At 37.4% G+C, this 283878-nt stretch overlaps 26 protein-coding genes and 1 long non-coding RNA gene across 48 annotated transcripts in view; 17 read left to right on the top strand and 10 right to left on the bottom strand.

Moving 5' to 3' along the window:
• The window catches only part of mvp (major vault protein), a 12299-nt gene extending 6913 nt beyond the window's left edge, over window positions 1–5386 (top strand). For 2 of the 3 annotated variants that reach the window (XM_039687716.2, XM_039687715.2), the window contains 9 exons: window positions 197–397; window positions 1139–1374; window positions 1592–1789; window positions 1920–2064; window positions 2523–2734; window positions 4078–4194; window positions 4285–4411; window positions 4491–4679; window positions 4832–5386. In XM_039687716.2, the coding sequence (XP_039543650.2) occupies window positions 197–397; window positions 1139–1374; window positions 1592–1789; window positions 1920–2064; window positions 2523–2734; window positions 4078–4194; window positions 4285–4411; window positions 4491–4679; window positions 4832–4954 (1548 nt within the window). In that variant the 3' untranslated portion in view covers window positions 4955–5386. The remainder of the gene's footprint in view (window positions 1–196; window positions 398–1138; window positions 1375–1591; window positions 1790–1919; window positions 2065–2522; window positions 2735–4077; window positions 4195–4284; window positions 4412–4490; window positions 4680–4831) is intronic. The other variant, XM_039687717.2, reaches the window with a different exon arrangement.
• A 1388-nt stretch (window positions 5387–6774) lies between these two features.
• Window positions 6775–11931, top strand: LOC120490277 (uncharacterized). 2 transcript variants are annotated; one of them, XM_039687736.2, is made up of 5 exons: window positions 6775–6958; window positions 8700–9032; window positions 9498–9793; window positions 10027–10159; window positions 11224–11931. In XM_039687736.2, exons 2-5 carry the CDS (start codon window positions 8768–8770, stop codon window positions 11238–11240), a joined length of 711 nt encoding a protein of 236 aa, XP_039543670.1. In that variant the 5' UTR covers window positions 6775–6958; window positions 8700–8767; the 3' UTR covers window positions 11241–11931. The 2 variants fall into 2 exon arrangements, with proteins under 2 accessions (XP_039543670.1, XP_039543671.1); XM_039687737.2 differs by lacking the exon at window positions 6775–6958 and adding an exon at window positions 7772–7795.
• Window positions 11932–17576: 5645 nt separating this feature from the next.
• On the bottom strand, window positions 17577–20226 carry LOC120490266 (heat shock 70 kDa protein). Its single transcript, XM_039687723.2, has 2 exons — window positions 20028–20226; window positions 17577–19706 (listed from the first exon to the last, which is right to left on the bottom strand). Exon 2 carries the CDS (start codon window positions 19675–19677, stop codon window positions 17746–17748), a length of 1932 nt encoding a protein of 643 aa, XP_039543657.2. The 5' UTR covers window positions 19678–19706; window positions 20028–20226; the 3' UTR covers window positions 17577–17745.
• Window positions 20227–23068: 2842 nt separating this feature from the next.
• Window positions 23069–33901, top strand: sh2b1 (SH2B adaptor protein 1). Of its 2 annotated transcripts, XM_039687713.2 has the most exons (11): window positions 23069–23411; window positions 23682–23728; window positions 24377–26452; window positions 26609–26710; window positions 27183–27274; window positions 27428–27504; window positions 27750–27902; window positions 29247–29458; window positions 29697–29871; window positions 31914–32004; window positions 33495–33654. In XM_039687713.2, exons 3-11 carry the CDS (start codon window positions 24776–24778, stop codon window positions 33514–33516), a joined length of 2601 nt encoding a protein of 866 aa, XP_039543647.2. In that variant the 5' UTR covers window positions 23069–23411; window positions 23682–23728; window positions 24377–24775; the 3' UTR covers window positions 33517–33654. The 2 variants fall into 2 exon arrangements, with proteins under 2 accessions (XP_039543647.2, XP_039543645.2); XM_039687711.2 differs by lacking the exon at window positions 31914–32004 and having other exon boundaries at window positions 33495–33901.
• Window positions 33902–35750: 1849 nt separating this feature from the next.
• Window positions 35751–47111, top strand: atxn2l (ataxin 2 like). Of its 4 annotated transcripts, none has more exons than XM_089128432.1 (24): window positions 35751–36049; window positions 36274–36368; window positions 37446–37485; window positions 37570–37626; window positions 38120–38191; window positions 38461–38638; window positions 38718–38839; window positions 38958–39049; window positions 39771–39995; window positions 40093–40436; window positions 40531–40617; window positions 41271–41402; window positions 41485–41553; window positions 41639–41703; window positions 42247–42605; window positions 42704–42773; window positions 42850–42999; window positions 43090–43153; window positions 43685–43866; window positions 43977–44106; window positions 44207–44313; window positions 44486–44668; window positions 46308–46479; window positions 46665–47111. In XM_089128432.1, the coding sequence occupies exons 1-24, from the start codon at window positions 36029–36031 to the stop codon at window positions 46718–46720; spliced, it is 3072 nt and encodes a 1023-aa protein (XP_088984558.1). In that variant the 5' UTR covers window positions 35751–36028; the 3' UTR covers window positions 46721–47111. The 4 variants fall into 4 exon arrangements, with proteins under 4 accessions (XP_088984558.1, XP_088984557.1, XP_039543641.2 ...); XM_089128431.1 differs by having other exon boundaries at window positions 36271–36368; XM_039687707.2 differs by having other exon boundaries at window positions 35752–36049; window positions 36271–36368; window positions 43685–43845.
• Window positions 47112–47254: 143 nt separating this feature from the next.
• Window positions 47255–57100, bottom strand: lat (linker for activation of T cells). Of its 2 annotated transcripts, none has more exons than XM_039687739.2 (14): window positions 56644–57100; window positions 55730–55789; window positions 53302–53406; window positions 50911–50950; window positions 50710–50738; window positions 50557–50611; window positions 50421–50479; window positions 50151–50219; window positions 49953–49983; window positions 49773–49822; window positions 49614–49667; window positions 48025–48081; window positions 47678–47762; window positions 47255–47593 (listed from the first exon to the last, which is right to left on the bottom strand). In XM_039687739.2, the coding sequence occupies exons 3-13, from the start codon at window positions 53402–53404 to the stop codon at window positions 47683–47685; spliced, it is 627 nt and encodes a 208-aa protein (XP_039543673.2). In that variant the 5' UTR covers window positions 53405–53406; window positions 55730–55789; window positions 56644–57100; the 3' UTR covers window positions 47255–47593; window positions 47678–47682. The 2 variants fall into 2 exon arrangements, with proteins under 2 accessions (XP_039543673.2, XP_088984560.1); XM_089128434.1 differs by lacking the exon at window positions 55730–55789 and having other exon boundaries at window positions 56644–56737; window positions 56922–57098.
• On the top strand, window positions 53358–61280 carry LOC148982004 (uncharacterized). The gene is made up of 3 exons (XR_016155100.1): window positions 53358–53498; window positions 58535–58584; window positions 61024–61280. It is a non-coding gene; the product is annotated as an uncharacterized LOC148982004 (long non-coding RNA).
• Window positions 57959–66290, bottom strand: spns1 (SPNS lysolipid transporter 1, lysophospholipid). Of its 2 annotated transcripts, none has more exons than XM_039687724.2 (13): window positions 66048–66290; window positions 64574–64783; window positions 63576–63641; window positions 63343–63479; window positions 63019–63170; window positions 62616–62682; window positions 62303–62445; window positions 61681–61833; window positions 61276–61465; window positions 61062–61127; window positions 60527–60625; window positions 60274–60442; window positions 57959–58901 (listed from the first exon to the last, which is right to left on the bottom strand). In XM_039687724.2, exons 2-13 carry the CDS (start codon window positions 64776–64778, stop codon window positions 58831–58833), a joined length of 1518 nt encoding a protein of 505 aa, XP_039543658.2. In that variant the 5' UTR covers window positions 64779–64783; window positions 66048–66290; the 3' UTR covers window positions 57959–58830. The 2 variants fall into 2 exon arrangements, with proteins under 2 accessions (XP_039543658.2, XP_039543659.2); XM_039687725.2 differs by having other exon boundaries at window positions 64574–64780.
• Window positions 66291–67055: 765 nt separating this feature from the next.
• On the bottom strand, window positions 67056–71079 carry nfatc2ip (nuclear factor of activated T cells 2 interacting protein). Of its 2 annotated transcripts, none has more exons than XM_039687729.2 (9): window positions 71010–71079; window positions 70317–70445; window positions 70088–70142; window positions 69385–69496; window positions 68856–68939; window positions 68382–68634; window positions 68109–68253; window positions 67840–67949; window positions 67056–67725 (listed from the first exon to the last, which is right to left on the bottom strand). In XM_039687729.2, exons 1-9 carry the CDS (start codon window positions 71040–71042, stop codon window positions 67564–67566), a joined length of 1083 nt encoding a protein of 360 aa, XP_039543663.2. In that variant the 5' UTR covers window positions 71043–71079; the 3' UTR covers window positions 67056–67563. The 2 variants fall into 2 exon arrangements, with proteins under 2 accessions (XP_039543663.2, XP_039543664.2); XM_039687730.2 differs by having other exon boundaries at window positions 70999–71019.
• A 496-nt stretch (window positions 71080–71575) lies between these two features.
• On the bottom strand, window positions 71576–75322 carry sgf29 (SAGA complex associated factor 29). The gene is made up of 10 exons (XM_039687732.2): window positions 75128–75322; window positions 74450–74529; window positions 74254–74329; window positions 74013–74085; window positions 73283–73347; window positions 73065–73194; window positions 72801–72947; window positions 72652–72687; window positions 72099–72261; window positions 71576–71895 (listed from the first exon to the last, which is right to left on the bottom strand). The coding sequence occupies exons 2-10, from the start codon at window positions 74522–74524 to the stop codon at window positions 71779–71781; spliced, it is 882 nt and encodes a 293-aa protein (XP_039543666.2). The 5' UTR covers window positions 74525–74529; window positions 75128–75322; the 3' UTR covers window positions 71576–71778.
• A 3285-nt stretch (window positions 75323–78607) lies between these two features.
• Window positions 78608–79705, top strand: nupr1b (nuclear protein 1b). The gene is made up of 3 exons (XM_039687742.2): window positions 78608–78846; window positions 79103–79240; window positions 79342–79705. The coding sequence occupies exons 1-2, from the start codon at window positions 78747–78749 to the stop codon at window positions 79228–79230; spliced, it is 228 nt and encodes a 75-aa protein (XP_039543676.1). The 5' UTR covers window positions 78608–78746; the 3' UTR covers window positions 79231–79240; window positions 79342–79705.
• Window positions 79706–89568: 9863 nt separating this feature from the next.
• Window positions 89569–117334, top strand: doc2a (double C2 domain alpha). 2 transcript variants are annotated; one of them, XR_016155099.1, is made up of 12 exons: window positions 89569–89801; window positions 95484–95803; window positions 97171–97250; window positions 97442–97516; window positions 99798–99907; window positions 100709–100835; window positions 102886–102945; window positions 109753–109937; window positions 110695–110776; window positions 112287–112383; window positions 113961–115514; window positions 115590–117334. XR_016155099.1 is itself a non-coding variant. In XM_039687726.2 (11 exons), exons 2-11 carry the CDS (start codon window positions 95488–95490, stop codon window positions 114095–114097), a joined length of 1269 nt encoding a protein of 422 aa, XP_039543660.2. In that variant the 5' UTR covers window positions 89569–89801; window positions 95484–95487; the 3' UTR covers window positions 114098–117334. The 2 variants fall into 2 exon arrangements, 1 of the variants encoding a protein (XP_039543660.2); XM_039687726.2 differs by having other exon boundaries at window positions 113961–117334.
• Window positions 117335–118671: 1337 nt separating this feature from the next.
• Window positions 118672–125756, bottom strand: LOC120490272 (uncharacterized). Of its 3 annotated transcripts, XM_039687731.2 has the most exons (3): window positions 124953–125263; window positions 123333–124070; window positions 122600–123165 (listed from the first exon to the last, which is right to left on the bottom strand). In XM_039687731.2, the coding sequence occupies exons 1-3, from the start codon at window positions 125140–125142 to the stop codon at window positions 123098–123100; spliced, it is 996 nt and encodes a 331-aa protein (XP_039543665.2). In that variant the 5' UTR covers window positions 125143–125263; the 3' UTR covers window positions 122600–123097. The 3 variants fall into 3 exon arrangements, with proteins under 3 accessions (XP_088984556.1, XP_039543661.2, XP_039543665.2); XM_089128430.1 differs by lacking the exons at window positions 122600–123165; window positions 123333–124070 and adding an exon at window positions 118672–120038 and having other exon boundaries at window positions 124953–125756; XM_039687727.2 differs by lacking the exons at window positions 122600–123165; window positions 123333–124070; window positions 124953–125263 and adding exons at window positions 118672–120038; window positions 121160–121459.
• A 772-nt stretch (window positions 125757–126528) lies between these two features.
• LOC120489394 (uncharacterized) lies at window positions 126529–141633 on the bottom strand. 6 transcript variants are annotated; one of them, XM_089128428.1, is made up of 11 exons: window positions 141293–141628; window positions 140234–140730; window positions 139255–139602; window positions 135894–136064; window positions 135585–135800; window positions 130453–131376; window positions 129698–129827; window positions 129501–129584; window positions 128310–128407; window positions 128146–128224; window positions 126529–126822 (listed from the first exon to the last, which is right to left on the bottom strand). In XM_089128428.1, the coding sequence occupies exons 1-11, from the start codon at window positions 141480–141482 to the stop codon at window positions 126749–126751; spliced, it is 2811 nt and encodes a 936-aa protein (XP_088984554.1). In that variant the 5' UTR covers window positions 141483–141628; the 3' UTR covers window positions 126529–126748. The 6 variants fall into 6 exon arrangements, with proteins under 6 accessions (XP_088984554.1, XP_039542106.2, XP_039542105.2 ...); XM_039686172.2 differs by lacking the exons at window positions 126529–126822; window positions 128146–128224; window positions 128310–128407; ... (1 more) ...; window positions 129698–129827; window positions 130453–131376 and adding exons at window positions 132090–134070; window positions 134241–134462; window positions 134725–135186; window positions 135327–135464 and having other exon boundaries at window positions 141293–141633; XM_039686171.2 differs by lacking the exons at window positions 126529–126822; window positions 128146–128224; window positions 128310–128407; ... (1 more) ...; window positions 129698–129827; window positions 130453–131376 and adding exons at window positions 132090–134070; window positions 134241–134465; window positions 134725–135186; window positions 135327–135464 and having other exon boundaries at window positions 141293–141632.
• Window positions 141634–143564: 1931 nt separating this feature from the next.
• LOC120489689 (uncharacterized) lies at window positions 143565–146921 on the bottom strand. 2 transcript variants are annotated; one of them, XM_089128425.1, is made up of 3 exons: window positions 146413–146553; window positions 145806–145897; window positions 143565–144518 (listed from the first exon to the last, which is right to left on the bottom strand). In XM_089128425.1, exons 2-3 carry the CDS (start codon window positions 145834–145836, stop codon window positions 143695–143697), a joined length of 855 nt encoding a protein of 284 aa, XP_088984551.1. In that variant the 5' UTR covers window positions 145837–145897; window positions 146413–146553; the 3' UTR covers window positions 143565–143694. The 2 variants fall into 2 exon arrangements, with proteins under 2 accessions (XP_088984551.1, XP_039542622.2); XM_039686688.2 differs by lacking the exon at window positions 145806–145897 and having other exon boundaries at window positions 146413–146921.
• LOC120489688 (heat shock 70 kDa protein) lies at window positions 146860–151202 on the top strand. 2 transcript variants are annotated; one of them, XM_089128424.1, is made up of 2 exons: window positions 146860–147048; window positions 148747–151202. In XM_089128424.1, the coding sequence occupies exon 2, from the start codon at window positions 148774–148776 to the stop codon at window positions 150700–150702; it is 1929 nt and encodes a 642-aa protein (XP_088984550.1). In that variant the 5' UTR covers window positions 146860–147048; window positions 148747–148773; the 3' UTR covers window positions 150703–151202. The 2 variants fall into 2 exon arrangements, with proteins under 2 accessions (XP_088984550.1, XP_039542621.2); XM_039686687.2 differs by lacking the exon at window positions 146860–147048 and adding an exon at window positions 148237–148420.
• A 636-nt stretch (window positions 151203–151838) lies between these two features.
• Window positions 151839–157749, top strand: pitpnbl (phosphatidylinositol transfer protein, beta, like). Its single transcript, XM_039687531.2, has 11 exons — window positions 151839–151961; window positions 152372–152402; window positions 152628–152773; window positions 154350–154441; window positions 154622–154629; window positions 154797–154871; window positions 155255–155338; window positions 155576–155653; window positions 156679–156786; window positions 157061–157183; window positions 157554–157749. The coding sequence occupies exons 1-11, from the start codon at window positions 151873–151875 to the stop codon at window positions 157599–157601; spliced, it is 882 nt and encodes a 293-aa protein (XP_039543465.1). The 5' UTR covers window positions 151839–151872; the 3' UTR covers window positions 157602–157749.
• A 7495-nt stretch (window positions 157750–165244) lies between these two features.
• cabp5b (calcium binding protein 5b) lies at window positions 165245–170893 on the bottom strand. Its single transcript, XM_039685730.2, has 7 exons — window positions 170656–170893; window positions 170103–170176; window positions 169650–169680; window positions 168446–168589; window positions 168160–168269; window positions 167922–168069; window positions 165245–165632 (listed from the first exon to the last, which is right to left on the bottom strand). The coding sequence occupies exons 2-7, from the start codon at window positions 170148–170150 to the stop codon at window positions 165604–165606; spliced, it is 510 nt and encodes a 169-aa protein (XP_039541664.1). The 5' UTR covers window positions 170151–170176; window positions 170656–170893; the 3' UTR covers window positions 165245–165603.
• A 2019-nt stretch (window positions 170894–172912) lies between these two features.
• Window positions 172913–178784, bottom strand: asphd1 (aspartate beta-hydroxylase domain containing 1). 2 transcript variants are annotated; one of them, XM_039686783.2, is made up of 7 exons: window positions 178622–178784; window positions 178450–178525; window positions 177281–177723; window positions 176947–177153; window positions 176223–176430; window positions 175052–175165; window positions 172913–173650 (listed from the first exon to the last, which is right to left on the bottom strand). In XM_039686783.2, exons 3-7 carry the CDS (start codon window positions 177704–177706, stop codon window positions 173541–173543), a joined length of 1065 nt encoding a protein of 354 aa, XP_039542717.1. In that variant the 5' UTR covers window positions 177707–177723; window positions 178450–178525; window positions 178622–178784; the 3' UTR covers window positions 172913–173540. The 2 variants fall into 2 exon arrangements, with proteins under 2 accessions (XP_039542717.1, XP_039542716.1); XM_039686782.2 differs by having other exon boundaries at window positions 177257–177723; window positions 178622–178712.
• An 889-nt stretch (window positions 178785–179673) lies between these two features.
• sez6l2 (seizure related 6 homolog (mouse)-like 2) lies at window positions 179674–193182 on the top strand. Its single transcript, XM_039686781.2, has 19 exons — window positions 179674–180220; window positions 181909–181987; window positions 182115–182243; window positions 182328–182549; window positions 182692–182828; window positions 183048–183240; window positions 184346–184531; window positions 184647–184830; window positions 185340–185503; window positions 186686–186880; window positions 187485–187623; window positions 187709–187905; window positions 187990–188184; window positions 188333–188527; window positions 190300–190491; window positions 190574–190612; window positions 190716–190833; window positions 191201–191312; window positions 193033–193182. The coding sequence occupies exons 2-19, from the start codon at window positions 181930–181932 to the stop codon at window positions 193060–193062; spliced, it is 2685 nt and encodes an 894-aa protein (XP_039542715.2). The 5' UTR covers window positions 179674–180220; window positions 181909–181929; the 3' UTR covers window positions 193063–193182.
• Window positions 193183–195095: 1913 nt separating this feature from the next.
• Window positions 195096–200080, top strand: kctd13 (potassium channel tetramerization domain containing 13). Its single transcript, XM_039687506.2, has 7 exons — window positions 195096–195234; window positions 196280–196556; window positions 196971–197140; window positions 198220–198306; window positions 198908–198960; window positions 199406–199601; window positions 199692–200080. The coding sequence occupies exons 2-7, from the start codon at window positions 196316–196318 to the stop codon at window positions 199935–199937; spliced, it is 993 nt and encodes a 330-aa protein (XP_039543440.1). The 5' UTR covers window positions 195096–195234; window positions 196280–196315; the 3' UTR covers window positions 199938–200080.
• A 1203-nt stretch (window positions 200081–201283) lies between these two features.
• On the top strand, window positions 201284–206657 carry hirip3 (HIRA interacting protein 3). The gene is made up of 8 exons (XM_039687410.2): window positions 201284–201448; window positions 202017–202146; window positions 203633–203789; window positions 203877–204500; window positions 204582–204745; window positions 205097–205247; window positions 205979–206077; window positions 206194–206657. Exons 1-8 carry the CDS (start codon window positions 201381–201383, stop codon window positions 206385–206387), a joined length of 1587 nt encoding a protein of 528 aa, XP_039543344.2. The 5' UTR covers window positions 201284–201380; the 3' UTR covers window positions 206388–206657.
• Window positions 206658–224179: 17522 nt separating this feature from the next.
• rprml (reprimo-like) lies at window positions 224180–225914 on the top strand. Its single transcript, XM_039685778.2, has one exon. The coding sequence runs from the start codon at window positions 224536–224538 to the stop codon at window positions 224878–224880; it is 345 nt and encodes a 114-aa protein (XP_039541712.1). The 5' UTR covers window positions 224180–224535; the 3' UTR covers window positions 224881–225914.
• Window positions 225915–229430: 3516 nt separating this feature from the next.
• Window positions 229431–245448, top strand: itgb3a (integrin beta 3a). Its single transcript, XM_039687757.2, has 15 exons — window positions 229431–229658; window positions 230730–230815; window positions 231596–231800; window positions 233616–233868; window positions 233967–234129; window positions 234331–234492; window positions 236722–236817; window positions 236920–237009; window positions 237564–237698; window positions 238621–239050; window positions 240655–240877; window positions 241902–241999; window positions 242339–242458; window positions 242701–242867; window positions 245219–245448. Exons 1-15 carry the CDS (start codon window positions 229598–229600, stop codon window positions 245282–245284), a joined length of 2355 nt encoding a protein of 784 aa, XP_039543691.2. The 5' UTR covers window positions 229431–229597; the 3' UTR covers window positions 245285–245448.
• A 3183-nt stretch (window positions 245449–248631) lies between these two features.
• Window positions 248632–253150, top strand: mettl2a (methyltransferase 2A, methylcytidine). The gene is made up of 9 exons (XM_039685835.2): window positions 248632–248875; window positions 249602–249690; window positions 250045–250289; window positions 250780–250829; window positions 250915–250975; window positions 251080–251219; window positions 251920–252026; window positions 252462–252527; window positions 252703–253150. The coding sequence occupies exons 1-9, from the start codon at window positions 248718–248720 to the stop codon at window positions 252849–252851; spliced, it is 1065 nt and encodes a 354-aa protein (XP_039541769.2). The 5' UTR covers window positions 248632–248717; the 3' UTR covers window positions 252852–253150.
• A 631-nt stretch (window positions 253151–253781) lies between these two features.
• tlk2 (tousled-like kinase 2) lies at window positions 253782–271563 on the top strand. Its single transcript, XM_039685834.2, has 21 exons — window positions 253782–254451; window positions 255287–255369; window positions 258127–258198; window positions 259938–260004; window positions 262429–262472; window positions 262595–262693; window positions 263905–264012; window positions 264104–264196; window positions 264859–264969; window positions 265070–265206; window positions 266632–266784; window positions 266877–266943; window positions 267043–267140; window positions 267288–267369; window positions 267670–267761; window positions 268050–268139; window positions 268301–268470; window positions 268575–268710; window positions 268874–268985; window positions 269090–269197; window positions 270110–271563. Exons 2-21 carry the CDS (start codon window positions 255289–255291, stop codon window positions 270281–270283), a joined length of 2094 nt encoding a protein of 697 aa, XP_039541768.1. The 5' UTR covers window positions 253782–254451; window positions 255287–255288; the 3' UTR covers window positions 270284–271563.
• A 7344-nt stretch (window positions 271564–278907) lies between these two features.
• Window positions 278908–283878, top strand: part of mrc2 (mannose receptor, C-type 2) — a 32868-nt gene continuing 27897 nt past the window's right edge. The window contains exon 1 of the mRNA XM_039687768.2: window positions 278908–279334. Coding sequence (XP_039543702.2) covers window positions 279208–279334 — 127 coding nt within the window. The 5' untranslated portion in view covers window positions 278908–279207. The remainder of the gene's footprint in view (window positions 279335–283878) is intronic.

The following is a 283878-nucleotide window of genomic DNA, read 5'->3' as shown; positions in this document are numbered from 1 at the left end:
AATTTTCAATCTGTTGCATTTCTTTATTTATTTTTTTTCTCATTATTCACTCTTGTTTATGCTTACACACACACACACACAGTCTAAACGTATGCCACTTGTGCTGCAGAGTCCGTCCCCACCCTACACTAATGTTTGCCATTGTTACTCCCTCCTTCATTCTTTCACCCCATCTCTTTGCCCCGTTCCAATTCAGCAGGACAAGGTAGATGAAGAAGAAGGAGGGGAAAAGCGGACCAAAATAAGGGGAACACAACGTCGTCCAGGTGACCGTTGGATGCTGCGCGGGCCAGCCGAATATGTGCCGTCTGCCACCGTGGAGGTGATGCTTAGACGAGAAGCGATCCCGCTGGATGAGAATGAGGGAATCTATGTCCGTGATATCAAATCTGGAAAGGCAAGATAAAAATGATCACATTTTATTTTCTTTCTTTTTCAGAATCTTGTCACGAGGATATTATTTATCTTGTAGGCCTGAGAGCAGTCAAAGAAATAGACATTTTGTCCATCTTCACAGTGACAAAAATGTCCTTTTTCTTATTGCATCTAATGACATTTTATTTGATTTAAAAGCTACTGCGGAGGGGAAGATATTTTGTGAATATTGACTTAAATTTCCGCCTATTCCTCAAACAAAGCTGTCTTATGGCTTCAGAATATTATAATAATAAATATACTAGTATTAATTTAATTTATATTGACACAACAAAACAAACACGAGGGTAAATGGTTAAACCACACAAACAGCAACATAATGAAATTAAAGGGATACTCCACTTTTTTTGGAAATAGCCTCATTTTACAACTCCCCCAGAGTTAAACAGTTGAGTTTTACCGTTTTTCGAATGTATTCAGCCGATTTTCTGATATTTAGAAGAATATCAGTAATCAGATAGTTTCTGGTCTCATTGACTTCCATAGTATATATTTTTTCCTACTATGGAAGTCAATGAGACCAGAAACTGTCTGTTTAAAGATATTCTTCTAAAAGATCAGAAAATGGGCTGAATGGATTCGAAAACGGTAAAACTCAATTGTTTAACTCTGGGGGAGTTGTAAAATGAGCCTATTTCCAAAAAAAGTGGAGTATCCCTTTAAAGTGCTTCATATCCCTGCTGACTTTATGTCTGGTTTTCAGGTGCGTGCCGTGATTGGTCAGACATACATGCTAACGCAGGATGAGGAATTGTGGGAGAAAGAGCTTCCAGCCAATGTAGAGACTCTTCTGGCCCAATCCCGTGACCCGTTAGCTGACCGCTCTGATCGAGGAAGGAACTTTGTGGAATCTGAGAGAGATAAAACCAGAGTGGTGTCTTATCGTATCCCACACAATGCGGCCGTGCAGGTGTACGACTACAGAGAGAAGAAGGCCAGGTAATGTAATGTAGTTTGTTTGAGTGACAGTTATATAGTTATGCAGCGTCTTTCCTAAGACATTATTCAAACCTGCAATTTTGCTTAGTTTCTTTACAATTCTTCAAAATGAGTGTTTTCATTTGTTTCGACATCTTATGTGTGTTATTCATGTTGTGTATTTGTTACAGTTCTAAGTTAAAAACATTTTTTCTTTCACATTCTGCGTCTCTCACAGGGTGATGTTTGGGCCTGAGATGGTGATGCTGGGCCCTGATGAGCAGTTTACGATTCTCTCCCTTTCCGGAGACAAACCCAAACGTCCTAATGTCATCAAAACCATTTGTCTCTTGCTTGGCCCAGACTTCTGTACCGACATCATCACCATAGAGACGGCTGACCATGCCCGCTTGCAGCTGCAGCTCTCCTACAACTGGTACGTGGTGTGCGTGTGCTCTAAAACCTTATTCGAAATGTCTTGAGGAGTACAAATGGAGTGCAAATAAACTATATCATTAAGCTGAACAGAGCAGTGACCTTTCTTTCTTTCTTCTCTCGGGTATCAGGCACTTTGACATCAAAATACCTGCTGATGCGGCCAAGGCTGCGGCTCTGTTCTCAGTGCCAGACTTTGTGGGCGATGCTTGCAAGGCCATCGCGTCCAGAATCAGAGGAGCTGTTGCCTCAGTGCAGTTTGATGACTTCCACAAGGTATGTGACACACCTTTAGAGCTTTATTGCACTGATATACTTCTCTTTCCTACATGTTTAGAGATGTGGCTCGGTTTCTCTCTCTTCACCCACAGATAGCTATAGTTTCCTCCCGATGAGATATGTCTCATCAGAGTAGGATAATTTTTGCTATGCCTTTGTGGACCCCACTAAATACTCTTCACAATGCGATAGTGGATAACTATCACATTTACTTTATGCTTTTATAATTGAGAAATCGTGTGAATATATTACTTCTCTAAACTAATTAATGTTGTGTCAAATGACACACCGAAAAAGAAAGAGCCCCTTTAAAAGGGTAATTCAAAATACTAATATCCAATAAATATCCAGATTTAAAAATTCTGGCTCAGTTGTTCAAATCCTGACTTTAAAAACATGCCCAAGTCTTATTTGTCCTCGTCTATTCTGATCATATGAATCTATTTTTCTTTCAGAACTCCATCAGGATCATCTGTTCGTCCGTCTTTGGTTTTGATGAGAAGCTTGCGGTGCGGTCCAGTCTGCGCTTTAACCAGAACGGGTTAGTTATCAGCAGCGTGGATATTCAGTCTGTGGAGCCGGTGGACCAGCGCACCCGCGACGCCTTGCAAAAGAGCGTGCAACTAGCCATCGAGATCACCACCAACTCACAGGAGGCTGCTGCACGGTACAAACCAAACACTTCAGCTCTCTCTTTATTATTATTATTTTTTTATATATATATATTCATATTTTTCACATTATATTATATTATTTTATATATTATTTACAGAATTTTACATTATTACATATTTAATATCCTAAGGCCATTTCACACAGCACACATGGACAATGTTGTGTCAAATGAAACACCGAAAAAGAAAAGAATAAATTGTGAATGAGAGAACTTGATCTCCCACAAACTATACTGAGCACTGCATGTTTCAGTCTGAAAACCTAACCATAGAATTCCACAAACAGGATTCATGCAGTCAATAAGAAAGTGAAGTTTCATGAAGAATAGTTGACAGCATTGTAGATGGGTATAATACTGCTGACAAGGTTAGAACCAAATATAAAACAAATTTTGAAACGGTAATCCAGAATACTAATATCCAATAAACAGGTGAAGTAAAATCAAAATGTAGAAGCAGTCAAATCAGACAAAATAAACCCTTGCAACTGCAGACACCTGGAATAAAAATCCAATAAAATATCAATATATACATAATTACTGGTATGTCAGAAATAATAATTATAACAATTATAATATTTTACTTTAATTTTATTATTATGATTTTTTTCCTCAGTTAAGTGATTTAAAGTGTAATTTTATTTATTTTATGTATAACAATAATTATTTTATTACATAGTTATTTTGTGACTATATAATACTTATTTTATAACATATACATAGTTATTTTGTGTATAACAATCTTTCTGTAAACATTTTGTGAGACTTGGATATGTTTTGTGTTGTATAAAAAAACTGCTACAAATAAAAATATTATATTTTACATTGATTAGCCATAGAAAAATAACTTTTTATTTTCATATTTATGAAGTTTTCGTTATAGTTCAATTCCCATTTATTTGTATAGCGCTTTGCACAATACACATTGTCTCAATGCAGCTTTACAGAAAATGCTCGAGTCCACCTTACAATTTAGAGTGATCTCTTATCAGAGGTAACTGTCTAAGTTATGTATTTCAGAAATGTACACATACAAAATCCCAGTTAGCTAAAAAAAAATTATTAATTTAAACAATGTAATAATTTAAGGCGGAAACAATGACCTCTTTAAAGTAATGAATATTTGTTAACAAATGATGCATGTTGACTGCTGTGTTTCAATGGACAGCCTGATGGGTTTCTTTTAATCTAATTCTCAGTCTCTACGTTTATCTCAATTTACATAAGCAAAACTTTACTCTGGTGTTTCACTTTGAGAAAGAATCGAGCTCCTGTTATTCTTACAGCTTTCCATATTTGCCTGTCGTGCCTATTAACACTCATTTCCCTTGTTTCAGACACGAAGCAGAGCGTCTGGAGCAGGAGGCTCGGGGTCGCCTGGAGAGGCAGAAGATCTCAGACCAGGCAGAGGCAGAGAAGGCGAGGAAAGAGCTGTTGGAGCTGGAGGCCCAGAGGTGAGTTCACTGCAAGGGCCAGTGCTATGCTAAAGCTTGTGTGCTCATTTAACGTTTTCACGGATAATAATCAGTGTGTGTACATTCCAGTGCTGCAGTGGAGAGCACAGGAGCAGCGAAGGCTGAGGCACAATCTAAAGCCGAGGCAGCTCGTATACATGGAGAGGCAGCGGTTGAAGAAGCCAAACTCCAAGCAGAGGCTCGCAAAATCGAGGCTGTATGTCATCCAAAATGTGCTAGATCTCATATTCTTACACTATTGCATTTTGACCATTTTCCTTTCCTCTGTGTGTCAGGACTCTGAGCTGGCCCGTCTGTGCAAGGCACGTGAGCAGGAGCTGAACTACAAGAAGGAGATTGACCGAATGGAGGTGGAGAAGCGGCAGAAGCTGGCAGAGATTGAGAGTCTGCGTTTGAAGGAGTTGATCGCAAACTTGGGCACCGATACCCTGAAGGAAATGGCCCGAGCCGGGCCCGAACTACAGGTAAATGAACTCAAGAACACTGAAATAGGAAAATAACATCTTTCTATGGAGGATTTGCATCTCAAATATTTTCATAATACCATTTTGAATGGATGTGAGGTGTGAAAAGATTCTACTGTTTCAATATTTTGTCTTTTTTTTTTTTTTTGCAGGTGAAGCTCCTGCAGTCTTTGGGTTTGAAGTCTACTCTTATTACAGATGGCTCCTCTCCTATTAATCTCTTTTCTACTGCTAATGGCCTCCTGGGGGCTCTGCAGGGCAAAGACCAAGATTAATAAATAAAAAATAGTGGAGACAGAAGTTAAGAGGCCTTATACCACATGAAATGCATAAATAAAACTGTGATGTTATACTCCATGTTGTAGTTTACACTATTAATAGCTAATACATTAAACACATGGAAATGCAGCTTTAGCAGTACTCTTGTTGTCCTGTTTTTCATGTGAACTAAATTTCAAAAGATTTTTTTTCCTCTCGGTTTACTAACACAATTGCTTTTTCATGTCTTTATTTTGTTTTATTGTGTTATGTTGAAATGTGCCTAGATGTCTTTATACTGTTCATAATCAGTAGTTTAAACCAAAGAACTTTCTGGAATTTTCTTTTTTTTTTTTTACTTTGCGCTGCTTTTTCCAGCAATAAAACCATTTTTAATGGTCTAATAATGCCTTCTCAAATATAAAATAAAATATTTTGCTTTTGCATCAGCTGTATTCCAACAGTTGTTAATAAATATGGCAGGGGTTCTCAACTCTTGGCCTCAACATCCTCTGTCCAGCAGAGTTTAGCTCTTACCCAGATCAAACTCAACTGCCTATATTAGTAATCCTGAAGACCTTGTTTAGCTTGTTCAAATGTGTTTGATTAGGGCTGGAGCTGAACTGCAGGAAAGTGGAGTTCTAGGCCAGAGTTGAGAAACCCTGAAATACGGGTTGTGAATGCTTGTGTTTCAGTGTTTGGCCACATGTCGGCGCTGCCATATAAAAAGTGGTGGCGGGGGATTTTCGTGACTCGAATCATGTTACTGACTCTCCCGAGTCTCGCTCAAAAAGTGAACTGGTTTCTTGATTGTTTTCTCATTGTCACAAGATTGTTCAGACACTGTCCATGGAAACATTCCACCCTGTTATTAACATATAGTCAACATAGTTATCACAACGTTAATAACGTAAATGTTAAACAATAATGAGCTTTTCTTGTATGTCCCTAATGTCATCTTAGATTTTTTTTACTTCTTGTAACAAGCAAAACAACTTTTGATGAATAGAAAATGTTTCACATTCCACCCTGTTAGGTTGATTTGTTTTACATTTTTTTAATAGGACAAGCATTCTCCATAACATAGTCTAATAGGGTGGGACAAGCAGGATAACATTTCAAAAACTAAACTAAAAAAAAAAAAAAAAAAGTTGATGCTTACCTCGAGTTTGTTACCCACAGTTGGATTCCAGCAGGTGTCAAGTCACTTATTGAAAATGGTCTCAATGAAATTGCAGTCGGATTTGGAAAGGCTTCAGATGACTTCAGGGACGCAGTAATTTAAGAAAATTAAGAAAGTTCACATGATTAGGTAATTAAGCCTAGTAATTTTTGTCATTTCATGCATGGTTATTTCTCGCAGAAGCTGATTACTGTGCACTGAGGACATGATATAGATGCAAATGTCAATTAAAAATGTGTAAAATACAAAATATATATATTTTTAATGTCTATCTCTGTTTAAATAGTATAATAATACTTAAATCTAAGCCATTTATTATAAATATGTGACTCATTTTAGAGAAAATATGAGTAGGCCTAAATAAATCATTGGGACAGGAAAGTCACCGCATACCAGGAATGACAGGCACATGCCATAGACTGTAAAAAGGCACAGGCCCGATGTAACTCAACAATCATCATATAGCCATCTGAATTACTTTATTCAGTCGACTCAAAAGATTCGAGTCACTGGGATGAATCAAAATTCACACCACTATCCAGAGCTTCTCTAAAACCACCAAAAAAAAAAAAAAAAAGAAAAAAGAAAGAAAGAAAAACGCGCACGCATACACAGAGTCGAGCACGCGCACACAGGTTCATGCAGATAGAAGAGACGGAGTCACACAGGCAGAGGATCATATGCCGACACATCACCCCACGTTTTTATACTAACACGCTGCAGCTTTGTATAGCGTAAATCAACACCTTTTTAAATCTTTATTCTGTGTCACCATTTGAAACTTTCGTATGCCTAGTGTTTATTTAAATTCATAATGAGAGTTTTGCACTAGATTAAGGTGAGTATACGCTCGATCTGCATGGTGCTGTGGTTTATTACTGGCATTTTGATTCTCGCATCAGTCTTTATCGGGTTCTGTGGGTGTGTCACTTTTCACGATGTTATCGGTCACCATTATCCATTATTCTCTTTGAATTATGCGATATATAATAATAGCCTATATTGAACCTTAAACATATATATATATATATATATATTCAATGTTTAAGTGTCGTGTGTGTGTATAGCCATTTGGCATTCATGCAGAAGACGCGTGGCTGCGTGTCCCGTGTGTGTCTGTTGTGTGCTCACCTCTAGACTTACCTCTTTCATTTCATAGAGTGAGACAGATGACAGGCAAAGGAGAAAGTCGTTATTGATGGATTATTTCATTGATTTTAGCGTTATGTTAAATGACCACAATGTGTAGCCTACAAGTCAGTTGCAGTGTTCATTTAGAATCTGTCATAAATCATAAAAGGCTATATATATATATAGTTGCAGATATGGGTGTGTCATTTGATGCTCTTTGTTTTCTAACAGACTTTAATACCTCTGATCCTCGTGTGGATTTTAAAGTAATCAATATTTGATTTTATCTGATTATAATGATTATTATTATTATTATTTAGGATCTTGATTTCTGGGATCTTGGGTGTGACAGAGTGCTAGTTTTTGAAGACATGCAATATGTTGTGTAGCTTTAGACAATAAAGCATTGATCGTTAGCCCACTGTTCACAAAAATCTGTCATCTTTCACATGTGAGGATAGCACACGAATAAAGCTGTTATGGTGCCTTTATTTTTTCATTTCTCAGGGCAGATTCTGCTGTGAGGGAGATTCAGTGTATGCAGGTAAAAAGGTGCAGAGCCCCAAGACCAGTTGACTTGGAAAAAATATATATAATTATGCCATACCCTGCTAAAATCATGGTGTAAAGAATATAGTGAATTTGATTGCATATTATTTTCTTCAAATATTTAATGTTGTTGACATCTTAAAAGTTTTGTTAAACGGTCCTGTTCCAACTTAATATGCAGCAACAATAATTTTTTCCCCTTAAAAATAATGTTGACACTGTAGCTCCAACAAATCAAATCATTACTCTGTACGTTTTAGAAACCAAAATAATCACGTTGGTTCAAACTGTGAGTTTGGGGCATGACAATCTGTCTTTCAAACCAGTACGTGGGAGACAAGGGTAGTGTTTGGGAAACTGGTTTATATACAGACATTGTAATTTGCTAACTTCCCCTAGACAGGGCAGGGGTACAAGGTTGAGGTCTGTAAGAGGTCGTAAGTCTCTTATGTTCACCAAGGCTGCATTTATTTGAACAAAAATAAAGTAAAAACAGTAATATTTACAATTTAAAATAACTGTTTTCTATTTGAAAAAAAAAAAATTATTGCTGCGATATCAAAGCTGAATTTACAGCATCATTATTCCAGTCTTTGTGTCATGATCCTTCAGAAATCAATTCTAATATGATGACAAATGTTGAAAGCAATTGTGCCAAAACCATGATAGATTTTTTGGATTGTTTGATGAATTGAAAGTTTAAAAGACCAGCATTTATTTTTGTAACATAATAAATGTCTTAACTGTCACGTTTAATCAATTTAATGTGCCATTAAAAAAACACTTCTTAATGATCCCAGTCTTTTGAATGGTAGTTCATTATTGACTTCACAGTACAACTGTTATATCATTTATGTGATGCCTTATATGTTTTCACTTGTTTTACTTTTACCCAACAGTTCTAAACAATTCAGAATCCGGACATAAAAGCTTGATTTTGCCACAAGTTGTCGTAAACACCTTGGGAATGGATTTGAATGCTGACGCCAGCATTCCCACTGCTGCCCCTGGTGCAGAAGAGGAAGAACATCAACAGAAACAATCGGAGCAAGAGACCAGTCAGCAACCAGGCACAGAGTCAGACCTCACCGCCATCTCCTCTCAGCCAATAAAAAATCAGCAGCAAGATCCAATCCCCGCAACAACACCTACTCCTGCTGTAGACTCCGCCCCCTCTCAGGATGCCCCACGCCAAGATCACCTGACAGTCATTGACGAGAAGATGGAAATAAGTAAAAAACATTTAATTAACAAATATTTTTTAGTCTTGCATTTTGCTTGTTTATTAAATAGTTTGTTTTTAAAATACACACTTTATAATTATGGGAAGGGGGAGGGGGTGTATGGGTTACACTGTGATCATATACATACAAGCTGTCCCTTCTGTCTTTGACCTTTCTCTGTATTTTTATTTCTCAATTTCCTTGAGTGTTAATCTTAGACCAGATAGAAGGACATGATTTAGAGTCTCACTCTACTTTCACTCCCTTTTCTTTTCAGGATTTATATCCTCCCCCACTCTCTTTTCTTGTCTGTTTTTCTCAACAAGTAGATGAGTCAGATGCAGCTATACCAATAAAGTCTGAGACGTGTGTGCCTTTGGAAACAAACGGAATAATCGTTTCTTCTAAAATGGACCCCCTGAAATGCTGTCCATTGTCTGTTTCTCACGTGTTCTTTCTCTCTCCATCACACAGGTAATGGTGTTTGCCCGGCTCCTATCGACAGTTGTCCCACCGCTGCTTCTCCTCCTCGTCAACAGCATTTCAAACCCAACCACGCACATGCAAACGGGCGCGCCAGGTTGAGCAGCCGCTCGGGGTCACTGAGTTACGCGGGGTCACCTCGGCCATCGCTCACCCGTCAGCCCAGCGCAGCCACTGATGCTGGAGGAGACGGATCCAAACCCAACGACTATCTCATATGGGCTATTCTGGCCTGCCTCTGCCCTGTCTGGCCCATCAACATCGTCGGCTTGACCTTTTCAGTGATGGTGTGTTGTGGGGTGGGATGTCTGGATACAGTTTCTGTCGAGTAAGGAGGGATTGTGATTTCACTTGTGTATGCAAGAATCGTGCAACTCGGAAAGTGACTGAAAACTGAAAACATCTCTTACTGGCAAAGAAACTGCATCTTGCATGATTCTTTCTTATGTGATAATGGAATTATTTATTCTACTTGTATATCTTTTCCTCCTGTTCATTCGACTTCTCTTTCCAATCGCAGTCTCGTAACAGTCTGCAGCAGGGCAACGTGGATGGCGCGCGCCGTCTTGGCCGTAATGCAAAGGTCCTGTCCATCGTTTCGCTGGTGGGTGGGATTGTCATCATTATTGTTACTATCGTCATCAACTGGGGTGGTGAGTATCCTTCCCATGAGCCCATGGGAAACTGAATGTAAGCCTAGAGCTGACTTTGTGATTTGGGTAAATGTCAGATTGATTTTAGCTCATGAGGGTTTGAATTAGATCTGATTACAGGTCAATTTAATCATGGGCCTTTTGTGAATGGATCTAAGTTTGTTGAGATCATTTCAGGGACCAGATTAAAAATAATGTTTCTTTAGTTTGTAAACTAAATTTACATCTGATATTATATTTTAGTAATTTCTTGTCCTTTCAGGAGTTGAAATATGACATATCCTAATGTTTAAATGTTTGGGGTTGGAAAGATTTTGTAATGTTTTGGGAGAAGTCTCATGTTGCATTTACAGCAAGAATTTACTAGCAAAAACAGAAATATTGTGAAATATTATCACAGTTTTTAAAATATAATTTATTTCTGTGATGTAAAGCTGAATTTTCAGAATTATTACTCCAGTATTCAGTGTCACATGATCCTTCAGAAATCATTCTAATGTGATGATTTGATGCTCAAGAAACATTTTTTATTATCAATGCTGAAAACAGTTGTGCTGCTTAATATTTTTTTTTACGATTCTGTGATGAATAGAATTTTTTGTAACATTATAATTGTCAGTTTTGATCAATTTAATGCCTCCTTGCTGAATAAAAGTGTTAAGTTCCTTCTTTCAACAAACAACTGACCCCAAACTCTTGAACAGTAGTGTTTATAACATTGTATCCTGGTTTATTTTAAAAATGTTGAAAACCCATCTACAGTACAACTGCATATACTTATGCTTTAATAAATAAAAAGAAACACAATGCTAAAGAACAGAAACACCACAAGCTGACTTTGGTGTAAGAGTTGAAAATTATTGAAATATACAATTAATAAAAGTCATTGCAATCAATTCATAATATTTGTATAAAGCAATCTTGTTTGTTGTGTCTCCTCTTGTGTCTGTTTGAGCGAATGTTTTGTATTTGAATCCTTATTGAGTTGTAATTCATCGTCATCATCATTGTTTTGTTTAAATTCACTTTTCTTCACTCTTTGAACACCTCTTCTTCTCTTTCAGTCATACTTAAGACCTGACGGCCATCACAGCACTCAGGATGAAGAAAAACTCACGATTAAACTTCACACAGAAACAACCAGTACATGATGACCATTTTCTTCTTCCATGCGTCATTCATCTTTCTACATCTGAATGCGTTTTCACCTGTTTTATACTCTGTCTGAAGACTCTAAAGCTGGATGTTACCTTTATCTTCTACCATGCCAGAACTTTCAGAAACAACACTCTCAGCTGGATCACGAGTGAAGTGGCAAGGCATGCATATTTGTTTTGTTTTTTATTTTCAACAAAGGACTCCTCGTTTTAGATGATGTCAGTAAGGAGATCGCAAAGGTGATCTCATTTCATTCGCTCTGCACCCCTTGAGGATTTGAGGGAGGAAAAGAATCAGAGGGAATTGCTGGAGAGGATTTGTTTTTTGTTTTTTGGACAACAATTAGAAGTCTTTTAGGCTTACTACACCTTGTTTACTCAGAAGTATGAATCCATAAAGAGAAGCTCAGATTAAAATTGATTGTACAAATCAGCAGATCCCTTTTGTATTGGCATCCATCAACAGATTTTTTTTTTATCAGACATCATGGTTGTCTCAAAGGAAAGGAATGAAACGATGTGGAAGAACAGCACAGTCGCCTCTCTATTTATCTCTTTCTGTTCTTAATATTTACACACAAAACAGGTTGCAGGTTAATGCACAAACAAACAAAATGAATCAGAAAATCCTACTGAGAGAGAAGGAGGGAGAGGTGAAGAGAAAGTGGGAGGGATCAAGACCAAGCTGCAGTCTTTTGTTTCCCACAGATGGAAGGGTGGAGGGAGAAGAGAGGAGGGGGGTGGTGGCTTCAGATAAAAGATACCCCAGAGATGGGGAGATGTAGGGAATGCAGTAGTGCTGAGAGGGATGCTAGCCGCCTCTGATTGGCTGCTTGTGTGTGTGGAAGCCAATATCGTAACGCTTGCCAACATGCCCTCCCCTCTTCCTTACAGCTATACTCGGCCAGATCCTTCAAGGCAAACAGAAAGCAAAGCATTGATTTATTATTTTGTTTTATCAGTATGAGGCAGAATGATTATACTCATGTTTTTACATCGTAATGTTTACAATAGAATCAGACTCTTTAAGCACATTCAGCAGAAACGCTAGGACATTTGGATTATGACGAATCGTTTTACACAGCCCAAAACTGTTTGCTTGGTGGAATGATTTGTTTTGCTCAACATAATGAAACCTGATTCATTCCTAGTTATCCCACACTGACCGTGCCAAAATTCAGATGCTGTCAAGACTCCAGCTTAGGTGGGCATGTGGGAAATAAGAGCATGAATGCATTTTTAAGAACGCATTTATATGCAGGGATGCACCGATATTAAAATGTTAGAACATACCGATAATCTGATAAGTGGCCGATAGTTGATGTGGCTGATTTATCGAAATAACTAAATAAAGAATAAAACGCTAAAAATACATTTAGGCTCAACAAAAAAATGTGCTTAAATGAATACTCAAGTTTACATATTGGAAATGTTATTTAATTATTATTGTTTTTAAAGATTAACTTTAAGTGGGATGGCAAGGTTAGTCTAAAACTGACTAATAAAATAATTTTAAAACAGAGGAAATGAGCATGCACAATTAAATACTTAATATCAGGCAACAAATTTCCAATATTGACTGACCGATTAAATACAACGACTGATAAATTAAATATAAAAACCGAGGGAATGAGCATTAAAATTCCAAATCATCCAAATAAAAAGATTGACTGATCAATGTAAATACTACCAAACGATGAAAAAATATGATACCCAATTATAGTGCATCCCTACATATTTGGAGTTCTTTTACAGATGATATCCCAAATCCCTCATTTTCATGGCTGCAGGTGTCTTGCATGCAGAATGCGATTATGTTTCATGGATGTCAACAGCTTTTTGATAGATATGAGGAGCGCTTGTTAAGACTCTGAAATCAAGTATTACTATTTGTTTACAAGACAATGCTAGCACTTTGTAAATGTTCTGTATCTAATGCAAATTATTTAGTATCAAAATCAGTATGATGTCGATAATCATGCTGACTCAGTTTTGGGTAGTGAGAGGCCGCCATTTTGGGGTCTTGCAGTGGGCTAGGCTTGCGTCAACAGAACCAGCTACAGTTGTCTGCTTGATACATTTCCATTTGCGGCCACTTCACATCCACACCACTCAAATAGGAATGACCTTAGCATGCCCATTTGATCCAACTGCGTGCAGTCAGTGAATGCCAGCTTGACTTTTCTTCTCTTGAATTGTTCTGCTCAGCTATTTGTATTTAACCCGCTTATAATTCATGCTTGTATATATATATATATGTATATGTATATATGTGTCTGTACATATTTGTACCGCTTCCAATTGCATCTGGTAATCTGAATCTCTTTGATGGACATGAACAGTGTTCGTAATGCAACTCTTGACTGTTAACACTGCAGTGCTTTCACAAATTTTTTCACTCTTGAGTATTTTTATTGGTATGTATTTTGAAATCAGCCCATTTGTTTTCTATGCCATTTGTGCTTTGCTGAAACTTTGACCTTATTCAAGCATGTTTGCTTACTGATAACAGATTGCCTGTGCTGCATAATATAATTCTGAAGACAACAGCCGAGTCCAATTCTCTAGGTTACAAGTCCTACCTGCTGTTCTGTTTTTTTGGTGTGAAGAATAAATCCGTTATTTTTGTTTATTAAACATTCCCTTACAAATTCATCAGCATTTTGGTGAAAGCACCCGTGCTACTCAAGATTCCTCTGTGACATGAAATGATTTGAGAGGCATTATGATAACTCTTGTTGCTAATATAATCCTGATTTTGTGCAGATTTGCCTGTGCATGCCTTAATGAATTGCTCTGGAACAATAATATGTGATGTACGCTGTATCTGAACCGAAGCGTTTGATAGATCTTGCAGTATTGATCCTTATTCTGCTCTGTACCAACACTGATTATGCATCAATGAGTCCAGTGAATAAACTGTCCCTCATTATGCCACTCCTCTGTCATTTGAGACACTGTTGTTGGATCACACACTCTTTCCCTCTCCGCTGTTTCCTTGCTCCCGCTACCGCATTTGTCTCCAGGACGTTACAGTTTCCAGGGCAACGGTTGTTAGGCGAGGAGGACAGTGAGGGACCGGGGTGCAGCAGGATGTAGGGAGAAAGAGTGCGCTCAGACTTCACTGGTGTGTTTAAAAATCTATCTCATTTGAATTTTATAACAGCATGCATTATTAAAAGGCTCTGGAGGATTGGAGACAGTGAGAAAAAGTGTGTGTGTGAGTGAGTGAATCAGGTTAATGGGAGCTGCAGAGACAGACTGGTTTAGACTGTGGAAAAGGGATATTTTTGTGCAGCAGACGGAAAAAGGAGGGACCGGTCGAATACATGCTTTCTAAAAAGGGGGGGGGGGGGGGGAATTAACGAGAAGAAACGGCAGAGACACTAACATAGCATAAGGACATGGTTTGTGTAACAGATGAGTATAATAAGAAAATCAAGTAGCCAAATATGTTGAAAAGTGAATCTGAATTATAATGCAGCCAGACAGAGGGGAGGGTGGGGCAGGGGCATCCAAAACAAAACATTTGCATTTGAATTTTCTATTTTTCAAAGAATCCTGAAAAATGTATCTGTTTCCACAAAATAAGCGGCACAACTGTGATTAACATTGATAATAACAAGAAATGTTTCTCAAATCATCATATTAGAATTATTTCTGAAGGATCATGAGACAAGACTGGAGTAATGATGATGAAAATTCAGCTTTGACATCCCGAAGACTATTTTAATATATTAAAGAAAACACTTTTTTCAAATTTTAGTTTTACAATATAATTTAATCAAATAAATGCAGCCTTGGTGAGCATAAGAGACTTAAAATCGTTATGACTGAACGGTAATAACCAGCAATTTCATTATTTTACCTCAGAGAGCCCCCATATAAAGCTTGAGATTTGCTAAATGAATCCATGCTGCTAACAAATAGGCAATAAGGCTTCAATGAACAGTTCATTTAAATGTACCTAATGCAAATAAACTAGACAATTACTTCCAAATGCGGACTCAGGGAGACCAGTGAAGGTTAAATGTCACAAAGAAAAGAGTAGTGGAGACAACGAGATGTAGTGCACACTTAACCTTGTGGGATTTAATTACACAATCTAATCAAATAACATAATTGCTAAATCTGATGAGAGAGTTTGTGTCTCTGTCTGCTTGGGAAGCCTCTTATTTGACTGTGATGGTAATAGCACTTGCGAACCCGATAAGGATGGGAGTAAAATCGACTCCCAACTCACATTTAACCTTTTTGATGCAAGTTCATTCAAGTGGAGGTCAATAAAAGCAGATAAAAAAAGCTATATGACATAGCAATACTCTTTCCTGTAATTCCTTTAATCATCATATTTTACTACTAATGTTTTTACTACATTGTTTCTGTCACCAAATGCCAGATTCCATGATACCCGGGGCCTAGTTTCATTATTGTGAAGTTCAGGACCTTTGGAATAAAAACTAAAAAGACAGAGAGTTCTGTGTGTCCTTAGGCACAGCCAGACTACAAAATCTTTCACAAGCTTAAGCTGTTTTAGATAAGGGCTACTGCGCTTAGAACCTAATTAATACCTAAGACAAGAAAGATGTGATTACATGCACTGCAATCAGCCATCTTATGATTAAAGACTAAGCCATTAAATGCACAGAAACATCTGTTCCTTTGAGACTGATGAAGTTTGCCTATAATTAAACTAATGAGTTACTCGAAGGCTTAAATAACTAAACAATATTCCAGAATCATGAAAGTTTAGAGAGTAACTGCCTAGCAATGAATATATATCCAATTTTCAGAAGAGTACTGCGGCTCATTTTCTATCTGTGAATCACGATATTTCCTCCTTACGTTTTTGTGGGAGTGAAAAGTGAGGGCGACACCTAGAGGTGGTGATATTGAATTGCGCTTTCATTCAACAATGTGCTGAAAGCATTCTTTAGAAATGTTGGCCCATATTGATAGGCAGTTTGTAGAGATTTGGGGAGGCACATCCAGGTCACAATGCTCCCATTTCACCACATCCCAAAGATACTTTATTGGGTTGAGATCTGATGACTGTGGGGACCATTTTAGTTCAGTGAACTCATTGTCATGTTCAAGAAACCAATTTGAAATGATTCAAGCTTTGTGACATGGTGCATTATCCTGCTGGAAGTAGCCATCAGATGATGGGTACATGGTGGCCATAAAGGGTTGGACATGTTCAGAAACAATGCTCAGGTAGGCCGTGGCATTTAAACGATGTCCAACTGGCACTAAGGGGCCTAAAGTGTGCCAAGAAAACATAAACCACTCACTTTATATGGATTAGTTTTACAATCTCTTTATGAACTTTAGTGTCAAAGTGGTGTGTGTGTGTGTGTGTGTATATATAAACCTTTCATCAAAGTTTTACATGAAACAATACCCGTTCTTGTCTTAGGACAACTTTGATGAACTTTTTTGATACACTCCAAAAAGGACTATATATATATATTGAAGAATGTTGGTAAGAAAATAGTTTTAGCGACCATTGACTTCCATTGTATGGACCAAAAAAAGGAAGACATCAAAATGTTCCACAGAAGAAAGTTACACAGTTTAGAATGACATGTGGATGAGACTGTATAAGTATCTCAGTTAATTATAATTCAGTTAATTTGTTTCTATTTGGTTTGTTTTTATTATTACTATATACAGTAGTTTGTCTCTTTCACCCAGACTGCTGTAACCACACCTCGGGATCAATAAAATGTTATTTTACCTTCATGTTTTGTAAGCTATTTATTTACAGCCTTTATGTATTTCACTGTTGAAAAACTATATAATAATGTATAACTGTATGATATCATTTGAAATAGAGTGTGCCTAGTCCTACAATATAACATGTTTAGAGTTAATCAATTTTAGACAAGAAACATAAAAAAAAAACAGTCTATTATAACAGTTTTTTTAATATAGTTTATTGAAAATGTTAAGAGACAAACCTTATAAAGTTAACAGTCTTAATGGACACTTTCAAATAGAATATCGCACAATATTAATGCCTGCAACTGGAATATACACATTTCAACAGTCAGTATATTAATTCTATTCATTTCTTAACATGCAAATGAAACATTAAATAACATCATTTTACATTAACATGCATTTTAACAGAGTAGATATTCCTGACAAAAATGCATATTTAATAAGAAATCTTTCAACTGCAATACTGGCAAAACTATTATATATTCAATAATATTATAATATTGTACTCAAAAACATATAAAAGCAGCATACAGTACCACAGGAAAAATAAAATCAGGAGTGCTCCACATAATGTCCAAATAAATGGTCCAAAAAAATCTTATAATACTCTTATAAATATAATAAATGATGTAAATTGAATTACAAAGGAACTTAACAAAATAAAATGGAACTTAAAAATCAGTCCCATTGCCCATCTCATACCTAATCCACCTCCTCAATAGTGGGCCCCTGAGCACCAGCCCCTGAGCTGGCACGTGCCTGATCCCCACAGCTTCCTGTTGGCATCCCACCCTGATAAAGCTTAGTGATGATTGGGTTGCAGACTTTCTCCAGCTCCTTCAGCTGATGTTCATACTCCTCTTTATCAGCCAGCTGGTTGTTCTCTAGCCAGCTGATGACAGCATTGCATTTCTCAATAACTTTCTTCTTGTCATCCTCGCTGATCTTGCCTTTCAGGTTCTCATCTTCCACACTGCTCTTCATGTTGAAGGCGTAAGACTCCAAGGAGTTTTTGGCAGCAATCTTCTCTCTTTGCTGATCATCTTCAGCTTTGTACTTGTCTGCGTCCTGCACCATTCTCTCGATCTCCTCTTTGCTCAGTCTGCCTTTGTCATTGGTGATGGTGATCTTGTTCTCTTTTCCAGTGCTTTTGTCCACCGCTGACACATTCAGGATTCCATTGGCGTCAATGTCAAAGGTCACTTCAATCTGCGGGACTCCACGTGGTGCAGGTGGAATTCCTGTGAGCTCAAATTTACCCAGCAGGTTGTTGTCTTTTGTCATGGCCCTCTCTCCCTCATACACCTGGATCAGGACACCGGGCTGGTTGTCTGAGTAGGTGCTGAAGGTCTGGGTCTGTTTGGTGGGGATGGTGGTGTTGCGTTTGATGAGGGCCGCCATGACTCCACCTGCAGTCTCGATGCCCAAAGATAGCGGCGCAACATCCAGCAGCAGCAGGTCCTGGACATTTCCAGATGTGTCACCCATGAGGATGGCGGCTTGCACCGCTGCACCATAAGCCACTGCCTCATCTGGGTTGATGCTCTTGTTCAAGTCCCTGCCGTTGAAGAAATCCTGCAGGAGCTTCTGGATCTTTGGGATTCTTGTGGATCCACCAACCAGAACGACATCATGGATCTGAGACTTGTCCATCTTGGCGTCTCTCAGGGCTTTCTCCACAGGCTCAAGTGTTCCCCTGAAGAGGTCTGAGCACATCTCTTCAAAGCGTGCTCTGGTGATGGACGTGTAGAAGTCGATGCCCTCGTACAGCGAGTCGATCTCAATGCTGGCCTGAGAGCTGGAGGAGAGGGTTCTCTTGGCTCGCTCGCACGCTGTCCGCAGCCTCCTCAGTGCCCTCTTGTTCTGACTGATGTCCTTTTTGTGCTTCCTCTTGAATTCTTCTACAAAGTGATTCACCATGCGGTTGTCAAAGTCTTCGCCACCCAGATGAGTGTCTCCGGCTGTGGCCTTCACCTCAAAGATGCCATCTTCAATGGTCAGGATGGACACGTCAAAGGTGCCTCCACCCAGGTCAAAGATCAGGACGTTGCGTTCTGCTCCTTTGCCTTTGTCAAGGCCATAGGCGATGGCTGCAGCCGTGGGCTCGTTGATGATTCTGAGGACATTGAGCCCAGCGATCACTCCAGCGTCTTTAGTGGCTTGCCTCTGCGAGTCATTGAAATAGGCAGGAACTGTGATAACTGCATTTGTCACCTTCTGCCCCAGATAAGCTTCAGCAATCTCCTTCATCTTCACCAGGACCATGGAGGAAATTTCTTCAGGATTAAATGTCTTGTTTTCTCCTTTGTATTCGACTTGAACCTTTGGCTTTCCGCTATCACTGATGACTTGGAAGGACCAGTGCTTCATGTCAGACTGCACTACTGGATCATCAAACTTCCTGCCAATCAGCCTCTTGGCATCAAACACGGTGTTTTTGGGGTTCATGGCCACCTGGTTTTTAGCTGCATCTCCAATGAGCCTCTCAGTGTCAGTGAAGGCAACATAGCTGGGTGTTGTTCTGTTTCCCTGGTCATTTGCGATGATCTCCACTTTTCCATGCTGAAACACCCCGACACAGGAGTAGGTGGTGCCCAGGTCAATTCCAATGGCTACTCCTTTTGCTGATGACATTTTTTTCCCCACAGGTAGTTAACAGATTTCTGTAAGAAAATAGAAATCAAATAAATGTTTATTATTAAATAAAACATTTAGATATTGTACAAATAAAAAGCATCAGGCAAAAATAAATGAACAGCAATATGAAACAGGAACGTCCCTAGACTGAATAAACAAATACTGTATATGTAATACTTTTTTAATTATTTTATAGAGCACTAATGTTTAAAGAGTGTTACGAGTATCAATATTGGTACTGGAAACAGATTTACTTGATAAGACAAAACAGAAGAAGGTACACAATTAGTAGTAGCTTATGAATCAATAAAGAAAACCGCAACAAGAGAAATACAAAATATGCTTACTTTAAAATGCTTTAGTAGTGGTAGTAGGCCTCGTGTAGATTCTTCAACTGACTATTTTTATTTCGAAAACTGTCGCCAATTTCTTTCTTTTCGCCGTAACTTAAGTAAGTTCTGTTGAAACACTGATGCCCTGAACCTGCCATGCTGTTTATATACAGAGAGCGTTGCCCACATTCATGTTCTAAACAGTTCTGGAACACTCGTGCTGAGCTGACCAATGAAAGGCGAAAAACCCAGACAGTTCCGCCCATGCCTTTCTATGGGAGCCTATGGGCATCGTCTTTCTGGAGCATTCGCTCAGATTCAAGTCATTATCAACTTGTGTAAACATACTAGTCGTAGACTAAGTTATGTTTTAGCACGCTTAACTTTCAGTCATTTTCTGTAACTAAAACCTAGTTTGGATTTATTTCTGTTAGTCAATCCTAAAATGATGTGTATGGATTTATAACATTGAATAATAAAATGTATAATAATACAAATGAAAACATTAGGCTATACAATGGTGATTGACGCAACCCTGCTCTATAATCTCGATTTTACATAAAAATATAATTCAGATATCGTTATCATTCAGTCAGAAATGAGTGACAGCCATAAATTCCGGTTCTATACTGACGTATACGCAATGCTTGAAAAAATACAAGATTAATAGATTTAGATCAAATGTTGCTATTTTGCAATGAGCCTATAATGTTTTTCGTGAGAACTGTTGTTTTCCTGGTTAGAAATGGAAGGCTAGTCTTCAATGTAAAATATATTGTAATGTTAAGCCGTAGTCAATAGAGGGCACTAAATGAAAGTGAGACATGTTTCTTTAGTCACACTGTTCATGAAGGAAAATATTATCTCAAACTAAAACATGAGAGATTATTTATCGATTACAAAAATATGATTAGGGCTACTTGTAATTTCACAACTTCTAATCGCACACAAATCCAGCTTTATATTAGTGGCTATTGCATTTTAAATTTGCAAAGGTTTTCTAAGACATTATCCATAAAAAAAAGTATGTGGTCAGTAGACTGACCATATTTACTGTCCATAAATATATATAATTAAACATAAATATAATAGAATCTATGGTCAGGTAGAGTAAAAACGCACTGTTAAACTGTTAAACTTTTCAGTTCAGTTTGTTAACATGGAGATTTTATGTATTAAGATTTAAATACAGAATCATATCAGAGTTAAAAAAAACTATTTTTAGCTGCAAAAAGTAATAATAAATATTTTTTTAAAAGTTCAACCCAAGATGGTTTATAACAGCTGTGCTCATTTGTTTCATGTAATTCCTGTTGCACTGTTCTCAACCATTCTCAGACTATCTGAACTTTATCTCTCTGGTCATAAAAAGTTAAAGGAGGAGCAAGTACTGCTTGCAAATAGCATACCGATTTTTAGAGCAGTGATAATAAGCAGCCAGCTGCACATTTTCCAGGCTGATCAAAAGTGATTTGTAAATACAGGCCTAATAATATTAAATAATAGCAACAACAACAATAAAAATCCTATGGGTTAAAAAAATAATTAACTGCTTAGCAATGTAATTGTAGAACTTAACCATGATGCACTTACGTAGGTATAAATTAGGCAAAATCAGTCTACTGTGTTTACTCAGTCTACTGAGACAGGGTTAAATCACAACAATATTCTTAAATATCCCAAGAAAATGTCATAGATGGTCTCATAATTATTAAAGAAAAAATGCTATGGCTTAGATCATGAGTCTTTTGTTACACAGAAACATTCTTTGATTATAATATTTAACAATGAATGCACAGCAGTCACAGAACCCTACTGATTTTTGATGATGATACAAGATCGTCATTATAAACTATGGCTAAAGAATATGGTATTTTGTAGAAAAGTATTGGACTTTTTTTTTGTGTGTGTGCTGCTCTGCTGGGAGACTGAAATGTAAAAGCAGACTGCAAAAGAACAAAGTAGTCGCATTGGATACTTAAGTCTAATGAATGTTTGTGCTTTATTGCTCTTTAGGATGCAAATTCTTTGCCTCTTTGATGTAAACAAAAATAAACACAATCTTCTATTAACGTTTTCCTGCAAATTTTTTCGCCACACAGAAACAGACTCTAAATACACAGGATGTAAAAGGGGGAGTTGAAGCAAACAGGCCCTATATGTTGCAGGACAGTTACAATTATTGTAACTTTTGAAGTAAAATAAAATAACAGCTCAAACTTGATACTATAGTCTCAACATTAGACAGTCTATGACATTTTCTTGAAAGATTTAATAGTGTTTTGTTGTTTTAACCATAGTCTTGAGAAGTAGACTGATTCTGCCCATTTATATTCAAGTCGTTCTTCAATGCTGTAATTGGTGACCTTTTTTTTTACATGTAGGATTTTATTATTATTTTTTTTTTTTATGAATACTTTTGATCATTTTGGAAAATGTGTTGCTGGATGCTTGTAGTCACTGCTTATCTCTGCTATTTGCAAGCAGTAAATTTGCCTTTCACTTATAATGACCAGAGAACCAGAAATATTCAGATAGTTCAAGAAGAGGGCAAAAAAAAAAAAAAAAAAAGAAAAAAAGAAGAAGAAGAAGAAGAAGAAAAAAGAAATTTAAAGCAACAAATGATAGCCTATCAGTTGTTATAAATATATAATTAATTATTATGATTTTTACAGTTAAAAAACGTAATATTAATTTTTAACTCACAATAGGTAGCCTACTTTATGGAAAAGTAAAGTTTAAAATTTGATAATTTTGTAAATTTTTCACATCGCATTTTTCATTTCCAGTCCGCGAATGGCTTTCAGTGAGCACAGATTCTCTCACTGGAATAATCAAATAATAATCTCAAGTTCAATGTATCACAGCCTCCAAACATATTACTCAGCCATCAGCCAGCCACAGCAACATCCAACCTAGATTTACTTTTTTTACACAACTGTCCAATGTGGCTCCTCCAAAAAGTGCACATCCCTCTTCCTCAGTTTTTTTTTCTCCCATTGAAAATCCCCCTTCTCCAACACTCCCTGTCCCCCCAACCTACACCCTCTCCCACTATATCGCGAGAGACTGATTGGGACAGCAGGCAGAGAAATATCCATATACCTGCCACAAGAGCAGTTGTAAAGCCTTTATAAATAAATAGATACCATGATTCATCAATAAGTTTAGCATCGACGGGGGGCAGCTAGACGGAGAGGAATGAATACTAATGTTAACATTGGCAGGCAAACTGCCTGCTTAGCAATACAGCCAGCTAGCTGACCAGCAGCTCAAACTTGATAATTTATTAGCAGTGCTGGGTTAGCTAGTTAGCACCAGGCTAGTTCAATATTTGCACTTAAACTTTTTCGAATTTCACTCACGCCAGAGAACAAATTGCGTCTTTTGTGCAAAAAGGTGAGTTAATATGACATTTCTTTCTATTGCTTAAGATCGATAGCAAACTAGCCACCGTTTTATGAGCTAAAGTTAACTGGCTAGTCCGAGTTAGCTTGGTGTGTTGACATTATCAGCGTGAGAGCGTATTATGACAATTAAATTTATGTCAGACAACTAACGTTAACTAGGCGAAACGAGTTGTTAGACCTTGTATGGTTCCCTATATCACATAATTTTATCGTAACTACAACTGACAGGCCTTTACGCTTGATGTGTCTTTCTTTACAGCTAACGTTAACTGCACCGGCTTCGAGTTACACACTGGCCTGAAGATGGTGAGTTATCATCGGGGCTCATGAGCATCATTTCTGCATATTCCGCTGGTGTAAATCGTTTAAACTGATTTCATATCATTGTCTTGGTTTCGATTAGTTTGAGTTCAAATGCTCAAGAAGCTCCAGTTGTTGGTTATATTTGGCTTTATAAAAAAAATAAATGAGAAATTAGCGTGTAGCACGTTCTTCAAATATCAGGTGGAGAATTGGGTCTCACTGATCAAAGCAAAACAACGCTTCACTGTTTCATGCGCGACACACTTACAAATTATAAATATCACAGTTATATATATATATATATATATATATATATATATATATATATATAATTCACATACACAAACACAAAATCTCTAATATTTATTCACTTTCTGATGTTTCGAAACCTGTATGACTTTCTTCTGTGGAAGAGATGCTAGGCAGAAAGACAGCCTCGTATTCTATTCACTTTGATAAGAATGACAAGTTGTCATTATCTGCCATTTCCTCATACAGTTTTGAGAGTAAATGACAGAAGTTTCATTTTTGGGTAAAGCATCACAATTTCTTTGTTTGAATGGTTTGCTTTGTGGTTATATACTGTTATAATTTTCGAAAATAGCTTCAAAATAATTAATCACTTTTTTCCTCTCTGTATTCATCATTTAGGTCACAAATCCCTACCACAGGATCCTCGCAAAGCCTTAAAACTGGAGGCCACCTGAGAACTAACATCAGCTCAGCCGGCCAAATGTTATGTTGTTACTCGCCATACATACATTTACACATATTATTTTGTGTAGAATGTGAGCTATTTTAGAGTACCAAACATTGACATTACAGCTTTATATCTTTTCTTTTTCTTTTCTTTTTTCTTTTAAAAATGGGGGAAGACAATTACCAATCACTGTCAGGCCACATTTTTTGGTCAGGTTTTCCAAATTCATTTTAATTGTGAAACCGTAGACTGATGAGCAGATTGCGCGTTTCCCATACGCACATAGACCGCAACGATCCTGACATCTTTGATGATTGTTTGGTCTTAAATTGGTCACCTATTAGTCAGTCATGAACGGTTCCCTTTTAACCCCGCCCAGCCCACGGGCTGCAGCAAATTCATCCCCCCTTCCACCTTCTCCATCTCCATCGCCTTCTCCTCCATCTCCTTCACTGTTGCCCCTCTCAACGAGACCCTCACCTTTGCCACCTCCAGCTCCTGCCAGTCAGCCCTTGTCGTCATTGTCTGACACACCCACGCCGTCTCCATCTCCCTGCCTTAGTTGGACCGAGTTCTGTGAGCTCCATGCCCGGGTAGCCGCCGGTGACTTCGCCCGCCATTTCCGGGCCTTCCTGCTGGAGAACCCGCATTACTCCCCTGATTCTGCAGCTGCTTTTTGCCAGCGCTTCACCGACAGATTTGTTCGTCATTTCGAGAGCGAGCTCGAAGGGACAGGCGTCGGTAGGGAAGGAACAGTGAACTGGGTCGCCCAATCGGATGTTACGTCGCTGGAGGAGGATGCAGCGTCTCCGTCCCTGCTGCCGCCAGAGGCCTCCACCCCCTGCCCACCCACTCACACACGGGCTATGCCCAAACCGGTCTTGATCCAGGATGGCCGCGGCACAGAACAATTCCAGAATACAGGAGCGTTTCAGGATTTGTATGCTCATACGCAGATTCTCCCACCATCCTCTTCTTCGTCGTGCTCTTCCTCTATGGGCGGGAATAATGGGCGGAGGGAGGAGAGGGGAACTGCAGTCAAACACAATCCATCTGGCTACAATGACCTGGAGGAAGAGGACGACAGCTGGGCTGGTCCCGTGGCTGGAGAGGTTGTGGAGACGGACATAGTAGAAAGGGACGATGAGGGCGAGAGTGAATTGACCTCGGAAAGAGCCGATCTCAGCCAGACTCTGACATGCCCCAACTCCTCTGGCACACCAGCAAATTCTGGGTCAAAGGGTAATGGGACACCCATTGGGGGTCACTCCAAAAATAAACTAAAAAAGCGGTTCTCTCTGCGCAGCGTGGGGCGCAGTGTCAGAGGGAGCGTGCGAGGCATCTTGCACTGGCGCAGCTCCTCCAGCGACTCCCCTCAGAACTGCAGCGTGGGGAACGTCAACCCTCTTCCTTCCAGTTACAGCTACACTACAGGCCTGCAGGATGGCAAGAGGAACTCTGGCTCGCAGGGTGTTCCCTCTTCTCTCCCTGTGTCTCTCTCCCTTCCCCTCTCCCTCCCTCACTCGTCGTCCTCTTCATTGCCCCCATCATCCTCCAGTAGCGCCACCTCCCTTTCATTTTCCGAGGCCCGTGACTGGCGGAGGAGCAACGGCGATGGGGAAAAGGAGAAATGGAGTCACCGGTTGGAGAAACTGCGACTGTCTCGTTCACCCCCGCCGACGTTGTCCTCCGCAGCTCCACCTTCATCGGTCGTGTCCCCCTCGGCACTACCACCAAGCAGCATCAGTGCCTCCAGGAAGATGGGTAGACTTGTACGGGAGGGAGGTGTGACCGTGTGCTCGTCTTCGGACGAGTTCGCCAGCACTCATGGTTTCCCAGGCTTTTCCTTTGGGCTGCTGCACCACGGCACGGACAGCACGGCGTCAGGGCATCCCGCGGCCACCGGGGGAGCTGCAATCGTACGGGGTATGCGTTGGCACAAGTGCCGTCTGGTTCTGAAAGAACGAGATAAGGATGGAGTGGATGGAGGGATGGAGTATTTCCTGGAGTTTTACATCCCGCCTAAGGTGAGTTACAGGATTTCTGCTAAATGTAAATTATGTGTACATTTTTACTTCCATACATATTTACACATATTTTATACATGTTATATAAATAATATATATAATTAAAAGTACCAGGTGACTAGTTTAATTAAGTTTGGCATATTTGAATACTTCCAGTCCTCCAAGGCCAGACTGACTGTCCCATGCGGCTCTATTGTTGATGTAAGGAGTACTACAGCTATAGAGGTGCCAGACAAAGAGAACACCTTCCTTCTACAGGTACGTCAGAACACCTTTTTTTTGTCTACAGTAGTTAGTCAAATCTTCAATAATGATGCAAGAACTTTACCTTAACTTTACTTTCATATGCATCATAGACAGTGTTGCCACTGTCATCTGATGTCTAATTAACAAGTATGCATGCCGTAGTTGCAGAGCTTTGTTGATAATTCATTTTCATCACATAAATTAGGCAAAACTGTACTTTTGTTTTATAGATAAATTACAGAAGGAAACACATTTAATGAATCTCATGTGTGACAAATGGTCACAATCACTAAATAACCTTTTAAATAAAGGTAATCTAATAAAGAACTTTGGGGCATTTTTAGTATTTTATTCATATCTGTGATTGTAGTTCACTTTGCATTTAGTTGCATCCTGTGTTGTTGCACCCATCTCACAGATCCTAATCATTGAAAACGAAACGCATTGAACATCTGCACATTTGATCTCTTCTTGTTTTTCTCAGTTGGAAGGTCAGGCGCAGTACGTGATCGAGACCAGAGATGCGGTTCAGATGAGAGCTTGGCTCAGTGACATCAGAAATGCCATTTGTTTAAGGTAGGTCTTTGTGTTTTGAATCATTAAAAAGAGAAAGCACTTTGTGTTTGGAAAGGTTCGAGTTCTTAGTAGTTTGCTTGCTTGTATATGACACCGTGCGACAATCAAAACTCAGCAATGATCTCAAATGTACTCGTTGACCCTTCTCATCAGTGAGCAAGAGGATGTTGAGGGAGTGTGTGGCAGTGCTCTCAGTGTAACGCCAGAATTCAGCGACCGCCTGTCTCAAGGTAAGCGTTTGGAGATGATGTCACCATGATGGACAGTATGTGTACTAGGACATGTGCTTACATGATGTTTGGCAGTGTTAGAATGAGCCTACAAATCTCAAACTGGTGATTCTGTGATTGAACAGAGGCATTAAAAAAAGCTGATTCAGAATTGAAATATTTATATATAGCAGTAAAATTGAATACAGATATTTAGCAGTAACTGCAGATGGTGATGAATCAGGTATTTGATGTTTTCACTCTAGTGTGCTATGGTGGAGTTAGTGGTTCTCCCCAGCTGGAGCCTCTACCCCCTGAGTTACCACCCCGTGCCCCTCTTGACGAATCAGACAGTCGACTGCTTGGTGGGGGCGGAGGCGGTCTTGGCACACCTTTTGCTGAAACTCCTGATGCCACAGGTACAGTCCTACACTAAACACACACATATTTTGCCATGGATCATAATGAAATCTACATTACCCTAACGGCTGTTTCACACCTCAAGTGGCAGCGTGTATTTTTTTTCGGCATGCATGTTAATCAATGAGTGCGTTCACACCGCAAGCAGCAGCAGCGCGCGAGCGTCAAGCAGGAGCGTCGCGTGAGCAGCACTGAAGCGGGGGTTTCGGCGGAGAGTCTATATTTGCTGCGCTGCTGACGCTCAATGAAAGTGAAAGCGCACTTTTGATGGACAAAATAAAAAAGATTTCACAAAAAAGTGCTCAAAATGCACAGAATAAGCACGTGTGGTGTGTTTTAAGAACTTGTAAGAAAAAATGATGTGGACGTCGAAGATCTCAAAAATGAAGTTTATTACATCATAGCAGTGGCAAGGCACACGAAGCACCTTGGGTTCACTGGCGTCAGAAGGAATTCAGAAATAATCTCAGATTCAATTCTGTCTCTGAGCTCTTCAGGCAGTTCCTTTGACCTCATGATTCTCATTTGCTCTGACATGCACTGTGAGCTGTAAGGTCTTATATAGACAGGTGTGTGGCTTTCCTAATCAAGTCCAATCAGTATAATCAAACAAAGCTGGACTCAAATGATGGTGGAGAACCATCTCAAGGATGATCAGAAATAGACAGCAGTTGAGTTAAATATATGAGTGTCACAGAAAAGGGTCTGAAAACTTAGGTCCATGTGATAATTCAGTTTTTCTTTTTTAATTAATGTGCAAAAATGTCAACAATTCTGTGTTTTTCTGTCAATATGGGATGCTGTGTGTACAATAATGAGGGAAAAAATGAACTTAAATGATTTCAGCAAATGGCTGCAAAATAACTAAGAGTGAAAAATTCAAGGGGGTCTGAATACTTTCCGTACCCACTGTATATTGGAGTGGAAGTTGGATCGGAGCAGACTATGATTTCTTACAAACTGGACTGTCAAAAAAGAAATCGAAGATTAAAAAAAAATATTTGTAGAAGATTTACCCATTTTAACTTGTTTTAATCATTCCGTTCGGGTGAAAGTATGGTTATGATTATAAAAAATAGTGCACGCACGCAGGCAGACGATGATGTACACCTGATGATATTGTTCCAATATATTATTATTTAGTAACAGTGTTTTTATTGTTGTTTTGGAAATTATATATATATATATATATATATATATATATATATATATATATTATGGTTTTACAATGCAGTAACCCAAAATTCAGGTAAAAATACATGGATGGAATCTCAGTTACTGAACTTAACTCTTACTCTTTTGATAGATCAAGATAAGAGGAGTTTATCCGTTTTTTTTCTCAGGGTCGTTCCTGTTCTCTGAAGGTTCTGTGTCAGAGACTGTGGAACATCCTCTGAGTGAGTGTCAGTGGTTCCACGGCACACTCTCCCGTCTTAAGGCAGCCCAGCTGGTGCTGGCGGGTGGGATGGCCAGCCATGGAGTGTTCCTTGTGCGGCAAAGTGAGACACGGCGCGGAGAGTATGTCCTCACCTTCAACTTCCAGGGCAAAGCAAAGGTAAATGCGTGAGGTGATGCTTATTTAACATTCAGACGGTTTGATGTTGCTTAGATTTCTCTTATTTACGGAGCCCCTCAAGTGATCAATATGTCTTTAAAAATGTCTTTACTCTCACTTGTGATCAATTTAATGCTTCCCTGCTGAATCAAAGTATAAATTTCTTTTTTGTAAATTCAGGATTCTTGATAAATAGAAATAAAAACCTCTTCCTTCTGCTCTGGCATTTTCCTCCTAGCACTTGCGTCTCTCCCTGAACGAGGATGGACAGTGTCGTGTGCAGCATCTCTGGTTCCAGTCCATTTTTGACATGCTGGAGCATTTCCGTGTGCACCCCATTCCCCTTGAATCTGGGGGCGCCTCTGATGTCACCCTCATCAGCTTTGTGGGGGCCACGAATGTCCGGCAACCAGGTATGGAAGGTTGGGCTCAGCTTTAAGGTGTGAAGGTTTACAAAAGAGCGTAGATAACAAGAAAATTCTTCATTTTTAGATGACAGAAAGGTAAGTGATCACAGGTGCCACTTGCATCTCCCTCGGAACAGCTGATTGGATTAGAAAATGTAAAAAATATTTTGAAAGCAGAATATTTGTGGAATAAAACCATATTGGAAAGGTTCTCATCCTGATGTTAGAGTGAATCCGTAATACTGGTAAACTTGTCTCCTTTCAAAGAAATATTGACAATAAAAAACGATACATTGTACTACATCAGTACTTATTGATATTTTATACACTGGATTGTACATGGGGTTTTCAAATTGAACTGTTGTGAGTAAATGTTCATATTTTTTTTAATTATAGTTTTTAGCATTTATATAATTTGACTTAAATTATTAATTCTGTTCTGAGTTATTTTTTAAACAGATTTGAACTCCAAGTCATTATCCACCTTATTGTGCTCTGCAGTTGTAAACTATTTTCTGTGAATATGTGAGACTTCCGATTTATTCATTAGCTGCTGAACAAAATGCAGTAAACGGTAAAACTATTTTCGTTACAAACCAGCGTTTAGAATTATGACAATACATAAAAACAATATGGTAAGATATACCAGTTTCCAATGTCAAGCAGAATAACAATCCTTTTTTACAGCTAAAAATAACTGGAAGAGAATGAGACCAGAAGCCGGACACATTCAATTTAGAAATGACTGCGGCCGCTTTTATGTGAAAAAATAAGGTGGACCCTCTCAACAAAGACCCTCTTTATTGGTAATTTAATTTTAAATGAAATCCAGATGGCATATTTTGCAAATGTAACATCATTTTCATTTGTAGTATGGTGAAATTCAATTATCATTGATGCTCAATAAGAGAAATATCAATGCATTAATGCGTACACCAGTCTACACCTTCACTAATGTGACATTACATCCATTAAAGTATGTTTCAAGTTGTTTTATGAATTAATTATATCAAATTTTATCATATGTTTGCAGTTCCTGTGCATTTTAATATCATTTAAGAAATACACTCTTGTTTTTTGTGAGTGAGAAAAATGTGACTGCATCTGACTGTATTAACAATGACAGAATTATGTGGTTAATCCCAATATTTTAATCAATTGACCGCCATAGTAAAGGCCAAAATGTTAAGTAACAGCTGTTTTGGGGGAGATCCTGGAGGGCCTACGAAAGGAAAAAAAAATAACAAGAAGGATTCCTTAGAAGGCGTTTAGCTTCTGTCAGTTTGATTCTTGAATCCTGGGTAGATTTTAGCGACGCACATGGTCTTTGGCAATGAGCTTGTGTGTGTCATGTGAGTGGGATGAATCGAGAGTGATCGTATGTGTATGTGTGTATATTCATAAACAACATGGCCACTGCATGAGTTGTTCGCAGCTGTCAAAGGCAAATTACTAAATGTGGGATCACCCTGTGTGTGAGATCACTTCCTGTCATAGCATGCTTTTAAAAGGACACTTTGTGCAAGCATCTGCTACGACTACTCGCACACACGCAGATCCATCGCTGCTGCCAGAGTCTTCTGCGCATGGCTTTGCTTTTGATTTTTGATGATTATAGTCTCCTAATGTGATTTCTGTGTGCTTGTCCTGACATATGACCCATGCCCCCTGTCCCCCTCCAAACTCCTCCTGAAATGTTCAAAACATTCATCAGCTCACCTTATCTACTATTTCCTCATCATGATCTATCCTGGATCCCCTCTTCATCAGTTTATTGCATCTAGACGCTCCATCTATACTTTTCTATCACTGCATCTTTTCCACTATTCTTTTACTATCCTTCATTCTTCTTTCGGACATATACATGTATTTCCTTCCATCTCCACTGCCTTCCTTCATTTTGATTTTCATTCACGCACTATGTCATACTGTACTCCTGCTCCTCTCCCTCCTCTTGCCCCGCTTCAGCCTCTGGCCTTTCCCATAGTGCATATCAGAGCTCTGATTGGCTGTTTCTGTTGTTGTTTGTCGTTGGGTCATCTTCGCAGGCCGGGAAAGGGCAGGCAGCCGCCCCACAGTCTGTGATGTCATCACCACGCGCCACCCCGATTCTCCATCAACCCCCATCTCTGACTGTGTGTAAGTGAGACCAGATTCAACAGAGAGAGATAGACAGAGAAGGTCTGAAAGAAGGAAATAAAGTCATGCCGGTACATGAGCGTTAGCCAATTATAACTAAGGTCATTTACACATGAAAAACTGCTGTGATCAATCTAACATAAAAGTTGTGTTTACAAAAATGTGTGTGACATGTACATGTTTTTATATTATTAAATGTGTATATATATATATATATATATCATATTCATGTCTGTGCGTGTGTCTGTGTGTGTATATGTACATATACACAGGCACGCACAAAACATAAATGTGATATACACACACATATTATGAAAACACAAAGTTATGTTAGATGTGATTAATCGATTTGTCAGCACTAATAAAAACATTAAAGGCACAGTACCAACAACAGCTTGCTTGGCTCTTAAGTGTCAGAAAAAGAAAGGAAATTATCATGCACAACCCATTTAACTTTCGGTTAGTTCCTCTACTGTTCAGAAGTTTGGGGTCGGTAAGTGTGTTTTTGAAAGAAGTCTCTTATGCTCACCAAGGCTGAATTTATTTGACCAAAATCACAGTTAACATGATTACAATTTAAAATGGCTGTTTTCTATTTGATTTGATTTTAAGGGTCATTTATTCCTGTGATGGCAAAGCTGAATTTTCAGCATCATTACTCCAGTGTTCAGTAGCATGACAAATGTCTTAACTAAACTTTTGATCAATTTAATGCATCTTTTCTGAATAAAATATTAGTTTCTTTTTAAAATCTTACTGACCCCAAACATTTGAATGGTAGTATGGATATTTCCAGTGAAATGGTAAATTCAAATGAGGAAAAGGTAGGGCGTGACAGAACTGGAAATCATTCCTGAGGTATAGAGATACTCCATGTTCCCAAATTATGCAAATATAGAAAACATTCAGTTTTTACATTTGCATAAGACAGGGAAACTGTATTTAGAATGAGGAATACAGGATGAACAGAAGAGGAAGCTGGTTAGAATAAGACAGAAAAGAGTAGCGACAGGTCATCTGTTTACATCTGTGCACATCTGTCTGCTTAACTTCCTCATTCACAGCTGGGTTTCAGTTGCACACATCCATCCTGAAATGTGTCGCAGGGTAACACTATCATTGAACATTTGCTCACTATAGCTGGCGTTAATCGTAATCTTTATTGAATGTCACACATTTATAGACGGTGAGCTCTGTCTCCATATAAACATGATTCAAGATTAGATGTTTCAATGAGTCCGTATGTAACGAATGAGCAGCGAGTTATCAATCGATGACTCTGTAACTGCTGTTTAGTGGAGGCAGGGTGTGAACAGTCTGTGAGCAATGTGTTGACCAATTCCATTACTAGCATGCGTCATAGCTGAGAGCTTTCTCGTTAAACTTTGTGTATCTTGCATCTTATTTTCATTACTCTCGATTTGTTGTCACGTTTAATTCTCATCCGTCTCTCCTCCTGCACTGGTTCTCCTCTCTGTCGCTGTTCTCAGACTTGACCAGCAGACCCCGTAGTCCTCCTCAGCCGCCTCCTCCCCCTCTGCCTCCTGGACGCCCTCCGCCCCCGACCCCGCCGCAGGAACGAGGGAGCGAAACAGAGGCCGCCGCCGCCGGAGGAGGAGGAGGCGGAGCGAGCAGCGGGGCAGAAGAGTGTGAGGAACGCGAGCGGGACCCGCCGCTCCTCCAGCTGGAAGGGGTGGAGGGCGAGGAGAGGGAAGGAGGGAGGGCGAGAGCCATCGACAACCAGTACTCCTTCTTCTGAAAGGGGAAAACCACGAGGTGGGATAGAGGAGGAAGAGGAGAGCCCTTTACAATCAGTATTTTCAGTATTCTCCAGTGGAAGACCTGACCGAGGGGGTCACAATCACACGGCCGAGTTAACACTATTAAACATGAGCTTTCACGTTGCGAGAGAGTGATGGAGAGAGAGAGAGAGAGAAAGAGAGAGAGAGACCGACACCCATACACACAAGCATATATGATACTGACGGTACATCTTTAAAACACTAAGTAATGGTACTACACTAAATTGGAGGTGCATTGTGGAAATGTTGGTCAACTTTTACTAATTTGTTCTCCAGTGTTTGTCAGTGTGAAAGTTCCTCCTCTGGTGCTGCTGCATAGGAAGGTACGACAGTGTCAGCGCCACCACTGAGCGGGTGTCGTGATTTTAGCAGCTTATTTCTTGAAGAGTCCTTCTAGTCATTACATTCATTCAAATGTCTAGTATTCTTTGACCCTTCGCACTTATACAAAAGAGGTTTTTTTTTCCCTCAGGTGAGCGGATATTTTTACTTGTTCAGAGATTGTTACCCACCAGCACTCTTGTTGTTGATATTATTATTATTATTATTATTACTGGAACATTTTAGTTGTTTTGTTTTCTTCTTGTTCTGCCACTGACAAACTATGAATGTCGCAAAGTACTTTTCTTCCTTCCTGCTCATTTCAATTGTACTGATTTTTGGTAGTTCAGTAGAAGGCATTGTCTTGGGCTTAACAATGTCCATTTTTGCAAAAAAAAAAAAAAAAAAAAAATCAAGCCCAGTCCTCTGAAGTCCATTAGTATTACTTCTTAAGGTTAATTACAATATTAAACAGCTCCATAGACTCCATTGTTACCTCAGAGTCCTGATCTTTCACCCATCTCCTCTGCCCCCCCCCTCTCTTTCTGTTTTTACATCTTACCCTTCCTTTTAGCTTTACAATCTTTTTTATGGTGCGTTTATTTCAAAGCTAGAGTCCAGAGGAGGAAGAGAGAATGTCTTTCATTTAAAGAAAAATTGTTATGGAGTACGAAAATGACAATAATAACTGATGATTTTGATGATAATAATGAATTTAATAATTGTCCAAATAATATTATTATTATTTTTTCACAATGCCTTTATTCTTGTTGTTTACTATATGAACACAATATTTGTTCTCCAAAATCTGTTTTCTTTTTTTCTCTCTCTCTTTTTTTGTTGCCTTTTTATATCTCTTCTAATCTCATTCTCTCACACTGCTGTCTCCTTCAAACTTTCCACGGATTTCAGGCAAACATTTGAAAAGAAAAAAGTTAAAGAGCCCCTTTCTTGTGCCTTTTCGTGTTGTTAATTGTCATTCCCTCTTGTTTTGTGCCAGTCATTCTTGATGTTGTGCCTCGATCAGTCTTTTTGCAGTGTCTGCCATCCAGTTCAGTGCCTGCATCTGTCTTCTGTTTTGGTTTTATTTCTCTTATCCTGTTTCTGGTATTTCATTTGTTCTCTTCTTGGTCCTACAGATCATTCAGTATGATTTGTTCTCTATCCTCTTGCCCCTCTCTTTTACCCCTTATTTAAACCTCTCATTGTGCCTTCTCACTCTTTTCTCTTCTCTCTCTGTCTGTCTGTGCTGGGACCGTGTGTTAAGGTGGACACTGTTGCCCACTCTGTGTAATTAGAGTTTCAGGTACTACATTGAATTAAATGATGATGATGATGATGATGATGATGATGATGATGATGATATGATATAATATAATTATACTGAAACAATATGTGTGAGTTGTGTCTGTGTAATTATGATAGATAGATAGATAGATAGATATATAGATAGATAGATAGATAGATAGATAGATAGATAGATAGATAAAATTTGATTTTATTTTTTTCTTCACTAAAGTATGAGCGATTCTTTCGCCAAGCATGCTTTACGTGTGGCTGTGTACGTGATACGGGTCTTGTGCGCCATTGCGTCATCACGCCATGTTGTCCAATGACAATCAAGGTTTTCTGAAAAAAACAGCCTTCGCGTTTATCGCTGGCTAATTCACGCGACGTGGTGCCGGTAATATTTAATAGAAACATAAGTCTCATCTCTAAGTGTTCGTTCGTAACCGAATATCGGACTGAACTGGACTTCGGGCCTTAACGGAGATCGCGCTCGTGCGGATCTGAGAACGCTGCGGAAAATAAAAATAACACCGCAGGCAGGCTAGTCCACCTACTAGCTTGTCACAGGCAACAAGGAGAATTTAGCGGGCAACTCAGTTAGCGGCTAGATTATGTCTTTTCGCCGACAGAACGTGAGTACCACGTATACAAATTTCAATCAGTTTGTTTGAATTATACAATCTTTAATCGAGATTATTAAAGCTTTCAGGGTATAATTATTGTCGTCCTTAAGATTTCACATTCATATGTAACGTAACATGCTAGTAAACCGGCTAGGTATCATTTTAATATAGGTAAATGTGATTAATTCTTAATTTGTGTCGGCATTAACAATCGCTATGCTTTCCAACAGCAGCCTGGACCCGGTGGCCGCAAAACATCCAATGGAACTTCGGGGTCAATGGCTTCGTCGGTTACAGGGAGTAACTCTAACAGACCCACTCCGGGAAGGTAACGCACACGTTGGGCTGCCACATTCAGAAAGTCTGCGGATTGACATTTTAACATGAGGCCTACCGGCCAAAGTGGGCGCGTCAATAGAGCATATTTAATAGAGTCCGTTGAGCACCAATCGTTTCGAGCCTTGTTAAATTAGCAGGAGCACTAGCCAATCGCCACGAAGCATATTTGATGGACACAATTTTGGGCCAATGATTGGCAGGATTGTCTAAAACGGCACACATCCGTCCAGAAAGAATATTGCCAACCAATAGAGTTTAGCTCTTAATTGACTGACACAGTTTTAAGCGTATGGCTGCTCCCAGAGGCGGGTCATGGGAAGGGATCAGCGGTGTTTTGTTGTTGTTTTTCGATCCCATATGATTCAGTATTGTGTTAGACTTTCATCTTGACTTGAGCCATTTTACATACGCCTTTAAAGAAGAGCCGGGATGCATGTGACAAGAAAGTACAAACACTCGTAATGTATAATCGGTTTGATTGATTGTGACGAGGGACGCGAAATGTGTACATTGGCGCATGGTTAATCTGTCAAGCTGTGTCTTGTCTTCGGCATTTGCTTCTTGTGTTGTTAGCCAGGTCCGCTAACCCTCTTTGTGGTCTGTCGTAATTAAAACACGCGCCTTGTTGCCATTGTTTACACATCCAATTTGATCAATTATTTTTGGTCGTTACGCGCAACCAGATTCAATCCGATTGCTATTTTGTAACTCGTGTATGATTGTCCTTTTGTTTTAGCACGCGCTTCGCGGTGTCGTAATTGTTGTCCGCACATGTATGTAACAGTAGAGCAACTCTTGCAATACCGGGCTGTTTCTCGTCCTAAACTGAGTGGAAAGACTTTATATTTGGGCGCGTTCCCGAACATTTGATACAGCTCATGTGTACAGAAAATACTTAATATCCCGATTCGTCTTATTGTCGTGTAAAAATACCGTGGAAATCTTTGTTTGTGGTTCAATTGCCATTAATATCCTGTCGATTGTTATTTATATGTAAATAATAATCTGTTTGTCAATTGTTGTTTATTTATCAATAATTACTAACGACTGTTTTTTTCCCCTTAAGAAACAGAAACTCTGTGAAGATTCCTTCACAGTCACCACCTGTATGTAAATTCTTATGCGTTTTTAAACTAATTTTCTATTTTAAAATGAAAATATTAATGAATATTTTTATGCATTATTTTTAGGTTTTTGAGGGTGTGTACAATAACTCAAGGATGCTCCATTTCCTCACAGCCGTGGTGGTGAGTTTTAGCATGAAATAAATTTATTTGTGGCTGTTAAACACCCTTCTTTGATAGTTTTTGACTCCAAAGGTCCACCGCAATATAACAATATTTACTTCTCCAGTTGTGCTAATTTATTGTATACGATTTTTTAAAAAATTCTCAGTTTCTTCCTGATAAAATATTTTAGAGCTTGGCATAACTAGAAAATGTATCCTTTTTTTAGGATTTGTTATAAACATGCCCATGGAATTGTGCAATTTTATTGATTTTCATGATTTTTCTAGGTCTAGAAAACACATTTAAACTTAAGCTATAGGGTTTTCTGGACAATGTGAACCTTTTTTTCTTAAAAAAACCCCCCCAGTTGGTCAGGGGGTAAATTGAAACGATGATGCATTATTACATTTACAATAAGGCTCCCTAGTTTTAGCCCCAACTACTCTAATTTGTTTTCAGAATTAAGCAACAATATATATACTTAACATGCATTATGCAATCTTTCCCTCAGGGCTCCAGATGTGATGTTATGGTGAAGAACGGCAGTGTATATGAGGGGATCTTTAAGACATTAAGCTCACGTGTAAGTCTGTCCCTCCAAATCTACTGGCAGACACATCTGCATTGATTCTGATTTCTGAATCTCGTGCTTGAAGCTGTTGTTTTTTTAGTTAATCGATAACCTCCATTTTCTAGAATCTCAGGTTTTGTTCTCACTGAACCAAGTTTAAATATGTTTTTCCAAATTTGAGATTAATCCAAATAGATTTATTTTTTGGGGCAAAGGTGTATTTTTCTGAACAACTCCTCATTAAATTTGACGCATTGGTCAAATCCCACTCGTGTGTTTAGTGTGAGCTGGCAGTGGATGCGGTGCACAAGGTGAAAAATGAGGAAGGAGATGGAGGCGGTGGTGGCGGCACACCTGTCCATCCCAGGAGAGAAGAGATCACAGACACCATGATCTTTGGTCCTAGTGACCTAGTCACTATGATCTGCAGAGATGTGGATCTCAACTACGCTATCCGTGGTGTGTACAAAGAGGAATGCTTGAGTGGCGTTGTGAGAAATAGAACATTTTTTAATGCTTTGTGTGTGCTTGTTTTCAGACACTTTTACAGACTCTGCTATTGGCTCAACAAGAATAAACGGTGACCACAGAGAGAAGGTCCTTCAAAGGTGGGATGGAGGCGATAGCAACGGAGAAAATTTTGACCTAGATGCAGATGCAGTGAGTTCCACCCACATGCTCGTATATACAACCGTATATGATCCCAAATTAGTGTATTATTGCTATTAATGTCATTAAGTGGAGGTTTTACATAATTGAAAACTTTTCTCAATTTCAGTCTAATGGCTGGGACGCAAGCGAGATGTTCCGCTTTAATGAGGAGACCTATGGGGTCAAGTCCACCTATGACTCTAGTCTCGCCATGTACACGTACGTTGATTTCCTGTCAATTTTAGATGTTTTGTTTTCTCTATGACGTTTAAAGTTGGAAGTGAAACTTTATTTTAAGTTTGGGGATGGAAAAAACATGAATGTGGCCCAATGTGATTTATTGATCTTTAAATGGCTATGATTTAATTAAATAAATGTGAGCACTGCATGTTTTACATTCTACAGGCTCATGGTTTCAAAGCGTGTACAGTCAATGAATGCCACTCATTTATGCTTATGATTGGTGTCGAAGTAAACATTGTCACATTGTGCATATTTTATCTCATCTTTTTGAATGAGAATGTGGTAGTAAAGCATGGGAATTTTAAAATAGGAGTCCCGTTGTACATTGACCTGGTTTACAATGCATTATGCATTAGGTTTCATACTAAACTGTATCTGGCATATATATTTGACTAGTACTTTCACAATCAGTTTATTGCCTTTCTTTATGCACATTTGTTTTTGCAAAATCCAGTATTGATCGACCTCTGATTTGTTTGATAAATTAGTACATAATCCAGTTTCAATACATATATACTGATTAAGATATATCTTGAATATATTTGTAGTAGAATATGTGCCCCAACCCGTTTAATTAAGAAAAATAATTTTATATGGATTTATTTTGAGATTGTATGCTCTGTATGAACATGGATGTAAATTTGTCCTGTTAGAAGAGTGTGATATTTACTTGATTTCCGGTGCCTTTCTCTGATAGGGTTCCTCTGGAGCGGGGCAGTTCTGAGGGCTTCAGGCAGCGAGAAGCTCGAGCCGCCCGATTGGCCAATGAGATTGAAGCTAGTTCACAGTATCGTCACCGGGTAGCACTGGAGAATGATGATGGACGAACCGAGGAAGACAAATTCAGCGCTGTGGTTCGGGACAGGGACCGTGATGGCGGAGAAAGGGAAAGGGGAAGGGATAGCCCTGGGTTCTCTAACAGGTTTGACTCAATGTTTTTCTTCCTTTCCCTCACTCTTATCTTATGTGGTCCTTCTCCTTAGTATACTGGTGATCATTGTTCTCTTTCTTTAATTTAGGGAGAGCAAGTACATTCCTCTACCCCAGAGGGCAAGGGAGCGGGAAATGGGAGTTTCTGTAAGGGGCGAAAGAGGTGGAGCTGTTTCCACCCTGCCTAATCGAACAAATAGACCCGGCCCCCCAAGCTCCTCCCCTCGACCGCTCCCCTCTGGGAGTGGTCAGCCTATTCCTGCCACTGATAGGAGCAGCCCTCTGTCTGTCAGAGGAGGATACTCTACACACCAGTCACAGAGTAGCTCACCTACACAGCCAGGTCACTCTAGCCCTCCTTCCCCACACACACTCCCACATTCACTCTCACACCCACAGTCTCTCTCAGACTCGGCCCGGCCCGTCAATGGAGGTAAGTTTTGTGTGCGTGAGGCTTTTTGCTTTCACTGTTTATGATGGTTACTGCCCTCTGTGTTACTAATGAACATTGCATTCATCTCTTTTAGTGTCATCTAGAATGTCACCCAAGTCTCAAAGGCCTGGACAGAACAACAGAAACCTGCGTACCTCAAATTCTCACTCCTCCCCTACAGGTCAATATGCATACACACACACAGGATTATGATCATCCTAGCTTTATGGCATACATTTAAAACTGTCCATCATAGAGATCATGAAAAAATAAAACTACTATATGATGCATCCATGTTTTTGAAAATGAAACTAATCGTCTCAAATAACCCAGTCAAAATAATATTGTGCATTGCATTTGAGCTGAAATTGTGAATAAACACCACCCAGCAGTGATTTGCTATATATTTATGTATGTGTGTGTGTGTGTGTGTGTATATATATATATATATATATTACAACTTAGGCTACAGTTGAACAAAGTTAAGACTCATTTTCACTGAGGTTGCACTTATTTGATCAAACATGCAGTAAAATTAATTAGAAAATATTTTACAATTTTTATGTTTTAAAATGTAGTTCTCTGTCAAAGCTGAATTTTCAGCATTATTACTAGCGCTGCATTATTTTGGCATTATTTCAGCATTATTTGGTGCACGGAAACCTTGTTCTAAAAAAAAAAAAGTCTTCCTATGGTTTTTGTTTTACAAATATTCTTTTTAAACTTAAAAAGCTACTTATCCCAAACTTTTGAATGGTGTGTATATTAATATCTATCCTCTGTTCCTTTTGTTTTTCTTAAATTTAAATTTTTTGTCTCACTCTCTCTCTCCAGTCTCTCGTTCCCCCAAACCAGATGCTCCTTCCCAGGACTCTCCTCTTGCTACTCCTACCTACGTGGATACCTCTTCAATTACCATGGTCTCCCCTAAACCCACTGGCCCCACCCCTCTGTTCCCTGTAGATGGTGAGATGTTATAAATTTGAGTGGTTACAAACTGTTCATTTATACATGTGTCCGACAATCTTAACTCTTTCTTTCACTTTAGTGAATGAAATTCTGTCTAAGGAACGGACAGAGAGTCCAGTTAGTCCTCAGGATGGCAAGAGCGGTAAAGGTAATCCTGAAGTTATTATTCTTGGTAGCTTCATTACATGCACTTGTCATTTAGCCAATAAATGTTCTTCTCTGTCTCTTCATAGTCTCTACAGTCCAGCAGAGATCACAAGACCTTGAGGAGCTTCGCAAGTTTGGTACTGATTTTAGGGTGAGTGTGTCATAGGCTGGATCTGAAATTGAATACTCTGAGTACATACTTCTTTTGAATATGAAATTACAACCCCATTTTCAGAAAACTTGGGTCACTTTGTAAAATGTATAATGAATACAAACATGTGGTTAGTTATTCTTTTTAAACCCAGTACAAAGAAAAGATTTCCAATGATCTTCTGAACTACTTACATTTTGATTTTGAATTGTTTGACAATTCTTCATTAACATTTGGCACGAAGTGACGAGCCATAAACCATCTTTGCTTTCAAAGACTAAGATGCTCCTTTTATACTCCATCATGATACCCTCGCTTATTACCAATTCACCTACTTATTGTGGACCATTTTCCATTATATAACCTTTTCATTTTTTTGCCAACCTTTTTTGGAGTGTTGCACCCAACAGAATAAAAAAAGAATTATATTTACAGAATACAGTTTTTTAGGTTAGTGGAAACATTGCTAATCTTTCCTTTGTAGTTTTGTCAGTAAAATAAATGTTTAAGAGAATTAACAATTTAAAACTTTCTGATTTTTAGCTTCGATCTAGTTCCAGCCATTCCAACCCCAAAACTTTGGCCACTGACTCTTCTCAAACAAACCCCGCCCACAACACGCAAGCAGACTCCACCCCTTCTACAGATGCTAAAGCAGCCCCGCCCACATCTCTGACCGCTGAGCTTCCAGCAGAAGAGAGAAGTAGAGAGACAAATGCAGAAGGGGTGGCAACCACCACCCCTCCACCAGCCACACCCATCTCTGCACCCTCTGCCCTATCTGGCACTGCCATGCAAAATCCAACTGCAGAAAGGCAAACAGCAGGGACGCCCCAACCCGGGACCCCAGGCAGTGAGGAGGGCAAACCAGAGGGTGCTGAGAGGTCAGAGGGAATGACTGAGTAAGTACACCATTTTAGAATACTTGGCTTAATTGATTTACTAATCACATATTAAGTCTGTTGGTAATCAACGCATTTCAAAACTCTTTCCGATGCAGTCAAGTGAAGAAATCTACACTCAACCCCAACGCCAAAGAGTTCAACCCCACTAAGGCTCCTCTCAGCATGGTGAGCATTGATTTTCACTGTTTAGTTTCCTTTATACAGCCGTTAAAACGCTAAGTGTGCCATGTCTATTTTGCAGGTGAAGCCCTCAGCTGCTCCCACCCCCCCACGGCCAACTCCGCCCAGCCCAACAGTGGTGTTGCAGCCCCCACCAAACCAGGGAGCCATTTACAACACCCAGTACCTGAGCTATGTCTCGCCCATCCAGATACAGGGTCACTCCGTACAGGTCTCTGTCCCTATTGCTCATTTTCAAAAACTTTTATAGTGTAGTTTGAAACGTAGGTGTTATGACCTTTTTTTTACTCCCTTTTTCTAGGCACCTCAGATGTACCCGTATGCCATGACAAATGTTGGTCAAGGGAAGTACCCAAGAGCAAAAGGTAATGCTTACGTTGAACTTTTCATTACTGATTGTACTTATTCTCTATAGTTTAGTAGTAGTGATAATAATTGTATCAGTACAATTCAATGTATTCGGATCAATGCAGATTATTTTAAATGTTGTTAAAAACGACAACACCTACAATTCACACTTTGCAGTCACGTGACTATCATGGACACTTGGCGGTAGGGCTGGATAATTAAATGGATTAAATGGGTTAATTTCGGTTTCTTAATTAGTTCATTTTTGTATCAACAGGGCCTGAAACTCTTAATTTGGATGGATTCTTATTAATAATAATAATGTTAATAACAAAATAGGGCATAAAACTATTATTTTTGCATTAATCTTGTTGTATGGTAATGTGTTTTATGGTAAAAATGTTGTATTTAAAATATACATTTTTCTGATTGTATTGTAATATTACATTTTATATTATCATTAATAATAAAGATTCAGGCCCTAGTTTGCACTCTACTCATAAAAAGTGTTGCATATTCATTTATTACTTCTGCCACCTGTCTCTCAGGTTCTGTGGTGACTTCTCGTCCAGACCACAGCTCTTCAGCGCCCCCTATGCTCCAGGCCGCGGCATCAGCAGCAGGACCTCCTCTGGTGGCATCTCCTTACCCTCCCTCATATCTGCAGTACAACCAGGTCATATCAGCAATGCCCCACTACCCTGGACAGGTACCAACCTTCACGTTTCCGGTAGAACAAATGCTTCTAGTATTTCAATCAAACAAGATTTTTTTTAAATTCTATTGTGGATGGCTACCTTCACTAAAAAAATCCCTGTTATTTCTCTCTCTCTTTCTTAGATGTACTCAATGCTCCAGGGCGGACCACGAATGCTTGGATCGGGAGGGCACCCACAGACACTGGGTCCCCCAGGCCCACAGTACCCTGGTCAGACTGAAGGACCGCCAGCCCCTCAGCAGGGGATGTATGGTAAGCGTTTCAATTTTTATTTTGTTTGTGATTTTGTGGAATGGATTGATTTGGGGGTTTTATGTCGTCAACTATATACTTTTTTTTCTTTCTCCTTCAGCTCCGCAGTCATTCTCCCATCACTCTGGTTCCCTTCATCATCCTCAGCCCTCCAGCACCCCCACAGGCAGCCAGCCGCCCCAACATCCCGCCCCCAGTCCAGGACAGGTATGTCCACCTACCAATCAATAGCAACTACACACCTATTCCACAAACTCTCACTGAAAGAACTTAATATTTTATGTTAAAAAGAAAATTCTTCATTCAAAAAATACCCACTAAATTTCAGATGCCTTTGGTAGTGATACTAAATATGTTCTGTGTTGACTGTCTTTTGTAGTCTGGTCAGTCTGGTCCTCAGCCTCAGTCTTTGTACCACTCTGGGCCGCTGTCAGCCCCTACACCCCCTAACATGCCCCCAGGTCACAGCTCCCCACAGGCCTCCTACTCCCTTCAGGGCTACAGTCTGTCGGGACACCAGCCCATGCCTCACCCGTACTCATCTCTAGGACCGCTGACACAGGTGATGACCAACCACACACAGACACTTCCACATCAGTCATGTTTCTCAACAGTGCATGTCTGCTTTGGATGAATTTCAGTGTCAACTGGGGATGATACCACTTTTTCACTTCCGAGACCGATGCGCAGCTTTGGCTATTTGCCGATACTGATATTAATCCTAATTCTCCAGAAATTCTTCATTAACAAGCATTAAAATTACCAATTGATCCGTGTACTTTTGCATCCATATGATTTTCGAATTTGTATTTTTAAAACGCAAAGTTAAACACCCAAATTTTTTGAAACTGTAGGCACACCAAGTGCTGCGCAAAAAATAAATATTGACTTATTTTCTTTCATTGAATAAATATAGATTTTTAGAAAAAAACTTTTTTTTTTACATTTTTAAAGCACTATGCAAAAAGTGCTATGAGGGTGTTTCTAATACAGCTGTCGTGGGAGTGATCGTACATTTAAATTCTTTCTATCTGACTGCCATGATGTTATTTTTTTTTATTGGAAAGTCAAGGCAATTGTGGACTTTTTTTTTTTTTTCACCATTGGAGCAAATGGTAGTGCTAAAATTGTTTGCTACAGTCTCCTTAGGTACATCTATAGACCTTTACCCTGTTATATTTCATTTAAACCCAGAAATGTGTTCATTCATAAATCTCTGAGCAGGGTGATTTTGTGTTCGCATAAGTCAAAGGAAGTGGTGTGCAGGTATATCAGCATTTTCATTTTTAAGACCTTTCCAACGAATGTAAGACCTGCACACCTCTTCCTTTTTGAGTTCTATTGTTCAAAAATCACGTTTAAAAAAATAAAATAAAATTTGGTCCCACTTTATATTAAGTGGCTTTAAGTACTATGTACTTACATAGGAATATAAGTACAATGTACTTATTGTGTTCAGGTTGTATTGTAAAACACTTTTGCTGCTATTGAGGTGTGATATGGGTATGGTTAGGGACAGGTGTGGTGGTATGGGTAGGTATCAGGGTGGGTTAAGGTGTGAGGGAAGGGTCAACTGTGTAATTACAAATGTAATTACATCAATTAATTACAGTTGTAATTACATGCAGGTATTTTCAAAATATAAGTACAATGTAAAAACATGTATGTACACAATAAGTCCAATGTATCAAAGTAGTAACTTCAATGTAAGTACATAGTACTTAAAGCCACTTAATATAAAGTGGGACCTAAAATTTAGTAGTAACGGGTACTCACTGTTATGGCTAGAAATGTAGCAGAGTAAAGAGTACAATATTTCCTCTCAAATGTACTTGAGTAAAGTCATGAGTACTCCCCAAAAATGATACTCGAGTAAAGTACAGATCCCTCTGGTCCGTCATACAAGTATTTCCTCAGCGTCCGAAATGTCATTGCGATCAATTGTTTTCCTGTTGTCATGCCCGCCACGCCCATTTTTTCAGATTTGGGGGTTCACAGAAGCTTCTGGAGTCCTTTTTTGTATGTCTAGTTTAGAGAAAATATAGTTCCTACATTATTTTTCTATACATTGACTTGTTGGGTCCTCTAACCTGCAGTATGCCCTTTAAGCTTTGACATCACAGGAATACATTTTCTATTGTAATATTTTAAGATACAATTATACACAAACATAATACAAATAAGTATATATTTTATTTCAGGCCCATGTTCAAGGCGCTCTCTCGGGCCCTCACCATTCTGGAGGTCATGGCCCACAACCTGTGATGTTGCTGCATGCCCCGCCCCCTCAACAGGGTTCTGGCCCCCAGCACGGCCCTCCCCCACCCCAACAGGGGCCCCACCAGCACTACACCTACGTTGGACATCCTCAGGGTGAGTTTCCTGCATGAGCGTGCTATGTGACTGTAAATTTGCTATCTACAATTCTGTTTTCTATTACTAAAATCAGCTAATTATACAAATTTGATGTTTAATATGCAGCTATGTGCAGACATGTTTACCAAAGTTTTTTTTTTTAATTATTATTATTGATTTCTATTTTTCTCTGCTCTCATCAGTGTCGGTGCAGCCTCATCCTACCCAGCAGATTCCATACCACCCTCCTGGAAACTGACAGTGTGACTTTTGAGATGGAGAATGAGCAGAGTGATCCTCCTGTGGGATCGCACATGTGTATATACCCTCCACCTGCTCTACGAATGGAGAAAAAAAAAAGATTTTGTTTTTATTCACCTTTGGCAAGACTGAATGTGCTTGTTTTATCCCCCCTCCCTTCCCCTCCCTTTTGCTATTTTTAATTTGAGTGGATGGGGACACAAGTGTCTAAATCAGAAAGAGGGAACGAGTGAGCAAGACAAAAAATGGAAAGAATGAGGGACATTTTTATAAAAAATACAGTGACCTCTCCCTTTGTCCTCAACCCCCTTATTAAATAAGCAAATAAATGGTTAAAAAAAGAACAAAAAAATAAAAAAAAGTTTATAAAAATAAATTTTTAAACTCTCTTTTTCGTTTTGTCTCATGATTTGTTTTAAATGTAATTCTTTTATAAAAAGATTTTTATTTTTACTGCATTCAGTGTCAGAAAATGCCTTTCAAGTTTTTCTTACATTAAATTTCTGTCCATATTATAGCAACAGACACGATGTAAATTAGTGATTAACTTTATTTCCACATTTACAAACCAATAACTAAATGTTATAAACATTTGACTGTATAAAAGCTGTATATTACAAAGAGATTCTCTGCACTCATTTTTGGCGGCAAAAGCCTGGATGCGTTGCGTAGTAAACAGCAAATATGTAAAAAAAAGATATTCTCAGGTATCGTCAGCAAGATAGAGGGAGGAAGTGGAGTTTTCTGTGAGGTGGCAGTGGTTCAATGCTTTCTTGGTGGTGCTCCACTTCAAAATTCAAAGCATGGGTATATCTGGAGACACGGGATGATTTTCAGGCCTCTAACCACCTCACTTGATAAAAGGTAAATCCTGGAGAAAAAGTTTTATTGGTTTATTGAAAAATTCAAAAATGTCAGACAGGGAAGGACAGTAAATTTGAGAGCTGTGTTGTACCTGGATCATAATAAGTTAGGCTCTGTGTTGACATAATCAGAGCTGCCCCGATCATCATCACTGCTCACACTTCCACGGGACAGACCTGTTGGAGGGAAGGATTATGAAAATGAAAAATAATATTTATTAGGGTTGAGCATTTATATATATATAAAAGTTAGACAAATGAATCAGTATTGCTATTCATGTAACTGTATAACTCAGTTCACGTGAACTTCAAGTATAGTGCTAAAGCTTATGAATTGATGTCACTTAATCATCAACATTTTGTTTGTCCACTGATTATCCATGTAAAAAGAAAAACTTTGAAAGTTTGTAGAAGTTTTTTTTTTTTTTAAATCACTTACGAGAGGTTTGGTTATGGGGCTCTGAAGAATTCCGTAAATTTTCATAATCGTGACAGTCTGTAAAAACACCACAGCATTCACACAATGTAAAAAAGTTGCTGGCTTAAATTTTTAAGTACAATCAACTTTGATGTTTAAGTCACTTTAACTTAAATGTGACATATTATGCCCCTTTTCACAAGATGTAATATAAATCTAATGTGTCAGAAATTTCAGCTCAAAATACCCCCCAGATCATTTATTGTAGCTTGTCAAATTTGCCCCTTTTGGGGTGTGAGCAAAAACGCTTCGTTTTTGAGTGTGTCCCTTTAAATGCAAATGTGCTGCTACTCCCCGCCACAGTTCAGAAGATGGCAGATTTTCGGATAAAACACACGAATTCTCTCTCATCCAAAATCCCAGAAATAACCAGCTTTGTTCAGCCTTACAGGGAGACTCTGGAAGAGGTTGTGACTTGTAGACACACCAGGACGTTTCTGAACGGTTAGTAGACCATTTATATTTGTACGATAGTTGTTGGTGTTACATTAGGGCTTTCGCACCTGAGGAACCTTTTCATAGTTGGTGGAAGTTCCCGGTTTTGGCGCATTTGCACCACAGGAACTAGGAACGAAACTAACGTTAACTCCAGAAACCAACTCTACCAAAATAGAAAACAGTGATAGATGCACATCTTAACCTTATGCTGAAGAGAAAATCCAACTTGACTTTGAGGGGACATTGACAAGCCAAACATGTATTTCTGCTCAGCTAGCGACCTTAAAATGTATTTCTGCTCAGCTCAACTAGCGACCTCAACCACACACGGCTTATAAACTAGTCATTTTTCATTCCTGTCTATTTTCTATGTATAAAAGTTCTATTTATTAACATAGACGGGATTGTTAAACAGAGCATAAACCAAGTTAATGAAGATGGATAATGGGAGCGCTGTGTGCTCAGGCGTTCTCTCTCTGCGTCGTCAAAACAACAAGCGCGGCTTACGTCACTTCAGAGTTCCTACTGGCGCTGTGAATGCAACCAGGAAAACCAAACGTTGCTATGGAACCACTAGTATCGGGGAAACAGCCTGGTGGATGGTTCCTAGAACTGTTCCTTGAACTATCCGGTGCGAAAGCCCCTATAGATTCATCTGTTTCTGGGGGATTTCCGTTAAAAATAAACTCTAGTCTAAATAGTGTTATAGCCTACTCATCTGTACAGCCAACGACAGAACAGTTTGCATGCTTTACTCAAACTTTTGCCATTGCAGAACTGGTTACACTGTCGCTTGCGAAAGCCAAATGGCAATTAAGGGGTGGTAATATTATAAAAGAATCCCCTTCCCATGTCAGAAGGGGAGTGAAATCCGATCAGCTTATTTTCTTACATATGCAGAGAAAGGTTTACCAAAACAAAGTTACAAGGTTGTCACTTTTCACGTTTTGTGGGTTGGGGAGATGCACCAGGGACCCGGTTATAGCACAAGATTTTCATTATATGTCACATTTAAATTAAATTGACTTTTTGAAAATGAGTTGAATCTTAAATAATTATATAACTATATGTATTGCAGCTGTGCAATTATTTTCAGCATGTAGTAACCCTACCTGAGTTAGAGTCATCCTCAGAGCCACTTATCTCTTCATTGATATAAGTTTTCTCTACAAAATTAGATAAATTGTCAAATAGAATCTTCTGATGATTTTATTTATATTTAAACAAAACGTAAATAAATTCCTATCCTTGTGTAATCTCAGATCTTTTACCTGAACTGTGGGATGAAGCCTGTGTGCCTGGGGATTCTGGAAGCACAATACTGGAAGGACAAACATATGTATTTTCCTTCAGTTTCATACACATATTTTTTTTTTTTTTCAGATTTAGCCTAACTAATAGTTTGGAACAACTTGTGAAGATTTGGGATCAGGAATGAGTGCTATTCTTACATGTAGTTCCTGTTCAGTTCATCTTCACTGTCTAGAGAAGAATCACATATTCTGGATTATTATCCAGTCAAACTCTAATGTACACACATTTGTTTACTCACAAAGATATTCCATGTCACCAATAACTCAGTTACATGTATAAGGCACAATTACAATACACTACACTACTACTCAAAAATGTGTAATTCGATTTCCTACCATGGTCTTCGACTTGATTGTTGCTTCCCTCCTCCCCGCTTTGATTCACATAACTGGCTTGACTTCCAGCTACAGAGACAAAAAATGGAAATGCATGCCTTAATAATATGACTTCTCATCATTTACTTGCATAGCACCTTTTAGTCAATGGCAAACATTGTAAAGAGTAAAGAAAATACTATATGGTGCTGTTATTATTTTATTTTTACATTGCACAGGAGCTGTTCGATTATCATATTGTCTCAAAGGCCATGACTGTATCTTACTCACTTTCTGAGGGAGGACAGGAGGGCAGCTTTGTGACAGTAATAGATGGGGAACTAAGTGAACTGAGGGAAGAGTGATTATTAACACACTGGAGCACAACACAGTCTGTGAGTATATCTTTGTTTGTGTGTAAACTCACTTGGCTAGTGGGTAAGGTATACTGCCAATCCTGTGAGTGTCTTGATGGGGCACATCTGAATAATAATGGAGGATAAAAGCATGTATTTGTATGCAGATTATACAATAATTTATGGGTTTTGTTGTGTATTAGAAGAAAGGACAAATTATTTACATGTCGACTGGGGATGCCGAATCACAAATCTGTTCGAAGAGAGACAATGTTGAGCAAACATACATATACAGCTTCAAACACATTAAAACAAAAACATTATGTAGATGTATATGATAATTAGGACTGATATAATAGTGTAGCAGACAAGATCCTTTATATGTCAAAATTTGTAAAACAGCTAAGCAAGATTTTATTTCTTACGGTGCTGGACTGGAGTCACTGGACCTCTGAGGGATGGATGCTGTAAAGTGAATAAAATATATCACATAAACAAACTAAACAATGGCATGATACTTTTACAATGGATTTTAATTATTATGCATTCACCTTAAAAGTTAAATAGTTTTTTTTTACAAAGTTGGGCTAACAGAATTAGATAATGATTTTAATGCACGACGTGGAGGCATTAAGTACCGGCCGTGAACCGGATGGTCCGCGAAGTGCATGAAAATAGTTTTATGCACAACTATCTGTGAATTATACCGCTTATACCATGGCCATTTGTCAGCATTGACAACTTAAAGCTGTTATTGATGTTTGCAGAACAATATTTGACCGGGAGGGTAAAATTGACAGTTATTTTCCTCGGTTACGGCTTGTTAGATCTAGCAATCTGCCCACTTTGAATCAGACACAGAGATAAAGTATAGTGAGTAAGAATACATTTATTTGAATGAGTAAATTGTAGCATTTATTTGAATTAATAATCAAAAGAGCGAGGGATGAAAGATGAGTACCCGTATCTGTTCAGCGTCTCTCTCTTTTAAACAGAGCTGTGAGTTTAACTAATTAAGAATAGCGATGTAAATTTATTGTAGCGATTCAGTTTTATGTTATATTCTATATTATTAATAAATTAATAATAAATTTGTGGGGCAGCGTTGATAAATTTCTGTGCTCCTGTGTGCTAGTGACGTGTGTGCGCGCGCTTCAATTACATTTTTTGGCTTTTAATATTAAAGGGTTATTTCACCCAAAAATGAAAATTCTGTGTGTATTTACTCACCCTCATGTTGTTCCAACCCCGTAAGACATTATTGATTAAATCTGAGAGCTGATATTTTTGATTAAATCTGAGAGCTGGATCACTCCTCCATACTAGTCTGTAGGCTTCTTGAGGGATTGAAACTTGCCGGCCTCGAAAAGTTATTAAAGACATCGTTAAAATACTAACCAAATGTAGCAAATGGCTACAGTGGCTCAATCTTAACTTTATCAAGTGACGAGAATACTTTTTGTGCGCAAAAACAAACATAAATAACAACTTTATTTCAACTATTCACTTTCTTCTCTATTCAGCTAAACTAGTGTAATTGCGTAGAGATACGTCACATGTAGGGTCACTATTGGCCACTATTGGTCATGTGTTGATGCGTGAGACGTACAACAACAGATCATGCGCTGTTAAACTAGTAACCTGACTTGAGTGCGAGAGAGAAGGAAGTGAATATTTAAAATAAAGTTGTTATTTTTGTTTTGTTTTTGCGCACAAAAAGTGTTCTCGTCGCTTGATAAAGTTGAGCCACTGCAGTCACTTGGACTATTTACAATGTCTTTAATAACTTTTCGAGGCCGGCAAATTTCAATTCCTCAAGAAGCCTATGGACAAGTATGGAGGAGTGATCCAGCTCTCAGATTTCATGAAAAATATCTTAATTTGTGTTCTGCAGATGAACTAATGTCTTATGGGGTTGGAACAACATGAGGGTGAGTAAATACTGACAGAAATTTCATTTTTGGGTGAACTATCCCTTTAATATTTTAGCCTTACTGTTATCTAGTGTGCTCCAAAACAATGACAAAATTCGCATTTAGAAGATATACACATTCAAAACTTAGTCTCTCACTTCTGCAAATATGGATCAATGATTCTGATGACATCACTCTGATGACAACACTCAGCTTCTCATCAGATTTTCTGTCCAATCAAATGCTCTCTAGGATCTAAAGCGTCTAGCCCTTATACGTTAGAAACAGATGCTGAAGCTGCTGCTAAAATCAGTCATTTGTTCACACATTTACTATTTTCTACATGGTAGACTATATAGCACATAGTGCGTTATATATGGGATAGGGAACGATTCAGACAGTGTAAATGCTTTTCATTGGGGCAAATAAAGTCTGGTTTCAAATTAGTCATGCAAACTCCCGCAGTGCGCAAACAGTCTGCTCCGGTCCAGAGATACAGTAGAAGATCACGTGTCGGCGCAGACCACAAAACATAATGGACCCATTTGAATTCTGCACAGAATGCTGTATTTTAAAGCGATGAAGGAGGAATGGTTACAGATTCGGAGGGAACTGCAGCTTTACCGAACTCAACGGATCTGAGCTGTACAGTTTAATTGTGCACCTTTCAGCCAATCAGAATCAAGTATTCAGACAGCCCATTGTTTAAAATACTAGCAGGTGTAGAAAGCAGAGTCTAACTAACGAATCTATCTTGGGTCATTTGAGAGTTGTGCGAAGTCAGGTTGTACAGTTTGTTTAATTGAAATATATCACAAATAGGCCTACATCCTTTTTAGCATGAAGCTTTGACGATACATTTTTTTATTATTAGCATTATTAAAGAGAGTTAGGAGGACTTACTCGGTTGTTTATACCGCAAGCAGTATGTACAAAGACTGGTTGCAAGTATGATTGACAGGAAGAGAGCCCCGCCTACTACAGACAGCAGTGAAGTGGAGTCCATAACTGAGAAGACAATGTGAGAACATCGATTATGGTAGTATTAGGCCTAGGTCATAACGGAGAGCAACAACCCTCTTCTGAATCTGTGGTTTCAGGTTAGTGTGACTAACACAGAGAAATGTTTGCTCATTTTGCACAAATAAAGCAGCAGCAAATGAAAATTAGGTGAACTCATTTCATTCGGTTTGTATGAAACTGACCTATTTTAATTATACAAATGAAATAACAGTGAGATGATTTGTTTAGATGCTCTTTCATGTAGCGACACAAATTTTTAAAACAGCTGAAGATCCAGATCTATCATGAGCTTTTTTAAAACGTTTCTCATAATTTATTTATTTTTTTTTTTTTATCACTTAATATATTCTTCTTAAATTTGAAGAACTACATTTTTTAATTTCCGTCATGCACATTTACATCCCTTAACTAGCTTGCATCTCTCCGGGTGTGTACACAAACTAAATAATTCTAATTTTTAAGATTTAAGCAAATGTAATTAATAATGCATCAATCCATCAGATTGAAGTGAATCCTTATGTATTTGGAGTAGCCTAACTGACACAATCCTTAATCAATTAAAATACATAAGGATTATTCAATTCAATCTGATGGATTTTTACAATTAATTAAATCTCATAAATCTTAAAAAAGGCTTTATTGTTTATTTAAAATATGCATCTTTGTCTTTCAGAACTTCTAACAGTGTTGTTGTTTTGACTAATCATTTGCTTGGACACTGGACAAATCCTATTCTTAATCAGTATCACCTTGTTTTCCAGTAAAAACATCTCAACTCCAATAAAACCAAAAAGTAGGAGTATAGTTTTTCGAGAAAACATATCTTGAAAATAAGAATGTTTCTTCAACTAGAACAGTTTCAGCCCAAATCCCAATTTTTAAACAAAATATGTACAAGTCAGTTTCTGTTTTAGCTCTGTGATCATTTAGTAAAACAAAAATTAGTCTAATTTGACTTTAGACAATGTCAAATATAGCATAAACAATAATTATATATATATATATATATATATATATATATATATAAATAAATATATATAAAAACTCACCTGTAATGTCTATTGCATCTCAAATAAAGGATTGATAGTGTTTTGTGGAAATTACATTTGAAACATTTTTGGAATAAAATGAACTCCGCGCCAAACTCCCTGCTAAAGATTATTTTATAGCTATAGCATTTTGTGCATCATAAGTTCACAAAGATAATTATTTTCACATTTTGACTCATTATTAAAATATTTGAATAAGTGATATTTATCTTTCTCTTTATTCATCACGTCTGATTTCACTCTTCACTGATACCGTTGCCTTCATGATTAACAAATAATGCAACTTTTAATAGAAAATAAACTCTTTTTTTAGATTATTATAATTTCAAATATGTAATTCTCACGTTTTTGCTATATATTTTTTCATGTTTTAGGTTTCGACAAGGGTAAAAAAAAATCTAAAAGAACATACACACACAAAAAAGAAACTTGATATGCATAAATATAAATTATGAAAGTACGATAAAATTTTCAAGACCATTTTAATGTGACCACATAAAAATAAATAAAGTTAAAACCTAAAGTTAGTACTCAATATGTTAGTTTTACAAACTCATGTAAAGGATTTTATTTTAGATATTTGGCCTGAACAGCACTTAATATAAACTTGCTAATATATATAGACACATACACATATGCATACACACACACACACACATATATATATATATATATTCACTGCCGTTCAAAAGTTTGGGATCAGTAAGATTTTTTAATGTTTTTGAAAGAAGTCTCTTATGCTCACCAAGGCTGCATTTTATTTGGGAAAAAATTTTACAATTCAAATGACAATTCAAAATAATTTATGCAAAGCTGAATTTTCAGCATAATTACTCCAGACTTCAGTGTTACATAATCCTTCAAAAATCAATCTAATATAATGATTTGCTGATAAAAAACATTCATTTTTTTTATTATTATAGATCTTAAACAGTTGTGTAAATTGTTTTTTCAGTATTCTTTGAACGCCAGTCTATATATATATATATATATGTGTGTGTGTGTGTGTGTGTCTGCGTGTATCAGCTAATTTAACACCATTACGTATAACTCTCAGATAGAAAACTAATTCCTGATTACCTCACCATAAATCACTGTGTTCATTTTAGTGGAAACAGGCTCTTCTTCTCTGTAACATTTCTAAAAATCTCTGAGAAGTCAGCTCTTTTCAGATGATACGTTTAACTGATTTTAATCAGTCAAATTCTCAATCTGCGAAATTACACTCGGCATCACCTTTCTTGCAAGTTTATACACACCTTTATATATGCAAGTGTGTGGCTGTCTGTGGTTGCATTCAGTGCCAGGAAACGGATTTCCTGTATTTTGCAGTTAGACGAAGAAAAAACGACATATTATGAGAGGTTTGAGCCTCTCTTAATCCTAGAGCTGTCAAGTTATAGAGAACTACAACCCAGAAGCCCAAAAAGCAGATGGCCTACACTTCTTATTTTAAGTACATTTAAATTTGGCATGTTCTTTGCACCCAATACTTTATTATGGTCATTTTGACAAATCAAACCACAAACTCATAATGAACAAATCCAACATAACAGGACTACTAATTTATAAGCATAAAATTATAAAAGTATCCGTAACTCCAATGCATGCATTGAGAAAAGGCGTAAGAGAAAAAAAAACTAAGAGCAAAAATGCAATTGGCTTGACAACGGAAATTGAGTTTAATAACGAGGTTTCATTTGCGGTTGAAGACCCTTCGATCATTATCAAACTACAGCCATATAACAAGCCAGCTAATACTGTATCAGTCAGTTTGTGACTGAGCTAGTAAATTAAACTTCGAAATAATGTGATGAACTAAAAAAAAACCTGTTTATTTTCTTTATATGAAGTCCACACCCAAAATTAAGAAAAGTCACCATTTAAATTCATTTTTTAAGCTCTTCACGTTAGTGCTCAATAACATGTTACTTGCACAGAAGAAAACCAAAAGTTTGACCGTAAAGTTTGGACTGCAAAGTTCCTCATCTCCAATGATCATATCGGATCTCTAGAGTTTGTGGCGTTTCAGTTTGTAGAAATCGAAATGTAAATGAGTATTACTTTGCTCAAACTCAAGCTCTCTGTATCGTATCACTGAAAACGTTGAGAGTATTCCACATATTATTGTGTCACAGTTTTACTTGGTGAATAGAAAAAGTAAAAAGCTTACCTATCAGAAGCAGCAAAGTCAAGTCAAATCAAGACACCACACTTTCTGCTCAGCAGAAACCTGCAACCAAACTGGAGACCAGTTCACACGCACGCTGTAGATGGTAAAAATCACACCTAACTCACAGCTCACTATGAAGGTGCCACCATTTTTTATTCTTCCTCCCACACAAATCACTATTTGTCCCTCCGTTTACTAAATGACCCCCCAGCCCAAACTTGAACAATCCCGGGTAGTCAGTCTATTAATACTCTCATATCTGCTGAGAGGTTCCTTACGTTTTATCAATTCATACGAGCCGTTGAGGTGCGTCCTGATCTATAGGGCCTTTGCTGCAAAGAACTTAACTTTTAGGTTTCTCTCCTCGCTGCACTTGCTCTCTGCCTCCTCATAGGCTCATTGAAAGCGCTGTTCCATCACTTGCACCAGTCAGCATCTTTTCTCCCCCCTTTTCATCTCTTTAACTGGCTGCTCTCTCTCTCTCATATATCTGAAGGTTCGCTTTCTTGCTCTTCTGTTGTCATGCAGATTTGATTGCTTGTTTTAGTTTTTCTTAATTTTTATCATTTGTCAGATGTTAGAGAACATAACCCAGACCACTAAGGCCTGATTTTCTGTAAAACCTGTTTTCAAACATTGTAGATTATCAAAAGATCTTTCATTAGGATGAGAATTTGAGCACATTAGAACAAAATCAGACTTTTTTTTCAATGTCAAATAATAATATTAACTGGTCGTTTTGAAAGACAATAGTAATGCTTTATAATGTCACAATAAAGTTAAACAAGTTTTTTCCTTGACTTCACGTCAAATAACACTTCAAACATAAAACTGTCTGTGTAGAGCTGAAAGAGATAACTCCGTGCCTCATTTATGGCGGCCAGTGAGTCATAATTTCTCAGTCTTGCCTCCCACTCTTGTGGCATTTTCTTGTAGCCTACACAAACACAATTGACAGGAATGACATATAGGTAAAAGTATATTCTCACAAGCACAACAACAACCAGCAAATGCTCCACTTCACGGAGAATGCATGTTTCGATTCAGGCTCTTCAGTTTTCATAAGTCATTCACGAGACTAATTTTCACAGCAAATTTACCAAACAGGCTTGCATCTCTATATCCCACCTACAAACAGGAAACCACAGCAACTGAAAAACCTTATGATCGTCATCGTTGCCACTGCAGAGAGAAAGAACGCAAATATGCAAGAGACAGAGAGATAAAGAAGTTTTAAAAAAGTTGGACTTGCCATTATTAAGATGGCAAAGAGAGTAACAGATTTAAAGATTCAAAAAAATCAAAAAGACACAAATAAGATTACATTGCTAATTTAATATTTAGAAAAGTTTCAAAACAAGATTAGCAAGCAAGTTTGTAAATGATGTTAAAAGTATCCCCTGGGAAACAATCACAGCAGAGGGAATGCACTAAAAACTGCCTTTGTTTAAAAAAAGAAAAGAATAATTACAGTAAAAAATGGCACATTAAAACATGCCATGAACCAGGCCATTGCAACAAAAATATATGTAACAACATTATTTAAAAAAATATCAAACTAATTAGTATCTGAATCATGCCATGGTAACATTAGTGTTTGTTTTCTTCATCTGTCCTAAAAAGACTCAGACAGCTCAAATGTAGTATTGAAGAAAACATTTAAACAAGAAGAAAGTGGAAAGTCAGATCACAGACATCTGCTAGTTTTGATGAAAACAGTTTGAGAGTGAGCGATTTGAAAAAAAAAATCAATTCAGGTCCCCTCCAATAAAAAAGGTCAAAAATGTACTTTAAACTCGAAACGTAAACCGTAGCTAGATGAGTTAATTAAAAGTGAAGAACATAACCTCTTCGTTCCATGTCTCATGTGTCCCTCTGTCTCCTCCCGCAGGACTTCTCCGGGTGAAAAGCAGAATGGTTGATGGCACACATGACTTCCAGGTACGATGTTCCTGATTTTTTGTTAGTTCTTAATGTACCCAAAATCAATGTTGGCGTTAAAGACAATAACAAAAAATATGTGCATAATAAATTACTATAAAACTCCATATTGTGGAGATTGTCCAATCAGTGATTACATGTCTGACACTGCTCCAGGATTGGCTACTGACGGCACTGGCTCTGTCTGCCAAAGCCAATCAGAATGTTGTTCCCCATGATAAAAAGCATCCAAATTCTTGCATCATCTCAAATTAAAACACTTGACACTGACACTTTAGTGGACCTGCCTCTCTTTGGAACAACAATTGGTGCGTCATCTGGAAAACAAAGAGACATCAGTATATTAGATTTCTAAAGTGCCTGCAATGACACTGAAAAATCAGCATGGGAATAAGTATTATAATAACAAATAAAGGATAAATGGGCTTTAAAGTAAACCACCAATCAGTATTTTGTCCAATAAAGGAGGAAAGAATGATATTTAAAGCTTGATGGCTGTGGACTGCATTTGTGCTGTCAGTTATAGTTAACTAAAACCATAAAAATTAAAAAAAAAAAAAGTGAAATAAAATAAACATCAGTTGGCAATTTCCATTTTTATTTAGTATAACTACTCATTTATCTATACATTTTCACTTAGTATAATACTAGAATAACTTAAACTAAACAATAATACAATCTAGACTTAAAGTCTAATACAAATACAAAAACTCAAAATAAATGAAACTTAAAATTAAAATGGAAAATATGAATATAATAATTAATTCAAAATAGTAATAAAAGTAATAGTATCTCAGTTACATTAAAATAACACTGATGTCTGATAACAATAAAACTAAATGTTAAATAAAACGATACTTTTTTTTTTCCCCGGAGGAACTTTGTGTACAGAGTTAAGTCAGGAGTCATCCACAACCTCAAATAATAGGACTAGGATAAAGTAACTGATTGGAGAACATGAAAGTTGAAAGAAAATATTCAGTGGTTCAAAATTGCTAAAATAACTTTTACTGTGCATACAAATGCAAATCTGAAAAAAAAGTATACAAAGGTGCTTTAGTGAGCTTATGCTAATCTTAACATTATATCTTGACAAAGGCTACTTGTGCCGAAACATTGGTAATAAATGTGCAGTTATTTTTTCTTTGCATCAAGTTTTACCCTTTAACACCTCATAAGGTGTGCGTTTACTACTTTGCTGTTCTTTTGACAACCCTAACCCTACTTGCCACTACATTGTGTTTAAGGTCACATAATTCGCTATAAAACGGATCCAGGTGAGAGTGAGACAGACAAACAAACATATTATGTATCATATTATACAAGGTTTAAAATATTTAAAAAGAAATAGCTGCAAATAAAAATTATGATTCAGTTTCAGTTGATATTACTCTTGCACCGTGCTGCACTCATTTAATTCATAGAGTTTACACTCATTCATGAATATATACAAGTTTAAAATGTTTAAATAGACATATCAAATAAAAGACCTTCATTCACTTCACAGACTCATTATTGTGTAGTGAATTTTGGAAGCATTATATATGTATGTATACATACATATACATATATATGTGTATATATATATATATATATAAAATTGCAAATTCATTGAAAATAATGATGGCCTATAATAATGGCCTGTAATATAAGAGAAGACTGTGATGTCATTAGTGATATATCACTCACCAGAGGGGACGTAGTTCTCAGCCAGTTCTCTGTCTTTCTCAATGAAGAGGGCCGTAGCAAGAAAGAAAGCTCCGCCCCCCACAGCCACGAAGGAGCACAGCAGGAGTGATATCTGAAGTGAACGAAACTCCCACATGTATGAGTCCGACTCCTTTATCGAGTCTGACACCTTAATAGGGGAAAAAACAGAACACATGCAACCTCAAATGTCTTTCTAACAGAACTTTTCTGTGCATTTGTGAGATTGACGTACCACTCCTATGAGGTAAGGGCTAATAGCATCCCCAAGTAAGTGCGAGAGCACAATCTGAAACGCTTCTGCGGTGGAGCGGCGTGTAGGGATCACAACATACTGAAAGAAAGAGAGAGAAACAAGGACATCAATAAAGAGTCCTCATGTTATTCCACACATATTTCCAAGAAAATAATAGTCATTAATGGGGCAATAAAAGTTGACTTCTTGATTTTGTTGTTGTTGTATTTTTAGCATTTTAATCATATTTTTATTTATTCATTTTTTAATATAATGAAATCATTTTAAGTCCTCCTGTGGTTCCACTACTTGAATATAGTGTGCCAGTGATATTAACTACATTTATGGTGCCGTTTTCATCATTTTTATTTTTAAAAGTCATTGAATGGCAGTAACTGATTAACATTTCCTCAAACAAATCTAATTTTGGATTAAAAAACAACAACAACTAGGGTGAGTGAATAATGAAATAAAACCATCTTTTCATTATTTTTCAGAATTGGTAGTGGATTAAATGGGAGGAAGGGAAACTCACCAGTAGGATATCTGCAACAATGGCCCAATTCATTGACAGGAATGTCTCACCCAGGAAGATAAAGACCTGATGAGAAAATAAAATATTGGTAAAACCATTATTATGGTCAACATAAAACTGCCCTAGAACAGCCGCACTGATGTCAATAAAAAAACATTTCCTGGAATAGAAAAAAAGAGCTTTCAGATAAAGCCAGGTCAGATGAGTGACTTACGTAAGTGGCTGAAGTGCTAGCCTGGGCAAACATGATGGACAGATAGAGAAAGGGAGCAGAGAGGAGGAGTCCTGCAGCACAGACTAGTGGATCAGCTCGAGGGGTTCTCGTCCTCAGCATCTTGCTGGCTTGCACTCCACTCGCTACGCCCAGGATGCCCGACAAAACTGTGATGCCGCCAAATATCAGACTGCAGAGCAGAAGAGATTAGAAGAACATTGCCAGTGCATGTTCTTAGAAGAAGTACATTTACAATACGGCATGTGCAAACGCAGTACTCTAAATGGTAATGTCATAACAGTATCATAATACTGCAAAGACATTAAAAATCAAAACAAAAGTTGGCGCAAATATCATGGAGTGTATCTATAGAGAGAGAGATTTGTGTGTATGAGGGTCTGGTACCTGTCCGAGTTGTCACAGGGGATTTTTAAACACGGCTGCTTCTCTCCTATGAAGACGCCTGCTCTGAATAAAAAGGCAGGGGCCCACAGGGCCAGTGATCCTGTCACAAAGGCCACAGCAGTGAAGCCAAACGTGGACAGAATAAAACTTGGACTGAGACAATAACAAAAAAAAAAAGGGGAAATGGGAAAAAGCATTTAGTTCAGCAAAGAAACAAGCAGTCACTGTGTAACTGAAATTATATATATATTATATATATATATAAATGTTTCAGCGTTTTTTTGTACGCACAATGAAAGTCAATGGGGTCCAATGTTGTTTTGGACCCCACTGACTTTCAGGCTATTGCCGAAAAAATGGAAACCTCTGTCACCGAGAGCATTACTTAAGCTTTATGATAAAAATTACCCAGAAATCTGATAAAAATTGCTTGTGATTGCTAACGATTATATATCTCAGCTGCAGTGTTATCAGCAGTAATAACTTAATAGCTGAGGAAAAAACCCTCAGTCAGGTCAAGCAGCATTATCAGATATTGAAAATTTCCCTGCGTGACATCTAAGGCAAAGGCCATGACTTATAAATGATGCTTTAGAGGCAACATGAGCTCTCAGTGACTCACTTCCTGCAGAGTGCTTTCATGTCCACGACCCAGCTGGTTCTGTGCAGCGTGTGCTCCGGGCGAGCTTCGATGGCACCGCGCTTCGGTTCCTGAATCATAAACAACAAGAGAATCACGGCCAACAGTCCCAGACCAGGGGTCACCTAAGAAAGTGAAACAAACAGAAAAAGGATATGAGAGTAAGCGGGAGAAAATTACAAAGAATTGCCATCATATTTTATCTCCAAGTGTGATTTTGTGGTGAAAGCAGTGAGTATTATGCAGTCCACCCACAGACAGATAAACAGTGAAAGGTTTGGTGCGTCAGACGTACCCGAAGAGCCCAGTGCCAATCCCCAGCTATTTCATCCACTTTTGAGCCCACAATATAACCCAGACCACTGAGGAAAGAAAAGCCAGCAGAACTGAATGAGAATTGGGATGAAGTCTGGTCCACACTGCAGCTTATGCTGGCAGAGAAATGCCCAGTAATTATTCGAACAACATTTAACAAATCCAGTGACTCATTTGCCCTTAGAAGTGCTCAACTGTAGCAGCCTGGAAACTTACAAATGCAACTTAATTTCCTGGTGTGAAATAAAACCGATAATGCAACAGTGTGTGACAGAGTGTGAGAATGTAACCATGCTGACAAAGTGTGAATAACCTAAATACCAGTTTTTCGACTGGCAGTTCTCGATCTGTGTGTGTGTGTGTGTGTGTGTGTGTGGTCCCACCTGCCCACTGGGATTGCAAAGTAGAACAAGGACAGCATGTTGGTCCTCTTCTCTTTGACAAACAGATCAGCGATGATGGTGGGAGCAATGGTGGAGTAACTGGCCTCTCCAACACCCACTAGCCCTCGAGTCAACAACAATGCCCAGAAATGCTGAAAGAGGATTTATCCTATTAGTTTGCTCAACAAATCACATTTTAAATCATGAATACACTTCAGAATGTGAGACACCGAATCACAGACTGAAAGCTATTGCTTTGTCTTGGAGTAAAATGGTATTCAAATATAAGAGTGAGGTTTAACCCCTGTTTTGTGTAGGACTTACTTCTTTGCCAATGAAGGAGCTGGCAAGTGTCACTAGACACCAGAAAAAAATGCCAACACTCATGATCAACTTCCTGTTGTACCGGTCACCCAGGTATCCAAACACGGGAGCCAAGAACATGTAGCTGCAGATGAAGACTTGAGGGCAATAAAGAATCGAACAAAGTGAATGAAAAAATTTATGATTAAATAAATAATAATAAAACAAATTTTACATGGTATAAATCTGCTCACCTGTCTGAAGTAGCCCTGATTTTCCATCACTAATGGCAAAGAAACGCTCAATGTCTGGAAGTACACCTGAAAGAGAGGAAGGTTATTGTTATCACAGCTTTAATACTGACCAATTCATATGCTGTTGCACATTAAATGTTTTTAAATCTTGAAATCAAACATTAGGCAAATCGAACATTAGGCAGCCAACAAGAAATCTCTTTTTGCTTTACTTTTGCTATTTTATTACTATTACATAACCTCAAAAGAGCAGTGTTTTTATGGTTAACTAAAACTATTCAAATCATTTTCATTTATGGAAATAAAGCTAAAACAAAATAATAATGTGAATATAGTGATGAATAAAGGGAGAAAAGTTGGACAAAAAAAACTACAATATTAGCATTGAAATACATGTGTGCACGATTATTTTGATAAATAATATATGAACGAAAATGTTAAGGTTTAGTTAACAAAGTAATTAAAAATATTCTGCATATCAATAAATATTAACTAATAAATAAATATTAGATGATCAACTTAAACTTAAAATGAAAATTAGAAATGGTGCCAAGGCAAATAACTCTAAGCATTAAAATGACTAAAACTGAAATAAAAATAAATTAAATCTAAACACAAATATATATATATATATATATATATATATATATATATATATAAATGCCACAATTACATAACAAAAATGACTACAACTTAAAATATAAAAATAAATCTAATTCTAAATTGGCATTAATACTATAACAGTTTATAAAAAACAAATACTAAAATAACACTGCATAGAAACAACACATAAAAACTGAATATGAATTTTCAGAATTAGTGATATGATTTACAAGTGATTCAAAAATAACAATCCCATGAACATAAAGCACACTAGCATGCTGTTTATGGGTCGTAGTGATTTGTGTCTTTGTCTTGTGCATTTGATCTGGATGAAAAGGAGGCCAGCATTGTCTGGCAGCAGCACTGATGAGCTGAGATCTAATAGCACTGGTTACCTGCCACAGTGAATCTGTCCATATAGTTCAGCAGGTTGATGTAGCAGAGTACAATCACAGTCAATGTAGCTCTCTTCTCAGACACTCCACTGGCAGGCTCCTCCTCCTCGGGCTGAGGTGAACCCACCCCATTGTCAGCCGGCACCTCCTCCTCATTATAATCTGAGAAGAAGGGTGTGGTGTCCGCAACATCTGTCCGTGACATCACTGCTGCAGAAGAAATACATGTATAAAGATGACAAAAAGTGAAAGTGCCAGTACAAATCAAAGTCTTAGCAATAATACTGCATAAATATAAATACAAACACTTCCTTAGAACATGGATGGTTTGATCTACCACAATCACACCCGAAGGGGAAGTAAAACCATTGACATTAGCCTACAGTGTTTAACGGCTCAAGAGCAAAGTCTACTACTGATTAAACACAACGATTATTGATCACATTCTAATCTCAACCTCAACATGGGACTGATGAAAATGCTTACAATTTGGTACAAAGCTTCTTTTATTTTGTTTGTTTGAAAATTTGTATTACCTTATTGTATTACAAAATCCCATTATGATTTATTTCAGGGTTTAAATTACATTTTAAACCAAGATTTTAAACATGGACTTTTGATCCCCACTGTTACTTAGTTTTGTGTGAGATAATCCATTTAAAATATAGACAAGCAAGACAAGGATGAATATTGAAAGAGCTCTTTGTTTAAAGCCCAGAAGACTTTTTTCTAGAATAGATTCCACTGTGACAGAAGTCATGATTTATATCTATAATTTAGTTTGTCAGGAGTGTAGTTTAGATGTATTAGGAAGACACATGGAGAGGGAAGTAACGTTAGGCACAAGCTCGTGATGCGAATTAATCTCACCACAATGTCATGTGAGTGAATACATTGATGAGTAGAAAAAAAAAAATGTAGCAAGAAAACTGTGTGGGCATAGATTGGCATTAGTGCACGATTTTGATAAGTAATTTATGAACGTAAATGTTTAGGGTTGTTTAAAATGGTAAATAGATTAAAATCACCACCAAAAGCTTCATAATTTATGTGGGATAACATGTCAAAAGAGTCTTTATTTACTTTCAGCAGATTGTCAGCTGAATCAAAGTAAAACTGAACCGGTTTTTGCTGACTGATGATATCTGATGCCTGGTGTTGACCAATAGCACCTACTAGTCTATGTACAGACATGATGATGATGATTAAGCAACATATTCCAATGACAGCAGCAAAAACACACACATAGCGCGGTATTTCATGTAGTTACTTTAGAAAAGGCACAGAAAACGTTTTTTTTTTTCTTTTAAAAAACACAACATTGGAAAAGAAAAACATTCAATTACAAAAATAAGGAACAACCTTTCATTTAGCATTGTTGACAGATCCTAACGTTAAACAAAAGAGCGATATAAACTGTCTCTCATCTGATCTATCCGAGACTGTTTACTGGTCGGTTTACAGTGTTGTTTACCTGGAAAATGCAAAGCGACGTCAGAGGTGTCTTCAAAGTTGTTTTTCTGGACGCTGCCGTGCTCCCTCTGGCTTGTAGTAATGTTTCAGGATATTTACCTTACCTCCTGTGTGAACATGTTTGAACTGCAGTGGAGAGTCTCGAAGCGAACTGCGTGCAGCTGACCGACTTATAGTTTAGTTTCTGATCTCCAAGCTCAGTGCGACGCCATGTTGGGATGACGCAGTACTTCCGCTTCACACAGTCATGTGAGCGCTCCCCCCTTCCCGACAGCTGCTGTCAAAACGTAATTTTCACCCTCTCACTACACTATTTTGAAAAGATTAAAAATAAATACGATTTAAAACCGTAAGTGATAACGATATTCTGATTTTTGCATGTAACTAGCACTTTAATTCATTTTATGTATTTGTAATTCTATCTGCGACTGTAAATGGCACGGTAAATCTATAAATTGTATTCAAAAAAACTTTATTCCGCTCTTTATGCAATTTACTTTTAAGACAAAAGATGTAAACAAAATCACTAGTGAATCTGAGTATTTCGTTAGTCTCTACTTTTTGTGCTGATGAATGCTGGTGCTTTATCAGCACAAACTAATGTAAAGCAGGCAGCGGATCAATGACCCGATATAACTTGAGGTTACATAAATGTGTGAAGCTAATATTTGCTGCATTTAATATAGGTTGTTGCTGGGTCAGATAAGTCTCTGTAAAGTAACAAAATACCCAACATATCAGGGTATTGATTGAATTGTTAATTCCTAAATTTATTTATCGAATAATTGATATATACCCACATTCGGAGGCGAATGTTGGCCTACTTACTGCTCCTTTAGCATTTGATTTTTAGGTAACATCAATAATTGTTCGATTTCTTTTATTTTAAATAAATTAGTGCGATATTGTTTTATAGATTTTTTTATCTAGATTTTAATAGTATGCTCTCATAAAAGTAAAATCCCCCTAAATGGCAATTCTAGTGACACAAGTACTGCATACAAAAAAAAAAAAAAAACATCTTACAAATTTATCATTTTATTATATTCCATTCAATCAATTTTTTTGATCAAAAAAATTAATTTTAAATAATTCTGGTGTATTTACACAATGTTAAACAGTTTTTATATTGTTTTTGCATGTCCTCAAACATAAGTCAAATGTATGCTGTTAATGAAACCTAAAAAAACCCCACTTGTCTGTGGTGTGTTTTTCAGCACAAGTGAAGGTCTAAACCAGGGGTAGGCAACGTCGGTCCCGAAGAGACACTGTCCTGCAGTTTAGCTCCAACCCTAATCAAACTCCTGAACCAGCTAGTCAATAAAGCTACAGGCAGGTGAGTTTTTTTCAGGGTTGGAGCTAAACTCTAGCTCCAAGGCTCTCCGAGACTGATGCTGCCTACCCCTGGTTTAAACAAATGTCAGACATCCTTTACAAATCTTTTTCTTCCTCCTTGCATACAGAACATGGTGTTGAAAAAGTACAGAACTCCCAACAACATCAATAGTGTCCGTCGTTTAGATCCAGACTTCAATGACGTCACCGTCCTCCATGTCCAGGTCAGCTGGAGTCTGATCATGTGTGACCCTTGACCCATCAAAGAGAAATTTAGCCCTCCTTTTAGCACTGGCAGCCATACCAGAGACATACCGAGAGAGGATGGACCCTAGAGGAGCATCCTTAATAAAAAATAAAAAGGTACAATGAAAATTGAGCACTAATTGTCCTTCACAAAAACAGAAGTTGCATAAAGGCACAAGAAAAACATCCAAAAAGACATACAGAGTACAGACCTTTTGTAGGGAATACTCCTGCACAGACGCTTTCTCTTTCCCTTGCAGTCGCACAGTAATAAGATTACGTTTGTCACTCACTTCTTGTTTATTCTCTGTTACTACACAATCTGTAAGAGACAGAAGGTACAAAAAGGATTTGCATGAAGGTTTCAGTGTCGTTTATAGAATGTTTCCAATTAAAAAACATCTATTCAAAAATAGTGGAATAAATGCACTGCGATGAATGCTAATGAATTCAGCTCAAAATTCCCACTGTTTTCTATTACCTATAATGTCAGCTATGCCGAGACCCAGCTCACTGACAGACGAGTGAATAGGGAGATCTATATCTTTCTTTAATAACAGAATTTGGCTGCTTGTGACATTGAGTTTGATGGCCAGCTGTTCTACAGCTTTACTCAAAGGAGCCGTCTGCAATCGAAAGACACATTTTTTAAAACATTAATTTGCCAGCTTAAATAAAAAGGTAAATGTATTCATATATTTTATTATACCAAACAAATGTGGCTTATACAAGAAAATGTGTTTATTCCACTTACAGAGAGTATTGGGATTTTGTACAACTCTGTTCTGCAGCGAAACTTTAGTGAAATTTCTCGCGCAGAGTCTCTGCCCTCAGTATTCAGGGTACGTCTTTTCTGTTTGCTGTCAGAAGAAATGATGATGATGTCGTCATCATCATCATAGTCATTCACAGGAGATGGAGAGTTTCTGTATTCACTGACAGGTTCTAGATGCTCAGGGGACAGACACACAAGAGAGCCGATCGCATCCAATTTCCTGTTGATTTCTCTGGGACAGAGATGGAGAAAGAGAACGAGAGAATGTCAAACCTCTCTGGCCTTACTAGCGGTTCATTTCATTACTTCTAATATTGTTATCCATTTCTGTATCCTCCTTGAAAGGTAATCATTGACTGTCGTGACAGAATTAAAACACAAAATTTTGCATAAGAAAAGAACAAGAGAGATCAGGACACGTATGTATTTTTCTTCACTGATGATGTCACTCACCGCAGTTTTTGGTTTGCTCGTCTGCTCTGTTTCACTGGTGGACTACATGGTGGTGGGGGTGGAGAGGGAGAACGAAGAATTTCTCTAAAGGTGAGGAAGAAAGGTGGTTAGATGAAAGGATACAACTTTGAGTAAGCTAATCAATCAGCTGATTAACTGGCCTGGCTATAGGTGTGTTCACCCCATGTGGTAATTACTGTAATTACGAGATTCCAACATGTAAGAAGCATTTACGTCCTCATTGAACTCGTTATTATAACTTGGGAATTATCTGAGAGCTTCTTGAGCTCCGATCAGTAAACTTGTACCATGTGACCACTGCATTCATTTAGGTGTTATATGTTGTATACACATTTATTTATTAGGCGTTTGCCATACAAAGGCATAATTACATAATGGCATTCATTTGGATGTCAAGAAGCAATTTTTGAGGCAGCTGTCACAAAAACAAATAAAATTTATAATAATGACTCACTTTTTATAGAAACTAAACTAAAGACACTACACTAAAGTCAGTCTGTGTACTTACTGAGCTTCACTCTGTTCTGGCTCCTCCTCTGAGCCACTCAGATCAATGCTGATTGGCCGTTTCACTGCACGGGGTGGGGAAGGAGACCAAAGAGGGCCACCCTTTTCCTCATCTGGTATGGTAAATAAAAATAGTGAGGATGCCATTGGATTAATCCTACTAACAAAATGATAAATATCTATAATAAAGAGTCCACATGTAATGAGAAACCTTCACTCACAGGTAGCAAATATTACATAAAGGCAAGATATATACAACTATTCAAGAGTTTGGGGTTGGTATGATATTTTTTATGTAGAAAGAAAAGTAGTCTCTTATAATAATGATATTATGAACAGCATTTATTTGATCAAAAATACAGTTAAACAGTAATATTGTGAAATATTATTACAATCTAAAATAACCGTTTTTTATTCCTGTGATTCAAGGCTGAATTTTCAGCAGAAAATCAGACTTCAGTGTCACATGATCATTCAGAAATCATTCTAATATGATGATTTGCTGCTCAAGAAACATTTCTTTCAATATCATTGCTGAAAACAGTTGTGCTGCTTGATTTGTAAAAAACTGAAAACAGTGATACTTTTTTCAGGATTTTTTGATTAATATAAAGTTCAAAAGCACCCATCCCCCCAAAACAATTATTGTTAGTGTTTAAAATGTGATTTACTCAGAGGTAACAGTAGTCCGAAAGTTTTGATACCTGTGAGACTGGTGTTTTTGAAGGTTATTGGCTTCAGATTTAACGAGCTGTTAACCTAAAACACAATAATACAACATCTGAATCACCTTTGTTTGCCCCTTGCAACACATCAATTCCAGTGCATCTAGATTAGTCATATTTTAAAACGTGGTAAAGGTCATCAACTATATTTTTCAATATTTTTCAAGCCATCACTGGCTTTGATTTTAAGCAGGCAAGATACACCCACCTTGTTGGAGTAAACAGGCACGTTCATGATGGACGAGGCGTCGATGATGCGTCGGCGTTTGCGAGGATGTTGCTTTGGAGGGTCTGACTCTGAAATGGAAACACTCTTATCCCCGACACTGTCTGATACCTGGAATTGGGAGAATAAGACAGTATATTTCCCATTACATCTCATTTTGAGTTTCAATACTTGTTATAACAGTAAAAGTACATTTAGGTAACTGTCTAATAATCTAATAATCAACTAACTGGTTTGTTTTGCACTGACTTGTCTAACAGCTACAGTCGAAACTGTTCGGTAAACCGGATAAAACAATGTTTAAATGACCTAAGCATTATTAATAACTCCAAATGATTTAACTTATGGTTTTTGAATGTAAACATAACCGTATGAAATATCTCTGAGTACAACTTACGTGAGCCTAAAACTTACACATTTACTTGAATAAAACCTTTGAAAGTGGTTTACATGTTCTATGTTGTTGTTGTTGTATACATTAATCAATATGACAACTGATTAGCTAGCCAGCGGTGCTATTGCACAACACGACAGGCAGTTATAGATTACATTTTCAGATAGGTTTCTGACAAGAACTCTTCAAACCTCGTGTCCGTTCAAAATGTACAGGGTATCAGTAACTCTTTAAATTTAATCCTGAATAAATGTTGTACAAAACCATTACCATGATCTTACCATTTCAGCCATAGTCGGCTTCTGCGCGCTCATTCTTCCGTGCGCGCACTTGGCGAGTCAGAGTGACGTCACAGAACAAAGCCTTGGTTACTAGTAAATAGTTACTAGTAAAACTAGTAAAAAGTTACTAACTGCACAATTTACTCCATTGAGAAGTCTTTACTTTCACCCATTAAACGCTTGATTCTTTTATTAATGAGGTGACTATTCAAAATTTTGTGATGTTTTTCGAGACGGAAATTACTTAATTAGAATAACAGCTTTATTCTATAATACAATATTAAAAGTGTTGAATTATAGAATGAATATATTAGAGAAAAGGTCAAGGAGGGGTGTAATGTTCATTTTCAAAAATGTAATGCACCACAATAAGGATGTAACTAAATATTCAACATGAATATGTATAATGCGTGGCCCTGTATATGATATGTGGTGTTTTCAAAATCTAATTTTCAATATCTTTTTTAACATTTAAAAACATGTTTTGCTCTGCCTTTATAAAATAAAGACAACAGATTTTGTATGCCTTCCATTCACATGTAAGGGGTTTATTACTTTTTTGCACAATTCACTTGCAGTTGGTCTCTTTGTATCCAGATCCACAAAAAACATAATACAAAAGATGCAGTAGAAAATATACCAACACTATATACATAAAAAAGGGGACAAAAGCACATAAAAACAGAATTGATGCTCAGTATCCTGTTTTCAATCACAACAATCATGCAGGGTCTTTTTGCAAACAATGTCCCATTGTTTTATATTTCTGTCACTTCTTTTTGTTCTCTTTGCAGGCCACTACATATCGCTGAGCAACGTTGAGAGGTGGAGAATAACCATCTGCATAAGATGTATCCTCAAACAGCACGGAGTAGTCATCCTGGGGCTGGAAAAGAAGTGAGATGTGTCATATAGTATGGAATCTATTCTTCTTCTACTCATACACATTGATGCCATAAAACCCATAATAAAGTTAAGAAATATTCTAACAGGCTATCAACATTAATCCCAAGAGGGTTTAGAGAAGCATCTTTAGAAATCGTGATGACATCTCAGCCTTTTAACTCTTTTCATTCTCGTTTCGCTCACCCGATGTGGCGGCGTGTGGATCAGAGCTCTGTAAAAGCAAGTGGTCTGTGGATAGAGGGCCAGCACCAGCTGATCTTTACTGAACAGGGCTTCCGGGTCGGACTCTGGGTTTGCTTTCCACTGTGGGAGAGGAATGATTCTTCTTCGACTCAATGTGTGTCTCCTAAATAAAGGGGAAAAAGAGACGGTGAAAAAAAGAGGGACAATGAACAGGAACAATGAACACTATTTGAATGGATTTTCAGCATTATTACTCTAGTGTTCAGTGTCACATGATCCTTCAGAATATAATTCTAATTATTTGATGCTCAAGAAACATTTGTTATTATTATCTAACTAGTGCAGCTTTTATTGTGAACACCATAATACATTTTTAGGCGCAAAACAACATAATTAATAGGAAATAGCAATCTTTGTTAACATTATAATGTCTTTGCTGTAACTTTTGATAGATTTAATGTGTCCTTGCTGATTAAATGTATCAACCTTTTGAACAGTAATGTATCAATTTAGATGTGGGTAAATATTATTAAAAAAATGGCATTGTACTTACTCTTTACCCTCTTCATCAATGTCATCCACTTCATACCTGATAAAAGATTAAAAAGGTTAGCTACGTTATCATTTCACACCATCAGGTTTTAAAGCTACAAGAGAATATAAATAAACAGATCAACTGGAGATTAACTGGTAGATGATTACTTGTTAGTGGAGTGATTGTAGCTGACGACCTCTGCAAGAATCCACTGTTCATCACCATCCACAGCCTTCACACGTGCCGCCACCTTGTCCCCCTGCTTCGCCACATAGTCACTGCTTGCTGGTATAGCACCACACAGTGGTGGTGGACTGAAGGAGAACGACGGGTATGAATTAGTGAAATGTAGCAATCATTTTGACTCAATAAATGACCATTTCTAAAACGAAGGGAACATAAGAGATAAACCAGGAGACACTGAATAGTACCTATCGCCAGGTTTGCCAATCCAAAGAGGAAGGGTCATGGCTGACTGTTGTAACAAGGTCATCAGGACACCTCTGCGCATGGTCTTCCTGGGTGGGTCGGTGTCACTGTACACTCCTGCCATCCTGGCAGCTGCAGAAAGAGAAGGGGTCGATTAGCTTCCATAACTGTTCAAATGCACGCAGATGCACAGGTTTACAAACTAACATCCAAAACTTACCAATCCGTCTTTCCTCTAAAAGAGATTTAATTTCAGCAATCTTGTCAAGTGCCCGGTGAAGAATACTGTGAGAGGGATGCAGATAAATCTGATCATTTACACATGACAAAAAAAAACCAAAACAATATTTTTTATTGAACCTTTAGGGGGAGTGTCGAGTTTCATATTTGATACAGCAGGTATGAAATATGAGAACTTGGAATATGAATAATTAAGTAAACCTAAGTTGCTGAAGTTCAGTAAGTGTTCATATTACTAACAATATAAAAGTTATTATTACATATACTTTATTAAAATCAGTAAATATTTCACAGCAACAACAAAAAAGACGTGTCAATAAAATGTATGTAGCAGACTGTGTACAACAGGTTCTTCAGCAAAGTTTTGATCATGTAGATAGTTTAGAGTCTTTAGAAATTTGACAACCAAATATAAAGTCGGCCAGGCTTATAGGGTTAATAAATGTTCAAAAAGTCTGTCTTTGCCATCAACACATTTGAAAGCCTTGGGCAAAATTACCACAAGATGGGGCTATATAATCACAAGATGTTAAAGATGTTTCTTATGAAAAGAAAAACAAAAAGTCAACACAGAAAAAGATAAAGTCAAGAACAGATCATCTCGTGGTCATTACATATTTCTCACAGTGAAAATGCATGCTTTGCATTAAAGTAAAGCGGTGCAGCAAGGGAAACCAAAAGCAGCAACAGTCATTCAGCCTCAGCCTTACCCACATTCAGCCTCAGCATCAGCTTTAGCTGTTGTGTAAAGACCCCTCAGCTTTGTCCTATAATATGGAGAAGCTGAGGAGAAAGATATTGAAATTTTTAGTATGGAACAAAGATATAAGACAAGAAATAAAATTCAAATATATAAATATGAGAGAGATCCAGTTTGGAAATAATAATATGCTTTATTGCTTGAAAAAGTTCTGATTGCATCTGACAATGCAATAGGAAATCATGCCTTACTCTTATTTTCTGTCTGCATCCTTTCATGTGTTTTCTGGATGTTGAGAAGGTTATGCTCACTTCTTGATCGCTCTTCCTGTGTATTTAAGAGAGATTAGTGTATAAACACTGAGTGAAGGTTTGGGGTGTTTTCCGAGGCATATAAACCCAAACTACAGTGATCATCCATGGGAAACAGAGTAACATTAGTGCTCACCTGAGTTTGCTTTATAAGCTGATGCAGCTCATTCAGCAACTCTGCGATTTTGGTGTCTGCTGAAACTAAAGCCATTGTATCTGCAAGAAAAAAGTAATTCCAGTTGAGTTTATATATATATATATATATATATATATATATATATATATATATATGAAGAGTTCAGATGCAAAAGCCTCTAAATGCCATTTGAAATTTTCTTCAAGAATGTTAATTTTTATCAAGCTTGTATATTTAAGTTCAGTAATTTCACTTAAATGGCAATGAAGATTACCAATGAATTGCCATTTAAGTGAAATTACTGAATTTAAATATAGAAGCTTGATAAAATGATTATTTTAGAAGAGATTTTCAAATGGCACTAAGAGGCTTTTGCATCTGAACTCTTCATATATATATATATATATATATATATATATATATATATACACACACACACAGAGATGTTTATGTGTTAACCCCATTTCATTATGTTCCACAGTTAAACAGCACCACCACGCACATAGCACACATCAAAGATAATGTTGCTATAATGCATCGATTCTAATAATAATGCATTTATGTTTACGTGATTTTTTATTAATCTAAAATCTACATACATAAGAGCGCCATGGATTGGATGGATCTCAGATCACACCCTCCGCGCGCGCAGATAAGCAAGAAAAGCGTGAATCTCACCTTCAAACACACAGTTTCGCGATGCTCTCCAGATTCACCTTGTGTATAAGAACACGAACTATGATCAAAACACATTTATTTATTAAAGTTGTGCTTTCCTTAACGCATTTTAGGATTTGTTTTCACTTTGCATTGATTGGATAGCTCTGTAGCTAGGCCTCGTACGGACACATTGAGGGGACAAACTTCATGGCATGTTTTCAAAACGCCTTATTGAAAAAGAACTACTGGGTGAGTGGGGTGGGGTGATCAAATTCATGTTTGAGATGTTTTAACTGAACGCATCTTGCATTGGCATTATCTTAAAATAATGTCATTGTTTTATTAATCTTATTCATTATTCATTATAATAATTATTTTATTCATAATGCCCAAAAAATTTGTTTTATCTCAAGATGGACACCAGTGATGTTTTTAAGGCACGTTTATAAAAGGTGCTTAAATGCCCTAATTGAACTAAGACCTAATCCAGGCTTAATATAAACCCTGTCTGAGAAACTAGTCCTTAGAGAGATACATAACAACTACCAATTGTTAATTACTGTTACTTCAATATATTGTCACATTTAACTTTAACACTTTAACATTTAATCTGTTAAAGATTAAATGAGTATAAGCCCTCATGTGATAATGAGATAATATGGAGTTAATTTTCAACAGAGACACTTGAGGGGAGGGTGAAAAACAAAATAGACAGACGGCGATAAGTGGTGGTTTATCTAGCACAGAAATCCTGGTCTGGCAAGAAGAACGAAGAAATTATGTTGTCGAATGCATGTTGGCTCAGCCAATAACTTTGTAAATATTTACTGTACAGCACGCTGCACTCTCACATGATATTACTTTGAGAGCCAAGACAAACAGTGCAAGGCAAATAGGGGAAGGGAAAGAAAAGAATGTGTAGAGCAAAAAATTAAAGAGATTAGGGAGAAAAAAGTTTTGTTTTATGAGAGAAAACAGAATAAGCTACATTGGGTTTTACTTTACCCGTGTGCTAAATTCAATAGCCTATTGACTTTGGAAGTCATGTCAAGTATTTCTCATTTCTCATGCTCATGCACTCTGGTAACCAAACAATACATCTTGGGATATTTGAGCACTGAATCTGTTGTATACTCTCTCATTACAACAGCACAGAACCACGGGAGTCTACTGCAAACGTCGACATTGCCCATAAATATCCACAGCAGAACTCTGCCAAATTCCACTGGAATGACTCAGAACTTTCTGTGCTTGTACAGAGTGCCAAACAGAGAGCATGTCAGTACAACATGTAAAACAATAAATACATGATGCATAGACTTCAGATTAATATGGACAACAAAAAATATAATGAATGTATGTAAAAGTCTTTATCTTTAGCTATATTTATTATTTGTATTTATATTTTTTAAAGGAGTGGTTCACTTTAACAAAAACTTTTGCTGATGATTTACTCACCCATGTCATCCAATATGTCCATGTCTTTCTTTCTTTCTTTTTGATGAAAACATTCCAGGATTTTTCTCCATATAATGCACTTCAGTGGGAATCAAACGGTTCAAGGTCCAAAAGACACTTTCAGTACAAACTGCAAACTGTTCAAAGGGCTTTAAACGACTCCAGACGATGAATAAGTGTAAAAGCTCAAATGCTCGCCTTGCTCAACGAATCTTTTTCCGAGTCAATTCGTTCGTTTTGTTCGTTGAATGAACCAAATGACTCGGAAAAAGATTTGTTCATTTTGATGGACGAGTTCGAACAAGAGAGTCACAAACAACGTGCGTCACAGAACAGAGCAAGCCGAACATTTGAGCTTATAAAACTTCAACTTTGTTATTATTTATTTTAAATGAGCGATCATTTCGCTTGATAAGACCCTTATTCATCGTCTGGAATCGTTTAATGCCCTTTGAACAGTTTGCAGTTTGTACTGAAAGTGTCTTTTGGACCTTGTACCATTAGGTTCCCACTGAAGTGCATTATGGAGAAAAATGGAGAAAAATGGGGGGGGGGGGGGGGGTTGAAGTCAAAGTTGAATTTTCAGCATACTCATTCAGTATTCATGATCCTTCAGAAATCATTCTAATATGCTGATTTGCTGCCCAAGAAACATTTCTGATTATTATTTATTTATTATTTAAACTAGAGGGGGGGGGGGGGCTTGAGCAGCAAATCGGTATTAGAAACATTATTATTATTATTATTATTATTATTAATAAATAGTTGTACTGCTTAATATTTTTGAGTAAACCATTTTTTTCAGAACTATTTGATAATTACAAAGTACAAAAGTATTCATTTATTTTGCCTTTTGAATGGCTGTGGCAATGGGCTTTTTGCCCTCTGAACCTTGTACTTGTTGAATGTATGAGCCAAACCAGCAGGCACAAGGCATGCTAACCAGCAACCACTTTGAACATGTCCTATTAATGTTATTTAGTCTATTAACTGCGGGGTGAAATCCTTAGTCTGCTGGTCTTTTCTTTGATGGTGCTAATGTTTGCCTGACAGCAAGGAACAAAACAGCCGGCAGCCGGACTCCGAAGAATCTTGAATGATGGATTGGGCTTTGCTTTGCCAGTGGAGGATGTGGATTTTGCCAATTGTGGCAGATTGCATCCTATGATCCTCTGTTCTGATGACAGAAAAGAACTCCCAGTATGCAGTTTGTTATGCTTGGTTACACACATTTCATGCGCCTGTATAGCACACAAGCACCACTGACAAAGAGAATAAACTGAATTAGAAATGATGACACAGTGAATCTAGCCAAAGGCACACCATAATATAGACAAAATACATTTCTTCTGCTGTTTTTCTCCCAGCATGTGCAATCCAAAAACAATTTTCCCTGATAGTCAGTGAAATTAGGCAACTAATCATCTGGAGTATCTCCAACAACGAATAAGCAAACTAAAAGAAAATGTAAATAGACATTTACAGTTCACACAAAAGGCTATTGAAATGAGCTTCGCATACTCCCTAACGACAAATGTGCAAAATATTTCCTTGAAAACACAGAAGCAGGTTAACGGGTCACAGTCCACAGAGGGACGTGAGAAGTCTGAACATAAAGTCAGGTGTAGCCTAAATAACACGGAGAGACAAACATTAACGGAATTAATCTAATCTTTCAACTCTTTATCAGATATGATCAAATACACCCAGAGAAAGGGAGAGTTAATGCAAATAGGGATGTTAGACAAGGCCAAACTAATGAGCTATTTTGACTGAAATAAAAATGATCATGTCCATTATGCGTAGACCTAAGTTTTGAGATCAAGTGAAAAATATAAAACAAAAGTGCAAGTCAAAACAAAAACAATGTAATCTGCCCTGAAGGACATCTTGTCTGGCAGGCGAGGTCTACTGATCAAACATTAACCTCTCGATCTGATGCAACTTTCCCTCTGGTCATGTTGACCCATCCACAGGCCGCAGGCGGGGAGCTGAAGGAAACGAAGGCGGAGCCACGTCTTTAAAAGACAGCCACTTGCAGGCTTGTAAACAACGCTGAACCGAGCGAGGAGGACAAGAAAGAAGACACGTAGAAAGAGCTAACGCGTCATCGTATTTTTTTTTGTCCAGAGCTATACTTCTGTTCCGTTCTGATCCGGTTTTGCTATTCACTGTCAAAATGAGTAACCACGTTGAGGTGAAAAACATTGAACCGACCACTTTTGAGGACCGCTACTACGATGAATATGAATATTATAACTTAACAGACCGTTATACCGGTAGGTTGTCAACGAGCGTTATTGTTGTTGTAGTAATCATTTTTAAACTTTTATGAACTTTACATAAAGTATCCTATTTTGAGAGTCGAGTCCAGTTACGGCTTTTTGTGATCTGGCGCTTATGACTCCTTGGGATGAGAACGGGCTGGGCAACACTGATTAGGCTATTTCTTGAAGCGCGTTCGTTGCTAGTCGACATTCTTCATAATGTTTGTTGGTTCTAATTTTGAACTCGTTCTTGTTTTCTGTTCACTAGAGTGCACTACTCGCAAGGGCAGGACGAAGAAGGAGGCGAGTTGCAACACGAACAGACCGAACCCCGGTGGACACGAGCGTAAAATTGTGGAGAAGCTCCAGAACGCTGAGAAGAAATCCAAAGAGTGACGCAACAGAGGTGTGTGTGTGTGTGTGTGTGTGTGTGTGTGTAAACAATCATTCCACATCAACATTGTAATTAAAAATGAAAATAAAAACTGAATCACATTGGTCTTCTAGATTCAATCGGACGGCTATAACTGGCAATCGACCACAGGTGCCTACGGGAAACGGACGCTGGGCTGCAGGAGAGACTTCACTTCGTGAACCTCCGCCTCAGGATCAGATGAGCGGGAGGAGGCTGAGAGAAGCTCCCGGTCCAATGACTCGTGAAGTGGGGAGTTTTGTTAGGCGCGCATTGCTCTTGTGAATGCGGTGGGCCCTGCAGAACGAGCACCTGTTCATAAGGACCGATATGCTTGTGGTGGTGAATATATGTTTTAAGTCAGAGCTTTGACCAAGTGTAGATTTTATTTTGTTTGGTGTTTTTAAATGGTACACTTTTAAAAATTTTCCTTTAAATAAAGACACTTTTTCCATTAAACTTGAGATTTTGTTTGCCTGAGCCTGACCAATGATAAAAATGGAGCTGATCGGTAGGCCTACCTTCAAATGAAAAAGGTAGGCCTCAATCTCTTTAAATAAACCGTAAACAAATGACCTACAACATTTATCCAATAATAAAATTGTAAAACTGATTTGGTAACGGTTGTAGGCTAAGTGTTTTTGATAAATGTATAGTACAATACAATCAATGTAAGTTCAGTGGATTATGTAGGATAGATTAGATAATTGGTTTGAAATCTATGCTTAATGATATGTTCGTTTATTAGAACAACAAACATTTTGTGCATTTAATGTTTTGTTTCTAAAAATGTTATGTAATGGGATGCAAAAAGTATATCGTTTTCATAGACTGTGGGATTTAATTGGTCTATCAAAGGTAGGGTTGGCAATTTTGGAGAGGCTAGCAATAAGCTAGCTTTGAAAGTATATGTTGACACAGAAATGCTTAAATCCAAATGATGAGGATGTGAGCAGCCCCGCCGGGTACGTCACAGGTTGCCATCTTGTAATATTGGTTATGGCATGAAAACTTTGAAAACTTTTGGTTATGGCATGATATGGGCCTATCATTTGTGGAAATCACAGGACCAAAAATGTTCACCCAGTCATTGCATTTGGGCCAAATGCAATAATAGGATGTCCTACCTGCATGTATTTGCATACTGCCCCTGCTCATGCAGACATCTCATGTCATCAGCATGTTCAAGGCTATGCAGATTTGTACACATGGACTGCTTTAACACCACTTTTAGATACACTCTTCTATAAGCACATTCCCTCGGGGGAATCTCTGCCACCATTTTAAAGCATTAAATTTCGTCAAGTGGGTGTTTATCTGGAAAGACCCTCGCCCCCTACCCCCACCCCACACAACTCAATGCACACTTGAGCTTGGAAGTTATTGTAATTGCATAATACTTGTAGCTACCTTAAGCTGACTTGAGTTTATTATATTGTTATTTTCATTTCTGTATTTATTTTATATTTCCTTCAACAGCCCATGCATACATACAGGCTTATAAAAACAAAAACAAATGCATAAGAAAAAACTAAAACAAATTAATCCGCTCCATTGTGGATTTCGAGTGATCAAGAGCTAGGGCGTTCCATTTTAAAACACATTGAATTGTTCCGCCAGTCTCCAGAAGTCCGCACTCGTGCAACATAAGCACTGATATACATCCGAGTGAACGAAACAGAGGGAAGAAGTTAGCCAGGGGATAAAATTTGGACATAAACACAGCCAGACAGTCACTGCTGACTAAAAGTCTCAAACAAACAGTAGCCCTTTTTTTAGAGTTTCTCCTGAACCAAAACAATTAGCGTATTTAGAGACGGCAACCCAAGCCGGCTGTTTCTCAAACTCGTACGTGTTCATGGCAACACAATCAACGGCGAAATTAAACTGCAGCCATCAGGTGGTACAAGTCAGAGCTCTGTAAGTTGTTTACATTTATTATTATTGTAATGTTTTGTGCTTATGGGTTAATTTAACGCCATATCTCGTGGCAAGAGGTGTTTTGAAACTGATTTTGGACAGACTTCTGAGGCAGCGTAACTTTAATGATCTACAGTAAAATAGAGAAAGCTTTTGTGAAAACTAAACAAACATTTAATTACTACAGTAGAAATGTCTCGCTAGAAATTATATTAGAAGTGGAAACCGTTGGTCAAAAACGTAAATTTACACAAAAACTAACCATCAATCTTTCTTTTTTTCTGGCTCAACTGTCACCAAATTGAACGCATAGGATGTGGGTTATCAAAGGCTGTAGAATCCATATGCCTTTAAAAATCTTTCAGATGAAGGGAGACAGGAAGTTGGATTCGGACAGGCCTCGATGCCTTTCTGTCGTGAAATGCACCTTCTGAAGGCAGCATTTTAAAGTTTTTGGATGTACCCTTTTTTTTGAAAGTACAAAGCTAGCTTGCTATTGCTAGCCTCTCTGAAATTGCCTATTTTTTTTTTTAATTAGCCTGTTTCGCATGATTGGTGGGCAATAAAATATAGATGTAACCCCAAACTTTTACTAATATTCTGCCATACCTTGTATTTAAGAATTTACTATATAGTGCATATGAAGTTCTCCAATGTGACCCAGCATAACACTAAATCTATTTAGCCGGTCATGTGTCTTGCCACATAGGTGAACACTCACAGCAACAAAAAATCCTCACAGAGCAATAGCTCAGCTCGAGACAGACAGAGGGCAGTAGTGAAGCAATAAAGAGATATGAAGCTGATGAGATGTGGAAATGAATTTTGCACAGAGGATTATGTAGAAGCACCATGTATCTCATTTCAGAGCGTTTTGAAATGTCCAATATAGGGAGCAGTTCAAAGCAAGTATGACTGTTTTTATTAGTAGCCTTTTCAACAGAAGCGAGAAGAGGAATGATCAAACGCAATCACTACATCCGCACAACTCTTGATGCAGAGAATGTGAGCTCTTTGCATTTGCTATACTTCATAACATATTCTGCAAATTAAGTAAAATTATGGTAACACTGAAAAGAACAATTAAATAAACTCATGCTCGCGGGATGAATAGTCATGGCTGACATTAAATCACAGGCAATTTCTTAAGCAAATCTGTTCAATAAACATGAACTGAAGAGGGAGCGAAGGAATACAAAATAGATTTTTTTGTGGTTGCCTAGGGTGGGTTATGAAAGATTTATATTAGGCTAATTCAACACGTATAGATTCACACAGAAGAACCAACGCATTAGATTAAAACTTAATCAGTAGGCCACAGGAACTCATTTTCTTTTTCCAAACGTGCATTGTATGTTATCAGCACATGAGGGTCAAGAGTAAAGAGGTTTAGGCTAATGTGCAGATAACAATAACCTGATAAAAAATAAAATAATAAAAAAACAAACAAGAACACTAAACAACAGAATATATGGAATATCTTGTGTCTCACAGCAAAATGAGACCTTTGAAGTAGCAGCACTTAATAATAATAATTTAATAATAATTACTAAGAGAGGGATGCCAATTATATTCATTATAACAAGTTCATATTCATCCTGCTATACACACTCAAAGAACAGAAATTGTTTCCTCTTCACCTCCCCCTTGTACTTTGCTTGTACCGATAATCCATTTATGTCATTCTCCCACGGACACACTGCGCCAAGCGCAATCCTTTCCCATAATCACCGGAACAAACATGTACACATGGTTAGAAGATTTCATGGAAAAATCTTAATATGCAAATGAAGTCCTGATATGTGAATGCACAAATGTCAGAAAGTTTCCAAAAAAGTCTATTAATTCATCGGAATTACTCAATAGGCCTAGAGTTTTACTTATTAATAAATTCAGCACTAGATGTAATTTCCAAATATCAAATGGATAAATTGAAATAAACAAACTGTATTAAAAATAGATGCAAAAGTAACAGGAGATCAGTTTGTGGAGCAGTTTTAAAAATACATTTAAAGTATTGTGTTCACCCCCTCCATTTCTCAATCCTCTCCCTTCCATCGTATCAGTAGGGGTAGAGAAGCTCCTCTTGTTGCCTAGCAACAAGCCTTTGGAAATTCCAAAAGAGACCACAGAGACCATAGACTACCTCTCCTCACGGTGCATGTGTGTGTTTGTGTGTGGGTGAAGACGGATGGGTGCATAGTGTGTGCGTGGAGTCAAACTCTCTGTAAATCAGACATGCAGGTGTGCAAGTGTGTGTTTGTGTGCTTGTTTGTGCATTTGTATGACTGTCTCATCAGTTTGAACATCTGGAGGCCCCCTGCTGTTGCAGTAAGAAGTGTGGCAGGGACGGTGCAAGTGTCAACTGGTGTGAGAGTGTGTTTGTATGTATTCATGCATGAGACTACTTGGGTCACCACTCATGGGCAAGTGTGTGTGTGCAAGTAGGTCTTTAGATATTCATAGCACACTTTGATGATCCCTCTCTATCTGCACACATGGTCAGTGTGCCAATGTGCCTGTCACCATATTTCTCATTATATGTTCATGTCTGTTAGTCTTCCTTTTTGTTTGTGTGGTGACTCACATATGCCAGAGTGTTTCCTATCCATCCATCCATCCATCCATAACACACACACACACATATATTTATTTATTTATTACATAATATAATATATTTGCAATTATATATATATATATATATATATATATACACACCCTATATATATATACAGTCCTGGTCAGAATTATTGGCACCCTTGGGAAATATGAACAAAGAGGCCTGTGAAACTAAAAATGCATTGTTAATTCTTTCGATCTTTTATTAGAAAGTTCACAAAAATATAGCCTTTCATTGAAGTAAAATGTTTGAAAATGGTGGTGGGAGTGGGGGTCCTCTTTATTAAAAAACGTTTTTCTCCAATACTTTAGCCACAATTAATGTCAGCCCTCTATTCAATAGTTTAAGTTTATATAGACCTTATCTCGGAAAAAAGCGCTTTACATAATATGGAGGGGAGGAATTTCCTCAACCACCACCAATGTACAGCATCATATTGGATGATGCGATGACAGCCATACAGCAACCGAACGCTCACCACACACCAGCTTATTGCTGGAGAGGAGATGAGTAAAGAAGCAAATATGGGGATGGTCAAAGGCCATGTTGATGGACAGATGCCAAATTTGGCCAGGATGCCGCCGGGGTTACACCCCTACTCTTTTTCAAACACATTCTGGGATTTTTAATGACCACAAAGTGTCATGACCTCAGTTTAGCGTCTCATCCATAGGATACTTAGGAGGTTGCAATACTTTTTGCAACCTCCTTTTGCCAAGATAACAGCTCAGAGTCTTCTTCTATGTCTAATGAGGTTGGAGAACATTTGAAAAGAGGTCAGAAACCAAGTCCATGTTGGTGCCTCTGCTCTTCAGTTTTCCGAACTCATTTTCTGTAGGGTTCAGGTCAGACATGGCAGAACCTTTATTTTGTGCTTCATTTTTGGATCATTGTCCTTATGGAAGATCCAACAATGGCTCATTTTGGCCAGTGACCTTCAGGTTTTTTTTTTACCTGTTGGTATTTGGGGATTTTACAGTTACCCAAGGACCAGATGAATGAAGAGTCAAAAGTACTGGAGAATAGTTTGCAGTTTCATCAGCAGTTCGTAGTCCGCTCTGCCATACATTCATATTTCACAGAAATGAGAACATTTCCACAAATGGACTGATAGACAGAAGCATCTTCATCGATTACATGGCTGACAACCGGACCATGGTTTAGGCACGATGTGACCCACCTAGGTCATAGAAATGTGTTTCTCTGCTCCAGCATGTTGGGGAAAAGTCATTCCATCTCCCAGGGTGTCAGTTGTTCCCCTCACCAATACTGATCTGTAAAAAGAAATACTATAGCAAACATACACAGATATGCAGCTTCTTTAAGGTTGGAGCTGGTTGAGCTTTTACATTTACATTTATCTGACACTTTTATCCAAAGCGACTTACAATTATTACTATATATGTCAGAGGTCGCACGCCTCTGGAGCAGGTTAAGTGTCTTGCTCAGGGACACATTAGTGTCTCACAGTGGATTCGAACCCAGGTATCTTACACCAAGGGCATGTGTCTTATCCCCTGCATCATCACCACCACCACCCACCCTGAGCTCTTGCTCTAAACGGGAAACTTTCCGTTGAAACACTGATAACATGCTCTTTCTCTCAGTAAGACGTACAGACAACCATCATAATTCTCTAGTGATTGAAAATGTAAAGTAAAGTAAGTGCTTTAGAATCGCATGTAAGGGACAGGCTGAAGAGACCCTAATGACCTCGGATGTTTTGGTCAGCTAGAGGATTAAACAAATGTTTACATATGTTGGCTGTCTCTCTCAAAAACACGGAGAGAGCACATTCCAGTAAACATACAGCTAATTCTATGATTAAGTAAAATATCAGAAGCTTGAAGCAGTCGTTAAAATCAATTAATATGTAGAGGATAAATATTGATTATTGACTACCTTGATTATAATTACTCATTAGATATACACTGAAGTGTCAGTGGATTCAAGACTGTGGATTGTAGCTCATGCTAATATATTCACAGCCAACACTGATATTGAGAAAAAAAACAAAAAACAAACATGCACAAGTAATATGTGTTTATTTTTTTATGCTTTAATGCCACTTAGTCATTCCAATCTGCTTGCTGTTTTCTGCTCACCTTCTGGCTCTGGTCTTCCCATACCTTACTTTTCTCCTCCTGGTGCTCTTTCTTGCAAGTAATTTGTACCAAACCAATTATCCATCAATTTCTCTCATAATAGTCGCCTCTTTCTGCTCAATGAGCAGCTGGTTAACAGTACGGGCTGTATAATGAGACGCGGTCCTATTAGTCTCTAATGGCCTTTAATTATTTGAGAGGATAACAATCCAGTTTTAATTTCATACACATTAATGTGCACTGTTCTTAGACCCTTCAGGCTTCTCCTTCTTCCCACTCATAAATCCCCACCCTCTCCCTGAATGTTTGAAGGTGCTTTTCTCTCTTATCCTCTCTGACAAGACAGGAATTCAGATGCCCGGAGTCCAATTAAATCTCAATTTGAGTTTTGTTTGACTAAACGAGAAACGTGAGAAAGTGAAGCGAATGGCATGTATTCTAGTGCACTTCAATAACAATTGGTAGTCTTGTGCAGCAACTCATTACCATGGTGACAGCCAGGTCGGGTTTAGGGGATATGACATCATCACTTAGATGTCTGTTAGTGTCAGTGTCACTGTCACTCAAAAGAAACAGCAGCTCTCCTCTATATATCTCTTTTGATCTTTCTTTATTTTCACTTGTACAACATTGAAAGCTTACATTCATACACTATTCTTTTATTTTCATTTAAACGTTCACTTAAAAAAAAAAAAAAAAAAACATGTTAAGAAAATCAACCCGTGTGTCAATCTCCTGTTTTGAAGGCATGTTTGTCTGTAGAAAAATGTGTTTTGGAATCAGTCGAACTTGATCTAAATTCTAAAGTCTAAATCTCCTCTAACTGGAATACGGTTTTCCAAGAGTGAGGGAGAACAGAGAATATGTTAACATTTCGTTTAACATGCCTGTATCTCTCTGTGTGTGTTTTTGTGCTACATGTCTCAAATGTGGATATAATATACCAATATTGTCTGCTTAAAGTGAACTAAAAGTACACTAAATTATGCCTGATGTAGATTAATGCACAAGTTCGTATACAAGTACGAAGAGTTCTCCCCTCCCGCCCCATCTCCTCAGTAATGATATTTTTCGTTTAAATGATTTGTTAATATAAATTTAAACTTGCTGATTCAGAAAATACTAGATATATCATTTAACATCTATTGCCATGATTATTTGCAATTATTATAAATATCATTATAAACCAGGTGTGAATTTTTTGTGTAATACCTTAAATTTGTCTTAAAACCTCAGAAGCTGCTCCTGTTCGCTTATTACTGATCTCTTCTACATAAAAACAATATCTACAATGGCATTATGCACAATATAAAGCAGTCAAAGTTAGATGTTAGTGACCTCCTGGTACCCAGTAAAACTTAAAAATAGGTATCTATTTTCATTAATTATTACCGCTAATTCCTGTTTTAATGTGTTTGTTTTTTTGGCAATTTGGAACACAACATAAAATAACTTTAATTGTAATGTCATCCCAAAAGGTAAAAATGTACATTAATACCCAAAGTCCCTTACAGAAGGCATTTGAATCAGTTGTACATGTGTACAACTCAATATGCAGAAAAATCCTATAAAAGCAAGACAAAAGTCAATAGATTGGTGTCAGGAAGATGCAAATTCCTCTGGTTTCCCCAAAGACTAGGCCTATTTAGTTCAGTGTTAACAGAAATATATGCCAAATCCCTATTTTAAATCCAAAATGAGAGGCATCAGCAAAATTCAAACATATCAAAACACCTCTTAAAGAAGCAACAACATATTGTTTAATGTTTTGTGCAGCGTTTCAATGATAAGGTCTTCAACCCTGCGATAGCGATCTTGTAATATCCGCCTTCTGCAAGTTATGAAATCTGAATCACGACTACCACAACAAAACCAGTTCCATGGCGCAAATGTTGCTGGCTTTTGAACTCCTAACTTGTTTTGTTTCTTCTTAATAGCAACTCCAGTCCTCCACAATCAGAAACTGCTCTGGGCCTTTTCTGATCAAGTGCCACTTGACCTCTACGCCTTGCATTAAATGAATAGAACCTAATTAGAGCGGTTCAATAAGACATTGATCGGAGTATGTTAATAACAGCCTGATCTCAGACAAAAAAGATCACGTACTGAGGCTGCGGGGCTGATTGGTAGCATGAGGCTGGTAAATTGGGACGGCGGGCCTGCGCGGTAACAGGAGGCGTTTTCCTCTGTGTGCTATCTATCTCTGCTATCTGCAAGGCGCTTAGCCCTGCTTTCATTACATCTGGATCACAGAGCCTCTGATCAGCACGATAGCTTCCTAAAAAGAGTTAAATTAAGAGAGGGGCACAACATGAGTGATTTCATAAGCAGACAATATAATATGCCACACACCTGTGAAAGAGGCGGTCGAGCCAACGTGATACACAAAGAAAGAGACGGACAAAAATATTCTGATTCGTTCCATCTCAATCACACATGTGTATTTTTAAGCATGCCAGAGGAAGAGACAAAAAAATCCTCTGGGCAAAGATGGAAAGAATAGGGGGGAGAGACAGGAGTGGGAGTGAGTGGGAAGAATAAGGGTGAAATGGATAGAAAAAAAGAAAGGGATGAAGCCAGGGGAGATTTTTAATGAGGAAAAACAAAGAAATGAGAGACTGCTCATGCTACAGACCATCTTTAATCCCACTCAGTCTTGAGGAAGAGAGTTAGAAAGAGAGTTGAGGTGGAATAAGATCAGTGAGCCCTTGTAAAATAAAATATATGTGGAAGAGTGTGTTCTGATTTTACAATGTGTGTTCTGATATTGAATTGTGCAAGTGTGTGTGTAGGACTGTGTTCTCACGCATGTATCATTAGGCATCATTAGAGCAAATTATATGGAGGGAGAGAGACAGATGCTTCCTTTGGCACATAGTGAGAACCCTTACACCACTGCAACGCCAGCAACTAAGACAATAGAAACATAATATGGATAAACAAGCATGCACATGCAAATCATTTATACTGCATTAAAAACAGCATGTGCAATACTTACAAACAGGGATTAAGAAATAGTTCTCACGCTTTTTATCTCTATGTCACACGGTGTAATGTGTTCACAGTGTTATTTTAGTGAACATAAATTCATTTGCCCTGTCAACATTAATAAGCAGGGCTTCTTAATCAGTGAATACATGAAGGATTAAGAATCCTCTTAAAGGGCCAGTTCACCTAAAAATGAAAATCATTTACTTTTTTACTCTTATGTCATTCAAAACCTGTACAACAATCCTACTTCTGTGGAACACAAACAAAGATATTTCAGTTTCAGTGGGTCCAGTATTGTTTTTTATGACATTGGAATAACATGAGAGTGAGAAAATTATGACATGATTTTCTTTTTTAGGTGAACTATCCCTTTAAGAGGAATCTTAATCCTTCAGTTACTGATAACAGAGCTGTGCTTATTAATGTTGACAGTGCAAATGAATACAGACTAAAATAATGTTGCACAGTATGACAGAGAAAGAGAGCGAGAGACTACAACAACAAGCAGAAAACATGCCCACAGGAAAAGGAATTAGCCATTGTGCAAGTAAAATTGTAGCACATGTGGCTCAGTCCAAACAGTTTGTCTTTCCACATCCATCCATCCCACTTTTTCTCCAGCCACTGCGCATTCTAACAAATTTCTCCTCCCATCTTCCCCTCCCTCTCTTCCTCCTCCTCCACTTCACATTTCTACATGTGTAATCCTATAGATTCTTTGATGTTTTGCTACACACTCACTCCTCAATATCTCTGCTTCTCCTCCTCCTCTCTATCTCTCCCTACCCCTCCTCCTCTTCTCTCTCTCTCTCCCCCTTTTCTCCATCTCTCTCTCTCGTGCACCACCTGTTAGTGCAGACCCCTGTGCTTTGGAATTCACTTGTTTATGAGGGAGTCTTTCACACTCACACAATCAAAGGTAAGAGAAAATCCTTCTTATTTATCTTTGCCTGGAACTTCCAAGTATCTGTTATGTAATTGAATCTCCCAGCATTTTCTTTTTTTATTCATTTATTTGTTTGTCCCCTCTCTTTGCAAACCCCTCGCTCGCTTTCTGGTAATTCTTGTTAACCCTTTCTTGCAGTGTTAATGTGTTAATATTTCTGGAAATTAAATTATCATAAAGTCCACTCTTTCTATTTACCGCCAGTCCCGTTAACCTCTATTTCTGTCCTTGTCCGTGCACCCCCACAACCTGCACTCATTCTGCGTTAAGTATTAATGTACTCATGTATGCATGCACGTTAACCTTTTCACTCTCTTCCTGTCTCTCTCTCACCTTCCCTCCACCCCTCAACTCTCATTTGCCGTTTTGTTTTTGCATAATCTTAACTTTAGATGGAGAGAATTTACTTCATTCTGGCACAGAGCAGAAATATATGTGAATAATCGGACACATGGTGAAACTGTGATATGGTTTTTTTTTTTTAATCTCCTTTGGAAAGCATGCAATGCAGACTTCTCTCTATTGCACTCTGGTAATCCATCAGTGTCTCAGTGACACAGTGACTGACTGTGAAACAGTGATGTGCTTCTCATCAGGACCACTGATCTTGTGCGAATAAAAGAGATCATGATACCACTGATGAGACACATGAGAGAGTTTAGATAGACAGACAGATAGATAGATAGATAGATAGATAGATAGATAGATAGATAGATAGATAGATAGATAGATAGATAGATAGATAGATAGATAGATAGATAGATAGATAGATAGATAGATAGATAGATACATAGAATGACCGATCAGCATGTATAGATAGACTCCAGGCAGAAGTAGCGAAGAACAGAACATTAATTTTATACACTGAATGAGACAAATGACAGAGATGATAAAAAAAGTGAAAAGGGTCCACAAAACCAGATTGTGTACGTGTCCGTTACACAATTAAAGTATTGTGCAGTTTAGTCAGCTAGTTAATTTGATCAGCTAGAGAGTATGTTGACAGCAGTCCAAATCACATCAAGCCTTTGTCTTTGGCTTTAAATGCCAACAGTGCCATTATGTACTGTGACAACCCACTGCCAAACATGACAGTAATATACAGTACTGGAATATCTCTCTTCATTACTTCCTCTCACTCTCACATCCCACCCCCCAGTCCGAGGCATCTTCTCAACAGCCTCTTCATGTCTTGCTGTGATCCAATCTCAAGCACTGACATTCATTCATTTTGTGACTGCACTCACAGAGTTAGCGGGTTATTGCGCAATGCGCACAGTTCACTTTGCAAAGCAGTAGGCGAGAGAATCTGCACTCAAAAAAAAAAAAAGTCCATAAAAACAGGGCACAACGTACTGTATTGATCTGAAGGAATTTTCCATATTTGTTATTTTACCTGTATTTTGAAATTTACACTACGTTGTGTTTTAGAGTAAATGTATGTAAAAAAAAAATCCCAGTAATTTTTTACCTTTTCTGCTATTTTACGGATTTATTTTTTAGTGTGCACACTGCCACGACACACTGCAGAGCATGCGAGTTACTGCAAGTTTGTTTTTCTTTTTTATTGATGACATAAAAACAGTGCCAACATCTTACTTAATTCTAGATTGACTTAACTAGCATTGCACTAGCCATTTGGGTTGCTAAATAATAGATTTCCTAAAAGATTGCACTATGAATGAGGTCTACAGTTGCCCACCAGAAGAAGCACACATCAAATCTAAGCAAACTAGATTACATTCAAATCCGCCGCTGGCTTGGCAGTTTCTGAAAGACAAAAAATCACTTTTGAATAGAAATGAGCCCACATAGTTACCTCGGAAGAAATGGTCTCAGGAGATGGAAAAAATATATGATACAATCACATTTAGTTCATAAAAATTATAATATTATTCAGATTTGTTCTAGTGTGCAAGTATCCTTTCCAAAATCTAATTTCGTCACATAATGACTTTAGATACCAATTGACATTTCCCTCAGTCTGAGGGTTGAAAAATAATCCTTAGATTCCGGTCTACGCCAGTGATTTGCAAACCTTTAAAATGTTCAAATAAATAATGAAATAAACAGGTTTCATAAACCATCACAGACATGTATTATTATGTACAGCATGTGGTGGGAAGAGATTTGATTTGAAGCCTGAGAAAAAAAAAATTCTGCTAAGCGTGAGGTACTGTGCTAATCGCTAATCTTGTTAGCGTCCATGTGTCATGATCTCATTAGCTGGGCTTCACCAATGCCATTATGACAACTTACCTGCCACCACCATGGAGACAGCACGGTGCCTGTCAAAGCAGTGGACGCCCTGATGGATTGACAAGTGAAAATCGCTGCAATAGCATGTAATGATGAGCTTTTTGGCCAAATGGTCCAAAATTACCCTAAAGGTCAGCTACTATATGTATGAGTATGTGTCCGATTCTCCTCTTGAAACTGCGGCTACGAGTGTCTCATTTGACAAGATTTTCTAATGATTTTGAAAGAAGTGTCTTCTGCTCACCAAGGCTGCTTTTATTGATAAAAAAATAAATATATTGTGAAATATCATTACAATTTAAAATAACAGTTTTTTTAAAATGTATATGTAAACATGTAATTTAGTTGCGTGATGGCAAAGCTGAATTTGAGGCATTATTATTTTAAGCATCATTTTTAAGCAGTTGAGCAGCTTGATATTTTTATTTTTTCAGGTTTATTTTATATATACAACATTGAAAAGAAAAGCATTTATTTGAAATAGAAATCCATTATATATTATAAATGATTTAACTATAACTTTCGATCCTCCTCACTTATGTATCCTTGCTGAAAAAATTTTTAAATAATAAATAAATGATAAAACAAAAATATGATGGTTAAAATATTAATGTAAAATTGAAGAGTTCAGATGCAAAAGCCTCTAAATGCCATTTTTATCAAACTTGTATATTTAAGTTCAGTAATTTCACTTAAATAACAATTAATAGGTAATTATCATTGCCATTTAAGTGAAATCACTGAACTTAAATATACAAGCTTGATAAAAATGATCATTCTAGAAGAAAATTTCAAATGGCACTTAGAGGCTTTTGCATCTGAACTCTTCAATTATTAATATTTACATATTTTATTATAAAAAATGTTTATACTGTCATTTGTACTGGGATTAGCTGCAAACGCCCAGAAACATTCTCAGGGGAGCTTTTGCAAATCAAGTGTACCCATTGAAAAAAGACGTTGTGGCAAGAACCACGAATAAAGTCAAAAGTCTATTTCAGTTCTCATCAAATTACACACTCACTTTCTCTCTTTCTCTAACTCTACTTCCCATCCTCTCCTCATTCTAGCGCAGTAACTCTTAAAACTAATATTTTGTGGTCTGAAGCTCCTTCATTTGCAGTTCTCAGTGGTGCTTTAAGCAAAGAGTTTAGTGAAGCTGACAAACCTTTACTGCTGCCCTGTTTTCCAGCTCAGCTCACGTTAAGGGTGAGAAGAGCAGGTCGAAATTGAATGTGTGCTGTGGCACGCAGGTCCGGCAGCTCAGAAACAGTTTTGACAAGCCAGGTCATTTCATCTCAGTCTCTGGAGGTATTACAGATCAAATGCGTATCTGACAGTCTGTCAAAACAAACAGCAACAAACAAAGCTGTTAAGAAGGTCTTTCATTTAGAAAGGAAGACACAAAGGCTTACCAGTGGTTTCAATTTACATCGTATAAAATTGAGTAAGCCTGCAGGGAAGAGAAAATCGGCCAAGCACTGCTTTTGGCTTCAAGCATAGATTTTTGCTCACGACTTCTAAATAAACCAAAGCAGGGCTTAGATGGCGAGTTTTTAAAGCTAGAGCTCAGCACAAACTTTTAAGCCGCAGCATGCAAACGCCCACTCTCGTCCAACCCTGAACCTCCAGCCGCACTCTTTCCTCACTTCGCTTTGTACCTACTCATGCTCACAGCCTCTAGCCTATTGCTCTTATGCTGTAGTTTGCAGCTCCACTCAGCAACTAAGTTGTAACTCTCATGTATATTTCTGTCTGTTCAACGTTTAAGCATTTAAAGTAGAATGCAACAAAGAAACTTTTGGCTTTGCACTCTAACACAGGTCTCTAGATCCAGTAAAATGTCTACAACTTGCAAGAACAAGAACATCTCTTTGGGTCGAATTCAATGGCCTCAACATTCAAAGGAGATTCAAAGACTAAATGCATTTCTGTGAAACCAAGTGCCCGCAAGATCTGAGTAGTGAATTTCTGCCATGCTGGGGTGGACTACATGAACATCTGTGCTCATGAAACTGCTTTGAATCTGCTTTTGAAATAATGGGAAGTTTGATGGTTATGGATTAAGCTGTTAACACCAAGTTCACATTTCTATCCCCAAGCCTATTAACACATGCCCTCGAGTAAGGCACTTAGGCCGTAAGCATTTTTAGCCAGCTGAAAATGCTAGAGGCTCTTCTGAAGACGCCGTGCTTTGGGCGCTTGAGAGCGTTCTGGCAGCGCAGCGCTTTTTCCGTTGAGACATTTCATTGCTATGATACGGAATATCCGCAGCAGAGTTTACTTTTAATAATTTGTTTTGTAACTAATTTGTTACTTTTGATAATTTGTTTCATACTAAAAATGTATTTTTCATCTATTTTGCTCGTTTAGCTCTGTTGGTTGATGTAGATGTACAGTCGGTATAGTATTAGTCCCGCCCCTCCTCCACTGTGATTGGACGGATGGGTAAAAAGTGACAGTGATTTTATCCAAAGTTGAACATTTTTCAACTCTCGGCGACCAGTAAGAAATGCTGGGCGCTCGGCACTTCAGCGTGAAAAAAACGCTCAGCGCCTCGTTACGCTCATGTTGTTTAAAAAACGTGGCGCTCCCATTGAAAAAAATAGAAAACATACGCCAGGCGCGTGGAAAAACACTTTGGTGGACACACGGCCTCAGGCTTCGTTCAGACTGCAGGCAAAAGTGTCTTTTTTTCATGACAATGTGAACAGCACATGGAATCTGGTATTTTTGATTCTGATTTATGGTACGAAACCAGATAAAGATCCAATCGTCAATGCAACCTCAGTCTGAACAGTTACATCAGAATTTGACACTTGACATTCATCACAATCCTGTGTTGACTGGTAGTTCTTTGGTGGGAGATAGCTGCGAAAGCAGTCAGTACATGGACAGTGAGGCGTTTGAACTCATAAGTATTATGGTGACAGCTCTATAAAAGCTAAATTGCTGGTCTTCATCCTCTTTGTTGCCAGCACACAAATTTTTCTGTGGCCCATCACCTTATAAACAAATGTGTAATATGAGTAGCAAATCAGAATCGAGCACTAATTGCTGTGTGAACGAAGCTAGGATAGTTCACGCAAAAATGAAAATTCTGTCCTCATTTACTCACCCTCAGACAGTCATTCCAATCCTGTATGACTTTCTTTCTTCTGTGAATGATACAAAAAATATATACATTCAGTGAAAGTCCAATTGTAAGAACAAAAGACAGTGTTCTGCAGGAGATGAAAGTTAAACACATTTGAAACAACATGAAAGATGCATGAATTTTCACTTGAACTATCGTTGTAACAGCCGGTGACTCTGGTGGAACCGTCTGTGTATTTTAAGTCGCGTTGGATGAAGCACATCTAAGTGTCAAAATATCTGTGTTTCTCTCTGGTTTAGCTCTATGACGGTGCGTAAGGGAAAAAAGCTCACCATCTCCATCCAGGAACACATGGCCATTGACGTCTGTCCTGGACCCATACGACCGATTAGACAGATCTCTGCCTATTTCCCCAGACTCTCCCCAACCGCTGAGCCCATCTCTTCTAACCCTGCTTCTCCACTGGCTCTTAGCCCAGGGGTTGGAACCTCTGGAGGAACGAGGGGAAGTCTCTTGTCCCCTCTCCAGGCAGGGGCGAGGGGAGGGGGTGGGAGTCTGTCAGCAGCAAGCAGCATTGAGACATCTGTGGACATCTGCAGTTCAGACAGTGATGACAGTAGTAAGTTTTGACATTGTATGCTTGCTTAAATAGGCTACCACACACATCCAAAAGGAAACTATTTAGTCACACATATCAAGTGTTGATATCAAGAAATCATATCCTGCGAATGATTAAAAGTTAAAACGGCTTGCCATATCACGACAGTTTATCAGCATCCCTCCAACGCATCATCTCCTCACTTCTAGTCCTAACTATTCTTATCACTACCGGGGGATTGTCTTAGGTCGGGCCAAAATTCATAGATCGGGATCCTCCCTCCGCCAGGACAGCAAGCCACATACATACCCTTGGGAACACGTGAAGTCGGAGCAAAGCGATTATGAGATTTTTTTTTTTTTTTTTTTTTTTTTACTGTTTTGTAGTTGTTAATTATTTCGAACAAAGTGTCAGGTTTTAATATCTTACCGCAAAATCCAAACAACATGTCGTACTTTTGACGCTCTTTAATGTGACGTCACGTGAAAGACCTCTGTAGACGCTACAGTTAAAACGGCGAGCGGCCGGATATTCCTCTTTACCACTAGTAGCCTAGCCTAATAATCATCAGAAGGTGTTGATTCAGTAAAACTTCTTAAAAAGATTTCAGAAAAAGTAGCGTTTCAACCATGGGAAAAGACACCAAAACAATGCCACCTGTCCTCAGGCAAGTCATTTCATAGCTATTCCTTTTGCATCAACTCGACAACAAAACCAAAAAACGTAGGAGAAAATCAATTCGTGAAATCATACATTGTTAAGTAATTACAAAATAAGTTAACTTAATCTTTTAGGCCTATAGCATATGAGGTGTGGACTATATTTGAATAAATATCCTAGTTATGTCAAAAAATGAATGACAAAAAGTCTTGTTTAAGAAAAGCCAGAAAATAAACACTTCATTTACTAAAACAAACTAACAAGCAACTAAACAAACGAATATGTCGTCAGATATATGTGTTATCAAATATAATTTATTATATTATCCATATGGAAATGCAAATCCACAAAGGAGCATCCTACCTGCTATATTCCCTGCAGAAATACATAGCTATATTGAACATAGCAAAGTATTATGTTGATCATATTACCTTATTTCATTTTTTGTTGATTTTTCCCTAGAGTGCCTGGTAAACATTATATAGGAAGTGTTATCTCAATAATTTAGCAATATTAAGCTTGTACTTTGCATTTGCAATAATATGCATAGGCTAGTACTGACTTAATATTCCAATTTGTAATGTTGTTATCCATTTTACCATCGGTCAGATATGCAAGCCTCCTAATTGTGTTTCATAATGGATTGTTTAATCTGCTTTCCTGTCAGCTATTATGGTAGATACGGTGATGTTATTAACATTTATACTATCATTCCTATGATTGTGTAGCTGCTCTCGGGACGTTAGAGTTTGAACTGAGGTATGAGAGAGCAACCAGTTCACTGCACTGTACCATCATCAGAGCCAAGGTAACGTCCATCTCACACCTCTGCAGTTCACTACACTCTCACACACCTATCTCTGACTCACACTGCAAAAACCCGCAGGTGATTTACCCTTTAGCAGTTTGTTCTACTTCAACAGGGCTCCTTACGTTTGTTTCTATATATATTTTGTATGTAGCATTCCTGTCCATTAAAACGGCTTGTTTTTTGTTTAGGGTCTGAAACCCATGGATTTTAATGGCCTGGCAGATCCGTATGTCAAACTTCATCTTCTACCAGGAGCCTGCAAGGTGAGATCCTGTTTGGAGTAATTAAACTTTTTATGGATAAACTATAAGGGACAGATATGTATTAGTCATTTGAACGATTCAGGGCAGGGGTTTAGTTTACGAGGGGATGTGGGGAAGGTAACCCACCATCAACGAAAACTAGCACCTCTTACAACATAAAATGTGCGACCCATTTGATTCTATTGATAACTTACTCCTCGATACACAAGTCAAACATGATCTAAAACCGCCACATAAACTATACAGACTGATGAGAAGAGAAGAAAACATCTTGTTGCAGCAATATAAGCTTTTTAATGACCACCCTTATTTTAGCAACAGTTATTGTGGTACATTTTTGTCTTGTAGAATTTATGATAGGGAATACATTTTTTACTATATATTTATATTACAACTTTGACATGCTGTTGTTTCTAAATGCGTAGGCAGTTATTTTTCACAACAAATACTATAGAAGAATAAAAAAAGAAAAATATCTACATTGGAGTATGCAGGGTAATGAGGAGCCACAATTGGTCTTATACTGCACCTGTGATTACTTTTTCATATAGGGGTAAGTACATGTTAGAATCAAGAGCTTTCAAGTCTGGACGTTTTTGAATTATTGACCGGACAATAGCTGTTCCTCCCATGTGTAAAATGTTTTAATAATGATTGATATTAGGAAAAACCTGGCCTTTGATATCGCAAGAGATCACATAGCCGAAATCATTAAGAGCCTGATGTGAACTCTTACAGAGTGGGACATAAACAATTTCAGTATACGAAAATGTTAAGTAAAGTTAATCTGACTTCCCATGGCATTTTCAAGTAGAAAATACTGTCAAACTGATAAGCTTCCTGATGCTTAAATCATATAAACTACATCATAAATCCTATATAAATAAGTCATAGCTAACTAGGCTATTACTTTATTGCAGTTACGTTATAAAACTATGCAGGAGTGGATCTAATGCCCTGGGACTCGGTTCACACTTCAACCCCCCAACCAAATCTATGACCTTCATAGTTGTTATGTATCATCCAAACCACCATACCTCTGACCTAAACGACCTAATTATGTATGACTGTACTCTTTAAACACTATGGCCAAACATAAAAGGACACCCGAACAGCAAACCCATATGTGCTGCTTGTACATTTGATCTCAAAACTGTGGGAAATAATGAAGAGTTGATCTTCCCTAACTGATGCCTCTTTTCTAGAGAGACTTTCTATTAGATGTTGGAGCAGGCACGCAGAGATTTGTTCCCATTCAGACAAAAGAGCATCAGAGAGGCATTGATGTTGGGTGATGGGGCCTGACTCACAGTTGGCATTCCAATTCATCCCAGTAGTGTTCAATGGGATTCAGGTTTAGGCTTTGTGCCTGTCACGTTTTTTTTTTTTGTTTTTTTTTTTTTTTTCACCATTTCATTATAGATCTTGCTTTGTGCACAGCATTATCATGCTGGAACAGAAAAGCACGCTCCTCAGACTGTTCCAAAAATTGTCTTCAGTTCTGTCATTAAGCCAAAAACATTTATTAAAAGGGGATGTCATATTTTTATCTTTTTTTTATCTTTTTCTTTTTCTTTTTATATTTTTATATTTTTTATTTAAAAAACATATTTTTTGGGCATATTGTGTTTTATTGATGAAAGTATAATTTAAAAATGATAAAACCTGACAAACTGGTGACACATTAAGTACCTCTGGAATACTGCAATTGTTTCTGGTTTAATCCAGAGACAGCTGCTACTAAAAATGTTTTATACGATTTAAATTTGGAATAAGTTAGATATTTTTGAAAGAAGTCACTTATTCTCACCAAGGCAGCATTTTTTTTGATCAATCATACAGTAAAAACAGTAATATTGTTAAATATTACATAAATTTAAAATAGAATATATATATTTAAATGTAATTTACTTACATTACTCCAGATTTCAGTGTTATGTGATTCTTCAAAAATCATTCTAATATGATGATTTGCTACTCATTTCTCAATATCATCCATGTTTTGCTCAACAGTGCTGCTTAATATTCTTGTGGAACCGTGATACAATTTTATTTTTACTAGAGTTTTTGATTAATAGAAAGTTCAAAAGAACAGCATTTATTTAAATTCTTTTATAATAGTATACATGTATTTACTGTCACTTTTGATCAATATATACTGTATATATGCATCAAAGAATGAAGGTATTCCAAAACCTTTACTCTTTTAATCTATTTTCATTTATTTATTTATTATTTCTATAAATAATGTGACAGCAGTTAAAATGTTTTATACCCACAGGCCAATAAACTGAAAACCAAAACTGTTCGTAATTCTCTAAATCCTGTTTGGAATGAGACTCTTTCGTACCTTGGCATCACGGAGGAGGATATGCACAGGAAGACTCTGAGGTTAGTGAAGACATCTATGCACCCGTGAGTCTCTCTTACTTTATCCGGCTGTAAATCTATTCTGGATATGTCTTAAAAAAATTCTTCTCTCTGAGAGCAGTGATTTGACAGTAGCCTGGATATCTTGCTTCGGCAGTAGGTGTGTTTGACAGTGAGGGCTACTGCTTAGCAGACCTACCTTTCGCTTATGAACCTTCAGGAATGATCTAGTTTCTTGGTACAACTGCTGTTGTGCACGTCTTGGAAATTCGCCACATATTTAGCCTGAATATTTTTGGAGTGCTGAAAGATGCTCTTCCTGACTGCTGTAGCACTCTGGTTTATCATGTGATTATCCACAGAAAATTGCCTGTGCACTCATGTTATAAATGAACAGTATCCTGGCAATATGAGACTGTGACTGCTGGTGTTTTCAGACTTGCCCTTTTTTCAGTGGCGGGGTGACAGTAGTCAGAGAAAAGTCATTTAGCCGTTTATCTCCAAGGGAGAGTACAGGAGCAGCGGACAGTGTCAGTTCCACAAAAACGCTAGCAAAGCTTTGAAAAAAAAGGGCAGGCGCTTACTTCCGACCAAACTGGCGAAGCCAGAAATATCACCCTAATCCCATTCATAAATATACATTTCTGTCTGAGCCATTTCCAGCTCTTGCTGCTCCACGGGTGGGGTTTTTTTTTTACACTTTTTTCTTTTATCACTTCCTGCCATACTACATTTGCAACTTTAATGTTTACCTTTGCTCTCCTTCCAGTATAATTGAATAATTCTCTCACTCTTTTTTTATGTTGTTGTTGTTTTTCTCAGGTTATCGGTGTGCGATGAGGATAAACTGACTCATAATGAGTTTATTGGAGAGTCTCGTGTGGCCCTACGACGTGTGAAACCAGACCAGACAAAACGTTTCTACACCTGTTTAGAACATCCACCACCTGTAAGACACACACACACAATCAGTTTGAGTCTAAATGTCACGTCATTGTGATCAATGCCTGATCTAAATCTATTTAAAGGGTAACTAAACCCCTGGTCAGAGCCTGACTCCACCCACTGGCAATTTTTGAAAAATGCTGAAAAAGTGGAGATAGAGGGGATGAAATAGATGGTAGAACACTCTATCCTGATCGTTTTCAATACTCGCAATTCCAACTCCTGACTGGTTTTTGACGAAACAAGCTGGTTTTTATACTGCCAAGGGCGTAGCTCGTACCAAGAGCGTGGTGAGCTGAAACGTGCGTACTGTACGTCACGAAGTGCGGAACATCCAATAGGAAAATTCAACTGCAGTAGCCACCGTTCAACCTGAAGAAGGAAGCACTAAGACGTTTTTACACCATATATTGTAGAAATAAAACACTTTATACACAAATGTCAAAGGTACTCGAATCAATGACTGGTATTAATAAAGATCCATTCTTACAGATCATTAACTAAAAAAAGTTGGTTTAGGGTTTAGTTACTCTTTAATATAAGCTTGCTCTATCTAATCTAAGACCTCAACCAGTTATTGTACATATACATATAGCGATAGCTGCTATTTACTCTCAGTTTAAATAGCAATAGATTCTTTACTCCAAGTGAAAATAGCAGCATTTTCTTTGCAATAAGTGTAAAATAGTTAGATGCTATTTATACTTATAAATGGTGGCAAATACTATTTGCACTTCGGCGTTGTTGTATATTAAACGGTATGCAATGAAAAATGATTATATTTATTAAAATTATTAAATGGAAGCTACCTTATTGGTACAATAAAAGTCCTCCTTGCACCTACCCCTCACCAATTAAAGGAGTAGTTCACTTTAAAGAAAACTTTTGCTGATAATTTACGCACCCCCATGTCATCCAAGATAACCATCTCTTTCTTTCTTCAGTTGAAAAAAAAAATGTTTTTGATGAGAACATTCCAGGATTTTCTCCATATAATGGACTTTCTTCGGGAACCAAACGGTTCAAGGTCCAAATGAGAGTTTCAGTGCAGCTTCAAACGACACCAGACGATGAATAAGGGTCTTATCTAGGACCCGAGTCATGACTCGAAAATTTGTATTTTTTTGATGAACGAATTCGAACAGGAGAGTCACAAACGCTCATCACAGAACAGAGCAAGGCGAGCATTTGTGCTTATAAAACTTTTTTATTTATTTTTGAAATGACCGATTGTTTCGCTAGGTAAGACCCTTATTCATCGTCTGGTGTCGTTTAAAGCCCTTTGAAGCTGCACTGAAACTCTCATTTGGACCTTGAACCGTTTGGTTCCCAATAAAGTCCATTATATGGAGAAAATCCTGGAATATTTTCGTCAAAAACCTTAATTTCTTTTCAACTGAAGAAAGAAAGACGTGGACATCTTGGATGACATAAATTATCGTGCGTAAATATCGACGTGCGTAAATTATCAGCAAAAGTTTTTTTAAAAGTGAACTACTCCTTTAACACTTTATTATTGAACACATGTTAGGCACTTTATTTTTAATATTTTCTTCCTTTAAAATAAATGCCTTTCCAATATGTGATGGGAAAAGGGAGTAGAGCGAGTTTGGCAAAAGGCGGATTTGAACTGTGGTAGGATCCTACCCCTACACTATTTCTACTGTCCAGATGTCAGTGTTTTGTCCAGATGTCAGTGCGCTGAGTTAGTGTAAATACCATTTGCCAAGGTGGGCTATTTGCACTTAGTGAAAAAAGCAATGCATTCCAAGTTGCTTTTGGTTAATTTCGAATTGATGGATGAACTTGCACCTGGACTAGACATGTTTATTAATTAACTTGTCAATTGTGATAAGACCTTCCTCAGTTACTAATGTCACTATCTTGTTTACTTTAATTAGTGTTAGAAAGTCACAGCTATTGCGAGATTAGAAAAGAAGCTTGATTTTAACAGATCAACCCCAAACACTGACTGTTTGAATGTAGCAAATGGAAAATACATACGGACACTCTGCTCTCTTCATCTCGGTCTCCTTTATGTCTGTGTCTTCCAGCTTCCCTCTCCTACAGCCATGGGAGCAGCACTGCGAGGGATTTCCTGTTACCTACGAGAGGTACTCTACCCCAAAACCACCTGTTTTCTCTCCGTCTCTCTCACAGCGAAAAAGACCATTAATAAAGCGCTGACATTTCCCGAAGAGAGTTCGCGATGACGTTTTAAATAATGCCTGCTGATTAATCTTCTCACACTCAAATGTTTTTACATTGGGATCTAAACTCATTTGCATTTCAATAAGAACATTGAGCACATTATGATAAGTGGGATGGAAAAAATTGATTAGCATTTTCATTACCATCCAAAATTGGTCTCAACATGCTAGGCACCCCACGATGAGAAATGCGGAAAGTAAAAAGGACACAAGGAGGATGAGAATGGGGTCGGTTAAGGAAATGGCAGGCATGTGGATGTGCTATCTGCCCATTTCCGTGTTTAAAGCAAATCCCTTCTCTCTCTTACAACAAGAATGAATGCGGCATCCATAAATTACCGATAAAATTAGCTTAACGACATTGTGGCCCCCAGAGAGATGAGATGCAATTTGTTCTATTTAACTTGATGTTGTTTTAGAGCACTTATGTTGCCAATGCTCAGTGTTGACAATTTCACGATAGAAACTGCTGAACAGTCAGCCAGAGAGAGATTTTAGATCTCATCAGGCTGGCTCATGAATAATAACTAGGTGACAGTAAAGCAGTACTAGTAAATGGACACTAGCCACATTAGGGTTATTGTTTGTTTACCCATTGTAATTGTGCATTCGTTTGATTTACGCATTCATTTGAATATTGCTAAAAACACTTATTTTATATACATTCATCGCTCTGTTTCTCATTTCTGTTATTAATAAAATGATAAAAGATACATTTGAAAGGACAGAGGCAGAAGAACACTTTGCCTCCCACCTGAAAGCATCAGAGATTTCTGGAGACCAGAATAATAACATTTTCAAAGGAAGGGTAGTGATTATGTGGAAAAGACAGGAGAAAGCCGCAGACGGCATAAATAGGGAAAATGAAGAAAGGGAGCGAGAGGTTACAGGGTTATGAATGGACAGAGGGTGCTGGATGAGTGACAGACCACACACTCACAGGTCTCTGGAGGAAGAGAACAAGAACTGACAGGGGAAAACTGCTGAACTGCTTAGAGGGATCACAGAGACAGTGATGACCAAATGAAATGATGGGACAGTTCACTCAAAAAAATGAAATAATTTTATAGCAAATACAATCAATTACTCACCCTCTTTTGCCATTCCAAATCTGACTTTCTACTGTAGAGAACAAAAGGAGTTAGGCAAGATTTTAGTGCAAATGCAACAACTTTGTTTAGGCAACATGACATCATGACCTTTGCGTAAACATACACGCCACTTTCAAGTCAAGTGGCGTGTTATTTATACGCATTTTGAGCTATCCGTATGTCTACGCCGTTAAATGTCCGAGTGATTCCGCGTGTATGAACATGCCGTTAAGTGTCCGAGCGAAACAAAGCAAAATGTAGATCTACATCTGGGGAGTGATATTTTTTTCCTAGGATGGTAGGAGAAGACTCATAAATGGTATTAACCCCAGTGACGGGTAGGTTATGGATGGGGTTGGGGTAGGTCATTTATATATACAATAATGTAACGTTAAGTCAACGGCGTTCATAAACACGCTGAAAAGCGATTGTGTGTGTTGATAGCACGCCAAAAAATGGAAATACAAGTTGCCGAGTCATACACATGCCATTTCATGATTTATTGAACAGACGGAAACTTAAGAAACTTTTAGCATACTTTAAAAAAAAGTACTTCAAAAATAAAAATAACCTTTAAGTTCCCCTGTGGTGGAAATCCAGCTATAATATGCTTTAAGACAAACCATGTGCAAATTCATAAGTCAACACAATTGCTGAGTATTTTCTCTTTAAAACTGTGGTGAACCAAAGACAGACTCAAAAACGTGGTTTGAAATCGCTGGTGTTCTGACGTCACAAACTACCTTGTAGCCAATCACGTCAATGAGTGGATCTCTGAGCTGGTGTGAGTGAGTGTGTGGAGATGGGGCAAATTTGCATATTCATAGAACCCTGTATACTAAATGAAGCAAGGGTGTACTGTTATATTGAAGGTATTCAAGGCAGGCATTTTTTTCAAGGAACATTTTTTAAATATGTAATTTTGGTGATCAAAGATGAGTGTTAATGAATAGAATTATTGATACTTAAAAAGCTACACTGTGTACCTCTTAGTTTATTCTTTGCTAAAAACACTTAGTTCTTTCAAAAATACATGTGCTCAATAAAGTATATTTACTTTGTTCAAGTAATAAAGTATTCTCGTGAGTGTAGAATGTGCCATTGAAAATATATACGGGTAAGGGGTTCTAATGTCGGTCGCCATGTTGCCCCTCCATCTTGAAAGTACATTAGCCAAAGAGGGACATACCCGTTAATTCAAGCTTCGCCTTTCGCGTTTACGTATGAGTTAACACTCATGGACGAGGTCGAACTGGAAGCCATGTTAATCTTGGACTACCGTAGGAGTTAAAACGAAATCGGAATTGAGAGGAACAACAGAAACTAATATTCACTGGATGGTCGTATATCTTTGCACCGCTAAAGTGTACTCTCTTTTAGTTAATTATTTTCACTACAAGGGCACGATCAATAGAATTAAGCATAGTTTTCCACAAGTGTGGTCACCATTTAATTTCATTGTATTAAAAAGAACAGCTTGGAAATTCTGCTAAACTTTTCCCTTTGTGTTATATAAAAAAAGAAAAACATTACAGATTGGAAAGTCATGAGGGAGAGTCTGATGACATATGATGATTACAATTTTTAGAGAGTTGGTAATGTTATAAAAAGAAAGAAGAGAACAAGTTCCAGTCATGAAGGTAGGATCACATGGTCACAAACAGAGTTTATGGCGCAACAGTCACTATGTTTATTTAAAGCTCTTGTATTGGTGTCATGACTGGCACACATACAGGTTCTGGCTGAGGCTGATGACTGGTGCCATGCCATCTGCTGCTAATCACGCAAATCTGAATATGAAAGCTGTGCGAGTGCGCACATGTGTGTGTGCGTGTGCCCAGCCTCATTGCACACCTGTTTACCTGCTGGATACACCCCCTCATTATCATTAGTGAGTCTGCTTGATGGAGGTCATTAGTTTGAAACCTCACGGAGCACAGCAGCCAAAAACCCAAGCAAATCATGCTACAACATTTAAACTCATGCGCTAAATTAATTTATCCCATTCAGAAATGCCATTGGCATTTTAATTAGTTTAAGAAACTTGCACTAGCTGCTATGCCACCATCTGCTTCTTTGCCACTAATTTGCCTCAAAGAGTTTCTAAAAAAAACATCAAATCTTATTATATGATGTTTGCATTTTATAGTAGTGACCTAATTGATTAGCTATACTGAAACATTGTTAGCATACCTATTATATGTTTGCAAATACCGGAAACAAAATCAATTCTTCCACCCCGAAATGTATGCATTTTTATCTTAACATTGCATATGTTTGAGTGTGAAACTGCAACAATTGCAACTAACCGCAACGTCTAAGTGGCATTTCTTAGTGTAGTTGACCTCATGAGGCAGGGAATTATATGTGCAGCTATTTTTTCTGTCTCTTGAGCATTTGGCAGCTGGGTTGCCATCCTCGCTGTTTGCATTATGAGTTGTCTGTTTATAACGCAGAGGTCGCCCCTCATTCTGCCCACTATCTGTATGTGTCTCCTCACTGTTAAATTAATGAAGGTCTGGCAAAGCAACTTTCACTCACTCCACCTCAGTCTCGCACGCACTCTATCTCTGTCTCTCTATCTGTATCTATCCCCACACAATTACATTAATGAAACATCAGACTTGCCAGAAAACAGGTTTGGCATGGCATGCTTTTCACTAATGGGCATACACACCCGCAACCCTTGCACAGACAAACACACACACACACACACACACACACAATGTGGCAAACAGGGCTGTAAGGGGAATTTCAAAGTGCAAGGTAAATAACTAGAAATAACAAGGCTCTTTTTAGAAAAACAAACAGAGGGAGCGAGACACTGTGATGATTACCCTATATTGATCCTGTTCTTTTGCTGGTACTGTGGGTGCGGCTGCTAGAGAGAAAAAGAGAGCGAGACAGACAGCTTAAAACAAAGCAAGGCAGGAACAGAGTATGAACGAGATATAAAGCTTACGGCTCTCTTTTGGGAATTTTCATATGCAAAGATATTACACTTTCCTCGTAAATGCATGGAAAATTATTTCCACTGTTATGTCACACTGAAAACGTTCAATGTGAAATCCTTATAGTTTAAATATACATTCCTTCCTGTTATGAAGTACTTTTTACCTCCCTAACTTATTATTTCTAAAAGAAAAAGGGGTACTTCAGACTAACAGAAACTACATTTTATTAATTATGCCTTGATTACTTAAACAACAGCAAGAAAAAGAACGGGATGGAAACTGATTGGACATGTAAAAATAAATTAGGATTAATTATTGCTTAGTGAAGGATTGAGAGTTACATTGTTGGTAATTTTACCATTTGTATTATATCATGCTGGTTTCTTTTATTTTATCAGACAAGATGGCAAATCAACTATTACCACAAAACAGAATTAATCAAATCAAAGAATTAATCAATTAATCAATTAATCAAATTATTAGTCCTTAGTTTGTGTTTGTGCTGTTGTTTTCCCACCAAAAGTGATGATTTAAGGGAATGAAAATATGAAAAACACTTGTAATATTTCTTGCATATTAAATTACAATTAGAAAAGCTGCATCTGTTCAAATCAAAGTGAAATTATATAAAATCTACCTGTGTGTGAAATTAAGAGAAGATTAAAAAGGAACTAATATAATTTACATCTTTAAAAATAGTTTCATATTAGATGTGACACTGTACTTTATAACAGAAATGACACACATGGATGTGCTCATGTGTTTCCTCGACATCTCTGCATCAGTCTAAACTTTGATCTTCCCCATTACAATCATTTATAGCTCCTGACCCAGATAACTAAAAAAAATAAATGGTTTTAACCCACACAGAAGGTTTATCGAATATTTCATGTAAATATTGTTGCTCTTGTGGTGTAAGTGTTACATATTCAGTCACACTTGAGCATTCTCTGCATGCATTATTAATGTGAATTCAAATAAGCTTCTCTCAAGCCTTACTAATATGTGTGTGTGTGTGTGTGTGTGCAAGCGTTGCACCAAATCAGACAATTATGTCTCATTAACTCTCCAAATCACAAAATCCTGAAGAAGCTGTGCTTAGATCTTCCCACTTCCCCCTTTGAAAGCCATTGAAGCTGAGCTGAGCCTAAACAGACCAGAAAGAGAGAGTGATAAATTACTGTCTGCATCCGGTAGAGGATGAGTGTGAATCATACAAGTCATCATAGAGCATTTACAGAAGACTACACAATTTTAAATGGTTATTTTCCATTCTAAGGCAGAATAAACATCTTGTATTAGTATTTTATTTATGGAAATACTTTTAATTGAATTTTCCAAAACAACAGATTGCCATGATTTAAAAATGAGCCTAGTGTATTAGATGTCACATTACACTAACATCCTGACATGCCATAACCAGCTGTTTATAATTATTCTACATGATGAACATTCTCAGATTTTACCCAGAGGGAGTCCTTGTCATTGGTTCGGTTGTATGCCTTGTACCAAGTCTCCTACTCCCTCACTTTTAATATAGATGATTTATTACAATTCTTGCAAGATAGAACTGTATTGATATTCCTGGTTAGGGTTTGTGCTAACCTCTAATTTACCACCGGTGCTAAATGCTTAATGTAGTTCAAATCAAAAACCTATATTTTAAGACAATTAAGCACACAGAGTCAGCTATTTCTTTTTTGGTTTGTGTCTTTGTCAAAATTGTTCTAAGGCATCAAAATGCACAACAATTCCTATGAAATGAATTATTTGGAGAAAACATACCAGATAGTAGTATGGAACCATGAAACCATGTGGCAGAAAACAAAATCATCAGTGTTCCATTTTTTAGTAGTAGATCGAGTCCCCATCAAATTTACATTCATGAGGTACTGATTCACAAGTCACAAATTCACTCGTGTGCTTATTGAGACAGCTCAAGATTAAAGTTTCAAAATCTTCCATTGTATTAAACATTCATAGAATGGTGAAATGTAACCGACAGCAATGGTGTCATCCTAATATTTGCTTACTGAACTGTGATTAGTCGTCTTTCTTACGTATATTTGCATAAAGCATTTTGATTGTGTCTTCTTTTCATACATAGCTACCTGACAGTGCCGATTCTTGACCAACTGCAAACAAGACGTGATGTGGCATTTCATATGTGGATCATTTAAGCCTTAAACCTAAGCCCACCTAAAATTGAGAACATTATTGTTCTGCTACCTTGCACAGGAAATTTTCTATTTTCTTCAGGAAATGCCTAATCTAGTTAAATTTGAGGATCTAACATATATTTATTTATTTAGTACAGGGACATTGCATGCATATTCATAGACATTTCTGTCAATATGCCAGAATTAGCCTAAAGGCTATTTTTCATCTGCAGTCCCTAGACAGATGGTAAGAGTCACCCTAAAAAAGGATTACATAGTACATAGCTCTAAAAAAATAAAATACATTTAGTAAAATATCTATTATGTTAGAATATAAACAACAATCAGACAAACATCACGTAAAAACATGACAGGAAAAAAGTCAACAGTGTGCATCAAGAGCATGTAGTAATAGGTTAATGTAGACAGCTCTGATGATCAATAAGCCATTTCCTTAACTTCTTTTTTATTTATTTATTTATTTAATTTTTTTTTTTTTTTTTGCAGTGGGAGAATGAACAAATGACCAGTTTGGAAGAGAGGGGCCGAATGTTGCTTTCTCTGCAGTTCTTAACCCCGCCTGCAGAGGGCGAAGGAGAGGGCCGACGAACGGGTTTATGTGTCGGAGTGCTGCGCTGTGCCCATCTGGCCGCCATGGATGTCAACGGCTTCTCAGATCCCTATGTGAAAATGTGAGACTTCTGCACAGACATTAAGCGAAAACACACTTGCTTTGGATCACGATGCCTCATGAGAAAGACAGAACAGAAGAAAAAGGGCAAAAGAAAATGAACACCAGTTTGGAAGGAAGGTGACATAAACAGTTCTCAGAGGTGGTGAGCGATTAGGAGAAACTGTAAAAAATAGAGAGCGTAAAAGAGACAGATAGTATATGGCTGAAAAAAATCTCTCTGCGTCCTACGTCTTTCCTCTGATGTGTCTTTGCATCTCACTCTCTCATTTGTGCCCCCCTCTAATCTCTCATTATTTTTCTCACATCATGTATTAAAATAAACGCTCCCAAACAGTTCTTCCTCCCCAGGCAAAATGGCATAAGAACAGACAGGTCCCCCACCCACGCTCACGTCCCTTCCAGTCACTCTCTCTCTCTCTCTCTTTTTCTCTCCTCCATTCCATTCCTTTCACAAACACACACATACTCATTCTCTCTTTTCCTCAGGATCAAAGCCGTATTCGAACTACGTGTCTTGGGGAGGGTGGGGAAGAGTCAACAGCAGTACATAAAGCAAATCAGATTTTTATGGAAGCCAGTGGGATGTCACAGCAAAAGCCAAAAAAGCAAACAGCTTGGCACGAATGTGTCCGTTGGCGTTGTCCATTCCCTGTTTGTGCGACAGCAGTAGTGCTTGTTTTAATCTCCTGCTCTCCCACTGTCCTGCTCTTCCTACAGCCCTCACTTTGTTCCTCCATGTGCCTTTCTCTTTCCAGATATCTGAAGCCAGATGTGAAGAAGAAATCCAAACACAAAACGGCAGTGATTAAAAAGACTCTTAACCCAGAATTCAATGAGGTATGGATGTATGATAAGCTTGCAGGGAGTGTGTCAAGTATTTTGAGTGTTAATGAGATGTCTGGTCCAATATTTCTTTGCTCTGCGTCTTTGTTCACTTCATATTCCCAGAAGTCCTCCGCCTAAACACACTTTTGTTTTTCATGTTGTAAGTTTCATTCCCATCATGTCCCTGTTTCTCCTTTTTTTTACCTCTCCTCCTTCCCTTCTGTCTCACGCTCTCTCTGTCATGTGGGCGGTTGGCGGTCGCCAGTAAGGCTAAGTGTTTTGTTTCCATTCACTCAGAAGTAATACACACCCAGATTGGCCGCATAATTACTCCTTGGCTCAGACTCCTGCTCGCTCCAATCTCACACACCTGCTTAAAAGCAGGTCAGCCCTCTGCTCCACGGGAACCCTCTCAACAAAACCATAATATCACATCAAATTAAAACGGTTCATGAGGGTGATAAAAATTCCTGGGAGGAATAACAGTGCTCGTCAATGTATCCGTGATACACAGAAGCAGTCGGATCCATCTGCAGTAATTTATTAACACAGGTAATGAAACAGGAGAAATTATACGTCAACCTCAGACAGGCATACAATGAAGGGACAATCTAGGAACAGAAGTGATACACAGGCAGGGGTCGAGGCATGCGGCGAAGGTTCAGAGTCCAGGCAAAGATCAAAGGTCCAGGGAAACTCAGAGCACGGAGAGACTCCAGGGAAACGTATGGAAATGTCTGTGTGGCAAAACAAGACTTCATAAGGGAACAATGGAAGGAGAAATCCAGATAAGGGGTAGGTAATGGTTAGCAGGTGATGGTAATAATGGAGATGAGAGAATCCAGGCAGGGATGGAACCCAATAAGAGCAGAGGGGGATGATGGGAATTGCAGTTCTAGAACTCCGGAAAACGGAAGCGAGTCAAACCAGAGAGTGCTAGCCTGCTCCGTGACGGTATTATAATTAGAAAATATTCCAATTTCGTTTTATGAACATGTGTGTCTGCCTTTGGCTCAGGAGAGAGGAATGGTTAGAGGTCAGAAGAGGAAGGTCCAGTGGTTTGATCCCAGCATGATTTAACTCGTATACCCGGGATACATTGCTATAAAGGAGCCTCCATTTAGAAGGCTTTCTATTGCATAAATGTTTTTTTTTCTTCATTTATTCCGGCACACGCCAAGGTTCAGTCAGTGGGTGTGAAATCCCAGACTGGGACATCTGTTTGGCTGAACTACCAAATGTCATTTTTTTCTTGAAATTTATTTTTGAAGGGTGTTTAATATTTTAGTCATTCCCCAGGTTGCTTCTGAGCTATCAGGATGATGCATATATGAGATCGTTCAATGTTTAAAAATACCCTTTAATATGAATTAGGGGAAATTTAAAAGGGGCAAAATAACATGTTGGCCAAGCCAAAAGGTTGATAAGATGAGAAACAGAGGCATTGTCTATTAATATATTCTTTTGATAATGTGATAAAACAAACACTGAAATAATCCACAACATATTTTACCACCTACAGGAGTTTTTCTATGAGATCCCTCTATCTGAACTGGTTCATAAGACACTGGAGGTCACAGTATGGGACTATGACCTGGGAAGATCTAATGATTTCATAGGTAAGAGCACGCAATTATTATTAAAAACAGTTTGGGTTTTTTTTGCAACCAACTAAGGCATTTTTGTGTCTCACTGTGCACTTTTTTGAATAGTTTTTCTGTGTAAACATGCGCTAGACAGAAGTGTTTGAGCATTGCAGTACTGCAAAGAGCTGTGTATATAGACATTGTTGAATGTTGATAATGAATAAATGTTACTAATTATGCTTAAATTCTAGGTTTGATACAAGTTATAATAATAATAATCTTCACTGACATTTACCTAGAAATTAATTAGATTACCCTGCTAAATCACATTTATAATACGTATTATATGTGCTGTTGAAGAATAAGGCATCGGCTCTGTTTGTAATAGCATACCATCATACTATCATTTCCGATGAAGCGTACTCTGCAAATGAGCGAGCACACATATATAGTATGTATACTGTGCACAGCATGCTAATTTTCTGTATGAACAAAATACACAGATGACCTACTGCAGTTGCTAAATTATGCAGTATAAAACAGAGCACACTGCGTGAAATTCTATATTATAATGCAATACACTAGATTTGAAATTCTATTTCCAGTGTAATGAATTCACTATTTGAATGAATAAATTAGGCATTTATATAGCGCTTTCATATGTACTACTTTACACCCAAAGCGCTTTACAAAATTATGGGATCTCTCCTCAACCACCACCAGTCCTATTTGATAGGACTGCCAAAACAAAAAAGAATTGGTAGGGAAGCATAATAAGCTATGGCTGATGAATTTTACACTAAGATAAGTTTTATACTATTGTAAATTATAAATTGAATTCAATTACACTTACAGTTTGAAAATATATATTCATTTTGATATTAAATTATTTTTATTTTGAAAGATTAAGCATGACAGCAAAGTTAACTTAAAAAAAATGTTATGTAAAATGAAATCTCCAAAAATAAGCCTTTATTTATACTTAACAGAAAAGATGCAAAAAAGTAAGATTTTTAAGATGATTACTGAATATACTTGCAGATTTAAACATACAAAACTGTTTGAAATGCATCATGTATAATGTTGTTTCACATTCTATTTTTAAATATTAGGCAGTTCTGAGCAACACTGTTAAAAAAAAAAAAAGAAAAGGGAAAAAAAAGAAAAGAAAGTGTTCATGCCTACTCAATTTTAAGTTTAGTCAAATCAAATATCCAAACTGTCACTTAGCACACTTTCCCATTTCAGCCCAAACACTTCGTTTTTTAACTTGATTTTTTTTACAGTGTATACTAAGCAGTAGTCTACGGAAGCCCTGAACCGCAATGTAAAAAAATAAAAATAAATAAAAATCTAGCATTTTGAGATTAAAGTCCAAACACTTTGAGAGTATGAGAATACTTCTCATAGTCTTTGACTTTTAATCGACTTTCGACTTTTAATCTCAATCTTTTTAATCTTTTAATCTCATTTTTTAATCTTTTAATGCGGTTCAGGGCTTCCGTAGTATTCAGTAAGCGGTACATTAGTATACCATTCTTAACATAGCCATCCAACCTTGATATTAAGACATGTAATTACAAAACAAAAACTATATTCCTGAATGGTAGGTGGCGTGTGCCTGAGCTGTCACGTCCAAGGAGATGCTCTTCGCCACTGGATGGACTGCTTGAGGAACAAGGGTGAGAGAGTGGTGCGCTGGCATATTCTGGCCAATGAGCTGCCTCAGACCACCTGCCACGATTGAGGAAGAATCCTGTCAGGAACGAGGAAATCAGTCATGATAGATTATTGGATTTGATTGATTTGAGGTGGACATGGAGATAATTATATGAGCTAACTTGGGACTAAGATGTTGGAAGTAAATTACACACTTTGTGCTGTTTAAAAGGAGGGTGGGCCACCAGTCGTCTTCTGACTTGATGTCACTCAAAGCAAGTCCCCACCCCATTCACCCACTTCTCTCTTCCTCTCTCTCGCTCATTGCTGCATTGCTGCAAGTGTTTTCTACACATTTTGTAACGTTGAAGTGAATTTTACTCTTATGAAATCTTGTGTAGCACAATTCTCTTTTTGACTAACCGATTATAATGTATTTCAATGTTCAGTGCTTTCATAATGCTTGCAGACAAAGCTAAGACGCATCTTTATCAAAGTTTTAACAGGGGTGCATGAAAACTACCTGGTGTAAACGCATCAAAATTATATACACATATGGTATCACCATGACAACATGGGAAGGTCCTTAAAGGGATAGATCACTTTGAAATTAATTTTTGATATGTTTTAGCCCTTACCTAGGGCATCCAAGATGTAGGTGTCTTTGTTTCCACAGTATTTTCAATTTTGACAATTTTTGGTCAAACTGTTTTTGTCTGTCAGTCATACACTGGAGGTGAAGGGGGTCCTCCCTCGGTTCAACTCAAAGAGCATGCAGAGAGAAGTCATAATTAAACATGATTTAATGACTCGTAAATATAAGTACACATTGATGGCCTAAAGACACGAAACAAGCGGTTTGTGTGAGAAAACGATCAGTATTTATATCGTTTTTACCTCTTGTTAACAGCCGTCAGACTGACCTGAATCAGATGTCCAACTGAACCGTCTCCAGACGTTACGCCGGAAGTGATCTCTTTGGATCTCACGTTGGATCCAAGTGCAGCAGACGTTTTATTTAACACGCTCAAAACTCAAACAGACTACAGACTTCAACAGACTAGACTTTAGACTCAGGAACAACCCACATCGACATTAAACAAGAACTCACAAAGACAAGGCAGGAACACAGGGCTTAAATAATAGGGACAAACGAGCTAGGCAAGGTAACAAGGGGGCGTGAGAAATAACTAGACAGGGAACAACTGAATATAAAATTGACAAGACACAAAACCACATCATGACATAGCCCACCCCCTATGGGCGGCTGCCGACGCCCATAAAAACAACCAAAAGTTCATGAGGGCGGTGAAGCGGAGACAGTCTTGGGGGAGGGACGGAGGGCCAGGCCCGTGCAGAGGAACGGGACCAGGAGATAGCCAAGGCAGGCCTGGGCCGCCGAGCGTGGACGAGGCCTGGGCGGAGCAGGACGAGGCCAGGGCGGAGCAGGACGAGGCCAGGGCCATGTCAACGTCGCCTCCATGGCCCCCACAGAGTACCTACTGGCCCCCCCCCCCCTAAATCTACGGGGGGGGGGGGGCCTCCGGACAGTAGACAGGCTCAGGAAACGCCTCCAGGAGCTTGAAAGCTGGCAGGGCGAGGCGCAGAGGCGGGGCCGGCAGGGCGGGGCGCGTCACATGGCTAGACACACTCGCTGGGCTGGACAACTCACTCACTTCTTGAACCGGAGACTCAGCACTCACTTGAACCGGAGACTCAGCACTCACTTGAACCGGAGATTCACTCGCGGGGCTCACAGCACGGGCTCGGCTGGGCTGACGTGAGTCGCGGGCTCGGCTGAGCTGACGCGAAACGCGGGCTCGGCTGGGCTGACGTGAGTCGCGGGCTCGGCTGGGCTGACGTGAGTAGCGGGCTCGGCTGAGCTGACGCGAAGCGCGGGCTCGGCTGGGCTGACGTGAGTCGCGGGCTCTCGCTGCTTGCTCTTCTTTGCGCCCACAGTAAACGCAGAGCCGCTCCACAACAGGGCCAGGTCAATATACCACTCCAAAGACCCGTACGGATCAGGTTCGGGCATCAGAGACCGGAGTGGTTCCGCTAATCCCCCGGAAGAAGATCTTCAAGCACTGGGTGCTCATTTGCGCGAGATGAGCCAGTTTAAGAAACTCCACGACCTAACGTTCTATGGTCCGACTTTCTTGACGGAGACGAAGAATCTGGACGTCAGGACTCCAGAGAGGCATGCTGCTGGATCACGATGCGGTGAGTTCTTCTGTGACGGTGGGAGTGCGGTTGAAGAAAGAAGGTGTTGGATCCAAGTGCAGCAGACGTTTTATTTAACACGCTCAAAACTCAAACAGACTACAGACTTCAACAGACTAGACTTTAGACTCAGGAACAACCCACATCGACCATTCGACATTAAACAAGAACTCACAAAGACAAAACAGGAACACAGGGCTTAAATAATAGGGACAAACGAGCTAGGCAAGGTAACAAGGGGGCGTGAGAAATGAGAAACACCTGGGATAATAACTAGACAGGGAACAACTGAATACAAATTGACAAGACACAAAACCACATCATGACAGTGACGTAGACGTAAAAACTATATGAATATAGTTTATATTTCACAAGAGGTAAAAACTATATAAATACTGTTCGTTTTCTCACACAAACCGCTCGTTTTGTGTTTTAGGCCATCAATGTGTACTTACATTCACGAGTCATTAAATCATGTTTAATTTTGACTTCTCTGTGCATGGTCTTTGAGGTGAACCGAGGGAGGACCCCCCTTAACCTTCAGTGTATGACTGACAGACAACAACGGTTTGACCAAAAAATGTCAAAATTGAAAATACTGTGGAAACAAAGACACCTACATCTTGGATGCCCTTGAGGTAAGCTAAAACATATCAAAATTTAATTTCAAAGTGCACTATCCCTTTAAGGGCCTTAATGGAATTTCAAGAAGAGCAGGTTTATGTGTACTACTAACAAATAGACTTAACCATTTTGTAGCATGATGCAATGTTTACATTTTTTACTTTGCACCAACTGTGTTTTCCAAGGTCTCAGATTTGGCAGTTTTTAATTTCCAGTTGTTACTTTTCTTTAAAAAAGGAGTTGTATGGACATGCTACAATTTGATATTGCATACATTTACTTGATATATTTTTGGAATCAAATGTTTATATGTTCCGTATTCTAGGGGTATCTGAAGTGCGTCTGCATGCGTACGCGTGTGTGTTTCGTCTGGTTGTTTTGTACCAAAAAAAGTGCTGTATTCTTGAGGGTTTGTGGTTTACATTTATATGAAGTGATTATGTACAAATTGGAAATACATTTGAAATGCATTGCTCTTTAAGATGTGCATCATTTCCCTGCGTCCTCTCAAAGAAAACATATCAATAATTACAACTCATAATCGCTCCAGCAAGCAGAACATTATGGTGCACCAATCAAAATGACCAATTTACCTAAATGATCTCATTCGCAAAGGCGAAAGGTTGTAAATTTGGGTATCTTTACACCAATAAGCAATAAGATATTCTCTAAATGGGATTCCAAACCTAGATAATATCAGCTTTTCCTCCTGTGAAAAACTACTGCACTGATGATTCTGTGGTTCTTCAAGATGTATCTGGTTGATTATGTGTTCAATGAGTAATTAGATAACAAATTAACAGCACACCACACTGAGGTAAATGTCACTATATCTAGCCCAGGCCACTGACATTTTAGAGGGAGCTGATGAGTAGAATCAGGCTTCAAATATTTCTACCCGATAAAGTGTTCTTGAACTTACCATAACAAAAAAATCTATATTTATCACAAAAATGCCCCAAATCACACTTTTAAAATTATGCTTCGTCACACTGTACAGGTTTTTTCAAGACTTTGGAAACTCTGGTCCTTAAATGAACAAAAAGGGGGTGTTGAGGGAGGCAACTAAAGTAGTTGTTTTGGCTTATTTTAAACCACTAATCCTTAACTTATTTTGGAGGGTCATAGGTCACGTCTATTTTGATAGATCTCAAAATCTCAAAACTCATCCGGTAGCCCTTTAAATAAAAAAACGAACAGTCTATAGACACTCTTTTCTGTAAATTATTCAGATATTTTTGTAAATAATGGAGATTTTTTTTCTAAGATGAAACGTCGATTAAAAAAGTAGTTTCATATATCTAGGCCTATGTGAACTTAGTACTGAAATTTAAAGTAAAAAAAATACTCCAAAGGACTCGTTGCTTGTACACTTGAAATGTTTTGTGTCCTCTTCTAATAATGCTCAACATTGCCACCTGGTGGGAACTATTTTGCCCCAAACATCTTTTAATTTTTTTTGAAAATTTAAGACATTACAAGACTTAAGCATATATAATAATCACCCTCCATATAGTTAATTTAAAATCTACCTAAAATGTCCATGTGACCCTGAAGAATTTGATCCACTTGTTCAGGTATTTAAAGGGATTGTCCACCCAAATATTTAAATTGTCATCATTTACTCACCCATAACAGATGATATTTTGAAGAATGATGGTAATCAAACAGTTTTGGTTCCCACTGACTTCTATTTTTTGTCAATTCAATCAAAGTCAATGGGAACCAAAACTGTTTGATAAGTCACCAACTTTTTGGGTGGACTATCCCTTTAAGTTTTTAGACCTCTCTACCTCATGATAAAGAAATCCAAAAGAGTAAACACTCAATAAAATCTTTAATTGAGCATTTTAAAAGAAGCAGAAAACAGTTAACAACACTGGCACTTGTTTGTTGTATCCTTCTAGTCTGATGGCAGGGCACACAACAGGACCATAACATGAATTTAAACTCCACCATCAAACACTATACTCAAAAGGTTTTCTGAGGACATCATCATGTGACTTATATTCTTCAGCATGTCTCAATCCTGCCCAGCATGGCACATTTTAGATGTCTCTATAATCTAGAACGGCTGATTCAACTCTGATGTTCAGCGATCAGGAGCAGGAAAACTGTGACTGCATGTCACAACGAACAGGGAAATCGTCCCATTAGCCTTTTCATATACCTTCATTTCTTTTGAATTTTTCCTGCTGAGGCAGAAGCACCATTGCCTCACCTATTATGAACACGCATGTGATTCCGACAGGTGTAGGCATCTTTAAAACTACGCGCGCACACCGGACAGTCAAAAAGACGTAACTGCAGATGCACTCGGCTGTGGTTCCTCAGAGTCCCGTCGTTGTTGAAGCGTTTCCCACACTGGGTGCAAGCGTACGGCTTCTCCCCTGTATGAATGAGCATGTGAACCTTTAGACGCGAGTGATGAGGGAAAAGTTTTCCACACTGTGGGCAAACGTGTGTCTCCGGACCACGTCCTCGTCCTTTTGCCCTACACTGCCTGATTTCTCTGCTGAACGGTGCGTGGCGTAGGGGATTGACAGCAACGTTAGCTACATGTATACCGAGATGACCATTGCTGTCGATAGTGTCGTTCCTGACTGATCCCAAGTCCGTGTTTTGATGAGCGGTGTTGTAGTTGACGTGAGCTATGCCTGATTCAGGACAAGAGGTCTTTGACACATTTGGGCTAATTGTACTGATGGACAGTTGCAAGGTTTTAGCCTTCAGCTTTATACGTTTAGCTGATTGTAGATGAGAGGAATTTGATGTATTGAAAACTTTAGGATCAGACTTGTGAGTAATATCAGTAGAAACTGGTAATTGAGCAGAGCAATGAGGTAATGGACTGTAGACGGATGTGTTAGCATGGGTGGATTGTGAATTGACGCTTTCAAAAGGCTCAATTTTTACACCACAAGGAAATTCATTTACAGTGGATGTCTCAAAGTCTTCATTTGTCTGAGCCAGTGTGTTTGGTATTGTGGGACAAGGTAAATCGAAGTCCGATTCAGTCATTAGAAGCGCATGGCCGGGGAACTCTTCCACTTTCGTCCCGGTGGGCTGTTCATTTTGTACCTGGTTCTGATAGATCTCTGACGGCATTGTTTCCGTCTCAACGCTAGAGGTCCACTTTTGATGAAGAGGTGGAGATGATGGTGCAGGATTTGAAGCGGCTGGACCTGTAAAAGATGAAGGGTCTGAGGAAATCAGGTGGAAACATAGTATCTAAGACACTTTGCTTTGTCGGAGTTAAAATTTGTGATTTTGTGTAGCATATAATTAATCTAAAACTACACCAGATTCAAACATAACTGTACAACAAATGTAAGTTATTACAGTTTGAGTCAGACTTTTGGACACACTAAAGTGAATGTATGTTTTTTTTTTTAAGACTTTTAAATCTTTTGTCTCACAGACTACACATTTTTTATGTTTCATTTTAAGATACACAGAAAAAATATGTTCCTTCAAGAGCAAATGATTTCATGGACAAATTATCTTCACAACAGGCCCTTAAAGTGAAATATTTCTAGACATGGGTGGTGCTGGGCCTTTATTTACACATATAAATATTGATCTTAAAATATATGCATTGAGTGTCCAATTTCATACGATCATGGGCAAAATCTTAAATATTAACATTTTAGTCGGTAAAATATTTTTTATCTAAAAAGGCACTCCTTTGACAATACTGGTGGCTATCCAGGAGAATTTTGAAGGACATAAGCATTACAATCATTTTAATGGATAAATGTAACCATATAGTGAAGCAACAGTCAACAAGTAACCAGCATTTTTTTCAGTCACTACATAATTCCCATACTTTTCTCTCTATTATTTCATGGTTTTGAGGTTTTGAGTTTTATTCTAACTGGTAATTTTGACTGTGTAAAATTGATGTAACTTACGTGATTAATTTGAGGTGAGCTATTGATGTATTCATATTGTTATGAAACATTATAAATACAATTTATATTTAATATTTGTTTATTTATTGGTTAATAACTGTCCTTGCAAAACATTACAATGTAACCATTGTTTCCGCAAAATTACTAGTTAACGTACTACTGAAAAACCATAATGCATTTTTATAAGATCTCATTCAAAATGTACAAGAAGCGTTCCGAGTCTTTCTGTCATTGTGTTTAACTTTTTAATGATAGGGTTGGCTGTTGTATTTCACTGTTACCATGGCAGAAACTATAGATTCCTGTAAGGAAAGTAAGTTAAATAAACCGTTATTGACAGAACACTTTTTTATTGTTATTATTATTATTATTATTATGAAAGGGCTATGTACCGATTGACTCCACGATTTTCTCAATCTCCTTCAGTCTCCGTCTCAGATACTCGTTGTCCTTCTGCATGCTGTCCAGCTCTTTCTCATACTGCAGGACAGTCCCGCCGATCATGTCCATAATTTCATTGAGCGCCGCCATCAAGCGCTGCGTCAGAAACGTGTTGATGACCTGCAGCTTCGTCATCTTGACGTTGTTTCGCAGTAAATGTTGTTATTTTATGTTCGGCGTACAGTAAAACAGAATGTAAACAACACTTCCCTGTGGTCATATGACCACGTATTTGTTCCTGGTAACCACAGAAATTCAGCGCCTACCAAAGGAAAGGAGTGGTAAGTACAGAAAGGGCAGTCCACTCTGCCAGTTGTTTTTGATGAAGACGGTACTGGATGGTACAATTTCCACCAAAACACTTAAGTTGCCACTGTTGATGTTACTAGCAGAACTATAATTTCAGACCTCAGAGAATTCCTTCAAACAGTTAAAGAACATTTCAGTGCATTAATAGTTTGCAAGAAAGCCTTTTTTTAATTTGCATATGATGGTCAGTCAGATATTTATCATATCTGACTGACCATGGTGTTTCGGTGAAATATTATAATTCCCATGTCATGGTACATTTTTTTTAAAAGTTATTTTGTAAGTCATAATTGAAAAGGAGGTGTGTAGGTGGCTGGCTTGAGACCATTGGAGGTGTCGATAAGAACAGTTTTGTCCAGTCATGCCTGGTTTCATAGACAAGGCTTAAGCATAGTCAGACTAAAATGCATATATTAGCTGTTTTAACTGAAAGCAACTTGCACTGGTATAGCCAACGTGCACATCACATATCTCAAGCACATCAATGTTTTTTTTTTTCTACGGCACATAACAGCTACTTTAATGCCCCAATTGAACTAAGATGAGAAACTAAGTTATTATTATGAGAATGTGTCTTGTTGTTATGAGAAAATAAGTCATTATAAGAAAGTTGTGTGATATTGTGCGAATTTAGTCATTATTAAGAAAGTTTATCGTTATTTTGAGAAACCACGGAGTCATTGTTATGAGAACGTTTCTTGTTATTATGAAAACCTACATTATGTCAGTGTTATGGGAAACCAAGTCATTATTATGAGAAAGTTTTTCATTATAAGATTATTTTTGTAATAATGTATTTACCCCCATTTCCAGTTGTGAAAATAGGATTTTGCAAGTCATAATAATGAGAAACATTCTCATAATGACTTGGCATATAATTATGAGAAACTTTCTCAGAGTAAATTTGGGAGGGATTATTATGGCATCTCATAATAATCAGAAAGAGTCATTATTAAGACATCATTACACAAATGTAGTTGCAATAATGCTTGAGATGTTCTTGATATTTCTATAAATCCAAGATTTGTAATCTCATCTGAACAATGTTATTTTAAGGAGGCACACACTGAAACAACAACAAATTATTTTCTCAAAATTAACCAGAATTCATTTATTAGAAAAAAAAAAAATAGTATAAAAGACGAAATGAGTTCAAAACTTCAAACATAAACATCTTACATTTCTGTGGGGTGGTAAAATAGTCTCTAACATTCTCTTTATTACAGTTTCCTTTAACATTAATCATGCCCTTTCTTGTCCATTTATATAACATCCCATTATTATTATTTTCTAAACAACGATGAAACACCCATTCACCAGTTACTTACAGGCTTAAAGTTTGTGACATTTTTCCAGCTATATAATTTTACACTTTGTCTGTAAACATAATCAAAAGGTTTGGATGACCAATACGTATCTGACTGCCCTATCTCAACCCATACAATGTTGATTTTGATGAAACGATTCGTTTGAAAACACACCAAAATCAGAATGTTACACAACCACTGTGGTTCACTCAGCGGTTCGCCATGACGCACAATAGCCAGTGTCCATGCTGATTGAGAGCAGTTTAGAGGTTTTCACATAGTCTTTCTCGTAATCTCTTTCATTCGTCTCTTCTCGGCACTGCCGAAGATTAGCACATTTCCTGCAGGAATAACACAAAGATGATGTCTTGCTTTCCTCATACTTATCCTATTATACAAGCACCATTAAGGCAGTTGAACAGACTGAGCAGAAATGTTGTACTACAGCAAACATACATGTATAAAATCAGAGAACAAAGGATAATGTCGTGATAATGTCAACATTTACCATGTTTCATCCGAAGGTGCTTTAGAAGGGCCGAAGTTGTGTACTCTTTGCGACCGCGCGATATGACGGCCCTGCACATGATGCACACTGCTTTGCTACAATCGCCTTCTTTTAGAGAGAAATACTTCCATACAGGGCTTGATTTGGCAATTGTCCTCTTTTGCATTTCACAGCATTTACTGCTACAGTACGCCCCGTTGGTGCATAGTATGTTGTGATATGAAACGTGATTGGCGTCATAAGATGAACTGCTATGCTGGGATACTGTGGGAGGAGCTTCACTGCTCGGGTATGTTGGCTGGTTTGGGTGTTGTGCTCTGTAGGGGTCCGATGTCCCTAAAGGCAAGTCTGGACTGCGTGGCGACCAGCTCTGATATACATCTTCAGTGCTCCCCATTTCATCGCCTGAACACAAGTTAGAGTTCATGAACTCAACTTTGATTTTAGTTGGGAAATGACAGTTTGTCGTCTCATCCTCAACCGGATGTGTACTCTGTTCGGTGTGATCAGTGCACATGTGTGAGCCCTCATTGTTGCTGGCTTCTGTAGGCAAATCCACAGATTCCCGGTAAGCGTCGGCAGAGTATTCAGGTTTTTCCGGTTTTATAAGCGGATGTTGTTCGCTATGTCTCTGGCATCTGTCCTGATGGATCTCTTCAAAGGGTTCTGGCTCCTCATTCTGGCTGCAGATCCATCCAGGCTGCACAGGGGAAACGGGCTGATAAGACTGCAAAGGAGCTAAAAAAATACAAAAACGAACATAAACATGTAAGATCCATGTAAACCTGTAATGTGACTACAGCTCCAATAACCTATCCATATTTTATTAAACACACCTTGATAACATTAGATTTGAAGAGCCACAGATGTTTTTCCTGTGTTGATTTATTTCAAATTAAGAAGGGTAGCTGGGACAGAATTTATTAAAGTGCCGCTCTTCACCCATTTAATTTAATAGCCAATAGGCTTTACAGTCACAATGAAGCAGAAGTATCGACATGTCTTTTCTTCCATATTGTGACGTGCATCTGAGTGTAATGGATTATTGAAAAAGAAAACAATTTAGGGCGGACACAGTTCTATTCATTGGATTTTGGGATGTGGATATTACACTCAAAAATGGAGAAGAATATGAGCTTGCAGTTGTGAGAGCGAAGAGCGAAGTCTGGCACTAGATTTATAATATTTTGAGTAAAATGTCAATAAAACAAAGTTGGTTTTCCATTACATTTTTCCAAGATCCAAGATTCCAAGAATCCATTTTAAATACGAATGTTTAATAAAAGATAGTTGTTAACTTTTAGATGTACACTAGCATATAGATAAACGTAAAACAAACTTTTAAGTTTTTTAAACATATATATTTGCTATATTCATAAAGGTCCATGTTTGTTCACACATCCTCCAATACCATGTAATCAAAAGTAGATTCATTTATGATGAATAATCGCGTGGCTACGAATCACAGATGCGTGACCAATGGACACTTCAATGGACTCCAGTTTAGGTAAAGTTAAGATGTAATGTGACCACTATATATAGAGAGAGATAAACCAATGGTCATTAACTCTTTTAAACATAATGGAAAAACATTCACCATGATATTTTTAAGCGTCATACCGGGATTTGCGCGTTCACGGATGCACCCTGAGTCTCGTAACATTTGTTTCAGTCGCTCGTTCTCGCTTCTGATTCGCTCCGTTTCCTCCTCATACTCCCGAACCGTTCTGCCGACTGTAAAGAGGATCTCCTTCACAGCAGCCATTAAGCGCTCGGTCATGAAAGTATTCAGACGATCAAGTTTAGTCATTTTACTATTTTAGATCGCTGTATTTAAATGATAAATACAATACAGGTACCGATTACGAGCGCGTGAAAGTCCCCCCTTTCAAATCAAACACATAAGGTTTGCTGTGCTAACAGAAGTGTCTCTAGCACCCCTCACAGGACAGGAGGAGGGAGTGCAGCTATAACTATAGCTTTTGCTCGTGTATAGCTTTTGATCAAATTACGTCGTCATTCATATTATTTACACCATGAATGAGCAAAAACATTATGGCAGCACCTATCTAATAACGTTATGCTGTTGGTTCTCAGCGTGCTGCCAAAACAGCATTGACCCACCAAGGCATGAACTTATAAGACCCCTGAAGGTGTCCTGTGAGATCAGAAAGCAAGATGGATCTTTTAAATCCTGTAGGTTGCGAGGTGAATCTGTAATGGATGAAACTTGTTAGTACAGCACATTCACATCCCACAGATGCTCAACTGGATTGAGGTCTGGGAAATGTGGAGGCCATGATGGCAACACCTTGAACTCTTCATCATGTTCCTCAAACAATTCCTGAACAATGTGTGCCTGCAGTGTGGCAGGGTGCATCCTCATGCTGAGAGAGGCCACTCCACCTGGGAGCACCACTTTTGGATAAATGTTTGTCTTAAAACAAAACCAAACCTGACATAACATTTATCCCATTGTATGGATATTGCCAAACGAGTAAAAATAAAATTAGCTAAATGTACTTAAATAAAAGTAAAAAAAGTTTTTTTTTTTTATAGAAACCAATATCATGAAATGAAAGATTTTTAATACATCAATATATGAAATTTATGATTTTTAATAAATCAGGTTCAACAGTTTTTATAGTTGTTTATAGACTGCCATTACCTTTTAAAAGTTCAGGGTCAGTACGATTGTTTTGAATATTTAAAATATTTAATTACAATTGATCAAAATTGATAGCAAAGACATATAAAATATAAACTATATTCATCAATGTATTCTGGAAAAAATGCGTCACGTTTCCACAAACTTATGAACATTGATGATAATATGTTTCTTGAGGACCAAGATTATTACAATGATTTCTGAAGGACTCTGTGACACTGAAGACCAATATAATATAACTGTTTTTTAACCATTTTTGACTAAATAAATGCAGTCTCACAGAGCATTAACCAAAACTTTCATTTTTAAACAAAAACTTTTATCAACCCCAAACTTTTGTACAATAGTGTATAATAATGAACAATCAAACAATTTCTCAATAAATAATTCATTATGTCTAGTGTCTCAACTTTGGAATGAGACGTTTATGAGCTTGCATTGTAAACAAACTGCCATAAGTTGCATCAATATGAGCGATATGTGTCCCCAAACACGCAAAAACGAACAAAACAAAAAAACAATACACCCTTTAGATTTCTCTAACCTTTGTTTTTATTCTCAATCTGGAGTTAGTTAATAAACAATGCTATTATCTGTACAATACAACAGGTTGAAATGAACCATTCCATAAAATTATTTAATATTTACTAGATTTATGCAAACACTGCAAAACATATTTTCAAAACAAATAAAACCAACATGTTGTAACTTAAAAAAAAAAGCAACACCATGATGTAAACGATAACTTCTAGCAATCGGTGTCATAGTCTTTGACTTTGCTTTGTCCTGCTTCTTCCCAGTGAAACCCTCTCGCTTCCGTGTCTAAAACAAAAGCATATTCAGTCGGGTAAAAACAACAACAAAAGGGTTACAAACTTTAAAGATTCAGCAAAATATACTTTGATTGCTGCAATTTTAGGCTTTTGAAAGACTTTTTTTTAAGACCTGAAGATATAAAAAAGAATATGTAGTCTAAGGGTCCTAAGGATATTTACAGAAATTATCTATATTTTCTGGAATTTTGACAATAACGATAATTGGATGAGATTTTGGTGAGTGTGTCTGGTTTAGGCCTGTCATGGACAGCTGACATAAATTAACTTTTCAATTAAGGGGAAATAATTGCCTCCTTAAATTGCTTTCCTGGGGCATTTTTACCTTTGTAAAAGGCAAATTTTCTAACCTTTTCAACAGCTCATTTAAAAAAATTTTTTTCAACAGCTAATTCATTCAAACGCTGATTCATTCAGGAACGAAGCAAGTGACAGTGTCTGGTCTTAAGGCTGTGTGTCCACCAAAGTGTTTTTTTTTACGAGGCTATCATGAGGACAGACTCGGGTCCCTTCTTCTAAACAGACTGCCTCCTGAAAGCTTAACGTTTGCGGGCTCCATTAAACCTGGAGCAAATATTCTATCCCGGAACGGACCGCCCCCAGGGGAATGGAGACCCCATCCTCTCACAGACACCTACTGCATTTTCGGCTAGGTGGAAGTAAAAGAATACCCACTGTCTGATGATATTTTTGAAGGAAAAGGACACATTGGCCCACAGATGGCCCCTTTTGCTCCTCTATGCTCCTCTAACTTCTGCTCCCTCAGGTCATTAGCCGAATGAGGGAGGACATGCTACCACAGCTAGTCATTTTCAGCGGGTTAAAACGCTTTTGTGGACACAAATCATTCATTCATTAATGAAGCACTGCTATCTATTGTCCCACAACGGTTCAGCATTTGGAATTTTCCGTAATAATTAATAATTATAAATGCTCCTACATACATACCCTGAGTTTTGGAGGCATTCTAACTGCATAATAATAGGCTACATCACAGAGTGAATAATAAATGCACTCCTAATGTTTGGTTTTTGCAAAGTGAGTGACATATTGGATAAAGTCAGCATATCATTAAAATTCGAAACATCATGTTTTATAGACACTCCCCCACACACCTCTGCTGAGGAGAGCAAAATGTAAAAAATCTCAAAATGTAATGCCTGGGAGAAAATAAATACACATATTTAAGACATTTTAAATGCCATTAAAATCAGGAAATTCAATGTCTTGTTTTAATGACCCAGCAGAATCTTGTTATGCTTGGGACTTTTGATGCTGTTTATGCATGTTTCATGACAACCAGAAACTTTACCTTGCTGTGTGGACGTAACCTTTCCCTCAGTGTCATCATTAACAGCTTTTGGTAAATCCTTTGGACTCTCTGCTGATGGCTGTCAATAAAAAAGAAGTTTTTATTCTGTTCTCTAATAAAAAAGTAAGTTCTATTTAAGAGGGGAAAAAAACCAATCACTTTACCTCCAGGCTAGCTTCGTCCTTGACCGATGTCTCTCCACCTTGGATTCTTCTCTTTGGCCTTTTCAGTTTTTGTTGGTCTGTGCTAGTTAACGTGTCCCCTTGAAGATGATAACAACAAAACAAAACAATTTTGATTACATAAAACTAGGATTCTGCAGGTTTTATGAAGGTAAATAATATGTAGAGAACTGTTATGAGACCATTTTGACTGGAATGAAAACAATCATCATCTAAAAATTTGTTCCCAAGGGTAAAATATTCTATTGACAGTGTGTCATTTAGCCTATCCATAACATTAATAAAGTACTTATTTTATTAAATAGTTATATAATAATTTAATTTTAATGATTGAAACAACATCCGCCAATGGGCTCAGAAAAATCAACGTAATTCAAATTTTCATTACTCATTGACAGATATTTGTTCACTTAATTTTGTTTAACTGTTTATTATACATTTGCACCTTAAGTAAATGTATTTTGATTTAAAGATGTTTAGAAGTTTGTATTTGAAAACAGGACAAAATGCAATGCATACAATATTTAAAGCCATAACTTTATGAATGTAAAGCCTGGGACACACCAAGCCGACTTCAGAGAACTAACGACGAAAACCGACGGTGTTGTCGCCTTGCGTTGGCTGCGTCTGGACCAAAAAAAAACACAGCAGACTACAGCCAACTGCAAACTAGCATGCGAGTTCTGTGCTTCCATGTAAGAAATGAACTGTCTCAGCAGGTATCAATATTATATTAATCATTCAAAAGGAGAAACTGAAACGATGATATACGACATGTACGAAACCTAAACAAAGCAGTAATTGCATACCATTTTGAATATCATCAGCTATGTCGATAGTTTTCTTTATTTTAAGCAGCTCATGTTGTTATGAAAATATTTGCGTTTCCACTCTCGACGACGGCCCCGATGCCGATTGAACAAGCTAAATTTTTGGCAAACTGCCGCCGATGTGTGGAGCTCACCCCAAAAACTAGCCCGAAACACCCGACGTTGACAACCGACCGTTGGCTTGGTCCATCCCGGCCTTAGGACTTTCTGCTCTAATTTAAATCCTTTTTAAGGCCTTGACTTTTGTTTGGGTGAATTAAGACCTTTTCCGACACCCTGATAAACTAAACTAAAAGTAAACTAAAAATTTAGCAAAAATCAAAACAACAACTAATAAATTCACCATGGTATGCAAATGTGTGCTTTAAAAGGCGATACTTCTGGATGAATCCCACATTGCAGTGATGACACCAGAATGGCCTCTCACCTGTATGAAAAAAAAAACAGCCATGAGAATGACCCTGATTCTTCTCTGTAACTAGCATGCTTTGAGTTGCAATATTTCTAATATGCGTGTTAACAAGGGTTTTGCACACTGACCTGTGTGAGTGTATTCATGTCTGCGCAGTGTGTAGGAGGTGCAGAAAGTTGCCCTACAGTGCTGGCAGACATGTTTTTTTGAATTGGGCCTCTCCCCTTCACCTAGCGAGTCATAATCCAAGATCAGGGACTTTACAATTAAAAGGGAAACAAACAGAAAACATCAGCTTAACCTGTTCATCAAAAGTACTGTCATAGACATTTCATTTACATTCAGACAAAAAGACTTTGACATTGACTGTAGTTTGACATTGTTTGTATGTAGCTCACTCAGATTTAATAAGCAGGGACATTTTCCGACTTTTAAATATCTTTTTACATACCTAGGACGTTTAATAACCATCTGCGTTGTAAGAATATACAGGGAGACTCGTTAGCTAACGTTTGTTCATTGAAATTAGATGGCACAGTGGTTTCATTTCTTATGTCAATCAAGTTCAGTTCTTTATTATTGCGAATGGCATCTCAACTAGCAATGGGGTAGAATGTGTCAGAGTGGACACGCAGTGAAGTTGCGCCTGGTCGTAGTTTTAGTTGGTGCAACAAGTGTAAATATTTATCAGAAGGCTGGACTTGGCTTAGCCCAGAGCAGAACTTTTTTTACAAACCAGTTTTAAACAACAACAAAAAAGTGAGTATGTCAATATGTGAACAACTGTAAAGAGATTATATCCTTCAATGTAAATAATCTAATAATAGTGAGTCCTGAAGAACAAAGTTGCTTGCAGAATGCCACATTTAACAATGATATTTACCTCATTTTGCACACGTGAGTTCCTCTTCCTCTTTCTTCGCGATCCATAGGTTTGGTCTTTCACGCGGTCATTGGACATATTTTGGTTGCCGAGCGGTGGACTGAAATCATCACATGGATTTCTGAGAACGTCATTTTCTGTCATTGTCCTTTCTTGAGCGACATCACATATTGGGATAAGTATTTCTTCATTCTTGCAGTCTGTTGATTCTTGACCAGGGCTTGGATTTGAAAAATTATCCGACTTAAAATCATAGCTGGCTTCATATTCAGGGGAACGATTGAATTGTAATTCAGCACCCTCTGTCTGCCCATCATTTCTAACCCCCTTATTTGGACTTGAGACATCTGGGTTCCCAACACTGCATGTGACATCTTGATGGAAAGAACTGTCTTGTTCATTATACAAATTTAGCTGCTCTGATTCATAGGGGGTATTTATGCAATAAAAACATAATGGTTCTAGATTAGCATCAATCTCTCCTGAACTCCACAGGGAAGTGAGTGTGGAAGTTGAAGGAATGGGCCCAGGATCGGGAGGAATTTCACCACAGCTATCCTCAGCTCTCTCAATTGATTTGCCCTTGCACTGCTCTAAATGGGTAGCAAAAGACTTCTTGCTAAATAACCCTAAACAACAGATGCAATAAACACTATCATCAAATGAGCAGTCTGAAGCAAACATCCTAAATGATTTTACATCACGTTTTCTGCCGTGTAGAACATTTCCCTTAGTTTGAAGGAGGTTCAAGAGATGTTTCCTTTCTTGTGAGTGCTTGTCAAAGGTAAGAGCTTTTGCCACATCTGGCTCATTAGGATGAACTGACTGAAGATGATCCATCATTCTATAATGTGGTTGCTTGCAGTAACAGCAGTGATGTATCTTCAATAAGTCATCCGTGGAACGGCTTTGGCATCCAGGACCCTGTTTTTACAAAGAAGCTATAATTAATAAAAACATTAAAAGAGCATAATAAATTCAATTAATTAGATTAGTCAAAATGCTTTGCATGGTCAGTTTTTGCATATTAGCACTCAATATCTGCACTTGCTTAACACCTAAAATATACAGCAACAAAAACTTGCATTGAAAAAAAACTAAACAAAACACTATTCAATAAAAAAAAAAAGCAAACAACCTGAGAATGAGAACTTGGACAACTTTTCTTTGACTTCTTTTAGACGGCTGATCTGGGAGATGGTAGATCTTCCTTGTTGTACTAAATGAAGATTCCAAATGAGGATAAATATTTTAACACACTGGCAAGGATCTAGAGCAGGTGGACTTAAGGATTGGTCATCAATATCATTTTGATATGTGCTGCTGTCAGAAACAAGAGGCCCCTCCACTTTGGATAATTGTTTTTTGAGGCAGCATTCTGGCAAGAGTCAAGATTGGGAGGGCTTGAGGGTTCCGGATCACAAATTTTCTGTGCTGGGTTGTTACTAGAACTGGTGGACTTGTGTCTTGAGTATGGTTGCCCTTTGCTTCACATTTCCTAGGGTTTGGAATAGAGTGACCTGAATCTGAGATATTAGATAAGAAGCATTAGTTGGAGAAGTCTGGAGATGTCGATCACGTCTGGAGCTGGATTTGCCAATTCTGCATCAACAGCTTCCTGGGTTTTGCAAGAGTCAGCTGGGTTCCTGTTGTGCTAACAAATCCGAGCATGTTCCCAAAAAGTGTTCCATCAGTAAGAGTTCTTACAATCCATTTTAGAGTCTCTAGGTTGCTTGATTTTATTTTTAACTGTGAAAATTTTCAATAACGCTTTCCCTTTTGTACAGTCTTTGTCAATACACAGGTTCTCCTGTGTGATCACACTTTAAGTGCAGTTCTATCCTTCCCATTAGATCGACAATATAGAGCTTGCTTTGGTTTTTTTGAGCAGTTGTTACTACCATCAGACTTGACGGGTTGTGGAAGAGTTTGGGAGCACACAAAATTCTTCAGAACTTTTTACAAAAAACTAACATTTTGTACAGAAGGTTCATTTTCCCCTGAGATGTCAGTTCAAGCATCCAGAATAGATTCAGACATTTAAGAAACTTAAAAAAAAAAAACAGTATTTAATTCATTATAAATTTAGATTTCTCCGTTCATTTATTTACAGATCTCTTTTAAATTTCCACAGATTAAGAACAGATTTACTTTTGAGTCCGTGTTGTACTTTCCAATCTGCTACTATTGCATACCTGTCTGCTCACAGGTTGTCTCATTGCCACTGACAAGTTCTAGCGGTTTCCTGTCATCATTAAGTTCTGATGTAGATGCTTGATCAGCAAATACCGTAACAGTTGTTTGACACGATCTATTCTCCACTGAACTCATGGGGTTGTCCTCTGTTTGTCTGATGGTATTAAAAGCCATCTCGTCTCTGGTGAGTCGGTCAATTGAGGTACTCTGATCATTTCTTTCACTTGTTACAACCTCAGTATCAGTATGGTTTGAGGCACTCTCAATAGATTTGGCATGAACACAAGTGGACTCATCAGTCGTGATTGATTCAATTGCATCTGATGCTGAAAAAATGAAGTCGCTGGAAGGATTTTCTCCAGGATTGCTGCCCACTACTGACTGTTCATTTTGAACGCTAGGCACTGAGGCAGTTTTCTTTTCATCTAAACCTCTGGAAGAATTCAGCACATCTTCAACAACATTTTCTTCACCATCTGAGAGGACAACGAGATCTGATTCTGAGTAAATTTTCTTCTGCATGTCACCAGAACTAGTTTCCTTGAACAAAGACTTTAAATCGCTAGTCGGTGGGATTACAGTTAACTTCATAGTAGAAATGTTATTACAATCACACTTTGAATCACACTTCATTCTTCCACATTCAGACAGAGCATGTTCAGCAGCAGGTCTTTCATTTGTCTGTTCTAGTTCATCATCAATTATGATCAGCGGCAGCTGGTTTATGGCTGTTTTCTTGGAAACACCAGAATAATAACAGTCATAGTCCTCTTCTTGTTGACTTTTTGTGTTTTTCCCCTCAGAGGATTCAACGGCCAGTGGGCCCCCAAAGTTACCAAGCTCCACTTCTGATTGAGAATCATGCTGAGGAGATCCAACCTCTACAGGGACTATTTCTGTCTCAGGAATAACATGTTGCCATTTTGCAGGCTTGTTCTGGATGCCATGTCCAGAGCATTCCACTGATATTATGCCAACCTTGGAACCCACAATTTCATCTTCCACAGCGTCTACCATTTCATCAACCATTCCTGAGCATGGTGTTTCTTCATGCTCCAAGCCACTTCTTTTAGAACAACCTGATTTTAAGTCTCCAGACACTGAGCTCCTGTACTTAAATTCAGTCATAACTGGTTCTAGAACAATCCTTGGCTGTAAACTGAATTTGCTCAAGATATCTTTGATTATCTCAGATTTGGTTCTTTGATTATTCTTATCGCAGGTGATAGGCTTCTCAATATCTGCCTGAGGTAGAAGGCTGAGGCTGCCAGTTTGGTCCTCCATTCCAGGGGTCTCAGTACCGCTTGCGAGAGCTCCAGAAACTGCACGTGTTGTACTGCTGCTCGGATGTGTAGATTCGTCCTCGTTCCCCGTTTCTTCAACCATGGATTCTTCAGACTTGTCACTGTTGTTCTCTGGAGTCTGTATTGGGGGAAATCGACAATCAACCAATTTCATAATGACTTGAACAACAGCCTTTTGAGTCAACATGACCTAGGATTCATTGCACAAACAATTCCTCTTTTTTTCCTTGAAGAAATAAAACTGGAAGAATCAATCGGTCAAAATGATTATCGCATAGACTCTCCTACCTCCTGATTATGGTTTTTAGGGAGTTGGCCCCTTTTCAAGTCTCCATAAAACCGTTTCTTGCGCTGCCGATAGGAGTATGGTTTCTCGCCGCTATGAATCTGCATATGCATCAAAAGCCGCATTTCCCAAGCAAAAACTTTGCCACAAAATGGGCAGGGTAGTGGCCCTTGACCTCTGGTTTTGTCTTTCCGCAACTCTTTGTTTGGGGATCCTTGAGGTTTCTGCTGAAGGGGTACGAGAAAAAAAAAATTTAATACATACTTGTGCAGGGGCTAATATATGTAATGAGTGCCTTCACGCAAAAATTATTTCTAAAATAGGAAAATAAGTGAAAGTTCCTTCAGAAAGACATTATTAGCCTTGAAGGTGCTTATTGGGTTCCTGAGTTTTCTGATTCTCTTCTGGTTGATTTAAAGTAATTTAAAACTATAAAAATGCAAAGACGGATGTGGATCATTCTTCAGGTTTTTGTAAGACACATACCGTATTTGGGTTGAGATTACTTGTTGATGTCTTATCAAGCTTCTTTTTCTTTTCCTCCCCCCATCTCATTCCTTCTTCTTCCATAAGCTTATCTTCCCCTAGATATTGCTCTCTTTTCCTTTTCTTTTCTTCATGCAACCTACGTCCCTGGTGTTTCCTTGTGTGCTTCTTTAAACTCTTTTCATGAATGAACTCTTTGCCACATTCTTTGCACAGAAACATCCTCTTCAGTTTTGTAGCACTTGATGAGTCTGAAGTGTCTTTATTTGATTGCTCAAGAGCGCACTTAGATTCATCTGTCCCCCTTTTAGGAAGATCAGTAGTGATTTGCGGCACATCAACAACCAGGTTAGATTCATCACTTGATGGACGTTGTTTATCTTTGAAATTTTTTGTTTCTTCATTTTTTTGTTTCAACTCCTTAGGGACTTCCTGTGTCTCAGTTGTGCGTTTACGCAATTTCTTATCCATGAATAAAAAAAAGGAGTCTGGGTTATTATACAAAAAAAAAAAAGTTCAAAAATGTGTGTCTCAGCAAGTATTTAGTAACAATTTCATATTTAATTACCAATATGAAAAAAAAAAAAAAAAAAAAAACCAACCTGGAGGTAACCAGCAACAACCAGATTGGACTCATCACTTGATTGACTTGGTTTAGCGTTGACCTTTGATGATTCTTTACTCTTTTTTTTAGACTCCTGATTGACTCCCTGTTTTACAGTTGTGCCATTACACAATTGCTTATCAATCAGTACAAAGGAATTTGGGTTATTATGTAGAAATAAAATCAAAACAATTACCGGTGTCTTAAAAAGTATATTTTAACATTTACCTTTTTAATAACAAATCTGAATACCAACCTGGTAGTAAGGACGTTGTGCTTTTTTCAGGCCACTGTCAAACTTGCCACGCCTCTTATTTTTATTCCGGTGTTGAGTGCGAATGTGCGGCTTCAGCCATCCTTCACGGATAAACACTTTATCACAATGTGGGCAGGCGAACGTTTTCTTTAGCTCTTGCAAATTCTGTACTTCTGTAGTTTTAGGTACTGCCTCCATATTTTCTTCTTTAGATGGCTAAGAGAAATACAAACATCAGCAATTAATAGGAAAACATGAAATGAAATGATCACATATCCAGATCAAAATTTACATGGTGTAAGCAGGTACCTCAGTCTGGATTGGCATCTTGCGAGTTGGCCGAGAATGTTCAGCCTCATGGGTCTTCATGTGGAAACACAAATTGTTTGCCAGTTTGAAGGCTTTGTCACACTCTGGACAATGGAACTGCCTTTTGCCCTTAACTTTGGCCTTCTTCACTGAATCATTTTTTAGTTTCTTCTGAAAGAAATGCAAGTCCAATTGACAATGAGAGGAGCAAGGAAATCCACATGCAATGAGCACCAAGTGTAATATGCCCTGGATGTGAAAGTGAATGAATGGCTGTGCGTTTTACAGAAGTCATACAAAGTCACCGCATATTTATACGTTGTCTTTAACAGTGGACCTGAAAGTAACATACACTGACACCAAAATCTCATAGCATTTCGATGAAAATATATTATTGTAAACCGCCAAACCACCCACAGAAATGACTCGAATGACTGAAAAACAATTCATTTCAAACTAATTTTATTAAAATCACAGCATTTCAACTGCACTGTATATATACACAAATGGTACATAAAAATAAAAAAAGGTTGTGATTTTCTATTTTGTATACATGTAAAACAGTGATTTTCTACTTTTATTATACACATATTTACAAATTTCCATTTTATGGTTCTTCTGGCATCAAGACCTTCATTATCTCATTTTCTCCTTCTGCAACATGTTCATCTGGCTCAAAAGGCTCCAATTTAATCTGTGTTGTATTGATCAGCATATTGACCGGCATATTGTATTGATCAGCATATTGTCGGCTGAACCCTTTCGCCTCTAAAAAAGCATGTTGATGGTTTATTCTAAGATGAGACCACAAATTAGAGGTGTTCTTCTGAGAAGCCTTGCTGGACCCCTGGCTAACTCTGGCTGCACATTGATGGCAGATGACTTCGCCAAACGCATCTTTTGAGAAGTAGTCCCAAACTTTGCTAAAACAGCGTTGCGGTCCATACGTCACCTGTGAATCAATGAGAAAAACATGCATAAGCTTTCTGTTAAACTTTAGCTGTGATACTTGATACATTAAATATATTATAGAACAACATATAACATTAATATATTATAAAACATACTGAATCAGTTGTAGAAATGGCTTGAATAACTTAAATGCAGGGGTTAAAGCAGACATATAAAAATAAAATTATCCAAACATTTAATAATAATAATCGACTTGATAGTAACAAAAAGAATTTAATAATAACAGCATGTTCTTCGGCTCACTGGTAATACTGCCTTAGTCAACATTTGCCTAACCCAAGTGGGTCAAAAAAGTAAATCAAAGTTGTCCGAAGACAACAGGTATTGTTCAAAATTCAAGTTCAAATGTTGACTACTGTAGTTTTAATGCTTTATAGCCGGGGTATTCAACCAGGGGTCCCCCAGGATGCACCACAGAAAATAACCATTTTCTCATAAATGGTCTTCTAAACATCGCATGACTTAAAAATCTGTCAATGATAAACAGCAGTTGAATAAAATGCTATATATTACAACTATAGGATAATCAATAGTGCTTGATCGATCATATCGCTAAAATCTGCTGCTATAACCAGTCAATGTTTTCAGATAAATGCAACTAATGCTATAATATTACTTCCTGTTTATTTCCATAGAATGCAAATGGCAGATTGCCTTGTAATGATAAACCTCCCTCAGCATTTCCTTCTTTCCGTGTAGTAGACAACTAGCAATGTAGTACTATCAGCTGATACATTTGGTACAATTACGGTACAATTCCATTGTTGTTCAATTCAGCTTTTGATAAACCCATAATCCACTCTTCAAGCTTATTCCATAAAATACATTCTCTGGAAGAAAAATGAACATGATTACTTAGCTAGACCTATAGCTGATTTGATTGTTATGCACAAAGGCTCCAATCAATTTGATCCCAAATCAAATAACAACTCCTCAGGTAACATAGCAGTCGCAGACATTTGTTTGCATAAACTGTGTGTTTCGAGAAACATACCAGCTCTTGTTTTCAGAACTTTCAATTTTGACCTCAAACTCACCGTTTAAACTGCATCCGCTTCAGTAGTTGCTTTCTTGTTCTCTTCGTAGATTGGCTGTAGCTGTACAAACGTGTTCGCTTCATCCTAATATAAGCGCTCACTGTCTTAGAATTCATCGAACTACTATGGAGAGGTCATTTTTCATACACTTTGGTGCCAATTAGTTAACTTCTCAAACATAATGTCGAAAACGTAGATATTGGCCAGAGCAAGACCAATTAATCAGCAACTATTTGCTTATTTTGAGATATCAACCAATAACTATGATGTGCTTATCCCCCACAAATTCTGGACAGTATATAAAGTCTATTAAATAAAATGTACAATTTTTTTGCTAATTTTGAGTAAATGTTGTGTAAAACAAGTTTTCTGCTCATTTCAGCAAGTTCTTGGACAATATGTTATTATTGAACAGCAGCCAACCTACTTTCTAGGTATCAGCATCAGCCATTAAAAAACCCAACTTGGTCAAACAATTAGGGGTGGGGGAAGAAAAAAAAAATCGATTATTGACGGAACGCGTATTATTGATGGAACGCGAAAGACGGAATTTTGAAGCGCGGATGTGCAGTGCCCGGACCGTCTGTGGCGTGCACATAACTGGCTGTGCGCCAAATCCAAACACCCTCTCGTTAAAAGCTGATATGTGGAAATATTTTGGCTTCTGAAGTTGAAGGGGGAAAGGTTGTCACACTAGTTGTGAGCTTTGTAGAATAAAACTAAAATATTTCGAAAACACGACAAATATGAGAAGCCATTAGACACGTTTCCAGCCAGAGGAGGAAAAACACTCGGCTGTACCGGTCGTTGTTATATTATTACTTTACTACAAGTATGCACCTAGTTCAGGCACACATTTATTTTCCTGTTGGTTCTTCGCAATATTAATAAAATATAAAATGTATTCTTTATGGGTCATTACTTTGTACTTTTAAAAGCAAAGTATTTATAGTCACACACACACACAAAAAGATTCAGATAATCGATAATCGCAGCTCTCCGAATCGTGAGGTGCCTAGTAGAGATTTCCACCCCTACAAACAATACTTCAAACTGTGTGGTGTGAGATCTCTAGCTGTGCCTGTTTTACTTTTTTGACCTCTTATTGTATTAAATAACATTATACGGCAGTTTTAAATTTCAGTGATCAGTCACACAATGTTTACAAAGCCCAAATCTGTCCCGCACATCACCCAAAATGTTCAGAATAATGGTTGATGATAGCTTTTTCAATGACTGATTTATTTCTTTACATCCTCCTTAATAGGGCTTATGTGTGAGGGAAAGAAAATATCCATGTACTCATATCTACAAACACTATTTCTTACACTAGAGAACATGAAGTGCAATACCTTGGGTGGTTTCATCTTCACATCCATCATCTCATCCGGACGCTTTACAAGAGCTTTGGCCGTGTGGGTTTTCATGTGCATGGCTAACTGACAGGGCCGAGCGAACACCCGATTGGGGCAATGAGGGCAATGAACCTCCATCTGGTTTGCTCTATTATCTTTTTTCCTTTGATTTTGCACAGGAGCAGTAGTTCTGTTTTCTGGTTCTTTATCACTGCTGTGGTCACTCTCAGTAGACATGCTGGCTGGCTTTTCTTTTTGGTCTGGTGCTAGCTGTTCAGGTGATGCGCTACTCCTGTTGGTTTGCTCAGAGCAATCTGACAGATCATCCTCTATTCCTCTTGATAGCTGTGCGTGAGAGAAAAACAACACTGGCATTAAGCATGCATTTATTAGTCCTCCCATACAGTGGAGTTTTTTTCACAAGGTATATGACTAATCTACCATATTAGCAATTTACAATTAAAGAACCTTATTTTTTAGTTTTCTATATATTTAAGATATTTAAAAATTCAATGTTAAATAAAAACTGATATACTATTTTGTCAAAATCACAATGCATCACAACAACACAATAATGCCTTGCACAGTATAATTCATTATTGTATTCGCTAAAATTAAATTTAACAGGTGTTATTATTATTTTTGAATGTAACCTACAGTAAAATGTAAATATTGGGGACGTGGGCATTGGGCAAGTACAATTAAATGTAAAATATCAGCTTGTATGGATAAAAATAAAATGCTGATAATATTGGCAAACCAATATGGTCCTGTTACATTGTGCCCTAACCCTAGTGAATAATAAATGCCATTTGTAAGGCATTTTATAACTAAAAACGACATATTCAGAGAGAATCAGTATATTCAATGTGACAAATGAGGCAGAAAAACAGAATGCTTCTGCTTCCCAATGAGAAAAAAAATGAAAAAGTGTAAATTCTGTCATGTTGACTTCAATTACCGTGCTGATGTTTACCTGAGAAAGGGCTAGCTGTTTCTTCTTTTTCTTATTGTCACCGTAGAAGAACGCCTTGCGCCGGCGGTACTTGTACGGCCTCTCGGAGGAATGGATCCGCATATGAATCAACAGCCTCTGTTCCTTTCCAAAGACTTTACCACAGTCTGGACAGGCAAAGGACATCCTCTGCCTTCTGTTGTACCCTCTCCAGTGCCTGACCCTGGTGGTACCCGAAGTTGGATCAAAGTCCAGAGGGGCCATGTAACTTTGGCCAGAGTCCCAGGTCATACCGTCAGCCAGGCCATAGGAAATACCAGTGCTTGTCCCAGCAACGTCGGATCCCTGATCAATGTTTTGAGGTAATGTGGTGGCGCCGTACACCGGGTGATCAGCAGTCTCTGTTTTGACTATAGGTGATTCTGACTCTTGTCCAAATCCAAAGTTGACAGCACTCTCATCTTGTGGGGATGGATTGGACTCATCTGGGATGGAAAGCGTAATGGGTTCTGATGGGCCTGAGAATTATAAAAAAAAAACAAAAAAAAAACAGCAACAATTTGATGAGATCAAGTACGATTTCTGCTATCAGCCCAAGAAACTAAGAAGCTGTAGGAGATGAAATGTACTGATTTAACCCAAAAGGAAATGCAAAATATATTTAGTCTCATATTTAGTTTTTGACTGGAGAAGTTTTTTTCCAGTGAACTCTAGAGGGGGTCTCTCTATTCTGCGCGCCACCGGCCTCCACTTTTTGGATGGAAAACAACAGGCATACAAAACACACTATGTTTACTTCGGTCTAATGCAGCTGCGATCAATCATACGGACCTGATGGCAAATATTTCACTTCCTGTATAATGATCATGGATTGCAGTGGAAAACGAGAAGCTGAATGCACGCAGACTATCTCACCAACAAATAACCCGCGGTAGTCCATATAGGCTGAAGAGCACAAAACTGTGTAGCACTAGCAAGTAGCAACCATGTCTCCGCCCCCCAAAGTTTTCGTCACATATTGCTATAAGTCTTTCACCATATTTTTCGTTAACAACTACATTAATCCCGGTGTCGTCGTACCTGGCCAGTCGGCTTGATTGGCCCCCTCCATCCATCGGAGCCTCCGTCTCAGAATCTCATTTTCTTTCCGTGCCCGGATCGTCTCCTCCTCGTACTCCTGCACAGTCCCGCCAACCATCTCCATGATCTGCTCCACCGCGGCCATCAGACGCTCGTTCAGGGCGCGGTGAAGAAGCTGTAGTTTCGTCATTGTGGCTGTTTTATCTTTGCAATTTAGCAGCAAAGAGAAACCACTGAAACGGCTAACTATCCCAGTTGCATGAACACTCAGTTTGCCGTTCGCCTCCTAATCGCAAAGGATAAAGGCAGCAGGAAACGACTGACTGCCACCTACTGCACAGGAGAAGTAGTGCTACCGTCAGGCTGCAGAGCAAAAGGCATTATGCAAATTATTAGTGGGAGGGAAGCAAACCTGCTAGAGTGGAAGTCAACACAAAACCCTAGTATTTAAACGGTGTTCTTTTTAGATACAAGATTAAGCACGGTTTTCAAATATTTCAGTGTTGACTTGACATAAGTTGTCGGTGGCCAAACAAACAAGTCAAGTTGGGTGGAGGTCAGGGGTTTTCAAACTGTGGCCTCGAGGAGATTCTAGGGGCTCCACTAAAGAGTTCAAATATTGTAAAAATAATAATAATGAGATTCATGGTGGCTCTTTAGTCTATATTTTATGTTTCTCTTTAAGTTTATCTATGGTGGGTAAAATAAATGATACAATTTCATCTTAATTAAAAGTAAGAATGAAAATAATTTTCCAGATTGAATGTACATATATTTACAACAACAACAACAGGAAGGACAGAATCATGAAGTGGAATGAAATTTATTGGATATTTCAAACTTTTGCCTGATACTCCTTCCATTTCAATATTATTACTTGCACAGTGCTCTTTGGGGATGTTTAAAGCTTGGGAAATCTTGCATCCAAATCCGGATATAAACTTCTCTACAACATTATCTCGGACCTGTCTGGTGGGTTCGTTGTTCTTCTGTGCATAACAGAGCAGGTGCATTTATACGGAGACTCAGTTACACACAGGCGGATTCTATTTATCATCTTTAGTCATTTAGGTCAACATTGGATCATTCAGAGATCCACACTGAACTTCTGGAGAGAGTTTGCTGCACTGAAAGTAAAGGGGCTGAATAATTTTGCTTGGCCAATTTTTCAGTTTTTTATTTGTTAAAAAAGTTTGAAATATGTAATAAAATTTCGTTCCACTTCATGATTGCGTCCCACCTGTTGATTCTTCATAAAAAAATTACAGTTTTATATCTTTATGTTTGAAGCCTGAAATGTGGCAAAAGGTTGAAAAGTTCAAGGGGCCGAATACTTTAACAAGGCACTGTATATATATATATATATATATATATATATATATATATATATATATATATAGTTAAGAAATGGGTCCCACGCAAAGAAAATTGTTGTCCCCGTCCCCACCAAAATCAAACCTACTCCACTGGAAAAAATCATATTTAACTCCAAGTCATTAAAAAGTTTTGAAAACCTCTAATCAACACAGTTATATTGCAATTATTTTTCCATAGCGATTAGTTTTGGGCGGTACTTAAAAGTTGCAGATTTAAGTAGAACAACATGTTCTAAATGACAAGTAAAATATTTACAAGATCCCTAGTTATGCACACATACAGTATCCTCACAATGTCCACATTAACATGTTCCTCAGATACAATAACTGAGATGTCAAATTACATTTCATCTAGTTTATTCAAGTGTTTGTTGTTACATACAACAAAGTTCCTTGTTTAAACATGTTAGACAGTCATGATTTTCTAAAATTACATAATTTTCTTTTGACAATCTTTCAGTTTAAGTAAATGTTACTGTTCAGTCTACCACATTGATTCATTTCCTAATATGCTATTTTATATTTAACTTGTCCTCTCAGTGATTCCCGCAGTCACTAAAAACCTTGAATTTTAAAATGTTGATGTGTAGGCCTTGAAAAATAATGGAAATTAATACAATTTTAAAATTCATTCCTTTCTAGTGAATATACATTTTTATAGTTATGTACTGCCTAAAAATATTTCAGGCTAAATACTGCTCTCTGTGGAGTATTTATAATAGTCAACATCAGTCTGGAGGTATGGTAACTCATGGTACTCTGTACAAAACACAAAGTGGTCTTCCTCAAAATGGAAAAGCGAAGCCTTTCTTACATTGTTTGGCTTCCTGGAGACATTTGTGCACACATATTAACTGGAAATGTCATAAAATTGTTAGTCAAACAGCATACCGGTCTTCTGTATTTTTTATGTAACATGGAAGCTTCTAATATCCTTAAAGTAATAAAAATCCCAATATATCTATCACAATGCGGGGTTCTTTCTCGAGGTGCGCCTGCAGCGACCTGTCAACAACGATGCACTGGTCACTCTGCGGACAGCGGTTGGTCTTCTTCAAAAGTATGCGCTGCCTGTTCTTCATTGAATTTCTGACACGTGCGCTCATGTCTCCTCATGTTCCCGCTCTGGCTGAAGGTCTTTGAGCACCAGTTGCAGCGGTAAGGCCGTTCTCCGGTGTGTGTGCGCATATGCATCCGAAGGTAGTCAAACTTGGAGAAGTTTCTGCCGCACCAGTGACAGATGAAGGATCTATCGTGTAATTTCTTGTGGAGCTGCAGCTTTGCAAAGTCCTTCAACTGCCTTCCACATTTATTACACTTATATGGTCCTTCGTGATCCTGATCTTTCGCTGATGCCCTCCTAGGTTTGGTGAATCGTGTGCGAAGGCGATCCTTTCGCTGCAGTCTCCTCAACGTGGTTGAGGTGTCACTGGCTGTTCTCAGCTGGTGAGCGGGTTCTGAGTCCTGACACGGACCGGCATGGACAGGGGTAGTAGTAACTGAAGATGTTATTGTGATGATGGTGTCCTCGGGCTCAATCTTAATCCTTGGTGTTGAAACAGTGGGCAAGGTCACATCCCACGTCTCATCCGCACTCGAGCTGTCGAACTGAGGAAAGAGTCGTTCACCTGCATTTTTTTGATGGGCCGACTCCCTGTCCTCTGCCTCGGTCTTACAGGATGAAACGGCATCTAGTATGCGTGGCTTCGGTTCACTAGGTGAATCTTGACTCTGGTCATCGGCCTCCGTTTGCTGATCCTCAAGGTCTTCCGATTCAATTGGAGACGTGTACCCACGTGATGGCACTTCTGTGGATGAGGCTTTATCAGGAGAGACATAGTGGACTTGTCCTGTGTGGTGAAAGCAAGAAAAGATGAAAAAAACAGCATTCCCTAATAGTACTTACTTCAGTTCTTAGTTGCAGTATTGGTCATTTTAAGAGAAGCTAGGGTCATTATTATTATATTCATGAAAAGCATACAAACATATGGATATCAGTTCTAAGCAACATAAGGATGTACAGAGTGACCTTTTTGGGCGTGGAAGAAGTAAATATTTGCAATGGCTGAAAGTTTTATCCAATTGAAACCTGTTTGACAGACAGCTTGGTGTCAAAGTAAAAAGCGCTACTGCAGAATTACATTTCACTGACTAGGGGTGTAATAATATATCTTGCCACAATATATCGCAATACAAAAATGCAACAATATGTATCGTGGATAGTGACAAGATGTATTGTGTATAGGTCACGCAAAATGAAAATTACTGTGCATGAAAAAAAAAAATCAAGTTTAAACTACTATATAATGTTGAATATGATGGAGGATAATGCAATAGGGGAATATTTATGGGTCCTGATAATGCCAAATGTCTTACGTTACCAGTAAAAAGTAGCCAACATCTAGTCAGTGACAGAGTGCAAGCATATTCGTCTAAAATAATTCTGTTTTCAGCTTCAGAATCATAAATATTTTTTATTCTGGTGTTACCATTGTCCTGTGCATTGGGTTACGAGCACCAAGCCCATTCATTAAGACTTAATGTCTAATACAACATACAACCATTCAATCAGAATCAGAAAGATTGCCAAGTGTACTTGCGCACACACAGGAATCTTTCTTGGTTAATCAAAAGTCAGGGGTTGCAATCTTTGTTTTTGAAATGAATGTCTTATGCTTACCACAGCTGCCTTTATTTGATCAAAAATACAGTAATACTATTAATAGTGTAAAATTATTGTTTTATATTGTAATATATTCTAAAATGTAATTAATTCCTGTGATGTCAATGCTGAATTTTCAGAATCATTACTCCAGTCTTCAGTGTCACATGGTCCTTCAGAAATCATTCTAATATTATGATTTGATGCTCAAGAAACATTTCTTATTGTTATCTATAAAAAAAGTTATATTTATACATAGATTAATTCATATTCATACATATTATTCATATATTTTTGCAACATTACAAATGTCTTAACTCTTGTTTTGTCACTTTGAACTAATTTAATGTGTTTGTGCTGAATAGAAGTATGAATTTCTATAAACAACAACAATTTATTAACCCTCAATATTTGAAATGTAGTAGTATATGTTCAGCAAATGTATGTTTGAATAGTTGTTTATAACTATACATACCTGATTTGTTTGATTTCGTTACTCTATTCATTATCTATATATATAAAAAAAGATTTCTTTTCCACTCTGTCACCTCACTGGTCTTGTCGTATCTAGCAATCAAAATAACAACATCATCATAATTAAAGATATTAATGTATGGATTACAAATTCCTATAGGTTTACCTGCTTTTAATAAATTCACGTCCACACACTGACATTACATAACTGATAACTTAATAATACAAACAAAGAAATCAGTAAAAGCGATCATTTAACATGGTTGTGCTGGACTAGTCAAGTTTTCAGATAACATCTTTCCTCTCCGTGTGGCCCTGCGGCTGTGGCCACTGTCCTCTCTCTCTCCCCCTCTCTTTTTCTGAATTTAAATGTGTTATTATCCTCAATTAATTGATAAATATCCATTCAACAGACTATGTTAAAAATTATATTATTGTTGTTGTATGATTGTAATTGCTGGATACGACAGTGAAGGGCTAGACCAGTGAGGTGACAGAAACTTAGTGGTAAATAAATGCTTCTACGCTTCTGTGTCAGTAAGTTTCACAATTAAAATCCCGTTAACGGTAAAATGCACCCAGCCTGGGTTGTTTAAGAGTGAATTTACCGTTTAAATGTGCCTGATTCCTCCTCAGAACATCACTCAGCTGTTGTTTCAGCTTCGCGTTTTCTGATCGTGTTTGGGCTGCTTCCTTTTGATAGTCATTCACCGTCGCTTCCACCTCCACCCAAATCTCACGAATGATAATTGACATTCGCTTCATCAGATTAGAATGTAACTTATCCAGTCTTGACATTTTACCGAAGTATAAAAACAAAACAAATTCGATAAAACACCCGAATAAAAGCAACTCACTACACTTGCTTTTTCTTCTCTTGTTTTAGCGATATACGCTGACTCTACATGTAAATTACTGCCACCTACTGTACTGTAGCTTATTCCTCTTTGAACTTATTGGCAGTTCGCATTCTTAAAAAGAGCATTACCGCCATCTACTGTAGGAATATATATATATAGTTAATAATTGAAACTCTAGCTGGGGGATTCGTTTTACCTACAGTCACCAAACTTGGTATGTGTAATTGTCCACAAGTTTCTAATTGACACTTACTTCAACCAACATGAAGTAATCTATTTTTGGTCGGAATTTGTGTTTCTTTAGAAATCAGGTCAAATCCGGTCAAGTATTGCAGTAGGCTACTCTTCTCAGCAAACACCATCACACACTCCTGCAGGTGATAGGTGAGTGGGGAAAAAGTAGGGAAAAAATCTACAAAAAACATGGAACTCTCGCCTAGGCCTATACTTCTAAATGAGTATCAAAATTGTCTAAGCCATTCGGTCTCACGACCTTCATCAGGCATATGCAAACATTCAAATTTAATCCCATTTAAAATAATCATTCACATGACCAATCAATGTAAAGATAAATTTACAACCAATTAGGGTCAGAGATTGATTACACAACTAACAACACATCATCATCACAGACAGATACAGACAGAATAGTAAATATCAGTTCAAAATAATATATAAGTTCAAAATATAAAGTCAATAATTCCTAGTAATCAATAGTCTACTGACCACATATACTTTTTTTATGGAATAATGTCTTAGAAAACCTTTGCAAATTTAAAATGCTGTAGCCACTAAAGCTGGATTTGTGTGCGATTAGAAGTTGTCAAATTACAAGTAGGCCTAATCATATTTTTGTAATCAATAAATAATCTCTGATGTTTTAGTTTGAGATATTTTCCTTCATGGACAGTATGTGACTAAAGAAAGATGTCTCTTTCACTTTCATTTAGTCAGTGCCATTGACTATGGCTTAACATTACAAGGTATTTTACATGTAATACAATTTCTAACTGGGCAAAAACAGTTCTCATGAAAAACAGTATAGGTCTATTGCAAAATAACAACATTTGATCTCTAGGCTATCTGTTAATCTTGTACTATTTCAACCATTGCGTATACGTCAGTATAGAACCGGAATTTATGGCTGTCACTCATTTCTCATTTTACTGAATTATAAGGATATGTGAATTATACTTTTCTGTAAAATCGAGATTATAGAGCAGGGTAGCGTCAATCACCATTTTATAGCCTAATGTTTTCATTTGTATTATTATACATTTTATTATTCAATGTTATTAATCCATACACATCATTTTAGGATTGACTAACAGAAAAAAACCCAAAACTAGATTTTAGTTACAGTAAATGACTTAATGTTAAGCGTGCTAAAACATAACTTAGTCTACGACTAGTAGGCCTATGTTTAAGCAAGTTGATAATGACTAGAATCTGAGCGAATGCTCCAGAAAGCGCATGACGATGCCCATAGGCTACCATAGAAAGGCATGGGCGGAACTGTCTGGGTTTTTCGCCTTTCATTGGTCAGCTCAGCACGAGTGTTCCAGAACTGTTTAGAACATGTGAATGTGGGCAGCGCTCTCTGTATATAAACAGCATGGCAGGTTCAGGGCATCAGTGTTTCAACAGAACTTACTTGAGTTACGGCGAAAAGAAAGAAATTGGCGACAGTTAAAAATAAAAATAGTCCGTTGAAGAATCTACTCGAGGCCTACTACCACGACTAAAGCATTTTAAAGTAAGCATATTTTGTATTACTCTTGTTGCGGTTTTCTTTAAGGCTTCACTGATAGGCTGCTACTAATTGTGTACCGGCTCTACAAGTAGTAAATCAAGTAAATCTGTTTCCAGTACCAATATTGATACTCGTAACACTCTGTAAACGTTAGTGCTCTATAAAATAATTTAAAAAATATATTTACATATACATGTATTTGTTTATTTAGTCTGGGGACGTTCCTTTTTCATATTGCTGTTCATTTATTTTTGCCTGATGCTTTTTTGTACAATATCTAAATATTTTATGTAATTATAAACATTTTTTTGATTTCTATTTTCTTACAGTAATCTGTTAACTACCTGTGAAAAAAAATGTCATCAGCAAAAGGAGTAGCCATTGGAATTGACCTGGGCACCACCTACTCCTGTGTGGGGGTGTTTCAGCATGGAAAAGTGGAGATCATCGCAAATGACCAGGGGAACAGAACAACACCCAGCTATGTTGCCTTCACTGACACTGAGAGGCTCATTGGAGATGCAGCTAAAAACCAGGTGGCCATGAACCCCAACAACACCGTGTTTGATGCCAAGAGGCTGATTGGCAGGAAATTTGATGATCCAGTAGTGCAGTCTGACATGAAGCACTGGTCCTTCCAAGTCATCAGTGATAGCGGAAAGCCAAAGGTTCAAGTCGAATACAAAGGAGAAAACAAGACATTTAATCCTGAAGAAATTTCCTCCATGGTCCTGGTGAAGATGAAGGAGATTGCTGAAGCTTATCTGGGGCAGAATGTGACAAATGCAGTTATCACAGTTCCTGCCTATTTCAATGACTCGCAGAGGCAAGCCACTAAAGACGCTGGAGTGATCGCTGGGCTCAATGTCCTCAGAATCATCAACGAGCCCACGGCTGCAGCCATCGCCTACGGCCTTGACAAAGGCAAAGGAGCAGAACGCAACGTCCTGATCTTTGACCTGGGTGGAGGCACCTTTGACGTGTCCATCCTGACCATTGAAGATGGCATCTTTGAGGTGAAGGCCACAGCCGGAGACACTCATCTGGGTGGCGAGGACTTTGACAACCGCATGGTGAATCACTTTGTAGAAGAATTCAAGAGGAAACACAAGAAGGAGATCAGTCAGAACAAGAGGGCACTGAGGAGGCTGCGGACAGCGTGCGAGCGAGCCAAGAGAACCCTCTCCTCCAGCTCTCAGGCCAGCATTGAGATCGACTCGCTGTACGAGGGCATCGACTTCTACACGTCCATCACCAGAGCACGCTTTGAAGAGATGTGCTCAGACCTCTTCAGGGGAACACTTGAGCCTGTGGAGAAAGCCCTGAGAGACGCCAAGATGGACAAGTCTCAGATCCATGATGTCGTTCTGGTTGGTGGATCCACAAGAATCCCAAAGATCCAGAAGCTCCTGCAGGATTTCTTCAACGGCAGGGACTTGAACAAGAGCATCAACCCAGATGAGGCAGTGGCTTATGGTGCAGCGGTGCAAGCCGCCATCCTCATGGGTGACACATCTGGAAATGTCCAGGACCTGCTGCTGCTGGATGTTGCGCCGCTATCTTTGGGCATCGAGACTGCAGGTGGAGTCATGGCGGCCCTCATCAAACGCAACACCACCATCCCCACCAAACAGACCCAGACCTTCAGCACCTATGCAGACAACCAGCCCGGTGTCCTGATCCAGGTGTATGAGGGAGAGAGGGCCATGACAAAAGACAACAACCTGCTGGGTAAATTTGAGCTCACAGGAATTCCACCTGCACCACGTGGAGTCCCGCAGATTGAAGTGACCTTTGACATTGACGCCAATGGAATCCTGAATGTGTCAGCGGTGGACAAAAGCACTGGAAAAGAGAACAAGATCACCATCACCAATGACAAAGGCAGACTGAGCAAAGAGGAGATCGAGAGAATGGTGCAGGACGCAGACAAGTACAAAGCTGAAGATGATCTGCAAAGGGAGAAGATTGCTGCCAAAAACTCCCTGGAGTCTTACGCCTTCAACATGAAGAGCAGTGTGGAAGATGAGAACCTGAAAGGCAAGATCAGCGAGGATGACAAGAAGAAAGTTATTGAGAAATGCAATGCCGTCATCAGCTGGCTAGAGAACAACCAGCTGGCTGATAAAGAGGAGTATGAACATCAGCTGAAGGAGCTGGAGAAAGTCTGCAACCCAATCATCACTAAGCTTTATCAGGGTGGGATGCCAGGAAGCTGTGGGGATCAGGCACGTGCCAGCTCAGGGGCTGGTGCTCAGGGGCCCACTATTGAGGAGGTGGATTAGGTATGAGATGGGCAATGGGACTGATTTTTGGTTAAGTTCCTTTTGTAATTCAATTTACATCATTTATTATATTTATAAGAGTATTATAAGATATTTTTGGACCATTTATTTGGACATTATGTGGAGCACTCCTGATTTTATTTTTCCTCTGTTATTGTATGCTGCTTTTATATGTTTTTGAGTACAATATTATAATATTGTTGAATATATAATAGTTTTGCCAGTATTGCAGTTGGAAGATTTCTTATGAAATATGCATTTGTCAGGAATATCTACTCTTTTAAAGTACATGTTAATGTAAAATCATGTTATTTAATGTTTCATTTGCATGTTAAGAAATGAATAGAATTTCAACATACTGACTGTTGAAATGTGTATATTCCAGTTCAGTTGTAGGCATTACTATTGTGCGATATTCTATAGGAAAGAGTCCATTAAGACTGTTAACTTTATAAGGTTTGTCTCATAACATTTTCAATAAACTTTAAAAATTTAAAGAATTGTTACAATAGACTGTTTTTTATGTTTCTTGTGTATATACATGCATGTCTAAAATTGATTAACTCTAAACATGTTATATTGTAGGACTAGGCACACTCTATTTCCAATGATATCATACAATTATACATTATAGTTTCTCATCAGTCGAATACATAAAGGCTGTATGAAATAAATAGCTTACAAAATATAAAGGTAAAATAACATTTTATTGATGCCAATGTGTTTTCACACTAAAGTTCATAAAGAGATTGCAAAACTAATTCATATAAAGTGAGTAATTCATATATATATATATATATTACTTCTGTCTATATATATATATATATAGACAGAAGTAATATATATATATATATATATATGAATTACTCACTTTATATGAATTAGTTTTGCAATCTCTTTATGAACTTTATATATATATATATATATATATATATATATATATTACTTCTGTCTATATATAGACAGAAGTAATATATATATATATATATATATATATATATATATGAATTACTCACTTTATATGAATTAGTTTTGCAATCTCTTTATGAACTTTAGTGTGAAAACACATTGGCATCAATAAAATGTTATTTTACCTTTATATTCTATCCCACGAAATTCCCTTCCCATCATGGTCCCTGTCCTCAGACCCCTTGCCTGCCCCGGTCACTGATGACGCGCGCGGCTCATTTCCGGCGACCGCAATCTGTTGTTGAATGTACCGTTCTGTCCAGATTCGGGATGGTACTCGTCAAGCAATAGTGAGTGGCTTTTAGAGAATCCATTTACTAGATTCAGTTGCGTTATATCTTGCAGCACTCGTCTGTCTTTTTAAAAGCATATTCCCATATGGCATAATAAATAGTGAATTTTAAGCCCGTGATATGTCGGCGCTAACCGCTTAGCTTGCCCGATACAGCATTACAGTGTGTTTTATGGACGGCTTTCCCACCAGCGCCGCTATTTACAAATGCATGATAAGATGGGCATTTAATAGTAGTGTTTTGAGTTCAGACCCCGTTGGTTGTTAAAACACTGGTTTATCGTACAATAATGAGGGGCCAGCTAACGACACGCCCGTTATACAATCGCACCGCGATGCAGTCTCCATGATATGAGAATAAATGGTTCTTATCTTTTATTTCTAACCTCTATTCAATTCTCCTTTCAGCCAGGTGCTGTTGCCATGTTCAGTAGAAGAGGTAAGAGAAAGAGTCATTGCTATCAGAATAACTGGCTGCTCTGTCTTCTGTGATCAGTGGGAATCTGTGCTTCTGTTGTTGCTCAAGCAAATATTTTTAGACAGCTCCCTTCACTTAGATGGAGTCAGCCGGACCTCTTCTCCATTACATTGTTTGTCCCTATTGTGTGGTGAACAGTTGCCATTAGTTATTTATTTATGTAATACCCTCTTACCCCCCTCTCAGTACCAGGTTGGCCAACTGTACTCGGTTGCAGAGGCCAGTAAGAACAACACAGGTGGAGGAGAAGGGATTGAGGTCCTCCGAAATGAACCTTACGAGAAGGACGGCGAGAAGGGCCAGTACACCCACAAGATCTACCACATACACAGGTGAGAGCATGTGTAAAAACTTCGATCATGTCAACAGCCTTGCTGGTTTCACCATGTCAATAAGACTGTGTGCACAGAATTGTTGTAGGGACCTCTGGCAGGGACTCCCACGGTTAGCACCCGCACTTACTGTTCTAGTTTTACTCTAGTTCAAAACTTTGTTATCAGAAAGATTTTTTTTTTAAAGAGATGCATTAAATTGATCAAAGTCAAAGTCTTCAATGTGATCAAAGTCTTCAATGTGAGTTGACAAGAAACAAGTACGACAATAAAGAAGTATGACATGAACCGTTTTTATCATATTAGGCATAAGATTAATGAAGAAATGTGTAGGCTACAAATTGTGATTGAATTTAATAGACTTAGATACCTAGCATTTTAAATTAACTTGCTAAGATATTGATTCATAAAACATGCGTTTGCGTTCTTAACTGACTCGAAATTAAAATGAAAAAGCTATCAGTCAAAGCTCAGCTTTAGGATGGGAAGAGACAGGGCAAGATAAGGAGACTGAGAGAAAAAGAAAGAGTGACGATAGAGATTGAGAGAGCATGTGTCGACAAATAATCTACTGCCCACCTGACATAGTTTTAAAGCTATTGTTATCCATTTTTTTCGACCTTCAAGCATATTAAAATGCACATATGTAGATCAGAGAAATAAAACAATTCTCCGGGAATATTTTTGAAATATTTCACCGTATTACTGTTATTGATCAAATAAATGCAGCCTTGGTGAGTATAAAAGCCTTCTTTCAAAAACAATGAGACATTTTTAAACAGTAGTGTATATGGGAGGTTAATAATTGTCACATTTTTTACAAAAAAAACATTTTGGACATTTACTAGGGGAAAAATATACAGTTTATTTTACACAACACTTTAAACTAAAAATGTAAAACTTTTTATGTGTTTTGTCAGTTTATTTATTTGTCAACAGTGTTTTGGGGGCCTAAAAACTCAAACTTCAAAAAAAAAAAAAACTGGTTTCAAAATGCACGCTTTTGAAAATGGCAACATTACAGTAAAGACGACAACTTTTTCAAAAAGATCCCCATTCACATGGATCCATGTAAAATAATTAAAAACGCTGTATTAGTTAGCAATGTCACTTTGTAAAGAAAAACTACACACCGGTAGATAGAACACATAAGTTTGCGTGTGACATCACCATTTTCACAAATTCACATTTTTGTAGTCCCAGAGATCCACAAACTGTTTTTCTGTTTTTACTAGATTGTTGTCGTGTAGATATATCCTTAGTAACGGGCATTTTGTCACACTACATGGTCAAGGATCCAGTGGAACAGCCTATAATATGATTTCAGCGATATTTAAGCAATAAAACAATCATGAAATGCAAAAACGGTCAATGAAACAGCGTAAAATTATATCATAAAATCTAGTCTCAATGTTTTGAATTGTTCTCTTGTGTATCAAACAAAAATATCATGTTTAAAGGATAAATTTCACAAAAATATTCCAACATGGAAAAACACTTCTAGAGAAAACCATTTGTGTAATTGAGATGCATTTAGTCTCCTCTAATATTTTGAATATTGATTTGTCTTTTACAGCAAGGTTCCCGGTTTTATTCAGATGTTTGCCCCTGAAGGAGCCCTGGTGTTTCATGAGAAAGCCTGGAACGCCTACCCATACTGTCGCACTAGTTAGTAAACACTAATTACTTGTGCGTGTGTGAATAAGTGATTAAATACAAATGGGATTGTATGATTTAACCCTTTTTTGCTTTTGCATTTAATGCATTGAGTGATGAAAATGACTGATCTATACAAACAAATCTGTTCTTTTCTTTTCCCAAAACTGAATCGATTATGGAAAACTGCAGTTGTTACAGTAAGTGTATTTTTGAAATAATCACGCTCTGAGATCATCACTGCTTACAGGTCGTTCTTGCTGAATCAGAGTTTAGTCATCATGTCTCGCTGTTGATGGTACACACTCTGTGTATGAATTAAAAAGGATTCCATTGGTGATGCTCTCTTGTGCCTTTTCCTTTTCAGAATGAGTACATGAAAGATGATTTCTTCATTAAGATTGAAACCTGGCATAAACCAGACATAGGAACAACTGAGAATGTGAGTGTTTGTCTCCAGTTCATCTGTGCCTTTTTGAGGTGCCCAATAATTGTGCTACTGGTAAGAGTAGCTCTTACCTAATCTTTCAACCAGAGCGTCTCCCACCAGTTTATTGGTTTGGGTGCAATGCATCGTAATCAGTTAATTATAATGAATAAAAACCTGCTGTTGTGATGGATGGTTAATGGACAAACTTGCGCCTCAATCAGATTTGTTTATTAAATAACATGAACATTTTTGATAAGACTTTCCGGTGTAATGCGCGTCACCATCTTTCTCACTTTTAGCCACTGCCGCTATGGTTAGAGGCATTATTCAGGGCTTGACTTTAATTATTTGTTACTATGTCTTCATTCTAATGTTTCTATCTTCCACTTATGCAGCCTCATGGTCTTCCTCCTGAGGAATGGGAGGACATTGAGATTGTGCCGATCGATATAGCTGATCGCTCTCAGGTGGATGATGTGGTGAGTTGAATTAGAAAAATCCATTTCTGTCTTTGTTTGAAATTGTCTAGCATTTATATTCATGATATACAGTCAGTGTTAAACTTATTCTACCTCATTTTGTGCTTAAAATTCTGAAGTACACAATAAGCTCAGAATCATCTGTTGATCTGCTGTTTTGCTTTAATATTTGTCCTCTTCTTTTCTCATACACGCCCATTGCTTCATGCCTCCATCATGGTTTCATTCATCACTCAGGACTACAAACCAGAAGAGGACCCTGCCGTCTACCACTCGGAGAAAACTGGGAGAGGACCTCTGGGACCTGAATGGAAGGTACACACGCACACACACACACACACACACACACATACATACACATATACAGTATATTAGGGGTGTAACGATACACTCATGTCACGATTCAATAAATTGCTATACTGAGCTCATAATTCGATACTACTTGCAATATTTTAAGCCAAAATAAATAAGTTTTTTTTTATTATTATTTACTTCTTTACTATAATTATTTTATTAATAATATATATTTTTTTAATTATTAGAACCCACAAACATTTCCCCATTATATTTAACATTATATGTAGTAGTTCGATGAAGTAATGTCACTGAAAACTTTTTTTTAATTACAATTTTCGAATTACTACCTTTTTTTGTATTTTTTATCACTACATTTATATTGTTATTAGTACACAATCTTAAGTGTGAGTTCACCCAAAAATGAAGTTTCTGTCATTAATTACTCTGTCATCTCTTGTTGTTCCAAACCCGTAATACCTTGGTTCATCTTCAGAACACAAATGAAGGTATTTATGATGTAATCTGAGAGGTTTAGCAGCCATAAATCTGGAGCAGCCATAGACTGCAACATCATTGCAACTTTCAAGGACGAGAAAGGTAGTAAAGACAGTTAAAACAATCCTTGTAACTGCAGTGGTTCAACCGTAATGTTAAGCAACGAGTTTCGACTTTCTGACGTGGAACCCAGAAGCACTGCACTGTTTACCATGTGATCAGCTGGCTCAGAAAATGAGGTGAAAAATATTTAATAAAAATATCTTCATATGTGTTCCGAAGATGAACGAACATGTTTGGAACAACATGGGGGTGAGGTTTTTTTTTTTAGTCAACATTTTTTTTTTCACTTTGTCTGCCATTCTGGATTTATTTTAATTTTTTAGAGAACAGAGCTAATGTTACCTGTCATAGAAATTTGAGTTCACAATCTTTTATGCACAGTTTCTGTTGACATTAATTTAAAAGTTATATTTTATTGTACTATCCAAAAGAGTGATTATCTACACTATCTGTTCCTAATGCATCCATCTCTCCGCCTCTTCCAGAAAGAGCTTCATAACGGTAACTGTCCCTATATGACGGCGTATAAGCTGGTGACGGTTCATTTTCGCTGGTGGGGTCTGCAGGGACGTGTGGAGAACTTCATTCATAAGGTGATCCATTAGAACTGTTATATACAGTAGTTCCTCATCATTACCAACACAGAGGCTCAACTTACACTCATACTTCCTCGGCTTTACCTTTCTGGGGTCTGTGAACTAACATTTTGTACTTCGCAATTCTTTAACGCTGCTTAGTGAATAGATTAAACGTAAATTTTGGTTTGATGCATTTCGTTACATGAAGATTTGACCACTGCTGTCAGTTGTTGATAAGTCTTTGTTGTACTTGCAGTAGCATCAACCTCATCTCTCTCTGTCTGAGTAGCAGGAGAAAAGGCTCTTCACTAATTTCCACCGGCAGCTCTTTTGTTGGCTGGACCGCTGGGTGGACCTCACTATGGATGACATTCGTAGGATGGAGGAAGAGACGCAGAGGGAGCTGGACCAGGTATGCGTTTCTGTAGAAACCATGCAACGCAGTTCTGCCTACAGCAACCGAATGCTTGCAGGACTCTATTGAGATGATTATGGAGAATTTCACTAATATTACTATATTTGCAGAATATAGTGTTATTAGTTTTGTGTGACATAAAGCTAGACTTGCACTATTGTGGAAACTATTGCACTATTTTATCAACTAATATTAACAAAGATTAATAAGTGCTGTACAAATATATTGTATAATGTCTCTTCGATCTATGCTGAATAAAAGTATTCATTTCTTTCATATTAAAAAACCTTACTCACCCCCAGATTTTGAATGGAAGTGTTCCTCCATGTGTCGTTGTTATTAAAAATCTGTTTCTTTTAATTTTCAGATGCGTAGCCAAGGGTCTGTGCGAGGGATGAAAGCTGGTGAGGACTAGGGAGCGTCAAAAGAATAGAAGAAACAAAATAGGGGCTACTTTTTGATTTTACCTCCTCCAGTCCTCTTGGCCAATCACAACGTGCCACATAATGAAGCCCTTCCAAACAGGAAACTGTCATCCCTTACCCAGGACGTGTCCATTACCATGAGTGTGAATGCGTTTGTGCGAATGAGCAGAGTATGCATGTGTATCAGTGGTTTGTGCAGTCTGACTTTAAACCTCATCATTTGCTGCCAAATTCTTTTGGATTCACTGTAAAGTGATACTGGCATTTCTTTTTATAATTAAGTATTATAACTGTTTAATGGTTTTTGGTTCATTTTGCAACCATCAGCTTTTTACTGAGTGCGCCAGTGGAGTAACGAACCCCAAGCCCGTTTCTCCAAGAGACTGGGGAAACATTTCACTATATGTATTATGACCATAAATAAATGGCTAAGTAATTGACTTCTTAATTTTGTTAAATCTGTCATGTTGTTCAGGAAATCTCTGTGGGAACTTGCATATGCCTCAAGAGGTATGATCAGTAATGTCGAATTGAAGAAACTGAGATGAAAGGAAAACAGTTTTCTGGTTTAGTTATGGTGGTGTTTTGCTTTGGTTCAGTTCTGCACTGATTGCAGTGTGGATGTCGACAGCAGTGAACTGATACGGTTTCATTTTTAAATGGAGTGTAAGAGCCTTGAAACCCCTCCCACATTTGACTGACATACTACAGGCCACACCCCTCTGTTCTAGTGGGGGTGGTCTGAATTTTTGGAAAATTAAGTTCAATTTACAATACTGTAACAATAAATAAAAGAAAAGATTGATAACCATGAGCTGTTTGCGTCGTTTGATCTTTTGCACTGTTATTTATAGTTCATATAAAGGTTCCTTTTAAATTACAAGCTCTGTTATTTCTTTGTGTTCAGAGTAACATTAAATTCATGTACGAAGCACGATTAATATCTTGTTATTTTGCCTCCTATTTTCCACATTTTTAATAAAATGGAATGGAAATTGTTTTATTTGAAACAGGGACAATGCACAAATAAACATTAAACTTGTTAATATCAAAATGTGTCTTGGGCCAGGTTATAGCAACAATTGGTCATTTCCGTCTGTAGTCCATCTGCAGGTATGATATATTATAAAAAATAATGAATCTAAATAGAAATTTCACAGGATTATGGATAAAAACAGATACTGCGAAGTGCGAAGCATGTTCGTGACTCTGCTGTTCGAACTCTTTTCCGAGTCAATTGATTCGTTTTGTTCGTTGAATGAACCAAATGACTCGGGAAAAGATTTGTTCATTTTGATGAATGAGTTCGAACAGGAGAGTCACAAAAATGTGCGTCACAGAACAGAGCAAGGCGAACATTTGAGCTTATAAAACATAAACTTTGTTATTTATTTATTTATTAAATGAGTGATCGTTTCGCTAGATAAGACCCTTATTCATCGTCTGGAATCGTTTAAAGCTCTTTGAACAGTTTGCAGTTTGTACTGAAAGTGTCTTTTCGACCTTTAACCGTTTGCGTCCCACTGAAGTGCATTAAATGGAGAAAAATGCTGGAACGTTTTCATCAAAAACCTTAATGTCTTTTTGACTGAAGAAAGAATGACATGGATATCTTGGATGACATGGGGGTGAGTAAATTATCAGTAAAATGTTTTTTCAAAAGTGAACAATATGGCGGCGGCACTTCGATGTGTGCAAACTTGCTTACTTGTCAACCATCTCTTTATGTTGTGGGAGGCTACACTCCCCTGTGACACTTTTTTTTGTGTACTACTTTTTTTCGGAGCACAGTTACAATCTTTTTTTTTTAGAGGTGGAGCAGTAGCACTGTATATGATTTTAAGTATCAAAGACACATTTGAGTCGATCATATTTGACCAGTAGGCTATATGACAGTGAGTGATGATAATGATGTATTTTTTCATCATGGATCTTGAGGCAGAAATTCTCACTGTTTTATGACTGTTTTACATGTCTGAGACCAGGATGTAATACAGGACAAAAGGTGGGGTATGATCATTGCATTTACTGTAAATATGTACTGGATGCTACTGTGGTGAGAGAGCTTCTTAATCTTATGTATCTAAAATTTGATAAGTTAGTTCAATTTGTTGCACATTTTTTAACACGACCTTTAAAGCTAAGTGTCGAAGTTAGGCTTACCCATAGATTAATTAAATTTATCTTAAATTTATACATTTCAATTTATCTACATGTATTGGCCACTTACTAAAATTTCCAAATATTAAGTTTAGACCACTTTGTGAAAAACATAGATGCAGTTTTCCCAACATTTAATGTGAGGCATGAGTCATATAACCAGTCACTGACCTTGCTCACACCACTTGATGACATTTTACAATTATAGTCATTTAGCAGACGCTTTTATCCAAAGCGACTTACAACTGATGACTAAACCAAGCGTCATTGTGAAGAGGCAAAAACAGCAAGAAAAGCTCAAAATACAAAGTTCACACATTGCTTGAAGTAGCATAAGCCAGACAAGTGAGGTTTAAAGAAAAAGGAAATCTTTTTTTTTTTTTTAAGGTTAAGTGCTCATGAAAGAGATGAGTTTTTGTTGAGTCTTTTGAATGCTGTCAGGGATTCTGTATTCTGTATGAGGGTGGGCAGATCATTCCACCAGCATGGTACTGTGAATGAGAATGTTCTGGAGAGTGATTTTGAGGCTGTCTGTGATGGTACTACAAGCCGTATGAATATGTACACTCCTTTTTTATCTACATAATGTATGGTTTTATGTTAAATGAATATTTTTTTGTGTTTAAGTGCTTTTGCAGTTGCTAATGGGGATCTAAATAAACAAACAAACAAATACAAGAAAATAGGGTCTATAGCAGATTTAGCATAATAATAATCTTTGTTAATAGACTATTTTATGCAATGTGTGTCAAAGTGTGCCTTGGATGGCAGAAAAAGAAAATAATAACAAGGTGGAAACAACAGACAAATTCTGATATTCAGTTTTTTTTTTATTGTAATCACATGCCTGTGTGTGTGCTGGTAAAATATCATATTTCGGTGAAAATTTGGTTACACTGTAAAAAAAAATTGTTGTTTTAACTTAAAAAAGTAAGTAACCTGGTTGCCTTAAAATTTTAAGTTGATTGAACTGGAAAAAGTGAGTTAATACAACTAAGGAGAATGATTTAATCAACAGAAAGTCAAAATAAGTTATCTGAACTAAATAAATTATTTAAGTTGATTTGACAAAAGAAAAAATGTTATGATAACAAATCTTGAAAACATTTTTTTTTACAGTATATGAGAGAATTTGTAATTTGATGCATTTTAATTCGGCAAGAATGGCAAGAGCAAAGAAGAGAGATTTTAGGGGGAAAAAAACGTGAGATAAAGTCTTCTCACATTGCACATGTCATGAGTTCAACGTGTCAAGAGACTGAGCAGAACACAAAACCTGTTATATCATCAAGATTTTGAACGTTTTAAGAATGGAAAACAACCTGCTTTAGATACTAGATTAAATGCAGACAAAAAGTGGAAGACAGAAGGAGAGTCTGATGGATGAGTGCGGGATTATGAAGCATCAGAGAAAAGAAAATACGTATATAGTGGATTAAATAATAAAAATAGATAAATAAAAAAACAGGTCAGCATTACATAATTTATCTTCATGGATTTTCCCACAGGCATGTTCTGACTATATGTCTATCATTTCATCTGTATCAGTCATGCTGGCCATAACGTTCATCATCATTTGAGTCTATATTTGATATGTCTCTAAATGACTTGCTCTGAAATCGTAGTTTTACGTCCTGGTGTTTCTGGTGACTTTTCAGTGAAATTTTTGTAATGACTACGAACAAATTTTCTTTACACATTGAAAATATGCAAGTGTAGGAAACATAATCATTATTTACCTTTATTTTTTTTTAACATTTGTGAGGCACAATGTTAAATAAAACACAAAATATTAAAATAAATTATAAAAATAAATATAAAATTGGAATGAGTTCCAAAAGTCTGAGACTACTACTGAAAATTATTGTATTATATTTATATACTGTAATTATTTTATGCATTATTTTGCTATTTAATTTTTTCCTACACATTATATTAAATTAAATGAACCCCACATCAAATGTTACAAATGTATACTTATTTGATGATTAGTGATCTTGAAATAGTGCCATCAAATCTTTACTGACTCCATGGGTATACCATACCCATATAATCGTAATTCATATTAGTACCCTATTCATAAACATTTAAATAATCACATTAAGGGAATGAAACCTAAGCTATATGAAATATTAGGAAGTTCCTAAATGTTCCAAAAATGCTGATTCATCTATGAAACAAGTGTATTTTGATTGAGGAATTGAATCATTCAAACCCAAGTTTTATTTTAAATAATTCAGATTTATTAAACATTTTTAATAAACTTTTAGCAATTAACATAAATTATGTTATTTTGTTAAGTTGTTTGATAGGAATCGTGATCTCTATTTTTATTCTCAAATTATCCAGCTCTAATATATAGCTTGTGTATGTATCATTTAGTTCTATTTAAAGTAAGTGTAGAAGGTCGGGCTCCAGCCCAGGGGCCCCCACCACCCTAAGTCCTGCCCTGCATGGAACAAACGTACTGGTCATGATGCAATGATGTTTATGCATGTCTCCCAGTTTCTGCATTGACAACTGGGATAGGCTCCCCTGCTCCTACGGTTTGAATTCATCTCGCTAAATGCATTTCAATCCAAAATGAAAGATTTAGAGGGAGATGCCTTAATATGTAAATGCTCTTAGACTGAATTTAAAATGATTATATGAAATGTTAGTTTTTAATTTGTGTTACAGTATATGTTTATACATATGTTTGTATTTGCTGCCTGCCTTGGCCAGGTCACCTTTGCAAAAGAGGTTCTTAATCTCAATGGGACGCTCCTGGTTAAATAAAGGTTTAATAAAAAAATAATAAATAGGATTTCAATAGAAACAGATTGGTGAAGGACCGGATGTCATTAATGGCTTAGCGAGGTTTTTCAGCACATCTGGCATAGAGGTTTATGAGCTGCTGCCTGTCTATGAGGAACAAATGAGTAGGTTAATTACAGGTCAGGAGGTAACTTGTTCACTGTATTAAACGAGGGTTTTGGATAATTAAAATGTGTAGTCTTTTTATTTTTTTTTGTAAGAATGCTGACTGCACAGAGGTTCATCTGTTCGGTGGAACAGATGTTTATGAGCAGGTTTAGCAGACCAGTGTGAGCTGAGCAGATGTGCCATAAAGTTCGTGGAAAAGCGTGATCAGCTGCGGAGGCTAAAGGGATTACTGACTGCAGGATTTGATTATATTAAATACGACAGTCTCTACTTTTAATGCCATTTTCAGGCCAAAGTGCAACATACAAGCCATAAATGAGAGAGTATCGGTCTAATGCCGAACATTACACAAGCACACACACATTCCCCAGGTAAACAACAGTGTACACATGCATGGCCGTCCACGTGAGTTAAAAGAAAACAGGACTCATGGATGCATGCATCCTTCTTCCACTGCTTCAAGCTCCGGTTCCAACACTCGTGTTCCCATGCTCTTTTTCGACGGTGGACAGGGGTTATCATAAGCACTTTGTGCTGTGATAAATTCCTCCCGTAACCATCATTAAAATTTTGTGACTTGTGCCATAGACCTCCTGTTGACTCGGACCAGACTGGCCTCGTGCATCAATGAGCTTTGGGCGCTCAACACCGTGTCGCTGACTTACCGGTTTGTAATTACTGAATCCAGTGAGATTTCCGTATGCTCAAGGAGTCTGACAACAGCCGGTGTGCCACACAGAGATCTGATCTCGCCATCATCGAGTCCATCTGGGATTACTTGAGGAAACTCAGGCAGACTAAATCCAGAATTGTGGCAACATCTCCTTGACGCTTGAAGATACTGACCTGCAAAGCTACCTGAAAAAAACTGTGAGCAAGTGTCCCTAGGACAAAAGCTGTTTTAAACACAAAGAGGAGTCGCACAAAATATTGTTTTTATTGATTCAAATTAATCTATGACATTATTTTGGAAAGCGTCCTTACTTTAAAGCATTTTTACAAAAGTGCCTAAACCATTTCACAGCACTGTAGCTTTGCTGGTATGTGTCTTCAAGCGACGTAGCCACAGTTCTTTTGGCAGATGCAGATCTGCAGCAGGATTGCCAAATGAATAAAGAAATTTTCTCAGCAAGATGGGATAAAACTAGCCTGGTTCAACCAGACTCTAGTTCATTTCATAATGAAATTGAGCGGAAGTGCGTAGGAGGGCGCAGCCAGGCTAGGATAAAACTGTATATTTCTTGTCTATACCGCCCACTGCTACTTAAACCAACACCGGATATAAGTGCAGTTATTGCAATAGGTAGAACATTAATGTTAAGTTAGCACATCATTTGTAATTGAAAGGGTTTAATGACAATCAAAATCTGGTTATGGTTAAAATAGTTACAAAATAGATGTATGAGAAGATCTAATTAATTATACCCAGCATATAGTATGTAGAATGTTACCTGAGATATGTATATATATACAATATATATATATATATATATATATATACAAAGAGAGAGAGAGAGAAAGAAAGAGAGTCTAGTAGGGAGAGTTTCAAGAAAGAAAAGAGAGCGAAGACAGAGCAATGGTTGCAATCTTCTTTTACCCTTTCCTTGACCATGTGACTGAAACCCAAATGTGAGACATTCGAACTGACCAATCAGCAGATTACAGCTTCCCCCACCATACTAAATAAAAGGTGTGACAATTATTAGACCCCGACGTACACACATCTTGGCCTATTGGTCTTGATCACTATCAGCTCCTCTTTGCCCTTATAATGGCCCTTGGAGGGGGTTGGAACAGAAAAGCAAAAGTCTTTGTTGATTTTCATCCTTAGAGTGACTAAGACTTTTTTTTATCAATAACATTTGTTTCTTATTTGTAAATGCTTAAGTGGCCACTAAATTAAGGTTTCGCTAATTTTTTTGGGTTAGTTCACCCAAAAATGAAAATTATGTCATTAATGACTCACCCTCAAGCCTGTAAGACCTCCGTTTATCTTCAGGAAACAGTTTAAGATATTTTAGATTTAGTCCGAGAGCTTTCTGTCCCTCCACTGAAAATGTACGGTATACTGTCCTTGTCCAGAAAGGAAATACAGACAGCATCAAAGTAGTCCATGTGTCATTAGTGGGTTAGTTCGAATTTTTGAAGCATCGAAAATACATTTTGGTCCAAAAATAACAAAAACTATGACTTTAGAAAGCTCTCGGACTAAATCTAAAATATCTTAAACTGTGTTCCGAAGATACTAACCCTTTAATTCAGGTACATGTCGATTGAATTTGCATCAGGAAATTACAGGCAGATGATGGTAGATTTCTATCATAATATTTACTCATGTAATGCTCTTTCTGTTTAAAATGTATACAGAAACACATTGATGCAATGCAGAATTAGAGAGCGGACAGACTGTGTTCCAGTTCCCTGATGACATTTGTCATTTTCAGTGATGAGCTTAACTAAAGATTATAGATGATCAAATTACATACACACTAATGCAAAATTCAAAATTAGGACATACACACTAATGAAAAAGTAATAACAGTCAGAGAATCTTTAATTTGGTTTTATGCCAAAAGTTCAAGTATGTGTGTCCAATAAAAGATGCAATCCTATTCTGAACATATACTGTATGTCAAACATGCACTGAAATATTGTTACATAATACTGATATATGGCATTATTATCATTTACAGTTTATAGAGGATTCAGTGTTTGAGGTAATGTAAAGCAAAACACAGTGGTACTCAAAGAGTAAGATATAAATACACAAAAAAAATGGTATTAAAAAAATGTTCCCATATGCATAGCCTACTGTAGCCATTGACTTTATTTACGGTCTGACCGATGCAGATGTTTCCGTCTCTGGAAAGATTGTCTCAGGCCTTCTTTAACGTCACAGGTGCATTCTCAATTTTTAGACATCATTTTGACAAACTCTAAAGGAGAGAGATTTTAAAAAGAAAGAAAAAAGCGAAGCATTAGTTTTAACTAGAGCTAAGGCTGATATAAAGTGAGATTAGTATCAGTATCCAGTCCGTAATAACTATCCGATTTGCATTTTAGATTCATCTATTTTGTTTCCATATTATCATATTATATTATAAAACTTTTAATTATTTTACCAGTTTAATGAGATGCAAAAAATCTCTTTTCCATGAGATACCTGCCCAAAATATTAGCATAAAATGGAAACATTTGTAAATTTTGAGTTAATCACTTAATGTGAAGCTAATTCTATAAGTATCAGCGTTTAACACAACCCGTTCTTGACCTCACATTTGTTCACACTTACAGTCTTGTTAGTTTAATTAATGAAACACGTCAGCTGCTCTGATGTTAATACATTAAAGAAGGTTCTCAACGCTTCAGTAATTACTAAGGTCAGTCCAGGCCTATGGTGTTAAAAGATGCAAAGATCCCTTAGCATGCCTTTCCGCACATGAAAAGGTTCTGCAATTGATCTGTGTGCAATTATATAACCTGTGTAGCAGTGCTAAACTAAAACAGAGTGTGGAGATGATCCTATAATGCAATGGTTCAACTAAACCAGAACAGTTAAGTATTTTAACTTCTGGAAAGAGGCTATAGCTACATTTTTCAAGAAGCCTATCTGTAGCCTATTATCAGACTAATTTTGGAAACATCACATTCAACAGCGCAATTTCGTAGGCCTACGTTTACTCCACTACATTTTTAAAAAACGTGGTTTTGAATTTTGAACTGAAGAAATTGTAACCTATTCGAAACGTAATAGCAGTGGTTTGGTAAATCTGGTAAATTTGTTTGTAAATCGCACTTGGTGAATTCGACCATCTGTTCTCGAGTCACTGATCAAATGGTCTGTTCTCGTAACTCCAGTTAATTTTTGTAACTCCAGTTAATTTACTCACCCCCATGTCATCCAAGATGTCCATGTATTTCTTCAGTCGAAAAGAAATTAAAGTTTTTGATGAAAACATTCCAGGATTTTTCTCCATATAATGCACTTTACTGGTATTCCAGACGATGAATGAGGGTCTTATCAAGCGAAACGCGAAACGAAAGTTTTATAAGCTCAAATGGTCGCCTTGCTCTGTACTGTGATGTGTCTTCGTGACTCTCCTGTTCGAACTCGTTTATCAAAATGAACAAATCTTTTTTCGAGTCATTTGGTTCATTCAACGAACGAAATAAACCAAATGACTCGGAAAAAGATTCGTTCATTTTGATAAATGAGTTTGAACAGGAGAGTCATGAACACGCATCACAGTACAGAGCAAGGCGAGCATTTGAGCTTATAAAACTTAAACTTTTTTTTTTTTTTTAAATGAGTGATCGTTTCACTTGATAAGACCCTTATTCATCATCTATAATCGTTTAAAGCCCTTTGAACAGTTTGCAGTTTGCACTGAAACTGTATTTTGGACCGTTTGGTTGCAGTAAAGTGCATTACATGGAGAAAAATGCTGGAATGTTTTCATCAAAAACCTTAATTTCTTTTCGACTGAAGAAAGAAAGACATGGACATCTGGATGGCACGGGGGTGAGTAAATTATCAGCAAAAGTTTTTTTTTTAAAGTGAACTACTCCTTTAACACTGAGCCAAGAGCGGGATATCCTCGGAGTGCACGCGCGACTGATGGCGTGAAAGATTATGCCCAATTTTAGGATTGATTATTGTTGTAGTAGGTTAAATGAAAGGTCTGTCAGTTCAGGTCTGTGAACTTTGCTGTAAAAGTATGAAATAGTATGAAATAGGCTACCTGAATGAAGACATGTCCACAACTTTAAAATAGCGAAAAATGCTCCTTTCCCACTGGCATGGCAGTTTCAAATGAGTGAATGAAAAACTAGAATGTAAGTTAGCGTCATTCCTTAAATGTTTACACATTTTTGCCTAATGAAAATTGTCACAAACGAGTGAAATACAAATTATTATTTTGAGCAGAATGTAGACTAGCCTACATAAAATAGGAAAATAAATAAACAAATCCAGTATTTAGCTACGTAAGTGGGCCACATTGTTGAAAACTTTTTTATTTTATTTACTGTATTTTTATTTTTATTTACTGGAGTAGCCTATTATACTTTACTTTATTTCTTTGTCCAGCACTGATTACTATTGTCATAAATACAGCAGAAATACCAGAGGAAATAGCTTTGAATATTGTATTGGCAAGAATAACTGTGCTAATAGGCTTTTGGTGAAAAAATCTACATTTTGTTGGTATAAGAATCTATTTTACCCTCAAAATCAACGGTCCCGTCTCCATTATTGTCTGCTTCTCGGACCACCGCTTCTATTTCCTTCTTGTTTGTGTTTTCACCTAGCAGCTTTAGCATTGCATGCTTCAGCTCTTCGATGGTGATAGAGCCGTCACCGTCCATATCAAACTACACAAAAATATAAAAAGATTACACTCCTTTATGCTTTTTGTTGGAAGTATGTTTGGGAAATGAAAAGGAAAAGGGTACATCCTTCACCTCTTTAAATGCGTCTTTCAACTCTTTCAGTCCGATCATTCCAGACGTTTCTGCCAGTAGCTTTGGGGCCATGAGGTCAACAAAATCCTGAAAATCTACACTTCCTCCAACTGAAAAAAAAGAGGCAGATAGAGAATAAAGATCTATGTGAGATCTATGTGATCAACATATGATAAATAAATAGATGGAACATACTGTGTTTCAGCCAGAGTGATGAGCAGACAAAACAGTATCAGTACAAAACACATTGACTTGACATCACAAAACAGTAACAGAGATGTCTCACGGTTCATGTTGATGTTCTGGCTAAGTTCAATCAGTTCCATCTCAGTGGGCATGTAACCCATTGTCCTCATCAGGTTGCCCAGATCTTTACAGCTGATCAGACCATCCTTATCCTTATCAAACTCTGCGAACGCCTCACGTAGCTCTGTAATACACACAAGACAATTTAATTAACTAGAACAGAGATCTGGGTACACAACAAACTGTTTCAATAATCTCTTAATAATCTATTATTAGTATTTCATTTAAACCTAATAGAAATATACAAAAAGTTTGAAGATTTTGAAAAAGTTGTAAGCTAAGAACAGTTTGTGAAAATGATCTTTTGACTATGTAGATTCTTGAAGCTTAAAGTGCTTCTGTCATTAAAGCGAGAGGACAAACCCAATACTAAGACTTCTGAAATTCGTGTAGATTTTTCAGGTCAACTTTTCACTTAATTGACGAAAATACAGTTTGTATCAACAAATATTATATTTATTTAGAAAAGATTATAAAATAGAAGCAATTTTTAAGTACTTTCATAAAACCGTTTAATGAAATAAATAACACTGTTCTACAGCCAAAATGTATCTGAAATAAATATAGTCAAACTTTACTAATTATGGGTCACTGAGAAAGAAAATGATGCTTAAAATTGATGATTGGCTCTAGTTTTCAAGATGCTATTGGCTCGGTATGGGACCCTTGACTTGGGAATGGCGGAAGATAAGTGAGTTATAAAGGGAAGTGATCTCAATTTAAACCACCAACAAAAACTTTCTGATGCCATCTTTCTTTTTAAGCTTATCTGATATTAATATATATATACATACATATATATATATATATGATATACAACCCTTTTGTTTTTGTTTTTAAAGTAGGCTATTACATAAACAGAACAGGTGACAGGTAATATCTACAATATTTAACATAGATTATTTAATAATACTTAAATATCTTGGAAACAGTAGATAATCAGTCAATTTACATATTTGAATTCAGCACATCAAAAATACATAAACAGCACATTTTATCTCTGAATCAGAGGACTTCTAAAAAAATTGACCAGTGCAATAAATTCAATTTCAAGAAATAATCAGGGACTCTCTGTTAAAGCCTTTTTTTCAAATTTTGGTTTTAAATACATTTAATTTAAGTACATTGCACATATTTTGTAAAGTTTTATTGTAGAATAAAAGCAGTAAAACAATTGCACTGACCTTCTAGCTCCTCATCAGCGAGTGGACGCTCCTGTAAAACAGCTCCAGTTAGGCTTCCTTGTGTGTGCATCAACTTTACATATTTACCAACATTTTTGGATTCAGCACAACTTTTATGCAAGGTTTATACAAGCAACAATCTGTTGATGGCTTAGGACAGATTTTGAACTCAATCTCTCTCCTGCAAGCTTCCATTAATATCTTACATCCAAAAGCATTAGAAAGATCATCCTTGTGCTAGACCAGTTCAGATATTTATAATGGATATGAACAGATTGGTTCTGAATGACCTCAGCAAAAGTTTAGTGTGTAAACAAACAGTGACATCATCGGGCAACAGTGAGGAACTTTAGGTAAAATCAACTGCTTGTTTTTGTTTTTAATGTCTACCAATAAACTCTGGATCACTACAGTACCAGAATATATATATATATATAAGCCAAAGAGACTTACAGTGTTTTTAGATCCTCTCAGGAAAATGCATGCCGGCCCCAGACTCATATCTGACAGCCTCTTCTGTGTGTCTTCTGAGTGTCAGAGAAAAAAAATGTTCAGATATTGAACATACTGTAATTTGTATTATGACAAAATACAAAACAAATATTACTATAACTCTGTAAATATTGAATATAACACCAAATTCACACCAATCACAAGTTTGCAGCAAGAATCATCTTAATATGTCACCGCTGGTATTTAAAATATTTTTCATGTTTTTTTAATTTTTATTATGAATTTGAATTATAATTTGACATATTTTTGGAGGCATTTCTTGAATGAAACAGAGAACAACTTGGTTACACTTTATTTTAAGACATCTTTGTTACACTGTAATTATATAATTACAAAATAATGTATTACTTACTAAAGGGTTAGGATAAGGGTTTGATTTGGTTTAAAGTTAGTTGCATGTAATTATGCATAAATTATATTTATTACTTTGTGTAACAAATGTAACAGTGACACTACATTGCAGTTCAGAAATTTCGAACAAACATTCCCTCACCTGTTCAGATGCTCGGTCCACAGGAAGGAAGAAGGTCAGTCCTCTTTAGTTTTGTTCTGCTTTCTGTTGCTTCTGCCAGCCAACTCTCTTGTCCTCCTGTTCTTTGATTCAGTGCAAGAACAAACCTCTCTCACTGTCAGTCAGCAGCTCCTGAATGATTAAACGATACAGAGGGAGGTAGCAAGTCAAATAATACATGCATAAGTGAGCAAGTGACAGTGTGTGTGTGTGTGTGTGTGTGTGAGAGAGAGAGAGAAAGAGAGAGAGAGATCAAACCTAGCTTCTTAAGCAGAACCTGGCAAAAGTGACTTCAAATAACTAACATGAACTAGATTATTTTGTTTATAGTTTTTTTCCTCTGATTTTTTTCTTTAATCTGGATGTTACATGCAAGTCCAATATTTTAAAAAATAATCTGCTTTCAAATAAAATAGTCCCAAAAGCACAAAATAAGGTTACCTTTAATGCTCTTCAGTGCTCATGCTTCAGATGCCAATGTATCATAAATCTGCATGTGTGTATGAGTTTTATATAAGAACTGAGTTAACTGACGTACAACACCGCCATCACGCTCGGTTGTCTCAGTATATTTCAATGCATGCATACATGTTACATAAAGTGCTAATGCTAAGCAATTTCTTACATCCTGAAATGTGTTTGCGTAAGAGTAGCCCAGTAATCCCAGAGCTCTCTGCACTCCCCACCATCACTATAGTGTGTGAATGTTAAGATTACTACTTAACAGTCCATTCACTAGACAGAGAGAGATAGTGAGGTATAAGAAAAGAGGATTAGAATTGTGGAGTAGAAGAAATCAAATGCTCAAATATCAACAAGGAGCAGATGGAAAGATATCTTGAGAGGATAAAAGTAGAAGAACATTATTATAGCTGCCTCTGAAACAGCTTGAAGAGATGCAAAATGCAAATAGATGAACAGAAATTCTTAAAAAGCATGCAAGAAGACTTATGGCAAAATTGTGATCAATAAAATAAAAATGAGTCACAGTCTGTTTTCAAAACGTTTTTTTTTTAGGATTGGGGTTGTATTTATTTTATATAAGATTATGAATATAGAAAGATTACAGTAAATTACAGTAAAAATTAAATGTTTTATATAATTATAATTAAAAGTTTAAGGTCGGGAAGGTCTCTTCTGCTCAAATAGGTTACATTTATTTGATCAGAAATACAGTAAAAACAGTAATATTGTGAAATAATATTAAAATTTAAAATACCTGTTTTCTTTCATGTACATTTTGAATGTAATTGATTAATGTGTTCAAAGCTGAATTTTCAGCATCATTACTCCAGTCTTCAGTGTCTCACGATCCTTCAGAAATCATTCTAATATGACGATTTGCTGCTCAAGAAACATTTCTTATTATTACCAATTTTGAGGAAAGAAAAAAGGAAAAATGTGTGTTTTGCTGCTTAATTTTTTTGTAGAAACTGTGATACATTTTTCTCAGGATTCTTAAATAAAAAAGTTCAAAAGAACAGCATTTATTTGAAACAAAAACTTTTGTAACATTATAAATGCCTGCCACTAGTCACTTTTTTTTTAGTCTCACTTTTTTTCCCACACTTTTTTATAAATCATACAGGATGAGTTTTTTGAAAATGTAAAATGCTGAAAGTGTTGTGTGATGGGTAGGTTTAGGGCTAGGGTTAGTGTAAGAGGAGATAATTTGGTACAGTATAAAAAAAAATTACATCTATGGAGAGTCCCCATAAAACATGGAAACCAGTGTGTGTGTGTGAAGTATAATGGCTGTTTAATCTTGTTTTGTGTGTGTCCTGTGTCCGGTGTTAAAGCACATTGTCAGATTAACTGTTGGGATTATAACATCTGTTGAAATATCAACCACTTTTTAATACAAGAAAAATGTTTATTTAACTGGAAAAAAATGTCATTCAGAATTCTGGCTAAACAGATCGTCTAACACACATTACATCACACGCACATTATTTCTAAACTCATTATCCTGTCTGTCTCGTCATCTGGCCCTGTCTCGCATGCATCTTTGATCGCACACAGGCCCCTATACCCCTTCGTGATATTCTATCCTCTTTATTTTATGTTCCTCTACTCTCACAGGGTTCAATGCAGGAAGATAAAATTGCTGACAGAGGAGACCTCCAACCTCAGGTGTGTTTGGGTGCTGAGTGAATGGTACTCTCCTGCTGCGAGTGTGTGAAGGTGAAAGTAAACTTATACTTCCTCCCCCTCCAATGTCATCAGCGACTAGAGAGTGTAAATTTAACAAAATGTTTTATTTGAACTCAGATGAATACATACTTGATTTGCAGGACAGTCATCAAGTGCATTGTTGGCAACAAGATCAAAATTCACGACGCATGCAATTAGTCTGGTCACATACAGAATGCTGTCTTCAGTGTGCTTCACAGGTCTGAAAATAAATCGGCATCTGATGAAATAAACTCAGATTCATAGCATAGCTGTGATTCGCGTGTACAGTATTTACGGAGAACCATGTATCACAGTATACATCAGAGAGGTCAGGATAAGAAATCAGGCACAAAAACGATAGAACAGGAGTGTGGGATTATAAAGACAGGCACGAGTTAAATGTAGATATGAAGTTTGAAAATTGTTCGCATGTCATCACAGTATCTGTGTGCTCAGGGCTCAAAAGTTCAGCAGTTCTGACTGAACTACTTTGACTAAAACATTTCAAAAGGTTTCGGTTGAACAGAGACACGATAAATAAGTGGTAGTAAATATCCTATAAGTGGTAGTAAATAATAAATATCCTCAGTGTGAACTTTCAACTAAACCAAAAGATGTTTTGCGAACGTTAAAACAACATTTTTGTCATTTTGCTACGACATGAAGTGGGTTGGACCAGTGCATCCTGGCAATTACTGCTCCGGGGCAAAGATGTAGTCTAGAGCCTGTCTCTCCGCTGCAGCCACATTAGGATGCCACAGGTCCACACTGAAGATAACTCTGGGACCATCTTCAGCCCCCCCTAGAGGACAAACAAAAAATTTTGCTTACATATGAGATCTCTAGTATTTTTTATTTTTTTTTTATTTATTTTTACAGTTTAAAGTCCCCATGAAATCAAAATTGACATTCTTCTTCTTTTTTTTGTGTGGAATATTGCAGGATTTATTTAATTCATGTGCCATGTGTCTTTGTCTCAAATTTCTACTTTAGAAGAGACCAGGGGCCTGTCTCAATAAGAAGGTTCAACCAACTCTGAGTTAAAACTTGAACTCTGAGTTGATTTACCCTGAGAAAAAAAGAAAGTTAAGCAAGTGCACCACAAATATAAAAAGCCATGATAACAGCACCCGACAAAAAGAGTCCACATACCTTCCATTCTGAAACGGAAATCCCCTTATTTCAGGGTAAACATACTCTGAGTTTCCACTTAACATCCTTTCTGTAATAGGTCCCTGTCTGTCACTGTCTCAACCAGTGTTACACAATATTGTGTTTTTAAAAAAGTAACTATTTTTGTTACTTTTTATGGAAAGTAATTCGTTATGTTATACTTTTACATTACTTTGTCTCACCTGAGCTTGGCTTGTTTTTAAAGGAGCTATATGTAAGACATTTATTTCAAATAATCATAAAATGGTCCTGATATGTCACTAGACATTAAGAAATCACGTTCATTTCAAATACTTGTATCACTGACAACAGTAGTCCGGCCAGGATATTGTCATTTAATAAGTGAATTTGCAGCCCTCAAATGCCATGTTGTGTTTTGTTCTGATGCTCCACCCTCCACCGATCTACCAATCACGAAGTCAGTAGAGTTGCAGCATTCGGGTTGCCAGCTCTGCTCTAGTTACAACAGCTGCAGCTACAAATGTATGGGATAAAAAAATGTTGGATCCTGCAGCCTATCTGGCAACCTCGAGTCAGGGGGAGGGGGTAGGGGATACACCGCTCTACAGTATGTTGAAACTGATTGCAGTACCAGTTTTGCCCACAATCCTACATACAGCTCCTTTAATAACACAATAAATACATATTCATTCTCCATCACAGGAATAAATTACATTTTAAAACAAAACCAGTTATTTTAAATGGTTATATTTACAGCCTTGTCGAGCATAAAAACGAACAAACCCAAACTTTTGAATGGTAGTGTATGTCAATAACAATTTGTGTTGGTTTTATTTCTTGATTTTAATCAAAAAAAAATTCTAAGAGAAACATCTGAGACCCAGTTGACACAAATGAAAAAGCATCATGCTCATTGAAAACAATCCATGTGCCCTCTCAGATTTTTACTTATGTAACACTCAACTAATCCAATTTTACAAAAATGCAACATACTTAAAAAGTGTTTTTTTTTCCTTTGGTCATGGCTTATTTCATCTAGGACTTTTTTGAGAAGATTTAGTTTTCTGACCATTATGTGAGACGGTATGCAGGAAGGAGTCATCCACAAGCAGGCAGTGTCCCTCTGACCAACACTGAGGCTCCCCGCCCACCACCAGCTCACACTGAGCAGGCGTCTGAAGACCTGACACAGAGACAGAGCAATTGCAATGGAGAGGAATTTCATTGACATTATGTTGGTGTATTATTATTTTTTCAAACACACACAAGCACACGCACGCACGTTCATATATATCATATATATATATATATCATTAGCCCATTTTTAAAGGTTGTATCAGCGATTGTGGGTGACTTCACTTCTGTTTGTGTTTGAAGCGAGATCCCAAACAAACCAAGTTAGCTTGCCCAATGAAAAATTGACACACTAAATCCCAACAATCTGATATTTGCTAGAGCTATCCAAGTTTAGTCGAGCTTCACACATATTTTTTAAAGAATTATAAATTCACACACAGTTCACATACAAAAAAGTCAGCATTAGAAGATACTGACCTGTTCAGAAGAAACAGTGCAATCTCGGCGTCCGATTTAAAATTTTTCAATTCTTTGAGTTCTCTCCACTGTTCAAAAGCCTTCCCGATTATTATTTGTTTCTTTGAGGAAAAAAAATCCTCCTTCTCTTCTTGGGGATTGCCTCTTCCATGTTATATGCATCTGGTCCGTTAATAGCAAAGGGATAGACACTGGCTTATTCTTCAGTTCCGACTACGCGTGCAGGAGCCGTGAACGAGCGCAAAAACAAACACCCTCTGTCGGTGATTGGTTAGAACACTGTTTATTTTGATTTTCAAGTTCAAGTTCATTTTATTTATATAGCACATTTTATAGCAGCCAATGACTGACCAAAGTGCTTTACAGAACCAAAAAAGATTAAAAGACATTAACACCATGCATAGCAGCACATCATAGAACAGTACAGCAAAGATAAGAACAGATTTTGAGTGGTGGTTGTACCCATTTGTTTTTGTGTGCAGATCTCAGAACCTAGGCTGTCTACAGAGACACATTTTTTGACTGCCTGCTTATTGGACGGGCAGCTAGCGGTTTGTTAGGAAAGATTAGTTGAACGTGATCATTTTTGTTTGGGCCTGAAATCGCTGATACAACCTTTAACGGGCAATCCACAGAAGAGGATCTAGCCAAAAAGTTTTTCTCTGTGATTTAGTGTTGTGACTTACCCAGATGGCAGCGCAGACGTGTGTTTGTAGGGCCATAGGCTCCTCCCAGTGTGGCCCCTGGACCCAGGAGCCAGAAGCCAGCGGACCCCAGAGAGTTACTGCTGATGAAGGTTCTGAGCGAGAGGAGGGTTCGGTATGTACACGGACACGCACGGCAGTTACTGACAACACACACCCCAGCAGTGTAAAGTGGGAACACTGTCTGGCCCTGAGAGATGAATACATGAGCTCATCATATATGCATATCCACACGACACATTTTCCTTCTTTATATACCTGCTGGGAATCTTTTGTAACAGACACAGCATTTTTGAAGCCTGATTATTATGAGAGAATGATCAATTGAATGCAAACAGTTCCCCAACAGCAGTGCAGTACAGATATTGATTGGAAGATGTTAAGAGAGGCTGACAAGGACAGCCAGAGAATGAAATACTCTTGGTGAATGAGCATGCCGGATGAAATAGCGTGAAGCAGAACACAAGTGAATTGTTTACCTAAAATTAAAAATGTCAATTCGCTCCCTCATGTTCTTTTAAACCCAATTGCTGTTATTTTTCTTCTTCTGTGAGATACATATCTATCTCTCTATCTATCTACAATTTAAAAAGGTATTGTCAATTTCTCAACTCAGTTGTGAAAGTTTAAAAATCAGATGCAACTTTTGTTACTTCATTTGCTACATAAACTGAAATAGTTGCTTGAGACTATTACGTTTAGTCACCTTTGGTCCTGGGTAGCTCCACCCTAGCTTTGTATCAATCCCCCTCTGGTACACTGTCTGAAACTCAGCAAGGATTTTGGGATAACTGGCCTCCAGAACCTCAATGTCATGACGATGAGCATCCCTGGGAAAGAAAGGTATGCTGGGAACATCTGGGAGGTAGAAAAGATGAGGCTTCTGAATAGATGGGCGATCATTGTTCCTGGCCTAGACAGCAGCGAGGAAGAAGTTGATGGACAAACAGTGACATAAATGTTAAGCTACAACACAAATATTCAAGAAATTGTAGATAAACCTCAAGTTATCCTACTTTTTTTACTGTCCCATCTCTGACCTGATTGCGCAGACCCTTGTGAATTCGCCCCATGCCGGCCCAACTGTAGCGCTTAGCATATTCCTGTAGTGCTCTATACAACTTCCTGCTTCCTGCTGAAGCGTCGGAAGGGAACGGGGCATGGCTCAACACCGGCGTCAGGTAGCTCTCCGTTCCCTCCTCATCCTCCACCCCCTCCATAGTGATGGCCGCAGATGCTTTAGGGGCAGAGTGTATGGGGCTGACCGGGGAACGGCTGGATGACCGAGAGAATGAGGACCGGCCAGAGCTGCTTTTCAGCATTCCAGAGTGGGATGGTGGGTCAGAACCTACGCGGTAGCAGTACCAGAGGAAGAGGAGCAGGACGGTCCAAAGGAGTCCGCTGAGGGGAGGACCACCTAGCAACGCACATGGGGGAAGCGGGACCAAGTCCAGAGACCAGGACATGATGCTGAGAGAATGAGCTTCACCAAGAAAAACGAAAGCAAGAGAAAAACTAATACATTTATTCTACAAGGATACAGTTATTCGATATGATATTCATGAACTTGTGCTTGATACATGAGACTTTCTTCGGTCTGTATAATCAATATTCTTGTTGTCTGTGTTTAAGAGTAAAGTTTATGGATAATTATTCAGCTGACCACAGGTAATGTTAACACTTTACAGTAAGGTTTCACTGGTTAACAATAATTAACTTTACTTCTACAGCATTTATTAATCTTAGTTAGTGGTAATTCCAACATTTACTAATACATTATTAAAATCAAATGTGGTATTTGTTAACATTAGTTAATGCACTGTGAACTAACATGAACAAACAATGAACAGCTGGATTTTTATTAACAAAGATTAATACATAGGCTACTGTAACAAATGTTTTGCTCATTGTTACAGTTCATGTTAGTTAATGCATTATCTAATGTGAATAAATGAGACCTTATTGTAAAGTGTTAATATGAATCCATTCGAAGATATAGAGTGCTTCTCTCTCAGGTTTATTGCATAATGATTCCTGCTGCAGTCAGTTTGTGTGGTCGCTTTCGTTCTCAGAACTCACGTTGCTGAAACATTTCACACGGATATCCGGAGAGAGCGTGACAACGGAAAGAACCGATTTTTACCGAACGTTAGGCTACAAGTTACCATTCGGACACTTTAAATGGGCTATGCTGTATGTGTTCGCTTACCACTTCTCCACGTCTTACTCAGTCTCTCTTTCCCCCTTCGTTCTCACCACGTCCCTTCCTCTGTTTATCTGCAGCCCTGAAAACACAGTAAATTCCGCATTCAATGCTTCCGTAAGGATGGAAGAACGACTCCTCCTTCTTTACGGAACAGGCCGAAGATGTTTTTTATTACCTTTGTCCATGTACTGACGCATCGGAATCAGAGTGTCACTCGTTGCTGGGTTGTAAAGCTGTATTTTAAAATTCTACCAAGCCTCTTGCTGTTAGCCGAGAGCCACCGGGGCAAGTTTCAGCACCGAGATGCTGGACAGCTCCTATGCAGAGCGCCGTCTACGTCTTGCGCTACTGCAGTACAACCGCAGTGTGGCGCTAATGAGATGAACACAAAAACACCCTCAAACCATCCAAGCACCACACTAGGGAGTCCGATTAATAGTGGCGAATCGGTTATTTCGAACAGTTGTGTTCAGTGAACACTAAACAGGATCCAAAAACTGTTCGGTGATTTTTATATGTCATCACGTGGTCAATGGCACTAAACCAGTGGTTCCCAACCCCAATAAACCGATGCAGATGTCTTGTATCAAAAATTTAGCAAAAATTCCACTTGCAAAACTGCAACAATCCCTAATTCCCAAACGATTACAAAGTGCAATTAAAAGGAAAGGTGATGTGACACAGTGGTAAACCTTTATCCCAAACTTTTTGCAATTTTTTAATGGATCTGAGAGTCAGACACATAGCCCATAACACAAGTTAGGCTACTAATATTTCAACTCTCCATGATTTCCACAATTTCGAGTTTTTAGTCAAATTCTAAGACGACAAAGTCAACAAGGCTTAAATGACCAAATTCCTATTTTCAAATGAAATATGGGGATTGTGAGATATTTTATTTCTGCTTTATCACGATTTATCACAGAATTCAGAACATTTATCACAGAACTCTCTCTCATATGTAGCCTATAGGCTATCTACCAGAAACACTGTTTTTGAACCTTGTTGTTATATTGTTACTTAAAAAAAAATGCATCTGAATTATTTTTTTCTGCACGGTCCATGTGATTTAAAAATAAAGGCGTTTTAAAATATTTGGTCCGCACACTTTTCATTATTCATTGAATATTTGTGATGATGATGGAAGAAACATTAACATATAGCCTATCACTAATTAAAGGACGGCCACGTGATAAACCGTGTCAGTCAGTGAGACTGTTGTTGTCTCGAAAAGTCCTCGGGCCCGCTCAGTCCGTGGGTGAATCGTTCAGAACGGATTTGTGAAACGGTTCATTAAAAACGAACCGACTCCCAAACATAATTCGGACTTCACTAATTGACAGTCAACGCGCCAACCATACGGGTAGGAACTGCTGCCATCTATGTTCGTTCCACTCACCTGCTATCCTGCTATAGGCCTAAACGGACAAAAATAAACGACTGAAAAAATACAATCAAGAACAAAGGCAAACTATTTTGTTTTCCTTGGGTCAAAATCGTTACTGTCTTCTCCCAGGGATCGAATGGAACACCCGTGTTTGACAGCGTTCGGGAGCGTTCTAATGATTCTTTAAAATCCCTTTGACGTGCAGCGCCAGTTGTGGTATTCTGGAGGGGTGGAGGAGCGAGAGACGGAGGATCACGCTAGAAACGCAGCAGCGAGAACGGTGCTGGGGGGCAAAACATACGAAACATTCAAAGAATCACCAGGACAAGAGAAGAAACCTAGTGGATTCATTCTGACGAATAAAAAAAGCGAAACTGCGTATTGCGGGTGCGTATGTTTTGTTTCCCTCTGGTGTTTTCGCGAGCTTGTTATGTCGCGCGACCCTCAGCTGCATGAAGATGCAATGGATGTGTTCATGAAATCATTGTAAACCATTTATATTGAACCAGTATTGCTTTTCGTTAGATTTTTTTCTTTGTTTTTTTTTCGTCTAGACGGCTTGCTAATGCTTTATTTGGGGGGAATGGGCGTCTTGCGTCATAGGAAAGGATAAAAGGAAATGTTTTTGAATAGCGTCTGAATAAATTATCTGAACGCTTCTGCCCGCAGTGTCAGCAATATCATCTGCCAGCATATTTGATCGTGGGCATCATTTTTGTTGTGTGGGTATTATAATCTAATGACGAGCCTCAACATGTTTTCATCTCAATCTGTATTATGAACTATATATATATATATATATATATATATATATATATAGCGTCGGTGTGTGCGGTAAATACCAAATGAGGCTCATGTTGGTGACTGGGCCACTAAAGCCCAGACCTTCTCTCTGCTACCTGCCTTAGCGGTGACATCATTGATCACTGACTGAACGTGGGCACGTCAAGGGCCATATGTCTCGTGCACTTTCAAGCCTCGAGGGCCACATCGGGGCCATAATAAGATCTGATAAATGGCAAAAGCAGTGGCACCAATGACTTTGAGGGAATATTTTACGAGATGACGCATTATATGCCGTTTTTTATTTTAAACCTATGAATTTTTGCGACATGTCAATGTCATCATTTATTTTACATTTCAGACATAAAAGTTCTATTTTGACTTACAGTTTTCTTTCTAGTGTTTCTGTATTTTCTGTTTAAAGCAAGTTTAGGTGGGTCTTATAAAGCAATAGCTAAACTTTGGTTAATGTGACGGTTATGAACCAGGCTTTAATAGTGTGTTTCAGGTAGGATATGGGGAGGGACATTTTCATTCTCAACACTGAGCTGATTGGAAAGACATTGCTAGTATGGGATGACTTATGTTCTTGAAATCCTCTAATTCTCACCAAAGATGCATTTATTTGATTAAAATGTAGTAAAACGGTAATATTGTGAAATATTTTAATTTAATAATTTAAAATAACTTTTCTATTTTAATATATATTAAAATGTAATTTATTCCTGTGAAATAGTATTACAATTTAAAATAACTTTTCTATTTTAATATTAAAATGTAATTTATACCTGTGGAATATTATTACAATTTAAAATAACCTTTCTATTTTAATATTTATTAAAATGTAATTTATTCCTGTAATGTCAACATGATCCTTCAGAAATAATTCTAAAATGGCGATTTGCTGCTCAAGAAACATTTCTTATTATCAATGTTGAAAACAGTTTTGGTGCTTAATATTTCTCTGGAAATCGTGATTTTTTTCTGTGGAGTCGTGAAATCTACATTTTTCAGGATACTTTGATAAATAGAAAGTTCAAAAGAACAGTATTTATTTGAGATTGAAATCTTTGTAATATCGTTAATCATCGGAGAGTAAAATTTTTATGCATTTCCACTTTTAGGAGTACCTAGATGACTTCAAATCTTACAGACAGGAAATTAAAGTCACAAAACACTTTGATTTAATGTGTCCTTTATGATAAATATGTCTTCCTTAACTTTGATATTTCCATTTTTTTCTTCTATACCTCTTACTACTTCTTTTTTCTCTCTCGTTTGCTTGCACCCAGGCTCTCCTCTCATATTAAATAATGGTGTCCACAGTTTTTGCTGTGACACTGTCTGTCACACTGCTGCATCTGACTTCAGGTAATGTGTACATACTTGTGTGAGTGCTTTAGTATGTTTAACTATTAATGCAAGGTGAATGTGCATAGTACATGCCGATCACTTTATCTTAAATAAACTAAGTCTGATAGTTCCGTGGTCTTTTCAGGTGCATCATTAGGGACATCAGGCACTGAGGCTCCTCCCACCATGACCTCTAGTCCCCGCCCCTTGGGAGAACTCCTACATGCTGCCCTACTGAGTAAGGAGTACCTGGGCCACACCCCTAATAGCAGAGGTCAGTCTTTCCTAAAACGAACACAGCAAACTGCATCATTTCAATAACGAACCAGTTCATCTAAATGTGTGATTTAACTCACAGGTACAACTACTAACCCGACCCAGGCCATCCCGTCCATCAGAGAATCAGAACCCGCCTCCACAGTGATGTCACCAGGAATCCTCACTACTGCAGTGACCTCATCAGCTTCACCTCATGCAGGCCAATCAGGTTTTGGGAGCGCCGTGACATCACCACCAGCTGAAGAAGAGACCACAACTACTCTAATTACTACAACAACAATAACAACAGTGCACACACCAGGTATCATAACCAACAATACCACATATAGTTGAAGACATCAAATAATTTTTACTATGAAAACTTCACAGATTATGTCCCTCAATATGACATTCAAATGATTTCTAAATGAATTTATGTTGACTTTAAAACTGTCTCTCTCAAGTTCAATGCAATGCCAGCCTCTCAGGAACGGAGGGAATAGTCGAGTCCCCTGATCCGCTCTCCTCCTCGTCTCCGTTTTCCCCACTGGAGTGCACCTACAGCATCACTGTGTTTCCTGGATATGGGGTTGAGATACAGGTGTGATAGCATCAGCGTTAGCCAGGTTTCCATTTTACCCTCATTTAGTCTCTCTGTGGGTCCATATGGTTACTGCCTGTTAACACAGCTGATGGATCTCGTTGGCATTTGCATGGTGGATGTCATTTTAATGAGTTCTGGAAGCTTTGCCCTTGATACAATCTTGGGGAATGACATCATTAGATGTTGTTATGGTAACACCATCTGTCTGTCTTAAAGGTAAAGAAAGTAAACTTGTCCAAGGAGGAGTCACTTACCATTCTGGAGCTGGGTGGGACAGCTCCACAGCTTTTGGCCAATGAGACACTAATGAGCGAAGGTCAGGTGATTCGAAGCTCAACCAATCAAGTGCAGATCCACTATAAGAGCCTGAAGCAAGCCAATCATGGTGTTTTCAGCTTTCATTATCAAGGTATTCATTTTTCTTTTAACTACTGTTCAAAAGTTTGGGGTATGTACATTTTTTTATGTTTTGGAAAGAAGTCTCCTGGGCTGCATTTATGCTGAAAACACAACATGTCGTAATTACCGTACTTTTAGCATCCTATTCTAACCTGTTCACATCCTTGGAAATTATGCATTTCTATGGCAACACTATCAATGCCTAAATGAATCTGCAGCAAAATTTGAGTTGTAATTATGAGGTTGTGGATGCTTTTTACAAGTTGAAATGCCATGATCGCAGTTTATTTGAATATAAATACAATAAAAAAATGATATTGTGAAATATCATTACAACCATCTTAAAATGTCTGTTTTATATTTCAATATATATTATAATATGAAATTTATTCCTGTGATGTCAAATCCGAATTTTCAGCATTACTCAGTCACCTGATCCTTCAGAAATCATTCTTTATGTTAATGAATGGAATGATGGAACCTTATTATAAAGTGTTTCAGAGATCTTTAGTAACATTACACATTATAACCCTATCACTTGCACCATAAGTGCAAGAAGGAGCGCTTTCGTAGGTCCTTCATCCCAGTAGCTGTTAGACTCTTTAATGCAACATCATAATGCTGCACTGTTAGCTGCTGCTGAACTTTGAGTAGTACTGGACAATATTTTGCACTATGTATATTTCTTTACCTATTTATTATTTATTACTTTGTGCCACCTCCAACTGTGCAATATGTTACCTTTATCCATTCACAAATTTTTTTTGTATATTTGTGTTTATAGATAGTTTTTTTTACATAAGGTTGGTTATTGTGTGAATACAGTTGGTTTAACTAATTTTACTCTATCCTTTTCGAATTTTCCATTCCCTATATTTTTGGGTTTTACGAGCTGCTTGTGTATATTTTTGAGCTGCTGTAACACAGGAATTTCTCCATTGTGGGATTAAAAAAGTTTATCCTTATCCTTAATGCATCCTTGCTGAATAAAAGTTTAATTTCTTTATATTTCTCACCCTAAAACTTTTAAACTGTACGGTAATTGAATTGTAATTTGTCTGTTTTGACATGACATGAATGACAGAATTCATTAATCTTTTAAACATCCATTCCAGCGTTCCTCCTGTCCTGCTCATTCCCCCTCTCCCCTGAGGCCGGTGGAGTGACTGTAACTGATATCCATCCTGGTGGTCAGGCTCACTTCCATTGTGATCCAGGATTTGAGGTCAGGGGTCACGAGGTTGCAACCTGTTTGAACTCCACCCAACCCAGATGGAGTACCTCAGAGCCCCAGTGTGTGGGTGGGTTGCATGTGTTCCCCAATCAGTTATTTACGTATTTATCTACAGTGGCTTCAAGACACCTCCATTTATTGCCTTGTGTATAATCATTCACATGTGTTTTTGTATATTAAAGCTGTATCTTGTGGAGGATGGATTAGAAATGCTACCGTTGGCCGCATCCTCTCTCCAACCCTCCCCTCTGCAAATAACCATAGCAGCGGTAGCAACCTGAGCTGTCATTGGCTGCTGGAAGCCAAGGAAGGCCACAGGCTCCACCTTCATTTTGAGAGGGTGGCTCTTGATGAAGACAATGACAAGTAAGAGTTCATGTCTTGCTCGCTCATGTATTAAGTTACTGATCTTATATCTCTATCAGTGTTGGAGAAGCCACTTTAAAACTACTTATGATTCAAAGTAGTAAAAACATGAAAAAAATCTTTACAAATTCCAAACTTTTGAACGGTAGTGTATATTACTGAATTGAAAACGTAAATGGCAGTATTATTGTCTAAATTTTTATTTCATTACAAAAAAGTTGACTAGAATGCTGTGGAGGGAGTTTATTCTTTTATAAAAGAATCAATGAATCATTTAATCTTGTTTGAACCAGTTCATTTAAATGAGCACACTATTTTAAACCTGTTTTTACATATTAGACTATTTTTAACATTCTAGTTTGCTGCTGATAAATGAACATCCGAGATATGCCTCTTCTTCCTGCACAACCTGCCATGATCTTGATTCTTCCAGAATCATTTCATTCTCTTAATGTCACACCTTTCCTAATGTAGTTTTCGTTCCTTTTCCACGCCCCTCCTTTTCCTAGGTTGATTGTGCGCAGTGGGAATAGCTCTACAGCTCCGCTCCTCTTCGACTCGGATCTGGATGACGTTCCAGAACGAGGCTTTGTGAGCGAGGGGATGTGTCTCTATGTGGAACTCACAGCAGATTCCTCCTCCATCCCACTGTTGCTGGCACTCCGCTATGAGGGTAAGACGACCTGTTTAACATTCAACAAAATAGCTTTAGAGTCTAAGGCTGCATTTACATTGCAAGTATCTGATTTTTTGGCTCGCCTGTTTACATTCACCATAGACAGGACTGGTATCCAATGTCTGCGTTTACATTAATTCCCACCCAAAATGATTTTCAGTGATCGTTTTACTATGCACATGCTAGACCCTGGTTTTGTACGGCCGTGCTATCAAAATTATTTATATAATTCATGTTGGGTGGTCATGATTATTTGCCAGCATGGACAATATAACAGCTGTTATGACTCATGAATGAGAAATGTTCATTTATCTACAGCTCAGATCTAGAATTCTAAAGTGAAATAAAGTAGCCCTGTGATATTTTTTAATTAATTTAAATGAATTAACCAGAGAGAGAGAGAGAGCACGCGCGAGTAAGTAACCTAATACTGAAGCTTGTTGGTTTAATTACAGCGAGTGAAGTTATCACCTCATTGCTGAGAAATATAATTTAGCTTTCAGTAGTGAAGCTGTTTTATTGATAAAAGTCACTGGCAGAGGTTGAAAACCAGCTCCTGAATGTTTCTGTGTTTGCGCAATGCCTTTTCTTTACAAAAAATAACATACCCACCTCAATAAAAAACTGTGAGCGAGTGCATAACACCACATCTGCCTCATGAATTATACAACATTAAAAAGCTATCTTTGTGAATAAATGTGTCGTCCTCGGCTTGTTGTGGGTTGGAATTCAAAGGGAGTCAGATGTGCATGTTTAGATGTAGGTTGGATGCCTAGATAATAGATATCGGATATGTATCTAAATTTAAAAACACATTTGGATCGGATGCGGTAAAAACGGATCTTGTGCAGATTTTTTTGTTTACACGTGTGCAACAAATTCCCATCTCTGTCAGATGTGAGGAAAAGATCGTATTTTTTGTGCCAGTGTAAACGCAGCATAAGTATATTTCATCACTTTAAGCCATATAAACCCGTATTTACTTGATCATTTTCATTAACACAAAAAACTTTTTAAATTTATATAATTCTTAACAGATACTTGTTTAAAGAATGCCGAATACAGTTGCTTATTGTGATGTCACACTAATTTCAGGAAAAAGAAGTAACTCAAAATTACAATTTTGTACCCTCATGTCTGGGTTCTACTTTCACTCTCACTCAATAACATCTCTTTCAGCCTTTGATGGGGAACACTGTTATGAACCTTACCTGCCTCATGGGAATTTCAGCAGCAGCGACATCACCTTCCCTCTGGGTACTATAGTAACCTTCTCGTGCTCTCCTGGTTTCGTCATGGAGCAGGGATCAGGAGTTATGGAGTGTGTTGACCCCAATGACCCTCACTGGAACGAGAGTGAACCTGTCTGTAGAGGTATAACATTATATATAACCTCATATTTGACACAAAACATACCTGTAAAGCATCTGTACACTACCATCCAAAAGTTTGGGGTAAGTAAGATTACGTTTTTTAGTTTTCAACAAGGAAGCATTAAATTTATCAAAAGTGACAGTAAAGACTTTTACGTTGTCATCAAATAATTCTCGTTCTTTTTTACCTTTTTATTCATCAAAAATCCTGAAAAATGTATGATTTCCACCATAGTATTAAGTAGCACTCAAAGGAATAAATTACATTTCAAAAATATAAATTGTAATAATATTTCACAATATTACTTTTACTGTATTTCTGATCAAGTAACCTTGGTGACAAAATAACCTTCTTTCAAAAACAAATTGCACAATGTTGATCATCATTAGAACTGTCAACTCATTGATTAATACAATTACGAAGAAAACAATCCTTGTAAAATTAAAGTGATTCTAATTCAAAGATCATCATTCTAAGTACATTTAGAAAATGTCAAAACAGTCTCAGATTTTACCTAATGGGGCTCCAAGGGGGCTTCATCTCATCTAATCCCTCTGGCCCGATAATATGAAAGCTATTCTAATAACATTTCTCCTCTTGTCAGCTCTGTGTGGCGGGGAGCTCACGGACACAGTGGGAACAGTGCTGTCTCCTGACTGGCCACAGAGCTACTCTAAAGGGCAGGACTGTGTGTGGCAAATACATGTCAGTGAGGACAAACGCATCGAATTGGATGTACAAATGTAAGTAGTATATCTATTTGATTGTGCCAGTTTGTGCTTAAATCTATTTATGGTTTAATTCTATTTCCCTCTTTTTTGCTTGCAGTTTGAACATTCGCCATAACGACATTCTCACTCTATTCGATGGTCATGATCTGATGTCACATGTGATTGGTCAGTACTTGGGCTCAAGAGAGAGGTTCAGGGTTGTATCAGGAGGTTCAGAGGTCACCATTCAGTTTCAGAGCGATCCCGACGACTCTACGTTTATACTGAGCCAAGGCTTCCTCATTCACTACAGAGGTAACTACATCAAAAGGGTTGTGACTTTTTCATTTGTTTTGTGTTACTGATTGCTGTGATGTCACTTCCTTTCATTTCTTGCAGAGGTGGAACCAAATGACACATGTCCTGCCCTTCCGCAAATTGAGTTTGGCTGGAGCAGCTCCTCCCACCCATCTCTGGTGAGAGGCAGTGTGTTAACCTATCAGTGTCAGCCTGGTTATGACATTGTTGGATCTGACATCATCACCTGTCAATGGGATCTCTCCTGGAGCAACAACCCGCCCACCTGTGTGAAAAGTGAGCCGAGTTATATATATATATATATATATATATATATATAATTATGATTAGAAAACACTTTGTAGTACTTAATAATAAGGATAGTTAATTAATCGATTAATATTGTACACACGCTCTTTTTCTCCTGGCTTTGATGTGCCTCCAGTCCAGCAGTGCCCTGACCCAGGAGAAGTGGTCAATGGAGCACGCTCAGTACATCCAGAATCTGGTTTTGCTGTGGGAACTGTGGTACGCTTCACATGTAACCAAGGTTATCAGCTGGAAGGCCCGAGCCAGATCTCCTGCCATGGCAGAGACACCGGCATGCCCAAATGGAGTGACCGCAGCCCAAAGTGTGTCTGTGAGTACATGTTAGTAAGTAAAGTGTGTGACGGATCTGGTCATGGAAAAATTGATTTTCATTCAATTTTTTTTAAAATCTTTTGTGATGGATTTGATTCTGTAGAATTTGAAATGGATTGTTATTAATATTTAAGGTTGTGATAATGAATGCATACATGCATATGGTTAAATACATTGAATGAAATTAAAATAAGAAACAAAACAAAAAAACAATAAGTAACAAAATAATCCTGATTAAAGATTGTAATCTATCTAAAGTCTTATTAATTATGATAAATTATTAAATCATATAGTACTGTTCAAAGGTTTGGGGTCAGTAAGATTTTTTTGAATAAATACCTTTATTCAGCAAGGATCCATCAAATTGATCAATAGTGACAGTAAAGATATTTACAATGTAAATAAACAATTGTTATTTAAAATAAATGCTGCTTGAACTTTCTGTTCTTCAAAGAATATAACATGGTTTCCACAAAAATACTCTATTAAGCAGCACAACTGTTTTCAACATTGATAATGATGATAAATGTTTTTTGAGCAGCAATCATCATATTAGATGAATGATTCTGAAGGATCATTTGATACTGAAGACTGGAAAATTCAGCTTTGATATCAAAGTAATAAATTACATTTTAAATATATTTAAAGAGAAATCAGTTTTTTTAAAATGCTAACAATATTTCCTAATATTATATTTTTTTTATTTTTTTATCAAATAAATGCAGCCTAGGTGAGAATAAGAGACTTTCAAAGGTGTCATGACATGGAATTTTTGTTCCTTAATGTTCACTTAAAATGTTAATTAAGTTTTTTCACAAAAACCTAATGTATTTTTGAGGGGTGGCTCCTTTAAGGCTGGTCAGTAAACAGTCACTGTTATGATTGGCTTACACCACTGCACAGCAAACACTATCAACGCCCCCTTGCTGCTGCATGTGAGTAAGTGTTTTGAAAACATTAACCATATAAAACCTTAATTTACAGTCAAAGCATTATGAAATAGTTTACTGAAGGTTTGTAGCGCAGCTGCTATCAGATCCAATACAGCTGGCTGCTTCATCCGTCAACTAAAGTTTCTTTAAGAACTCTCCATTACACTGTAACTAAATTAAAAATTGATTTAAAAAATCTCTTTGAAAGTCTTTGAACAAACATATTATCCTCCAACACGATAAAAAAATAACCATTAAAAATAAACCATCCACTTCTCTCTGAGAAATTCTCTTCTGAAGTCTGTACAGAGACACAAATAAGCTGTTTAAACAGGACGCATCAAAGCCAACATTCCTTTACGCTTCTATTTATCCTCTTTTCAACAGACTCGAGCTCGTGGAGTAGAGGGAACAGGCATCTGTATAACTGTATCCAGCGTAGACAGCGTCAGTGATTATAATGGGTTTTGACGTGATGTTTGCTTTTGACCTTTGGTGCGATGATGTAAAACTGTTTGTTGACGTCTTGCTATAAAGGCAGGCATATGCTAATGCATTTGTCCGTGTGACGTCACCCATTATCCAAAAGAGCTGTTTTCGGAGATTGATTAAATAAATGCTTTGTTTATAACAAGGAGGACGTTATAAGCTCGAAAATGTTACCAAGACTTCTTATGTGTCAAAAGATCAAGGCAAATTTAATTTCTGATGGCATGACACCTTTAACAAAAACGTACCGACCCCAAACTTTTGATATCTCAGCCCAAGTACAATGAAGATTGTACAAACTGATAAACCATCAATCAAAAATACTGCCTGCTATTTTTCTGTCAATCAGTAAAATATGACCCATGCCCAAACCCGGGTGTGCCGGACAATGGCTACCAGACACTGTACAAGCACAGTTACCAGGCAGGTGAGACGCTACGTTTCTTCTGCTATGAGGGCTATGAGCTCATTGGGGAAGTCATCATCAACTGTGTCCCAGGACACCCCTCACAGTGGAATAGCCCACCACCCTTCTGTAAAGGTATGTGAATGTGAACTAGTCCAATACACTGAGTCACCATTTTTATCTGAAGAAATTAAAGTCACGTTTTATTTGTTTTTAGTGGCCTATGAAGGGCTACTGGACGATCATAAATTAGAGGGTAACTTTTATTATCATTGTATCAGTGATATTCATATTGCTTTGCTAATCTGGCCCACTTTGTCATGTAATGATGTCCATGCTATCAACTTTCCTCTTTTCAGTTTCTCAGTCTTTAGAGGCGTCTCATCAAATGCTGAGTGAGAACATTGCATTGGCTATCATCCTGCCAATTATTCTGGTCATCCTTCTAATCGGTGGAATATACATGTACTACACCAAGTAAGTTTAGGAGGCTTGAGTTTTTAAATGCTTTTGCTTTGAACGTTCGTTTGAACATGTTTTGATTCATACATTTATTATTTATTATTGAGCATTTTCTCTGGAATCTTTCATGAAGTGTTGGCTGGAAATTGCTAAATAAATAAGTAAATAAAAGAAAGGTATGGATTTTTTTCTGGCATAAAACAGCCACTTTTCATGATTTCCTTATCCAATTCAATCTTAAATAACTCACATTACCCAAGAATAATGGCATGTTAGTGCTATTTTGGCTTTAAAATTCAGTTATTTTCACTGAATATTGTCAAAAGCTTCACAGCTGCTTTCTTATTTATCTCTTCTGTGCTAACACCTCTCGCTGTCTCAGTGTGTGTAGGTGGCAGTGGAAACCGATGTTCTGGAAGTCTCTATCTCACACCCACTCCTACAGCCCCATTACAGTGGAGTCTGACTTTAACAACCCTCTCTATGAGGCAGGGGTAAGATGCTTACAACCAAGTGGAATTTGTACTTGTTAACTGTTAGGGTGTACAATTGAATACCAAATCCAATGCATGTTCATGCATATTCCCTTAAAAAAGCTACACTGTGTAAGTCTTTTAGTTTATTCTTAGCTAAAAACACTTGGTTCTTTCAAAAATATATGTGCTCATTAATGTATATTTACTTCGTTCAAGTAATAAAATATTCTCGTGAGAGTATAATATGCATTTGAAAATACATACGGGTAAGGGGTTTTAATGTCGGTTGCCATGTTGCCCCTCCATCTTGAAAGTACACTAGCCAAAGAGGGACATACCCGTTAATTCAAGCTTCGTCTTTCGCGTTTACGTATGAGTTAACACTCATGGACAAGGTCGAACTGGAAGCCATGTTAATCTTGGACTACACTGGCCACCGTAGGAGTTAAAACGAAATCGGAATTGAGAGGAACAGAAACTAATATTCCCTGGATGGTCATATACCTTTTCACTGCTAGATGGGGGTAAAAATCACACAGTGTAGCTTTAAGGAATTGCAGTGTGTTTGCTATGTTTGATCACATGTATCTAATCTTGGGAAGCCTAAAGTTCATTGTAGTAGACAATCGGTTTGGTCGGTATAATTTAAATGACTCACTGATTCATTTGAGTCTCTGAGCAGAAGTCACAGCACAGCATTCTCTATCATATTTTATGTGAAGAACATGTATTGTAAGTATCTTATTTTGATCAGTCAAGTTTTGTGAAATATTATTAAAATTTTTCTATTTTTATAGATGTAGTTAACTATTAAACAAAAATTCAAATGTAATTTATTGTTTTGATGCCAAACCTGAATTTTCAGATGATTTGGTACTCAAGAAACATTTCTTATAATTATTAATGTTGAAAACAGTTGTGCTGGTTAATATTTTTGTGGAAACCATGGTACATTTTTTTCTCAGGATTCTTTGATGAATAGAAATTTCAAGGACAGTATTTATTGAAATAAAAATCTTTTGTAACATTATGAATGTCTTTACTGTCACTTTTAATCTATTTAATGCATCCTTGTTGGATACAAATATTCATTTCTTAAAAATGAAAATAGTAACCAAACTCCATCGCACACCTGCAAGGTGATAGGTGCGTCAGATAATAAGAGCAGCTAGTCATTCAAGCAGATAAGGAACTCCCGCACACTATCATTACTTGCACTTTTTAATCAAGTTTATTCACACACAACGTTTCGGTCACACGACCTTCGTCAGGAGTCAGGAGTCTGGATACTCCTGACGAAAGTCGTGTGACCGAAACTTTGTGTGTGAATAAACTTGATTAAAAAGTGCAAGTAATGATAGTGTGCGGGAGTTCCTTATCTGCTTAAAAATGAAAATAAAAATCTTACTGACCCCCAAATTTTATAAGCTTTTGTAGATGTTGCTGTTTTAGTTTCAGATATAAATTAGGGCGTTTTATTTTGTTGTTGTTGTATTTAGTGTCAATATATTGGTTAATGAGTTCATTCATAAATCCTAATTTGAAAAAATGTGGATAAATACCACCATTATATATTATATTATATTATATTATATTATATTATATTATATTATATTATATTATATTATATTATATTATATTATATTATATTATATTATATTATATTATATTATATTATATTATATTATATTATATATGCTGGTAAAGTGTATTTGTTTTTTCCTCTCTCTCACTGTAGGACACGCGAGAGTATGAGGTGTCCATCTGAGACGAGTGTTCAAATGAATCCAAATTGAAAAGGAGAAGAAAAGGAAGGATACTGTTATTTTTCTCTCTCTCTCTCCGCCAGACAATTATTTGTTTTATTCCATTAATTACAACACATAAATCTCACTTTTCACAGTCTCTCTCTCCTCTCTCTTTGCCATTTCACTGATGTATGTGCTGAACAAGTGTGTGTGTGCTCTGTATGTTAGCTTGTTTACATATGTGTGTATGTTTATTGGCATCAAAGTACTGAAGTAGAGAAGGTAACAACACAATTGCTGTAAGTACATATTGTAAGTATGATTTCTACAGTCAGGCATGTTTTGTAACAGAAGGTTTGGTGCCTTAAGGACTGTAAAGTGGTGAAGGATTGAAAGAGAAATAGAAAGTGAGATGGGTAGAGAAAGAATGAGAGAGACTTTGACACAAGTGAGACAAAGATAAGTACATATACCTATATAATCCAAAATACAAAAACTATACTCTCATGTTTGTATACAGATACATGGCCACACATTCATATACATGCACATGATAAGAAGAACATATTGAATGTAAATATTTTGATTGAATATTGAGTATACAAAACAGATTCCGTGCCAAAATACATCCCAAAATGTGACGTCACTTTACATTTCACTGGTTGCCATAGTATTTCTCACATTATTATGTACAAATGAGGACAATGCCAGCATTTCATATTGTTCTTTACTGTTTCTTAAAAATCTATTTCTGCTTGATGTTGAATGACCATGTTTCAGAGGAGCGGAATGTCCTCTCGCTTACGGCACGCAACGATTGTATATTTTACCGCTTCAGCTTAGGATTCATGATCAATTATACTTACTGTCATTGTTATCAGAGTTGATGTTGTTGCATATGCACTATGTTGAGGAAAATATATACGGAAAAAAACTGCTTGCTGTGATGCAGTAATCGAATTGAAATGCTTTTTATAAATTGCATTTTTTTATTTATTATTTATCTCATGGTTTGTTGTTAATATGCAGTGAGTTTCGTCTTTTCCACTGTGCCATTACCAGAGCCCATGTTGTGGAGGGCTTTGTTGCATTATAGTATTACTTGATTGTTATTTATTTATCAACATATTATACTTGTCATGAAGACATTAATTTGCTGAGATTTAAGATTAAATAAAAGTCTCTGTTGGATGGTGAACATGTGTTTTATAAATGAATCTTTATGATTAATAATACTAATACATATTTCTTGCTATAAGAAATAGTATTTATTATATATTAAAGTAAGAAATATACATATTATATATAATTTATTTATACTATATTTATCATTTCTTGATATATAATCAATAAATTTGCTAATAGCAAGAAATATGAGTACTTTGTGTCTGTATATATTCCATGTTCCCCATGTATATATATATATATATATATATATATATATAGTGCTTAGCATAAGTGAACACTCCCATGCTAAAAAAAGAGGAATAAAAAAAATCATCTTTTGGAAATTGATCTTAATGCCTTAATTTTAAAAAATGAGGAAAAATCCAACCTTGATGGACAGCAATTTTCTTTGTGAATGAATAATGTATCGTAAATAAATAAATAAATGTTCTTCCAAATACAGGGGACATAAGTCAGGACACCCCTATGCTAAATTCCCATAGAGGAAGGCAGATTTTTATTTTTAAAGGCCAGTTATTTTATGGATCCAGCATACTATGCATCCTGATAAAGTTCCCGTGGCCAGCCCCACATCATCACATACCCTTTACCGTACAGAGATTGAGTATTACACAAATTAGACTCATTTACATAATCCACGTTTTAAAGACTTAAAGATTTAAAACTTGAAAGAATGTCCTGTTACAGAAGAAAACATTGACCTAATAAAAGAAATAACCCCAATTCAAACAGCTCCGCTGTAGGCCGTTGCAGGGGGCGGGGCTAACTCCCTTGACAGACGTTGATTTGGACCAATCAGTCAAAGAAAGACACTCCTCGCGAGGGTGAGCAGCAGCCATTGTCAACCCACAACAAGCTAGAAAGAGGAAGAGGACAGTCGTGCTGCGAGACAACAGAGGAAATTATGATTTGTTATAAAAACATTTCAGGTTTATTGTTATAGATGTAACAGTCCGTAGCGATTACTTTATATTTTGTGCACCTTATCGCGGGGACCCAGCTCGGTAAGTGTTTTGCTTGTTGACAGCTCGTTCAAGAGCTAGCTCAAGAGCTAATAAGCTTATCAATAAGACACATACATCATGCTTACTAGATTCTGTACATGTGTTTGCTTTTAACTTTCAGTTGTCAAGTTGTAAATGACTAGTGAATGGAGGGGAAACAAATTTGGGGTGGTCTAGACGAGGATTAGCGAGATCTCTCAGCTGGAGTTAAGATCTTTCTCAATGTGTTGACCTAATTCTGTACATTTCCTCTGATATCAGTACAGAAACACATCTGTGGCCTCCCCAGTGGAGTGGACAGATATTCACAATCACAGCCCTCCAGACTATTGCTAAACGGGTGTTATGCACTTATCTTTTTGTTTTTAGACCAGTGAGATCGATTATCAGATGCTCTTTGACAGATGATAAATGCATTGCTTTGTGTATCAGATATTATGTTTCTGCTGCTTTCTGTATGTTTTTGTTATATGTGCTCTGAGATAGTTTCAGTGGTTGTTGTTGTCATATCATGAGGTGTGCACACTTAATGTTATGATGTCACCGTGTTTATGCATATATTTGAATATGGTTTATTTAGCTATCATAAAGTTGTTTGTCTTTTGTACATCTCACCAGAGATTGTTTATCTATTTTTGACAAATAGATAAAAAAACCCCCGATATTGTAACTCATTTACTCTTTAATTAAATAACATTTATTCATTTTATATTTAGAAGGGCTTAGGCCGTCAAGCTTCGAAATGTTAAAAACCATTATTAAAGGATCCATATCCACTTGTGTGCTGTATTCCTTTGACGCCACATGATCATTTTGAAATCATATGAACAGAGTCTATTCACTGAAAAATGTGCCCTCCAATGGCACATTTTCCTTATATTTTCCTTTTCCTTAAATGAACAGAAACGAGAATATCCTTTAGAAACTCTCCTTGTTTGTTCCATAGATGTAAGAAAATCCTCCAGGCTTGGATGAATAAAGCAATTATGAAGTATTCAAGTTTGAAATTCTGTCTGCTTTGTATTTGTATTCTTTATACTTTTAGGCAATAAATAAGCAGTATTTGATTTCTACTCCCCTGATGTCTGCTGAGGCATCTGGTTCGTCTGGTGGGAATGTGGTGACTGTGTCCGGTTCTGCCCCATCGTTCTCCAGCCATGTTGGGGAAGGAAAGGCTGACAGGAGCCTGGCAGGGAGTAAGTACGTGAAGCTCAATGTTGGGGGAACTCTTCACTACACCACCGTCCAGACACTCAGCAAGGAGGACAGTCTGCTCAGAAGTATTTGTGATGGGAGCACTGAGGTCTCCATAGACTCTGAGGGTAAGAAAAAGCAGTGTGTTTTTGAGTTTTTGTGTGTTTTTGAAAGAAGTATCTTAACCAAGAACGATACCTATAACTATATGCACACACAAGTGGATGATATTGTTCTGTCTATTTTAAGTACGTGCTGCGGTTTAGTTGACTCGAGCTCTTAAAGGAGAATGGATTCTGATCGGCTGCCAATCAGCTGGACAAAATCATTCTTAAAGTTAATCATTCTTAAATTATTGTTATAGTTGTGGTGGGGATTCTACTATTTTTAAAACATTTTTTTTAGAACTACATTTTTATAGTTATCGCTCTTGGTGTGAACGGGCCTTTATGCTCACCAACCGTCTTTACTGTCACTTTATTTCTTTAAAAAAAGTTGCTAGAACAGATGTATATATAATGTGTGTTCATTCATCTTTTAAGGCTGGGTGGTGTTAGACAGATGTGGGAGACACTTTTCCCTGGTACTGAACTTCCTGCGGGACGGGACAGTTCCTTTGCCGGAGAGCACACGGGAGCTGGAGGAAGTGTTGAAAGAGGCGCAATACTACAGGCTCCAGGGTCTTGTACAGCACTGCCTCACCACATTACAGGTTCGAGGATCCACGGGGCTTGTGTTTGTCCCTTTAGTGTTGGCTCAAAGAAGCATATGTCTGCATTGAAATCATAGACGTTGGAACAGGGGGGGCGGGAGGGGCGGCCGCCCCCCCTCCCCCGGCCGCCCCCCTAAATTCACCTAAGCACGGGCGTCAGTTTGAAATTTGCTGGGCACAGAGACACATTCGGAAGTGCTGGGTACAAACTTGTCAAACTGTGCAGCCTTTCTACTCAACCCATAAATAAATACATCGATCCGCCAGTATTTATTTGACCGTTTGAATGGTCTAGTGGTAGATATTTTGCCCAGAGTGCCAGAGGTTACGGGTTCTAATCCGCCCTAGGTACAGTTTTTTTTCTCTCACTCATCAAAACAGAATATGTCCATCTGTGGTAACAGTCAATATCAAACATAGGACACGTTTATTTTGTGATTTTACCGGAATGAATAGAGTCTCCGACGTAAAGGCGATTAAAGTGCGCGTCCGAGTGAAGACTGCGCGCCACAGAGAACACTGTGCATAGCCTACAACTGACAGCAGCGGCAACAAGCGTTCCTCTTGATTTCAAAAACAAAACATTTTAGCACTAGATCTCTTATTTAAACGAACTAAATTGACGCTCTGCTTAAAAGGATGTTTTATTGATGTTTAAAACGTTTTATTTTCTGATATATGGTGACTCAAGCACTGATGGATCAAGGAGCGGTCCATCAGTAGAGTCACCATATTCGGAAAACATTTGGAATGGGTCAGACATAGCCCACAGTAATTCTGACTTATTATGTTTTTTAAAAGAATTTCTTTTTTATAAATTGTTTTTAATTTTAATCAATGGTTTTAATCAACAAGTTGACTGATAAATTCTCAGAAAATGGATTTAATACCAATATTTTGAAAATATTGCGTAATAGTGCGTAATTCCGACAGACCCCCCCCCCCCCCCCCCATCCCCCCCAGAATCCCGCCCCCCCTCTCACAAAATGGTTCCAACGTCCCTGATTGAAATGCTTCTTTGAGCCAAGGAAGGTGTTTAACAGCTGACACTTACTATGGCTTTTTTGTTGTTGATGCAGAAACGCAGGGATGTCTGCAGGGGTTGTCACATTCCTATGATCACTTCAGCCAAAGAGGAACAGAAAATGATAGCCACCTGTAGGAAGGTGAGATTTACTTCTCCTCTGACAAAAAAACAACACAGGAAAAATGTGATCTCTTAGGGCTGGAATACACTATAATGCTTTTGAGTCGATGCTTGTTGCTAAAAGTCTGAGCCAGTCTGCAGATTATGGGCAGTCAGACGGACTTGAAAGACATAGGGGTTTGTTCATATATCATTTGCCTGATTTATACATGATTTTATTCCTAAAAACATGCTGATTTTTATTCTGACTGTTGACAGTACTTTCTAATTTATAGAGTGATAATAAAGAAAGCCAAAATCCCCACTATAAAAACCTTTAACTCTTATGTGGCAAAATAAATAAATAAATAAAATAATAATTTTGAACCTGGCTTTATCCAATGTTCACATTTCTTTTCTGGAAATGTATGCAAATTAGAGCATTATTGAATTGGAAAATGCAAAATTTTCTATATTTAAGCATAACATTTCAGAAAACTTTCAGTAATTCAAAAAAATGTTTTCTTACTCCTGGTGTTGTGTATTCTGGCCTTTAAGGATCCAAATGAACCCTTCTGCTGCGTACAGTATGGAGGAAAAAAGTGGTCTTTGTTTCATCAATAATCTTTTCCTCATTGCAGCCTGTGGTGAAACTGCAGAATAACAGAGGGAACAATAAATACTCCTATACCAGGTACATTCAGCCCTCATTCTCACTCCTTCTGCTATTTCATAAAGAACAATGTTTTCTCTGAGCAGAACACCTTCTCGTTTCAGAAAGCATATGAACCATAATGTGATTATGTGACTTATAGTCACCTATTCTAAATGAATAATTGTTGTCATACGCTCACCTCATTTTTTGGAAAAATTATATAGCTCAATGACACCATGTAATTATGCCTGGTGACTGTAGGAAGCAGTAAGAAAAATCCAAAATGATTTTAAAACGCATAACTGTTACTGTATGTCAAACAGTAGAGCATGGCACTAGCAAAACCAAGGCCATGGGTTCGATTTCTGGGAATGCATGAATTGTAAAAATGAATAGCTTGAATACAATGTAAGTTTGATGCCAGTTTCTTAAATGTGAGTGAGAGGTGCCCTTTTCTATATAAAATGAACCTTTATTCCCTCAGCAACTCTGATGATAACCTTCTGAAGAACATCGAGCTGTTCGATAAGCTGGGGCTGCGCTTCAATGGCAGAGTGCTGTTTATTAAAGATGTGTTGGGAGATGAGATATGCTGCTGGTCTTTCTATGGCGAGGGGCGCAAGATTGCTGAAGTCTGCTGCACCTCCATTGTTTATGCCACTGAGAAGAAGCAGACCAAAGTGAGCAATGAGAATGAAACTCCCTTATCTGTGTGCATATATCTGTTTTTTTTTTTTTCACTTCATTTTTTTTTTCATCTATTCACATAGGTTGAGTTTCCAGAAGCTCGTATCTTTGAGGAGACTCTCAACATTTTGATCTATGAAAATGGGCGAGGTTCGGGAGGCATGGCCCTGCTGGAGTCAGGGGGCGTCTCGTCACCAGGTGTGGGCCAGTCGGAGGAGGAAGGGGCGGGGGTAGGGGGTGGGGATAGGCGGGTGAGGCGTATCCATGTTCGGAGGCACATTATGCATGATGAAAGGGGTCATGGACAGCAGACTGTCTACAAAGACTGAATCAGAATGGTACACAGATGTGCTGAATCATGCATGTGAAAAATGGTTGAGAAAAGAAAAACAACTTTGGTATGTTTAATACTGCACTGAAATGGGAGGGGTGGGGGCTAGTTTAGAAATAATACTGAAGTTGCCACAGTGTGGCACAGTTTTGTTTATTTTTCTGTGAGATAAATTTACATTTTATCTTTTTTCATTTTTTGTTAATTTAATTTATTATTCGTTTAATTTATTGTCCAGAATTTTCAATGTGACATACGTTGTGTTTTTTTAAGGTTCTGATTTGTTTGTATGGGCCATGTGAAAGTTTATCTTTCAGTGTTTAATAGTAAACTGTGATGTACGCTGACTTGAGGTGTTAAGAATGATGAGAGGTACATGGGGGCGCCATGTTGCATAGGACTGTCAGATCTTCTGGGAAACTGACCAAATTTGGGCAGCTTGTTGTTGCAGCCATTGATAGCAGGGATCCAGTTTTAAACATGCTTTTGGTTTTTTTAAGACAAATTGAAAGCTTAAGTAAATAATTTTACACAACTGTGCCTCACAATTTGGTACGTACAATTTGCATGGGCATGTTAAACAATATTTCTAAAACTAATATTGTTATTGTTTAAAAAGAAAATGATCACTGTTAGTTTCTAACATGATATCACTGAATACACACAGCAATGGGTTAGACGCATCAGTAGGATTGAAATACTTCCAGCACTAAACAATGTTATAATTTTATTCCAAATAATTTCTAGACAAAGATGGCGAATGGCATGATGACAGTAGTTTCCACTAAGTTACAAACAACTTCACAAAACAATGTTTTATTGACCAATGTAAGCCATACATGTATGCACTCACTGTCCTAGACCAAAAAACACCTCTTCATTCTGCCAATTAAACTAGTAACGTTATGTGGAATGCCGTCCAAATGTTGACTTGGAATTTTAATCAAATTGAATTAATATTTCATTAACATTTTCAATAAAAATGCTTTTTGATAAAATCCTTGTAGTTTTGAAGTTATTTTGTTTTTGTCTTAAACAAATATTCCAAAGAATTACACCTTAAAAACACAGTCGATCATAGTAGAGTGTCAAAATGACCTATTCATAACAGATAGAGGTAATAATAAATATGCAAATATTTACAAGAAAACCCTAAATCAATCATAAAAGTATCTGTTTAAGTTTTAAAGACGTATAAATTCTGTAACCTAAAATATTTTAATTAGCGTATCTATAAGAGAATTCATGAATCGTAACGCGGACACAAGAAACATTTTGACCGTATGTAAATACTGCGTAAGCGCGTCTGTCGGAAACTGTGCGTGATGACGTAAAGCAACGTAACCGAGCACAGCAAAGCGCGCCAAGTGTCGCGCTAAGTACGCACACTCGCACAGTACGCAGTGGTGTAAAAAGTGGCGCAAATGTGTAAAAAAAAAACATGGCCAAAGAAGAGGACGTGATACGAGAGTTCGTTGTGAGAGAACTGCACAAGTGTACGGATCTCAGGTAAACTGCGGGTTGAAAGAAATGCGAAATGCTGTCAAAAATGGTTATCATCATTACATATCAAAGAACGTTATGTTATGTGGAAGTCAGGGCTGAATTATGAACTCGTTAAATGAGACATGTTGCACGCATGCATCGGCTTCTAGCTAGTGAGTGATATCAAGGGAAAAGGAACGGATTAGGAAGATATAAGGGACGGTTATGTTGGATTCTTGTATGAAGAAGGTCACAGCGCAGAAGAAGCGTATTATTTTGAACGTGTAAAAAAAAAAAAAAAAAAAACACGATCAAGGGACACTACAATGATGTGTGACGCAGCTTACGTTAAAGCCTGAAGGGAATCCTGTGTAAGTTAGTTCAATAGTACGCTGAAGCGGTTTGACAGATAGACAGCACAAAAATGCCAATCATGTCCATAGACAAGCCACTATTAAGTGATGGTGTGCTTTTGTTTTGTTGTTTACAAAATATGTGGTGTTAAGTCATGTGACATTTTGCACGGATTTGTATTGGTCCATCAGAAATACATTTGCATGTCTAATTTACTGTTACTCTTCCACCATTCAAGTACATTGACTTTAGGCATTTTGCGGAGGAGATACCTGGAGAAGGTGGGTAGAGAGTCGCTCAGCACCAAGGACAGACAGTTGATGAAGAAAATAGTCGAGGAGGAACTTTTGAAGATGCAGGTGACTGAGGTGAGGAAGAGACCGATGATCTTACCATCATGCATCTGTCTGAAAACGACCCATTGTTAAGCTCCACCCTTTGATTATTGATTCCAATGAACTCCAACACACTTTACAGAAAGTCCCAGAACAAATTGGAGTTGTGAAATAATCATTGTTTCTAAAGAAATAATGTTCTACTCATGTTTAACATGAGTGAGTGTTGCACTTTTTTTTCCAGAGTTGAGGTCTTTGAGCATGGCAATTTTTTGTGAAAAGTGCCCATAAAGTGGTTAAAATTGATCGGAGATTAATTTTTCATGGACAGGAATGAATTGTAACATTACAAAACATTTTAGATGCAGCGACTAACTTGGACTTGACAGAGACGCCAAATCAACATAAAACAAATCAATATAGCGCAAGATGAAATGTTGAAATGTCTCATGAAATGTCTCAAATGCCAAACAAACTAACAAAGAATACCATAACTTTCAACTCACTCAAATGCAGTTTAGTATGATAGATACAGTAAGTGAAACAGTGCTGAGTTACCTCACAATTTTAATTTATCAAATAAACTGACCTGCTGTGCGAGTAATTCAGCTCTTGCGCGGGTAGTTTGGTAGGATTAAATGTTCTTATTCCTTCATATCTGTGGGACTCGTGTGTGTGATATCTGTCTCTTATTAGCAATCGTGCCCTACTTCATACCAGTCATGTTAAAAAACAAGAATGTTTTCACTTATTCATAAACATTATTGGATCCATCAGCATGGCAACAGGTTCCATCATTCCTCTTATCACTGCGTCATCAACCTACGCCATTGTTATTGTAATAAGTTAGCGATCTTTAAAAATGATCATATTTATTTTTTTAAATATGATTTTTTTTTTAAAATTATATATATATATTTTTTTTACATATTGTAGTTTAAATGAGTTTTTTATGATATCAAAATTTCATTATTCTTGTCACCAATTTCAATATCACAAAACCACTAACTCTAGCCTAAGTAAAAAAATATTGACGCGAAGGATGCAAATACTGACAAGTTCGCGGGCAGTATAAAATGCATGGGCGTGACAATTACGTCAGAATCACGACTGAATGCTAGCACAGCTGACCAAACAGCGAGCAATGTCTCGTTGCCGCCTCTGATCTGCAAACTTTTTAAATCCAACGTTACTTTGATAATCTCTTCTAAAATCTGAGTGAAAACACATAATAAACACAACTTATTGACAGTTACATTCCTTAAATCAGTTAAAGATGCTTTTACGTTTATTTAGGATTGGGAATGAAGATGGACACAGTTTGAACCACAGTATGCACTTTTCAATATTTAATTGTAAGTGTATCAACCACAACGCTTGGCCAAATGTTTTGAGCTTTCCAAACACCCCAAAAGAGAAAATAACATAAGCTTGTCTGATGATATGGTGTACATCAACACTGTGATTTGTCAGTAACATTTGGAAGTTGAGGTTTAGTAAAGGTAATCTATCTTTTCAGGACAGCAGTGATGATGAGCCTCTTATTAAATGTGTGAATCCGTCAAAGAGCCAGAACAAAAGGAAAAGGGGGGATGATGACAACGATGATGGTGAGGATGAAGAGAATAAAACGGTGGGAAAGACAAAGAGATCACGGCTGGAGGAGTCTTCTCCAGGTATCTGTGTAGTACTTGTGGAGTTTGTCCTCGTTTTATTTCCTCATTGGATGTTGTGTAAGTAACTTTATAATCTCTCTTTTCCAGATTCCCCTGACTCTGGAATAGAGAAGGCTATGAACGAGCGAGGGCAAAAAGAGGAAGAAGCTGGAAGTGATAAAGACACGGGTGAAGAAAGTGAGGAGGAGCAAGAGAAAAAGAACATTAAAAGAAAACCACAAAATAAGAGACGGGGCAAAAAAGAAGAGGACAATGACAAGAAAAGGAAAACGAAGAAGAAAGGGAACATGATGGATAGCGATGAAGATGAGGAGTTGAAGGATTCTGATGAGGAGGAGGAGGAGGCCAGGCAAAAACCACCATTGAAAGAAAAGAAAAAGAAAGAGGATTCAGACAATGAGGAAACCAGTGATCAACCAGCAAAAAGTGAGTCTGCGAGTGATTCTGAGGATGAAAAAGTGAAGAGCAAAGCAAAGACACAGAGCAAAAGAATAGATGTCAGAAAAAAGAAGCCGGTCGAGAGGGATATTGTGAAAGAAGTGGAGAGGGAAGTGTTTGGGAGCAGCTCTGAAAGCGAGGAGGAGAAAACCGAGAGCACTGAAACAAAAAACAAGAGCAACTCTGAAAATGAAAGCACTGGAGACAGTGAACAGGAGACAGATAAAAAAAACGATGCTGCTGATTTATCATCTAAAGAGAATGAGAAAAATGGTGAGAATCCCTCAGAGGTCAAGGTGGGTGCACGTTTAAATCTTTCTACTTACATTTGTTCATGTCTTCTTTTCTTTATAGAGGAGAAATTGAAGGACAGTCAGAAGGAATCAGCAGAGGACTCCGACTCCTCGTCTCTTCCCTCACTGGAGGACGAGGAGGAGCGAGAGAAGGGCAACAAGGAGGAAAAAAGCGCGACGAAGAAAAAACGCAGTGAGGATAGGGAAAACGCAACCAGAGGAAAGGCAAGATGAATTGAGAACTCAAAAAATATAATAACACACAACTTGTTTTTTTCCACTACTGTCTGTTTTATTTAAGGACTATCAAACAAGCAAGAGTGCTGTTATTCTGAATAGCAGCAGTGACCGAAATCTTTTGTAAGATTATAAATGTCCTCACGGTTTCAAATGAGTGCTGTTCTTTAGAACATTCTATTCATCAAAAAATTCAAAAAAAAATGTATAACATGTTCTACAAAATATTAAGCAGTTTTTCTTGAAAATTCAGCTTCGTCGTTATGACAGCGATACAATGATTAAATTACTAAGAGACTCAAAATAATAACTGATTTTAATCCTTTTTTTCACCATCAGGATGAAGAGAATAAGGCTGTGTCCAGGCTGAAGCGCTACATCGCCCTCTGTGGTGTGAGACGGAACTATAAGAAGCTGTTAGACGGCTGCCGATCAGTAAAGGCGAAGGTGGCTGTGCTGAAAAAAGAGCTGGAGGAGCTGGGTGTGGAAGGTTAGTGTGCAACTGTGCATGTGTTGACACGCGTTGGAGCACGCGCACAATTAACCCTCAATAAGACTGCTTTTTTTACATATGCGTGTTGTCTTTGTGAATGAGTGGTGCTGTTTTATTTACTACACATACACAAACATGCATGACGCTTTTGGTGTTGTCAGCGTCTCCCAATACTATTGTCAGGTGCACAGAAACTCAAAGTTCTTAAGACAGAATTGTATTTGTTTTGTACAGTACATGTGCTTCTCATAGTAGTAGGAAAATAATAATAGTTTATTAAAACATTTTCAACATTAATTGAACAAATATCAAACTACTTGTTTGTGCTTTTTTAGTTTTAACATAACAGTAAACCTCTATTGTGCACCACTTTGCTAAAAAAATAAAAAGAATTGTTACATATTTATTTGATTAAATTTTAAAAGATGAATTGAACTGGTAAAGTTTTAATGCATTCATTTCATTAACTGTTTTAGATAATACATTTGTATTCAATCTTAATACATAAATTATAACAGAAATAAAAACACATTTCATAAGGCCCTGTCACTGGTTTATAAGTTTTGTGAATTCAATTGATTTGCCATGATTTGACTATTAAAATGTAATTAAACCATTTTTAATAAAAAATAAAATGGAAAACAGAATTTTGGAGAAAATAACACAGAATTTGGGAAAAAATTAAAAGTACAAGCACATTTATTCCCCATGAAATGTGCCTGTCCCAGGTCAGCCCTCCATAGAGAAGTGTAAGAAAGCTCGACTAAAGAGAGAAGAAGCGCAGGAACTGGCTGAGCTAGACCTCAGCAACATCATCACCACTCAGGGTAATGACACTTGATTTTGTATCCCAAGAATTCCCATGTGTATGAATACCTTGAAATCAGGGAATTTTACCCTGTTCAGCCCTAAACCTAATGAAATGACAACTTTTTTTCATCAGGACGTCCCAAAAGAAGAGCAGCAGCAGCAGCATGGCCTCCCGCACAAAATTCCTCTCCTCCCCCCTCTGCCTATAAACGTGTTGTGGACTCGGACTCCGATATTGGGGAAGACCACACAAACACCGGCCGTAAGAGAGGAGCAGCCTGGGGCAACCTACAGGGAATCATCAGTGATGATGGGGAGAGCGACTAGACGGCAAGTGCCTTCTAAATACAATTGGTTCCAGTATTGCACCTGCTCTCTGTTTTACAACAAACTGTTAAACTTGCTCTAATGAACCACCACATTTTTATGTGTACATCCTCAATGGTTGAAGGGTGTTTGGATTTTCCCTCCGATGTGTTTGTTCTATACTTTCATGCATTTTATAATTGCTAGTTTGTACTTTGAAGTATATTTAAGTGTTCCAAATGTGTAGAATGAGGTTCATGCAACTTTGAAAATAAAATAATGTATATTGAATTTGTTTTACATTATCCATTCCTTCTCCCATGTCTTTTTTTGTGGACATTTTTTTTTTAGAAATGTGCTTTGAAATAATTTAAAATTAAAATAAGCCCAATGGTTCACTCACTCTCAAGCCACCCTAGGTGTCTTTCTTCTTTCAGACGAATACAATCGTAGTTATGTTAAAAAATATCTTGGCTCTTCTAAGTTTTATAATGGCAGTGGATGGCAACCAACAGATTGAAGCTCAAAAATGAGCATCCATCCATCATAAACAAACTCCAAACGGCTCCTGTGGGTTAATAAAGGCCTTCTGAAGCAAAACGACCTATTTGAGTTCAATCCAGTGATCCAGCTCTCTGTACCTCCAGCGAATGGACTACTAGCAGCAGCCAGACAGACTGACTTAATGTAAACAGAGAAAGTCACTGAAGAAGAGAGCTGGAGTTGTCATAATTGGAAAATATTTTTATTCACTGTCCTGTTTGTCTCATGTGGGTTTGAGCCTTTTTGGGTCAGACGTCACAAGTAGACCACAAAGTTAGATGCAAAACCAATGCAAATAATCAGTCTTAATTTTACTGTTATGAATCCACTGCTGCCTATCCTAAATGGTACTTATAAACTATATCAAGGCACTACATACTTGAGTATGGACAGAGAAACAGATAAAACCCAGTCTTAATTGATTAGACTCCCACTTTGAAGCACCCAAAATGTCCACTGGATGGCACTGTATAATTGTTTTTGACCAAATAAAGAACCAGTAGGTCTATTATCTCAACAATGGTAGGCATATTTAGTGGAGTAGTAGAAATATTGTAGATAAAGGAACAGTATATTTTTTATTAAAGATTTAAGTTAAAATCTGTCATTATTTACCTTATGTCATGCCAAACACGTATGATTTTCTCCTGTAACAGGCACATGGAGAACTGATAATTAGTGAACAAATTGTAACAGGTTCTTAAATCATTAAAAGAATTTGGGTACATGCTTACCTACAAAGAAAACCACAGATTAACAGTATCACAATGAAACAAAGAAATATCAAACTAATATAAACACTCTGATCATTATGTGCATTATTGAGGTAATTTTTCCTGCTTCTGGTAATTCAGTTCTGTTACAAACCCAAACAGTTAGACATGGTCCAGTGCATTTCTGTGGTGTGCTGTTGTAAATACAGTGTGTTCATGTGTGCACTGTTGTGTATAGTCTCAGATGTGCAGGCTGACATTTCTGATATCCACTGCTAAAAAAAAAAGAAAGAAAGCCGTGGTCAAATCCAAGAGGAGTAAGACAGTGGATATGGTGTGGCAGCGCTTCCTTTCTGGTGTCCATGATTAAATTTCATGCAAGAAGAAAGCCACTAAAATAATTTCTGATACAGGAGAATCAGTTACTCTAATTCAAAGTGTATTTTTTTTTTTTAATTATTCACACATTAATATTATTATTGTGCTAGTAATATATTTCACATTTGCTTTAATAGCGAAAAATGCTTTTATCATGCATTTGATCTAAATTAATACAATTTGTATTTATTACAAAAGGGGATTCAAATATGAACATGAATCCTAAGCTGATCCAAAGGGCATCTTGAGTGTCATGATCTGTGCCATGTAAAATGTGAATTGAAATTGTTTTTCATCATTTTCGTTTAGAATTGACTTTTCATTTCCAGGTTTAAATTAGGTTTTGAATTCCCCAATTAACAGACTTTTGGACCCACCATATCCACCTTATTTTTTCAAGAGCAGCCGCAGCCATTTCTAAATTGAATGTGTCTGGCTTCTGGTCTCATCCGTTTCCAGTTAATTTTAGCTGTACAAAAAAGCTTTTTATGCTGCTTGAAATTGCAAACTGGTATTTCTTACGATAGTATTTTAATTCTAAACACACTGGTTTGTAGCACAAATAGTTTTACCGTTTACTGAACTTTGTTATTTGTAGTTATTTACCTTTAGCAGCTAATGAATCGGAAGTCTCACACATTCACAGAAAATTGCTAACCATTTATGGTTCCCCCAAAAAATCTTCACATATATATTGTTCATAAATTGATCATTTTTCTCTTATTGAGAAGAACATTTTAATAATCTGATTGTGTCCAGTTCTGCTCCTGGAGGGCCACTGACCTGCAGAGTTCAACTCCTGCCCCAATTAAACACCTGAACCAGATAATCAAGGTCTTCCAGGCAAGCGGTGCCAAACTCTGCAGGACGTCGGCCCTCGATCTAAAGAACTTCTTTCACTATGAAGAACCTTTTGGAGAAAGGAAAGGTTCTATAGATGTTAAAGGTTCTTCATGGAACCATTGATGTCAATAAAAGAACTTTATTTTAAGAGTATAGGGGTTCGTTGTTGAACCAGTGAGTGCTTCCATTGCAGCAAACTTTAGAAGCACGAGAGTTTTTAATGAAAACGCTGCACATTTCCTTCAGTGTGCTCCCACTCTCCTGTTCTCTCACTCATTTCAATGCTCCTCTCCCACGACGATCACACCCACCCCACAGTAACACCTCAAACACTGTAATTAATCAAGACGCGTGCCGTAATCAGGAGGAAGAGCGGCTATTTTTAAAAGCCCTGTCACTGCGGGTACATCGAGAAACGAGATGAGAGAAAGAGAGAGAGACAACAAGACTGATTCATTTATTATGAGTGCTTTTGTCTCTGAGATATCAAGTAAAACATTTAGCTCGATGTCTTCCATCTGAGCTGCTTATATCTTCACATTAAATCTGTTCTGGATGAGAAAAATAAATAAATTAAAGGTGGTGCAAAGAGGAATTTAGATACATGAGCTTTTTCTTCCTCTTTGTCTCTCTCTTTATCTCATTTCATGATATTGTATACAATCTTCACTCTTTCACGAACACAATTGCCTCAAGACTATGAGCCGTTATTTTAGTTAAGCAGTGCTTTTCTAGTGGTATTCTGCAATAGTTACCTAAAGAGCTATACTTATACCTAATGTGTTTAGGATGAGTTTAAGTAGACTTGAATTAAACTCTTTCAATTAAGCACATTTGATAAAATGTTTTGTATCCTTTATCCAACTCAATACCATTACCTTTTTATTACACACAAACAAAATGTCTTTAAAACCAAATGCAAAAATAGCAATGTAACGAAAATGAAACACCTGATTTTAGACCACAATAATTAGTATGGTGTTAATTACTATTTTACAGCCCAAACAGCTTCAGTTCATCTTGGGAATGACAGATGGAAGTCCTTCACTGTGGCCAGAGGGATTTTTGAGCCATTCCTCTTCCGGAACAGTGGCCAGGTATGTGATGAGGAAAAAGTTTTCTGACTTGCTCATCCAAAATACCCCAAAGTAGCTCAAAAGTATTTATATCTGGTGACAGTGCTGGCCATGGGAGAGGTTCAAATTCACTTTCACGTTCATCAAATCATTCTGTCACAAGTCTTGCTGTGTGTATTGGAGCATTATCATGCCGATACACGGCACCCCCTTCAGGGTATGTTTGAACCATTAGATGCACTTACTCCTCCAGAATGGTTCTGAAGTACTTGGCAGTGATGTCTCCATCAAGCGCAGTAGGGAATGCCCTGATATTGCAGCCCAAACCATCACTGATCCACCCCCTGTGTTTCACTCTGGCCTCACAACACTCTTCAGGCATTCTCTACTGCAGAGTGTGAAGGATGTAGAAAAGACAGTGAAGGTGGACTCGTCAGAGAACAATACATGTTTCACATTGTCAACAGCACAATATTTGCACTGTTGGCACCAATGAAACCAACATTTGGGGTTGGCACGAGTGACCAAAGGTTTGGCTATAGCAGCCTGACCGTTAAAGGGGTGGTTGATTGCGATTTCACTTTTTTCGTTTTAAATAGTGTGTAATGTTGCTGTTGGTGATGAATAGTATCTGCAAAGTTGCAGTGCTGAAAGTTCAAAGTAAGCAGAGATATCGTCTTTTAAAAAATCAGGAAGTTTAATGCCTACAAAAACGACTCCTCCCTCTGCAAAATATGCAAAACAAGTTTGTCTTCGCGACAAACTTCAAAAATCTTCATGGGTTTTGTCGAAGAGGAAGAGTTAGTGGAGAGCTCTAGCCATATGCCGTCGAAAGTGTGTTATTTTCACCCAACTGTCAGGTCTTCTGTGTTCAGGCGTCCTACGGACACTTCTTCAACAATGGCTAAAATGTATGTTTGATTATGTTCCTGAAAATTACAATCGTAATTTAGCTCTCTGTGCTGCTCATTTACAGAAGACAACTTCCAGAATCTACACGAAATGATGTTTTATTAACAAAGTTCGGGAGGAGCACGTTCAGTTAATTAACCCGAGTGGAGTGCACTCAGAAATCAATGACATGAGGTGTATATATAGATTCAGCAATCTCACCTCACTCCATCGATAGTTTCTACACGTGGCCGCACACCGGCCCAATCAGCCCTGCGCTCACCAAGATGCCGAGGCCAGTCTTCGCCGCCCCCGGCAACACTTCCATCTTCCTCTCTGGCCTCCTCCTACAGCTTAGCCGTCGATTGAGGCAAGCGCTGAGAAATTCAGACGCACAGGCTTCTTGAAAATTGAATAAAGCGGAGCTGTACGATCTGTACTTTACCCTAACACAGTGAGCAAACCATTCTCCAAAGCCAAACCTTCATCGTGTAAAGGAAAAAACAACAACAAAAAAACATTTTCTCTTTCGTCTAGTGACTAGGTTGAGCATCCATTTTTCTCTTTTCCCGTTTTCCTATTTCTGTCCAGCTTTGGTCCCTCAGCGGACACAGTGAGAACTTTCCCGGTAAAGCACTTACATTTTCTCTTTCATCCAGCAACACAGTGTGAGAAAATCTCTGTGTTGAGTACTCATTTTCCTCTCTTTTTGGTTTCTCTTTCTGTCCAGCGAGCATTGGTCCGGTGGCTGTCTTCTGCTCTTTAGCCTTTTGGGGGTTCGGACCAAACTCCGAGCTTGAAGCCCTCTCCCCGGACAGAACGCCAAATACACATTAAATCTTATCCACTCTAATTAAATGTAAGTGTGAACTCGTGAATTCAGTGCTGGATTCAACAAGAGAATGTTACTAAAACATGAAGCCGTTTCAACTTTAAAACCAAAGGCAGCCATTGTTGGGCCACAACCTGTAAATAAGACTTAATCATTTGAAATGTACTTGCATGTATAATTTCAGATGTAATGTTTCAGTTTTATCAAGGACGTAAACAAATGCCATGCAGTGCTGGCTTTAGTAACCACTTAGTTATGCTATTTTGTGTGTCTATGACTAAACACTTACAAACATTTTGGACCTGATCCGATTTGATCAAAAACGTAAACCAATGCCAACGCTGTTTATAGTAGCCAGTTGGTTCGATGCTATTTTAAGACAGACGTGTATAAAGTTCGAATAATTATACTTAATCACAAACTTCAGCTGCTGTTATCAGTGTACAGTATGGTTTGTTTGCAGGTTTTATGTAATGTATGTTGTGTAGCCTATTTAATCAGGAGAAAACGTATCTCAAAAGCTAACAAGCAGTAGTAGCATTTTCAAGTAACAGCATCAAAAGTCTTATATAATAGTAGAATAGAATAGAATAGAATTACAAACATGACTTTTGACATCCCCAACAAGTGGACAGGTTGTGTGGCCCCTTTTATGTTTATATTTAAACCAGTGCTATTTTACTATTGCTATTGTAGTATTTTGAATTTGCTTTTATTTTTACATTTTCAGCGTTTTCGTTTTAGTCATTTCAGTACATCAATTTAATTTTAGTTAGTTCCCAGGGCAACCTTTCCAATTTTAGTTTCATTATAAAGATTGTTTTTTCATCTAATATTTTAAATTAGCAAGTGCCAGGTGTTCCAGCGGGATCTTGTGTTAGAGACTGATGACAAATTTATTCACTATAACACTGTCTGTGTTATCATTAGTGTCAGTCTGTTTAAGTCTCTATAACGCTATATTGGGGATTCTGTCAATAACAGTGGTTTATTAATGGCGGTATTGTTTAGTAAGCTATAGTTTCATGCCCAAATGTCAACTAATTATTATATAAATGTGATCATACCTTTCTTTATCATAATCTGTAAAAATAAACACCAAATGGTCTTATTTAATAACATAATATTCTGAGTGATTTAAAAATGCAGACCATTCAGATCAGTGCCGAGGTCTAAACTGGTTGATAGTTTAATAAAGAAGATGACTAGACATCATTCACTTAGTGTCAGTGACTTTTTGACACCGACATATCTCTCTTACACACACACACACACACACACACACACACCCTGCGGCATGTGCCCAACTATACGGCCATTATCTCTTTTGGTTGCTATGGTAACCCTAACCTCCTATCGCAGACTTTAGTTGGTGATGACTGTGTGTGTGTGTGTGTGTGTGCGCGCTCTGCACTTATAAGGTATGTTGGTATTGGAATATTGAGTTAATTTGCAGTTACTATTTTTAAAACTAATGATGTCACTCATGTGCCTTCAAACTGTGACAACCCACAAACGTTTCATGTATAAACATACAAATGCACACGCATAATCCACAATCATGATATCAGTTTCATCCAGTACAGAATGCTGTTAGTGAATGTGCTGTTTTCACACGAACACACACTTTCTAAAGTCTCAGTTGTTGTGGACATTGATTCTATGCTCTTCTGAGTCTTTGTAAAGTCCAAAACTGAAAAAGCATTTTTATTTTTTATTTTTATTTTTTTTGCAGATAATGGTCAGTGTTGAGTCATTGATTTATTAGAAAATACAAAGTTTGAATTCATCCATGACTCTATTTGACCTCTTTTCATACTCCATCACCTCCATCTTAGTTTTATGGACCAAGTTGGCAAGCTACTGTAAATCCTCTAAGCATGTTTTTGGCAAGTCGCTTCACATTTTGTTCTGCCGAACTGATGTTGGCCTGGTGCGCACTGAACGATTTTTAACAGTCCTTTATGACTGTTGTTGGTCAGACAGTAAAAACGTGAACCCCACAATAAGCCATGTCACACGGTTGGATCTCAGTTGTCATTAATGTCAGACTCTATGGCGCTTAAGACATGTTAAAAACGGGCGCATGCAAGAAGACTCATCCGAGATTACCATCATCTATCCGTGACATGTTCAGTGACTGAGCTGCATACACAGGATAGAATTGGTGGCTACTGGCTAGCAAACAAAACCAATCTCTAGCAATAATTTTGATCATGGACTGTCTAGAAAAAAAACAAAACAAAGACTATGTGTGTTGAGCAAGTTTTTTTTTGTAGTTGACCCTATAATTGCTCCATTCGCTTCTATTGGTTTTTGATTTGACGGTTGTCGTAACAGAAGCCACACTGCAGGACGGCGTGTCAAATCTTCTGACACTGCCGGAATTTCGTTCTAAAAGGTAAAATTTGATTGCAATGGTCATTAATTGGCTGTCAGTGAAAGAGTCAAACTATAGCGATCAAAGACCTGATCAAACATCTGAGGAATCTTTTAGGATCCACAAAATTTTGAGCTTAAGACATCAGGTCCCAGTATAGGACCTTACTGTCTTCCGTTGTCTGCTTAGAGAGATTTGACTGTGCCTGAGTACTCAAATGATGGAGTCACTGCCAGTGACTGGTTTTCAGTAGTTAAACGTTTTAGACAATAAATCACATCAGTTTTGGATGGACTAAAAGTGAGCTTTTTGGTCTTGGAAATGCCTAGTGCCCTTACAGCACAAGCTGGGAGATTTTTAATGTTCTGCTGTTTGCTATAAGCACTGGATCATTAACACAATATGGCATAAGTACGTACAATGGCTCAAATTCTTGAGGTTAAGCATATCCAGGGTACACTTCAATTTGTAGCAGTAATGAACCGATGAAGAGCCCTCTGCCTGTCTAAATTACCCCACTATCTAAGGAACCCATTAGTCCTGATTCTTTGAGCACTCAAACTACAGAAGTAAAATGCTCTAATGCTTATATGCTATGCACTGTTAATCTCTTGGGTAGGATTAGGGTTGTGTGCGTGCATATACCCGGCAAAAAGTGCGTATCATATGCATGTGAAAACTGCTTATCATATACACGCAAAAAAAATGGTGTATAAATGGCACGAGAAATACAAATTGTGTAGATTTTCAAGTGTATGTCATTAGTTTTGCGTTCCATGTGTTCCTTTGTTTGTTTCAGTGTTGTCATGGTTATCAGAGCCAGACAGTAAAGGAGTACATTTACTCGAGTACGTTACATAAGGACAATTTTGAGGGATCTGTACTTTACTCGAGTATCATTTTTGGGGAGTACTCATGACTTTACTCAAGTACATTTGAGAGGAAATATTGTACTCTTTACTTCACTATATTTACTTATATTTATATTTACTATATTTACTTCACTATTTATTTCATAACCGTGAGTACCCGTAACTACTTCAAGAAAAAAGAAACATCTCGGAAAGCCTTAATTTGTTGTTTCTTTCTCAAACGTGATTGGATTGGGTAGGTGCCACTCCACTGATTGGAACAGCCTATCAGCAATCACCTTCAGCTTTCCACCAAAGTCAGCTCCATGGTCAGATTTACATAAGAGACAAAAATATGGTCGAAACAATGGATGAAGATGCAGCAGGTTCATCCTGTGAATGTGCTAACCCGTGGTCTTACCTCGCCAGATTATTTCAATTTTCTGGAATTTTCTTAAATGTTAAATAAAGCAACATGCAACAGAGCCCAACGAGGGAGGGACAGGACCGACCATCAAGCCGTAGCCCCAGAGTGAGTCTGACCAGTGGTATCAAGTGTCAGAGGGAATACTGGGGGAATTGGACATTGTTATGATATACTCCCAGTCTAGGGTTAGGAGAGGGTAACAAACTTAAATAAATATAAAAATGTGAGCCAACACTTGATGCAAGTGTTGAAGTAAAATGATTTATTGTATTTAAACTAAGAAAATGGAAGCTTTCAATCTTCAGGAGAAGGTCAGACCAAAACAACAAAAAAAGAGGAAGAGGAAGGAAAACTAAATAACCAACACCGGTAAAAGAAAATAATAAACAACATATGCTTCCCTCCACTCCCTGACTAACCAAAACAAGGATTGATATATAAAAAAGAAAAATACTTAAGGCAGACTCACTCTGTGAGGAGATCCTCTTACTGCAGAGTTCCAACTTGCTCTGCACAAACGTCCAACACAAGATTTCAACCTTCTGCCTAAATTGTTCCTGCTTCTTTTTTTTGTCACCTTTCAGCCCTCTTCTGGGAGCACACAACACACACTCGCTTTATGTGGTCAAAGATCAGTTTCTCCACCAGAGCTCAATCCAAACACACATTACGTGTTATTAGCCCATGCTGACCCCCAGATCGGGTCTAGAGCTCCACAGATCTAATAGGCATTTCTTGTAAACACAAAAGTGCATGAATAAAAGTGGAGTCACAGGTGAGTAATGAGGAAGGATTGTCAAGAGAACAGAGGCGCAAACTCCTACACGCACACAATGGTGCAGATCAAACCTGTGTACTGTGGCTTATCCCTTTACCTCTCTGTCTCAAACACAATTCCAGCACACTAAGCAGTAACTAAGCAACAGACCAGAGAGGGGAAGAGGAAAAAAACTGACACACACAGAAGGGATGGGGTGATATTGGGTCCAGTGGTATCTGAGGTTTCTTTAGCATTAATCTAATCAGGCTGGTCTAACTTTTTTTTTTAAGCACTCATTATTTGCCCAATTATTGTTATCTCACGTTGTGTCTGAAAGTTTAGGGATAGGATGGAGGATATCTCATCCAGAAATTGGCTGAAGGGGCTAGTCGTCACACTTTTTTACTCCATGAACACATTACCGTTCAAAATTTGTTGTCAGTAAAACTTTTCTCTAAAGATGCCTTTATTTGATCAATAAAAATACATAAACATTATTAGTATTGCAAAATATTAAAATTTACAATAAGGGTCTTCTATTTAAATATGTTTTTAAATGTAATTTATTGCAGTTATCAAAGCTGAATTTTATTATTATATGATTATTCTATGATATTATGATGATATTGCATATGATGTGAGTTGATGATTGGAGATGTCTTTGATATCTTAGAACACTCTGAAAATCATTCCAGCCTCCATGACACTAAATTAACTCTGTTAGACATTTAATTCGGTCCCAAGTCATTTTTATTTCTTTAGCATCAAATCAAGTGACCAGCAAGTGGTGTTTGATCTACCAAACTCAATTTCCTTGCTGAGTGCATTTGTAGGCCCCTATCCTCCTGCTAGAAATAATTTATGCATAACCACCCCCCCCCCCAGCAATGTTTTAAATGCAATCCGAAAGATGTATTTTCATTTACATGTACGACTGTAACAAAAAGTAGGGCTGTAACAACTAATCGATAAAATCTATTATTATCGATTAGTCACGTCTGTGCGCTGTGCTTGGAAACATCAGCCAGTCATGACGCTTTACAGTAGTGATCATTGAATATACCCAAATATGCTTTGTCTGTGAAATATGCTGACATGTTCTAAAATATGTTTGTTAGTTAGTTTCACACTTGAAATATGTTTTGATGTAATATTTGTTTTACACCCTCTTTTGATTATAATGTAAAGGAAAGCTACATTCACAATTTTTGTTGTCATAGTCTTTATATGACACATTGTTTTGAGGACAACATTGGGCAGGATATGGAATGCAACTATTTAAACAGTAACTAAACACTTAACCAACCTTTTTCAGTTAATGATCTGTAAGAATTGATCTTTATTAATAGCAGTCATTGATTCGAGTAAATATTTTGGCATTTGTTTATAAAGTGTTCTATTTCTACAATATATGGTGTAAAAACGTCTTAGTGCTGCCCTCTTCAGGTTGAACGGTGGCTACTGCAGTTGATTTTTCCTATTGGATGTTTGAGGTGGTGCGTGACACAGCGGTTGTTGGTGACGTAGAAAAGTTCCATACAAAGAGATGCGTCTCAGGTTCACGCCCCCCTCCGCTGGGCCCTGCCCACTTTTCCAGCATTTTTCAAATATTGCCAGTGGGTGGAGTCAGGCTCTGACCAGGGGTTTAGTTACGCTTTAAAATAGATTAAAATTAATATTTAATTATAAAAATATTTTGAATGTTGAATAATTGTTTTTAGATTTTTCATCGGACTAATAAAAAAAACAAAGGTAGTCTACCCTTTGTTCTCAAAGAAAGGGAGATGTGGTATTTTGGAATAATAGTGTGAAAGAATGCTTGTATTTTGAAAATAAAAGGGCTGTTCCGGGGCTTGCCGGATGTTATGTGCTGTTGGCTAAATAAAGACCAGCTCCAAGTACGTCGTTGTACGAACCTTATTTGTTTCTTTACAAAGAACGTGACAAAAACCAATTCTCGCCTAGGACAACTGGAAGCTGCTTGGGACTGGAAAATGCTGGCTGATCTTGATAAACGGAGATTGCCACCACTAACCTCTGACCAGATATTGTTTTGTGGTCAGGATCAGCATGCATTGTTCAATTGACAGAGTTAAGGGTGCTGCAGCGGTAGGTGTTGCAGCTGGATAAATTTGGGGACGTCATTTACGCATATGGAAGTGAGAGGTTTGGTTGGAAAAAAGGAAGGAAAAAGTACAAACTACTCCTGGAATGCCTAGACGGCAGCAGAAAATTGAAGGGTTAGTTAGAGAAAGGAGACAGCTGAGGAAGCAATGGAAAAGAGCAGAACAAAGTCAGAAGGAGGGACTCAATCTCTTAAAAAGTGTTACGACTCATGAATTTGCTGTTTTCTTTGTATCTTAAAAGCATCTAGGGTTGAGCTAGAGAGAAATTTGGAGGAAGTGCATACAGATGCAAAAAGGCATGAGCCTATGTCAATTCCAACAGACATACCACCTTTCAACCTACCAGAATACCAAATGGAGGTCTGTGCACCTAAGTGGAAAAAGGTAGAGCAGGCTGTGAGAAAGGCAAGGGCTTCATCATCTCCAGGGCCTAATGGAGGTCCGTACAGAGTGTACAAGAGGGCTTCAGGAGTTCTGCGAATACTGTGGAAATTGATAAAAGTGGCATGGGTAAAACAGGTTGTACCTAGAGAATGGCGCAGAGCAGGTGGATTCTTTATAAAGAAAATGTCAGTTTCATTCTATTTCACCATTAAACGTTGAAGGTAATGTTTTCTTTAGTGTTATTGCTCAGAGATTGTCCACATACCTATTAAAGAATGGCTTCATTGAGACTTCAGTCCAAAAAGCGGGCATTCCAAGGTTCTCAGGATGCTTTGAACACATCAATGTTATCTGGCAACGAATTCAGTCAGCTATAAAGGAGAGGAAGGAGCTCCTGTGACGTTCCTGGATTTGGCTAATGCATATGGATCAGTGTCACATGAGCTTCTTTGGGCAGCATTTGATTTTAGAGTACCAATGTCAATAACAAATTTAGTGAAAGCCTATTTTGGAGATTTGCAATTTAGTTTCTCAACTTCAAAATTCAGGAGTACATGGCAATGCTTATTGTAATAATGGCAGGATGCACCATTTCTCCACTGGCTTTTACCATGGCAATGGAAGTAATCATTAGGGCATCAAGATGGCTAGTAGAAGGAGAGCGCTTGGCTTCTGGGATCCGACTACCACCAATCAGAGCATACGTGGATGACATGACAACCATGACTACAACAGTAGACTGCACTAATCGGTTATTGGGGAAGTTAATAATATTGAATGAGCACAAAATGCAATTTAAGCCCTCTAAATCAAGGAGCATCTCGATAGTTAAAGAAAAGGTAGTAGATAAAACAGTCTTCATTAATCATTAATGGTGAGGCAATACCAACAGTTTCTGAGTAGCCAGTGAAGAGTCTTGGGAGATGGTACGATGGGGATCTAAAGGACACAGTTCGAGTGGGAGAAGTTAGACGACAAGCCAACCCGATCTCACGACCAAGTTGTACGAATTTGACGAATGATTAAAAAGTGTCTAATTCGTAACAATTCATACGACCTCACTCGTACGAATTAATACGATTTTGCTAAATCGTACATATTTTACGAATTGGCCAATTCGTATGAATTCGTACGAATGACCTACCCCTTACCCCGCCCCTAAACATAACCATCACGTGGGTTTAGACAAATCGTACGAATTAGTACGAGTGAGGTCGTACGAATTAGTACGAATTAGCCACTTTTTAATCATGCGTCGAATTCGTACGAATTGGTCGTGAGATAGTGTTGGACAAGCAGTGGAAGGGTTGAAGCCATAAACAGCTGTGCTCTGACAGGCTTACTAAAACTCTGGTGCTTTCAGTTTGGTCTACTGCCGTGGTTGCTGTGGCCACTGATTGTGTACGAAATCTTAAGCTCCTTCAGTATTAGCTATCACGTTTCTCAAGAGCTTGTTACCCTCCTCCATCCCCAGCTCCTCCTCTCATCAGTCAGTTTGGCATTGTGATCTCCCGTGAATCAGAATAAATTCTTGAATCATGTTGTACTTTAAAATCTTGAATGAATGATATCTGCAATACATTCATGTTGGTTTTGTTCTGTTTACCCTAAGAGGGTTATTGCTGCTCTATAATTTATTTTTATTTTCACCTTTTTCACTTCTGCACTTTATATCTTCAGGAATAATCTGCTAAGTGTCCTCTATAAAAAGAGACCAAACTTAATTATTTACGCCTGACAGTTTAAGTCATTTAAGGAAGTTTAAAGAAACTCCAATTTCAGGCTCAAAAACAGATTAAATGGTAATAAATGGATCACAACTATTGCATAAATATAATTTAGCACCATAAAATCCCTTAAAATACAAAATAAAAGTTTGTAAAAAAAAATTGAATTGAATTGAATAAAAATTTTTGAATTGAAATACAGTACATTCATTTTTTTTTTAATCATTTTTGACTGCCGCACGATCAGCACCAGGGTAACTTAAGCAACCTTATATTTGGGATTTTGATTAAAAAGGGATTTTAAATTATATTTATTTATAGTACAAAAAAAATATGAAATATATTCTGAAACATATTTTGGCCAGATACATTTATTTTCCCTGCAAATAAATGCACATAAAAACATCTGTCATAAACTAATTGTGCTTGCTTTGAGAGTTTGATGCTTTTTTTCAGAATAAATGATGTCAGTGACACAGAGTCTCTAACACAAACTCTAAGTCAGAAACAGATGTGAGCGCGCACAGCATCATGCTGCGAGACCTCTCTGGGTCTTCTGGTTAGCGCTAGACTGCTAATGCACTCGCTGGGTGATCTCGTCAAAGTGCCATTTAGATAAAGAGAGGAGGTTTGAACCCCCCACAGACAACAAACAGTTGTAACTATGTGGCAAAGGAAGGTTACAAATTTGTGATCTTCCTGTTTTATTCAGAATCAACTGCAGCAATTATACTGTAAACTGAAATGTGCATCCTGTTTAACTGTGCATTACATTTTTTGTGTCTCATTGCTGAACTTTACCGCTTTAGTTTCTGTGTGCAAGTGTCTGTGCAGTAGGATAAGAACATGAAGCCTTGGTTGCTAGGGGACATCTTTGCTTAAATTTTGTTGCTAGGCTGCCAATTCCCTCAGTTAAGTGGAAACATCTCCCCACTTTTCTGACCGTTCACCCTGCAACCTCCTCTGTCTCTATCCATGCATCTCATTCCTTTCCTCCATCTATTTTTTCCAACCAAAATAACCAGCCATCTGTCACTATGCATAAAGGTTGCCTGTTGCTAAGAAGTGTAGAGATACGTCAGTATCTAAATTTGTGAAATACGCAGTATTTCAGCTACATGCTGGACTCATAGGAATAGTCTCATCTTGCCAGGAACTGCAAGAGAGAGCACTACGGAAGTTAGTAATGTGTGAAGTCCACTGAAACTGTGAGAGATATGCAGCATGTGTGTTTATGCTCTTAAGCTTCTTTCATATTAATCCATGCAATAAATGATGAAAAGCACAAGGCGAGTACACAAAGAAGGGTTGAAAAACATGGCAGTGCAGTCTCATTTATAGCAACAGCTGGGCTAATTGCATTCTAAACAATGATGGAATTTAACCACATCATTATGCTGAGGGGTTTGGTGATAATAGTCTGTCTGGAAGTGACCTATGCACAAATTAATTAGGCACTTTTGTTAAACCAGCAAATCATTCTTACAGGCAGGTTGTCTGACAGGTAGAAAATAGACATTTACTTGGAAGCAGAATATAATCCTATAACCCTGTTTTAATATATTTCAGTGTCTCTATTAATTAAAATACGCTTTAATAAAGAAAGTGAAGGCTCAATAGTGAGCGCAGAACAGCTTGGCTTTCACAGAAAAGTTTTCTCTGGTTTTATCGATACTTCGTTTTTCATTTCTTAATTTATCCCCGTCTCTTCTCTCCCACGGTTTTCTCTGTCAGTATGACATTTGCCAGCCACCGCCCGCGCGCTCTCGACACACTCGCACTGTCCTCGCTTTTTCAAATTATTGTCACAGCTTCACTGGAGAAAACTGTACTCTGTGTAAATCAATCAAATAGACTTTGTTTGTTTCATAATTCTTGTGATATTTGGAACTGCATGGGCTTGGTCTCTTGGGAAACCAGATGTCATTTTAACCTGTTCAAACCCTAATTATGGCCAAGTGGCCATTTATATGTTTAGAATTTTTATTTGCTTTATTTCTACTCTAAGTGCAGTAAATTAAATATATATTTTTTAGAAAATTGCTTGTCCATGCAATGCAATGCAATGGGGTTGAATGTTGTGTAGGGCCACATTCAGATTAATTGTATGGACAAAACAAGCGTACACACAAAAGACACAATATCTTTGTTTTCAACAGAAAAAAAGTCATGCATTTTTTGATGAGTATCACTTTTTTTCTCCCGAACGAAATATTGTAGTAAATATATTAAATAAATATATTCTGCGATATTAAATCATATTTGACCTGATTAAACCGAGTCAAAATATGATTTAATTTATCAAATGGTCAAAACTTTGCTGAAAAACCTGTTGTATATGCCGTCCGTCATCTGATTGATAGTTCATACTACTTTTATTATCAAGTAAAAGGCTTTGTAAGAAAAAGATCCATATTTAAAACTTTATAAAACAACTAGCTTCCAGCCAAATGAACATACGGATTCGACTTAAAGGGTTAGTTCACCCAAAAGTGAAAATGATGTCATTAATGATTCACCCTCATGTCGTTCCAAGCCCATAAGAACTTTATCTTCAGGACATAGTTTAAGATATTTTAGATTTAGTCAGAGAGCTTTCTGTCCCTCCACTGAAAATGTATGTACGGTATACTGTCCTTGTCCAGAAAGGAAATACAGACATCATCAAAGTAGTCCATGTGACATCAGTGGGTTAGTTAGAATGTTTGAAGCATCGAAAATATATTTGACTTTATTAAACATTGTATTGTCTTCCGATTCTGTCCGCTGTGACGCTGCTGACGTGTTCTCTGGTAACCTGAGAACACATATAAAAAGTCATAGTTTTACAAAGTCGTAGTTTTATGTTTAATAAAGTCGTAGTTTTTGCTTGTTTTGGACCAAAATGTATTTTCGATACTTCAAATATTCTAACTAACCCATTGATGTCACATGGACTTCGATGATGTCTTTAATGGGCTTTATAGCTGCACTACTTCCTGAACTTCAGCCAGCTCCTTGTTTCCTGTCTGCCATTATTGGCCAAATTGATTAATTCAGGTGTGCCTGACCTCAGTAGTCATGGTAACAATAATCAGACACACCTGAATTCATCAATTTGGCCAATAATGGCAGACAGGAAACAAGGAGCTGGCTGAAGTTCAGGAGTGCAGCTGGTCATAAAGCCAATTCCTTTCTGGACAAGGACAGTTTACCGTAGTACCGTATACATTTTCAATGGAGGGACAGAAATCTCTCAGACTAAATCTAAAATTTCTTAAACTGTGTTCCGAAGATGAATGGAGGTCTTACAGGCTTGGGACGACATGAGGGTGAGTCATTAATGACATTATTTTAATTTTGAGGTGAACTAACCCTTTAAGTCTAAAACAACCTTGAAACAATTCATTAGAGGGTAAAAGCCTGATGTATCAAATATGATACTATTTTTTTTTTAATTTTAAATAATTCTTTCAATTATTATATAATAATTTTCAATTTTTTGTCTAAGTTTAATAAACTGTTCTGAAAATTCTGACTAGTTCATATATTTGGCTTTACAGGGTTAACAAAGGTATTAGGCTGCCCTGCTTTATTTCCAAAGTTTTTTTTATTTTAAAAAAGTGCCTTTGGCTTCATTCTAAAAACACTTCAAGAATGTGATGTCCATTGAGGAAAACGCAGGGTCTGAATAGGACAACATGTGACGGAAATACTTCAAAAGACTTCACCAACCATAGAGGTACATCCAGTTCAATGCGTGCATGGGCTTCTTTGATTTTCCAGAGCGATCAAGGTTTGACATTTTTGACCGCTGGATGAAATCCCATTGATTAGAGGAGCACCCTCTCTAGACACTGAATGGTCTCCCTGGCGACATCCAGGCTGATCGCGCTCTTTCTCTCTCCCTCCCGGCCCCCACACCTCCCATGGACCACACGCGCACACGTGCACACGCACGAAACCTGCGCGCAGATCTCAGCTGAGTTGCAGTGGCTTTGCAAGTGCCTTGGGCGTTGATCGTGCTAGTAAAGACTGACAGCCAAGTGTGAGAGAACGCAACAGAAACGGGGCACTTTTTTATCCAATTTGCGTGTAAACTGAAGACATGAACCATTCCAAATGTTTTTAGGAGATACTTGTATTACTTTTTCTCCTCATAAAAACTTGCCAGACTCAACAGGCAGTTGCAGAAAGTGAGTTGATGCCATAAGAGGCTCGATCGTCTTCAGCCACAGTCTTCTGCGACTCCGCTCAGCATGAACGGAACGTTTTTCAACCACACGATGTTTACGCACGGCGTTCTGCTCAACCGCAGTCAGGAGCTCGCGGGGACTCTCGTTGACTGCTGCACGGGTAACGGGAGCGAAGTGACCGCAAACGACGGCGGCGGGTCTTTAGTTCTCGCTCACGACGAGCGCAAGCTGTTCGTTACGCGCGTGGTGCAGATCGCGGTGTTATGCGTTCTTTCACTCACGGTGATGTTCGGGATCTTCTTTCTCGGGTGCAACCTCATGATCAAGTCCGAAAGTATGATTAACTTCCTTGTCAAGGAACGGAGACCATCCAAAGACGTCGAAGCGGTGATGATCGGACTGGGTTAGCCACGGGTGTCACCTGTAACCGGCCTGCAATTAGCCTATCCTCAGATTGGGAGGCAGGAAGATATGCAACTTTTACGTTCACTCCCTTTGTGAAGAAAATGTGGATGAACTGTTCCTGAAACAAAGATGACAGCTGCACGTTTACAAAATAAGAATGTATTTATTCATGTTTACGTAGCTTTTTGTAGGTATTTGAGGTCAGTTTGCATGTGATTTTTTACAGTGAAGTGTTTACACGTTTTTACCTCATAAAAAGCAGAATAGCCTATAGCTACCTTCTGCATTTATTTGTAAAATAATGCGAACTATGACTTTAGCGTCAGGGCGCTCGACGGTTCGTCTTGCCAAACGCAAATTGTTTCTTTGGGCGCAAGAAAGTCCCTTATTTAGAATATAGAACAAACATTTTTTTTGTCATAAAGTACCGCGATAACTAATGATTTATTGACGCACCCGCACAAACTTCGTCATAATGGAAAGCGCATGAGCTATACGTGTTGTCGTGGTTCCTTCCTTGCCAGCTCAATTTAGCGGTCGGTGTAGCCTAACTATTATTACTGAAAACCATAAGTGAAACCTACATATAGTAGCCTAGCCTACTTCTATATGGGCAAAAAATATGTACATTTAGTTTTGGGGTGGGGTAGGGGGGTTCAAGCCTTGGAGAAATTCTGACTTCCCCAAACCCACCATCAGCCCGGTCTGTATTAGACAATCACTTCCAAAAGCATGTTGTTTTGTGAACGCTGACTTTTGTACCTTGAATCACAGGTGTTTTGATTTTGAAGATGTCAAAATGTATTTTTCTTGGATGGGGGGGTGATGCTCGTCTGTTGCGGCACTTGCACGTTTTCCAAAATACTTCCCTGGTCGCAGCGGCTGACGTCTCTCCTTCTGCATGCGCGGTGCTCGCTGTGTGTGTGTGTGTCAGACACTTTCTAAGTAACACCTCAATGAAGCATGGGATATTTTGTAATATTGACTTGCAAACATGAAATTGTGCAGCATGCTTTGAATAAAGTTGTTTAAACATTGCACTGCTTTTAGTTTATTCTCTCCAATGATTAACTGATTAATAATTACATTATATATATATATATATATATATATATATATATATATATATATATATATATATATAATGTAATTATTCATGCATTACTTCAATAGGTTATTCGCATAGATAATCCTGTGATGCACCTTCATTTTTAATGAACCATTTTTAATTTTTAATTGAACAAATGTGGATTAACAAAGCTGATTTTGGAAAGGAGTAGTCTTTAAAATGAGTATGTAAAATCACTTTACATTTATTTTCCAAGTACAGGGAAAGAAAATAATGTAGCTTTTTCAAGTGTATGCTATTTGGTGATAGAAGCACACTGCAAACCCAAAAAAGTTAGCAAAACTCAGTTACAAAAATCAGTTATGTCAACATTTTAAGTTAAGAAATTCTTCTAAGTTGAGAAAAAACTTCTATATATTCATAAAAGTTCATTTAATTGAACGAATTTTTAAAAAATTAAGCTTACACTACTCAAACCAATTAATTATTTTGAGCATGTACTGTTGAACTGATAACCAAAATTTCTGTCATGATCACTGTAAACGTGCATCTTAACTAGTCGTAATTGTTCTTTGAGTCAGTTGTCTCTAATTCTATCACCTGCACACATATGCATACACACAGTTACAAGTGTTGTGATAGAAAATTCTCAATTTGTGAATTAAACACAGGTTGTCATGCAGGTGTCCTTCTGGTAATATAGACACCTTTCCTGTCACCAGAGTCTGCTTCCAAAAAGGCCTTTCTGCTTACACATACAGTCTCATATATGACACATTTTACTTGATTTCACATCCTCATTTCACCCCTGGTCTACGAGGACATATATTTCATTAATTATCAAGCCCTTATGGCTGTTTTACTGCATATGTTCTTGAACTGAAGTAGCAGATAGTTTTAGGGGTAATAATGCCTTACAAATAACAAGACTTACGTGATTAATAAAATATCCGACTTACCTTTTCAAATAAATAACTCAAGTTTACCTTGATTTCCCATTTATTGACTGACACGTTTCCTGATTCCATGTTGAGAGAAACTGGGAGTATTGTGTGCTGTGAATATGATGGTTATTGTAATGGGAGCAGGCATTTACTCATCTCACTTGCAGAAAAAATCAGTATTCCTCAAAATAAATAAAAACAGTGAAATGAAAACTATTAAGCAAACCTGAAATAATTCAATGTTAAATAGATAATTTATGTATTTAATCTCACTTTATTAAAGTCCCTCTGTGGTGAAAAATCAAGCTTTTATTGTTGTTTATGTATATGTTGCGTTTACAATATGTTTTAAGACAAAAATGTGCAATTTCATAAGCAAACAACAATGCTGAGTATTATCTCCCTAAAACTCACAAACTACCCTATACTTGTGACCCATCGTGAAACTTGTCACCATTAAGGAAGGATGTAGAGTTACATTCAAGCTATTTTAAGGCATAAAGAAATTTAAATATGAAGTTTAAACATTTAATTTTAATGATAAATGATAAGGGATACAATTATTGACTACAGGGGGACTTTAAGGTGTTTGCTGTTGACCTTCGAAGATCCAATTCAACCTAATAAGCAAAAATTACTTCAGTTAAACATCGCTGAAGTGAGTGTGTTGAATTTTCTTCTCCAGCAGCATTTTACTTTCGGTGTGAGCGGCCTTTAAATTTGCCAAAAATAGAACTTTTTTGTTATGTTATGTCCAGTCCAGGTTAGAAAAAGTAATGCAAAAACACAAAGAAAGTAACTAATAGCCTACTAATTAACACAATTAGTTACTCTTTTGGGGAGTAACGCAATATTGTAACACATTACGTTTAAAAGTAACTTTCTACAACACTGCCTATACAGTAACACAGTCAAAATCCATAGTTGAGTTCAAAAGCAATTAACATGTTAAGCAAATTGTAATTTTCACAACAGTGTCATGAGGGCCGCTTGCTGACCGATCAAAAATAGCAGTAGGCCTAATTCTCAAAGAGATACACAATAGTACACACAGCCAGCGTCAAGCATAATCTACTGTTTAACAAGCAAAAGAGAAGTATATGGATAACAGGAAAGGCGAAGCGTGAGCCACCTAAGAGGAAAAGATTTTTTTTTAAAGGAAGACATAGTCTTATATTTCTGTGGAGGTCTGAGTATGTCTCAGGCTTCTGTCTCATGCTCAGCATGGAGATGTGTGTTTTTATCTAGCATCCATCTCATCCTTTCCTCCATCCTCACTTCCTGGACTGTAAAAATGACAGCCCATTCTCACTCCCAAGGCGTCACCCAACTGACGCCCTGGGAAGCATTTGGACATGCTTCAATATCTGACGCTTTAGGCGCCCTTTAGCGTCAGTTAGATGACGCCCTAGGATCGCGTGTACCCTACCCCCACCCCACACCTAAACCTAACCGCGTCCTCTAACAGACGCTTTCCTTTAGCGTCAGTTAGATGACGCCGTAGGATCGCGTCATGTAAGTGACGCTAAAGGGCGCCTAAAACGTCAAATATTGAAGCATGGTCAAAGGTGACGCCTTGGGGTGAGAATGCGTTGAAAATGAAGGTAAGTAGAGGGAAAGCTGAGAGCTGGAAAGAGAAAGATTCACAGAGTTAACCTGTTTCATAAAATATTAAAGCAATGAAAGAGATTCGCCGTGTCGGATGTATGAAGTATTTGGCCAAATAAAAATTCAGGAGCATGCACGCATAAATAAGTGCACAAATAAAAAATGTTTTTGTCTATGATTTTCTCTTTTTATTTTAATTAGCAGTTTACTATTAATATTTTCTCTCATATATTTAATTTGTTTGTTTTTTATTAAAAATTATATTTTTGCAATACTACAAATTCGTATAGTTCATATACAGCCACATTTTTCTGATTGTCTTATTCTGCTTTTTTGTGTATATTTTATTATGATCATGCTGTACTAAAATTTAATAATTTTCAGTAAAATTCCATAAGTAAAATGTTTATAAATTGCATAAATTGCCTCGAAATATCCTGTGAGGTGAATTGAGGTGAATGTTTGGTATGCTTTTACGCAATACTAATATAGCCACTAGATGGTAGCAAACACCTTGTTGTTCAACCTTGTGGCTAAGAAAGCTGGTTATTATACACCCTTATGTTTTGTTTTGTTTTTTCTTTAAACAAACGTCTTAAATATAAACTTAATAAATAGATAAAACAAACAACAAGAATACATGGAAAAATAGAAAATATGGCTCAAAGAATAGTAAAGGCCTCATATTTAATAGGATTATCACCTTGTAAAATAGGCCTTTACGTAAGAATTGCGTAGAATTAATTTACGTAAGATTTTGTGTGGAAATACAGAGGCCCCAAGTTGCCATTCATTACACTGAAATAACATGCGTAAAAATTTGCCTACTTCAGTTTTCTTGTTTAAGTTAAGTAAATTGCACCAACAGAATCATTTCTTTTGTGCTATGTTTTATCTTGCCTGTGGTTAGGCTACACATATCCTTTGGTCTTGATGGTGAAACAGATAACATTTTCGAAATGCTGGAACACTTGGTCATCTGTTCTTACATGTCGCGGGACGGTAGTTTCCACTCCCAGTTTGTGCATCAAGGAATTCGAGTTGAAACAGAGTTTCTAACGTTACAGCAGGAGGCATTCAGTAGTTTGGTTCTATTAAAATGGGACTAAATTTGATGGAGGTTTGGATACCAGTTTTACTTCTAGTTTCCTCGGCTACAAGTAAGTTTGCCTTTTGTTATTGGTTGTTTAGTAAATCACAAAGAATGATAGCAATGTGCATGCTGCAAACATAAATATTATTATTTCCTACATTTGATTACTCTTTCACTTGTTACAACACACTTGAGAGGCTGTACGATGGAACCTGAAAGAAGACATTTCGGTAACACTTTAGAATACGGTTCCTTCGTTAATGAATAACTACACAAGAACTAATGAGTAACACAATATTAACAATCTAGTAACTATTATTAACTAACAAGAAACTCTGATTAACGAACTTGTAAGTAATAGCGCACAGACGAAAGTGGTAGTTCACTATTAAGTAATCAATAACTACTATTTTTTAATACTTCTACTGAAAAAGTTTATTAATAATCTAGTAACTACTATTAACTAAAAGAAACTCTTATTAACGAATTAGTAAGTAACAGCTCAAAGATGAAAGTGTTACTAGATACTTCTGTGGGAATTACTAATTATTTGGATCCGTATTATAAAGTGAAGATCATTGGAACCAACTAGTAATTACTCAAGTGTTACTAAAGACATTTTCTAAAAGTTACTAAAGTTCACCAAAAAATCTCAAACATTTGCACAAATCATGACTAGATCATGTAGTAACACTTGAGTAATTACTAGTTAGTTCCAATGATCTTCACTTTATAATACGAATCCAAATAATTAGTAATTCCCACAGAAGTATCTAGTAACACTTTCATCTTTGAGCTGTTACTTACTAATTCGTTAATAAGAGTTTCTTTTAGTTAATAGTAGTTACTAGATTATTAATAAACTTTTTCAGTAGTTCTCTGGGAAGTATTAAAAAATAGTATTATTGATTACTTAATAGTGAACTACCACTTTCGTCTGTGCGCTATTACTTACTAGTTCGTTAATCAGAGTTTCTTGTTAGTTAATAATAGTTACTAGATTGTTAATATTGTGTTACTCATTAGTTCTTGTGTAGTTATTCATTAACGAAGGAACCGTATTCTAAAGTGTTACCGACATTTCTAAAGAGTAGGCTATAATGTAGATATGAGATTAATGATAGTCTTGTTTCTCTAGGCTCTAACATTTGCACTTCCAGAGGAGTGAGTACCTGTAAAGAATGCCTGTCGATCCATCCAACCTGTGCCTGGTGCACTCAGGAGGTAATTAACACAATTTCACCTACAAGCACAAATAAACAAATGGCTGCTTGAAATGTCTCTCTCTGGTTGCTATCACAGGACTGCCAACTCTCACACACACTTTTCATACGCTCTCACGCCACACATCCATTTTCTTACGTAGAGTGAAATTGCAGAGCAAAGAGGACACAGCCAGCGACAGACAAAACAGATAGCCTATATATATATATACAAAAATTCTTGATATAAAACAAATTCCCTGCTCTCATATTCTATCAATTTAATCACGAAATTAAAAAAAATAAAAACTGTTTCGGAGCTTGTAAATGTGACGTGCCAGATCGCCTCAGTTCAACCTGCACCTGGATCGATCCCTTACCTTAGGCTACTCTTGTCTCTTGTTAATAGTAAATATAAACAGGCATGAAGGTATGTTGAAAAGATGCAGTTATTACTTAGGCTATTACAATTTTTAACCTTTAATGATAATACCAGCTGACAGGGCTCTCTGTTTACAGCATTAGGTGAGATAATTTTTTTTCTTAAGAAAAATAAAGGCTATATATTTATCCAAAGAATTCAATATTGAATCAAGATCGGAATCAAATCACAATAATTGAATTGAATAGAAATCTTACCCTGTAAACATTTGTAACATGTTGTCACTAAACTTAATAAAATTCTGTCTAGTTATCAAATCTTTTTGACAATCACAATACACTTGTGATGCAAGTTTTTTTTGTTTGTCTAAACTCAAAAGTTGGCAGCCCTGGTCATCAGTATGTGTATGTGTGTTTCTAGATCTTTGGAAAGGAGGGGTCAAGTTTGTCCCGGTGTGATCTCAAAGACAGTCTCATTCAGTCTGGTTGTGGCATAAAGTTTATTGAGTTTCCAGTTAGCAGCATGAGGATCCTCGAGGATGTACCTCTGAGTAACAAGGCAGGGGTTTCAGCCAGCGACATCACTCAGATCCAACCACAAAAAATCCACCTGACCCTCAGGCCAGGTATGCTACTTTGTGTTTTACATATTCCCTCAATATATTAACTCATATTTCCCTCTGCAATCCAATAACATATTTCTCATTGCACAGTTTTTTGGTATTTTTCCATAGCTTCTCTAATCCTCTCTTCTCTTCTCACTTCACTTCACTTCACTTCACTTCACTTCACTTCACTTGTCTCGTCTGTAATGGCTATACATATACTCATAAGCATTTAAAGGAAGATGTTCATGTAATCCAAAGGACATTATTAAAGATATAACAAGCTGTTAGAAATGCATAAGTAATGTAAGCTCAGTTTGAGGACATATTGTTCTGTGTTTAAAAAAGAAGTAAGCAGCATGGAAACATTTTAATAGCTCATTGTATCTCAAGTGTGAATTATATTTGTGCAGAGTTTTGATCAAACAAAAGATAAAGCAGAAAGGTGTGAGGTCGAACAGTACTTGCAACCAAGAGATAAGTTGGAGTGTGAAGTCAAGCTGTACTTGAACACAGGGAATTCTAACACAAACGTCATTGTGCTGTCCAGATTAAATATATGGTTTACAAGAATAGTTAAGAGCAGCGCAAATATGTTTCCTTGTTAGACGGTATAGGAGACAACCGGTTGCAAACCAGACATAGCCTGCATGGTTTCCTGGGTTTTCAGGTATATAAGGATGATGAGAAGGACTAGCCTTCGCCTTCACATGTACGTAGACACTGTTCTGTATGTTGAATGCCAAGTTTTGGAATTATTTTCTTGCAAGAAAATAAACTTTTGATACTTTGACTTTTGAAAAGGTTTCCACTTGTCTTCTTCCTCCTATCTTTTCGAACAACAGAGAATTATTTCCACAACACGTCTTAAAGGGTTAGTTCACCCCAAAATGAAAATTCTGTCAGTATTTACTCACCCTCATGTTGTTCCAAACCTCTATGTGTTTATTTATTCTGCTGAACATGAGGGAAGATATTTGGAAGAATGTTTTAATCAAACAGATCTCATTCCCCATTGACTACCATAGTAGGAAAAAAAATACATACTATGGTAGTCAATGGGAAATGAGATCTGTTTGATTAAAACGTTCTTCCAAATATCTTCCTTTGTGTTCAGCAGAACAAATAAACACATAGAGGTTTGGAACAACATGAGGGTGAGTAAATACTGACAGAATTTTCATTTTTGGGTGAACTAACCCTTGAAACCCTGATACTATGTTCTTGATCTTTGGGGTCCCAGAAAAAAATGTTATTAAACTTTTATTTTATTATTTATTTTATTTTATTTAATAACAATAATAATTAGAATTCAAATTAAATTATGAGATAAATATTGCCATAACAACACTGACAATAACACCACAGCAACAACAAAAGAAATAATAATTTATTATTATCTGATTATTGGGATCCAAGAGGGAAAAAAACATGAATTTTGCCATTATTGTTTTCTTATTGTTTTTTTTTTATTATTTTAAATAATGATAATAATAATAATGCAAATTGTATGTTACTGTGACCAAATCAAAACCCACTAGCCCAATGTTATATTTATCACCATATTTCAGTTTCAGATTTCAGGATCTGTTTATGAACAGATCATTTATCGAGTTTAACAAATCATGATGTTTAAACCTGATATTTAAGTATGTTTCATGAGCTAGTAAAAGGGTCTTATTGTCTCTCTAACCCCAAACAGATCATGTTCTCAAACAATCCATGTCCATTAGAAAAAGAAGTAAAAAAAATGAGTTTTGTCTTCAAATGTACTTTCTAACTATATGTAAGTTCAAATGTAAGTTCTAACTCCTTCTTCCCTTCGATTTCTTTAAGACGATTCAAAGCAATTCACCGTCAAAGTGAAGCAAGTATCTGATTACCCAGTTGACCTGTACTACCTGATGGACATGACCAACACCATGAAGGACGACCTGCAGAAGCTTTATGCCCTTGGCAATGATCTGGCCAGTGCCTTACGTGTTGTCACCAGTAATCTACAAATGGGATTTGGAGCTTTTGTTGACAAAACGCTCTCACCTTATATGTACATGTACTCTGAAGAAGTCATCAAGAACCCTTGCCATAAGTAAGGTCAAATTCATATCACATTGTCCTGTAGAAAAAGCATATGACATTTAGAGAGATTGACTAATTTTTTCTGTCTCCCTGCTGTGTGTGGTGCAGGTCTTTTGAACCCTGCCCACCACAATTCGGCTATCGTAATGTACTGTCTCTGACGGAGCAGGTAGAGCGGTTCACGGAGGAAGTGAAGAAACAGAAAGTGTCCAGAAACAGAGATGCCCCTGAGGGCGGATTTGATGCTATCATACAAGCAGTAGTATGCAAGGTAACATAAAGCACACACAAAGAAAAACTGACAATATTAATCCTTTACCCAATAAAAATAGATGGGGAACGGGCATATCCAGTGATTGGGTTTGGTCTAAAAATTAAACAACTCTATGATATCTTCGTACTCTGTTTGTGTCTCATCCATTTCATCCGTTCTCTTTACCTTTCTGTATGACCTCCTTTCACTTTTCTCCAGGAAAAGATTGGATGGAGGCCTGATGCATCTCATTTGCTGATCTTCACAAGTGATGACAGAAGTCATTTGGCTTTGGATGCCAAGCTGGCTGGAATCGTCCAGCCCCATGATGGAGAGTGCTATATCAATGACAACAATGAATATGACAAGTCCACTATACTGGTCAGCAAACACATATTGGACAAATCTCTCTCGCCATGTGTATATGTGTGTATATATATATGTATATATGTATGTATATATATATATATATATATATATATATATATATATATGTATGAGTGTGTGTGGGTGTATATATATATATATATATATATATAGTATATGTGTGTGGGGGGGGGGGGAGTTGTGTTTGTAACATTTCAAAAATAAGCTTGTTTCATGTAGAAATTAATATTTGTCAGCAAGGTTGTTTTGATCAAAAGTGACAGTAAAGACCTATAGTCAAGACAAAAGTCTTTTTCAAATAAATGCTATTCTTTTGAACTGTCTAACTTATCGAAGAAACCTGAAACTAAGTATTGTGGTTTTTTTTTCACAAAATGATTAAGCAGTACAACTGTTTCAACTAATAATAATAATTTTTAAAAAAAATCTTGAGCCGCAAATCAGCATATATATGCATAACATGCAAATAGAAAAAAACACACCCGCAAATTAAGAAAACGTCTTAATCAGAAACGCGCTGAAAAATTTGAAAACAAATACAGAAACACAATGCATATAGCACAGATATAACCAGGGGGATATATTTCCAGGGGATCCTAATAAGTGAAAAACCTGGTTAGGACATGCTGTAAGTTCTTATACTGTAGCTTACAAGTACTACTTATTTATTTATTTTTAACTTTTTTTGTTTTTGTTTTTTTTTAAACATAACTATGTATTCAATATACAAGATGTATTAACAATATATTAAAATGTCATCAGAATACAAATGAGAAAAGAGGAGTTAACAATGAGCTGAAAAAAAGATGAAAAAAAAGAACATGAGGGTAAGATATTAATCTATACTATAAGTTACATTGTACAAAGTTTGTCATGTTATGTTTAAATAAGTTTCATAAGAAATGTTTGGTAATACAGGGTCCAAAGATGAGAAGAAAGGTTTTAAAGATGAGACACTCACACAAAGATATATAATACATATTTTAAAAACTTTTTTGTAAAAAAAAAAAAGTACATTTATTTACAACAGTTATGTTAATAGCAATAATACGAAATTTCTGTCGTAAGAATAGAACAGCTTATGGACACTGTGCTGCGTTGTCATGGGAACATCCCAGGCGAAAAAAAATAAATTACGTTGTCTTTTCCCTTCGCCAAGTGCGTTCCAAATGGCTATATGATGGCACACAAGTGCACTGCTCACTCCAAAGTTCCCACTTCAAGGGGAGTAGGCCAGGCCATAATGTAAGGAAGCTCACGAGCAATAAGCATGTCCCAGCCGGGTTCGTCACTTATTGGGATCCCCTGGAAACATTTCCGTTGTGGTCTGTGCTGCTATTTGCAGCGCGTTTCTATTTGGTTGTGTTGTGAGTATTTGACACACATGTGTTGTGAAACTGTTGAAGGTATTTTATTAATTTTCGGGTGTTTTTGTATTTGCTTCAGTTGTGTTTTCTTCAGTTGCAGCGCGTTGAGCTCTCTCTGTCACTATATTTATAAATTATGAAGGTAATAAAACCCATTGAGTTTTGCAAGCTCGAAGAGGAGGGCCGGCCCACTTTCATCATGTAGCCAAATCAAATGAGCTTCTCACGATTTACTCTTATCTGAATGGTTCAATGAACACGCCAGTCGCCAGAACACATTTTTATCTTCTTTTGGTTCAGCATCATTCTCTTGTTTGTTGTTTTAGCGCAGCTAAAACAAAGACCCAACTCTACAGGGTTATTTCAGGAGTTTTTTTTGCCCCATACACACAAGTATTCATTTAGGCATTTTTTTAAAGGTTGGTTTTATGCGATCAATCTGTTTTTCAGTTCCTGACCCTGACTCCTACTTGATTTGTGCCAAAAAAACGTGCCAACAGTGTAAGCAGGAAAAAGGAGTCAAAAGAATACAGATCATATTTATTTTCCATTAGCATGAAGCTGCAGCTTTACAATACATGAATTACACTTACAAATAACAGTAAAATGCTGCAAATATTTTTTTTTTCTTACACAAGTCTTCTCTTGCACATTCTTCTCTTTTTATTTATGCTTGCAATTTTATCTGCATTTTCACAAATCTTTCCCTGAATGCGATTCTTTATGGCATCATATTACCTTCATACTAAATGATCAATGTGACACTGAGTACTGAAGTAATGATGCTGAAAATTCAGTAAAAAAAAAAAAAATATATATATATATATATATATAATTTTTATATGCATTTTTGTAGGACTATCCCTCACTTGGCATGATCACGGACAAGATATCTGAGAATAACATCAACCTCATCTTTGCTGTAACCAGCAATATGGTGCCATTATATCGTGTGAGTTTTCTATATTTTTGTCTAATACATATTTACAGCACATTTGTGCATAACATTTACACACATTAATGGCATGTTTTCATGTTTCCTGCATTCTTACAGAATTACAGTGAGCTGATTCCTGGTTCTGCAGTTGGAACGCTCACTAGAGACTCTGGAAATGTTGTGCAACTCATTCTGGATGCATATGCAGTAAGTCATTCTGGCAGGAATTTGTTGGTTATGAGAACTTCGTGTTCTGTTTTGCTTTGAATCATCATGTTCTCTGATATCTTTAAGCGTGTTCCTAAAGATTAACCAGATATTAGCATTACAAATACATACAGCATCCAGAGTCAGTGTTCTCCGATTATATTAAAAAAATATAATGTATATGTGCATAAAGTATACATACTTTCGTTTAAATCGTAGTAGGTGGTTTGCCACTCTGATCAGTCTTATATTTTACCATAAACCAGCAGGGCTAACACTCAAGTCAAGTCAAGTCAAGTCAAGTCAAGTCAAATACATTTATATAGCGCTTTTCACAATACAGATTGTATCGAAGCTGGTTTACAGTATCAATCAAAACAACTTAACAGTGTTTGTTTATTACTGGAAAAAAAACAGATCCAAGTTTGGTAGAGCTGATCAATGGTATGATGGGTCATTTAATTTGAATATCCCCAAATAAATTTGAATATACTCAAATAAAATGTGAAGTCAGAGAGGTTGACCTTTGTTCTATGTGCCATTTGTCTTTGTAGAGGATCAGGTCTAAGGTTGAGCTGGAGCTGTTGGGTGTGCCGGATGAGTTATCTCTGTTCATCAACGCAACATGCTTGGGTGGAGAGGTCATTGCAGGTGTCCGGTCCTGCGACGGACTCAAAATCGGAGATATGGTCAGCATCTGATGTTCTGATGTTAGAAAATACCCATCAGTATACATTAATATCACTCTATGTGGTTCATTTAAACACTGTTTATTTTGTAAACAAATACAGTCAAACCAAAAATTATTCAGACACCAGATATAATTTTTTTGATTTTTTTACTAGTGGCGGGTGCAGGACACTAGTTCATTAATGAAAGTGAGGATAGCAAAACAAAGCATCCTGTGACATATTATCCCCAAAGATTCTTCATGCATTGTACCAGTAAAAATTAATAAAAATTTGGGACCAAATTGTTTTTTATTTAATTGCTAATGTGACCTTTTTACATCACAAATTGAACAAAAGTAAGCATTGCTTGGTAATTGGTTGACCTAAAATGGCATTATCTAATTGTGTACTTAAATTTAACAGCTGACAGCTATTCAACCTAATTCAACCCCATTTTTGAGACAGTCTAACGGAAGGATGGCCAAAACCAGAGGAATATCAACTGATTTGATAACTCTGAGTTCTTGTCATATTTTATTACCATTTTCTAAACTATAGGTAAGGTAATTTATTTATAAAGCACAATTCAAAACAACAGGTAGTTGACCAATGTGCTGTACAATTCATAGAAACATGCAAAGAGTGAATAAATAGAACATTTATAACAGTGTAATACATATATCTGAAAACTCTCACAAAACAAACAAGCTACTAACATGTCGGCATATGTTGATTGCAACCATATACAACTATAGCGAAAAAACTGTGATAATGTGAGAAATGTTGTGGGCGTCTGAATAAATTTAGGTTTGACTGTATTCACATTTGACAGATGCTTTTATCAGAAGCGACTGACATTGCAAGTTCTCTGGGTATCAAACTCATCACCTCAACATTGCTAGTGCCATTCTCTACAGTTCTTTATCCTACTTTCCCATAGGTTTCATTTAACATTGAGGCGAAACTTCACGGCTGTCCCAAAGAAAAGAGTCGGACCTTCATCGTGAAGCCAATGGGTTTTAAAGACAGCCTTCATGTCACCGTGGACTTTGCCTGTGAATGTAGCTGTCAGCAGTCCTCCATGCCCGCCAGCCCGTCCTGTCACTACGGCAATGGAACCCTGGAGTGCGGCGTGTGCCTGTGCGATCCGGGCCGACTGGGCTCTCGATGCGAGTGCACCGAGGGCGAATATAAACCCAGCCAACAAGGCAGCTGTAGCCCCAACCCTGAAACCCCGGCCTGTAGCAGACGCGGAGACTGTGTGTGCGGCCAGTGTGCCTGTCGCTCGAGTGAATTTGGGAAGGTTTGGGGGCCGTACTGTGAATGTGACGACTTCAGCTGCCTCCGTTCCAAAGGACTGATGTGCTCAGGTAAGGTTGGATACAATGGCCTTAAAAGAACAAATAAAGGATTGCATGTTTGTAAAGGATCACTCACAGCTTTTTGTTCTTGCCTCATCGCGAAGACAGTGTTTCACCATATTAGACCATTTGATCCACGTTTAAAACCAACCAGTGACTCAGTCTGAATCAGATAGGCTGGATTTATTAGATGTTATGTGAGGATGATCTTTTTTGATGATCAGTTTTGCATGTCTGTGCACATCCTGTTTGGAGCGCCAGCAGCCTGAAGCCTGTCACATGATTTACCGATATGTTGCTCATGTCATATTCTCTATTCAGCTAAACAGTTAAATGCATGAAGTGTATTAGTTGGAGAAGTGAGTCTTTCAGTAGCATGTGTGATGGGTTTTGTTAGTTAAATGCCTTAGTGAAATGATTAGGCAATAGCTAAATATCTGAGTTGATGTGTGGGTGTTACTATATGAAACTATATGAAGAATTAGAGTCGACAAGTATAGCCTCTGGGTATAAATAACTGAAAACATTGGCAAGTTAAACACACATACTTACACACGCTCTCTCTCTCTCTCTCTCTCTCTCTCTCTCTCTCTCTCTCTCTCTGTCTCGCGCACACACACATTGGCTTTCATGTTTTATATGGACTTTCCATAGACACAATGATTTTTATACTGTACAAGCTGTATATTCTATCTCTTAACCTGATCCCTAAACACAACCCTTCACAGAAAACATTCTGCATTGTTACATTGTCAAAAAAACATGATTAAGCATGATTTATAAGCTGTTTTCCTCATGTAGACCAAAAAATGCCCCCACAAGGACAAAGATTTATGGTATTGCAACATTTTGTCTCCACAACTTGAGGTTTACCAGAAACACACACAATGAACAAAACAGTGTACAAACTAACTAGTGGTCAGTCGCATCTAGTCATCTATTTTCTAAAGACCGGTCATAACCTTTTTTTAAAGTTACCTAAACAGGTAGATTGGTCTAATTTGAAATAAGTAAGACTGGTTACACCTTAGCTTACTGCTAGTTGGTAAGGCTAGTTCTTAAGACTCATTCTTAACATAGTGTCTGTGGTTATGCAACCGCTTTTCTTAATCATGTGTGTTGAAATGAACATGTTGAATTGGGAAATGTTGATGTTTTAGTTTAATGCTTTGTTGCTTCAATAACAAACACTATGTTGGTATTATGTTACAACATGTATTTAGATTTAGATATATACAGTATATTTACATGCACTATACCGTTCAAAAGTTTGGGGTCAAGATTGATTAAAGTTTTAAAGTCTTTAAAGATTTTAAAGATTAAAATCGGCTATTGACCACACAAAGTTATTAGTGGCATTAGAATAATATGGACTATGCTAATGATACTTGTCTTGTTAATATGGTACTTGTTAATGATTTTTGTGTCTGTAGTCACTATGAATAATTGTATATTCTTCAAAATTTCTACTTTTATGCTCCATTAAAAAAAATAGCTTACAGTACATTCATTTACAGAATTTTCATTTTGGGTGAAAAAAACTTTAAGGAAAAACCTCATGATTACCTTCAGCAATGCCCTGATTAATACAGTATGTTTGTTGTTTCCGTTAGGTAATGGTGAGTGCAACTGCGGGTCCTGTCAATGTAGTCCGGGATGGTCTGGCGAGAGCTGTGACTGTTCGACCCGCACAGACACCTGTATGGGGAGTGGAGGAATGCTCTGTAGTGGGCGTGGACACTGTGTGTGTGGTGTCTGTGAGTGCACTCAGCCAGGAGCTTATGGATCAACCTGTGAGAAGTGCCCCACCTGCCCAGATGCCTGCACCATCAAAAAGTGAGTGTGTTTTCCTATTTTGGCAAGGATGAAGTTTAGATCAAGGTTATTATAGGTTTGCATTTTTTAATTAGTTTGCATTTTATGATCATTTTCAAATTCCCTATAAATTTCGGTTTAGTTTTATTTAGTTTCATTAATTTTTTAGTTAGTTTTAGTTTGGTTTTTATTTTGTCAACACATTTATATTTAGTTTTTATATATCTCAGTTTCACATGAGATGGTAATTTTACCTGGAATTAAGGTAGGCCTACAGCTGTTTTTGCATACTGTCTAGACATGATGGAAATAGGCCTACTTATTTGGCAATTTCGGCTTCTTAAAGGGATACTTTACCTCTGGAAAGATGAATATGTATTTAAAATGGATCATTTGTGTAGAAGAAATTTGATTTTATGTATTTTTTTTTAATTTGGAGCTTTCTAGACTGAGAAAAGACAGAAAATGTATTTTTGGGTTATGTGGATGAAAGACAACAACTCCCAGAATGCACTTTATTGCACTTGATGCCTGGTATTCTATAATACCTCAGCAGTGCCACATGCTGATAGCATCCATGCCATGCCACATTGAGTCAGTAATTCATGCAAAAGGGTCCCAAACGAAGTACTGAGTACATATGCATAATTATACTTTTCAGAGGGCTGTCATTTCTGTATTTTAAATCCTTTTTTGAATTTGGGGTTTTCAGAAGCTATACGCCATAATCATCAAAATTATAACAAATAAACTAAAGGCTTCAAATATCTCACTTTGCATGTAATGCGTCTATATGTATTAGTTTCACCTTTTAAGTGGAATTACTAAAATGAACTTTAACACAATTTTTTGTTGTTGTTGAGTTTTTCACCTGTATTGTGACTTAAAGAATAGGGTGAAAGTTTGGAATATTTATGTAAAAATCAATAAAACACGGTATATCTTTATTTAGGTAGCTTAATGTTTGTGTTTGGACATTGAGTATGTTTAGGTGCTTTTTTTGATTACTTAACTGTTTAAAGTGGATTTGTGTGTGCATCTGCAGGGAGTGTGTGGAGTGTAAACACTATAAGAGAGGGGATCTATTTGAGAAGAACTGCAATCACGTCTGCAGAGATGAGATTGTGCTGGTGGATGAGCTGGGTAATCTCTACCTCCAACCAATCCACAATATAATGCCTTCTAACCGCAGTAGCCTATATTAATACACTAGGATTTTGAAGTCTCTTACGCTCAACAAGGCAGCATTTATTTGATCAAAAATAGTGATTTTGTGAAACATTATTACAGCTGTTTTCTATTTTACATAAAGTGTATACACCTAATCTGTATATAACTTTAGTATTTTGATTTCTGTTAATAATGCCATTATTTACCTCAGCTTCATTTGGCTATATGTGACTTAACCTTAAGTTTTTCATGTAGTATATTGTGTTGAGTTGTTCTCATAGAGTTAATACAGTAATCATCTGTTCTCTCCAGTATTTCACGAGAAGAACGCAGTGAACTGCAGCTACAAGGATGAGGATGACTGTGTTCAGAACTTCCAGTATTATGAAGATGCCAGTGGAAAATCCTTTCTCTATCTTGTTAAAGATGCAGGTGAGAGAAGACTGCTCATGCTAATAAAATCTGCTCTCCTACTGTCACAGATTATCTCGCTGCGTCTGAAATCGAATACTGTGCTCCTGAGTGTTTTGTTTCTTTTATTAAATCTAACCTGAATCAATTAGTTGCTCATCCCCTCTCCATGTTTGACCAATGACCACACGATGACACTTCAGTTCAGAGATCAGTTCAGATGGCAACTGAATATAAAGTATGATTTGTTTTCTTTTTCACAGAGTGTCCGAAGGGTCCTGACATCTTGGTGGTTGCTCTATCGGTTGCTGCTGCGATCCTGCTGCTGGGTTTGGCTGCGCTTTTGGTGTGGAAGCTCCTGATCACCATTCACGACCGTCATGAATTTGCCAAGTTTGAGGAAGAGAAAGCCAGGGCTAAGTGGGAAGCGGTGAGACGAGCATTCAGACTTTTATGCAAAACCATCATGTTCTGTTGGTTTTGTGTTATCAGCATTTCTCTTACACTAGTCTTTCTTCCTCTCAGAACTTCCAGCATGCTCACAGTCTTGCCATGTTTAATCTCAGACAAAATAACAGTCACCTAACTAAAGTTATATAGAACCTTAAAGTGTTCTGTGTGTTGCTTCATATATAGAACATTTTAGGGGTTTATTTTATGGCTTTATCTTTACAAATCAATTTAGTTTTCATTATTTTATGAATTATACAGCACATAAACATACTGTATTAATAGAAAAAAAATTAAATAACCTTTAAATAAAGAGTGACATTTCTCTTTATATAGAACCTTTATGGTTTAAAGGGTTCTTTAAAACTGAGTCAAGAACCCTAGGCTTTTATATAGAACCCCATTGAACCATATGAGTGTAGAATCATTGATGGTAACTCTACAAAAAGGTCCCATTAATGCATGAACTAACAATGAGCAACACATTTCTAACAGTGTTTATCTTTGTTTACATTAGTTAATAAAATAAAGCACTCCTCATTAGTTCAGGTTAGCTCATGTCCATTAAATATTAATAGATCCACTTTTTGTTTTTAATTACGTTTGAGTAAATGAATTTGTACATTAAGATTTATGAATTTTTTCATTGTTAGTTCATGTTAAAGCTGCAGTCCGTAGCTTTTTTGGGGTTAAAAATACATTTTTTGAGCAAGTACATAACCGGCCAGTGTTCAAAACTCTCTGCTTAGCTCGATTCAAAGCATTAAGCTTGTAATAATCTTCTTCTGTACATTTATTGTTGTTGTTGTTGAGGATAACCCCTTGAGATGAAACATCTCGTTTTCGAGGGGGTCCTCGAGACAAAACAAAAATAATACAACACATGTACTGTACATTCACTCACACAAAAGCTCTACCTCATCCCACCTCGCCCCACCAGGCCCATCAACTCCTTATTAGGAACAAATCCATATATAAAACATATTGCAGTATTACAATGCATGACAACATTTAGCCCTCACATACACATCTATACATGCAAGCAATACATACATAATGTATACGTAAACCTAAATCCATATTCTACACATAATAAAGAGTAGAATAAATAAATAAATAAAAGATAAATAAAAATAATAATAATAATAATAAAATAAGATATAATAATAATAATAGGTGTCACAGATATAAAGGGTATATGAAACAATATCCAGTCACACATGAGGAAAACATTTACAGCAGTCATTTGCTTGCAAGTAAGTAAAAAGAGATATTTTGAAAGAACGCAGTGATGTGACAGATCTTAAAGACCCAGGCAGGTTATTCCAGTCTGAAGGGGCTTTGAATTTAAAAGCACGCCTACCACTCTCTTTGAAAATATTTGGCACAATGAAAGAGATAATGTTTTTAATTTGAGTGGTACTGGTGGATTTCGGTGGGAGATTCAAGCATGTCTTTGCGTCATTACTTCACATCTGTAGAAGAAGTCTCGGCTAGTAGGCTATATTGCGTCTGAGGATGTTGGAGGTGGAGATTTATAGCCTTTTCTCACTGCACTTTATATAATCAAACTTATCAATTTGATGGCGAATCCAGAAAAGTTCAAACGACAATCACCAGTGACAACAGATTCACCCACTGTAAAATGCAAAAGACTTTTCGGACATTCGGACTTTGCAGAAAAAACGGACCCATTCGAAAACAAGGATATATATCGGAAGGACATTACATGTAGTCACGCAATACTGACGTTGTTAACATTAACAATTTGAGAATAAAGTATAATTTGCATAGTACTGCGTGATATGATTTGCATTTTTTAGATTTAATCAGCATGATTTATTGCAATGTCAGACCCAGAAGTGGATGTCACTTACTTGTTTAAATTGCATTTTTCGGTGAAAATTATATGTTGGTCATACTTCCAAAAAGAATAATCTGTGATTCCAAATGCCAGTATCCACACCAGTGTGGTGACTGACTGCCTCACACTCTCCTCAAACATTGTGTTCATCCATGCTGTGCCGTTTCGAAGTACAACTCACGTAAAGTTGATAATTCAGTGAATGACTGCAATTGCAGATTTCGAACAGAGATGGCGACAAAGAGGAAAAACTGTGGACTGCAGCTTTAACAAATGTAAAGTGTTACCATTTTGAAAACATTCAAGAAAGATAAGGTCATTCAACACCAAGAATGGTGTCAAATGGACACCAAGTGGTCAAAGTGAGAAGAACAGATGAGCTTGTGGTTAATCTTGCAGACTTTCATTGTTAATATGTATGAGCTCTGCAGCACTGGTCATTATGAAACTCTTTCCTGTCTTTTAAGGCTAATAATCCGCTCTACAAAGGAGCCACCAGCACCTTCCAAAATGTGGCGTATCGTGGCAGTTAAGAAGGAAACCACATCTGCTTCTGTCAAGAACAACTACTGATCATCTCTACAACACGTCTCAGCCAGGAATACATTTTAATCTTATATGAATGTGTATAGAACAGGATCAATTATAGCTTTGAACATGGTCAGTGCCACAGCAATTACAATTTTTAACAATTCAATGGTCCAAAGTCATTTTTTCCACTTATACCTCAGTTACCTGTATCATTCTGTTAATAATTAATTATTATTATAATTATTAGGTTGCCTTCAGAGGTCACAGCAGGATGTTATCAAATGAAAATCATTTATCAGATTAGCCTCATTTAAACCGATTTCTCCACCACTGTCCTGCAATCCTGAATCTCCTCTTTGATGGCTCATATGGGTTTGTGTCAGGAAACTGAAAACTCTCAGAAAGAGCATGAGCGAGGCACACTTTCCTTCCCGAAAACCTGCTCCTGACCGCTAGGTTCACATAGTAAGTTGCCATGGTAACTGCCTGAGTATAAGTTACCTCTCTTTCAGAAACAGGCTTGACTTACTCTTAATCTGCTTTCTCGGGTTAGACATAACACCCATTCTGAAACGGAAAATCCAGAGTTCCCCTCATTTCAGTGTTAACATACTCCGAGTTTTCACTTAACCTCCTTTCTGAAACAGGCCCCTGCTCCCACAAACATATTCCTCTTTGAACAACATTCTAACCAACCAATCAGATTTGAGAGGCTAGTTTGTATCAAGGTTTACAACCAGGGTTAGATGCTTCTACATTGTTATTAACCTATCATTTAGCAACAAATTCTATTTCCAGTTTTTTTTATCTGTTTCTGTTCACATCTGCACATTTCTAGAAGATTGAGAGACTGTAAAGACTGTCTTTCAGTTGATCCGTTTAGTGCATGATTCTCGGACGGATCTCCATGCAGAAATGTCTTGATGCCAAAGATATCAGTCTTCTATCGAACCTTGAGAGTTTGAGAAAGCCATGGAAGAGCAGAAGCAGGAGACGAAGTGATGATACCAAAAAGATTATATTGAATAATCTAGTTGTGTATATGTTTCAGACTTTGCCTTGATGCTCAGACTTTGTCTGGATGTTTGACATGAAATTAAATCATAGCCTTTATATAAATACAAAGAAAATAAAACAGATGTATTGCTCGCTTAAAGTAATACTTGCGTTGCTATTGGGAATCCAGATCCCTTACACAGGAGGTAATAGGCTAAATGCAGTTTCATCTGTATACCCAAACAAACACACCTGCAAATGACTCACATTGAAATTTATTTGTGTAAGACACTGCTGTTTTTGGACATCAAAATTGCTTTAGATACAATCAGCTTCACTTTATTTGTACTATTTCATTTGTACTTTTCAAATGATGATTTTTATATATATTTTTTGTGATTATGCTCATTTATAATTCCAAATTATCAAAAAAATAATTAAATACCTCAAACAATCTAATATCAGAATGTGCCACCTTCTATAAAACATCAAACACAATGCATTTTATCGGCAGGAAATGTTTATCAGATTGTACTGGCGTTTTTTTTTACAAAATCAGTACGGAAATGGGAAAAGTCTGCATATTGTTTGAACTTATAGGAAGATCCTCCTCCAGATGGGAGGAGCCGTGCATGAGGCAACAATAGCGCACAGTTGCTCTGTGACTTGTACCAACAGGTGGTGAGCAAAAGCATTTCATAAATGAAACACAAATTACATCTTGTGCAACTCAAACACTAGCTAATTGCAGTGAGGCTAGTTTCTGTGAACAGTCACAGCTCTTCCTACTCTCTGTAAAGCTCAGATGGCCATATTTGTCAAAACATTTTTGGAAATATGACTTTTCTACAGGTGGAAATCAGGTATTATTATGATCATTTATTGCAGTCTGAGAGGCCTGCAGTGTGATGCTTTAAGTCTAAAGTGGTTGGCCCCAAAAAATCCATTTTGTTATTTTAGTTCTAGAACATTTGATGGTTTGCATTGATTATCTTTCTTGTACGTACTCTTGCACGTAATCTCTCATGCCATACGAGTCGTTATATACATCCCATTCTGTCATTTCTGGTCTATTTTTGTGTCCCAAGGGTCCTGATGTTATGGTGGCCTCTCTATTATTCTGTTACTCTTCGTGACTGCAGATAATGTCTTTGAAGAGAAGTGGGGTCTGTCATTTCCCAGTCAGGCACAGATAACATTCAACAACAATGTCTTTATCATCACATGTGGGTTCATTAATACATGAAGTGTCAAAGCCCAGAAGAGATTTTAAAGAAAACGTTGTTCTCGAATATGAGCAATGACAGCCATCTTATGATAATGATGAAGTGCAAAGCATGACGAAAAATAATGTAAACACTTTTACATTGCTCCCAGGCTTAGTTTGACACATTCTCGCAGCTGCCTCTGAAACTTTTGTTGCCATAGATACAAGTCATCATGCTTCCGGAGTTTCACCGAACGAACTCTTCTAGAACTGTTTCCATGGCAGCAGCTGCAGAGGTTCTCTGGTGATGTATTAAATTGCATTATTACGTATCTCTCTATATCATAGTTTTAGATATTGATATTTTCCTGTTTCAAAGTTATTTTGCTTGCTTTTGAATTGCTATTATTTTTATGCTTTTGACTTGCTTTCGAATTAATGCCGGGTGAAATACTATGTTGTGGACACGCAGAATTATGTTGCATTTTGTGTGTAATTGAAACAAGATGAGATGGGAAGAAAATTGTCAAAGTTGTAGCGTAACTGGCAACCACAACAGTTTAACGAGAAGACAAACTGGGATGAAGGTTGATGATGAACGTTTAATTGAAGATGTCCGACGGGTGAAGCAAGAGATACAGAGACTGATGAAGATTGGATATTACAGGACATTGATGAACTACTGACTAATATTGAAGTGGAATTTCCCCCCAAATAATATAAAAAGTTTGAGGAGTAAAGGCCTCCTCATGCTGCCTGCGTGAAAGATAACAGAGGGGCACATAACAGCATCTCCAATATTGGCTTTTTTTTTTTTTTTTGGCTATCTATTGGCTATTTTTTTTTTTTTTTTTTAGCTAAAGTTTGATTTAATTTTATTTTGCATTAACTGCTTTGCATTGTAACCAATAAAACAAACGTTTACGATTGGCTCCTGTGAAACTTTCCTTATAACTGAGCCTGAAATATGTTTTATAACCATGTTAATCATGTTTATGCTGATATTTTCCAATCAATATTATTGTATATTATTATTATATAAATGTTATGCTAGATAGCACCACTGTAAATTTAATTGTGATATTGTGATCAAAGAAGCCACTCTCTCATGATGGAGTCAATATCTGACAACGGTCGGTAGGTGGCGATATTTCCTTGCAAACAGCAGAACTGTGGAGACTGGGAGACACGAGACACTCCCACTGAACAATGTTCATCCGGTTCATGTGAACATGGCGGTACCTGCTGTTGTTGCTGGTTCTTCCTCCGTAGAAAACATGCCAGAAACTGCTAGTGGACCCACGGAGGACTTCACTGAAGCCCAAAAGCGACCGCAGTTCGGCACTCGCTTCCTCACAGACCCGCGACAGGTGTTTCAGCACAACGCGTGGTATGTGAACTGGCTGTTCTGCATTAAAGGACTTATAATATATTTGACCATTATCAGAATACCGAATAATATATTGAATGAATAATTTGAAGAATATGTATGAATATGTGTGACCCTGGACCACAAAAGCAGTCTTAATGTCTCAATTTTTAAAATTGAGATTGAAATTAAAATTGAGAAATTAAGCTTTCCATTGATGTATGGTTTGTTATGATAGGACAATATGTGGCTGAGATACAGCTATTTGAAATCGGGAATCTGGGGGTGCAAAAAAATCTAAATTTTTAGAAAATCGCCTTTAAAGGTTTCCATTTCTGTTGCCAATTATGCTGCGTCCACTTACAAAAATAACATTTTCATATATTTAAGGTATGAAATTTACTAAATATCTTCATGGATCATGATCATTACTTAATATCTTAATGATTTTTGTCATAAAATAAAAATCGATAATTTTGACCAATACAGTGTTTTGTTGGCTATTGCCACAAATATACCCGTGCAACTTAAGACTGCTTTTGTGGTCCAGGGTCACATATGATGTATGTAGAATGACAAAGTAAAGCATTGATTAGCTGTAGTTTATGTATATAGTATATGTAACAAAAATGTGTGCTGTTGTAGTTAGTTAATCAACATAATTGTACAATTATATGTGTCCGTCATTTTAATACACCTGATTTGTTTTCGTTCTCACTCACTGTGATGGTGTTTCACCTCTTGTAGGGATAATGTAGAGTGGTCAGCAGAACAGGAGGCGGCTGCCCAGAAGAAAGTGCTGGAAAACGGTCAACCTCTCCCAGCAGAAAAACAAGGTGTCAAACACTTCACCTATCACCCACATCTATAACACTAAAATACAACTGAAAGATGCAAATAGAGTTAAATATAGTTTCATATTTTTAATTAGCTTTTAGTTTATATTTATATTTTTGGTTTTGATCTCAGTTTTATGTGCTTTTGAATTTTTTTATTAGTTTTAGTTCTTTTATTTCTATTTAGATTTTATTTCAATTTTAGTTATTTTAATATATTAACTCAAACTTTTTTTTTTTTTTTCTTTTATTGCCTATGCATTTTTTGGGTTTATTTTAAGTCTTTTTGCCACCTTGGTTACAAAGACTTGCTCAGAGGGATTTTTCTTTTCTTTGTTCATATCTCTCTTTCAGAGGAGTTTGACAGCAGGGCTAATGAGTACTGGAACGATTTCTACACCATTCACGAGAACCGTTTCTTCAAGGATCGCCATTGGCTGTTTACAGAGTTCCCTGAGCTGGCCCCTCAACAAAAGGCTCCACATGACCATGAGGAGGAGGGAACCGCAGTTCAGTATCGGTTAAATAGTGAAGATGTTCCCTCGTCACACGTAGACACTACATTTCCTGGAGCCTCTGCATCCTATCGCATCCTGGAGGTGAGTTTTCTAAAACAGTAGATGCATTTAAAGGGCACGTTCGTTCACCCAAATAACTATTAACATCACTCCATTGACTTTCATTATATGGAATAAAGGGCTGTTCGCACCAAGAACGATCATAATTATAAAAAAAAAAATAGATTATATTAAAAGCTGCACCGGTGGGAAATATTGCTGCAGTTTATCCTGCCCTTCTGCCACTTTAAATGTTTGAGCTTTTTAAAGCAGGATAGATCCTTATTGGCTGTGGAAAAATTGCTCTGCAAGTGATTCCAACGATATTGTTTCACTGTGCTGTTATCATTATAGTTGTGGTATGGACTCTATTTTTTGTTAATATATTTAGATTTTAATCATAAACATTATAGTTATCATCCCTGGTTTGAATGGGCCTGAACTGTTCAGTATTAAAATGAAAGCCCTGTCAGTAGAATATGCTCACTTTCAACTTTTATGTGTGTGTGTGTGTGTGTTTGGGGGTCTGTAGGTGGGCTGTGGAGTAGGCAATACAGTCTTTCCCATCTTAAAAACCAACAAGTGAGTCCAGATATACACCAACCAGACCTGTACAGAGTGTTTGTTACTCATGCAGATGAAAAATTCTTTTCTATTTGCTTTACAGTGACCCAGGTCTCTTTGTTTATGGTTGTGATTTCTCCAGCACGGCTGTTGACCTTGTCAAAGTAAGTAACGGGACGCTTTTAATCTCTTTTAATTAACAAAATCTGTATTAAGCATTCATAGCAGGCCTTTATTTAAACTTGTTTGATACTTTTTTTTTTGGCAGTCAAACCCTGATTATGACTCGTCGCGCTGTCACGCATTTGTCCATGATATGAGTGATGCGTCTGCAGAGTATCCAATGCCAGACCGCAGTCTGGACGTCATTGTCCTCATATTTGTGCTGTCTGCCCTGCATCCACAGAAGTGAGTGTTAATGACACCGTGGGTGAGTTTTGAATTAGGACAGAAATATATTTCTCTTGTTATATTACTATTTGTATCCCCTCCCTCTAAATTTTTTTTCAGTAAATAGATTTTGTTTCTTCTATAAAAAAACTTAAAGTACTGAATTTAACAGGAATGTGAAAAGGGTCTAGTGTTCATTTGTTTACCTCCGTTGATCAGGGGGATTTTTGTTTGTTCGCATTGAAGCTGATCGAATGATGTGCAGGTCTGAATATTTTTTTGGAAAGGTCTTGAAAATTATATTAGAAAATGCTTCATTAGAATGCTAATAATTGTTACCATAAAGCAAGTTATATTTAAAACAGTGGTTCAATCTTAACCATCTTCCATGTTCCATATGTACTTATGTTTAATTACAACATATCAGCTTAGATAAAAAAGGTCTTTGAATATTGTCTTAAAGAACCACTGCTTTAAAGCTGTCGAAACTATTGGTGACGTGACATCTAATTTTGATTGGTCAGTTTTGTTTGAAATAGCCACTATTTCATGTCTATTAATTTGTTTTAAATGTAACTGTATAATGTGTGCTATTGTAAGTCTGCTGACACCAGGGCCATGTCATTATCACACTATAAACATAACAGTGTGACCTGTCGTCCCTCTTGATTGTCCAACACTAGCGGTGCATTAACTTCTCAACCTCCATCTGTTTCAGGATGCAGAACTCCATTAATAGATTAGCACGATTGCTGAAACCCGGAGGAGTGTTACTATTGAGAGACTATGGTCGCTATGACATGGCACAGCTTCGTTTCAAAAAAGGTAGATGTTACATCCTTGTTTTTTCATCCTTGATGTTACAACTTTTAAAAAAAAATCATTTCTCAAAGAAGATTTTCGGATTGCAGGAGGTTGTCTTGAGTCACGTTCCAAACACTTGCACAAATGCAGCAAGTAGGCCTAATTGTGATGGGAGAAGAACCACCAAAATGTCAATATTGTAGCATTCGGTTACTATAAAACAAATTTTGGCCTGCACTATTTTTTTTATGTAAATCATATTTTTATGATTTTTTATCAGCACAAACTTTGAAGAACTTGTTTTGTAAAATGTGAGTCAAATCAATTTGTCATTAAATAAAATTGTACTAAATGTTTGATTATTGACTACATCTGCCTAGAAATGGCATGTGAAGCTGATTTTGCAGTAACAGCAATACAACAACAGGGCTAATTGTTTGTCCTTTACTCAATCAGGGAGGTGCTTGTCTGAAAATTTCTATGTTAGAGGGGATGGGACACGCGTCTACTTTTTTACACAAGGTAATTTCTTGTTTAAACTTGAATTATATGCTTATAAGAACCTCTATTTGATGAATAAGCTTTGGTTGCACAATATATCATTACAGAATAATAGAGTAATATGAATACAGTTAATAAAAGAATGGCTCACATTTTACAGGGATTTATATTTTTTACTTTTGTCATTCTCTTCAAGATGAGCTGCATGATCTGTTCTCCAGTGCCGGCTTGCAGAAGGTGCAGAACATGGTGGACCGACGCTTGCAGGTGAACAGAGGAAAGCAGCTGACAATGTACAGAGTCTGGTTACAGTGCAAGTATCGTAAGGTCCTGGCGCCGCCTTAGAATCAAGGTTGCGTATTTGGAGAGATCGAGAACATCTGGGCTGAACCACGAAGATGTGGTGACATGGTTGTTTTAAAGATGATGGACAGGTTGTAACAACTTTGAAGATTGTCGGAAACATGCCATTAAGCGTGCTCAGTGGAATGGAGACTCAATCTTATGCAGCCTTCTTGGGAATGCTAATGGAGGACATGATGCATCTGAAGACCATAAACTGTTTGTTCATCAACTGAGTGATGTTTTTAAGGACTTTTTAAATTTTATGAATAAACTACATGATGGTATTAAATCAAAGCATATTTCTGATTGTCAGCTACTTTTTTTCCCTTCTGCCTTTAGTCTTTTACTGGACACAAAGCTAAATGTGGACTCCTATGTTGATTTCATGGGCTCTGAGGTCGATCAAACAGGATTCCCACATTCATGGAAAAGTTAGGATTTTTTTTGATTGAGAAAGTTTTTGATTGGCTAAAGCGCAAAAATTATTTTCAAAATGTAAAAAAAATTCAGTTATATTATTCATTTACATTTATTAATTTAGCAGATGATTTTTATTGAAAAATTAGTGTGAAAACAATTGCATTTTATTTACATTTTATACAGTATACATCCATTGAGAAGTGAAATATTATACCAATAGCAGTAGTCAAGTCACCATTTCTGTCATTTCACCTAAATACTCACTATAATACAAGACAATTTGAGTTACTGTCCAAAAAGTTGTTACTTTTTCTTTTCAAGTTTTATATCCTTTATTTAATGCTGTTTGAATGCAAAAGCTGGGGGAAAACATGTCCACAGTAAAGTTGACATTATATTTATTTAATAATACTGCATGTGCACATCATAAAACCCTATCCTAAAATATAGGGGGGAAAAACTTTTTTTTTTCCCTTTCATTGATAAGTGTTTGCTAGTGGAAGTGGGCGTGGTTCAAAGGTAGAAATGTTTTGCACAATCTCACGAGAAAATATGAGATTTACCGATTATTGTTTACATTGCACAAAATGAGAACCGAATCGATTCTGATTTCGCGAATCTGATTGGGAAAATATTTTTTTTTTTTCGTCTAACGTTACATCAGCTAATCTTTCTAAAAGGAGACCTTAGGCTGGAACGGGATTTAAAGAGCCAATTTATCATTCCAGGACTTGATCCCGGTTCGGTGCTGACCCAGAGCAGCGAAGACGAACAAGAGAAACAAAATATCTCAAAAACAACACCACAATTAACTAACTTCGAAGCGAATCGAGTAATTTTGGATGGGAAATCATTAGATGTGGATCTGCAGCGAAGTTCCACATGCCTCAGATCTGGTAGAAAAGATATATCGCACAAGGCCAGCGGAGAAAGGCGGGTTCGGGAGCTCAAGGCCTCGGAAGTCTCGCAGTCCTCGGACTATAGTAGGACGCGGAGCTGGCGTCCCCTAGCAACACAGCAGGCACCGAGCGCAGGCGAGGGTCGGGGTTTCGGCTGAGGCCTAGCCCTGAGATGTCGGGCTGAGACGGGAAGGGCGAGACGGGAGACCAGAGGAGGAGAACGGTCGAAGAAAGGAGCTCTAATTAATCGGAAAGCGGGAGAAAAGACCTCGATAAAACAGGTACCAAGACAGATCTTGCGGTTGAAGGAGGTTAGCCGAAGATTTCGCAGGGCAATGTAGAAACAACAGACAATAGAAGCAAAACCCAGGGGTAAAGCGATATTGAGACGGTATTTAAATACTGTTTCTTTTGTTTTGATCCTGTGTGAATGCCTTTGTCCTTTAAAACGTTATTTCGTTTGATTGTTATTGGTTATTTCAATCAATCGCACAGATCCAATATAATGATTAGACTAGAATGAGAACTTAACCATGCCAATTCATCAAGTAATCCTGAAATAATGTGAAATTTTCTGAAACAATAATACAAATTCAGTCCTGACTAATAGTATCTTTAAATCATATTAGACGTGCAACGGGTGAGATTTAACTAAAATATAAATCAGTGGTGGGGTGGCTCTAACGTTAATAGTTTGGTTGGTTGGTTAGTTAAGAAGTAGAAAGTGTTCATTGTGACTGTTTCTCCCCAGCCTCCTCCAACCTTGAATAATATTCATAACAGTGTATGATTTTGAACCGATTGCATTTGTTTTCTATTCGCGAAACAACGTTCCTTTGCTAAGTGCACTGCAGGTTATGTGTTGCATGTGGTTTGACATGTCTTGAGATCTTGCATGATCATGGTGTTTTCCCGTAGGTTATCTATAGGATAAACGGCTTTAGGTTGGAGTGCGTTAAGACTGAGTGAGTGGTCGTGGAGAGGCTGAGTCATGAATCTCAGAATGCTCTCGAAAACATGTATGACTCAACATGTCGTACACCTCACTGTCCCGTCAATCTGTCAGCATCACTATGGCTACATAATTCTATGCACGCTCTCTTCCTCTCTTTCCAGCCATGATGGAGGAACTGCACAGCTTGGATCCTCGCAGGCAGGAGTTGCTGGAGGCCCGTTTCACAGGAGTCGGAGTTGCCAAGGTCTGTCCGGTCTCAAACGGATATATTTCTGCCCCCATCATCCCTACCCTAATGATAATCATTAATTCCTGCACCTTCCCTTTCACATTAGACATCATCATCTTCACTCATTTATGTGTTTTTCAAGGCCCTGGGCCTGTCTGCTTTCGTACATTCAGTTTCAGTAACATGTTAAGTTAATTTTTCCTCTTGCTTTTGCCCAGCTGTTGTTTCACTAATTTTCCACAAAAGCGCATGTATGTCAATAGCATTAGTCTAAGAAGGACAGCAGTTTTGGACCAAAAAGATATTTGATTGTCAAGTGAAGGTGGTGTCCCATTTATGATGCACCAAAAGGATTTTTTTTGTTATGTTTTTTATTAAAGATTTCATTTAATCGAAAATGAAAACAAAATTTGTTTAATTAAAGTAGGCCTGAAACGTAAGTTGCGATAGTCTATTCTTCCCTATTGTGCTAAATATCATAGTGAAACGGATCCTCGAACAAGAAGAAATGTAAGGCGGGAGTTGATTATGGGTGGATGTGGTTTGCTATTTGCTATGATGTCACGTGAGTGACGGGTTGTCTAGCCTTGACCTCGGAGAAGAGATGTCACTGCAAGAGAGAGGGGAGTTGTTTTACATGCATTCTAAATAATACTTTTCTAAATGCATCGAGAAGTGTGTGTGTGTGTGTGTGTGTGTGTGTGTGTGTATATATATATATTAGGCGAGGCATTAAGCATTAAAGCAAATCATATGAATTTTAATTTATTTCAGGATAATGCCTTGAGATGTATCATCTCATTTTCAAGGGGGTCCTGCAGTGTATATAGACAGACACAAAGGTTAACCACACAGTACTTGTATAAAAACACAATGCAAACTTAGACATATGTACAAAACAATAACTCTCTCACCTGCTCTTACCCCCACAATTAAAATAGCACACACATTAAAGTATATTGAAAAATAATGAACTGAATGCATTAAACAATTTAGCAATATGCCTTATGACAAAATGTTCCATGCAGGATAACGACACATATCACATAGAAATGTCCAAAGAAAATCAAGATAAATAAAATGACAAAAAAAAAAAAAAAAAAAAAAAACATAATTGTATGCATACTACTATTTTCTACATAAATCATTTATATGTAATGCCATTGGTGTCCCTAATTACTAGAACGTGTAGTTTTAATAAAAGAAAAAAGTGACTATTTGAGTAACCAAAACGTCCTCAAGAAAAAAGGAGGGTTATTCCAGTCTTGAGGGGCCTTATATTGAAATGCTCTCCTACCATGCATATTTATTAGGTGCATTAGCACAATGGCCTATCAGAGGTTTCAAGTCAGTTAGACAAAATCCACTTAAAGCAACAATAAGTAAGATTTTTTTTTTACCTTTTAAATAATTCCAAAATAAACAGTTTCCAAAATCACATTCAATGGTTCATTAAGTCGTAACAGGGTGAAAGGCACTTCTGGATTCGCTTTGTGGTCCTATATCTGGTATAACCACGCTATGTAGGATTGCCAGAGATCGGGTCGCGTTTCTGTAGTTCTAATGAGACATAAGAAAACTACAAATTTGACTTGCTTTACATCATCAAGCATTACAATAGTCATTTTTTTTCTTTTTTCCTTTTTTTCATACTTTCATGAAATCATACTCTACCTTGTCTGTGGACATCGTTCATTCCAAAGCCGCTGCGGGATAAACAACAAGTGTGTGTGCGACAGTAGGCTGTGGTCAGCTAAATTATTTACGACAGCGGTAATGGACAATTCCGCTTTCACTCCGTAGGGCGACTGCAGAGGAAAAGTTGAGATGGTCCTCGCGGCAAAACACGAAATTCAGGGGGAGTTGTTGGATCCTGATTCAACCCTTCCCACCTTACATATACCTAAACCAACCCATCTCTGCCCCCTGATCCCTAACCCCATCATAAACCTACAGCACGCTTGTGAATCCTTTTATTTTAACCAACAAAGTGAACACATAATCTAAATTAGAGATTCATTGTACAAGACAGCTTTTTTTTTTTAGTATTATTATAACAGGAGTTTTTGCGAGAGTCCAGTATTCATTGCTTTAGAGATTGACTGCTTTAGTGATCATAAAGTGCTCTTCTCTTGTTTTCGGTTTATTACCCATTCACAATCTGAATGCAAGTTTAGTTTTTCATGCTGCCAAGAACACTGCAAAGTTTCTGAATTGACAACTGTATTTAACAGCGTTAAAAAAAAAAAAAAAGTTGCCAGGCACCACTAGCATTTTTGTTTAATTTCACAAATATTCAAGAATATTTTGATACCTCCAGAATATTTTGTTGTATGAATATCTAAATATGCAATATATTAAAAGAAAGAACACACTTTTTATTCTAGCTTCATGCATTCCTTTTTTATCAGCACTTGAATGTGGGTTAGTAAAAAAGCAACATGCAAAAGTGAAAACACGGAAAGGTGTACATTTCAGTCAAGGCCGGGAAAGAGGTAAGTGTGCGATTTAATCGGAAACTGAGATGATTAACAAGGATGTAACCAATGGACAAGACAAAAAAGGACACTTTTTTTTTTAAAGTACTTGATTCAACAGTTTTTGCTTTGGAGCAGAAAATATTGTTACCGAAGACCAACAAATTTTACTGGTATTGGTGCCGACTACGAAGTGGTCGAAGACTTATATCACTGTTTTTTTCCTGCCTTACAAGCAACGACCTTTCCTATTAGGAAATACACATCTAGTTATCCGTTGTTTTCCTCTCTACAGGGTTCTGGACACAACGAGTCATCTAACCAGAGCTTGTGTAGCGTGGGCTCCCTCAGTGACAAAGAGCTGGAGGTTAGTACACATTTGCTGTTGTTGATGTGAAAAAGTCATTGATTCTCTAAAGTATTCTATCTCTGCTTCGGTCTATAGTAGCTGATGCTATTGTCAGCTAACATGTTTCATGTTGACAGTCAGGGGGGTCCAGCTTGGTGTTCAAAATGTTGAAGTTGGTGCCATTTTATTTATTTCACCAATAAGATAACACAGTGCTTGTGGTTGAAGACTTAGTTGCTTCTTTTTCTTTTACACCTGGATTTAGTTTTTCCTTTCTTTAAAAATTGGCATCTAGATTCTGTCATTGAAATGATTCTGTCAACAAAAGTGTGCCAATATTTTCAACTTAAGAAATTTCAGAAATAATGACCCTGTCTGCCATTGGACAAGCAAACAGATAGTACGTCATTTTAGTATAGAGAAAAAAGTAACAATGAATGTTTTCTCAAAGAACTGTCTGACATTACAACTCTAAAGTGTGCAAACAACAGAAAGCAAGACTAAAGTTCCATTCATACCAGGAATAATAAATGTAAAATTATCTTAACATGCCATGGTTGATGGAGTTCTTTTTATAATAAGCATACTGCAGTTATGTCGTCTGTTGCTTTAAATGTCTTACTGTTCATCAGCTGGAAAAATATTTCTCGACGACAAGTCATTCATTTAAGCCATTAGTCTAATTGCAGGTTTATATTAACTGAAATATTGCATATATACTGGGCGCAGAGCCGCAGAATGATAGCCTATTCTGTGCTCAAGTTCTGGCAAATGTAAGCTAGTGTTTTCTGAGTCTGTGTTGTAAGACTGGAAAACTGGTTAAAGAGAAAATATCTGACCAGTTCTCTCTGAGGACAAATGGCATTGCTTGCAGATCAACAAGAAACGAGTTAATACATAAGATTAAATGTGTTGCATTTAATTAAAAATCACTTTGCAATGGGAAAGACGGAACTCGCGTGAAACCTTCACCACGAATCGAATTCCGTCATTGGAATCGATTTCGTGCCGACTTTACTGTGTCGACGCTGGCTCTCATCTTCTCAATATAGTGGAAGAGCCTTTAGAGAAGTGCACCTTTCATACGTATTACATAAGCAGAGAGTATTTGTTTTGCTCATGTCTGAGGCATGTAGTCTATGCTGAGTCTATGCATTTTTGTGACGTGCTCCAATTCACAGAGACAGACGACAGCAAGCGCATCCTGTTTGTTTGTTTCCGCTGTTATTAGAAAAAAAATGCTAGTGATCGTGCTGTATACGAAATACTGCTTAGTGAACGTTTTGTCATAATTTTGTTGACTTTTGAGTTCAGGTCTAGATGTAGAACGATACAGTTTTCAGTGATAAAGCTGAAAAAGTATAATCTGTAGTTTTCACGGAAGTCCAGGTAACATGCCATGGACAACTAGTACCATTGTTCATTTATATATACTACAGACATTTCCAATTTTCAACCTGTTTTCTATTGTTACAAAGTTACACTAACCATTTTGTTCAAAAACAGCATTAGTAGATGTTATAAACTAAAACTGATGCAATTTATTTGAAACTGGGCATATATATATAGAGATTGTTGTCTTTGTTTGTTGATGTCCAGTCTTTCAGGTTGTATGAGCCTCTAACATTTCAATGGAAACTTCTGGAATGAATGGGGTTGTGGAATGAGGTGATGTCATGGATTCTAGCATTCGCCTGGCAGCTTACAATGTCTCTCTCTCTTTCTCTTTCTCTCTTCTTCTCTGTCTCCCTACTCAGACCCCAGAGAAGAAATCTAATGACCAGAGAACGCGTAAAAGGAAAGGAGACCCCTTTGACAACCAGGGTAAGTTGATGTGAATGATAAACCTGCTATGAGAGCATTTGGCAATGTTACGTCTTTTAGATTGTCTTTTCTCTTAAAGGGATACTTCAGGATTTAGCATTAAACTTTGCATTAGTAGGAAACCTGTAGTATTTTTGAATTACCGTGCTTTCTAGGGCTGGGCAAAAAAATTGATTTTTCGATTAATCGTTTTTTAAAATGTGTTCGATTCAAAATCGATTCTCAACCGCCGGAATCGATTTTTTTCCATATAAAGGGCTCGCGGACGCGGTGCTGCATCTTCTCGTCTCTCTGCACTAATCAAGCGCCAAGCGCTGCAGCTGTCGATACACACACGCGTTTAGGAGTCGGGACATGACGGAATATTCACTTAACAATCGGGCCAGCATTGCATCGTAACCTATGATCGTAACTAACGTTTATCATTTTCACGTCTTTTTGAGTTTTACAAGCAATGTTAAACCATCCCGTGCTCGCGCACTCTCAGAGATGTCTTTCAATGCGTGCACAGTAACGTTACAGCCTAAATCTGCCTCACAAACAGCTCGCCAGAAACAAAAGTTTTATCCCTGGATTATATCACTTTAACAGTTAAAACACGCGACATTATGTCAAAACTGTCGGTAATGTCTTAAATTAGCATTAAACGCGTGTGACAGAAAGTTAATGAAACAGTAATGGATTCGCGCACTAGTTCTTAAAGTGAACGCAGCCATTTGTGTCAGTCATTAATTCTGTTGTCATAACAACAGAATATAGTATTAATTGTAAGCTATCAGAATTAATAGCCTTTGTATTTAATTCAGTCTGGACTAAAAAGACTATCCAGTGTTATTTTACATTGGATTACTTTATTCAGTTTCTGTAGTATTTCTGACATACCCAAAAAACTACCCCAAAATGTCTCTTAATTTGTGTCTTTATTCTATTGTATTTATTTGTGCTACTTTTTTCAATTTAATTCAAAGATTGAAATCAAGCTTCCATACATAAACTCTTAAAACAAAAATAAACAAAAAATTACATTACCATTTAGGTAAGATCAATGTAAAAAAAAAAGTCTAAATATTTATATATTTATTTATCTATATCTATCTTAAACATAAAATAACATGATACTGTTTGATCAAGCTGTGCGACTGTTCTGACTTTTTTTGCATATTGCATCAAAATCCTGTTTATTCTCTGTATGCATTTAGTGTACCTAAAATAAAAAGAGTTTTATATACAGGTTTACTCTTAATTTCCTTGTATTAATTAACCACTAGTAAACTTATGTCCACTGTTCTTTTTTTATAAATATAGGATTTGTATTACATCTTCATTATAGTCGAATCGAGAATCAAATCAGGAATCGAAATCGAAAATTGAATCGAGAATCGAAATCGAATCGAACTGAGAGCTTGTGAATCGAAATCGAATCGAAATTGAAATGTGAATCGATACCCAGCCCTAGTGCTTTCCATCCTCATATCCCCTTGAGACAAGTGATTTATGTATTTTTTGTCCTGAGAATTCCTCCGATGACGGAAAAATCGTCATTTTGCGTCATCTGAGGATTTTTTGGCTTGAGGCTAAAGACCACAGTCAGTAGAAGGGGCTGTTCCGCATGTTCTCAACCCGTCCATAGAGGGTGGGATCTCACTCACAGAATGTACACATAGTGTCGGCCATCTTTTTTTGTAAGGCTAAGTTAAGTTAGCAGGTTCTTGTTCTGTGGAGAATGCTGAGTAGTAGGGGTTACCGTCCTCTTTTTCCCGGACATGTCCGGCCGTCGATGTCCGGGATTCAGCTTTTGCTTTCTGCAGTCGCCATTCATTGTTTACATACATAGCTTTGTTTCAATCAAACTGAATTCATTCTAATTGGTAATTCTGAATGTAGTGTTTACATGAACGCTAAACAAGTGATCGGTTGATGTGTGTTTTAGCATTGCTAAGAAAATTCCCACTCCTCTGTGAGAGGTACGAGACCGGTGTGTCTCACAGTTGTTGCTTATCGGTAATCACAATACTGGCCTCGTGTCGTTCTCCCTCAGCCCTCACTCGTCCAGCTCGCCACAGCAAACATACTGAATGGCGACTGTAAAACGCAAAAGCCTAATCCCGGACATTTTGGGCCATCTCGAAACACATTTTCGGGCAGACTCATCACAGAGACTCACTAGTAGCCTAGACTTGTTGTTTAACTACTGTGCTTTGTTACCGGTTTAGCATGGCCTCCTAGGGCAGCGAAGCAAGTGCAGTTGTCTTTCATTCACATAAGCCAAACATACATTTTCTGTCTTTTCTCAGTCTAGAAAGCTCCAAATTCAAAACTAATTTCACATTTCTTCTACATAAATGACCCATTTTAAATACACATTCATCTTTCCAGAGGTGAAGTATCCCTTTAATGACTATTGTTCTGAATTCCCCCACCTAGGCAAAGGAGGAGGGAGAGGACACAAAATTAGTGATTATTTTGAGGTAGGTTCATGTAGTGCATTCATTCTGTAATTAATAACCATTTGACGTCCACTGTGGTTTGACTTCTATTTCCGTGTTCTTTTCCTTTTGATTTAACCTCTCAGTCATGTGTTTTTGTGTAGTTTGCAGGGGGTAGTGGTACTGGTACCAGTCCAGCACGTGGCATTCCTCCAGTGGCGCGGTCCTCCCCTCAGCACTCTCTCTCCAACCCTCCTGCTGCCGTGAGTTTCTTTCTTGCTGCCAGACCTCTCTTTCTATTCATGTAGTGATTTGATATAACTATTAAAGGGACCCAATAATGAAAATTGAATCATTTATTCACGCTCATGTTGTTCTAAACCCTCTGAACACCATGTAACACCGGTAACATCGACAACCCCAGCAAGCCTTCTGGAGTTTTCTGGTCCTCCATTGAAAGTCCTGGTAACTAAAATTTTGACGATCCAAAAAGTTCATAAAGGCATTGTTAAATGAATCCTTATAAATCGGACAGTTTATTATACAAGTTTTGTGAAGAGAAATGATTGCTTTTAACAGGTTTAACTTGCATACATAGAGCACATCACATATGGTAAACACGGAATCATTTGTGTCGCACACTAGCACAAACCTCATTGGTTCTCGAGCATCACACACACACACACACACACTTGCTTACTAGATGTGATGTGCTCTATCTATGTGTGTCAAATCTGTCGATCATTGTTTTAAACTGCTCATCATATAAAGCGATCAAGACTGGCATTAAACTGTTTGATTCATATGGATTTGTTTTACAATGTTTTTGTGAGGTTTTGTTCACCTGGACATTCAATGGAGGGATAGAAACCTCTCGGGTTTTATTAAAAATATCTTTATCTGTGTTTTAAAGAAGAGCCAAAGTCTTATGGGTTTGTAAACAACATGAGGGCGAGGAAATTATGACAATCGATTAAAATACTATAACCAAACATTTAAATTATGTAATTTCAGCCATGTATACATGTTTAACTTGCATTCAGGCAGTAAAAACAACACTTTTTTTTTACTAGAGCAACACTGAGCAATGCTCTACAACAATAAATACTATAGATTATTAAAAATTAAAATTTAAAAACCCGTAAACGGTATGGATGAGGGGGTGCATTCATATAGTGTGCATTGTAAATTGTATATTGCTATGATGCTTAGTAGTAAGATGACAATTTATTGCTGTAGCTGTGTACAAGCAGTTCAGAACAAGCATTATAAGCATTATAAGCATTACAAGCAAGTTATATTTATGCATGTACTGTCACATTACCAGTAATTATTATTATTATCATTATTATAAAAAAATTGTATAGAGTTGCAGTGCAGAGGACTGGGAAATGCAAAGGGGCAAATTTTTTTATCAAAGACAAGGGGTTGCGTTTTGTATTGATGGAAATAAGTTTTTGGTTTTGATTGACAGGTGCAGCAAGGAAGCCCCTCCTCCATCGGCTCCGTAACCACAGACCTCTCCCACTCCTCCTGTTCCCACAAGCCAGCCTCTACACAAACTCAGCACCGAGCCACACAGGTAACGCGCACACTTCTAAAAACACGCTCACACCTACATAGACACTTTAAGATCCTCACGCTAACAGCCAGCTTCGGTCATTCTTTCTCAGTCTGAGTTGACAATGGAGAAGTTAGCAGCGTTGGAGAGCAGTAAGAGTTCAGATCTGGAGAAGAAAGAGGGACGTATTGACGACCTGCTCAGGGTACGACTTTCACACACAGCATCGATATGAAAATCTGTTAAATATTTTGCTGCCCAGCATTGCTATTTACAATACAGTTTCAGGTCTGTTTGAATATATATATATATATATATATTTTTAAGGAAATTAATACTTTTATTCAACAAGGTCACTTTAAAGTGTCATTTGTAATGTTACAAAAAGATTTCTATTTCAAATAATTGCTGTTCTTTTGAATCTTCTATTCATCAACAAATCATGGTTTCCACAAATATATTAAACAGCACAACTGTTTTCAGAATTGATAATACTAAGAATTGTTTCTTGAGCAGCCAATCAGCATATTTGACTGATTTATGAATGATCACGTGACACTGAAGACTGGAGTAATGATTAAAAAATATTCAAATATTGAAGTCTTTAAATTATAATATTTCATAGTATTACTGTTTTTACTGTATTTTTTATTAAATAAAAGCCTTAAGACTTTTTTTTTCATAAAGCTGAAAAAAAACTGACCCAAAGCATTTGAACAAAAGTGTACACACAAAGTGGGATTTAAGTATGAATCTATAAGCCGTGAATGCCACTGACTCAACATAAATGAAATCTGGCTTATATCAGGTTTTAAAGTGCATTGCTAAAGAATACCGTGTTTATGTTGGTGTGTTTGTGCGCTGCAGGTGAACTGTGACCTGCGCAGACAAATCGATGAGCAGCAGAAGATGCTGGAACGATGTAAAGAACGACTCAATAAATGTGTGACCATGAGTAAGAAACTGCTTATTGAAAAGGTACATGTGTGTTCAGAGAAGACATGATGGTTAATGTCTGGTAGTGTTCTGTATGACTTGCGTCGTTATAATAATGCAATTAATAGATTGTAAAATTCAGTCCAAACAGGAGAAAATTGCATGTAGAGAAAAGAGCATGCAGGACCGGCTACGTCTGGGCCATTTCACCACCGTACGGCACGGAGCCTCATTTACTGAGCAGTGGACAGATGGCTATGCCTTTCAGAATCTAGTCAAGTACGTGAGTTGCACACACACACACTCTCAAACTTCAGAGACTACGCAAATGTTGGATACACGCACACTTGACATGCCCTGACATAAGATGGTCAGTTTCACCACACGTCTGTGTGTGTGTGTGTGTGTGTGTGTGTGTAGAGATCTTGCCATAAAAGGCTCATTCAGGTCTGTGTTCAGTGATGAATGAATGTGGTGCTTTCAATGTGCACAGACCTTCATAGCCTTCTAACATGAACTTAGTACCCACAAGATTAGTGCACACAGGTCAGTTTTACCATTTTATCGAAAATAGATTTTCAAAACATCATTATAGGAACATTTTTAATGTATTTTAAATTGTTGACTATGAACATATCAGTGGAAGCTGGCATAGTGTTAAGTACGAATGAACAGACAGCAACTTGGTGAACACCGTCTTGTCAGGAAGGGTTAGTTCAGCCTGTTGTTTTTTTTTTGCAATAGATACGACTTTATAAAAATGTAAATGTTAGGTTGTTTGTTAAAAGTATGTTAACTCTTCATAATAATGTAGTATTGTGATTTTTTTTGGGTTAACCTCAGACCCCCTTTTTTAGATTTTCTGAACTAAAAGAGATAAATAAAATAATAATAAAAAAAAAATCAAATTTACAACATACATCATTTTGAACTGACACATTATAGAGTTAAAATGAAAATTATTCCATAAGTTACTCACCCTGAAGCCATCCTATGTGTATATGACTTTCTTTTTTCAGCCAAACACAATCAGAGTTATATTAAATTATAAATCGGGGAAGAGTAAGCATATTAAGGACTGAATGGTACAAAAAACTTTTTGAAGGCCAAACAATTTCATCCATCCATCATAAAAGCATACAAACCTGTAAAAAGGAACATTCTTCTATTGAACACAATGGAAGATATGTAAAAAAATGTTGGTAATTAAACAGTCAACAGTAGCCATTGACTTCTATGGTTGAAAAGTATATATATATATATATATATATGGTGTAAAAAAAAACCCAAAAGAATGGTCATTTTGGTCATCAGTTACTCACCCTCAAGTTGTTCCAAACCTTTATGAGTTTCTTTCTTCTTTTGAACACAAAAGAAGATATTTTTAAAGAATGTTGGTAACCAGACAGCTGATATATATATATATATATATATATATATAAATTTACAAATGTAATGAAAATGGAGCTATTGGCATGTACCAAAAATGAATATATCAGTATCGTACTAGTTTTGGAAACAGTGGTATTAGACAAAATATTTAGGAAACAAACATGCAAAGAGTGGAAGGTGTGTAGAACTTTATGAATACTATGAAATTTGGAAAGAAAAGCTAGGAAATGTATACAATAAAAATGTTTTGAATTTGAGGCCCTAAACTACTGATCAGACTTGACTTTCTTATGCTGCTGTGTGTCTGTATAGACAACAGGAGAGAGTCAATGGGCAGAGAGAGGACATAGAGAGGCAGAGGAAACTGTTGATGAAGAAGAAACCGCCCAACGCCAGTCAGACTCCTCCTCCCAACCTAGAACCCAACAAACGCAAGAGCAAGAGCAACGGCGCGGAAAACGAGATGTGAGTCTTCTTTCTTCCATCACGTTAGGCTTTGAGTGGTTTAGCGATTCAACCTAATTGGAATTTGTCCTAATTTGTTAATGTCCTCACAGGTTATCTTTAGCAGAATACCATGAGCAAGAAGAAATTTTTAAACTGAGACTCGGACACCTGAAGAAGGTATTCAAATCATCACATTCATATTACAATGTGATTTAAATTTGTGTTGTCATGGAAACGGGTCTTGATGTCTGGATGCTGTGTGTGTGTGTCTGGCAGGAGGAAGCGGAGATTCAAGTGGAGCTGGAACGGTTGGAGCGCGTGCGTAATCTTCACATCCGAGAGCTCAAGAGAATTCACAATGAAGATAACTCCCAGTATGCACTTTCAAAGTTTATTTCCACACTTTGGCCATTTTGGTTTCAGTACAGGGTTTATTTCTAAGAGGGCTTTTGAAGGTTTTTCTGAGTTTAAATGGGGTCTATGGTGGATTTATCTATTGCATCATTGTCTCTTCGACTCAGGTTTAAAGATCATCCTACGCTAAATGACCGTTACCTGCTCTTGCATCTGCTGGGCAGAGGAGGCTTCAGTGAGGTATACAAGGTAAGCAGATCTGTGATGGGAAATATGTATGTGAAATGTGTAGTTGGGTTTAGGGATGGTCAAATCTACATATCTTCATAATCATTGGGTTGACTGGAAGACTTGTCGACTAGGGCATCTTAAAGAACAAAATCATGGGCTGTTCACATAAGACACATTATTTGGTTCAAAAACAGCTGGAGGGAGCGCAATACAATGAAAGTATAAGAAAAAATGTAGATAAAATAGGCAGCTTCACTAATCGATTGGTGCTGGTATTTATGTCTGACTTTCTCTTCCTGTTCTATCTTCTTTCTTCAGGCCTTTGATTTGACTGAGCAGAGGTACGTGGCTGTGAAGATTCACCAGCTTAATAAGAACTGGAGAGATGAAAAGAAAGAGAACTATCACAAGTGAGTGCAGACACATTTTCCAGCCTTGTTTCTTAAAAACTACTAGTTCAGCAGTAGGAGCTAAGTATGCTTGTCCCAGAATGCATTCCTCTTTCTGAACCAGACTGGAATTCTGAGGCCTGATTTCTAGAAATAAAAAATATAAATCCTGACTAAACTTGATTAACTTGTATACCAAAACCATTATTCTCATTATGTTTAAAGATTCAGATATGGTCCATTTATTCTGTCAAAGTTTATTCAGCACCGCTTATTAATTAAAATCGGTTGACTTGAAATGGTTTTTAGGCATGCCTGTCGAGAATATAGGATCCATAAAGAACTGGACCATCCCAGAATAGTCAAACTTTATGACTACTTCTCCCTGGATACTGACTCGTGAGTAACCTTGCTTTATTGAAATATGAATTCTCTCTAATTTGAAACGCATTTCAAGATCATTTTCACTAATTCGGGGTAATCAACCTATTTGATTGGTGCAGTTTTGTTTTCCATTGTTTTACTCCTTAAAGATCAATTGTTTTATGTGGGATTTCTAGATTCTGCACTGTTCTGGAGTACTGTGAGGGGAACGATCTGGATTTCTACCTGAAGCAGCACAAGCTAATGTCAGAGAAAGAGGCCAGATCCATCATAATGCAGGTCGTCAATGCTCTCAAGTACCTAAATGAGATCCGCCCACCAATCATCCATTATGACCTCAAACCAGGTAGGACATGCGTATTGTACCCGCAGACCATTGAATTCTGTACTGGGCCAAGAATGAGAACGGCAACATTTTGATGGAGAAGTTTGACCCTTGTGTTTGTCTAGGTAACATCCTGCTGGTGAACGGCACCGCATGTGGAGAGATAAAAATCACAGACTTTGGGCTGTCCAAGATCATGGACGACGACAACTATGGGGTGGATGGCATGGAGTTGACGTCACAGGGGGCGGGGACATACTGGTGAGTGGTCTGCGATGACCATAATTTGAGTTCTTGAAGTTGGTGAAATCTCCCTCAACACAAAGTTGACAATGTTGATTTTTAGGTAGTGTTAAGTCATTTATGGTTTGAAAGTTTGGATAAGCAGCTGAGCCCAAAATGCAAAACTCTTGCTCTGCTGTAGGTATCTTCCTCCAGAATGCTTTGTGGTTGGAAAAGAGCCACCTAAGATCTCTAATAAAGTGGATGTTTGGTCCGTTGGAGTCATCTTTTACCAGTGCCTCTATGGGAAGAAGGTAAATACACACTCGTACATTTTTCTAATACTGGCTGCATAGTCACTGTCCACTGAGATATCAGTAGCTTTCTCATCTCATCATTTTCATACTTTTCCACACAGCCGTTCGGTCATAATCAGTCCCAACAGGACATCCTACAGGAGAACACTATTCTCAAAGCCACAGAGGTGCAGTTTCCTCCCAAACCAGGAGTCTCGCCTGAAGCTAAGGTACCTTTGTAAACAGTTCATTGGCTCTGTCTTTTCTTTCATGGTCAAGTCACTTTTATTTATGTAGCTCTTTTTTTACAAATACAGATTGTTTCAAAGCAGCTTTACAGGGATAAACTAGAAAAAAAACTGATCTATAGTCCAAACAGAATTCATTACTGCTGTAAAGCAGATCTTAAAAAGACAATAGTTCAAAGTTCGTCAATTATGGATTGAGAACAGTGATGTAATCATCCAGTTCAATCCAATAGTGTCAATGCAGCCAAATCAATAATATTACCGAATGTTAAGTGTCCCCAACTAAGCATGCTAGAGGTGACAGTGGCAAGGAACCCAAAATCCATCAGGTGCAGGAACAATTTTTTCGATTTAAACATTGTGACTCTGCATTTTTCATAATTCTAAATCCTCCCTTGTTCTTTAAATTGACATTTATTCATATTTTTTGGAATAACAATTTAATTACACTACCATGCAAAAGTTTGGGGTCTAATGTATATTTTTTAAAGAAATGAATACTTTTATTCAGCGAGGATGCATTTAAATTGATCAGCAAATACATTCATAAATTAATAAATTAATAAAAAAAAATTTTTTCCATCAATGAATCATGTAAAAAAAACAAGCAGCACAATTGCTTTCAACTCTGATCATAATGATATTAATAAATATTTATTCAGTAGCAAATCAGCAAATCTGTTAGAATGATTTCTGTAGGATCAAGTGACGATGAAGACTAATATTTCACAGTATTGCTTTTTTTACTGTATTTTTAATCAAATGCAGCCTATGTGCGCATAAAACATTTAAAGAATGTAAACAACTTCCTACATTGCTGTTGATCGTCTTTGCTTGAACATGCAATGATAAATGAACATTTTCTAATGCGAATGAATTCCTTGTCTACTTCAGGCCTTCATTCGCAGATGTTTGGTGTACCGTAAGGAGGATCGTATTGACGTTCACCAGCTAGCCAGTGATCCCTACCTCCTCCCACACATACGCAAGTCAGTGGCTGCCACCGGTAACAACAGCATGGCTGTCGCCTCCACCTCCAGCTCCTCCAATAGCAGCGCCTCAAATTGAGAGCCCCGTCCATCCTTGCTTGTTTTGATTGAAGGAAGGGGTGTAGGGCATTTGCATTTTGCCCCGCCCCTCTCTGCAGTGTAGTGGGAGGGGTCTCGAACCCCTTACCTGCCAAACGAGGGAGCAGGAGGAGAGTAAGAGAGGGATTAAGACGAGACGCATCCCCCTCCATCCTTTTTCCTCTCCCAGGCATCTGGAGGGTTGTTTTGTTTTTATTGAATGTTTTTTGGATGGGTGGGGACTTAAAATTGCCCCCAGTGTGAGACGGAGTGAGAGGAATTCAAAATAAGGGTGTGTTACATGAGAAGGACTGAACTGCTATGGGTCAGACTGATGGGAGAGACTGGTATATGCCCTGCACCCCACAATACACGAATACATGTATAGATACATTTATGACGAGGTCAGCTTGAATAATATTTTTTTTTTTCTTACATGGCAACACCGTTGAAGGGACGAGCCCACTCGTATTAATGTGCATTCAAGTGTACAATATTCCTAAAGAATCTGGAGTCGCTCCCTGCTGACACAAAGCCTGTCCCGGCCCGTTTTCCTCGCTCGTACTTGTTATTTTTTGTCTCTGGAATGGACCTATGAACTTTTGGAAGCAATACTGTCAGTGGGTTCATTTCAACCGTAGTTAACCCTAGTTTAAACTCCTTTCTGATCTCCGATCACATAATAAATGCTGAGGCCAAATCAGCATCAGGACCTCTATGTTAGCTGATTGTCTATGCTGGGAATCAGATGTTTGTACCTTGTGAGAGATGGACAGGTCTAGCCCGGTTGTTTGTCTTTGGAGGTGTTTGTCTTTGTTTTTCTCACCCGTATTCTATGACCAAAGCTGAGCTCTACCAGTAGGTGGTGCTGTTTGACTTGAGTGTTTACTTTTCTTTTCTTTGTTTTTTTCTTTATGCAGGTATGTCATGAATTTTAGGAAGCATATTCTTTTAGATTTAGCGACACTAACTGAGCCCCCTCCCCCTCCCCAAGTACGTTCTTGTTTCTCATTGTGTCTTTGGACTCAATCTAATGTTGGAAAATGAGATAAAGTTAGATTTTATTTTTCATTGATTAAAAGTGTTGTGCCTCACATAGAAACATACAGACACAAAAATTGCGTTCAAAAATTACAGTCATATATGTTTAGGTCTGGTGATGCAGTTAATTGCCTGATCCTGTTTTACTGTTTGTGGGAAAGAACTCTCTAGCGGGGGCGGAGCTAGTTCAGGGGTACAGGGCAGAACTCGGAGCGATCATTAAATACTATTGGTTATTAATTTATTGTGTTGTCTGCTTTATTTGTCTTTTAAATTGCTCTCTGTTTACAGATATGGTCTAAAAAGAATTAATTCTGCCCATTCACTAAATCAGTGTTCTAATATTAAAGGAATAGTTCATCCCAAATGTTTGTCATTTACTCATCCTCAAGTTGTTCCAAATTTGCATGAGTTTCTTTCTTCTGCTGAACACAAAAGAAGATATTTTGAAGAATATGGGTAAACAAACAGTTGATGGACCGCACTGACTTCTGTAGTAGGAAAAATACAAATTATGGAAGTGCACTGTTTGGTTACCCATATTCTTCAAAATATCTTTTGTTTAGCAGAAGAAAGAAACGCATGCAGGTTTGGAACAATTCAGTTTGAGGCTGAGTAAAAAGTATTTTTTATGTATGAATATTTTTTTTATTGACAGCGTGTGAACAGCTTGTAACAAAACTTAACCTAGGAATTTGGGGAAGCTTTTTATTTATTTATTTATTTGGTCTATGAAAGCCTGTAGACTGATTTTTGCAGGGGAACTGTGACTGCAGGGAAAATCAAGAAGGATGTTACTTTTACACATGCTCCTAAGAGCCTCTCCTACGCATTCTCTTCCTAGGGCGTCATATAGTGACACTTTTTAAATTTCGTCTAAATCCAACGCACATGGCACCCCCTAGGGTCAATATAACACGCACAGAGCTTTGTTCGGTTATGGTATATTTAGTTCTGGGGTAGGGTTAGGGTTACACCACTAGGAGGCGCTGTGTGGCCCATACATATCTGCGGCTCATATTGACACCAAAGGGTGCCATGTGCGTTGGATATAGACGAAAAAAGCGTCAGTATATGACGCCTTGGGATGAGCTCTTATGGACTATGACGCATGAAATGAATGGTTACAATCTTCAGGATAATGCGAAAGGGCTGTTTTGTACTGTAACATCAAAAGGGATTAATTCTAGTATTATAAATAGATCCATATAGTCTAAAGTCTCAAATATATACTTTTATAATCATAACAGTGTCATTTTAATTACATTATCTGTCAACATGAAACTGATGCAAGTTGATTATTAGACTTGAACAGACTTCTATCTGGATAAATCACCTGCTGTTTTAAAAAATTCTCTCAAATGTGGTTCGAAATGTTCTTTTACTTTATCCGTCACACATTGGTTCAGTGGGTGGGATGTATCCGTATACAAGAGTAGAGTTAAAGGCTCCGTCTCACCTCAGGGTATCTGTCATTGCCTTTGCAGGGTGACTGTGTTGAATTTAAATTCAATGTGAAAGCTGCTGGGATAATGATAGAGAGGCAAGGAATTGCTGATTGCCTGTAGATTTCAATGGCAGAGAAAGTGTGTGTATTTGTTAAAATGTGGTGTTAGGGAATGTGTTGTGAAATTTCTGAAACCCTATATTTCTCTTTCAATCAGAAATGGATAGTTTGGGTGGGTGCTTGATGAATCATTGACCTATGTGGTCTGAAGCTGAGCCAAATGCATTTGGACCATTCAGCCCTTTTCAGCAGCTGTTGAACTTCAGTCAAAGCTCAATTACAAGGATTATATATTTTTTTAACCTGAAAAGTTTCAGACATTCTGTAAAGATTATAACACCTTTTATACATGCTTAATTTTTATTTTTTACCAACCTGGCTCCAAAAAAAAACAACCCTTCCCCCAGCTTAAGCAGACTTCCAGTCTCTGTGACTCACCATTTGGGGATTGTTTTGGACAAACACTTAGGCTCAGCTGGAACCTGTAGACAATTACTTCCACCAAACCAAACCAGGCCTGCCTAAATTCCAACACAACTACTCCACCCACTTTTTTACTCTGGCCTTGTGATCTCATGTGTGATTACATTACAGAACCGGTCCTGGATTACCAAACGGTACAAGGGGTGTCAAGAACAACCACAGTTGGAATAGTTTCATAGTTTATAGATTCATAGTTTCATGAAGATTGTTCAACTTAATCCTTCAAGAAATAGAAAATGCCAAAACCACAATACTAAGTTTAAAGTGATCCCTTCTTCCTGTTTGAATCACTTTTGGGCAAGCTTTCGGAAATGTAATGTCCATAGAAAGTTTACTTTACTTTTCTGTTCCTGTAATTGGAATAATTGAAATTGTAGGGGATTTCACAGTTAAAGACCCAAGGACCAGATATGATGAATGAAGACCATGGGTCAGAAGTATAATCAATTGAAGAAATATATACTGAAGGATAGTTTGCTGTTTCATCAGCAGAACTCAGCTTCAATACTACTCGGCAAGGAGATTTTAGGCGCTGTGGTAGATTTTTCCCTAAACCTAACTACGGACCTGGGTCTCGTCTCCAATCGACGTCCCCTAACTTCCCCAACATTTCGAATATCTGGGTCTCCCAACTGACTTGCTTCCCTAAATTGAGCAGAAGTAAGAAACATACAGACTTCAGCAAATGCCCTCTGTAATGATTCTAGCTCAAATAAAGGGTGCTTAATTTTAATAAATGATCATGAATATGATCAGGTATCGCATCACAAATTAAAATTACCCGTAAAGGGGATACATTGCCAATGTATGTATGGACTCTTAATACAACGGATTATCAATTATCCACACAGGAAAGCAAAATTGAATGTCAATAATCAATCACAACAAATTATAATTAAATATGTTAATTGTCTAGAACAGACCAATTCCAAGGATAACCCTTAACATTAGTTTGTTATCGAATAATCTGTTAGTCCAGCAAACTGATTGTATCTTTCATCAACCCTCAAGAGAAATTATCCTTATAGACTCGCAAGAAAGGCTATCTTTCTGGCCATGAAAAATAACTTTCCAGTTTTAGAAAAATACTAATTAAAGTAGCAACAAATTGTAAAGCTTGTAGCTTATATCGAACATGTAAAGGGATACTCCACTTTTTTGGGGGGAAATAGGCTCATTTTACCACTCCCCCAGAGTTAAACAGTTGAGTTTTACCGTATTCAAATCCAGTCAGCCAATTTTTAAAATTTAGAAGAATATCAGTAACCAGACAGTTTCTGGTCTCATTGACTTCCATAGGAAAAAAATATACTATGGAAGTCAATGAGACCAGAAACACTGTAAAAAATATTGATGGTTTAACTTAAAAAAGTAAGTAACCTGGTTGCCTTAAAATTTTAAGTTCATTGAACTGGAAAAAGTGAGTTAATACAATGAAGGAGATTAATTTAACCATCAGAAACTCAAAATTATATGTTATCTGGACTAAATAAATTATTTAAGTTGATTTGACAAAAGAAAAAATGTTGTGATTACTACACTGTAAAAACATATTGTTGGTTTAACTTAAAAAAGTAGTAACCTGGGTTGCCTTAAAATTTTAAGTTGACTGAACTGGATAAAGTGAGTTAATACAATGAAGTAGATGAATTTAACCAACAGAAACTCAAAATAATAAGTTATCTCAACTAAATAAATTATTAGAAAGTTGATTTGAAAAAAGAAATTATGTTGTGATAACAAATCTTGAAAATATTTTTTACAGTGTGGTTTACTGATATTCTTCTAAATATCAAAAAATCGTCTGAATACATTCGAAAACGGTAAAACCCAACAATTTATCTCTGGGGGAGTGGTAAAATGAGCCTATTTCCCAAAAAAAGTGTAGTATCCCTTTAAGGGACATTGTATGAGCAACAGACGGAGTCAATAAATGAATATAATTTAATAAAGGAAAACCACGTATACTGGTGACTACAAGGAGTAAATGTATATACAACAAAATCTCTCCTAGAGAGTGCTAGGAACAGGGAGAGAATGGTCAATCAGTTATGGCAAAATCACAGACAAAAGGAACCTTGACAGAGAGACACCAAGATATCAAATCACCCTAAATGGGATAAACAAGTCTTAAACGTATTGAAAACTCGATAAAACGAATACTTGCATTAGATTAGATTAGATAACGCCTTTATTCATCTCACAAGTGAGAAACATAATATAGTTCTCCTGTGTTGCTGAGTAAAGAAGGCGTGTGTGTAGTTCCGCCTGAGTGTCTTGCGTTCTTTCCGTTCTTTGGGAGCGAGCAAAGTCACAGGAATTTCAAATGTCCATTGAAAGTAAAGTTGACCAGCTAATTCAGGCTAAGTTTATTTTACTCGCGTGTGGAAATGAACAAAGGAGAATATGAAAAGGGAAAACAAAAACTAAAGAAGAATCACTGAAACTAAAACAAACTAAACTGAAGAGAAGAGAGCAAGGAAACTGCTGGTCCTGACTTTTGACCTTCCAGGTTGAACTGACCACTTATAACTGTAACTGTTGCACTTATAGTTCAGTTAATACTATGATAAAATCATATAGATACCCCCATATGACATGGGCAAGCAGGCAAACATAAAAATATCTTAGTAATGTCTTTATTATGAGGAAGTTAAATGAGGAAAGTCCATGTATGTGTGTGTGTGTGTGTGTGTGTGTGCAGCTTGGGGGAGCTTTGCTTCGGCCACCTGGATTTCCTTTCTTGCCAGGGAGGGGGTGTTGAGCGATACGAATCTGTTTGAGGCTCATGCGTTCGAGTTTATGGCTGTTTGTTTTCTCTCGTGTTGTATGCCACAAAAGTGTCAATGGGAGCTCTCTGGTGGTGCCCTTCTCGTGAGTTACCGGACAAAGTCAGGGGTTAGAACGCTTTCTAAGTGTTGGAATACATGAGTCACCCTGACACTAGATATGCTACAGTCCTCCTTTTCGTCAGATGAAGTCCCTGCGTGGACATCATCGGACGACAATCATCACAATGGGTGGATGGCAGGTAAATCATGATGGTCTTGTAGCAAGTGATTATTAGGGCTGAGGATTCAGATTGATGGGGTTCAAAGGGGTCAATGGCATGGTAATGGCGGAAGCCAGCACGGTTTCCACAAGGCTACTCCACCCAAAAATGAAAATTCTGTCATCATTTACTCACCAGTTGTTTCAAACCTGTATGAGTTTCTTTCTTCTACTGAACACAAAGGAAGATATTTTGGAACTAAACAGTTGTTTGGCACCATTGACCTCCATAGTAGAAAAAAATGGAAGTCAATGGTGCCAATCGTTCTTCAAAAGATCTTTCCTTGGTGTTCAGCAGAAGAAAGAAACTCATACAGGGTTGCAACAACTTGAGGGTGAGTAAATGATGACAGAATTTTTTTTGGGTGGAGTATCCCTTTAAGGGTATCAGGTACGGAAGAATTCTACCCCCATGGCTAGGCTGTCAATGTAGGAGCTCAACTCCCGCAGCATGTCTGTCCTCGGGGCTGTGAGTGACCAACTGAGTTTGAGCAAAGTCATTCTGGAAGACAGTAAACAGTGTGTTCATGTAGTTCCCTTTCGGGTTCAGCAGAACACTGTAAGTGTTGAGAATTACCACACCTCTAAATGCTTTAATCACGGCCGGGAGGGAGAACTTCCCCCAAGAAGAAGCATTAAGCAAGGTTGGAGGATCTCAGACAAAATGAGAATCCCACCAGTTAACACGTATACAACAGTTTTGATATAATAAGTATGGAAAAAATTACATGAAACATGACATAATTTCCCCACAATTTGATTGGTTTTCATATGCAAACCCCTCTGTTACCAGGTAGAACCAAACTCTGTTTTTGGTTTCAAAATTAGACATCAGTCTAGTTTAATTTCTCATCTTTGTTATTTATAAACTCACACAACCAAAGTTAAAGGGGTATGGAAAAACAACATCCAACATTCAAAAACACAGGACAGAACGTTTTAGCAAATTGTGTTAGAATTGTTAGGCCTAAAGGGGAAGTAAGGTTAGTTTTTAGAAACATGGTTAGTTTAATGAACAGTTTACTATTTTATCAAAGAAAAATACATCACACTGCTCTGCTGTACATTCATAAAACCACAGCAATACTATACTTTAAACTACGTCAGACTCATTACTTCATGATTCTGATTAGTTAAGAAATAGATAAACTTTCCACTGAGGTCACCAATCTAGGTTTCTTCATTTGTCTGTCATGGTCATTCCCTGCGTCCCATTTGTTCACCTCATGAACGTCATGCAGGTCCTTTAAGGGTACCAGAAACGCACAGATACGCAGCTTCTTCAAGGTATGAGTTGATTGAGCTCTTGCTCTAAATAGGAAACGTCCCCAAAACATGCTGATAACATGTTCTTTGAGAAGAAGTGAGACGGTGAGACGGTCAGACAATATTTGTGGTCATTCTCTGATTTTAAAAGTGAAATATGTGCTCTAAGAATTGGTCACTTAGGTGACCGACTGAAGAGACTCCAGTGACTTTGAATATCTTGGCAAGAAGATTAAATATAGCCTGCTATATGTTTTTACACATGTTGGGTGCCTCTCTCAAAAACTTGGAGAGGCACATTCCAGACATGCAATTCTCAATATGTAAATAAGTAAATCTCATAAGCACAAATAACCCATTCAACTCATTTAATATGTAGAAGGATAAGAAAATGGCATGTTACTTGTTTGATCATATTTTTGATTAACTATTATTGTATAAACGTATCTAACATTAGCATAAAATTATAACATTAACATCATAAATTTCCACGATAAGTTACATCCCCCTCCCCCCTTGTATCACCTAAAATTGTGATTTTGACCATTGTCACCTTCAGGTATTGATCCTCTTGACTGAAATAACACAATAATCTATTAAACTAATGTTAAGTTATTTGTGCTTTTATTTTAATTAGCTAGTTTTAGTGACCAAAAATGTTATATTAATACTGTATGTAACTCTCGGTTTCCGATTATCTATTCTGACATGTATTTATTTCTATAGCCCTATTGGTGTACACTTTTTAAACTATTAGATTTTGAATAGAAAACTAGAAACACTTTGTTTTACAGTGTCCTTGTTACATGTAGTAAGTAAAATAACTATGCCTATAAATAAAACTATAAAACTAACCCTTAACCAAACAAACCCTAATCCTAACATGTTTATTATTACACTATGCACTGTAACACAGACACCTTAAAATAAAGTGTAACCAATAAAATGGACAATATTACAATTTAGGTTGACCTCGTGTGGTTAGCACTTCCTGCACTGACCATTTGGTTTTAGGCCCTATAGACATTCTCTGGTTGTACACTATTTGTGGAGAGCGTCCGATATTTTCATATGCATTTTTTACTTGAATTCATGTGCAGAAAATAGGTAGCACGTTTGCTTTTTGTCAAAGTAGACTTTCAAGAACGCTATGTTTTCCCAAAGTAACCTCAAGATAGTGTTGATAGTGGTGCATGTGAGTAAAGATAGTATGTGCATGTGAGTAAATAGGCTATTAGGCTACACAAAGAACAATGTCGTGTTTTTGTTGCCTGAGAGCAAAGTGTTAAGAAAGTCTGCTAACATTTTCAGCCCTGGACACTTATCCCGGGTGTCGGGTAGTCATTCAAAATTATTTCTCCGCCTCTTCCACTTCATTTTCTTGGGACGTGTGAGTGTGTGCGTGTGCAGTGAAAGTGAACGGTCTGCCCCGCTCATTCACTCCGAACTCATCACAGTCCACGCACACAGCGACACTGACACTCTCAAAACCCGTCTGTCCTTCACAAGCCCTGCTTCTGTTTCAAAGGGAAGGGGGTAAACAGTCGTGTTTCTCTCCGTTTCACCTCTCCGCGGGTATGCATCATCAGCACGGTGGCGAGCACCGGGACGGCTGTTGGAGTCGCGCGTGGATAAATGTTTGCAGATGCACTTTATATTTATTTCTGGTGTTAAGCCTGGAGCGGAACACCACCGTGCACTCAGGTAAGAAATATTCACACTTTATTATCACTTTTGCATTTTCCCCTGGCCTGACTTCTTTGTTTTCGTGATTGTTGGAAGTGTTTTGTGAATTAGAAATAGGCTAACTCTAATTATGAGGCTTGGTTTTATTTGGGGTGCTGTTGTGTAATGTTGGCTCCGAGTGCACTGATGTGAAGGAATGCCACGAAAATCCAAACTCTGAGTGGAACCAGATGTTAAAAGGGGAAGAGAGAACAGGGGGAGGGGAGTGCCAGCGCTGATGGTGTGGATATTGATTCATTCCAGTTATTCGAATCATTTAAATCGATTCACTGAGAGATTCATTAACTAGTTCGTTTATTGATGCTTTCTTCAGGTTATGTAGTTACACCAGTAGGTGGCGACTAGAGAATGTTCTTTTGTGTGTTGTTTGAGTTACTGAATCGTTTTCTCAACTGATTCGTAAAAGTTCACTTGATCACGACTGTAATAGGCTATATTATAAAGAATAAACTCTAGAAATGACATTTAAGCATCATAGCATATAAAAGTTCACTTGATCACGACTGTAATAGGCTATATTATAAAGAATAAACTCTAGAAATGACATTTAAGCATCATAGCATATCATCATTCTCTAAAACATACAACAAACAAGCTGTAATTTTCCTTCATTTTGTACACTGCTTGGAATTCAGACTTTTGTTATTTTGTTTGGGAACCAAGCAAGAACGTTCTAGGAACGTTTCCTGTAGGTTATGTTTAGGTTATATTTTTATAAGGAAACGTTTCATTTAAATTAAGAAAACTTTCCTGGATCACCAATAAGGAACGTTCTTGGGAAAAAAACTAACGTTCCCAGATGTTTCCAGAACGTAAAATTGTTAGCTGGTCTAAGTTCGCTTCATTTCCTTCACCAACGAGTACGTGTATTTTCATTGATGCAACACCATTAGGCATTTCTCTTATGTTTTATATCGAAACTTCAGTGGGCGAATCTAAGGACATGTTTAATTATAAAGAGACAGTCGTTATGCTTGTTTGCAGAAGCATGTTCTTGGTTTCTCACTGCTCTGTTAACCTGTGTTCTCAAGCGCTTGATTCAAACAGATGTGTCCTAAATATCCGGTTACACAATAACGAGCCGCAGCTGAGGGCTGTCGTCTACGTCTCAGAGGTCTTGTATAGTTTTTAGGGCTTCTCTCAACTTCACAGTCCAGCAGACACGGGATAGGATTTTGCACCTCTGTGTCAGGGATTTTATCTTCTTCTAAAGAACAGAGCAGTGTTGTTAAACTATTATTTTTTTAAATTCAGTAGTTTTATTTATCAATTTGAATATTTTTATTTAAATAATTAATTAAATATTTTTATTTAGTATTTTTATTGATATAAAATATTATATATATATATATATATTTAAAATAAAATTATAATTAATAAATTTATGTTTTATATACACTGTAAAAATGAATATGCTTTATCTAATAAAAAAAATGTGACAACAGATTACAAGCAATATTATTAATTAAATTTGACAAATTAGAATTGAGTAATAATAAATCAAATTAATTCCTTAGAAGTTAACCATTTAAAATGAGTAAAACTTACAACAGCAACCAAAAAAAAACATAAATTTAAGTCACCATTATGGTGATCGGTGTTTGTTTTAAAATTACGGGTTTCTCCTTCAGTGATTCTGCTTGTTAACATCAGGTGTCTTAAATGTTGGCATATAAAATAAAGAGTTCTTAATTAATCTTTAACGTCTGTCTGTTAGTGAGATATTTTTGTAAATTTTTTTGGTGTAAACTTTACTCATCTTAAATGGTTAACTTTTAAGGAATAATTTGATTAATTATTACTCAATTCTAATTTGTTAATTTAATAAAATAATATTGCTTGTAATCTGTTGCCACAAGTCTATTGATTAGATAAGCATATTCATTTTTACAGTGTACATTTGTTAGGAGGTGAAAATTTTTGGTACCAAATATTGGTAACAGGTGTTATAGAAAATAAATAGCATGTTCTACCACTGACCGTTATGCTTCAGATTTAGATTTATTTATTTAGAGAACTCCTTAAGATTTATTATCCATATGGTCAAATATATATGTATTTCTTAATTATTAGACATGCCTTTTGACACTTTTAATATAACAATATAATGTTCATAATATTTGACTGTTATTATTTTTTTAATTATTGATGCTTTTCTAATTTTGTGTGTCAATGTAAAAACTTGTGCATGGGGAGACCCTTATATTAGACCTGTTTCTGCCTCAGTTGGGGTTTGATCTCAGGTTAGAGCTCTGACTGAGGGCTCAGTAATGGGAGCTAAGAAACAAATACAATACTGGCCCGAATTTCCTGTGTGTTGGTGAATCATCTGTGTTTACAGAATAAAAGGATCAACTAAAAACCTGAACTCTCTCTGCACCCTTCCGTTTGCTCCCTCACTCCTTTTCCCCCCTCCCTGTCTCCCAGCTGGCTCCATCTCTCTCTCTTTCTCTCTCGCTCTCATTTTATATCCCAAACTTATTGCCCTCCTCCAAAAAGGGGAACGGAGAAACAAAAATACATCTGTCATAATAATAAACGTTTAGTTTTGGTAGCTTAGAATAAGGGTTCGGGAAAACCACATACCACCACATGATAAGCTCACGCTTAGACTTTAGTGCCCCCCCCCCCCCCCCCCCCCCCAATGTGTGCCTGTTTCTTTCTTTTTAGCCTTCAGCTCTGAGTTGGTTTGGTAACTGTTTCACATAGGACGTTTTGCGTTTGTTTTTACAAACTTGAAACACCTTAAGACAATTCATCGGGAATATTTCACAGACTGTGATGAAGAGACCATTTTCACCCACATCATCAGGATTATGTAATCAGTAATCGCAAAAACAGTTTATTTAGCTGTGCAGCAGCATCCGTGCCATGAAATGTTCTCATCTTTACCATGGAAGAAGGGGGTTTTATGGAGCATTTTTGCCAAAACCACAGGCTGAAAAAAAGAGTTTCTTCCTGTAAACTGTGTTAGCCTACTCAATAACTGTCCGAAAACCTTCTATGGATGCTATTCTGCCTCTCAGTGCTCTAACTGTACTTCAGACAGACCATATATGCATCTCTCTTTAATCACACAACCACTGTTGATATACAGATCTTTTTTTTTTTACTAGTTTAAACTTACATTTTTTAACTTTAAATTTGAATCTAAAATTTGAATCTTTGCTATTTTATTCACTACATCTATTTGTCCTGCAGTTAAAGATTTATATGTAATGTATATTTTAGGGCTGTCAAATGATTAATGGATTAATTAGTAGTATAGTACTATTCATGTTTACATTTATTTTATTTTATTATTATCATTTATTTTATTTTTATTCTGCATTAAGGAGAACCAAAGTAAACTTGACTTTATCATTAAATTATAAATATATATATATATATATATATCGTTTGAGACAAACCCTGGAAATGTAGATCCTGACCTGATCATCAAAAGTTGGAAATATTTGATCAGAGTTTGTGATCAAAAACATACATTGCGATTCATTGTTGCCTTTATTCAAACACCCATAATTACTCATCTCATGCAGTAAAGCCCTGATTCATGGTGAAGACATTAATATGATGCTCAAGAAGTGTCTGAGCCTGCTTTGGCCTTTATCTGTCAGGAGTGGAGAGAAACATTTTGAAGTTTGCGTGAACGCGCATGTCTTAACCGTCCTTACTGAAGTAGGCCTATGTCTCGAGGGTCTCACCTCCACCAATTATATGACTCGCTCAGATCACATGGTGCTCTCAAATTCTTCTGGAAGACAGAAAGACTTGTTTTATTCACGGATTGCATCTCATTAATACGTTGAATCAGGACCTCAGGAAAAGAACTGTCCTAGTTGGATTTGTTGTCTCTTGTAATTTTACGTCTCGTTCGTTAGACACTTGATTTAGGATTTTTGCATTGGTGATCTGTTGCCAGGGCCTGCTAAAAAGTTTATCTTAAAACACTAGATATCTTTATTTTTATATAAATTACAGAATGCTTATATGGAAACATGTCTGAGAGCATTGCTTGATGATATTTAGAAAGTCTCCCAGGGTCGCAGTTAATGTTTTGTCTCTATTTTTTAGAGAAGTCCTGTTTGTTTTTAGAGTAATCCCATTTCCCTTTCCCCAGCTTTGGAGCTACTGTGGAAACACAGCTCTCGGGTATCTCTTCAGGCTCTTTTTCTTTTGCTCTGATTTTCTTTCTTTCTGACGTTGCGGTTGTAACCTTGCATGCCCCCCCTGCAGAAATGAGAGGGTGCACGAGAGAGACAGATAAAGAGAGAGAAAAGCAGAATGAAAGTATAAAAAGAAACCAGACTGGCTTTCGGGAACGCTGCCGGGTTTGTCTCTTCTGCCTTCTACTTGACTCTCCTCCTAGCCATCTCTTTTCCTTTTCCTTCTCTCGCTAAACAACACATATATACTCAAATACCAATGTATTTCTTTATTCTTAATGCGTTGTGAGTATCCGGTACAGCAGCTTTATAATGTATGACATCCAAAGGAGGCAA

Source organism: Pimephales promelas, chromosome 3, assembly GCF_988280905.1.
Source record: "Pimephales promelas chromosome 3, fPimPro1.hap1.1, whole genome shotgun sequence".
In the NCBI taxonomy this organism is placed as follows: Eukaryota; Metazoa; Chordata; class Actinopteri; order Cypriniformes; family Leuciscidae; genus Pimephales; species Pimephales promelas.
Note: the sequence above shows the minus strand (reverse complement) of the source record. Positions and strands in the feature narration are given on the sequence as shown.

Coding starts and splice junctions, on each gene's coding strand:
- LOC120490277 (XM_039687736.2), top strand. CDS start 8,768: ATGGATTTGAATGCTGACGCCAGCATTCCCACTGCTGCCCCTGGTGCA. Junction 9,033..9,497: donor TGACGAGAAGATGGAAATAA/GTAAAAAACATT, acceptor TCCATCACACAG/GTAATGGTGTTTGCCCGGCT. Junction 9,794..10,026: donor GCTTGACCTTTTCAGTGATG/GTGTGTTGTGGG, acceptor TTCCAATCGCAG/TCTCGTAACAGTCTGCAGCA.
- LOC120490266 (XM_039687723.2), bottom strand. CDS start 19,677: ATGTCATCAGCAAAAGGAGTAGCCATTGGAATTGACCTGGGCACCACC.
- sh2b1 (XM_039687711.2), top strand. CDS start 24,776: ATGAACGGTTCCCTTTTAACCCCGCCCAGCCCACGGGCTGCAGCAAAT. Junction 29,459..29,696: donor ACTTCCAGGGCAAAGCAAAG/GTAAATGCGTGA, acceptor TTTTCCTCCTAG/CACTTGCGTCTCTCCCTGAA. Junction 29,872..33,494: donor CACGAATGTCCGGCAACCAG/GTATGGAAGGTT, acceptor CGCTGTTCTCAG/ACTTGACCAGCAGACCCCGT.
- atxn2l (XM_089128431.1), top strand. CDS start 36,029: ATGTCTTTTCGCCGACAGAAC. Junction 39,050..39,770: donor TCTAGTCTCGCCATGTACAC/GTACGTTGATTT, acceptor TTTCTCTGATAG/GGTTCCTCTGGAGCGGGGCA. Junction 43,000..43,089: donor TACAGGGTCACTCCGTACAG/GTCTCTGTCCCT, acceptor CCCTTTTTCTAG/GCACCTCAGATGTACCCGTA.
- lat (XM_039687739.2), bottom strand. CDS start 53,404: ATGGACTCCACTTCACTGCTGTCTGTAGTAGGCGGGGCTCTCTTCCTG. Junction 50,951..53,301: donor CTTGCGGTATAAACAACCGA/GTAAGTCCTCCT, acceptor TTCACTTTACAG/CATCCATCCCTCAGAGGTCC. Junction 50,220..50,420: donor CTCCTGTCCTCCCTCAGAAA/GTGAGTAAGATA, acceptor TTGTCTCTGTAG/CTGGAAGTCAAGCCAGTTAT.
- spns1 (XM_039687724.2), bottom strand. CDS start 64,778: ATGTCACGGACAGATGTTGCGGACACCACACCCTTCTTCTCAGATTAT. Junction 62,446..62,615: donor ATTGGCACTGGGCTCTTCGG/GTACGTCTGACG, acceptor TCACTTTCTTAG/GTGACCCCTGGTCTGGGACT. Junction 61,834..62,302: donor ATGAAAGCACTCTGCAGGAA/GTGAGTCACTGA, acceptor TTATTGTCTCAG/TCCAAGTTTTATTCTGTCCA.
- nfatc2ip (XM_039687729.2), bottom strand. CDS start 71,042: ATGAGCGCGCAGAAGCCGACTATGGCTGAAATG. Junction 70,143..70,316: donor TGCCTGTTTACTCCAACAAG/GTGGGTGTATCT, acceptor ATTGTGTTTTAG/GTTAACAGCTCGTTAAATCT. Junction 69,497..70,087: donor CAAAAACACCAGTCTCACAG/GTATCAAAACTT, acceptor TTACCATACCAG/ATGAGGAAAAGGGTGGCCCT.
- sgf29 (XM_039687732.2), bottom strand. CDS start 74,524: ATGGCTTTAGTTTCAGCAGACACCAAAATCGCAGAGTTGCTGAATGAG. Junction 72,262..72,651: donor ATTGATGAAGAGGGTAAAGA/GTAAGTACAATG, acceptor CCCTTTATTTAG/GAGACACACATTGAGTCGAA. Junction 71,896..72,098: donor TCCACACGCCGCCACATCGG/GTGAGCGAAACG, acceptor CTTCTTTTCCAG/CCCCAGGATGACTACTCCGT.
- nupr1b (XM_039687742.2), top strand. CDS start 78,747: ATGAGTAACCACGTTGAGGTGAAAAACATTGAACCGACCACTTTTGAG. Junction 78,847..79,102: donor CTTAACAGACCGTTATACCG/GTAGGTTGTCAA, acceptor TCTGTTCACTAG/AGTGCACTACTCGCAAGGGC.
- doc2a (XM_039687726.2), top strand. CDS start 95,488: ATGACGGTGCGTAAGGGAAAAAAGCTCACCATCTCCATCCAGGAACAC. Junction 99,908..100,708: donor ATGCACAGGAAGACTCTGAG/GTTAGTGAAGAC, acceptor TGTTTTTCTCAG/GTTATCGGTGTGCGATGAGG. Junction 112,384..113,960: donor AAGATCTAATGATTTCATAG/GTAAGAGCACGC, acceptor CCTGAATGGTAG/GTGGCGTGTGCCTGAGCTGT.
- LOC120490272 (XM_089128430.1), bottom strand. CDS start 125,142: ATGACTAAACTTGATCGTCTGAATACTTTCATGACCGAGCGCTTAATG. Junction 120,039..124,952: donor CCGTGAACGCGCAAATCCCG/GTATGACGCTTA, acceptor CATCTTTTACAG/GTCCAGCCGCTTCAAATCCT.
- LOC120489394 (XM_039686171.2), bottom strand. CDS start 141,482: ATGACGAAACTACAGCTTCTTCACCGCGCCCTGAACGAGCGTCTGATG. Junction 139,603..140,233: donor AACAGCTAGCCCTTTCTCAG/GTAAACATCAGC, acceptor TCTCACGCACAG/CTATCAAGAGGAATAGAGGA. Junction 135,801..135,893: donor AGATGCCAATCCAGACTGAG/GTACCTGCTTAC, acceptor TATTTCTCTTAG/CCATCTAAAGAAGAAAATAT.
- LOC120489689 (XM_039686688.2), bottom strand. CDS start 146,602: ATGTCAAGACTGGATAAGTTACATTCTAATCTGATGAAGCGAATGTCA. Junction 144,519..146,412: donor GAATCAGGCACATTTAAACG/GTAAATTCACTC, acceptor TTCACCACACAG/GACAAGTCCACTATGTCTCT.
- LOC120489688 (XM_089128424.1), top strand. CDS start 148,774: ATGTCATCAGCAAAAGGAGTAGCCATTGGAATTGACCTGGGCACCACC.
- pitpnbl (XM_039687531.2), top strand. CDS start 151,873: ATGACGCGCGCGGCTCATTTCCGGCGACCGCAATCTGTTGTTGAATGT. Junction 155,654..156,678: donor CTCTGGGACCTGAATGGAAG/GTACACACGCAC, acceptor CGCCTCTTCCAG/AAAGAGCTTCATAACGGTAA. Junction 156,787..157,060: donor TGGAGAACTTCATTCATAAG/GTGATCCATTAG, acceptor CTGTCTGAGTAG/CAGGAGAAAAGGCTCTTCAC.
- cabp5b (XM_039685730.2), bottom strand. CDS start 170,150: ATGAGTCTGGGGCCGGCATGCATTTTCCTGAGAGGATCTAAAAACACT. Junction 169,681..170,102: donor TGAGAGGATCTAAAAACACT/GTAAGTCTCTTT, acceptor GCTGTTTTACAG/GAGCGTCCACTCGCTGATGA. Junction 168,590..169,649: donor CGCTGATGAGGAGCTAGAAG/GTCAGTGCAATT, acceptor TGTGTATTACAG/AGCTACGTGAGGCGTTCGCA.
- asphd1 (XM_039686782.2), bottom strand. CDS start 177,706: ATGTCCTGGTCTCTGGACTTGGTCCCGCTTCCCCCATGTGCGTTGCTA. Junction 175,166..176,222: donor ACGTCTGCGCTGCCATCTGG/GTAAGTCACAAC, acceptor TCTCTGTGTCAG/GTCTTCAGACGCCTGCTCAG. Junction 173,651..175,051: donor GCATACCGTCTCACATAATG/GTCAGAAAACTA, acceptor TTTGTCCTCTAG/GGGGGGCTGAAGATGGTCCC.
- sez6l2 (XM_039686781.2), top strand. CDS start 181,930: ATGGTGTCCACAGTTTTTGCTGTGACACTGTCTGTCACACTGCTGCAT. Junction 182,244..182,327: donor CCACACCCCTAATAGCAGAG/GTCAGTCTTTCC, acceptor TTTAACTCACAG/GTACAACTACTAACCCGACC. Junction 191,313..193,032: donor ACCCTCTCTATGAGGCAGGG/GTAAGATGCTTA, acceptor CTCTCACTGTAG/GACACGCGAGAGTATGAGGT.
- kctd13 (XM_039687506.2), top strand. CDS start 196,316: ATGTCTGCTGAGGCATCTGGTTCGTCTGGTGGGAATGTGGTGACTGTG. Junction 197,141..198,219: donor ACTGCCTCACCACATTACAG/GTTCGAGGATCC, acceptor TTGTTGATGCAG/AAACGCAGGGATGTCTGCAG. Junction 198,961..199,405: donor AATAAATACTCCTATACCAG/GTACATTCAGCC, acceptor TTATTCCCTCAG/CAACTCTGATGATAACCTTC.
- hirip3 (XM_039687410.2), top strand. CDS start 201,381: ATGGCCAAAGAAGAGGACGTGATACGAGAGTTCGTTGTGAGAGAACTG. Junction 201,449..202,016: donor CACAAGTGTACGGATCTCAG/GTAAACTGCGGG, acceptor CCACCATTCAAG/TACATTGACTTTAGGCATTT. Junction 205,248..205,978: donor GGAGGAGCTGGGTGTGGAAG/GTTAGTGTGCAA, acceptor TGCCTGTCCCAG/GTCAGCCCTCCATAGAGAAG.
- rprml (XM_039685778.2), top strand. CDS start 224,536: ATGAACGGAACGTTTTTCAACCACACGATGTTTACGCACGGCGTTCTG.
- itgb3a (XM_039687757.2), top strand. CDS start 229,598: ATGGGACTAAATTTGATGGAGGTTTGGATACCAGTTTTACTTCTAGTT. Junction 234,130..234,330: donor TACAAGCAGTAGTATGCAAG/GTAACATAAAGC, acceptor ACTTTTCTCCAG/GAAAAGATTGGATGGAGGCC. Junction 242,868..245,218: donor CCAGGGCTAAGTGGGAAGCG/GTGAGACGAGCA, acceptor CTGTCTTTTAAG/GCTAATAATCCGCTCTACAA.
- mettl2a (XM_039685835.2), top strand. CDS start 248,718: ATGGCGGTACCTGCTGTTGTTGCTGGTTCTTCCTCCGTAGAAAACATG. Junction 250,290..250,779: donor CATCCTATCGCATCCTGGAG/GTGAGTTTTCTA, acceptor GGGGGTCTGTAG/GTGGGCTGTGGAGTAGGCAA. Junction 252,027..252,461: donor ACAGCTTCGTTTCAAAAAAG/GTAGATGTTACA, acceptor TTACTCAATCAG/GGAGGTGCTTGTCTGAAAAT.
- tlk2 (XM_039685834.2), top strand. CDS start 255,289: ATGATGGAGGAACTGCACAGCTTGGATCCTCGCAGGCAGGAGTTGCTG. Junction 268,140..268,300: donor TTCTCCCTGGATACTGACTC/GTGAGTAACCTT, acceptor TGGGATTTCTAG/ATTCTGCACTGTTCTGGAGT. Junction 268,986..269,089: donor AGTGCCTCTATGGGAAGAAG/GTAAATACACAC, acceptor TTTTCCACACAG/CCGTTCGGTCATAATCAGTC.